General features: G+C 41.2%; 1 protein-coding gene, 1 long non-coding RNA gene and 1 pseudogene across 6 annotated transcripts; 2 read left to right on the top strand and 1 right to left on the bottom strand.

Annotated features, from left to right (window-relative positions):
• Window positions 1-75,647: 75,647 nt before the first annotated feature.
• LOC116547781 lies at window positions 75,648-88,941 on the bottom strand. Its single transcript, XR_004267191.1, has 4 exons — window positions 87,420-88,941; window positions 87,180-87,261; window positions 85,289-85,368; window positions 75,648-76,523 (listed from the first exon to the last, which is right to left on the bottom strand). It is a non-coding gene; the product is annotated as an uncharacterized LOC116547781 (long non-coding RNA).
• Window positions 88,942-90,333: 1,392 nt separating this feature from the next.
• Window positions 90,334-223,071, top strand: SEMA6A (semaphorin 6A). Of its 4 annotated transcripts, XM_032273373.1 has the most exons (20): window positions 90,547-91,209; window positions 160,704-160,841; window positions 162,970-163,087; window positions 167,831-167,891; window positions 168,909-168,971; window positions 169,702-169,803; window positions 173,408-173,498; window positions 177,119-177,238; window positions 177,928-178,016; window positions 179,193-179,410; window positions 183,271-183,402; window positions 185,551-185,706; window positions 187,131-187,307; window positions 187,672-187,812; window positions 187,900-187,980; window positions 190,151-190,209; window positions 192,926-192,946; window positions 193,081-193,131; window positions 198,227-198,391; window positions 218,795-223,071. In XM_032273373.1, the coding sequence occupies exons 2-20, from the start codon at window positions 160,742-160,744 to the stop codon at window positions 219,991-219,993; spliced, it is 3,144 nt and encodes a 1,047-aa protein (XP_032129264.1). In that variant the 5' UTR covers window positions 90,547-91,209; window positions 160,704-160,741; the 3' UTR covers window positions 219,994-223,071. The 4 variants fall into 4 exon arrangements, with proteins under 4 accessions (XP_032129365.1, XP_032129311.1, XP_032129264.1 ...); XM_032273420.1 differs by lacking the exon at window positions 193,081-193,131 and having other exon boundaries at window positions 90,444-91,209; window positions 218,795-222,985; XM_032273474.1 differs by lacking the exons at window positions 193,081-193,131; window positions 198,227-198,391 and having other exon boundaries at window positions 90,334-91,209.
• Window positions 221,449-223,071, top strand: LOC116547680 (annotated as a pseudogene). The gene has a single exon (XR_004267148.1). The product of XR_004267148.1 is annotated as an uncharacterized LOC116547680 (transcript).
• Window positions 223,072-274,453: the final 51,382 nt, after the last annotated feature.

The following is a 274,453-nucleotide window of genomic DNA, read 5'->3' on the forward strand; positions in this document are numbered from 1 at the left end:
GAGCCGAGACCACACTACTACACTCTAGCATGGGTGATACGCTGTGACCATGTCACAAAAAAAAAAAAAAAAAAAAAAAGAAAAACCCTCATATTATCACTTCACCCCATTTATGAGGTATCAAATCCAGAAGCCCCTCCCTATCACCTCAAATCTCTATTTGTGTTCTTCCAAGATGCCAGTCTCCCAGTGCCTTAAAGGATGGAACAAGGAAACAAAAATCAAGCTTGACATGATTGACTTAATTGTTGGAACACATTCCATCTTCTTCTATTAAGGCATGTTGTATTCTTTTGCACAAAAACAAGGCTTTGCTTAATGCCCAAGTTAGTTAAATATTATTTCTCAGCCTCTCTGCTTCTTTAACAGCCCATCAATATACCATATGCCAAAGGATGTTAATTAATAAAAGAATAATTAGCTAATGGAATGCGGTGTGATGTCAGGACCTATTACCACACATATTTCCTTCTGCTATACAAAGCACTATTGAACACTGGAGTCCCAAACAGTTAAAGTCCATCAAATGAGTTAAAGTAATTTACTTTCAGTATAGGTAGGCTGTTTGTATATTTGTACTTACGTAAAATTACAGCAAACTGAAGACAATTCAAGAGAAAAAGAAACTAACAACTTTGAAAGAGTAAAGACTAGCTAAGTCTAAATCACATATACCAAAACTGTCAGAAAGTATCTGGATATACAAAGCACTTTTAAGTGTACATGCATTATATCCGTACTTCACACCATTAATGTTATACATGTGTCAGCAACCAGGTATAAACCTACGTTCTCTGAGATGACTTGTCAACTATTTAGTTTAGTCAAATTTAATCCTGTATTCAAAACCATTAAACTGAAAGCTTAATAAAGCTTTACCAACACAACAAAAACAGGAAAGCTTCCCCAGAAAGTTTCTCAAACTATAAAAAGCATTTTACGGCAGCCAGTCTTTAAGATGGTTACCACTGATCCTTCCTGGCATCCACACATCTGGATAGTCCCCTCCCACATCACATTAGGTTTGGTCTATGTGACAAAAGAATATGGTAGAAGTGATGATATGTCACCTTTGAGGTTAGGTTATAAAAGACTGCCACTGGCATTGGCACTTGCTTGCTTGCTTGCACAATCTCTCTCTCTCTCTATCTCTATCTCTCTCTCTTTCTCTCCCCACCTCCACTTCCCTCAATGCTCTTTGGTAGAGGGGGCGGGGGGAGCAAGTTGCCATACTGTGAGCTGCCCTATGAAGAGGTCTGTGTGATAGGGAAATGGAAGCCTCCAGCCAACAGCCAACAAGGAACTGAAACCAACCTCCACATCAGTGGATTTAGAAGTAGACAAAGGAGGTTTGACTGGTTCACCCCCACAGCACCAAGCCCCAACCTCAGTAACCTATCATGTAAAAGGCATATTTCTATGACCTCACAGAGATGAGAAAAGCCTGTGTGTATGCTTGAAACTGAAAGAGTCACATGCTGAAGAATAATCACCTCCCTTGTTCAACCAAAACACAAACAAGTGCACTTAGAGGCCATGAGAATGGGGTAGAGTGCAGACAGAACTATCAATGGTTTTTTTTTTTTTCTTTTTCAGCTTCAAGCTCATCATGTCTTCCTAATCCCAGAGAAAAGCCCAAGCTCAAGCCTCACATTTCAGAGGCAGGTTTAAATCACATTGTATTCAGTTTCTTACAATAGAATTATTTGAATATGACTTTGCATTTGCTGTGCATTTAGAGTATTTCTGATAAGTCAATTCATGCATTTTTCAGAAACTGTTAACTTATGCAATATATCAAGTAAGAAAAGCATTTTTTAACCTACCAAGGGAATAGAATATGAAACATTCAATTCTGAAAGTTCCCAAGGTAAAGGTCAATAGCTGCTATTTCATTGATATTTTGGGATGCTGATCCTATAGACAAGAAGTCAATCTTTCAAACACAAAACTTCGGAGAGAAGGGGAGTAGATTTCCAGATCTCCAAGTGTCTATGCATATTTTAGGATGCTCTTTTTATCCCCCTTCATTTTTCCCTTGCAAGACTCTCACTTGTGACTTTTCTATAGCCACTGTTTGGGAGGGAAGAGACTGTGTGTATTTCATTCCCGAATCCCCTCACAGTGTTTATCACAATGGAAGTGTACACCAGGCACACAGAATGGTGCAGTTTTAAGCAATGCATTCCTTTCCGGGCAAAAATCTAATGCAATTTTATGAAAGAGACCAATAGACGGTGAAATAAAATGTGCCTAATGTTTAAGAATGCAAGATAAGTAATACATCGATAGGCACATTGTAATATCCTCCTAATGAAATCTTGCTTGATTCAAAGATGAAGTATACTCAGTTTGCTAAACAAGAGCTGTTGTGTAAGCCAGCAACTTTAAGATCCAAACAATATACAGATATCTTTCACTCCACTCATCTGCAGGGACAACATAGGGATTTTTTGATTCCATATAAATTACCAACCTTTGCACATTTTAAACAATTAAAACAAGAAGAGAACTATACTTGTGTATGTAATGATGGGTAATAGTGAGTAATTATTCCCATGTTATGTTCCCACTGAAAATGTTCTTCCATGAAGAATTAATTGCTACCCAAGAATCCTGGAATTTGTCTCACAAAAATATACAGAAATCTGCTCAGTCTTCCAGGAGCTAGTATTTGTCATAACCTCTCATTCTAGGCAACCAGGAAATAAAACTTTATTTATAGAGTTAAAAAAGGAACTGCAAAAAATAATTACTGCCAGAAATCTAAAAATAGTTTTTACTCCTAATTACTATAAAAATAATACAGGGAAACGTTGGAGCTCTATTTTCCAGTACTTCCTGGCTATGCAAATGTCAAAGTGTCACTTGGCAACAGTTGGACAAACAACAGAGTTTTGTGTCAAGCAAGACAAAGCAACTGGCAATCACTGGGATGCCCTCAGCAGAGGGTGGGGGATTGGCAGCTCGTTTATGAACAAGATTATTATCTGTATCCTACCCTGGCCCTTTCATTTTTTTTGCTTTCCCCAAAAGCCGCTGGTTAGTTTCCCATCAGACTGAATTAAGAGAAAACATTCTCGAGTACTGAATAATCATCTGGTCATAATACAAAACTACTGTGTCGGTGAATCGGCACCTTTCTAAAATTGAGCTTGACCAATGAAGCAAGCAGTCTAGAAGAACTTTTGTGATCAACAACATATGTCACTAACAGATATTTCCAATTGCTCTGAAGTTCCTATCTGTTAAATAGTTGCCACATCACTAATAAGTTCAATCTGACTTTGTTAAAATAATACCATTCTATGGAATCGGATACAGAGTACATATTGCCCAGCAGAACGAATGGCTTCTGTTTGAATCTCACTGTACTGTGAATATCCCTGGGTGAGTAACTTAATCTAATTTCAGCTGTGGTATAAAGGAAATAACACTAGAACTTATCTCATAAGGTGGCTCCAAGAATTAAAAGAGGCAATGAGTATTTAACACAGTTGGCTCAGTACCCAGCATAAAGTGAGTGCTTAGTAATTTTTAGTTCTCATTAGTTTAGTCATTGTTTTTCAGTCTTATTTCTGTTGTTAATATATTTCTATTATAAAACTATGAGGCCTGATTTCCTAAAATGAATGTCTAGCGGCACAATCACATGATAAAATGTAACTGTTGTCCGTGAATTAAAAGGCAATATTATTGTAAAGCACATTTATCAAACCTATACACATGAACAGTATGTACATATAGGTATGTTGTGTGCAGAAGAGAGAGGGTATGAGCTTTAGACTCTTCTACGGAATCAGACAGAAAGTACATATTGCCCAGTAGAACGAACGTCTTCTGTTTGAATCTCACTGTACTGTGTATGTCCCTGGGCAAGAGACCAGTCATGTGTACTCTTTTGTCCCATTTGAGTCACCAAGCTGTTTCTTCCTATATATTCTACATATTGATATTTTATATCAGCTCTTAAAACATATTCCAACCTCTTCTTAAATTCATACTCTTATGCTCTGCGTAATTCTCAACTTCTTCAGTGACAAAATTCACAGCATAAGTGAAGAGAAGAACTCTGAGAAATTCATCTCCACTCCAAAGAACAAAACCGTAGTCAGCAGGGATTCTATAAATTACTCATGTCCTTATTCAAATTAAAATATGGGGACACCAATAAGAGTACCACGGGAAAGCTATAGGCTAACTGTTTCAAAAACAAAAACAAAAAGTGGGCTCTGAAACGAAGTCTTTCTCGTAAAAGCAAAATTCCTGCAGGGCGAGTCAGCTGATTGGTTTATAATGGAGTGCAGAGTTTAATCCAGTGACAAACTACATCCCATCTAAATCACATCAGGATCCCTCTAACAGACTATAAAAGGAATCTAAGAGGATGCCATCACTGCTGCTTTCCTAAAGATCTTACTTCTACATGCTAGAGATATCATTCAATAAAATAAATAAATTATACTGGTAACTCTTTGAATTTGGATTTGCATTTTGTCAATTGCCTTAAAAAAAAAAAAAAAGCCCTCTCTTCTTTTCCCAAGATCAGGAAATAATCCAGGGCTTTGGTGAAATAATAAGAGACAACATACTTTGAAAGAGGCTTGTCAGTAATGCAAACGTCAACTTTCATCTATTTCCAGCTTAGCAAAAATAAACCGAATAATTAGTGTGTTTGAGGTTCTTAGATAACAGAAGGACTATATCAGTGGGTAGGATTCCTCTGACCATGGTTAAAAAAAAAAAATGGAAGAAGAAGAAAAATGAAGAAATTACCATCTATGAAACGTCTGCTATGTGTCAAGCGCCGGCAATTAATGGGGACTAAGTCAATTAATCATCATAACAATCCAAAGATGAGAGTATTATGGTCCCCGTCCCATTTTAGGAATGATGAAAGAACTGATGTTCAAAAAACTGAATTGACTTGTCCAGAGTCCTATAGTCACTAGTAACTAGTCAGCCAACAGAGTCCAAAGCCCATTTTGTTTTTTGCATTATAACATTAATCTATAAATGGACAAAGTTATTTCACACACACACACACACACACACACAGAAATTAACTTTTAAGCTAGTTTTTTAAATTACTAACTTGGATGTTGGGAGCTCAAAATGTATTTTGATATAGAAATAAAGTTGCAAATTGTGGTTAGACTCACAGACTAGTTTACAAATGAGTAACAAAACCAGGATTGCACAAAAGTGTTTAGTTACTATTGCATAATTGTGGGCTATTCTGTTTTTCTTTATTTTCTTGGAATAGGTGCTCAAATTGGTAGGAGAAGGAAGGTGAAGAATTGCAATTAATGATTCCAGATATTATTCAGAAAGGGTTTGGTTGCAAGGAACAAAAACTCATTTAAATTTGTTTAAATAAAGGAGGAACACAGGAACTGAGACCTGGGACAGAAAAGCTGTCAGGAGCTAGTATTTTATGCCCCAGCTCTGATGATTCATTTCTCACCTATACTATGTTCTGTGAGGTTGCTTCTTTCTTTTTTCTCTCTGAGGATAATTTTCTGACTCTCCACACTAAGGGCAGAAAATGCCCTGTTTATATCATGTCTCAGTTAAAATATATTTTAAAAGAAAATCTCGGAATAGGTTTGCAGAAATTCTTTGGAAATATCTGGTTCACTGGAAACCTGCAACTCTTTTCTGCTCCTACAGCAGAAAGGGGCTCTCCAAACTCTCAGAGCATATGCCCGAGTCTCCACTGCCCTGGGTCTCAGGCCCATCCCACACCATCACCAGTGTCTCCCCAGAGTCCTCGTCCCACATTTGCTGGCCAGCTCCTTCCTCCATTCCTAGTTCTTCTTCTGTTGCTGCCACTTGTTTTTCACTGACTCATCAACTGGCAAGACTTTGGAAGAGTTGTTAGCTGAAAGAGTTTGGAGCAAGAGGTTTTGGCATGGAGAGTTCTGGCAGCACCCACAGATCTCTTGGAGGGGTCCCTGAGAGATAAAACTCCAAATGTAGGAGTCTGAGGGCAGGTTTAGAAATAGCCTTTACTCAAGTTTTATTTCAGACTCTTCCACCAGAAATGGGATCTTGGACAAGTCAACTCTTTCCTTTAGACCTCAGTTTAAAAGTGAGAAGATCTCAGTAGATGATCCTTAAAGTTACAGTTTCTTGATTAAGACTTGGCTATTCCTCCATTTATTGTAACTTGAGGTCCATATAACTATATTTGATGTTTATACTCTACTTAACCTCAGACAGATTGCGCATCCAAAACTTTTTGAGTGCTGACATGACACCATAGTTGGAAAATTCCACACAGGAGTGCTTAACACAAACCTTGTTTCATACAAAAAATTACTTTAAATGTTTTATAAAAATACCTTCATAAATACCTGTATTTTATACAGGTATGCTTTGTGTATAGGGTGTATATGAAACATAAGTATCATGTTTAGACTTGGATGCTCTCCACAAGATATCTCATTATATATATGCAAATATTCCAACATCTAAAAAAACCAGAAATCTGAAATACTTTTGGTCTAAACATTTCGGAAAGGGATACTCATCCTTTATTATGAATAACTTTACCTGCATACTTGTGAATATGCTTATTTTTAGTTCTTCAAAAATTGCAATCCATCAAAAAGGTTGGGTTGTTATGAGCTCTTCATTGCTACTAGTGATCATTTATTCATTTGTTCTTCCAACCTGTGCTTCGTGAGCATCTCTGCCAGGCAGGAAGAAAGGTATAAGACATGGAAGGCTCTCAAAGGAAGCTGGACTGAGTTGGAGAGAGAAAATTTATTACCATGAAACAGCCACAAGGAATATGATTAGCTTCTATGAGGGCTAACCATTATGGCAGGAGAACAGGGAAGACATGTCAGCGACAATGTTTGACCAATTCCTAAGTGTGGCTAAGAAGGCTGGGGATCCTTACCACAGCATCTTCACTCATATTCTGGAGAGTTCATATCACAAAGATATGTAGTAAAGATGTGCATTCAGGAATTTAGGGGTGGGGGGCGTTGATGGCTGGTTGACTCCCATCCTCCAGTTCTGATTTTCTTGCTTGAAATGGGGAGGGATGTGGCTGAAAGAATAAGGGGGTCAGGCAGCTGCCATTCATTATGCCAAAGCATAGCTATAACAAGAACAAATTCACCTAAGTCCTTGGCCACTGGCCAGCTTTGCAGGGTCTTCCCTGTCATTTTATCAACACCCAGCACCAGCATCACCACTAACCCAATGACGGTAATGTGTGTTTTACAAGACCAAATGTATGGTCCCCACCTATCATGCTGTACTCTATATGAATAGTTCAAAAGGATGGATGGGGTGAGATAGGGCTCAGGGTAAATAGGGACATGTGAAGTATAAAGCCACCACAGGAGTCCCGCAGGCAAGAAAATACTCTGAACTCCAACCAAATCACAAGAAGTATGATCTGTCAGGCTCTGCGTGTCTTTCCAAACATCTTCATGTCCTTGTCTTCTCTCCACTTCCATCCTGCCATCTCGACTCGTTCACAATAGGGTTCCCAGCTGGCCTCCCCAAGGTGATGCCCTGTATTCGTCAACCCTATGTGCAAAACGTTGTTAGATTATCTTCTCCTAATTGATTCCACTACATCATTCTCCTCTCAGAAACCTGTTCTAGTCAACATCAAATGCCTGGGCCTAGCATTTGAAGACTCCTAGTCTCCATTCCAGTCAAACTGGTCTCACTCCCTCACATGGCATGCTCATTCCTGCCTCTCTGCCATACTCCTCTGCTTGAATACTTGACTTCCTCCCTCTTGCTAGCTCGAATGTTTCAGTCCTTCAAGACTGATCAAGTTCCATTCTCCTCATAACAATTGACTGTGACTGCTCTGGTCTTTCTCAATGGATGGACCCTTTGCCGAAGGCCTACAATTCTGGGTTCAACAATATTGCAAGTAATGACTCGTTTGAAAATCTTTCCATCTTATCTCCCTGGTTGGACTGTCAGTACCTGGCATTGTACCTGTCACACAGGCTTTATAGGTTTGTAATAAACAAAAGACTGAATGATTGTAATGGCTATCTTCTCCGTATTCTTTATCTCTCATATAACAAGTCACCCAAGCCAATGTCAATATTTTATCCAAAAGCATTTGTTAAATAGTTCCAATTGTAGCACATGAAGGAGTCCTGACATCATCATAATAATACCACTGTAATAATAATAAGATAGGAAACTCCACACCTTAGCAGAGCAGGACACATGCGTAAGAACATAATATCAAAATATCAATGTTCAACTGAAAATTCTGAATAAGTAAAAGGTAATAAGACAGCTGTCCCCCTGTGTAGGGCAGAGGCCTATGTAAGGAAATGCAATTTAAGATGGCAGAGAACAAAAGGTGTGACTGGATCGGTAATGAAGATGAGCATTAAGAAACTTGTCAATATTCCAGCTCAGATAAGGCCAGCAATAGGGAACATGGGCACAAAATGCATGTATAATCTGACACCTGTTTAGGTCTGTGCCCAAAATATGAGTATGTGCCTGTCAGAGATAGAACAAGAAGGTGAGCATTTGGTTGTTAATTTACTGACTATAACTCCAATTATCCGAATATATACCATCTATTCATTGATTCCAGGTGTTATGTGTGGGTTCCACTGGTGATTCATTTGTTCATTTACTGTGTTATTATGTGCTTTCTGTTTGTTAGATTCCCTGCAAGCTGATGTTAAAGCATGTAAGATACTGGGCCAGCCCTTCAGGTGAAAAGAAGACTAATGAAAAGAAAAAAGGATGATAATGAAGGAAAAGTACGCAAGGTCCCTGTAGATGAAACTAAGAGTAACCCTTTAAGGGCCCAGATAAAGAATACCCAATAATGAAGGCACCTGCTGCTGTGGAAATTATTCTGAACTAAGACTTGTGAAAGTCTGCTTTTAGAATATTACATTTTATATGAGTTTAAGGTATATATATTCACACTTTACTGTTTCTGATTATATCAGTACAAATACTTAAATAGCATTTACTGTGTGCTAGGATACATTTGAAATACTCAACATATGTTAACTCATTTAATCCTCATAATCAGCCATATGAGGTAGATCCATCTGCTTCATTTTACAGTTGAGGAAACCGAGGCACAGAGAAATTAAGGCACTTGCCCAGGGCCTCAGAGCTTGTCAGCAGTTGAGCCAGAGTTCAAACCAGAGTTCAATTATCAGCCAGAATTTGTGTGCATCATCAGTACACATGTGCACAAGTAGACTGAATAATATATTGACCTCCCAAACAGTAAATCTAAGGTACATTTTACAATCAAAGATTCCTTAAAATCAAAGAACTCTATGGCATCCTTGAACCTGATATATTGCAATGAATTGGGGGGTGGGAATTCAATTTGACTTAGCAAATATTTATTTAGCTGTGGAGGCTTAGAGATAAATAAGATCCAGTCAAGCTCCTTAAGGAGGTCAATATGTAGTGAAAAACACAAATAAGTAAACAGCTCATTACAGTACACTGTGGTGAGTGCTAGAACTGTTTCTATTGTGTCAACAGAGCTCGTGGGTTGCCGAAAACAGAGGGATTATTTCTGCCTGCCAGGTTTAAAGATGCTTGCAGAGGTGGTAACAACTGGGCTGAGCCTCCACAGTGGACAGGCTTCTCTCAGGCCAGGGGAGGGTCATAGATGAGAGGGAGGGCTTTGCAGGGGATGATTGCACAGGGAGCTAATAAGTGGTGATAATGAACTGACACTACAATGGTACCTAAATTCTACCTTGGCCTCTCCAATCTTTTCTCTCAAAGGTCTCTAAAGGCAGCTAATATTTTCTTTTTAACTTCTTGCCCCTTCACCCCAAACCCCATGTAAACTTTGAGAAGCTAGGCTGGACTCAAGGAGAAGGCATTTACTTAAGTTAGATGGTTGAAGTGTCCCACAATCCTAACAGCATAGAAGATTTCCTCTATTTCACCCAAAACTCAAGCCCATATTGTATGTCTCACCATTCTGGTCTGGGGCAAAGTGAATCCAGAATATAGTGCAGGAGCAAAAAGAACCAATTAGAGAGACAGAGGCTGCAATACCTTAGACAAGACGGGGCTGGTGGGTGAGAGGGATGGGAGAGCCTGCAAGAAGGGGCCTCAGCTTCTCCTGAGGGAACAAGCCTGGCATTTCTAGCCCTAGGAGTAGAAGAGAAAGATGCAGGAAAGAGCCAGAGAGACAATAAGGCTAGTCTCATCTCCCCTCCTGCCTTTGAGATCCTTTGAAATTTTTACAATACATGCACTGGTGCTTTTGTTCATTTATTTTTAAAAAAGCATAGTATAATCTTCAGCCACTGTTAGTCCTTAGAAAGGATTGATTCATTGCATCTACTCCTCCTTGGAATAGAATGAGGGTGATGAGGTGAGAGGTATAAAATTCCACAGCGAATTCAGGGTTTGTAGTCTAATTCAGCATTGAAGGACAGAGAGTTTGCAATGAAGAGTCAAAGAAAAAAGATTTTCCTCTTTCAGCCTTATTTTCCCCATTTGAAACAGAAATAAATTATGTTAAAATCTAGTAGGCAACATTTAGTTTTGACTTTTAACCTTTTTCTGCTCATAGCTGGAATGATAGAGAAGGTTTACAGAAAGAATAGGACTTTGTTTCTTAGCTCTGTGGCCTTAGGCAAGTTATTGAACACTCTGACCCTCACTGCAGTGATCAGACCTGAATAAAATAGTGGTGATGTCACAGAATCCTTCGGGTGTTGCTTTTCCAACCAAAAACCTCTGTGGCTGGTGGCTGGTGGCACCTGTGCCTGAGATTTTCTTGGGCCCACTGGGCTCATTACACCCATTTGATCTGACAGGCTGCACTCAGCTCATGCTATCAACTTGGTTCCCACACCTGCCAAGGACAAGCCAGGCGCAGAGTGGCAAGGGGTGTGTGAGCAAGCGAGTGTGGGGTCTGATCTGGGCACCAGCTCCCTATTAGGCTGTGGCTGGACCAGGCATACCGCAAACAGCTTCCATGGCTGACACTGGGAGCACAGTGGTGCCCAGAAACTTGGAGACACCAGAAACCACAGATGCCCTAAGAGGGTGCCACAGCCCTGGCTCAGGGAGCTCCTGGGTCTGGGCTCCCCAAAGGGCTACAGCTCTTTTCTCCTCTCCTTCTCATTGCCCACAACATGGCAAGCAAGTTGTGTGTTTCAGCCCTGTTTTTGTTACAGCTCTTTCAGTCCTGCCATTTGGTGGGTTCTGAGTTCCTGTCCCATGTTCAGGAAGAATAAGGTACATGGACAAGTGGAGGGTGAGCAAGGTGAAGAAGTGCTTTATTGAGTAACAGAACAGCTCAGAGGATACCATAGTGGGTAGCTCCTCTCTGCAGGCAAGCCATCCCGTCATCTGCTGGAGTCTGGCTGAGTCTGGGATTTTTATGGTCTTCAGAGGGAGAAAGTGCATATTGATTGGTCCATGGGCAGCCATAGGTAGGCCTGGAAAAAGTACCAGAAGTTCTCACTCTGGTCTGCTGAACTGGCAGTCCAGCCCTCAGGCCTCAGGCCATCCCTGGTCTGATGCGGGGGTTTCACTGAGGACCCATCCCTTTCTGCCCAGGAGCCTGTCTGCCTTCTGCTGTCATTAACCTGCCATCCACAGTGACGACAGTGCCCAGGCTATTCGCTTCAAGGGGCACCTACAGACCCAGGCCAAGCTGCCCTTAGCCCTGCCCCCAGCCTCCCTCCAGTGCTTATTGGTGTCCAAAGTCTGGAGGGGGCTGAGGCAGCAGAAGGCTGGCATGTCAGCACTGTCCCAAGTATGTGCACACCTGGCCGGGTAGTGACAGCACCCGAGCTCGGTCACAACTTTGCTCTGAAATTGGAGCAGGCACCAGGAGAAGGGAGAGGCCAGGCAGCAAGAGCAGGCATTTCTGAGTCTGTGGGGACAGGGGGGTTCTCAGACCATCGAGAGTGCAGAAATGCCTGGGTGCACAGGCACAGCTGGGTGGCTGCAGCTGCGCCTGGGAAGGCGGGGCTCCCACCGTTCCAACTTGGAAGGGAGGGGGGCTTTTTCCTGTTCCAGGCTCCTGCTGGATCCACGGAGCACACTGCTCCAGCCACGCCTCCCCCTACTGCAGCCAGTGTCATGGCAGCAGTTGCTCCAGACAGGCCACCCCGCCACTGCCATCAGTGATGCCTACCTCCTAGGGTAGTTCGGGTAATTCAAGGAAAGGATGTATGTAAAGTGCCCGGCACGATGCCTGTCACATGGAATCCGTTCATTCCCTGTGAGGGACAATTATGCCAGCTTTATTCAGAAGAGTGAATATGTTCCTGCCCTCAAATTCTGAGACTGCATATAACTAATATTTTTTGCTATAGAGTCGGTTCAGAAAACAAAATTCACTTCAGGTGTTTTAAACAAAATGGATTTAATACAAAGATTAAGAGGCTGACAAAGTCACTGAAATGGTGAGAGTCTTGGAATGACTCTCAGAACAACCCAGAATCAGCCAAGTAGAGGAGCTGCCAACTCCGAGCCACAACTAGAGCCACAGCAGTCCAGTCTGAGGTCCCTGCTGCAGCTGGAGCTCAGAGAATGGACATGAGATGCTGTGTTCAGGGATTAGAGACGAGATCAAGATGTGACTACCACCACCACTGCTTCTGGACTGCCCAGTGACAACCAGGAAGACTGGTGGCCAACACAGGAAACCCACAATCTTGTTGACTGGTGGAGACAGCCAGAATACAAAAGAAGCCCCTGTCTCTCTTCTTCTAAATCTCTTCTGAGAACTTCTATTGGTGGAATCTAATTTATACCCAAAATTTTAGCTTCAAAGGAGCCTGGGAAAAGGGAGTTTCTTGGTCAGCAATCATATGCCAACCCGAGTCTATTATTATGAAAGAAGAGAACAAAATTTTTTTTTTGAGATGGAGTCTCGCTCTTTTTGCCTAGGCTGGAGTGCAATGGCTTGGTCTCGGCTCCGTGCAACCCCAAGTGATTCTCCTGCCTCACCCTCCTGAGTAGCTGAGATTATAGGCACCCACCACCATGCCTGGCTGATTTTTTTTTTTTTTTTTTTTAGTAGAGATAGGGTTTTACCATGTTGGTTGGCTGATCTAAAACTCCTGACCTCATGATCCACCCACCTTGGCCTCCCAAAGTGCTGGGATTACAGGCCTGAGCCACCACGCCCAGCAGAGAATAGAATTTTAGAAACAATTAAATGTCTATCCTTTTCAATACAAGACGAGAGGAGAAGGCATTTGAGGGCAGGGAACTTTACTAGCAAAGACTCAGGGGAAAGAAATGGATGTCAGCAAGAGCAACTGGCTAACTGCAGTGGAGGAGCATAAGACAGACTCTGCAAAGAAAGCTAGAAACCAGATACCTGGCATTAACTCACTGCTAAAACAGAAATCATTTCTGGCTTTCCATATTTTCTTTCTTTATAGTAGTGAAAATGTATGATTCTCACTTAAATGTTCTTCCTTAGGAGCCCCCAAATACTGTTTCTAATATCATTAACTTATCACTAGTACCTGGAGCATCATTAACCAGGTCTGGAAAGAACCAGAAGTCCCTTCCCCAAAGACCAGCTCTACATGGACCTGGTTCCCACAAAACTATACTGGTTATCCACTTAAGTTCAATTAATGCATGAACGAGTTGTTAATATTTACCTGCCACTAGGTTTCCTGAGTTTTTCTTTTAAAATGTCATTTCATCTACTACTACTACTAATAAGAGGTTTATTCATTCTTGGTTCGAGGCTTGTTCTTTGAACCGAGAATTTACTTAGAGTTGAGTACTGAGTGGCAGGAAAGAAAGCAGCTAACAGGTGACAATTATATGTTTACAAGGAAAGTGATATTTTACATCTCAATGGGCAGCCCCTGATAGCTGAAGCCATTTTTCTTTGTTCATGCCAATAGTGCAGGGAAGGGCTCTAGCTATTTACTAGTGAAAACGGGGTGGCAGAAGCAAGCAAAAGAAGATAGTGTTGTTTTCATTTTGCACTAATGTCCCTAGACAGAAGCATACATTTCTCACATTCATTTTCTCAAGGCTCTTATTGTCCTAGTTTCCTGTTAAAAAATCAAGCTAGTGATGGCAGACGCAGGCGATCCCATTAGAATACTGAAAGCAGTGTATTACAGTACCAGGCAGGAGAGAGGGGATGAACAATAAGTATAACAGGAAAGTATTAATCCCAAACGAAATAGATCGTAAACTGCAAGCTATCATCATTGCAGAGCCCAGGCTACAGCAGTAAAATGAAGACACGAGTATCACTGATGGAGCTTCACATGCAAGAAAAATTGTAGAGTCTGAGGACAAATAGGGAGGATATGAAAAGGTTAAGAAAACTCAGTTTTATCCCTGCCAGCTCTCCCAGGGAATTCACCCTGCCTCTAACCTAAATCCAGTTGTGGCTACCAGACACAGCTTAACTTGGACGCTGAAAGAACAATTTTAAGCCAAGATTTTTGAACAAGGAATGCTGGATCCATTAAACAGATAAGTATGTTTGGAGTCTTTGATTTTTTTGTGCATACTTCTATGTGCATTATCAACTATAACATCTAATAATAACTTCTTTGCCTCGGCAGAAGAAGGCAAAGAAGAGAATGTCTTTCAAAAACATACAAGATAAACTTTAGGGTCACTGCTTAAGGGCTTATGGTTAGACTGTCTTGGCCCTTCGAAGAATCTAAGAGGTAGTAGGCAAGAGAAAGACTAGCAAGCAGATAAACATGAGTTTTCAGTGGGGCCTTGAACATGTATCAGCAGAGGAATTATCCTGGAATATGTCCAAATCATCATAGAGTGTGTCTCGAAGGATGTAGATATACAGTCATAGATACATATTTCCTGCCCACATTAAACCTTGTACTAGAGAAGGCAAGACTTACTTGCAAAGAGAAGTTGATTTGAAATTCTCTGCAAAGGCATCACTTTCCAGAGAAAAAAATTACCTTCCCCACAAGCTCCTGCCTGAAACAAATGGCAAACCTTTTGGAAAGGAGACATATCTTAATTCTCTGCTGTAGATAAACCTCAAAATTATCAGCCTAAATATTTTCAACACAAAAGATGGTTTTATTTATGCACACTTGACTCAAGTCAAGAAGAAAACTACCAGATAATGTAAAGCAAACAAAATACTTTTGCCTTCAGACCTATATGAAGGAAATCGTAAAACTTTACCGAAGGACATAAAAAAAGACTTTGATGAATGGAGAGACATATCACATTGCTAGCTAGGAAGACCCAGTTTTGTAAAAACTGTCAATTCTTTCCAAATTAATCTATAAATCTAGTGAAATATCAGGTAAAATCTCAAGAGTTCCTTTTATGAAGCTGACAAGCGGGGTCTCTGGATTTCCGTAGAAAACACACAAGAATAAAACATATATACTATAAAACTATACTGTTTAAAACAGTGCATAATTAGCACAGGAAAAGTCAGCCAGAACAATGGACTAGAATGACTTACCAAATACCTCCTATATGTGTGCATATGCGTGTGTGTCTGTGTGTGTGTGTAAGTTTATTTCAAATTCATGAGTAATGAATAACAAATGTGTAAATATAATAGTTTGCCCATTTAGAAAATATGTTTAAACCCCAAAATGGATTTCAAATGGATTTTTAAAACTCAAACAAACATTATCATAAAAGCATTAGGAGACACAAAAATCTCAAAGGGGAACAAAATGACAAATATAACTGTGCAAAACTCTCAGTTGAAAAGAAAAAACATAAACAGAATTCAAAATCAAAAAATAAACCAAAAGAAAACATGTGGGACATATAACCAAAAAAGGAATAAAGTGAGCCACAATATATAAATAAATAGATCCTATGAATCCATAAGAAAAAGAAAGATAGCATTACAGTCAAAAAAGCAAAAGGTTTTAAAGACGCCTCTCTCTTATTCTTCACATAAAATTCATTGCCATGCTCTTGTATCTCCAACTCCAGCACCCCTACCCTAGTTCACACTGCCATCATCTCACTTCCCTTCTGCCATGATAGCCTTCAATTTCATTCTCTTACATCCATTTTGCCCTCTCCATCAGTCCTCCACTGAAGCTTAATAAAACACGTATTACCTCTCTCCTTCAATCACTGCTCTTCCTTACTCTTAAGGTTAAGAACCAAGTTCCCAGTAGAATCACAAGGCCCTTCAAGGTGTTGCTGCTTATCCCACTCAGGGCTTATCTTCCAATGAGACAAACATTCTCTGGATGTTAGCCTTTCTTTCTCAAATGCACAGGCTCTCTCCTCTCAGAAAACCTTTAATCAAGCAGCTTCCTCTGCCTGGAAAACTCAGTTTCTCTAGATTCCTTCTTTCCCTCACCCTCATCTTTTTCTAGGTACCATCTGTCCTCTGACTCTTCCTTGAAACGAATACCCAGCGTTATAACTTCCTAAGGGGAATCTTCCTTGACATCCCGATTAAGTCTCTTTCCCTTAACATAAGGTCTCATACTATGTGTCACTACTTCATAGCACTTTCCACATTTGTGATATTGTATTCAGTTTTATGATTCTTTAATTCATGTCTCTATCCTGTGGTTGGCTGGTAGGCGCCACAAGCAAAGGGACCGTGTCTGTTTTGCTCATTACGGTTTTCTATTGCACGTTCATAGTACGTGTTCCAGAAATACTGTTGAGTAAATGAATTTTTACTAAAATATATTATATATATATATATTTGTAACAGTTTTCTATACTTATATGTCATATAAAAAGTACTATAAATATAGATACTAAATTTTAGCAGTTTTTCACTGGGCATTTGGGGTGATTTTTACTTTATTTGAATTATTTAATAGTGAATACTCATTACATTGATAGGCTAAAAAAAGCTATTTCCATTTGGAAAAAAAATAGTCAAAGGAAAAAATTAAAACCCTATAGCTATCTAGCAGCTGGAAAAGTGTATTTTAAAAGTATATATTAAAATATATTAGGCTGGGGAAAATTATGATTTTTTTTTCCTTTAGTTTTTACTTTATGTCAGATGGCCAAAGAGCCACTGCTCAGACAACTGACTGTGTTACCTGCAATGCAGTATTTTCTGGTCACATCACAGCTAACAGAGCTTAATTTCAAGGTCGCTTAAGTTTTTCACCCTCATTTTGTGATGTTGTTTTTTAACTATTGTTATCATTAGTCTTTATTTTTTTAATTTGCTGAAGTACATTTTAATTGCTTACTGCAAATACCACCCACTTACCTGGGAAAGAAACGGTCTTCATTCTGTTTTGAAAAGGCAGCCTACTTTAGAGTCTTAATTAGCAATAATGTTAATAAGAAAACTGGAATAAAGAGAGTGAAAGAGGCAAAGAAAAGTAGAACAGAGAGAAAATATACTAAACAGATTAGGGAAGGTACTTCGGAAAAGCAGCCCTGGCCCTGATTTTTAGGTGATTGTTGAGCTTCTCAAAGGTGTTGTTTCTTAATAATTACCATAGCGGCACCAGAAAAGAAGTTAATTGCCATGATTATGTCATATTTTCACCTTTGCACAATTGCTCATAGGAAATACAAGATAGTTGTGAGGTATCCTATTACGAGCCTATCTCTACACTAACCCAGGAAGGAAATGGAGTAGTGATGAATAAAAGTTGTTAAAACAAGAACTTAAAGCTTTAGATTTTTGTCTTCGTCGCTTGCACGATTTCATTCTCCTTGAAACAAAAACTTTCAGGCAAACTGGAACCACATTTTAACAAAATTAAATTTATGAACCAATTTTAAACCTTGGAGACCCTTACAAATCCAGACATTTGCTCTGATTATTATAGCTATTATGAAATTATTACAAATCTCACCTTAAAATTAATAAGTGACACTCCATGAGTGTAATTACATTGTTCATCTTTCCATAATCCATAATTCCTCTGTGTGTTATAACATGTGATCAGTCCTTCATGTAACCCAGCTGCTTCAAATAATTACTTGATGTCCTACTGAGAAAAACTTCTAATAAATGATGCATGAAGCAAAAATAGTACAACCCTTACAACCCTTTCTCATTGCTACAAAATCACAAATGGCTTTACCTAGAATTTAATTCTATGATTCTTTTCCCCTTTTGACAATGGCATTGGGTGGGTCGGGAAGAGGGAGGATTAGAATATTTCAATTAGAACCCCTGCAGCTCTTTAGGAATACTACCAGAATTTTGCCACTAATTGACGATATAGATAACACGTGTCTTTCCTTCAGCAGCTCTTATTTCTTTAATAGACATTTTTCAGCAACTTTAAGAAATGTTTCCCTTTGAAATACAACATCACATAATGGGCCCCATCTGGAACAGCAACTTTGCACAGAAGCTAAGAAATTAGAGAAAGAAAAACTCATTTTTTGTCTTTGTCTAGGGTGAATAATTGCAATGAACTAATGCAATATCTATATATGTTACCATGTTTAAAAAAAATGAGGACAGCTTTTCAGTGACTAGGCACCCAAAACCATAAAAAGGCTGATATCCAAGAAAAAAATCTGGTGAATTTCGTTATTCAAACTGGAAATATTCCAGTTTTCATTCAGTTCTATATTACCTTCATTTCTGATAGTTTGGCTTTTTTTTTTAACACTCATTTAGAATAAAATCTGAATTTTCTAATCTTTTTCTTTAAATTTGAATAAATACCAAAAAATGAGTTTTTCTTTAAGTCAAAAAACATGAAGAAGTTCAGGAGGAAAAAGTGGCCCCTGTATCCTAGTGTAGAGATAAATGAAGACTGAAAGAAGCAGAATTCAAGAACTCAAGACAGGACAACGTTAAACTTCAATTGCTGAATCTTTTTATTCAGTACGTATTTCTCAGGTCCGTACTCAAAGAAACATTGAAAGTAACATGCATAACTTAAACACTGAAGGCCCTACAATTGGAGAAAACCAATGCCTTGTAAAGGAAAACTAGGCACCAAAGAGGAGGTTGCAAGGAAGCGGGAAATAAATATATGATGAGTTGAGCATTATACTGAAAACCACACAGAGGACGGTGTGGAAACTGGCCCCACGTTTTAAATTACATCAGTGGGATAAAAGACTAGGTTGGTTCAGGGGCGGGGCATAGTGGTTCACACTTGTAATCCCAGTACTTTGGGAGGCCAAGGCAGGGGGATCTTCTGAGGTCAGGAGTTCAAGACCAGCCTGGCCAATGTGGCTAAACCCCATCTCTACTAAAAATACAAAAATTAGCTGGCGTGGTGGTGTGCACCTGCAATCCAAGCTACTAGGGAGTCTGAGGCAGGAGAATTGCTTGAACCTGGGAGGTGGTTTGCAGTGAGCCAAGATCGTGCCACTGCACTACAGCCTGGGCAACAGAGCAAGACTCCATCTCAAAAAAGGAAAAATAGACTAGGTGGGTTCGTTTAAATCCTACATTCCAGCTTTGGCAAGTATTAATGGTTAGGATTGTGTTCATTGCCACATTAACAATTTTGTGTCTGCGTTGCCTCTCTGTGCCATCAACATTATAATCAGTGGGACCAACCCTGAAGAGCTCTGTTTCAGTCTGAGGCAGTCAGTTCACCCCATTCCTTTAGTTCTATTTCATGACATGATTCTGAATCAACAGTTTTTTCACCCCCGTTTCTAGAGGGTCTTCCCCCCAGAAATTAAGAAAAGATATGTTACTTAGCAAATGAAAAAGAGAAGAAGGCTAGAATCTAATTAAAAGCAGAACATGAAATTGACTTGAAAATATTAGGTTTTGAATTCTCCCTGTCCTTATATCTTAAGTCCTTTATAAATCCAATCATCAACTATGACAGCTAAAATAAGAAGTCTTCTTATTCCTTCCAGCTTTTCTATTAGTCTAAGGGATTGCTGCCGGCTGAAATGTAAATCCTATTACGATGGCTGTACATAGAAATAGAAAGTGTCTTCCAAGATAAAACAATGGGTGCTAAACACAAGAAGCATAAAAAGAAAACTATCAGTATTTTCAGACCTCAAAGGACTACGTGTCTTTTGAAGATACATTTTGGACACAAAAATCACTACTTTACAATAGAAATACCTGCTATTCCATCTACCTCTGTAAACATGTTTTGAGCCTATGGATGCTGCTTATTTCATTAAATCAGTATGAATCTGGGATTGAAATCATGCTACTATATTGCAATGCCTTTTTCTAAAGCGTAATGTTCCCTGTAAGTGTTTACTTTCATTCTTTATTCTAGTCCCCTATCCTATTCCCTTCTCTGTGGCAATTATCCATGGCAATAAGAATTGCCTAATGGCATCATTTTGTAATCCAGGAACACAGGTGCTCATATGAAAGTTTCACAATAAACTTTGGGAGATAAGATCAGAGACTCAAACGTACTACTCTCTCATTGAACAAACAGCTATCAGAAATAACGTAGTAACTCCCCTGCAGACTGAAAGTTTTAACAAATAGAAATCCCTATGTTTGTGTGTGGTTGGTATCCACCCAGCATTTTTTCCAGCAGACAGACTTCACAGCCCAAAATAATATCCTGTCCCCCAGACAAATGGTAGATCTCAAGGGATTCCTTTGGAGCACAGACCCTGCTCAGAGTAACAGGCAAAGTAATTGAAACTAAAGTCCCTCATTTAAGAGAGGTGACCCCAAATGAAAGTAATGTTTCAGAGTTCATCTTTCAGGAAAGGTAAAGCTAGAATCTCTATAATTAACATTTTGCAAATGTTTCCTTGGAGAGGAAAAAAATAGATAAACACTATAAATTTTCATAACAAAAAAGGGGTAAAGTTCTGATGTGGACCCACTCATCACATAAACAACTGACAAACAGGCACTATTAGCAAGCTCCTCTCGGAGCTGATTAAAGGGACTCCACACTTTTCCTAAAATCTCCACGTTACAACACACTCTCTGGCAAACCCTGGACCCTGTCATTAGTCTCCTTAGTTCAGCAACACTCAGAAACCTCGGTCCCCAGGGATGTTGTCATGTTTCACAAAGGCCGCATTGTGTCTCTAATGCCGATTCTCCCCGAGGTTCATTTTACATGCTCTGCATGCGCGTGTTTGATTTTCAGAACATGACTCATGCCTTTTAAGTTACTCCACAGACTTACAAATGGAGGAAAGGAGTGATGGGTTGGCTGATTGGAAGTGAAAGAAGGTGTCCTTCTTTCCCTGGACAGTCTGACTTTTTAAAGAATGCATTAAGTGACTTCCTGGCTCACCAGGATCAATGTGATGTGACATTTGAGAAGGGGCAGGAATAGTGGGTATTCTCCTTACATTATTTTTACACAGTTCACCTTTTTTTTTTTCTGACAGGAATAAACACTCCTCCCCTCCTTCCCTCAATAGAATAACAGAACAATATAGAATGTTGGACATCAGCTAGATTTTCAAAGTGATTGTGTCTAACCTCGAGATTTCAGTGAGTGACTCATTTAAAGTTATTGTTAAATAGTATTGAATATGATTTTGTAACCTGTGTTCAGCCCTGATGGGCTGCAGGATTTGGGTGTCATGTAATTATTTTACACTTGTGGAAGGAGGCAAAGACAATTTATTGTGTAGATTCACTTACGAAGCCTCCTTCAGTTTTTGAAAGAGCACCTGTGGAAGAGGAGTAGCCCCACCCACCACTCAGGGATTGGGAGGGGTGCTCTGCTTGAGACAGGGAAAGGAAACGAGTTATTTGCTTCTAAGACAAGGATATGAGATGTGGGAGGGGTTGGATTAGGAATGTGGGGTGTGGGGAGGTAGACAGAAGTGAAGAGGAACAGGGAGAAAAGTAGGCCTTCAGGGAAAGGCTCTCAATACTTCCTGGAAAAGGGTGATTGACAGACATTTCAGCATGGATCTTACCTCCTGAACTGATCAGTGTTGCCAGGTAAACTTCACTCTTGCCATGTAAATTCAATCCCACTTGCACATCCACTGAACTCTTATTCATTCCAGCAAAACCTACTCATACATTTGGGATGGACGATGTTGATTGTTGAAATCAAAGCCTGAGTTTCTCTGTGTTTTCCATGTTATGCAGCACAGTCTGCATAACATGGAAAAGAGAAAAAAATGGAAATGGAAAACCAAGGACAGAAACCATAAAAGCTGGCATAACCACTAAAACCTGGGGAAACTGCAGAAATTTTGCAACTACTTGGGGGTGCTATGTTTGCTGCAGAGTTGGGGGCCAAGATAATCTGATACAGATCTGTAAGAGCAGGGAAGTTGCCAGAACAACTGGACTATACTTTTCCCCTTCTGCCAACATTTACACATTTCCGATGTGTATGTCTCACATCTGTGATTAGGCGAATGTGCATATACGTGTGTCAGAGAAACTCTGGGGTAGTACCTGGCCTCAAATAACAGCTCACCGAACTCTTTCCATTCTTTTGTTTCTCTAAGAGAGTGGTTGGTTTTAGACAAATCTGCTAAAACCTTGAGCGAAAACCCTACGGCCTGCAGAGAATTTGTTCTGGCATTGACAGCTCTAACTGTCCTGGGGTGGAACGCTGTGACATCACTGTAATCATAATGCTCTTTGTTCTTTTATTATTGTGACTTATAATTTTATACTTTGCAAAAAACTTTTACATCCATTATGTCACCTCATGCTAACGACACCCCCGTGAAGTGGAAGGAAAGGTTATTATTATAATTCAGCGACTTTCCTGTCAACAGAGCCATGACTGCAGCCCGAAGGCCCCCAGCAGGGAAGGCAACCTAGTGGCTTCATGGCCCTCCCAGAAAGATCCTCCAAGGCTGACACTGTGACCAGGTTTCACGGGTAGCCAAAGGAAAGAGTCACAAAAAGGGCAGCCTGCCCAGTTGGGCATTTGCCAACAGCTCTGTCTGGCAGGAGTGGCGTGGGACAGGGATGAGAACTGTTTTCTTTTCTTTCCTTTTTTGAGTCTATCACAGCACACAGTGTTTGAGGCTTTAGAGGGGCTGGCATGAAGCTTTACTCTCGTCATTCAATCTGGGAGATGATCATGCAACAGGATAGGATGGGAAAGAACTAACCCCCCTTTTTGCTTAGAGCTCTTCTTTGGCAAACAAGCAAGAAAACAAAAATCCCTATATTTGAAGAAAAAAAATGATTTTTTTTGAGATGAAGACTTTTCTTTTTTTATTCAATTTTTTTAATTGCATTTTAGGTTTTGGGGTACATGTGAAGAACATTTAAGATTGTTGCATAGGTACACACTTGGCAGTGTGGTTTGCTGCCTTCCTCCCCATCACCTATATCTGGCATTTCTCCCCATGCTATCTCTCCCCAACTCCCCACCCCGCCCCGCTCTCCCTCCCCTATTTCCCCCTGACAGACCGCAGTGTGTGATGCTCCCCTCCCTGTGTCCATGTGTTCTCATTGTTCAACACCTACCTATTAGTGAGAACATGCGGTGTTTGATTTTCTGTTCTTGTGTCAGTTTGCTGAGAATGATGGTTTCCAGGTTCATCCATGTCCCTACAAAGGACGAAAACTCATCGTTTTTTATGGCTGCATAGTATTCCATGGTGTATATGTGTCACACTTTCCCTGTCCAGTCTGTCATCAATGGGCATTTGGGTTGGTTCCAGGTCTTTGCTATTGTAAACAGTGCTGCAATGAACATTCGTGTGCATGTGTCCTTATAGTAGAACGATTTATAATCCTTTGGATATATACCCAGTAATGGGATTGCTGGGTCAAATGGAATTTCTATTTCTAGGTCCTTGAGGAATCACCACACTGTCTTCCACAATGGTTGAACTAATTTACACTCCCACCAACAGTGTAAAAGTGTTCCTATTTCTCCACATCCTCTCCAGCATCTGTTGTCTCCAGATTTTTTAATGATTGCTCTGTTACCCAGGCTGGAGTCAGTGGCACCATCTTGGCTCACTGCAACCTCCGCCTCCTGGGTTCAAGTGATTCTCCTGTCTCAGCCTCTTGAGTAGCTGGGACTACAGGTGCCCGCCACTATGCCTGGCTAATTTTTGTATTTTTAGTAGAGATGGGGTTTCATCATATTGGCTAGGCTGGTCTCGAGCACCTGAACTCATGATCCACCCACCTTGGCCTCCCAAAGTGCTGGGATTACAGGTGTGAGCCACCATGCCTGGCCCAATGTTTTAAAAAATTTTTTTTTTCTTTTTCTCCTCTAAGCCAGTGATGGTCAAGTTTAAATGTGTTAAATGGCCAGACATTTTGTGGCCGGGTAAATCACTTTATCTTCTTCAGTGAGTTCTACGTTCACAGCATGAGGTAAAAGTAAATATGTATAGTGATCAGCCTGGTACCTAGTACATAGTATAAGTTCATTAAATCACATCTATTATTATAATTATATGCATAAGATATGCAACAGAGAAATCAGTTGGCATGTCTCTTGAAATGGCTACATCTGCCATATGGTACTTCAGATTCATAGACATAGGTAGATAAGTTTTAAATAAGCAAGACACATGTCTGTTCCAGGAACTGGAGTGAGCCAAGCTTGAAGGGGGAGGCCAACACCTACAGTAATACTATCAGCCTTTTGTGACCAATCACTGCATGCATACCTGCAATCAGAAGACCCCCTTTTCTTAACCAGAAACCCCTTAACCTATTTCTCATAAAATAACTCATTGGAATGAGGAAAGCAGTGTTACTGAGTCCAATGTGCCTATTGACATTTGTTTGATGATTTCCCTGATCACACACAATTCCAAAGGCAAGAGCTTAAAATGATTTTCAAATGTATCCAATTCACAGCCAAGTGAAAATGTTTCTGTACCAAGAATAATCTTACATTAAACTTTGTTTCCAGCAGCCTAAATTTAACCAGCTGGAATTCTTTTTTTAGGTGTTATTCTATTCAACATTTAAAAATGAAGAATCTGATTTTAATGTGAAATCTGCATTTCATCAAACATGGGACACAGTATCCTTGCTTAATTATTCTTTGGAAATCGAACACCTTTACTACTGCATGCTTAGCAGGTAGCAACCACACAAATTGAAGAAAATGTGATTCAGGTTAGAAGCACTGAGTTCATTGATTTCAACCACACTGATAAGCATAGAGAATATACCTTGCATTGATACTGCTCACATGCTCAACTAGCACATGGTGTAGTAGTCAATGTTAATGTCACTAAATGCCTACACATATAAGAAGAATTTAGAGTGAATGAGGAAAATCATAACATTTCACAATTGCGTGACACCTTATAAAGCCTCGTCTTATATATTAAGCTATCTTATTCTTTTGTTATCCATGGGAGACAGCCAGCCAGGAGGCCTCAGGTAAACATACCATCCAGCTCATAGCTGTTGAAGCCAAGACTTGAATCTCACCTTTCCAAAGCATTTTTCTTTCTGTCGTGCGGCTTCCTAATATATGCCAAGACTTTTGCGGATGGGGCAGGAGGTGCAGAAACCATGCATAAGGAAACTCAGCTGGAGTCCTGATCATAATTTTAAGGCATCAGTGTGACCTGGGACAAGTGCCTTAAATATCCAGCATCTCTGGGTTTCACCTCAGAAGAGGGAATGTTAATTCTGTTTCTATCCACCTCATCAAGTTTTTAAGTACAGTAGCAGCTAATGAAAATGAAGGTGTTTTTAAAAATAATAATGCTGTTCCAAATGTAGCTGTGAATTTTTTTTTTTTTTTTTTTTTTGAGATGGAATCTGACTCTGTCACCCAGGCTAGAGCACAGTGGCACAATCTTGGCTTGCTGCAGCTCCTGCCTCCCGAGTTCAAGCAGTTCTGTGCCTCAGCCTCTTGAGTAGTTGGGAAATACAGGTGCCCGCCACCATGGCCAGCTAATTTTTGTATTTTTAGTTCAGACAGGGTTTCACCATCTTGGCCAGGCTGGTCTTGAACTCCTGACCTCATGATCCACCTGTCTTGTCCTTTCAAAGTGCTAGGATTACAAGCATGAGCCACTGCGCCTGGCTGATGATTTTTTAAAATAAGATATACTCATAGTTAACAGATGCACTTGGATTGATTGAAGGTCCTAAATGTGTTTAAGATCCAGTCTGCTACTGGCCATTTAGATGATTACAGGAACTAATACATCTGTTGTTTGGGCTGCCTAACTTCCATTTCCCTTCTGATGTTAAAAGGTACAGTTTTTATTTTGGGAAATTTCCCCCACTGGATGCAGCCTTGCAGAGAGCTTCATCAAGGGACCCACCCTCTCTGGTCCCTTGTCACACTTCATTGGAATGTGAGCTGTGAGCAGAATATATGCAGCCCTAGAACAGCTGGAGCTCATTTGCCTCCAGGATAGGACTTGGAAGAGATGTTTCCTGTCTCCTATATTCCTGGAGTTGTTCTGTTTCTCTTCCTGCCCAGGTCTGGTCCTTCAGCCTTTTCTTTGATTCCATAAACTCTCCCACATCTTTGCAGTAAATCCCATAAAAGCAGCTTCTTACCGTTGCTGGTTTTTCCTTGAGTTGGCTACTGTTGGTCCCAGAGACATGCAAACAGAACACCCCAACTATAAAATCAGCCCTGCAACACAAACAGATCTGTGCAGTCACAGGGAGGTAGACAAAAGAACTCAGGGAAATCAAACCATTGATTACCTGTTAATCAACTGCACAAGAAAAGCCAGAACAGCTTAGGATAAATGAGCCAATAATAAGTATATAGCCACCATACTTAAAATTTCTCCTTTTTGATTTGGTAAGTCAACAAAAGTTTCAACACTTACAGGAAAAATAAAAGCATTAGTGTTGTGACAACAAAAATTAGTTTTAAAAGTAAATTATAAAAATCATATATAGTCATGTGCCCCATAACAACGTTTCAGTCAACAACAGGCTCCATATATGATGCCAATCCCATGAGATTATAATACCATATTTCTACTGTACCTTTTCTATGTTGCAACATGTTTAGATACACAAATACTTACCATTGTATTACAATGTCCTAAAGTATTTGGTACAGTAATAGGCTGTACAAATTTATATCCTAAGAGCAACAGGCCATACCATATAGCCTGGCTGTGTAGTAGACTATCCCATCTAGGTATGTAAGTATACTCTATGACAGGGGTCCCCAACTTCTGAGCCACAGACTGGCACCGGTCCATGGCCTGTTAGGAACAGGGTTGCACAGCAGGAGGTGAGCAGCGAGAGAGTGAACAAAGCTACATCTGTATTTACAGTCATTCCCTATCACTCACATTACCGCCTGAGCTTCTCCTCCTGTCACATCAGTGGCAGCATTAGATTCTCGTAGGAGCACAATCCCTATTGTGAACCGTGCAGGTGAGGGGTCTAAGTTGCATGATCCTCATGAGAATCTAATGCCTGATGATCTGAGGTGGAGCTGAGGTGGTGATGCCAGTGCTGCAGAGTGGCTGCAAACACTGACTAACATTAGCAAAGAGGTTTCACTGTGCAGAGACCATAATACATCAATTGCAGACTCATATCAAAACCCTATCAGTGAGTGGCAAGTGACAAACTGCATCCAGTGGCAGGCTTTACAGTGGCCAGTGAGTTGAGGTACTTCAATTGCACAGCTGCATCTCGAGGCAGGGTTTAAGTCAGAATCTGACACTTATTTCCATGCATGGTCCACCCATTATTTTATTTACCATTTTCATCCATGCGTCTTTCTTCACTATGCACTTGTTTCAGCCACAGTTTTGGTAAGCCCACAAGCTAACCCTAGCCAAAATGAGTAGAAAACAAACATCACTGGAGAGCTTCTTCGAAAAGGGGAATACACTGAATGCTGAGACAGCAGAAGACTCTAAGACTGCCAACAGAAAGAAAGCTGCACTTAAAAGAAAACGCCAAGAGTCCTCCTTAAATTGTGGGTTCATTGCAACAGGTGATTCATGTTCTCCAAACCTGCTTTGTATAGTATGTGGTGGCCAGCTATTCAATGAAGCCATGAAACCTTCAAAAATGCTTTGCCACATAGAGACCAAGCAACTTGCATTAAAAGGCAAGGCTTTGGAGTTTTTCAAAATAAAAAAAAATGTGAACACGAAGAACAGAAGCAATTATTGAAGGCCACCACTTCATCAAGTGTGTCTGCACTGAGACCATCATTCTTAGTGGCTAAGCACATTGCTAAAGCTAAGAAGCCCATTACTGTTGGTGAAGAGTTGATTCTTCCTGCTGCTAAGGACAGTTGTCATGAAATTTTAGAAGAGGCTGTGGTTTAAAAGATGCTCTGTGTTCCTCATTCGGCTAGCCCCATAACTAGATGAATTGATGAAAAAGCAGAGGATATTGATGCACAATTGCTAGAGAGGATTAATGAGTCACTGTGGTATGCAATCCAGGTTGACAAGTCTAGCAATGTTGACAAGACAACAACGCTTGTTTTCATTCAATATATTTTTCAGGAGGATGTGCATGAGAGTATGTTAGGTGTGCTGTTGTTGCCAACTAACACCACAGCTGCAGAACTATTCCAGTCTTTGAATGACTACACATTAGGAAAACAGAATTGGTCATTTTGTGTCGTTATATACACAGGTGGAGCAGCTGCCATGACCAGACGGCTTTATGACCCAGTCACTACTTGGGTCAAAAAAGTTGTTTCTGAATGTGAGTCTATGCACTGTGTCATCCATCGAAAAATGCTGGCTAACCAAAAAATGTCACCTGCACTTAACAACATTTTGTGGCATGTACCACAATAAAGTACATGCCTGTAACTCAATGTCTGTTTGTGCAGCTCTGTGAGAAGATGGACACAGAGTACACACATCTTCTCTTTTTTTTTTTTTTTTTTTTTTTTGAGACAGAGTCTCGCTGTGTTGCCAGGCATAAGGCTGGAATGCAGTGGCGTGATCTCACTGCAACCTCCACCTCCCAGGTTCAAGCAATTCTCCTGCCTCAGCCTTCCGAGTAGCTGGGACTACAGGCACGCACCACCACTCTGAGCTAATTCTTTTTGTATTTTTTAGTAGAGATTGGGTTTCACCATGGTCTCGATCTCTTGACTTCGTGATCTGCTCCCCTCAGCCATCTTCTCTTATACGCAGAAGTGAGATGGATTTCTCAAGGTGGTTCACTGGCCAGAGATTTTGAGTTATGAGAGCCATTCCAAAGATTTCTTTTAGAAAAACAGGCACCACTGGTGGCACATTTCAGTGACACAGAATGGGAGGCAAAACTTACTTACTTGTGTGACATGTTCAACCTGCTTAATGAACTCAATCTGTCACTTCAGGGAGAACAACCACTGTGTTCAAGTCGGAAGATAAAGTGGCTGCATTCAAAGCCAAACTGGAATTATGGGGGTGATGAGTGAACCTTGGGATTTCTAACATGTTTCAAACATTAGCAGAGATTTTGAAAGAGAGAGTCTGAGCCAGGGCTTTCTTTCTCCCAACTGACGCATGATCACCTTTCTCAGCTTTCAAGAGTTTGAGCATTACTTTCTGTGATCACTAATATTAGGTGTTAACTTGATTGAACTGAAGAAGGCCTGGAGGACAGCTATTGTTTCTTGGTGTGTCTTTGAGGGTGTTGCCAGAAGAGATTGACATTTGAGTCAGTGGATGAGGAGAGGAAGACTCCCCTCAATGTGGGTGGGCATCATCCGACTGGCTGCCAGTGTGACTAGAACAAAGCAGGCAGAAGAAGGTGGACTCACCTTGCTTTCTGAGTCTTCCAGTTTCCTTCTTTCTCCTGTGCTGGATGCTTCCTCCTGTTCTTCCTGCTGTTTGGAAATCAGACTCCAAATTCTTCAGCCTTGAGACTTTAGGACTTACACCAGTAGTTTACTGAAGGCTCTTGGGCCTTCAGCCACAGACTGAAGGCTGCACTGTCAGATTCCCTGGTTTTGAGGCTTTTGGACTTGAACAGAGCCCCTACAGGCTGCTTTCTTCCCCAGCTTGCAGATGGCCTACCATGGGGCTTCACCTTGTGATTGTGTGAGCCAATTCTCCCTAATAAAGTTCCTTTCATATATATACATACATACATATATATATATATATCCTGTTAGTTCTGTCCCGCTGGAGAAAGAACCCTGACTAATGCACTTCCCAACCACAAAAGACCCTGAACTGGGAAGGAATGGATCCACCACCCATTTGTGAATAAGCCAGGTGAATCAACTTTATCCATGCTAGAAGAGGATTAACTGCTTGAGATTGCAAATGACAGTGGTCTTAAACGTATGTTTGAGGCAGCTTTGAATCTCCATCCATTCTGGATTAAAGTCAAGGTGGAATATCCTGAGATTGCCACAAAAGCACTGAAAAGTCTGCTTCCATATTCAAGTCTTTGAATGATTACACATTAGGAAAATGTAATTGGTCATCCTATCTTTGTGAAGCAGGGTTTTCTGCAGTGACAGCAACCAAAGCGAGATTATGGAGTAGACTGGACATAGCAACATACTTCAGATGTCACTATCTTTCATCACCTCTCAGTTGGGACCATATAGTTGCAGGAAAACAAGTTCAGGGATCCCACTGATTCTACATTATGGTGAGTTGTATAATTATTTCATTATGTATTATAATATAATCATATAAATAAAGTACACAATAAATGTAATGTGCTTGAATCATCTCAGAACCATCCCTCTCCCCTGTCCCAGTCCATGGAAAAATTGTCTTCCATGAAACCAATCCCTGGTGCCAAAAATGTCGGGGACCACTGCTTAAAATGATGAAATTGCCTAACAATGCATTTCTCAGACTATGTTCCTGTTGTTAAGATAGATAGGTAGGTAGGTAGATAGGTAAGTAGATAGATAGATAGATAGATAGATAGATAGATAGATAGATAGATAGAAAGATGTTAGATATCCTACAAAGCTTTATATGTGACCATGTAAATAGTATTGTTAGTTTTATATAAAATATGTACTGGTATCTCTGTTAATGAAGCGGTCAACTTTTTGTGTGAAAGTTAGTTACTGTCTTCAAAATCTAGGTTCTGCTAAATTGTATTTGAAGGCGCTGTGTCATCTCAGAGTCAAATCACAAGAAAGAGCTGTGTTCCAAAATCTTTGTAAATGCTCTGGAATCAGATAGACATCTAGAGGTATTTTTACAAAAGAATGTTCAATAGCCGAAACATCAAATGTAAAGGGAAATTCAAAAAGATTTCTGCACAATTGTGAATACAATTACCCAGCCTCATTTAATATTACACTTTCTTTTTTTTTTTTTTTTAACATCTAAAAGTTAATTTGGCTTGAATGTTCTCTCTTTCAAGACATCTTCTGTTCTGGCTACTATTGTTACATGGCAAACCACTTCACAACCCAATGGTGTAAAATGACCATTGTATTATGCTCATGGATTCAGAGGCTAAGGAATTCAGAGTGTGTAGCAGAGATGGCTTGAGTTTGTTTCATGATGTCTGGGGCCTGAGCTGGAAATACTTAATGACTGGGGTGACTCATGAGCTGGAGTCTAGAATCGTGTGGAGGTGCCTTCTTCATGTGTCTCCTGTTAATGGTGGCCATCATCTAGGACCTCAGCTGGAAATGTCAAACAAAGCACCTACAGATCACCTCCCCATGTGGCCTGAGCTTCCTCACGGTGGCTCCTGGGGAACTGAAGTTCTCACTTGATGAGCTTTTTACCTGATATCCCAATAAATAGGGGGAGACCTGAATTTCTTTTTCTGACTTAGCTCCAGAAATTTTAAGTGTTATTTCCTCTATGTACTGTATTGGTTATGTACAAGTCACAAGCCTGCCCAGGTTCAAGAGAATACATCAATTCCAACTCTCAACGGGAAGTGTACCAACATCTCATCATAGAAGAGTGTGGAGATATTCTAGCCTTGGAAAATACAATATCGCACCTTCCGAGATTCCTCATCTCCAATTAGACATAAGCTTTTTCTTCTCTAAAGTCTTACAATGCTCTATTTTCAAATTGATGCTTACCAATTTCTATCTTATATGTAGTTATTATGGACATGTTTCACCTTTGCCACTCTGCTGTGGACTTCTAGAGTTTTCTTTTTTTCTTTTTGTTTTTTATGTCTTCCACAGTACCTAACAGGGCCCTTGGCACTTAATAAACACACAATAAAGTTTATTGAAGAAATGTGGACTGTTTTAGACCAGTTTCAGGTACAATTATCATATACGTAGGAGATATACACAAGTTCTTTGGGAGAGAAAGAAGAAGGGAGAAAGAAACAGAAGGAAAAAAGCAAACAAGAAAGGAAAAAATGTAAGGAAGAAAGAAAGGGAAGATGAAAACTCAAGAGGTAGGCATTATTGTTTGAAGTGACTCTCATTCTCCAAACATTTAAATTGTTGCATTTAAAAATTTCCAAAGGAGAAGAGATCCAATTTTCCACTTTTTATGTACATCAAACTAAAATGAATATTGTCCTAGTTCCATTCCAAAATTGAGTGTGCAGCCTAAAGAAAAAAATAGTCACAAAAATAAACGAAAAATCTATTACACCATCACATTTTTAAAAATCAGCATAAATGCCTATAATATTCTAGTATCAAATCATTCAAACATCTTAAATATCAAATCTCTAATGTTCACATTAATGTGGTAGCTATTGTCTACTAAAATATCGAATATACACAACTTGTGTCTTTAATTCACATTTGGAATTTTTGGCCATGCCAAAGCATGGTCTAGGAGCAAAGGGAAAATTGAATTCTGATAGGTCTTTCTCAGAAAGATATTGCTTAGAAAAAGCCCATACTATAACACATCAACATAAATTATAATATAGAACCTATCTTCCCTGCTTAGATTTTTGAACCAGTGAGTTATGGGGGACTGTGTCTGGTGGAGCAGAAGAGATCATCCTAGGTGACAAAGCCCAAGAGAAAGGAGAAACTCACTAAATAGCTAATTTGATACCCTCCTGTGAGCAGCAAGATGTCAAACCTAGCAGAGTTCCATCCTCATTGAGGAAATTATAAGGAGTGGGGTCTAAGCTTCCTTATTCCTACTTACAGATACCAAGGTGTAATTGATAAATTCACAGGTGCCTTTAATGAGGTGGTTTTGCTAAAATAACATTTTGAAAGCCAGGGAAATCTGTTTGTTAGTCCACATTGCAGACCCAGTCTCATACACAGACACCAGTCCCATGGGGCTTTCTCAGATCTTTGACCATATATCCCAAGTTAATGTTGGGCTCTGCATACAAGAGCTAGTGGAGTCACACCACCATTCCTTAATGCTAGTATTATTATTTTCATTCTACAAATGAAAAAAATTAAATTGCAGAAAAATGAATTCGCATTCAGGTTCTGAGTGGGATCCTCTCCTATCTGTATAGCACCTGCTAGCCACTTTGCCTTGCTGCTGCCTCAGCACTACCTACTGTTTTAGGAAAGAGGAAATAAACAGAAGCACAAAGTGAGCTCATTGTTGGGCAGGGGTGGAGATGTAAAATCGGATGTCTCCAAACAGAGAGAGCTGGGGAAAGCTGCAATCCGTGGCAATGAGCCCTGAAGAACACCAGCAACCAGGAAAACAGATGATTCTTATCAGGCACGGTTTTCTTGTGTGAAACTGGCACTGGAGCTGATGAAGATCAGGCTGCCTGCCTGAGGGCCTACATTCCAAAAAGTTGGATATGGGGCCACACTGGCCTGACTGCAGTTGGAGAAACTTCTATATTGCCTCAGGAGACTATCCTGGAGTACACTAGATATGCCTCATGTAGTCAGAAAGACGAACTTGTCTTGTGGGCAGAGTTGGCCGGGCAGGTGATAAAAGGGGAGTGAGTGGCAGTGTAATGTAGCAGTTACCAGCAGAAGGCTACCTGAGCTCAAATCCCAGCTCCAAAATCTACAGCTGCACCAAACCAGGCAAAGTGCTTAAACTCTGCATGTCTCAGCCTCCTTAATTTGCAAAATGGGATAAAAATAATGATCATATAAGATTATTGTAAAATTTAAATGAGTGCATTGATTTAAAGCATTTGAAATACGTAGAATATACAAATGTTATGTAAGTTTTAGCTGTTAACATAAACATTGTAAACAATAGATGTTATGAATTCAGTGGGTACAGAGCTGCCCAAGACCATGAGCAACCACATTTTGCATCAGCGTGACCTAAATCCAAGACATGGAGTCAAAGGAGATCATTTAAGATTTAACTGCCTCGCTGGAGTTTGGACTTGCGTGGGGCCTGCTGCCCCTTTGTTTTGGCCAGTTTCTCCCATTTGGAATGACTGTATTTACCCAATGCCTGTACCCTGTTGTATCTAGGAATAACTAACTTGCTTTTGAGTTTACAGGTTAATGGGTGGAAGGGATATGCCTTGTCTCAAATGAGACTTTGGGCTATGGACTTATGAGTTAATGCTGAAATGAGTTAAGATTTTGGGGGACTGCTGGAAAGCCATGATTGGTTTTGAAATGTGAGGACATGGATTTGGAAGGGGTCAGGGGTGAAATGATATGGTTTGGCTGTGTCCCCACCCAAATCTCATCTTGAATTGTAACTCCCACAATTCCCACGTCATAGGAGGAACCCTGTGAGAAGTGATTGAATTATGAGGGAAGATCTTTCCCGTGCTGTTCTTGTGATAGTGAATAAATCTCACAAGATCTGATGGCTTTAAAAAAATAGGAGTTTGCCTGCACAAGTTCTCTCTTGGCTAGTCGCCATCCATGTAAGATGGGACTTGTTCCTCCTTGCCTTCTGCTATGATTGTGAGCCCTCCACAGCCACGTGAAACTGTGAGTCCAATTAAACTTCCTCCTTTTGTAAATTGCCCAGTCTTGGGTATGCCTCTATCGGCAGCATGAAAATGAACCAATGTAATTACACTGTAATATATAATGAAATAATCATACAATTCACCATAATGTAGAATCAGTAGAAGCCCTGAGCTTGTTTTCCTGCAACTAGTCCCGTCTGGGAGTGATGAGACACAGTGACACATCATCAGGCATTAGATTCTCATAAGGATTGCACAACCTAGATCACTCTCATGCTCAGTGTACAAAAGGGTTCACATTCCTATGGGAATCTAATGCCGCTGCTGATCTGACAGAAGGTGGAGCTCAGGCAGCAATTCAAGCAATAGAGAGTGGCTGTAAACACAGATGAAGTTTGCTCTCTCACCTGCCACTCACCTCGTAGAGTGCAGCCCAATTCCCAACAGGCCACAGACCGGGACCCCTGCCCTAGGTGATGGTATAGGGGGTGGGGACTTGGGAAGTAATTAGGTCCTCATGGTAGAGTCCTCATGAACAGAGTTAATGTCCTTATAAGAAAATGACCAGAGAGCTAGCTCACTCTCCCTCTGCTCTTCATCATGTGAGGATACAACCAGAAATCAGCTGTCCACAACACAGAAGAAACCCTCACTGAAACCCAACCCTGCTGGCATCTTGATACCAGACTTCCAGCCTCCAAATCAGTGAGGAATAAATTTCTGCTGTTTGTAATCCACCCAGTCTACGGTATTTGTTATAGCTGCCCTATCTAAGATAACAGATCAAAGGTAAGGTGGATTTGGAAGCCTGGACACATACATACTCTAGTTACTTTGATTTGTTTCTCTAGCTGATCAAGGGAGAAAGTATAAAAGGATGCCTACAAATAGTGTTTGTTGAACCATACCAAATTATTGCTATTCAGTCTTTCTTTATAGCAATTTCATGTGTTTCAAGCTATTATTAAGTGGGGCATCAAAAAGTTTGCTTTTCCTGGTTGTGAGCTACCAGGGCTTGCCTTGAACCTAAGGCCAAGAATTGCATGTGGATTTGTGGACACTGGGCTCATGTGTCTAGTAATGTTTAACCCTCATGTGACACTCATTGGTGAACATGTGTACGATTAGCCATGAGTGCATTCAGAGAAATTTTCCTCTAGCCTGAAGTTTTAAGTGGGCAAGGGCGACTGAGGATGCCCTGAAGTATCAATTGTGTTACTGGAACTAACTGATGGAGCCTTTTCTTAAAGTGTTAAAGTTTAAATTTATATAATCTTTAAAGAAATATGAGGTGGTCTTCCTTTAGCATACATCCTCTCCCTCTTGTTCCCCCATCCCAGGGAGTGCCTCTACAGTGTTCCCAAAGGAAATATCCAGCTTCTTTTTCAATGTGCAAAGTTAGTTTTTAAAATCCATCCATAAAGGTATGAAATAAAGAGTAAGTCTTTCTCACCTATCCTTAATAACTGATCTCTTTCCCTAAAATAAACATGCTTAAGAATTTCCTAGTATTTAACCAGAAAAATTATTATGTTTTTATTTGTATTTATGTTTATGCCATTGGAATTTACACAAGTAGGAATTTAACATATATGTTAATCCATTTTGTGTTGCTATAAGTATCTGTGACTGAGAAAGAGGAAAATAAATTTCAACAGAAGAAGGGATAGATAAGAAGCCTGGGAATAAAACTATAGAAGAGAGATCATGAATTAGAATTAGAAGATAAATATATTAAAGAAGGTCACACAATTAGTTTATTTATAAACAAGAAAGGGGTCTGGCACAGTGGCTCACCTGTGATTACACCTGTAATCCCAACAATTTGTGAGGTCAAGGCGGGCAGATCATTTGAGGTCAGGAATTTGAAAGCAGCCTGATCAACGTGGTGAAACCCCATCTCTACTACAAATACAAAAAAATTAGCTGGGTGTGGTGGTGCATGGCCTGTAGTCTCAGTTACCTGGGGGGCTGAGGCAGGAGAATTGCTCGAACCTGGGAGGTGGAGGTTGCAGTGAGCCAAGACTGCACCACTGCACTCCAGCCTGGGCAGCAGAGTGAGACTCCAACTCAAAAAGAAAAAGAAAAAAAAGAAAAGAAAAGAACAATGGTTTTTTTTTGGCTGATGATTCTGCAGGCTGTATAAAAAGCATGGCATCAGCATCTGCTTCTGGTGAGGGCCTCAAGAAGCTTTTAGTCGCAGTGGAAGGGAAGGGTGAACACGTGCATCACATGACCAGAGTAGGAGCAAGAGAGAGGGGAGCAAGGACAGTACCAAGCCATTCATGAGGGATTCACCTGCATGTCCCTGTCGCCTTCCACCAGGCCCCACCTGCAGTGTTAAGGATCACATTTCAACAAACACACATACTATGTCAACATGCATGCTGCTTTTTTAACTATTTTTACTTAAAGATCTACTTGGAAATCCCCATTATGTACGGACAGAAAACCATTCTAAAGTGCATGAGGAGTGCTTCTAAGGTGTGAGAAAGACCAGCTTGTCTATTGGGAAACTAATTGGCTGGTCAGGTTATGACAGTGGTGACAGTCCTAGCATAACAGCAGCTGAGGCTAGAAAATAATCTATGGAGAATTCCATTCCATAGATGCGTCCCTAATTTTTTAAAACAGTCCTTTATTCATGACCTTTTATGTGTCTCCCATTTTTTTACCACTACAAATGTTGATATAGGCATATCCTTGGCACAGGAATTCACTACTTTTGAGGCAATCTGTTCTGCGGGAGAAGATTCCAGTTTTTATAAAATTTGTCCTTGAATTGATCTAATATCCAATACCTTCGGAGTTTAAAGTATTGGTCATAATTTAAAATGTTGGAGTCACACAGACAAAGAAATATAGAGCATAATGTGTTCTTCAGGTTATAAGACATTTTGAGTTATATATTTCAAGATACATCCTGGCAGGCTAGACAGATTTAACAAATCAAAATACTTGAGACCCAATTAATTTGAATTTAGATAAGTAATGAAAAAATTTTTAGTATATGTTTGTTCCATGCAATATCTGGGGCATTATTATACTATAAAAGTATTCATTGTTTATCTAAAATTCATATTTAATTAGGTATTTTGTATTTATCTGGTAACCCTTCTTCTGAGTTTCTTCTAGCTTAAAATGACCCTTTTCGCGACCATTTCTCATATTATGTTGTTCCCAGAGGCTCTGGCATTGGAGTCATCTTTGAACCATGACACAGAGCTCCAGAGAAACCCAGCTTCTGTCCTCCCTTTCCTAACCCCATTTGGCCCTGTGTCAGCCATTGCCATCCATCCAATAAAGCTTGTGCCGCAGATGCAGGCCTGTGAGTAAAAGAGGATCCACCCATTTGGCTCCTACCATATCAGAGAGATGGAACCATTCCCAAAAGAAAGGAGAATGACCATCTTTGTTATCTCCAAAATGTGATACCAGAGAACCACTGAACAGCCTTGCTTTACTACCTTCCCTGGGCTACTATCCCCTTCAGTACAAAAGGAAGTCATTAAACTAGAATTATTAAATCAAATAATCGACACGCTCTAATAATAACACAAAGTACAATGTCACTGGTACTTTCTTTAATGCAAACACCGTACATTTATTATTCAACCCATACTGGAAGTTTCTTTTTTATACTTTATTTTTTTGTAACTTTGTCAAGTGGTTGGTTTATTTTTAAGCTTTCATGGTAGCCAAAGCAGGCAGGTTTCCATATAACGCATCAGATTGAGGCTCAATTAATTATTCATCAACTGGATCATGTGAGCCAGGGTGCAGGCAGTGGATCCATTTATTTTGACACTTTAACAACCAGCTTGGATTGGCCATGTTGCTAATCAACAGAGTTCAACTGGTTTTAATGAGCATAAACACATACAGTTCCTAGAGGGTAGACTTGGCTGCGATTTTAACCATGAAAAGAAGTGATGAAGAAGGGAAGAATGTGGAGTGAAAGAGGGGAAAGAAATGATGGAGAGAATGGGAAGAAATGGCTAAAGGAGGCAAAGCAGGGGAGGGGTACTAATCACTCTCCCCACTCCTGCCCCTGTCATTCAGCCTAGCTCACCTCTACTAGGCCATAATTTTCCTAAACAGCCCTGATAAAACAGCATCGTATTACAGTTATCATTCTGCAACCTCCTTTTTTTACTCAGTGATCTTTCCTGAAGCTTCTTCCAATTTAGCACTTACGGCTCCACCTCACTGTGTTTACTACTGCATAGTATGTCATTGTAAAACTAGACCAGAATTTATTTAGTACCCTATTAAGACGTTTACCTTTATTGCTATTATAAACAATGTTGCAATAAATATGCTTGTTCATTCTTTCTTACGTACATTCAAGAAGTTTTCTTAACTGTAACGCCTGAAAAATAGAATGTCCTGGTCAAGGAAAATGCAGAAATTTGAATAGATCCTGTCAATTTCAAAAAGGTCTGGAAGGTCATAGTTTATACTCTGGGGAGGGGACTGCTATAGCAGTCAAAAGGAATTTTATCCTTATCTATAATTTTTTTATTTTTTAGCAAAGAGAATAAATTAATTTATGAATTATATCATGAAAAAATAATTTTTTAAAACAGAATATGATTTTAGACACGTAACGCATCAATGGCTTAAACAACTTTGAGTATCAAAGAGATCCATTCAGCCTGCTTCTCCCATCAGAGTGTCTGCCTGCAGGTGAAAATAACTGTCCCAGTGAACAAAGGCTGAGCCCACGCACACAAACACACACACACACACACACACGAGAGAGAGAGAGAAAGAGGACTGGCTAAAAGTCACCCTTGAACAGACTGAACACATGGCGTTTCCATCCAAATCTGATACAGGGGCTATGGATGGGGCTGGGGTTTCTGAGGGAACCACCAAGGAGTAGCTTTCATTCAGGTTCTGAATACTTTATCAGGTTGGTGCAAAAGTAATTGCGCTTTTTGCCATTACTTTTAATAAACAAAGAATTAAGGTGGAGACCAAAGTATTTTTAGTAAGCTGATTTTGGTAGATTGAGGATACAAATATCTGTCAGTAAAGAGTCCTACTAATACTGAGACGCAGAATTGGGCAGACTTACCCGCCAGTCATGTCCCTAGCCCAATACCCTGCCCCCATTAGTCCAGATCCCAGCAAAATTCAGACGTCACACTCAAATTAAGACAACACAAGGACATTTGATCAAAAGTGTGGGCAGGGAGAGTACTCTGAGGTGAAGCCCAGCATGTGTCTTACATGCAATCCCCAGGCAGCGGACTCCTGAGACAGAGATGCTCAGGCAGGGAGTGTTCTGGGGAGTGGCCTCCATCAACATCAACACCCATGGAGAATGGAAGAAGTGGGATTGGGCAAATGGAGGTAGGAACTGCAATGAAATTGTGACGAAGGCCTCAGTCAGCCTTATGGGGAGTTCGGAGAGTTCAGGAAATAGGATGAACCCTCCTAGATGTCTTGCTAGATGCAGGGAAGTTGGGCCTTTGTACCTCTGCGTTGATCACACACTGAATTGGGCGGTACATTCCCTGGCGAGGGGCATGTGGTCTGAGTGAAGGGAGGCGGCTCATTTTCTGCTAATGGCAATTCCTGGAGAGGGACTCAGCTGAGTGTCACAGGCTACCCACACTCTCAGTAGCTGGGAGAATGATCTCAGCTCTGACAAGGCATCTGGGCAGTGCTCACAGCATGATCTCAGATTCAGCCCCAGGCCACTTGGATTCACTTTCATCTTACAGTAAAACTTGGGAACAGCCCCTCCAAGATTCTGGCTGGCCTATTTTTTTGGTAAACTTAACAAGAGGAAGGCTAGTCACATGAATTATAGCACCCCCTGCCCCCATGCTGCAGCTGGTTTCAAGGTAACTGCACACATAATTTCTCTCCTCTCCAACTCATTCTAGATTCTCCTCCCTTGGCTAGCACCTCTGATGGTCTAAGTGGCTTACCTGTTGGGGACACCCCCATCTTCTTCAATAAGATCTGAGCCTTCTCAGGCCGTGACCACTGCATTTGTCCATTTGTTGTTGAAATTGGGCAAGGGAGTTCCAAGAGAACCCCAGGGAGTAACAGCAGCCCTACCTCCTCCTGAACATCAGGGCCCATTACTCCTGCTGGGATGGAGACTATTTCCCTTTTCTGACGGACTTGGCGTGAGCATAGCTTAAAGCTTAATGGGCCTCCTACTGACTTCCTGGTGGAAATGTTCTCCCTCTAGGAACTAGGACTTATAAACCACAAAGCCCTGGGAGTGTAGTGAGAAGCATAAATTGCCTACATTGGTCACTTGAAGTGATATAAGCCAGGCCATGCCTATTTCTACTCTCTGATTTCCAGGCTTACACTTGCTATCTACTGGGGACATAGCCCCAAGGAACGGTTGTTGATTTAGGACATATATATTGTGTCTGGAGGACAGTGCCCATCTTCACAGCTCATCATTTCTAAGCTGGGTCCTCAGTGGCTAGTAAGAAGCTGTTTTTTCACTCTACCAGACATCAACTTCTGGGTGACACAGGATGTGATAAGGCCAGAGGATACCACAGTCAAGGGCCCACTGCCACATCTCCTTGTTTTTAACTGGGTTCTCTAGCTCTCTGTCCAATGCAGTGCTACATGGGATCCTGTGTAGGTGAGTCAAGCCCTTTGAGAGTCATTCGGGTAGATTATTTCAGGCAGAAAAAGCAATCTTGTATCTAGTATACATGTTGATTCAGTCAGCACGAATTACTCCTCCTTCCAAGATGAGAGGGTTCTAAAGTAATCTCTTGCCACCAGTTGTCTGGCTGATCTCCACAGAGGATGTGCTGAATCAGTGGATCAGTACTAGTCTGTATTTCTACAAGGCTGGACATCTAGAGTGGCAGATCAGCCTTAGTAAGAGGACACCCATGCTGTTGGATCTATGCATAGCTTCCATCTCTGCTGCCATGGTGTGAGGCCCATTTGTCAGCATCACAGTGACCAATAACTGATGTCAACTGGCTGGGTCCCTTTGTCTACTGGGTTGTAGTGCCTTTTCCCTGGTAAATACTCTCTGTTTAGCATTAATATTTGATACAAAGCTTGTCACACATTATGTTTTCTGTCACAGAGGCTTGCATGCACCTCTTCCCTAGGTCTCTTCATCCCTAATCTTCTAGTCTTTCTCTTTCCAGGCTCTGATAAACTAGACAAGCCATCTTTTACTGACCATGAGCCCACATGTGTTCTTACTGTAGACCACTTCTCTTTGTACACAAGGTGGGTAAACATGTACACTTCCCAGATCTCTGCCTGTTAGAAGAATTTCTCTTCAGTCTTTCTTTCAGGTCAACCCTGAACAGAGCTGTGGTAAGCAGGCCATTTTCTGCTTATACCCATAAAAAGAGCCAGCCCCTCTGTGAACCCACTTTGGCCTTTGACCTCCTTCATCAGCTGATCCTAGGAGCCTCCTTCCCCCATGCAGCCATGGGTGTGAGCTGAGGGAGAGACACTAGTGCAAGAGTGGCAGGTGAATGGGTCTATACCTGCTGGTGCCCAGCTCCAGATATGGCTCTTTCATCTTACCGTGAATTTCTCGTGGGAGTATAAGATTTTATGATTTGGTAGGTCTGATAGAGGTCAAAGGAATTCACTGATGTATGTCATTCAGGCCAGCCTTCTGGAGCCTGGAGACGGGTGGAGAAGGGTAGACAGTGGATTAAAGGCAAACAGAAGATATTCAGGTCATTCCTAAATCTTGCCCACTATAGAGGCAGAGCCCTGGAGGAAAAGCAGAACTTGCGTTTTAGTAGATGGCTCATTCCCAATAATTCTTCTAGATTAATCCATCAATAAATGATGTCCACCACCCAGGACTAGAATGAGTGAAGAGGCAGAGAGAGGTCAGAAATGTGCTTAGGGAAAATTCCTCTTAATAGAAACCCAGAAGGAAGGAAGCATTCCTGCTCCAGTAAGCACGATGGATCAGGCCCAGGAGGACTAACACAGCCTTGTAGGGGAGGTCCCATTAACAACTAGAATGTTCTAGTGCTGTCCAGCTCCAGTGCCATGCAGCAAAACTTTCTGTAGAGATGAAAACTTTCTAAAAGTCTGTGCTGTCCAGGATAGTCACTAGCTGCATGTGGTTACTGAGCACTTATATATGGCGGCTGTGACAGAGGGAATGAGCTGTTTTTAATTTAATTTTAATTCATTTAAACTTAAATAGCCACATGTGGCTAGTAGCTACCATCTGGGACAGCACAGAGACTAGGGAATGTGTAGGCACTGACTTTACAGGTAAACACCTTTAGACCGCAATCACACTTTCCCATGGAGCTAACAAGAGTTCGGGCACTTTTACCTAAATCCATTGAACTTAACACAGCAAAGCTCTTAGCCTGGGGCATGGAACAGGCTTTTGAATCATTCAGGCCCCAGGTCACTGCTCACTAGCTGTGTGATTTCAAGCAAGTGGGTTTTCTCGCTGAGATTCAGTTTTCTAATCTGTGAAATGAGAATAGTACTTTATAGGGCTGTTGTGGATATTAATGAGAGAATATCTGTAAGATGTCTGGTCTACAGGGGTCATTTTATTAACACATCCTGATACCAGACCCCAGCCTCAACTTTCTAACCTCAACATTCTCCTACTTCTGCTTTTCCTTAGTGAATCCCTAGAATATCAGCCAGTTCTTTAGTCTGAGCTTGCTTTCCCACAGTGGAAAAGAAAGTCAACAGGGCTTCCTGCTTTGGATGTTTGTATTTATTGACCTCAGAGAACTGGAGACGTGGATCATTTAGAGTAAGAAATAGAGGGTACTTTAGTTACTTTTGGAGGAGGGAGGAGTGGCGTTGATTCTATAATCTCATAAACATAGCATTACCTTCTGCATCATCCTCAGTTTATCCTAACAACAGAATTACTTAATCAAAATCAGCAAGCTCCCTGCATCAGTGGAACTGAGATTCTCACCTATTTTTGCTGCCAGATCCTGGGAGTAAAATATGAGAGGCTGAAATTTTCAGTTGAGAGTCCTCGTTTTAGAATTACGTAATTCCTCATGGGCAAACAGCCAGAGCCAAATTTGGCAATTCACCAGGGTTCGCTGGAGACTGACTTCTCCTCCCTTTGTTGGCTGCTTGGCGAGTTGCTTTTGTTTTGGTTTGGGATGTCGTGAGTGATGTTGTGAGCTGTGCGAGTATTCTCAAGTCTGCCTTTTCGCCTGTTGTTGCGGGGAGGAGAGCGCTTCCTTTGTTTTCGGAGCTAAGTAATGATCTTGTTATTTCTGTGGCAGGAGGAGTCCAAAAGTTCAGAGGTTCCAATTTTAACCAAGCTCCACTGCAGCTCCTTCTGATGAATTTATGTTTTAATTTTTCATCTGAGTCTCAGTAGCAGATATAATATACATAAATAAAATGCATGAACCTGGCCTAGGGACTGGGAGCCGAGAAGCCTTGCTGAGTTTCAGAGATGAGTTTTAACATCACAGCCTCCTCATCTTGTTCCTTATTATCACCTATGCAAAACCCTGTTACAAAGGCACAAAGTAGGTCAGGCCCAGCTGTACCAAAACAGAACCTAGGGAAGGAATTATGAAGAAATCCTTAAAAGCCTGTCCTGTCCTCGATAAGACATACTTTCACAGGTTTTCTTTTGGTGTAATCCTGCAAATCAACCTCATGTCAGTGAACTAGCTCTTCCACCTTTGTGAAGACAGCAGTAGTAAGTCAGCGTTCATAACAACACTGTGTGGAAAAGGGCAGTGTGTATTTATGATCATCAAAAGCACTGAGAACCTAGAGAAACTTCTCTCCCAGTCTGATGTACACTATTATGTCACTTTCTGCTCTTTCCTGGGGCTTTGTTTTCCATGAAAAATAATGAAATAACTTTCATTAGTTCCTTTTCAACTCTTAAAAATCACTTTGTACTTTTTTGAAAAGAAAAAGAAAGAAAGAAAGAAATGTGCTTGAATAGAACACACCAGCATATCTTCAGATTACCTGCATTTAAATAGCTCTACCAGTTTGCAAATCTTTCTGGAAAGACGGGGAAAAACGTTTTAGGCAACTTGCCATTTTAAAATGAGCTAAAGTTAAATCCCTAGAGAAAAAGAGGAAGTGGGAATAGTTGTAGTCCCAATGCCCTCAAAGACAAGTGTAATGAATGATGCCACAGAGCAAGCCAAAAGGAAAGAAAAAAATTATGTTCTAACTATAGTAGGGTGTTCTTCTCTCCAGAGGTCTTTCTCCAGGAGAAGTCGACATTAGAAAACATTTATCTCGTGGAACTCCAGTCTTAGCAGCCCAGTGTAGAGGCTCCAAATCTGCTCATCTGGGCAGAGAGGAAGCACATACTTCATTCTGTTGTTCTGAAAAATGCCAGTAAACCAATGGGCCTTGTGCCTCACCTACTGTCCTGGTCAATAATTGTAGATTTCCTTCTCAATATCTCTTTCCCTGCCTCCATTCAGAGGGCCACTTGGAGAGAAAACGAGTTCCTAAATAGATGCCTAGAAAAAAAATGAGTGAAAGGGCTGCCCCGTGAGCAGCCTCCCGACCAAGGGCACAAGGAAACGATGTCCTCTGGTTTCTTATTTGCCCAGCCATCAGGGTGATCCGAGAGTTTCATCCTCCTACAAAGTGAAGATGCCTGCACAGCTTCTTTCCAGCCCCACATTGCCATCCATGTCTCTGGTAGCAGCTATGAAATCAGATGGCATAAGCAGCACCATCACACTTAGTGTTGTCACTCTGAACACCTCTGCAAGATCCCTTTTTTCCTCCCATTGTCACTTCATGCAAAAAACAAAGCCTCAAAGTGGAAAGGAGAGAAGCAGAGTAGATGGCTTAGGAGCAGTGCCCTATTGAACAGCAGAATATCCCCTCTCACATGTGTTGGGGTCCTTCAGGGACTGCTCTGCCTTTAGCCCCTCCCCTTGATCAAGCCTTGGGCTGCCTCTCATCCCTCACGTGCAGCCTCTTATCTCTAAAATCCAGGGCAGTGTTCCACACAGAGATCTAGAGATGTGTTATTATGGACCAGTCCTGGGCTAAGCCAGGCATACAGCCCAAGCCCAGATCCCCCCAGAAGTACAATCTCCTGCAAATTACTTAACCTCTGTGAACCTTCATTTCCTCATGTGGTACATGTGGATAATAACATCTAGTTCATGGAGCTGGTATGAGACTCAGAAAAGATGATATACAAAAAGCTTCTCGTTTGGCACACAGTAAGAGCTCAAAAAATATCAGTGCTTTCTCTTTTGCATAAAACAGTCAATGAATCTGAATGAATAAATAAGCCCTCCTCTCTCTTTCTGTCTTACACACACACACACACACACACACACACACACACACACACACGACAAGCAACAGGGACAGAGGAGTAAATGAGAGGAACACATCTAGTGGTACATAAAGTCATTCAAGCTTCCTAGACTATAGTGACCTCATCTATAAAACAAGGAGGTTGAGTTACATTATTTTGATGAAAAACTGAATTGATCTATGAGGAAGAGAAAAGAAGTAAAAGGGCACAGGAATGGCAGCCTGAAAGCAGGATGGGAGGTGGAATCACAGTCTCCAGAATGCCCACAAGAATAAGAAGGCTGTCCTGGAGAGGACGACAGGTATTCCTTCTGATTTCCTCGGAGACCCCAATCCCAGAGGGTGCAGGAACACATAGGACCTAGCCAGCATAAATGCCCCTCGATAAATGGGAGATATGCTACAGGCGTTTGAAACAGAGCAAGTCCATCTTGAATAGGGGCTGGGTAAAATGAGGCTGAGCCCTACTGGACTGCATTCCTGATGGTTAAGGCATAATAAGTCACAGGATGAGATCGAACGTTGGCACAAGATACAGGTCATAAAGACCTTGGCAATAGAACTGTTTGCAGTAAAGAAGCCGGCCAAAACCCACCAAAACCAAGATGATGATGAGAGTGACCTCTGGTCATTCCCACTGCTACCCTCCCACTAGTGCCATGACAGCTTAAAATTCCATGGCAATGTCAGGAACTTACCCTACATGATCTAAAAAGGGGAGGCATGAATAATCCACCCCTTGTTCACCATAGGATCAAGAAATAACCATAAAAATGGGCAACCAACAGCCCTGGAACTGCTCTGCGGAGCAGTCCTTCTTTATTCCTTTACTTTCTCAATAAACTGCTTTCACTTTACTGTATGAATTTGCCTCTAGTTATTTCTTGTGCTAGATCCAAGAATCCTCTCTTGGGGTCTGGATCGGGCCTGTTTCTCATAACAAATAGGCAACAGGTTCAGCAATGCACACAAACAAAACTTCATCAAGGCTGGAAATGCTTCTTCTTCTCCTTTAGTTTCTGTCACAATGGCTATTGAGCCAAACTACACGGGCATGGGCAGGCAGGAGAGGGTCATGGAGGGGAGGTTTAAGCAGATCCCATCATAGAGATGCTTTCCTCCAGGCTTGCCCCCTAGCCTAAGCTGTTGGAATTCTGGAAAACATGTTGAAGTGTAGACTTCAAGGACCTCAAGGGGCATCAGTTTCCAAATACAGATTCTCAAGAGACATGGAGCACATGCTGAGAGATGAGTAGGTCCTCTCCTCCCCACTCTGTCTCTGGAGTCAGTCATTCTGAGTTTGCCCTTCTTTTTTAGCTGACACTGGTGAAATGAGGAAACAGTTGGGCTAGATATTTTATTATGAGACACATGAGGGAGTGAAGAAAATACCAGGCACTGGCCAGAATGGGCAATGTGTCTTTCAGGATAAGTGTTATCTGGAACTTGAGACTGGGAGATGCCAGGGTGGTGGTAGTCAGAAACTGGGTGGTCCCGGACAACTGCCAGAGACCCGCCCATTCAGTGCCCAGCAGATATTGTAAACAAGCAAAATTTCTTGAATTTATGGAAAGGGCATTGGCTTTTAATTTAAATTCAGTTTAGTTCAACAGCATTCTTTTCCCCGTCTCACGCTGTCCTTGAGATGGTTGAGGGTTGCCTGTCCTTGAGGAAAATGGGGTGCCTTTAGTTGGTGATTCAAAGACATGGGGGATTTTGTTTCCTCAGCTCCAGGCATGAGAGATGTCTGTGCCTGGGCATAGAAGACAGCTGTACTGTACTCATTTCTGCTGCAGACAGACAGCTCTGCACATCTCATGGACACTTGGCTCTCTATCTGGCCACGATCACAGAAAATAAAACCAAACATTATTGGCTTGCTGATTAAAAGTAAAGATAAAAGGAGTGGGGTTAGGTCTCACATGTGTTTCCTTCACTAATAGGGGTCTTTGCTTTGCTTTTAACTCAGGTGAAATGGCTGTGCTCTCATTATAAAACTGTGGGAGAGTGAGAAACACAAAATAAAGATTTCTGGTGAAATAAGTAATACGGAGGCATTTTCCCCTTGTAGCTGTGTTGTAAGAACTGAAAACCTTTTTACAATTTTCTCAAATTATAACTCTGAGGAAGTTCACTCAATCCATTCAGAACTGCACCCCACACTGCGACCCCACATTCCAGCTCTGTCCCAGACCGTATCAGCTGCTGGTGTTCCAGTTCCCACAGTCAAACCATGTGACTCTGTGGAGAGCTCAGTGGCATGAATTTGCTCTGCACTGTCCGGCTTTCTTCACTGTGTATTGAATGAAAGAGCAGTTGACAGAGGAGAGTTTGTGTCTCCTCTGAGGTCTCTTCACTTCCCAATGAGTTTGCAGAGAACCTACAGAGAAACTGGGTCAGGTACTGCAGAAGTCCTGCAAAGGTTTCCCATCGGAGAAGAAATATACATTTTCACCATTTCTGCATTTTTGCCCATCAGTTTACTGCACCCTCCCTAAGCAGATCAGGCCATTGTTAGAGTGAGCACTCATTAGAATACCAAAGCCCAGAGCTAAGCCTTTTGCTAAAAGAGAAGCTGACTTGCAGGCTTCGCAGGATTGGGAGGCCCAAGTCTCTGGAGCCAGATGAGCTTGTTTGATTTAGCGGCAGCACGAATCTGATCCTTTAAATTGTTTCCTAGCAGAATGTAACCAGCACTTCTGAAAGTCAGTCTGACTGTAATTTGCTACTAATTGTAGTTTAAAATGAGCTACTCTGGGCCCAACTGATAGTAAAGCATAAATTCAAGTGGCTGCTCTCAGGATGTCCTTGGACTAAGGTGAGCTTTAGTATTCTCACTACCTGCACTCCTGGAAATTGGATAATTTCTATGCCTATCATACATATCACCCCTACTCATCAAGTTAAGGAAAGCCCCTAGATGATGAAAAAGATAAGAATTGCTCTGGGTGGCATTTAAATTTAAGTAGAAATCAGTTTCATTGTGACAACTTGCTTCTTTTTTTTTCTTGTTACATGAGTGTGTTCTTTAGTGGTGACTTGTGAGATTTTGGTGCACCCATCGCCCATGTATACACTGCACTATGTTTGTAGTCTTTTATCCCTCATCCCCCCCGACTCTTCCCCCAGATTCCATTGTATCATTTTTATGCCTTTGCGTCCTCATAGCTTAGCTCCCACACATCAGTAAGAACATAGGATGTTTAGTTTTCCATTCCTGAGTTATACCACTTAGAATAATAGTCTCCAATCTCATCCAGGTCACTGTGAAGTTTGCTTCTATCATGCCTTTCTCTGGCTATCCATCTTCTGAGATTTTTACTGCTCATTCCTTAGGTCATTTACCCTGTAGGGCCATATCCAAAAAATGTGACCTATAGACCACCTTAGACCTTTGCAAAAATGCAGACCCCTAGACCCTAATCTTATTCTAGTAAACCATAACTTGGCTGTGGAGTAGGAGACAGTTCCAGGAACCAGCACGTAAAATAAGATCGCTGAGGATTCTGATGTACATCCACCTTTGAGAACCATTGCCTCATAGGGAGATTAGGATGATTCACCCTGAGAGATTTAAAAGTAAAAAAAAAAAAAAAAAAAAAAAAAATTGAGCACTGATTGGAGTGAAATGGAAACCAAGAGGAGAACGGGGATTGGCGGTGCTAAGATAAGCTCCTTCACTGCTCCCCAGGCTCTAACACTGCCCAAACTACGGTCCCTGCCACTCTGGGTATCACCATCCCAGACTGACCAGGTTGGATTCAGGGTTGGTATCAAGATCACAGAGTACATTTTGGGGTTCTCCATAATTTGATCTCCTCCTTCTGTCTGTCGCGCACTCCAGTCAGGTCAGTGGCTCTCTTCTGCTCGGATAAGCTGTGCTTATGCCAGGCTTTGTGTCTTTGCTCACCCCATCCCCTCCCTTCCACACAGAAAGTCTTACCTCTGACCCTGACATATTCTAATCCTACCATCTTTCCTGTTTAAATATTAATCCTGTGTAAGCCTTTTCGGTTCATTTCAGATACCTTCATCTCTCCATTCTCTGAAACGTAACTCTAGAATAAGTCTTAATTTTTAAAAAATTAACTTTTAATTATGATATTTGAGAAATATTCATCTTGCCAGGTAGATTTTGAGGTTTTCTGGCCAAAGAGACAGACTTTTTAATATTTCCCTCAGTTTTTAGCACTGAGCACAAAGTAAGTAGATGGTGTGAATCTTATACATTCTTTTTAAATTATTGATTGCTGGAATGCCTCCCTCCCTGCCTAGAAGATTATGTGGTAATTTCAGCCACCCCTATCATGTCTGACCCCAGTCAATGGCAGCAGTTTAAAGTCGGTGGTATTACAGAAGACACTGAAATTGGCACAAGAAATATGCACAGAAGACAGCACTCCACTGGTCATTATTTATTAAGCCTCAACTGTATGCCAGGCACTTGGTTAGATGTCAAAAATAGAGTGGTAAGTAAAACATCCTAGCACCTCTCATGGGATTCCTGCCCTCTTGGTAGAGATAGAGATTATTCAGGTGATCATAAAAATTAATATAATTTTGCAACATGATACATATTAGAAGGAAGCATATTTTGTGGACTCTGAAAGCAAGAAACAGGAGGACCTGTTTGCCCTGGGATTTGAAGGAAGAGAATTGTGCTGGAAACAGAACCGGAGCCTCCAGGTTAAGACTCTGCAAATCTTCTTCCCTCTGGTTACTCCCATCTCCCATCTCCCATTCTCTAAAATTTAAAGTTTCATGATCTTTCCTTTAGGAGTCCCCAGACTATTAAAGAGCTGCCTGAATCCATGTGGCTGAATTGTGACTGCCAGGAGATTAATCTAATTTATACCAAAGTTAGCCAAATCCCTTGGACTTTCTGGCAATAAAATGGGTATGATAATAGAGCCTTGCTAAATCCACACTGTGAAGTGAAATGGCTCCCAATCAGCAGAGATTTAGCTCCAAATTATTTCTTTGTTAGCGAAGTACCCCTCACAAAAAAAATAAAGGAATGAAGGGAAAGGAGAGTGTGTGTGTGTGTGTGTGAATGTGTAAGCAAGAAAGCAAGCAGTTATCCCTGTCTCAGTGGGTTCTTAATAAAACTCAGTTACATATTTCAACTGCTCTCTTGTGACTTTCTATGGATTGCAGCAAACAAATATTTTAAGGGGTTCCAAAAGAGTCCTCTTTGGGAAATTGGCCACCTATCAACTGACAGAGGGTATTGTTTAGCCCTGAATAGCTTTGTCAGCAACAGGCAAATTTAACAACAGGATAGTTTTTCCGAAAACGCAGTGTATAGAAAATGCAACAACATATGGAGACAGAGTTGTGTTTTTATATTTTTCTCTTCTGTGGCTTACAGAAAGTGTGCCACATGTGTCTCTTGAGAGTGTGTGAGAACGTATGGAAGAGTGGTGAGGAGGAGATACCAGAGATCTGGTCACTTAATATAGCGCTATTCGGTCAGATGGCTTCTATTATGCAGACTCACACATTGAAGACATTTTCTGTCAACCTTTAAAACATGGGATTCAAAACAGCATTGTCATAAGACCCAGAAGATTTAAATAGATAACGCACCTGATTCTATTTTACAAAAAACAAAACACCTTCAGTGACTAAAACTATGAACACCTTTGCATTGAATCTGATCTGCTTTGAATAGCCATTTCATACTTAATCAAACCATAAAAGAAAAAGATACCTGTTTTTACAAATAAGCACTTTCCTGGTCCACCTGTATTTCTCTCTTCTCCAAGTATTTACGTATTCTGAACACATTTAGAAGACAGTTTGATAGTAAAATGTACTTACATTTTGCTTCTATGTTGCAGGCAGCCTTCTAACGTCTTTGTACATCTTTAAGTCATTTTGTACTTGCAAGAACCCTATGAGGAAGGCAGAAGCTTTACTTTCATTCACAGTTGTGGAAACTGAGACACAGAGAGGTTAGGTCACTTGCCGAAGGCCACATAAATGATCATAGGGAAAGGCATGATTTGATTCAGGCATATGCAAGTGAGTGAATCCTCTTGACTGCCCTTCCATATCCTTTCTCTGAGACTTATGAAGAGGGATGGCTGGTAGTAATTGTAATTGTCTTTGAGTAGGTCAAAAAATATATAATGTTTCCCAAGGCTTGACATAGGCTAATTTTAAAAACTCTTGTTTAGCTAGATAGCTAATGATGAGATAGTCACAAGTTAACTTACAGCAAACTAAATGTCATAAATAAATCACAGACAACTAATTTGTACAACCTAAGCCAAAATTTGCAATCAACGCAAGAGGGAGAAAATGTTTGAGAAAACTATCTTCAGAGGAAAAAGCAATAAGTTAAAATTAACTCCCTGAGGTAAAGACTCCACTCTTTGCAATTTACCCAAGTGCTTGGAGGTGACTTAACAATTCCCAGCCTTCGCTCAGATCTGAGTTTAAAAGTGCTTCTTTTAGCAGCTCTTGCAGGATAAATTATGACTTCAAAGCAGAAATGTCTCCATTCACAAAATGGGTCGCTGACAAGAGCTCTAGGGTGCAAAGAAACTATAACGAGCAAGGAAATATGGCAACAAGAAAAATGAATTTTTACCCTAGGTTCTGCCTCCTCTTATCTGTCTCACAATGTGTTACAGCGAGCCTCATTCTGCCTCTCATCGCAGTGGGAGGAGTATGAGAAGGGGAGCCGACTCAATTAAACCGGATGGCCCTGGTCTTCACAGAACTACACTGGAAATGGCAGAGGAACCTTCGGCTTCTTCTGCAGGCCTGCGTGGCTTTTGCAATGAGAGATGCCATGCCGAGGGCCTGTCCTGGCGGTTGACCAAGACTTGAAGTCCTTTCTCGGGGCTGGGAGTCTGGGCCCAGGACGACGTGGAAATGCCCTCACAAGGCTTCCTGTGAACTCCCGGAGAACAAGCGATTCCAGGGCAGCTGGGAATCCATGGAGGCCTGCAGCTACTTCTTGCTGTCTGAGGTTGTCCATCTCTACCTCCAGGTGGGGTTTCTGTTTACAAAGCCAGCGTTGACACTTTCAAATTGCACATACGTAAGTGACTTCAGAAAGGCCAGTGTTTCTGTCTAAGGATGAAGGAAGACACTGTTTCAGGGAGCAGGGAAGCCTTCTGTGTGCTTGGAGACAGGAGCCTGGGGCATCTGGGGATACAGATGAGGGAGCAGAGCACCAGCAGCATGAAGCACCCAAGAGGGCAATGTTTGCATATAAAGAGAGTGGGCCTATGTCACAAGGTACATGGAGATGGCAGGAAGGCACCACCTACCCCCCAGCAGGTGGTGAGGGAACTTGGGAGCCATAGCCAACCTGGCAGGATTAGGTGACACCATTGCTCCATAGGCTCAGCTCTGCTCTCAACTCAGCAGGAGTCCTTAGCCAGTAAGCCATGGAGTTGGTGGAAGGACCTTTGCTGCGGTGGCTCTCTGGGCTTTGCTGCAGTACCCAGCCTGGCTCTGCAGCTTCCTTTGAGGACCACAACACACCTAGGATTCAGACCACTTGGCTGCGGCCCTGATGTCTTATCTGGACACCCTCCCCGGAGCCTAAACTCTTGCTCCCACCCTTATTCTCAAGAACTAAAACTTGTATATGGTGGTGTGGATAGCGAGGGAAGGATGTTGGGGGCCAGAGCTCTGTTTCATGACTTCTTGATTCAGAGAAAATCCGAGTGTTCCCAAGAAATTATATCCTACCTGTTGGTGCTACTTAATAAAATGAATCATTAACTCCAGACCAGGCTTTATGCCAAATGCTTTAGTTAATCCTCACATCCTGCCTGCGAGGGAGGTAAGTTTTGTCCCCATTTTGTAGATGAGGAAATGAGGTCCAAAGTGGTCATGACTTTCACAAGGGCCTACACTGGGAAATGGGGAAGAGCCAACAAGCAAAGCTTGACAGTTTGCTCTCATGTTGTATATTATATTTCTTTTCTTTTTCTTCTTCTTCTTCTTTTTTTTTTTTTTTGAGACAGCCTCCTTCTGTGGCCCAGGCTGGAATGCAATGGTACGATCTCGACTCACCTCTGCCTCCAGGGTTCAAGCAATTCTCCTGCCTCAGTCTCCTGAGTAGCCGGGATTATAGGCATGCACCACCACACCTGGCTAATTTTTGTGTTTTTAGTAGAGACAGGGTTTCACCATGTTGGCCAGGCTGATCTCAAACTCCTCACTTCAGGTGATTCGCCCGCCTCGGCCTCCCAAAGTGTTGGGATTACAGGCGTGAGCCACCGCGCCCAGCGTATGTTATATTTCTTCCAAGGCTTGCTGAATATATTCTTCTCACCTTGTGGAGCTTCCGCCTGCTTCTCTCCAGCAGAAGTCCAGCCTTGAGGAAGGTGTCACTGGGTGAGGTGGTAAAAGAACATGATCTGATTCATGAGTTAGTACTACACAGCAGCTGGTGTGATGAGAAAACCCCCTGTCTTATAAAAAGAAGCATAGAGTTTTTCACCCGTAGTTAAAATTTCCCTTCCCACCACCCCACCTCCCTCTACTTTTGCGGCAAAATAGAGAACGGAACAAAGTCAGCACTCCAACTCTTCCTGCTATCTTGATTCAGCCAGGAAGGCATAGTAAACAGACCCAGACCTCCCAGGAACAGGGTACTGACAAGAAGAGTGGAAAGAGTTAGGTAGGAACCCAGTGGGAAAAAGAATTGGATGCATCAAGAGAAATTAAAAATGAAAACAAAAAGTGAGTTCTTCTGTTGTTGCTAATAGATACAGTATCAAGATACAGATGGAAGACACCATATGGAGAAAAAATAAATAAGAAAAGCAAAGAAGGAGGGAAAATTTTAGCAACTATATCTCTTTCTCTAGTGAAATGACAACCCATTGGGTATCAGGAGATCTGAGGGGCTGGCCTCTGCTGTGCTTCTAACAGACGATGTGACACTGGCCAGGACACTGCCCATATCTGGCCCTCAGTTCCGGGTTTTGTTCTGGCCACAACCAGAAGAAACCCATTCAACCAATTAATCAATCCACCGGCATTTGCCTATTGTAAATTGTTCCTACACCTTTATTCCCATAATATACACAAAATAAAAAGGGTAGGAAGAAAACTGTAAGACAAAGTCACCTGATTTCTTATAAGAAGACTGTTTCATTTCATATCTTTATGAAATACTTTAAAAGCCATCTTCATATATTCACTCACACATACATACATACACACACATACAAATGCTTTCTCTGTAATTTTTTTTTTAAATTGTGTTTGGACTGACATTCAAAACACAGTACAGTAGGTGGATATACTATGAAATTCACATGCCCTGTTTCAGTTTTGCCATCAGACAGGATACAAACAGAGCTGACCAAGCATGTGGGCTTGTAGAAAATAATGTGTATTTCACTTCCAGGAGGAGTTCAAGTCATTTCCTGCAGATGAAACAATAACTTAAGGACTTACCTTACCCTTTTTCCTCCTTCTGGAAATTAGTAAATAACATAAGCACAGTCATAAAATCTGAGATTATGTTTTCGGAATATATTCTCTCTTAGCTAATGAGACTATCGCCTACATTTTAAAATGTTAAATACACGCAGTGTAAAGGAGACAAACATAATTGTGTCATCCTGTACCAAAATTTGTCTTCTATAGTTACGGGGAATGCTGAGAATTCTCTGAACATTCTGTGATTAATTTTTGATGGAAGCAGAAAACTTAAACATGGTAGCTAATGTGTGGAGGAAAGAGCCAGAGAGATTGTGTCCACACTCCCCACACTCAGCTGTAGGATGTTAAGCGGAGAAACACGAAGAGCCTCCTGTAACCTTTGCAATGACATGCTCTTTATCTAATGCACTCCGTTACTTAATTAGTCTGCCAATATAAGTCCTTAAGAAAACTGCGTGTAAAGTCAGCAGGGGGTCCACTTCCTCATGTTATTTTTTTTTCCTACTGCTGAATAAATGATTTCCTCCACCAGCACCACAGTCACACGTGTGTCCTCATTAGTATGTATGAACTGAGTGGAATAAGAATTGGGAGATTTACACTGTACTACATTCAACTTAATAAGAAAGGGAGCCCATTTCTAGGGGAGGGAGTCAATGTTCACAGGTTCCCACATTCTGCTGTTTAATTAATAAGTCCGTCATGGGGAAAAGACTTTAACAGAGCCCTCCTCATTTTCTCTACCTGTCACAACTATTAACTAAACTTTTCAGTGACCTTCAGATGTTAAGGTGCCCTGATCTTTAGGTAGCACCTCCAGTGTAATTATGACTTAATGTCCCTATCCAACAAACACTCAACTCAGTCATTCAATGAATACCAAAAGAGGGTCAATCATTGGCCTGGCAATATGGTAGATGCAGAGGACACAAAAGTGAACTAGGTACAACCTGGTTTTCAAGTAAATTTCAGTTAAGTAGAGGAGACAGGATATAAACAAAAGTCAAGAAGCAGGGAGGTTTCTGAAGTAGGGGGCTATATGCACACATTTCTAAGAGAGCCGCAGGCGATGGCAATGGGAGAGTGGGGCATAGAAGGAAGGCAGTCAGAGAAGGTGTCACAAGGAGCCAGTGTCTCAACAATTTAAAGGACAAGTGCCCACCTCCCTACAAGACTGAGGTAGACTCACCAGTGGATCCCCAGGATCCAGCACAGAGCAAGTAGTCAATGCAATTTTCTGAATTGAGTGAGTTTGCCAGGCATGGAAGGGTGCGACAACATTTTGGGGAGTGGGGTGGGTGCAGTATATGGGCAAGGGGCAAATGGATTTGGTGTGTTCTGAGAATCACAAATAGCTTGCTACAATGAAGTATATAGTTTGAGCAAGGAAGTGGTGAAATAGGGGGCTGGAAAGGGATTATAAAAAACCAGGATGATAATATTGTGTAAAATAAATGGCCATCTTCCAAGACTTTTTATTTCACAAAAACCTAGAGGCATATCAGAGCTCATGTCAACTTCACACATAAATAAGCACAATATGAGAGGGGCCTAGATAATCATCCTGTATTGTTCCTTGACTTGTTTGCATAGGAAAAAAAAAAAAAAAAAACAGAACCAGGTGTCTCAACAATAAAATATATTTCTTTCAGTTTGAAATGGTGAAAAAGCTCTGGAGATAAATAGTGGTGCTGGTTGCACAACAATGCCAGCATACTTAATGTCACTGAATTGTACTCTTAAAATGATTAAAATAGCAAATTGCATGGTATGTGTATTTTACTACAATAAAGAAAAGTATTCATTGAGTGCCTATCATGCTCAAGACACATAGACTTGCCTAAGAGAATTTTGGTAATGATTGATGTCAAGCTCACCGAGCTTAGTTCATTATTTTTTATTGGGATGTAAGTACAGACACACAGGTCTTAACTATACATCTTGCTGAATGTTAATATGTGTACCAATCACTACCAGGCTCAAGATGCAGAATATTTCCAGCAGGCTCCCGCCTGCCCCTTCCTGTCTACAAACTTCCCACAAAGCTAATTACAATTTTGATTTCCATTTGAAGTAAAGAAATATTTTTTGAAAATATGTGTTTCTCCTGACTTTTCCTTGACTTTATGCAGAACAATCTTTTGGCAGTTGTTGACATTGCTGTGTATTCTGTTTTGTTTTTTCTTTAGTGTGTAACCAATTGGCCACAAACTTAGTGACTTAACACAGCACAAATTCATTATCTGTTGATCCTGTCCGGTTAGCTGGGTTCTCTGCTCAAGACCTTACCAGACTAAAATCAAGTAGTAGGTTAGGTAGAGCCCTCTTCTAAGCTCACCGGTTGTTGGCAGAATTAATTTCCTTGCAGCTGCATTCCTGAGGTTCCAGTTTTCTTGCTGACTGTCAGTCAGGCCTCCCAGATGCCACCCAATCATGTTGGACTCATGGTCCCCTCCTCTGCCAACTGGGCAGCTTACTTCCTCAAGGCAGGTAGACGAAGGCCTCTGCTGCTGCCTATCTCTTTTAAGGGTTCACTGTGTTAGCTCAGGCTCACCCAAGACAATGTCTCTTTTGATTAACTCAGACTTAACTGATTTTGGACCTTAATTATATCCACAAAATCCCTTTTGTCCTATAACATAACACAGTGACTGGAGTGATATCCCACAGTATTCCCAGTGCCTCCCACACTCAATAGGAGAGCATTATACAAGATGTGTTCCTCATACACAAGGTGCACTGAGGGCAGGAATCTTGGGGCTGTCTCAGAATCCTGCCTACTAGAGTTGCTTCCAGTTATTTCACCTGACCACAAATCTGATGAGATAATAATTTTATTATTTAAGACATTCATCATTGAAAATTTAGAAAATAGAGATAAAAGTAAAATAAAAACTAATTTTTTACTATTTACCATTATAACCGGATGTAATTAGCATTTCAGTGAATTTGCTTCCAGATTTTTCCTAAGCATTATAAATATATATATGTAGGTATTTCTAGAAAGAAGATGGTGCTGTAAACTAATATTAGGTAACCATTTAAGTGGAATTTTCAGTCTGATTATTCATTGTGTTATGGGAGAACTATTTTTATCTTTTGGTTTTGAACCTATCATAGAGTGTCCCTGTGTTTATGCAATATGCTACAATATATAGATATATATGTACAATGTTAAATTTCACTAAACTAGAATTTAACAGTATGTAAACATCAGCCCCCTTTCCATGTAGTAAACAGAGAGAAAATGGTCCAGGAAGAACTTCCTCAGCTTAAGCGTTTGCCCAACTAAGCTTTTATTGGATAGCAGGAGGTGCAATTAACAAGCAGAGCAGTGATATATATCCTAACTCATTGTTACTAATGATTTTTCTCTTTTTAAATCTGTAGTGGTAATTAGGACACTCACAAATACTCCATTTTTCCTTCTCAAAGCATATGTTAAGATTGCTTTTCCTTGTTCCCACATGGCACAGCCTATGTGACTTACCTTGGTCATAAAAAGAGAGAAAAATGGTATGTCATTGCAGGGCAAAAGCATAAAGAATGAGTTTGTGATTGGTGATGTCACCTTCACTCAGCTCTGTGACCCTGTGAGCTGCTTCGAGATGGTGTTTCTGCCAGCTGGGTGCCTGGGTGGTCTTGATTAGCAGAGCATATCCCCTCCGCTGTTAAGTTCACATTGAGTGAAAAACAAAATGTTGTTGTGGTAAGCCCCTAAGAGTTGTTTCTTATTGCCGCATAACTAGCCAAATGCACCTAATGCAAAAACAAAAGTTTGAAAACAACTTTTCTCTTTTTACAAATTAGGGCTGATTCAAATTCATATCTATAAAAAATATGTCTCTTACTCACTTGCATTTGAATGGAAGGGAATGGGTAAAGAAAACATGAATGTACTGAGAATGCATTTGGGAGCCTTGTCCTCGGGGTGAACTTCTTCCTTCATGTGAGATCTGGTGGGAACAGATTGAGAACAGCAGAACAGCAGATTATCACACTAGGGCTGGTAGGCCAGAGGCTGACTCACCTGCTCACCTTGACATACACTGTTCACTGCTAGTTCATCAAATTAGCTAGAAACTAAAATTGAATATATCTAAACATATGTTCAGGCTGTTCAACTCTAATTCCACTAAAATTCACTTTTGAAAGCAGGGCACCATATAGAATTACTTTTAAAATATATGAATAGGCCTTTGTATGCACTTAAGTCTTTATAGTCATGGCTACTATGAATCTGCCAAGGGTAGTATCTTTTTACTCAGTGCTGTGGCCAGTTACAATTCCATGTGGCCAAGACATGTATGGATCGTGATAGTTCCTGTTAATACAAAACAAACCAAAAAAGCAAAAAAAAAAAAAAAAAAAAAAAAAAAAAAAAAAAAATAGAAGCAGTCCTGTGTTGAGTATGATGAAGTGAAATCAGATTTTTAGCAGAGAGCAGAAGAATGCTTTTAGTCAGGTGCCATGGTTATTATAAGTGATATTGAAATGGTTTAGATCCTGACATGGTTTAGATCTGTGTCCCCACCCAAATCTCATGTGAAATTGTAATCCCTAATGTTGGAGGTGGGGCTTGGTTGAAAGTGATTTGATCATGGGGGTGGTTTTCTTTTCTTTTTCTTTTTTCTTTTTTCTTGTGTATGAGACACCGTCTCACTCTGTCACCCAGGCTGGAGTGCAATGGCACAATCTTGGGTCACTGCAACCTCTGTTCAACTTCTGTTCAAGCAGTTCTCCTGCCTCAGCCTCCTAAGTAGCTAGAATTACAGGTGCCTGCCATCATGCCCAGCTTTTTTTGTTTTTTGTTTTTTTTTCTTTGGTAGAAACGGGGTTTCATCATGTTGGCCAGGTTGGTCTTGACCTCCTAACCGCAAGTCATCTGTTTGCCTCCGCCAAAGTGCTGGGATTACAGGCATGAGCCACAGGACGCAGCCAAGGGGTGGTTTTCTTATGAATGGCTTAGCACCCTACTCTTGGTGCTGTTTTCATGATAGTAAAGGAGTTCTCACGAGATGTGTAGCACTTTCCTCCTTGCTCTCTTGCTCCTACTCTGGCCATGTGATGTGAATGCTCCCCTTTTGCTTTCCCCTATAATTTTAAGTTTCCTGAGGCCTCCCCAGAAGCTGAGCAGATGCCAGCATCATGCTTCCTGTACAGCCTGCAGAAACATGAGCCAATTAAACCTCTTTCCTGTATAAATTATCCAGTTTCAGGTATTTCTTTATAGTAATGCAAGAATGGACTAATACACTAGCCTATGGTCCATTCCCCCTTCTTTGGGTAATTGTCCTAATTTTCTTTTTTTCAGGTAACCACACCTTCCATGAGTCCTTGCTTGAAGGAGGCTGAATGCCCTATTATTCCCACTGAGGGTGGGGTATGTAGTTCAGGGACAATCTACTCAGTGTGGCCCCCTCGGCTGCAGTGATTGCTTCAAGCATGGATGGCACAATATGTGGGCCAATAAGACTGGAGAAGAAATTTTCTGTAACCTGAGAAGTATCCCTTCCCTTTTCTGAAAGCTTCTGGAAATGGGCATCTCTCTGGCTTTCTCCAAGGACACATGTGAGAGCAAGTACTTGAGAAAATGTCAAATTAGCACCATGAGGTAAGGCTAAGTCATATTACCACCTAGGTAAGTCTGACCTCAGAGGGAATCTGCCATTGTGGTAGGCAGAGGAAAAATGGAAAGAAACTTCGATGACATTGTTGAGCCACTGAATTTTATAATCCACAGTTCTGTCTTACTGGTAGACTTCCAGATATATAGACCACTATGTGTGCTTTTATTGTTTATTGAAGCTACTTTTTGTTGGGCTTTTGATTCTTTACATCTAACATGCTTAAACTGGCATAAAGACTGACTGGAAATACAGTTGCCTAAAGACCTGATGCAATCAGAATGCAGTTGCCCCTTTCAAAGCAATGGCTTTAAGCAGGCCATGATTCTAAGTGTCCTAAAATGACAGGCTATATGAAGTCTCTTGCAGTGCCAATTATGTTGGACAGAATGGTAAATGGTAAAATTTTAGATGTATTTTTTCGGAGGTTTTTTTTTGGGTAGAGAGGTGTAATCAGGAAGGGAATGGCAGACAAAAAGGAGAGAACGAAGATCTGATGGTAATAAGAGCTAACACTACATTACACTTGCCATGTGCCCAGGAGTTTTCAAGTCAGAGGACATATTTCCTCATTTGCTCTTCATAATAGTCTTGCAATATGAGTATATGTATCCCCGTTTGTTTTCAACGAAGAGAATAGAGGGACCAGAGGTGCCACAGATAATAAGACCTGCAATTCAAGCCGCAGGTTCTGGCTCCAGTGCTGGCTCCACTATTCGCTGCTGCTTTTGTCATTTGGGTCCTTTAAGGCTGATGTAGAAGTATCCAACTATTGACGCTGAATGTTCCCCAAGCATGCTTTGTTTGTAGCATCCTTTGAAATCCCACAGAAATAGTTAGGATTCACCTGGATGAAACAAGGTGTTCAGACAGGGCTGTACCTGGCAGAGCCCACATGGGCATTGTTTGTGAATGAATTATGCCAAGGAATTAGGTAAGCAGAGGGAGTTTTCCTGCCAGTTACTTGCTCAGACTTCACCACCTCCTACTTACCTGGTGATTTCATTGAGAGCCAAAGTTTCTTTTTGGTAAACAGATTCTACATTTCTTCCTCCTGCCTTTCTGCAGAAAGGGATGTTACATTAGGATGAAAAAGCATCTATTTAAATAAGGATGCATTTTTGCTAAAATTGTAACAATGTTGGTTTAACCTAATACAGCTATAAAAGTAAAGAAAACAAAACAAAACAAAAAGAAAGCCTTAAAAATTCTGGTGGTAGAAATGGAAGTTCTCACCATTTTCATTGAAAATGTAAAGACTCAGTTCTGTGAGTTAATTGAAAAAGTCTTTATAAAGCTCCTTCTGCATTGCCATCAATGTTGTGTAAGATAAAGTAGGAAATAACAAAAATGTATACAGATGTTACTATTTTTTAATATTCATTTTTCTTCTCTGTATTTCTCATTTTTTCCTCGTTTTGCAGTGAATCTCTCCCACCTCACCCCCATGCTAGCACAAGACCAGATCTGTACTCAATTGGAAGAAGCACAGAAAAGAGTGGGAAACAGGGCAAACCACAAGCTTTTGTGTCTTTGTTTTATAAAAGCCTAAACCCTTGGGGAAAGAGATTCTCTATTCACATTCTAAAGAAACAGGAATGGAGAAGTTCCTCCAAACCTCCCCAATTCCCTGGGCTTGGGGAAGGGTGGAAGAGGCGGCGGTGTGGGACCAGTCCCAAGAGCGGAGAGGAATTGTGCCCCGCATTAAGCAGCCCACTAGGAAGGCTGCCAGCCTGGAGAGGGATGGCTACATTGTGCACATTGACAGAAATATAAGCGGCCTTGACAAAGATTCCTGGGCTCACAGCATGACATGGGAACAGCAGAAGATCATTAAAACTGAGGACAGAGATGACAAGCTCTCAGGCCTAGCCTGTGTGCAATAACAGAGGACCCAGTGTCTCCAACCTCCCCACCGCTTGGCTCTGTGGAAGATGCCAGAATTGTGGCACAGCCCCAGGGGATAAGTTATATTATCCCAAGACTAGCTAAAATTTAGTTGTGTTTTGCTTGTTGGATTTTTTTCCACAGGCCCAACAGAATGGGAAAATCAGAATCAGATCTTAAGTTGAGATATAAAAAGCAAAAGATGAAGCATTGTTTGCAGATCAGAGTTTGGCATGGCTGCTGCAGGAGAATGTGGCAATCCTCCCATAAGCGTTTAGAATCTTCTGGCCTACAGAATACAGAGGCAAAGCAAATCTGAGAGCACCCCAAACAGAAAGTAGCCAAATGATAGAACCTGTGTTAGAAAGAGATATGACTGAGCTGGGAACCCAGTGAAACTCTCTGGAGAAGGTGGAATGGGCATGGCACCTCGGCAGAGTGTACGAAAGTACAGATGTACAGCGGAAGAAGCAGGGTTTTCCAAACACGGACAGCATGAGCAAGGACTCAGAGATGGGTGTGTGCATATGTATTCAAGAGTGAGGATAAGAAGGAAATGTATTTGATGGACTGAACTGAAGGAAGTGAACAACTAGATAAATAAAGGTGGACCACCCTTGGAGTGTCTTGAGTGCCTGGCTCAGACATTTGTATGGACACCATAAACAGGACCCCAGTTGGAAGCCTCAAACTGGACTGTGAAATGATTTTTATTTTGTTTTATTTTATTTTATTTTTTTGAGAAGGAGTCTCTTTCTGTTGCCTAGACTGGAGTACAGTGGCGCAATCTTGGCTCACTGTAACCTCAGCCTCTGGGTTCAAGCGATTCTCCTGCCTCAGTCCCTTGAGTAGCTGGGATTACAGGTGCGCGCCACCATGCCCAGGTAATTTTTTGGTATTTCTAGTAGAGATGGGGTTTCACCATATTGGCCAGGCTGGTCTTGAACGTCTGACATTGTGATCTGCCCGCCTCAGCCTCCCAAAGTGCTGGGATTACAGGTGTGAGCCACTGAGCCTGGCCTGAAATGATTTTTAAAACTGGCATTCTAAGATTAACATGAAGTCACTTTGATAGATTATTGATAGCTCGTGAAACTAGAACTAAGCTGAGTAGAGGGGACGTCATTTCAGTATCTAGGAAAAAAGGGAGGTGAAGGCCTGCATTATGGATAAATGGAGAAGGAAATGTGTACAAGAAATAATGGAAGAAAATATTTTGAAGAATGGAATTAACTTTGGCAAATTGGAATGATGACTTTAGTATGCTATTTAGCTGAGCTCACAATCAACTGATCACACAGGGGATGATGGTTTATTTAAGTAATGTTACAGGCAAAAATGGTAAAATATATTTCAGTTTGCTATTTTAAGCTGCTGTTCACCTAAACCCCTTTGAAAATATGTTGTCTTGACTAGGTTGAGAAAGAATTACAGAAGTAAAGAGAAAACAAGTGTTTGCAATCTCACAATATTGTCATTTTTGTAATGTTTGGTGCTCCTGCTATTTAATGTCTTCTGATACTTTGACACACTGTTGCATGAAGCAACTATGAGGACAAACATGTCTAATTTCAGGAACAAAGTCACCTTAGAGTAATTGAATCTGTTAGTCCTAAGAGAGAATTTATGAAGAAACAAACAAGATTTGTGCAAAAACTACCTCTAGAACATAAAATATATTCAAAACATATGCAGGAAATTGCCTTAGCAGCTTAGCAGAGTCTTTGGATTGAAAGTCCTCACTTCAAATCCCAACCCTGCCACTTAATGTATGTGACCTTGGACAAGTTACTTAAAAGAGTAGTCCTAGGACCTTGGTGCAACTTAGAGACAGGTGCTCCTTTGGGCAGATGAAGTCCAAGGAGGTTGAAGGCTTCATTTTTGACTCACTCCCTTGACTGGGCACCCACACAGTACGCAATCCACATAACTGTATACAGTGGCTCCGTTACTTGAAATCTCTGCATTTTCCTTTCTTTGGATACTGAAGAAAATAATAGTATCTGTCTGATGGGGCTATTTTGAGGGCATAACTGCTATAGAATATGTAGGTTTAGTATGGTGCTTGGCACATTTTAAACTTGCTACAAATATTTATATTATTATTGCATTATTATTATTAATCTAAATCTCTCATGTTTTAGGGTAGAGGTTGGCAAACTGTGGCTCACAGTCCAAATGCTGCCTACAGCCTGTTTTTGTGTTGTGCAAGAGCTTAAAGCCATTTTTATATTTTAAATGGTTGGAGAAAAATCAAAAGAAGACTATCCTGTGACACATGAAAGTCCTATGAAATGGAAATTTTATTGTCCATAATAAAGCTTATTAGCACAGAGCTATGCTCATTCATGTATATATTGTCTGTGGTTGCTTTCATGGGATAGTGGCAGAGCTGAGAGGTAGTGTCAGAGATGAGATGGCCCAGAAAGCCCAAAAGATTTTCTATCTGGCTTTTTACAGAAAGGGCTTGGAGACCCCTGTTTTGGTGTGGTTTCTTTTTTTCACTAGTTTTAGGATATGTTCTTCAATCTTTTCCAAATTAAAATGATTTTTTAAATACTTGAGCACCAGTGAGCCTCAAGCTGTTGAAAGAAAGGAATCTTATCTTTTCCAAGTATTTTACAATATCTTTCAAAACACTGTCACCTCTTTTTAGGATGATGACAATGTGCCTAACATTAACTCTCCTTTTAATATACAGAGATAATGGTGGCATAGCACTGCACCAGAGCCCAAGCAAACACATGCTTGAAGAGGCTGCCCTAAAGTGTAACTATATGTTAAACAGGTTCAGAGTTGGACACATATTTTGTATGCACAGGCACCAAGCAATGTTTAGCTTTCTAATAATGTCAACATGTATAAACACAAATCAAAAGGTTCAGTTGATCATTGACATGTTTTAACTATTTGATGCCAAAAATTCAGATATTTGGAAACATCTGGATAACAGATTACATTTTTCACTTTTCATCTAGATTTGGCACTCAGTTTATTTCAGCTAATGAGAACAGCCAAATATTAGCCATGTTCTAAATATTAACATGGGAAAAAATACTCTCCCCTTTCCCTTTCCAAGATAAGCTTGCTGGTTCTCTTTCTTCCTATTCAGTACCTTGATGGTTTTCTTCTATTTTAACCTCTATTTCTCATCTCTTTTCCTTCTTATTTTTTTGTCTTAACTTTCTCTGTTTCCCCAAGCACTATCTTTACTGTCAATACTTTTTACGACTGTCTTCTTTCCAATCCCTTTTACCCAAGGAAGAAAAATGATTTGCTTTACAATAATTGAAATTCTTAATTAAAACCCAATGTCCAAGCCTTTATAAGGCATAAATGGCTTCTTAATTGCTGGGAACCTGCTTTGTGTACAATTTGCCACACCATGTCCACAGCAGAATTCAAGGGAAAGGTCACAGAGAGACAGCTTATTTATCTAGTCATATTTTTTCTATTAATTTCAATTGATTTTTAACAATCTGTTTGATGTTATACTTGTATGTAAAATCCCTGATATAATGCAGACTTCTCTGGGCCACTTATTTACAATTATGGCAGTTATGCTTTTCCTTATCTTGGGCTATTTCAGGAGGCATGGTTATGGTCCACGCTGGGCTACAGGCTTGTGCTGTAATAACATGGACCTTGCCAAGATAAATGCAATTATTTCTCCCTGCTCCCCTAAATTCTTGATTGATGTGCTGCCTTTATGTAGTCTTGCTATGAACACAGCGTTTAATCCATGACACTCTTGTCAGGATGTCTTCTGTATATTCCCAGGGAGGGCTTTTTCTCCTCCAAACAAAACTGTAGGTTTAGCTATAGCCCCAGATCCTATAAACAGGAATAGCAGCTGCAAAACTGTGAATTTTATTGTCTTTGGTCCTAAGCTGCTGACTTCATACTTAAAAAGAAAGAGCTTCAAAAAGAAAATAGAAAGTATCTTGATTTAAAAATAATTATTGTATGATCGCCAGAGGTAGGGAGCCATGTTATGTTCATGCAAACATTTAGTTTCCCATGTAGTTAAAGATCACTACAAACATACCATTGTCCTAAAATCCTCTGAAATTAAAGAGAAAAAATTATACTTACAACATTAAATTGGTCAGCTTAATTTTAATGCTATCCAAGATCATATAAATACTTAATACAAAAATCCTTGGAGAATGTAAGTAAAGATGATAACAACAACCAATATAGCTGTATGACAGGAAAAACATGCCAGACCAATTTAACCTGCAAGTAAAATTACATTACCAAGTGTCCCATTACAAAAATATTATAAAGATGTTTCTGGATAGCTAACTTATCTGAATATCTTGGGGGATAGAACAGGATGACAGCGATTCTTAATTAGATCAATTCTACAGAACAAGCTATTTTATGGACTACATGCTTTCTCAGGTATCTGCCAGAAAAGCTTATATTCCCAACACTTAGATATCTTATTGTTCTTTGCTCATGTTAGAAAAAATAAAAATAAAGAAAAAGAGCCAAGATCATCTCAGCTCCTCTACTAAAGTATCTATTAAGAACCTATCACTTTCCACTCTACTTCCCACCTGACATTCTTAACACCCAGCCAGACACATCAACAAAGGATTTCAGTCCCTCACAGGAGGGAGGGCAGAGGACTCTCATGACATCTCACTCTTTCTTTCTGGTTTAGGATGCATTGCCCAGGATGTGTCCTAAACTGAGTGACTCACCAAAGAGCTGGGAAGCAGTTCAATATGCTCCTGAATTTATTTATTTATTTATTTATTTATCTATTTATTTATTTATTTCTCTTCCTTCCTTCCTTCTTTCTTTCTTTTTCTTTCTTTCAGATGGAGTCTCGCTCTGTCACCAGGCTGGAGTGCAGTGGCGTGATCTTGGCTCACTGCACCCTCCACCTCCTGAGTTCAAGCAATTCTCCTGCTTCAGCCTCTGGAGAACTGGGATTACGGGTGTGCACCACCACGCCCAGCTAATTTTTGTTTTTAGAAAAGACGGGGTTTCACTATGTTGTGCAGGATGGTCTCGATCTCCTGACCTCGTGGTCCGCCCGCCTCAGCCTCCCAAAGTGCTAGGATTACAGGTAAGCTGTCGCACCCGGTAAGAAAGCAATTTCTACAAGTTCATTGAGTTCTACAAATATATGAGATCATGCCGTCCACTCTAAGAATCTTCCATAAGCTTCCCATCCCACTCAGAATGAAATCCTCAACTGTGTTTTAGGAAACAAAGACCTGCAAAGCCCACATCTGCAGCCCGCCTTACATCTAGGACCTCAGACCCTCCCCTTTCCCATCCTCTTTCCCCATTCTGTAGCAGCCGCATGGGCCTTTTTTCTGCTTGGCACTTCATATGTGCCAAAGGGCTTCTACAGTTGCCCTTTCCTGGAAGAGCCTCCTACCAGGTCCTCCAATGGCTCACTTAGGTCATGTAGGTCTCTGCTGTAAAGTGAAACCCTCAAAGAGACCTTCCCTGATCACCCAGTAGGGGGGAGAATAGCAGCACTGATAGACGTCCATATCCTAATCCCTGAAACTTGTGAATATGTTACCTTACATAGCAAAAGAGGCCATGCAGGTATGATTAAGAATATTGAGATGAGAAGATTATCCTGTATAATTGGGATGGGCCTAACATAATCATAAGGGTCCTCATGAGAGGGTAAGAGTAAGTGAGAGATTTGAAGATGCTAAGCTGCTGACTCTGAAGACAGAGAAAAGGCACTGAGCCAAAGAATGCAGGTGACTTCTAGAAGCTGGAAAAAGCAGGGAAACAGTTTTTCCTCCAGAGCCCCCAGAAAGAATGTAGCCTTGCTGACATTTTTATTTTAGTCCAGTGAGACCCATTTTGAACTTTTCACATCCAGAACAGTAGGATAATAAATTCGCATTATTTTAAGCCACCAAGTGTATGGTAATTTCTTATGGCAGCAATAGGAAACTTAAAAATAACCTGCCTTCCCCAGTCTCTACCCGGTTACTTCCGACTCCTGCACTCTGCTGTTTCTTCATAGCATTTCCTACTACTGGAAATTGCATTGCTTTCTCATCTGTTTGTTTGCTTACCTACTGTTTGCAATAAGATGTACACTTCATGGGAATGGAGACTTTGCTTTGTTCACCTCTAAATCTCTCATAGGTAAAAGCTAGCTGGAGAGAGTAGACTCTCAGTGGATCTTTGTTGAATGAGGGGCTGAAAACATACATAAATTAACACTTATTAAAACCAGCCCCCACTGCAATATAATTTGGGTGCTCATGGAATTGTGTGTGTACATGTATGTGTGGGTGTGTGTATAGGTACAGTGGTCGTGCTGGAGCAAGAGAGGCAGTGCGAAGTCGTAGTGGTGGTAGCAATAGCAGTAGCAGCAGTGGTGGGATTGTGGAATTTGACCTATTTCTGTGATGGTGAAATGGTCTAGACTGACAATAATTAAAATACAATATTTCAAGAAGGCTTTTTATTAGATCCATATGAAAATGTCCTCTGTATGTAAGTTCAGAATTGTTCTGAGCAATGTTACTGTTTAGACAACATCCTCTAATGAAAGGTCCTACCCACAGGACAATTACCAGTAGTTCAGTGTCCATACATGGACTGCATACTTTGACAAATTTCCCCAAATTATGTGACTGAAGAAGTCAATCTAGTTGTGATCAAAGCTGTAAAAGAAAAATTAACTCCCAGAGAAATGTAGGTCAATATTTAAACTCTCGATATGTAAACCAAAAGGTGATTCCCACATGAAAAAAAAAAAAATAGAGAAAAGGAAATTTAAAAATTGAATTTAATTGGTAGCAGAAATTGACCTTAAAAGAATTATAGGCCCAATTAGTAAAGTGAATCTGAGTTGACATTTCTGTTTTCAGTGTAAGAGTGTATTTATTTAACTACTTTCAGAGGTTCTGTGCACTTGGAAAACAACCGTTTTCTATAAAATATTAATGACCTTCAAAGAAATAAAAAGATAACCTGTCTGTAACTTTCTTCAGCTGTGAACTGTGTGACTATCTGGCCACCTCAAACAAATCCGAGTGCCATCAATTAAATCAATCAGCTTCATTCACTGTGTGGTCCCTGGGCAGCAACATCATTGTGACCTGGGAACTGGTTAGAAATGTAAATTCTGAAGCTCCAAACTTGACCTATTTTCTTAGTTAATTTGTGTTGCTATAAAGGAATACCTGAGGCTGGGTAATTTATAAAGAAAACAGGTTTATTTGGCTCATGGTTCTTCAGACTGTACAAAAAACATGGCACCAGCATCTGCTTCTGGTGAGGGCCTCAGGCTGCTTCCACTCATGGGGAAAGGCAGGAGGAGCAGACCACATCGCGAGAGCAGGAATCAAGAGACAGAGGAGGAGGTGCCAGGCTCTTTTCAAGAACCAGTTCTCATGGGAACAGAGTGAGAACTCACTCCCTCAAGAATAGCACCAAGCTATTCAAAAAGGATTTAGATCCATGACCCATAAGCCTCCCCTCAGCTCCCACCTCCAATACTGGGGACCAAATTTCAACATGAGACTTCATGGAGCCAACAAATCACATCCAAACCACACCAGCTAACTCAGTCTGAAGATGGGAACTGCAGTCTGTGTTTTAACAAAGCTCTCCTGAGAATTCTGTGCTATGCTCAAGTTTGAGAACCACTTGCATCAACCATTCTGACTAACCAAATCCAGCACGATAGTGTTCAAGAAATGCTAGTTATTATTATTAGATAAGCCAGCTGTGACAAATTTGATGCCGCAACTAAGTAAAAACACTCCTGATTATATTCCTCACTACAGAATGTGTTGGTCATATTTTATAAATGGAGTCTGATCCCCAGTTGATACCTTGTCTGTTTGGAAATGAAGACGATCAAGAAACATAGGATGTGGTAATCCAGATGCTGAAGTCAAGTTTATGATTGCAATTAAATTGATATGTGAGATTCATTGATGAGGTTTGGAAATCAAATCCCCCAAATTTATAAATATTTCATGATCAATTATGCAACACAGCTGCAGTTACCAAGTAGTAAACCTCATAAGAAAAGTTGTAGTTGCACGATGTTTTCAGAATTACATTTGTCTAATTTAAGCTATACAGCAAAGAGTGTGTATGTGTGTCTGCATATGTGCCCATGATAGTGTGATAGTGAGGTTGGCCTTCATTGATGAAATACTAGTATTTATTTATAATGACATTTCTTGCAATTTTGCCTTCTTTTTCTTTGTTCATTAATGTCTATTCAGATTTTTAAATTTTGCTTTGAACTCTCTGGTGATTTAAGTGCTGGAGCCTGTGGTTCTTAAACAGAAAAGTGCAGACTGTATGCTCAGACTGAGTCACAGATATATAATGACCTTGGAAAAATCTTAAATTATGTTGTACAGAGCCTGAGGTTTTGATTGTAAGACAACTGCCCCACCCTTTGAATGTCTAGCCTCATTAATATAATGTGATAATCCATTTTTCTCTTATGAGTGCTACATGACATATATTTACTTGTCCTAATTAAATTGAGTTAAAAATAATCTCTAAGAATGTGGTGGCATGCCTGGAGCTTTCCTAGAGATCAGCGAAGTCAGATCTGGAAATCACTTTTCTGAGAATATTACAACTTGACCAGGCTACTGCAACCTCGTTTCCATCTTTATTCTCAAAACCTTGGAGGAAATCCTCAACTAACAAATGGATTTTTTTTTTTTTGTATTTTTTTTTTTTTTGCACTTTAGGTTTTGGGGTACATGTGCAAAACATGCAGGATTGTTGCATAGGTACATACATGGCTATGTGGTTTGCTGCCTCCATCCCCTGTCACCTATATCTGGCATTTCTGCCCCTGTTACCCCTCCCCAACCTTATTACCCCCCTGCTGTCCATACAAATGGATTTTTATGAATGAATTCAGTTCTCTGTTTTGCTGTCCCTTAAAGATTCATGCCTACTCACCTTGGAGTTTCATACCGTCTGCAGAATCCAGTCGTCATTCATTTAACAAATATTTCCGCTAACTTACTTCAATTATTTTTCTATTTTATTTTATTTCCCAAGCCCATCCACTTTCTTTTATAAGCAGTCAATCTGATGTGTATAATGTACATCTTTGTGTTTGTGCTTTTGCAAAATGTATATTGCTATCTGCATGCATGTATTTTTTATTTTTTAAATGGCATTGTGTTAGATATCTAATTTCTTTCATACCTCTTACACTCTGCAACAACTATATTGCCATGTATGGAATCCATCATTTCTAATTATTTTATAATTATTACAAACTCTTTTGCTAACTGTTAGGTATAAAGGGTTGAAGAAAAAAATTCATGATTTCTGTTTCCACAGAGCTCACATACTAGTTTACAAAAAGCATTTTAAAAACCCCACATATAGTATGACGAGTGCCGTATATACTGATAAATATATAAATATATATATTTATATAAACATATATAAATATATATATTTATTTATATAATTGATATATATCAAATATAAATAAATATGTTGAAAATATATCAAAATATATTTTGATATATTTTCAAAAATATCTATCAAATTCTTTCTCTGTGTTAAATTTGATGTTAAGCACTAGGGATAAAATAGAGAACAAGGTAGTAGTGATAACTGCCCTCAGGAAGCTTACATTCTAGAAGATTATCCAAGCCTTGTAGATCATGGAAGGGATTTAAGTTCAGCGGCAAATAACGAAATGGTTTTATGCAACAGAGCATGATAAAGAAATTTGTATCTTTATTCTGGTTGACGTAGGGATAATGGGTTAAACAGAAGCAAGACTAGACTCAAGAAACAATTTAGTTGCAGCAGAACAACTGAGAAACTATAGTGGCTTCAACAGGGTGGGTGGCACTGGAACAGAAAAGAAGGAAGAGAATGATGTGATATATTTTGAAAATGGAACAGACAGAAGTTGATGTTAGATTAATTATGAGGGGTAAAGAGGAATCAAGTCATGTCCCTGAGTTTCCAGTCTGGAAACGGAGATGGAGAAGACTGAGCATGGATCAGGTATGGGGAGAAAAGCGAAGTCCTGTTTGGGTCATGATGTCTATGTGGCATCTAAATGGAGGTGTCAAACAGGCAATCGAGCGTATGGAGCTGATTCTCAGAAAAGGGCTATGGACTGGAGATGCAGATTCAGGAGTCATCACATATGGATGGTCTTTAAAATCATAGGAATGAATAAGAATGTAGAGAAAAGCAAACGGGGCCCATTGCAGATCCCAAATGTTTGGAGACCAGATGGAAGAGAAGGAGTCAGCAGGGAAATTGTAAGCAAGTGCTCAGGGAGGATCTACTGTGTTTGGGTCATTCAGGTATCTTTGGCTAGCACCTTTAGCCAAAGCTGATTGTATGGAAAGATTTAAAAAGGAGGCCTATATGGAATGGTGTAAATCAGGAAGTAGAGATGGTGCCTGCAGACAAATCTTTAGCGACTATGGGCAGAAGCGGACAAAATAAGGCAGGGTGATATCTGAAGGGAAATTTTGGCTTAAGAAATTTTTTTTAAGTAGGTGAGACTTGAGCATGATTAAAGCATGATACAAAGGTGCATAGATAGTGGAAGTTTCCTGAAAGGCAGAAGGAGATAAAAATCCAAGCTCAGGGGCAGGGTCCAGCTCCTAGTGAGAGGAGGGGCAGCTGTGGGTTGATAACACCCACTCCATGCCTTTCTCTGAATACCTTTTCACTGGCAAAATGAGATAAGAGGAGGAGCTAGTTTGAGAGTTCTGTTGAGATGGGTTTCACAATGAGCAGAAGGCAAAGGACCTACACTTTAAAAAGTAATTTGTTCAAAGATCACTGTCAAAAACACTAGGCCTCAAAACAAGAAGACATCTATAGAGTTTAGCAGATAATCAGATTTGATATTGTCGCAGGGCAAATTTGGGTTGAGAGAAGGCTGTCTGGTGGAAGAAAATTACTCCCTTCTGTCTGGGAAGAGACTACAACAGGATTTGACAGAATCCCAGAGAAATTGGGCAGCCTTTCATTATATTTATCAAAAAGCTGAAAGCTCCCTGCTTTTTCATCTTAAGCAGGCATATGGAGCAGAAGACAGATTCTCCAGGATAAATAAAATTCAGGAATATCCAAAGGAAAGGGGAGTGATTAACCGAATGGGGAGTGACCAGAAGACACACTAAGGCCTTTTAGCATTTCATTGGTTCCTGGCCTGGGGCCAACATTCTTGAGACCTTAGCTTTGAGTCTGCACAGTCCTATGATGAATCCTCTGCTTAAACCTCAGAAACAACCACACACAAATTAAATAGTATTTAATAACAGCTAAAGGATAGGTGTAAATAGATCTAAAAATTATTTCTTTAAATCTTAGGCTAAAGGGTACAGTGTTTAATTTCCTTAATCATAGTATCCTCACAAATTAATGCTAGCGTTTTGACTCTTTCTGAGTCAACTTCTTATACACAGCAAACCAAATCACATCTTAAGTTTTAGAAATATTGGTGATTGAGTCACAAAGGTCACTCAAGAGGCCAATATTGACTTTGGGGCAGCAACATTATAGCCAGAGTAGCTGAGAGGAGATAAACTATCTTTGAAGTGTCTGATTCTCAAACCCAAGCTTATAATATGATAACAGAGGTAGTAAATAGAAGGGCAGCATATTTTTGTTACAAAGAATACTAACTTGGGACCCGGCCTCTTAGTGCTATCCTGCTGTTTACATGGAGGTATGATGATTTTGGGCAAGTTGCTAAACTCCTCAGTTTCTTCATCTGTAAGTATCCACTAGGTACTCAGGAATTTTTAAGATCTCTCCCAGCTTTAAAATCCCTTACTCTGATGTATTAATCAGGATTCATTCAGCTCTAAGTGACAGAAAGAGACCTCAAACTGACTTCAGTTAAGAGGGGAGATTTATTGTTTCACATAACTGCAAAGCTATTGGCAGCCTGCATAGCACCTTCTGAGAATAGAAAAAAGGGCTCCTGAGTGAGCATTTGGCTTGGCAAGCAATGGGAACCTTTAATGAAAAATAAAACAAAACAAAATGAAACAAACAAATAACAAAACAAAACAATAAACAAGTCTCTTTCTCTGAATAGACACACCCTTACTCCCAGATGCACACAACAGATTTCAGCAGCCACTTACCCCTTTGGCTGGGAATGCTTTGCAGTTCACAATTGGCTCAACTCTACATAGTGGCCCTGAATCCCAGGGTAGTCTGGCATCATTGCCAGCTGGATCAAGGGACTCAAACACTGTCACCAGGACTTACTCTTTCCTCTTGGCTCTGCTTTGTTTGTTTTTGGATCTACCCCCTACCCCGAGTGTGTGTGAGAGAGAGATAAATTGAGGAAGAGAGAGGGAGAAAGAGAGACCCGTGACCAACCTGGGTCACAGGTTGAATTCTTAAATTTGAGGGTGGGACTGGAGTCCTGTCAAACCACATGGATTGAGAGAGCGGAAGACCTCAAGGTGCAGTTCCTAGAGAAAGGGGATGGACGCTGAGCTGGGAAAGATAATCCATGTCCTTTTATGTAACTCTATGGTTTTCAATCAGCTTACCAAGTAGTCTTAGATGATCTGAGGCATTCCCCTCCAAAGTTTTTACATTGCCAAAAACCTTGACATTGTATAATCAATGCTGAAAATGCAGTATATTTGCACATTGCTGGTGGCATCATTAATTGGCACGAAGCTTTGGAACTCTATTGAATAATTTTGATCAATAGTCATAAAATCTGCTTGTATCATGTGGTTTAGTAATACCCCGAAGAATTTATTTTAAGGAAATAACTCAAATTTTAAAATTCATGTATGTGAAAATGTTTATTCAACATTATCTATAATAAAAATTTGGAAATGGCCTAAATGTCAACCACACGGGAATAGATAAGTCAATTAAAACTGAATAAAATGTTGAGTAACCATTAAAATGGCAATTATAAAGGTTTTATGCTGTGAAAAAAGATATGTGCAAAATTATATAAACCATTTGATGACTGCCAAAAAAAAAAAAAAAAAACGGTAAGCGTATAGATAGCCTAGAAAGGAATGCCTAAAAATGGAAATCATGGTTGTGTTTCCAGTGGAGGTGTAATGAGGAAATTGTCTTGTCTTTAAATTTGTGACAGTGTTAGTATAATATCTTATAATGAATAAAGTTAATTGAACTTCAATAAGAGTTCAATAAATATTTTATTAAACAAAACTAAATAAGCACACCCCTGTGTTCTGTGGTGAGAAGATTTATTTTTAGGGACCTTGACCTGAAGACAGGTCTTTTAGAAAAATGTTGCTGGAAGGCTCAGAATGTATATGTCTGCCACAGGCCTTGATTAATATTGTTCAAAGGAAGATAAAGGAAAAAAGGGCGGTTATGGGTGAAGAGGGAAGAGAAAGTTGACTTTAAGAAGTTAATGTTCTAATCACACGAGTCATACATAAATACATTCTCATTCTAAAACATTAAAATGTTACATCTAACATTTCAGCTAAGGCTGAAGTCCTCTTTGACACCTGTCGTAATCTGCTCAGGCTGCCATAACAGTACATTACAGTATACTACAGACTGTGTGGCTTAGACAACAGAAATTTATTTTCTCACAGTTCTGGAGGCTGGGAATTCCAAGATCAAGTTCTCACAGCGTTTGGTTTCTGGTAAGGGCTCTTTTCCTGGCTTGCAGATGAATGCCTTCTTGCCTTCTCACTGTATCTTCATATGGACTTTGTTCCCTGCTGTGCAAGAAAAGAGAAAGAAAAAGAAAGGGATTGAGGGAGAAGAGAGAGTTCTCTGGTGTCTCTCTTTTTTGTTGTTTTAAGATGAATTTTCACTCTGTAACCTAGATTGCATGGTGCAATCTTGGTTTACTGCAACCTCCACCTCCTGGGTTCAAGCGATTCTCCTGCCTCAGCTTCTGGGGTAGCTGGGATTACAGGCTCATGCCACCACGCCTGACTACTTTTTGTATTTTTAGTAGAGACAGGGTTTTGCCATGTTGGCCAGGCTGGTCTCAAATTCCTGACCTCAAGTAATCTGCCTGCCTCGGCCTCCCAAAATGCTGGGATTACAGGCATGAGCCACCATGCCTGGCTGTGTCTCTTCTTATAAGGACAATAATCCCATCGACTCAGGAACCCGTCCTGCCCCTTCTGACCTCATCTAATCCTAATCATTTCCTTATTCCAAATTCAGCCACACTGGGGGTTAGGGCTTCAACATATGAATTCTGAAGGTACACACATGTTCAGTCCATATCAATGCCCTCCTGTATCTAGATGCTTCTCCCCCAATTCTGATCCCCATAATCAATTTCCAAGTACAAGCATGTATTCAGATTTTTTTCTCAAAAAGAAAATAAAATGTACCCATAGATTTATAAAGTTATTTTTATTATGTGCATTTAAAAACTCTTCCTGTGCACAGGCATTTTTAACTTGTTTTTTGTAAAATATGCCTTGGTGAATTTTCATAGTAGTTATGGGTACTGGAGCTGCATAATATTCTGATATATAATTACCAGATCCTATTAACTATTGTATTTTTTATGATTGACATATAATTTGTACACATTTATGGGGTACAATGTGCTGTTTTCATACATGTATACGTTGTATAATGATCAAATCAGGGTAATTAGCATATCTATCACCTTTCACATTTATCATTTGTGATGAGAACATTAAAAAGCCTATCTTCAAGTATTTTGAAATATACAATCCATTATTGTTAACTCTAGTCTCTAGTATAAAATAGAACACAGAACTTATTTCGCCTATCTAACTGTAGCCTTGTAACCATTGACTAATCTCTGCCCAGTCTATTAACTGTTTTAAGTAACTATCACCATATTGATAGGTATTTAATTAATTTCTTTTTTTTCAATCAACAATTCTGCAATGAGAATCTTTATACATGCCTTTTTGTATACAAAGGTGAATATTTCTCAAAGATGACTTGCTGGATCACAGAATATGCACGTCATCCAATTTGTTTGTTTGTTTGCTTGAGATGGAGTCTTGCTCTGTCACCCAGACTGGAGTGCAATGGCACTTTCTTGGCTCACTGCAACCTCTGCCTATGGGGTTTAAGCAATTCTCTGGCCTTAGATTCCTGAGTAGCTGGAATTACAGGAATCTATCACCATGCCCAGCTAATTTTTGTATTTTTTTTAGTAGAGATGGGGTTTCATCATGTTGGTCAGGCTGGTCTCGAACTTCTGACCTTGTGATCTGCCCATCTTGGCCTCCCAAAGTGCTGGGATTATAGGCCTGAGCCACCATGTCTGGCCCATTATCAATTTTAATAGATACTGTCCAATTGTCCTCTCAGGTGGCTATACCAGTTCATATTCTCACTAGTAATTCATGAGGCTGCTTGAACATTTGGTACTGTCAACATATATTTGTCAACATTTGGTATTAATATCTTCGTCAATCTGATGAGTACCAGAAAATATTATCTTACTACTTAAATTTGTATTCTCCTGATTGATGTTGAAGTTGAACATCTGGGATATATATTGGCCAATTTCATTTCTTCCTAAGTATTACCCCTTTATGTGTTTTTCCCACTTTTACCTATCAAATTGTTTATCAATATCTTATTAAATTTGTATAACTCCCTTATATATTCTATATGCTAATCCTTTATCTGTAAATTAGGTTGCAAATATTTTCTTTTCATCTGCTTGCTTTTTTTTCCTTTTCTTACATTATTTATGGTATATTTTGTCTTGGAAAGTTTTTATTTTGAAAATAGTCACAATTTTTAATTTTTTCCTTTACAGGTTTTGCTTTTAGTGTCTTAAAAAGGCATTTTCTCCCCCAAGATCATAATTGTGTTATCTCCTATACTCATTTAACCCTCATATTTTTAACCCTGATATTTTGTTTTTGTTTTTCTTTTACTTTTAGATATTTAATCCATCTGAAATTTATTGCCAAAAGTGGTGTGAGATAGGAGTTAAGTTTACTATTTTTCAAGTGGATAGTCAGTTATCCCAGTGCAGGGAGTTGACTTTTTTCATTGTTGTTGTTAGAAGCTCATATTCTAAGAAGAGAAAACATTTTGATATTTCACAGTTTCCGGAACCAGCTCAAGAGGAAAATCAGCTGGTGTACACAGCCATGCCCATGTCTGGAAGAAATTGAGCACACACTTGAAAGCACAGAACCTACAGTGCATTCATTCTTCATGCAACAGACATACGTTGTAAGTATAATTTTAGTACAGTTAGACATTAAGCCTAAATCAAGAGCTTTCTTCAACCTTGATCCCTCTCAAAAGCAAATAATCTTTTCCATAAATCAAATTACCAACCTCTGCTTTATCCCTTTCATAATTAAAATTTTCATGTAATTTGGTTTTTGTTTGAATGAGTACACATTTAAATGTAAACAATTTGCTGAACTTGTGTTAGAGAAAGATTCGCCATAACATTACACGCATTTTGAACCTACTTATATTTTGTTAAATTAGCAGTAACCTTATGCCTCAAAGACATTTTGGACTTCTGTGCATTTTTCCAAATGGCTGAAACAAGGAACCAACTGCATAGAAGATGTGTACCCTCTTTGCCTGACTATGCAGAGCAGTAGGTGGGTGGGCGCCAACTCTGCCTCGGTCATTTCACACCTGTAAAATTTTGGCCAAGTCTTAATATTTGGTTGCCACATTTGCTTGTCTGTTTAATGGAAATCATAAAAGGCCTTGCACATTAGAATCATTATTATGAAAACTAAATAGGATAATACTCCAAAGCTCTTAGAATAGTAGCCAGAAGGCCATTTTTTCAGTGTTTGGGGAAGATCGTAGCCCAGGAGGATGCTGCTTTGATAATGTTCTACTTTTGTCTTTTTAAAAACTTTGCATGCTTTCAGTTTATCTTTTTTCTATTATCACTACTTTTTTTGTGTGTAGTTTTTAAAAATAGAATCTTTGTCCCAAATTTGTTATCAAAGGAAGTTGGAAGATGTCTTTGCGGCAAGTACCTTAATCCCCACACCCCAGTTCGATTCCAGGGAAATGTGAGCCTCAATTATGGGCTTTTTCACAGTCACCCTGGAAGGGTGACTCCAGACCTGAACTATGCCAATGCAGAGAACACTGGGACAATTGATGGGGAAATCGCACATTCCCCCATAAAGCTTCAGGAGCATGCTTGCCATGTTTATTCACTAGGGTGTTTTTTGTACTCCAAACAATTTTTGCTTGGAGATTTCAGATCCATAATCTCAGAAGAAACAAGAAAAGGCTCAGGATTGTCTGGGCTTACCTGGATTTTCTAGGCCTCAAACCTTTGCTTTTTCACACACATGCTGCTTCCCCAAGAGCCAAACAATGTCTCAGCAGAGCCCCTCATTTTATAGAACTGGTCTCTATGCCCATGTAGAGGCTTCTCTGTGAATACCATCATGGGGGAGCAGGTTTCATGTTTTTGCATCTACGCTGACAATCGATAAAGATCTTGTTACTCAAAAATCTCCACAAAGTGCTTGGGATCCTTTTGCCTGCTATAGTAGGGGTGAACTAGAGGATGGAAAGATGAGTCAGTGAAGACACTGCAGGTATGGGAGGCCTTGTTCATTTTGGAGAAGTCCCAGAGAAGAAAAGATTATAAAAAGAAGATTTGGAAGGCAAGAGATGGGTAGGAGTCCCAGTTCGGGGACAAGAATCACACAGCTGTACAGAGAGTAAAACAGAGGAAAGAATTGCTGCCAGGAAGGGCCAATGTTGAGATAAGATTAATAAGGATGGTCAGCTTGGTGGACATTGTGTCCAAATCTAGAAGAGAAGGCCTCTCTGACACTGAGGTAGGGCCAGACCGTTCATCCTTCCATTCCATGAAAAAAATAACAAGTGCTAAAACAGGCTTTACCTGTGCAAATATTAATATTTAATTTGTAAAATAAAAGTGCAATGCTTTGGGGTATGTATTTTATGTATGTTTTTTATATATTTTATATACACATAAATATGTTATATATAACATTTTAATGTTTATGGTATGTGTGAACATTTTGAAGAAAAGGTCAAAATAGATCATCCGAGAACTTTTCTGAACGTGAGATTCAAGCCACTAGCCCTGCTAGCCCCTCCTTTATGTAAGCCAGCCCAGGCAAGAGTGGGCCTGGGATACCACAGGACTGAGCTAAGCCTCAAAGGGAGGCTGTTAAGGTCTCAATGTTTCTGTTCACTCAAATTTCATATGTTGAAACCTTAATCTCCAATGTGACAGTATTAGGAGTAAGGAAGCTTACATGAGGTCATAGGGTGGGGCCTTGATTCTATGGGATTAGTGAGTACCCTTCTAAGAAGAAACACCAGAAAACCAACTCTGTCTCAATATTTGTCTCTCTCTCTGCTCTCATGCATCAAAGAGAAGCCATGTGAGGACATGGTGAGAAGGTGTTGTACTGTAAGCCAGCAGGAGAAAGAGAGACTTCGCCAGAAGACAAACTGGCCAGAACCTGGATCTTAGACTTCCAGTCTCCAGAATTTTGAGGAAATAAATTTCTGTTGTTTAAGCCATGAAGCCTGTGGTATTTTGTTTTAGCAGCTCCAGCTGACTAACATAGATCATAGATGCCTAGATGGAGGTGATGATATAAGGCTAGCTCTCCTATTCCTCGTGGTCTGTGGAAGTGAACATCTGAAATAACCAGCAAGTAGCATCATCCGGCAAACTGGATTTTTTAAAAAAGTACCACAGGCTGTCTACTGTAACGTTAGACAAATAAAGTACATTTTTTAAAACCACTACATTTGGGAACATTTCTTGACAGAAAGCTGCTCATTTGCTTTTAACATTACCTAGTTTATAATACTTGCCTCAGTGGCCCTAATGTGATAGACATTAAATGTGGTAAAATGTGGTTATTCACTCAATCACTCAGCAAATATTGACTGCAGGTATAGGATTGTACCAGGTACTATTCTAATTGCCGGCGATACTGTGGCTAATGAAAGAGCCTGCTTCTGCCCTGATGAAGCTTACCACTAAGTGGTAGGAGACAGTCATTAAACAAACAGGTAAATACATACAGGGTCAGATGGCAATAAGTGCTATGAGGAGAAGTAGAATAGGGTAAGGGGAGTAGGAAGAAGTATGGGGAGTTGTTATTTATATGGTCAGGGAGGCCTGGCTGAGACACTGACGTGGGAGCAAGGGCCTGCAGGAGATGATGGAATGAGCCCTGTGGATACCAGAGGAAATGGTTTTGCAGGAATAGGAAGAAACAAGAGTCTGAGGTGGGAATGGGCAGGAGGCAGGGTGGCCAGAGTGGAGTGAGAGGTGGGGAGAAGTGGAGAAGCCAAGGCCAGAGCGCGGCAGAAGCCAGGTGGTATGGGCTTTGGCTTTTACACTGACTGTGACCAAAGAATGCATATGATTTTAATGAATGAGTTAAAGGATTATTCTGGCTGCTATTTGGGATTAGATTCAAGGGAAGTAAGTTCAGAAGCAGGGAAACCAGTTATAAAACTATTGCAAAAACCCCAGATGAAATGATGGTGGCTTGGACCAGTGAGACAATGGTGAAAAGGAGAAGTGATCAGACTCTGGATATATTTTGAAGGTAGGCCGACAGGATTTGCTGATGAATTGGATGTGACAAATGGGAAAAAGGGAGGAGTCAAGGACGGCTCAAGATGGTGAGGTCTGAGCAGCTGGAAGGAGGATGTTGTTACATGATCAGGAGAAGCAATGCTGATAAGTATCGCTGCATCTTGAGTCACCTTCATCAACAACGCACTGAAAGGAACCTGAGAGTCTCAGGCGAGTTCTTGGTCCACAGTTAGCTAATTAATGCTGTCATATGCCATTTTTATTAAAGTTTATTTGGTGTGTTTTACAAGAAAAATAGCTAACCAGTTTACAATAAAATAAGTAACCTAAAAAGGTAATGTATTGACTAAGGAATTAAACAAAAAGAGGAAATCCCCTAAAGCAAGGGAATTTAGCCAAAAAAAAAAAAAAAAAAGTCAAACATTGGACTGTAATAACTTAAAAATCCAAATCTGCAATCTTGTTCAGAAAGCATTGAATAGAAGGGAACAGTAATAGTGAGGAGGAGAAAAGGGTTAGGGACCTTCAAAAGTTTGCTTCAACAGAAGGAAAGCCTTTAAAAGGTGACTGGGAGAAAGGAAATGACTCAATTGCTTTGAGGCATGCAAAGAAAGGGAGAGGAATTATGAGGAAATCAACACGTATGTATTTATAAGAGTCTTAATAATATAATGAAATAACACAATACAGTAGTTCTTAAGAAAACAGGTGTGTAGGTTTTCGGTTCAAATGTTAAAATGTAACATTCTAGTTTATATTAATAAGTACTTGGTTATGAATAAAGATATATTTAAGAGGTTTCACAGAGAAATTGACATCAATTGTTCCGCTTATATTTAGTGAAGTACAAATCACGCACTGGTAACTAGTGGCTGAATCATCTGAAACTTTTGGAAAGGGCCGAATTATACATTATTTATTTTGAAATGTAACATTTAAACTCATTCCAGCCAAAAAAGTTACATCTGAAAACACTCAAATCTAACTAGTTTAGTCAGTATTTTACAGGACAGTTAACTACAGACTTGTCCCAGGCACAAAATCCAAAATTCAAGATCAAGTTAAGATATTGGGAAACCATCCTTATTTTTTATAATTATATGTACAGGGGAGTTTTCAGATGATAAATTTATATTCAACAAGATAGTTTTTTATACTTGATTAAAACTGTACTTTCGATCCAAGCATATGATTTTTTAAGTACATTCATTGTTCACAATTATCCAGCCTAAGTTGAGATGTTTAAAACAGCTGTCTTCTGTTTTAAAGTTTCAATGTTAAAGAAAACAAAACACCCTTAGTTGTCTTCATTTCTCTGGTTATAAAATTACTCTTAAATACACATTCATTATAATAAACAGCCCAGAAAATGTCTTTCAGTTGATATCAGTACAGTTTTCTCACATAATCTAAAAACTAGAATTGGAACAAATTGAAGCATAATTTTATATTTAAGCACGTGCCAGAACAATCTTCTCTTCAAGTAGGGCTTCCACTACCTGGAAGCAAAGGCCTTGAAAGGCAGTTCTCAAAAAGAAGTATATTTTCATTTTCATCATTCTTTTGGCCAAATAGCAAATTCCAAAGTGGTATTTAATCAACCAGTTTATCTGGTTATGAAAAGTATAAATTACATTTAGGTAACTGCATTTTTAAACAATCTCACATCCCGATAGATATCTTTAAGTCTAAATATTAGTAGGTGGGGCAATTAAAAGAAGTTGTTTTGGAACAAAAAGAAGAAAACAGGGCCAAAGACAGTCTTTGTGTTACATAACTAGAGATTTCAACTCAATGTAAGAGCTTTTGTAGAGGAAAAAATGGAGTTCTGGTTTAATTAACATGTATTGTTCATTCATTACCTTATTTCTAATCTACCATTCTCTTAATTTCCCAAACAATAATTTGATATCAGAAGTGAATGGAGCCAAAGCTCCACTATGGTACAGTGGAATGGCTGTCACACACAGGGTGGGAGGCCCACTGTGAAGCTATTCATGGAGAGGCAGACAGTAAATCACTGTTAGCAACTCCAGCTTGCTGGTAGAGCTGGCCCTTGGAGATGATCTGACATTGTTCCCAGTGAATTCAAATTTCAGTTTATCTCCTTCCATGAGTCTTCTAGAGTTCTATTTATATTCCTATTGCATCTTATTTTCAAGCATCTTGTTTTTGTAATTGTTATATTTACTCATCACTGTCATCTATAAATCTTTTTCTCCCCATTCAAAAAGCAAATTAGACACTTTACAGTCGAAATTCTGTGTTGGGAGAAGCCTAGATTTTGTTCATCTTTGGAACTAGAATCTCAAAATCAGAAGAGCATATATATTTCTAGTGGTTTTTTTTCTGTTCCTTTTTAAATGATCCTTTCCATCTAAGGATCTATTCCTTATCCTACTGAATCCTTGAAAAGGAACTCATCGCTTTCACTAACTCATGTCCTCCTTTATGTACCCTCACTCTTGGTTAAGTGCTAGGGATACAAGAGAAAATTACAGAGATGTAGTTCGAAGACTTGAGAAACTTGTGATTTAACAGAAAAGAGAAGCACTCAGCAAATAATTGCACCCAATATTAATACTAGCTGTAATGTCTGATATGTACTATGAAGCAAATTCACAGGATACTTTGAGAATACATAATGGGCAATACGACTTATCAGGGAAGTCTTGTTTGAGGCAGGGACATGGAAGGATGAGTAGGGGTTAGCCAGGTAGACAGGGAGAAGGGGAAATTCCAGTATTCCAGGCAGGAGCACGAGGGCAGGCCTGTAGTTAGAAAGAAGGAACATGGAGCTTTCCAGGAACTGAAATACCAGTAATGCTGCAAGAAAGCAAGACAGCGATGGGAGCATGGCGGAGACGAGAGCAGAGAGGTAGGCAAGAAACTAATCATGCACAGTGTTAAGGCTGTGTTAGGGCTTGGGGGTACCTATGGATGCCTCTGAAGTGTTTCAAGCAGGGCTTGACATAATCATATGTGTATCTTTCAAAGATAACTTAGGCTACAATCTGCAGAATGAATAACAGGACAAGAGAGAATAGAATTTAATGTTAATTTGGGAGTAAAAGAAACAAAAAATATTGCTATGTATTGGTCACAGATACATATGGCATATGTAAAAGTACAGAAACAAGATGTAAGGATGCACAGAAAACTTATAATAGCATTACTTATGAAAAAAAAGAAAATGAGAGTGAGAGTAAGAAAAGATATTGATGATAAGAAGGTTAAGCTTTATCCACCATGTTTTATTTCTTAAAGACAGTAAACAAAAATGACAAAATAATAACAGTTGTTAATTCTGAGTAATGAAAATTGGGATGTTGGTTATATTAGTCTTTGACAATCTTTCAATTTTCTCAAAAGAGAGACTACGTTAAACAAAAATGAGAGGAGAACCAAGAGACAGGGGTGTGTCATGGAAGCAAAGAGCAGAGAATATTTCAGAAGAAACAAGTTCATTGTTGCTGATAATTCAAATAAAATGAAAATGTTAAAATATCTACTGTAATTACTGTCACGACTGTCACTGAAGACTAGCAAAAGGGGACTGAGTTGATGAAAGAGCAGGAAGTGGCAACACTGGTTGTCAACAATCTCTGGGAATGTCTGGCTTTAGAAGAGAGGAGAGAAGAGAGTGGCTTGAAAGAAATGGGGTCCAAGGTGGGCTGTTTCTAAGATGGGAAAGACCGAAGCTTGCTTACATGCTGATGGGCAGGTGCAGGAGAGGGTCTAGAGAAAATAGGACAGAATTTCTGAGAATGTGTGAATTATTGGGAACATCAGGAGGGACTGGCCTCCTACTGGAGGAGGGACACTGCCTCGTTCATAAGAAGAGACACTTAGAAAATAATGAGTACAGAAGCAAAAACGTCCCCTTCTGATGGACTGTGTTTTTTTCAGGGAAGTACGAGGCATGAAGGGTGAGACATCTGGCTAAAGGGAAAATGTTAGTGGCTAACGGAGATAAGGCAGTGCTTTGGATGTGATTGAGGTTGATAATAACTTCCCTACATGATTTCCAGCAGGCTTCAGCTGCCCAGTTCAGGAGCAGAGTCTGCTGAGGTATACACAGTTCAGAACTAGCTTTTAGTCAGACAGATGTGGACCAAAAAACAGAGGAGCAAAGGAATTGAAAGTATTTGCAAGAGAGAGGGATTGACACTATGAAGCAATGCTAGTCAGAGAGAGGAATGAAAGAAGGGAGAGAGTAGGCAGATCGAGAGAGAAGCAAAATCAACAATCTGGAGGTCCTCAAGAAATCAGAGTGAATGTAGAGGGGTGCATGAGCAAGGAAGGTTGAAGGAGAAGGGATTGGGAAGTGGGATGTCAGAATTAGTGATCTGGAAGATGGGGCCTTTTTGATAATAAGGTCCAGCATAAAGCCTGGAGTGGGTGGCAGAGGGGATCAGACAAAGACAGCATAGATGAGGAAGGCAAGAAATGGAAAAGCCGGTCAGTGGATATATGGATGTTAACACTACCATGAGTGATGACAGGTGGAGGGACAGATAGGAGGTCAGTAAGTCTTTGAAGAATGGGTTAAAATGAGACCACAAATGTATGTGTAGAATATAGCCACCAAGGTCAGCCAGAGGTTTTTAGAGGAGAAATGGCCTGAAAGCAGCATGAGAAGCAAGGAAACGGACCTCACTTTCTTAAGGAAGAGGAATAAAGGGGCAAGAAGGAGAAGAAACAGCCCCCAAAAGAAAAAGGCTGGGGAAAAGCAGTTGGTTTAGAACACAGCCAGGATTTATTGTGACCGTGGTTCTCATCCCTGGCTGCAAATGAGAATCATCTTTGGAGTTTTAAAACCTACCCATGTCTAGGTCCCAGTCCTTCCTGATGAATTAGAATCTTGAGCTTGGGGATTTGCATCACTGAAGAGCTCCCCTGGTCATCTAAAAGTGCAAGTGGATTTTAAAATCACTGACTTAAGGCAAAAAGGTGGAGGAAATTTTGGAGAAGGGGCTGAGGGTACAGATAGGTTTCTTGATTATAAATGATAATGGCCTGAATGTACAAACTGTGCTCCTTGAGTGTGTCCCCATGAACTTACACCCTCAAGGAATTGTGAGTAGCAGCAGCCCTTTCTTCTCCCAAGTTCATTACCCCGTTTTGTCTCAAAGCAGAGATTCTGATCAAACAGCTAGACGTGGTCTTCGCAGGGAACCTGAGTGAGTTTATCTTTCTGCTTTATTTTAATCTTCCTCCACACTTTTTTCCAGGTGATCTGAGGAAAGTGGGAGCTGCCACCAGACATTTAAGAAGGGGAGGAGGAGTTATTACAGGTAGCTCCCAGCCCTGACTCACTCACTGACACAGGTCAAGCCACTTCTTTTCTCTGTGCCTCCATGTAACTCCTGTAAAACGGGATGGCAGAACTGATGTGGAGGATGGCAAGGATGACAATGTGCCACTTAATCTTTACAAAGCAGTGTGTGCTTTGGACTCCAGACTTACAAAGATCATCTAATGTAATCACAGGCTTCTTGGGGAGTGAGTAGAATAAGAATCCTCATTTACAGGTGAATCCCGCCCAAGGTCACCAGCTAAGTTACATTACCTGCAGATGGCCTCCAGAGACCAGGGCCTTAAACACTCCACTTTATGTCACTTTTTTAAAAAACAGCGAAAGCTCCTTCTAATTACTTTGTGATTCTTTAAGTCTTTGGCTTTCTTTCCCTGAAGGGACAGGATATACATTGCAGACTTCAAAGACTTTGAAGGGGCAGTGGTTTTACTGAAAACTTACGGCAGGCTTCTGGAAGTGAGTCCGAGGCGCACATATGGGAAATGATGTCATGAGGTTCCATCGCCTGGCTTCCCCACAGGTGCTCCCCTGAGTGTTTCCGGAGCCCGACAATAGCTGGCTTTTTTTCCAGCTCCGGGAGCAGCTCTTCTGGCAGGTGGAAATGTAACACCACGTGGTCAGAAGGACGGCTCCTACTTGGATGGTGAGACTAGGATCTAGTAATTGCCAGGAAGATTCTGGGTGGTATTTCTTGACCGTGAAAAAGTAGACTCCAATTCTTTAACTCTCGTATTCTATACTTTTAAATTGGGTAATTTTAATCACTTGCTTCTTGGCTGAGCATTACTACAAATTTAACATGCAATATTAATATTGAAAATAATGTCCCTTTAAACAATGTCCTAAAACCCGATGTGGGGCATTTCCAATACATCCATAAAGCAAATAAAACAACTTAATTGTTTGTTTCTCTAAGGGAAGGAGCTAAACCCGGAATTAATTTGGTTCAACCTGTGAAACAATTCGTTTGCTCTGCCTAATTCTGCCAATTAAAGAACTTTTCCCAGACACAATTAGCATGTAAATCAGCGGTGGAGAGCAGAGAAGGAGCCTCGGCGACCGGGGTTGGGTGGAGCGCAGGACCGAAAACCGCGCGGGCCGTAGGGGCCGGACCATCTGGCTGCGGTACCGCGCCTGGGGCGCACGGACGAGCTGGGGACCAGCTGGCACTGACCGTGCGGTCATCAGCCCAAATCTGGGCGTTAAATAGCGCAGCCAGGGATCGAGCCGTCTTGGCCGCCAGGTCCTTCTCCGAGCCCCGCGGGATTCTAAGGAGACGTCCCGGAGCCGGCCCCCAACCAACCCGCAGGAACCCGCAATCCTACCCCCCGCCTCACACTCCCCAACCCCCTCCCCAGGCTGCCTCTAGGAGCGTCGGGGGCTGCGCGCGCACCTAGGGCCGCGCCCCCCGCTACCCCAGGTCTGTAGCTGCCTTTGCCCGGGAAAGGTGGAGTTAGCGGCCCCTGCTGACAGTTCTGGAGAACAGCAGAGGTACTGATTTTTTCTTCTTTTTCCTATCATTCTCCCCGCCTTTTCCAGGTGGTGGTAGTGGTGGGGGGAATGGGTGTTGACCCGTGTGCATTTATTCTTTGTGAAGACTTTTGAGCAGATGTCTGTACATGCAGAAGCGACAAAAAAAGGAACGCGGACTTGTTAGTGGCCCTAGTCCTAAGTAGGGAACAGGTACAGTTTCCAATATAAAGAAACTCGGCCTAAGTGGGACTGAGATCCTGATCTCCGTACTTGCTTTTCTCAGCCGATTCCATGACTAGTAAATAGCTCTCCGTGAATTGCTGGGCCGTCCGGTGTTACTTTGCTTAAAGGCTGCGACTGTGGTCTGCACATCTGCGAAGCTCCCTTGGGGAGCAATAGCCGCGGAGCGCAGTTGCTTTCGGGGCGCAGCGGCAGGGGGAGGGGAACGTGGTGGTGGTGCCCGACGAGTTGGCACAAGCCTGTAACTGCAAGACTTTGTAGCTATTGAAAGTTCAAGTGGTGAAAGAAGGCTGTGCCTGCCTTTCTTCTTGTGATCGTAACAATAGCGCCTTGGAAGTAGCTGCGATTTTCTTCTTCCATAAAGCTGTTGGGTTCCCATTGGAATTGTTTGCCTGTTATTTCTGAAGTTTACTTATTTCTAAGACCAGTCCACAGACTGTGAACTTTAAGAGCTTTTAAAATAGATCGCCGTCGTTAAAAACATCATTCTCTCCACTGGTTTGCTTACTTCACATGCTTTATTAACATGTGTTTGTGCGTAACTAATAGCTGTGTTCTTATCTTCCAAGTGTATTTTTAACCGCAGCGGCCTCTATCCAATTCATCTAGCTACGTAGAGCGTCCATCGCTTCTGGAATCTACCTCTTGATAACAGTAATCAGAATCAGAAAGGCTCGACGTTCACTTACCCTCATGCTTTAAAACTTTTCCATTTAGGAAAATCGATGAACAAAACCTTTCTTGTAACTCGCTCCTGCACTACGTCTATTTTTATTTATTTTTCTGATTTGGCAGGACTCAGCAATGCTGTCCGGGATTTTTTTTTTTTTTTTTTCTCTTAGCTAGAGCAGATGTGGGGGCGGGGGAGGTGAGGGTTGGGCTCCTGCCGGAGTCGCCCCCGCTGAGCCTCCGCCTAGCGCTTGGTGGGGCCAGGAATCCTGGTGGAAGGAAGCGGCGCTAGCCAGTAGGTCCAAGGCTCCACCTGCAGCCACACCGCGTAGTTTCTCCCTCTGCCTCACTCACTCGCACTCACACACAGCTCTCCTTTGGGTCGGAGGAGACGCCAGCCAAAGTAGGCGGAGTTGAGGGAGGAGAGTCCGATCTGCGCAATCCAGTCCGGGATTTGGCTCCGCCCGGGAGCGGCGGCCTCTCCGGTGACAGAGGAGTAGTGAGCGGCTCCGGGTGAGGCTGCAGCCAACTCTGCTCCCCGCGCACTCGGCTGCCCAGGCGCTCGGGACGCAGCAGAGGCGCTCCTCCGCGGTGCCGGCCGCCCGCAATGCCCGCTTAGCAGCGTGTGGCCGCGGCCAGCATCACCACACCCGTGGCACCGCGCTCCCGGCCACAGAGCCGGGCCAGAGCTGTGCACCCCTGCCCCAGCCCCCACCCCGCCCCCCGCCCTGAAATGACTTCTTAATCGGCGCAGACACCACCAAGGGGACTCACCGGAGTGGAATTCAAGTGGAATTTGGATTTGGAGCAGAGTTTCTTGAACATTTACCCTCTTCCTTGTTGGTTTTCTTTTTCTTCTTCTTCTTCTTTTTTTTTTTTTTTTTTTTTTTTTTTGTTTTGGCTTCTTTTTTCCTCGCCCCTTCTACGCTCGTCATTGGAGATGAACACATCGCGCTTGCATCCCAGAAAGTAGTCGCCGCGACTATTTCCCCCAAAGAGACAAGCACACATGTAGGAATGACAAAGGCTTGCGAAGGAGAGAGCGCAGCCCGCGGCCCGGAGAGATCCCCTCGATAATGGATTACTAAATGGGATACACGCTGTACCAGTCCGCTCCGAGCCCCGGCCGCCGGTCCGTCGATGCACCTAAAAGGTACGGCCCGGACGCCCTGGCGCGCCCCACCTCCCGGGCAGCTGGACTCCAGCCTCAGGGTCCCAGGGCCGTGGCTAGCGGATACTATCGGCTTTGTGGTGCTTGCGTTTTATTTTGTCTTGTGTCTCCGTTTCTCAAGCGTTGCCCGGTCCTGGGGGAGTAGGTCCTGGGGGAGTAGCCGTGAGCCCTGCCTGCGGTTCCTCTCCGCCCTGTGCCCTAAAGAACGCCGGGCTCCACGTCGAGAGCTTTCCCACCCGCGTTGCGCACTCGCCCGGCGCCGCCCCGGGCCGCGACGGCGCGTATGGTTGTTCCTCCCGGGGGTGTGTGTGTGAGACCCAAGGCTCATCCTTTCGCGGGCCAAGCAGGGAGCAGAGCGGGCCCTAGAGAGTGGGATTCTCAGAAGCTCCCTGGCCCGATGTCGAAGGCAGGGGAAGGGGTTTTGCCCTCGAAGGCTGGAGGGGGTTGGGTAGAACAGCGCTGTTTTCGTCCTGTGCCAGGTGGGAGAAGGGGTTCCGCAGAGACGGTGTGAAAGCGGAGAGAATCTTTTGTTGTCAGTGTGGGGTCTGGGCTGGGCTCCGTGGCGTGCGAGAAACTTGTAATGGCCCTAGGCACCCGCGCGCCCTGTCTCTTGCTGAGATCCTGGCTCCTGTGGCCGCTGCCACCAGAGGTTCCGGGCTTTGTTTGCTCGAATAAGTGAGCCCAGGAGCAGCCGTTCGGGTGGCGCGGCGCCCCCGCCCTGGGTCCTGTCCCCCGCCGCAGCTCCCACCCCGTGCGGCGAGGATGTAGTCCGTCGCGGCTGCGTCCCCCTGAAGCACCGAGCCCTCTGCACCGGGGCTGGCGCACGCTGTGCCCTCCTCCCAGATCTGCGCGGTCTCGCTCTGGAAAGATGTCCCAGGAGGGGGAAGGGTGGGAGACCTGGCAAGAGATGGCCCTGGGTGTGAAATCCAGACAAGGGTTCTGTCCCGACTCTTCGCTGTGTCCTGGGGCACTGCCCAGGGAGCAGTGGGGCGCTGGAGAGTCAGCCGGGCAGTGCCCACCCACCCTGCCTGACCCTGCTGGAGAGGGAAGTGTCTCTTGTCCCGATTCTCCGCGTTTTTCTCAGCTCCTCACTGTGGGAGACCGTGCAAAACAGGATCCTGAGGTCTCCCCCCTCCTCGCACGACCCGAGCGGCACAGGGGGAGCCAGGGAGCTGTCCCGGACTTGCGGACGTCGGGAAAGGAAACAGAATTCCGCTGTTTTTCCCGCTCCCTCACCGCCCCTACGCCCAGCGCCTCCTCCCACTTTACAGCGGCGGGGTCACTAGACCTGGTGCTTCTGGAAAGTTTCCCTGAAAGCCAGGGGCGGCAGGCAGGACCGGATTGGGGCTCAGCCTGTGCAGTCCGCGGGAAGCCGGATCTGGAGGGAATCAAATGGGCAGCTCCGTGTGCGGCTAGGAGCTAGGTCCCGGCCCTTTGGAGAGTGGAGCCTCCTGGCCGGCAGTACTTGCTCGACAAGCCGGGGAAGGGATGGATGGGGAAGCAGGACTCTGGAGGCAGGTGCGGCCACTGTGGACAGAGGCTGTGGCGAAGGTGTGTGAGGACCCAGGCCCGGGCTCGCTGGCTTGCAACCGAGCCATCTGCGCCCCGCGCGCGATTTCCCAGAGGCGATGTCCAGGGAGGGGCGAAGCAGAGCCAGGTGCGCGTGGAGCGCGGGAGGAAACGGAGACTGGAGGCGCTGTCTTTACAGCCAGGGCAAGCACCTCCAGGGGCCGCCTCCGGCCTGAGTCGCCCTGGGGAGCCCTGCAGGCTGTTCCGCGTCTGTCTTTGGGAGAAAGGTGGCTGCTTTGGAACTGCGGTGGCCAGGCACAGCCACAGTGGGATCGCTCCTTTTTTTTTACGCTCAGTTTTTTTACGCTACTGAATGCGATCTGTGAAAGGTTTAAAACACAGGAGCGCACGGACACACACACACACTCCACAACCCCTCGCACTTGTACGCACAACTTTCTTTACCTCAGATCTGAAAAGCCATTTAACTCACTTGCAGTGTTGTGCCAGCAGGTCTCAGAAAAGCTATTTAATGCCCCCCAGCGCTGGTTTTTAAGTCTTTCCAGGATGAGAAGGTCGAGTGCCTTTGCCTTGCCTTTCTTTAATCCTGATAATTGTTCGTCGTCCTTCCCTTGGTAGACACACATCTTGGGCGTCAAGTCCGTGGTATGCTACAGTGATGGCAGGGAAGACTGGTGGTTTAATTAATTATTTAATTAGGTTTTCTCCCAAAAGTAAAGGTGCCTGTGTTTAATTCTGAATGAAAATATTCTTTTTTACACCATACCCAAATGGCTACCAGAGGTCAAGATTGGAAGAATTTTGTATGACTTTAATGCTGTGTTTAGTCTGCATGGAGCAGTTTTATGATTTACAGTAAGCTTTGATTAAACTACTCCAGGCACCAAAGTTAATTATTAACCTAACCTTAAATACAGTGGCAGAACTATGTCTCCACCTATTAACCTAAACTATCTATTAAAAAATAATTGCACTAGCTATTTGAATTTGGTTTACCCATGCTTGTTTGTATGGTAACTTCTATTTGAATCTTGAGTAACCCCTAGTTTCTGTTATTATTTTGGCTTTAGGACAGTCTTGAATAGGCACTTTGCAAACCACTCTAAAGCAGAAAAGAACAAACAACATCAAATTTAAAACCTTTCTTTTGTATTATGAGCCTTTTTTTCACCTTGATGTAAAGAAACATTCTATTTTATGTTCCTTACAGTGTTTGTGGGTGACAGCCTTCCCTATGTGTTAGGTTTTGCAGCTATCACCTTTAGAGATATGCTGCATTCTCAATAATGCATATAATCTGCATATGTAAATGTTAAGTAGATACCAAAAAACATTTCTTAGCAGCCGTCGGCTGAATATACTTACTGACTATAATACCTAAGCTTAAATAGGTTAAAATTTTATAAGAACCAGCATAGAACACTCAAGTAAATGTCGAATTAATGAAAGAAATAGTCACACATGGTTCATGTTTCTCCACTTAGAGTGGACTTTTTTATTTTCCCTACAGTAAAAAAAATATATGTGCCTTCAAGTGGGTGGTTATTACAAGGGAGCAGTAAGTGCAGCTTTTTATTTACACGCAAACACACACCCCTCAAATTCTTCCAAAATCTAGTAAATGCTTTTTCCAACATTAAACACATATAGCAGTTGTATTTTGAGTAGGCGGTAACATTGCACTAATCGAATATGTTGAATCAGAAGGATCGCGAGAGTTGGGAAGACTGTTATCTTCACCAAATAAAAATAAGGCATCCAAATTAAGAACTTGGATTAAATTCAAAATAAGTACTCATGCTTTAAAAGTAAATGGGTAGTTGCACTCCTATATGAAATGGAAGGAAAAATACTATTTTGAACCAGGAGTTAAGTCAGATAGTTTATTCAGTGTACATTGTGGTTCAGCTCTTCAGAGCAGGACAAAGGAGTGATGATGGGATGAAAGTTTTTTTAGAACTAGATTGCCAAGAGCTAATATAGTCTCTCCATCTTATTTGTTTGCAGGAAGGAATCACAGAACAAGCTAAGCTAATTGCAAATGCTTTAATTAGGCATCTGCCGTTTGTGTAAGGCAATGCCTAGGAAACCCTATCTCTGCACTGCCCCTCTCCACACCCTTCTTTAGGTTTAGACAGTTTTCTGTCCTCCTCCTAGAGTGGATGCTCCTTGACATATTTATATAGGAGCTTTGTATTATGGCAGCCACATTTGTGTATGCCAGGAGAAGATAAAGCCTTGAAGCATTGTGCTGGGCCCTCCAATATCAGGACCCCCCACTCTCTTGGGGTGGTTGGAGCTAACTTTTCCCTCAGTTATTTCTATTTCAGAGTGAAGGCTTTTCTCATCTGCTTTCAAATGTGCTGCAAGAGCAACTGAGCTATTCTCTGCTGGCAACCACATGGTTGCCTCTTGGGGATATGGTAAAGTAGAGAAAGGCAGGAGGCATTTAATCCCTTTGAAATGGGCAAATGAGATGTCATACCACACAAGCCTCAGGGGGAGGCGTTCAGGACAACTTCTCAGCATGGGACTATTGCATATAGTCTGTACACAAGGGTATCTTATTTTGTGAAACAGACGAACTCTTGCAAAACTTTTTTATTACAATAATTCCATTTACACCCATAGAGGGTAACATATAAAACTATTAATACACTGATGATTCCCAAATAACCTCTTCATTCCAGACCTCTCTCCTGGACCTCATACATAACCAATGCTTAGTGGGTAGTTAGCTTCTGCTGAACCTAATAGACATCCCAGACTTACATTTACACGACCTAATTTTGTATCTTTCTCCCCCAGATCTGCTTTTCTCATAATCTTCTTCATCATAGTAAATGGCACTTCCATTCTTTGAGTTGCTGGGGACCCCAAATTAGTTCTTCTTGAAGCTTCTCTCTCACACCTACATCCATTGTGGCTGCAATGCTGTTGGCTCCACCTTCGGAATGCCTGCAGGCTTCCTTCAGGTCTTCCTTCTCTGTGGCCCTCAAATTGGCCAAGCCATGGTCCTCTTCTGCTAGGTTTTCATGCCAGCCTCCCAACTAGCATTCCTGCATCTGCTCTTTGCCCCCTATAGTCTTTTCTCAACACAACAGTCAAAACAGCAGTGATTTTTTTTTTAAAAAAAACTAAGCCCGATCAAATCACTACTCTGCTCAGATGTTTTCCATCTTATTTCAATAAAAGCCAAAGTCCTTCCAACGGGCTTTGCAGCCCCACATGATCTGCATTCAGGCTCCCACTGCTCTGACCTCCACTTGGTCTTCTTTGAATATACCAAGCATGGCATATACTTGGGATCCCTTGCAAGGGCATTGCACTTACTCATTCATGCCTTGGGATGGTTCTTTCCCCAGATAGCTACATGATTTGCTTCTCACATTCTTCGGGTCTCCGTTCAAATGTCAATTTCTCAGTGAAGCCTTTTGATCCCCTTATTTACTTCACTCTTTTCTCCAGCACTCCCCACCCCTAGGCAGCCCTCATTTTTTTCTTAGCATTTTTCACAGTCTGACAAGCTATATGCTGTCCTTGTTGATTTTCTGCCTTCCACTAGATCATGATGCCATAAGGATAGACATTTTTATGTTTTATTCACTCTGGCACCTAAAACTGTGCCTGGCACATCATGGACCATTCATAACAAATGTTTGTTGAATGAATAAACAGCGAATCTTTTTTGCAAACAACTAGTCTTTATTTTATCTATTTTGTCTGCCTTTGTTTTTCTACGTCATGTTTTTATCAAATGAGATACTTCACTGCATGCATGAATGTGTGTGTGTGTGTGTGTGCACAGTCTTCCAGGCACATAGGTGGTATGTCTCATGCATCATTGGTGGAACATTCACTGTGTTGTTTTCCCAGTGGTAATGATGGATTGGAGTCTGTTCATTCCCACACTCTCACCCAGTCCCCTCCTGTGTCCAAGAGCACACATCTGTGAGACACCTGGTTGTAGCCGGAGGGAGTCTGAATTAGGTAAAATCAACTTGCCAAGAAACGGTGCTAAGAAGACAGCCAGCATAAATGGGGACTGAGCTTTTGACCCTGGCCTCATTTGTTCTGCATTCTAACCACTGGCCACAGAACGTTCTTGTTTTTTTGGAGTTTGCTAATAGTTGTTTTAAAATTCAACTTTCTATCAGGAGAATATAGTATACTTTATTAACCCGTGTTTCTGCCCTGTACCCATACAGTATATCTGCTGTTGAGGATCCTACCCTGGAGTTAAGGAGACTTGGGTTTCAGACTCTTACTACCTTGGACAAGTCACTTCTCTGAGGATGCGTTATTTTAATTGAAAATTGTGAATAGTAAACCTATTCTTCCAAACTTATAGGATTGCTGGGAGAATAATATGAAATCATGAATGTGAATGTATTTAGTGAAATACGACACACACTCTAGAAATTTGGGAAGTTTGATGTTAAACCTCTCTTTCCCACTCTGGACCCTAGATATAACAGAGATCCTACTTCATCTTCTAAATTATTTTTAAAAGAATATACCCCGTTCATGTAGTTTTAGTGTAAATCACATTACAAAACTAATAATATGTTCAAATTCATTGAAATTGTACAGTTCACTTAGAGCATGGGTAGCAACTGTAGTAATCAGAACAGCACTACTTCAAGGAAACCTTGCTTTTAACATGATCATTAAATCAGTCAAGGTCATGGGAGTGCTACTCTGCCAGGAATTATTTTAAAAGTAAGGTAATTGTTTTTGCTCATTTAAATTCTGAAATAGTTCACATCAATGTAACCAAAAATGTAACACAGATACGTCAGGGTGAACCAGGACTAGTAGAAGTTTCTGTCTTTGCTGTAACAAGGGCAAATTCATTAGATTTTGTGGTGTGGAGTTAATAACGTGAAGAAACTGTTGGAGGGCATGTAGTGGACAGGTCTAGAGGCATTGCTGAGGTCATGCTTTTTTGTGTTTGTTTTGCCATTTACTAACAGTGTGACTTTAAGCCAGTTTCTCTTCTCTTTCAGCTTTCATTTAAGTGCTAGTATGATGATAATGCCATGGTTTTTGAGAGGAATAAGTGTGATAACATCTGTCAAATGCATAGCACAATAACATCTGTAAAACACATAGCACAATGCTGGGCACTACAACAAACAGTCATTCAACATAAGATATTATTTTTACTTGCATAACAGTAGTTATAGAAAATGCCCTAGGAATGGATTTTGAAAAAGCAGATAATACTTTTGTTGCGGGGGACAGGGGAAAGAGTACAAAAGGAAATGGCTGTGAATCTGCCATATAAAGAGATGATGCAAAAGGAAACAACCTTTGGACTAGAAATAAACATTCACACCATAAACAGGCCATAATGTCATGGATTTTAAGTTGAGACGCATGTGAACAAGTCACTTTCAGGGAAACAGGAAACAGGGAAACTTTGGAACTTGAAATATCACACCCAAAACGTGGAAGGGAAAAAACACTATATATATATGTAAAATAACAAGCAGAGCCTCCTATCAAATAGGAGTCCAAGGGATAGTTTTTTTTTTAATGATAGCTGTCACTTATTAACATTTTAATAATAAAACGTATACTCTGCATCTACATTTAGAATCAGAAAGCAACTCCTAATGATGATTTTAGGGATGAATTGAATTCCCAAAGACCGCACCTGTCTTAGGAGAGAAGGCTGGCTGCTGATTGGAACCCTCCAGGAGGCTGTGGCGAGGACCTCTGCAAGAGGGTCTTCAGGGTGACCTGCATCTGCCAGGTCACTGTTCCCTGGCCAAGCTTGAAATCAATTTGAAAGTGTGAATCTCAGCAAAAGCAAACTATTGCCTTCCACACCAAAAGTGGGAAATAGTTGGCTGACTCCAGTAGAGATAGCAGTTATTCTACTGACAGACACACTACTACAAAACCTGAAATTTGATTCAAATGATAGTCATACAAGTTCTTAACAGTGAGAAGAATCTGACTTCTGAAACGCACAGCAGAAGGGAAAATAAATTGATATTATCACCACAATTCCCTGCTACCATTATGTTTTCTAGGAATTCCTCGATGGCTTAGAGTTACAGTTATTTTCATCTAAGAAATAAGATGTTCTCAAACTCTGTAAGTGGAAAGGGAATGGAAAGAGAGTGAGGTAAATCAGTAATTAACATGCTGCAAATACTGAAGGTTCAGATCCTTCTCAGCAGCCAGTATAGTGACTGTGGCTTTGAAAGTATTGTTAGTAATAGATATTTCTTCATGCAGCCTTTAGACTTGAAGCTTTCCTTTAATATTCCTAGGTGCTTTCTAGGAATTTTCAACTAACCTATAATTGTTATCTGTAGAAAATTAAATTCAAAGAACCCATGCCAATTAAAAAAAATTAGCAGAAGAAGCTCTAAAATTGGTGCTGTTTACCCCTTTCTTAGCCCTTCTGCCCCTCCACGCTTCAAAGACCAGCCTTTGGCCATGATTTGATTTGAAGCATTTATAGAACAGAACAGGATCTGGCATTAAATACAATGAAAACATGCCATTGGAAAATAAACATTGTTAGAGACTGGGAAGAAATAAAGATTGTATTAATTATGGTTTAATGTTCTGTGGGAGTTTTACAGACAAGCTCTCTGTGATGGATCCATTCTTCTTTCCTTGTTTCTATTCCTGATTCGTTTTTTAAAGAAGAGTATTCAATCTTTTCATTAATATTGCAGCGACTTCAGCACTTCCCGCCCCTCCCCCAGACTCCTACTGTCCTTGAATGAGGAAACTGAGAGAATACTGATTGAGTTGGTGAATGGAAACGTTCCTTTCCTGAAAATGGAATGCTTTACAAAAAATTGCATTCCACAAAAAAAACACTCAAACAGTTCAACAACTATCCCTCCTCCTTTCTACCCAGAGAGCCACTTGACTTCATTCACATATTTTGGTTTTTTAATGCATTTGTTCTTAGGCCTCAAATGCCCAGGTGGAAAACCATTCTATTAAGCCTTTCACTCTTTTAATAACATGAGCATCTGAATTACTAGGAACATTCTCATTCCTGTGTAGTGAGCGATAAATAGAAACCAAATTGTTTACAGCATTCTAAACTCGAGTATATGTGGCAGAATGGCAGTGGAGTTGATTTTTATACGAATACTTATTAATGGTTTTCGAGATGGATTCTGTGCTAATTCTTCTTGTATCATGAATGATGGCCCTAGCTAGACACTGTCGCTGGGATCTTCATCTATTAATCATGGAGGCTGCTTTCTTATTCGGTTGCCATAGTTTCAGTGCCTCAGATAGTGTTGGAGTGTCTTGGGAAAGGTTTGAGATATACTAGGGCTTGCAAGCCTTGCAGTTATTTTGGTAGTTGTGCTCTGAGAAACTGAAAACCGCTTCTCATGTAATTCAGTCTTGGATTAAAAGAGGCAACTCTGAGAGTGTCTCCCTGGACCTTGTTATGTGCACATCCAGCTGATATTTACTCCAGGATTTGCCTCTTACTCACTCTTGCTGGTAATAAAATAAAAATAAAAAATACAGTCCAGAGGCTGATGTCACTTTCATCTTTCAACAAGAAAGCAAAGGGGTGCAAACTCTTCATTAAAGCTATTCACAAATGTGGAGGTAAATGAGGGCATTCATGACTTTGCTTAAAATTTCAGCTTCATAATTTGGTTTTGGCTCTGCAGATTGCTAAATAAATAAAATGACATCATGATTGCTGTGTGTTGTGTGTTATTTTGGCAATGGAAACATGTAGAGCCTTACTTCATGTTTAACCTTTCTTTTTTACACTTGACACTCATTATTAAGGAGCTAGAGACCATTTTACTGTATTTTGTAACAAAAGGCTCATACATTTTGGGCTGTAGATCTACTGCTTTGTCAACTCTTGAATAGTATATGAACATTTTTCATTTATTTAATAATTCCAATATTTTGCTTTTTTTTTATAGGCTTGTGACTTTAGGGTTGATTAGAAAATGCTCTCCAGTGATATATATATAGTGTGACTTGGTCAAGAAAGGATTTGGGGAGTAAATTGCTGTGAGAGGGTGATACACATACACATACTCCGGTGATTTATGTGCTTCACGTGTGATGTAGAACACAGCTTGCTTTTGTTAGGCAAGTTTGGCCTTGTGTACTAGATAGTGGTACACTTCATGTTTCAGTTTCCATTTCTGAAGTGGACTTTCAAGGACTCCTACAAGTCTAAGCCAAGCAATTTAATCCCTTTGTAGATTAAAACATAAAATAAGGTCATCTCACACTGGAAGCAAACAGTGCTGAATTCAAGACATGCAAGGCATAAGTGAAAATCTAGGCTGATTTAGAAGAAGAAACTTTGAATTCCTTACAAATGGGAGTAATCTAGACAATTAGTCATTTTTTTCCCTCTTACTAGAAAATGACTAGTTTTTATTTCAGAGTGAGCTTCAAAGCAGTGTTTTAAATTTCTCCAGATCCGGCCTGCCAAAATTTTTGTGTAAGATCAACAAGCATTTTTAATGCACGTGCCTATTTTGTTGACCCATCCCTTATCCAACCACACTAAAGGATTGATTATAGAGGCCAATAATGTGAAGTAAATTAAAAGGATAACAGGGCCTTAATTGCTACTGGCTTCACCAGGCTTCTAGGCACCGGAATTTCTTGTGGAGTAATACTTTTAAGTGTCACAGCAGTTTTTGATCATGTGGTCTGGCTCACCCAGAGGCTTCAATTATCTCCCAGCCCTTCTCCACCTCCCCTCAGATATCTCCGAGAAGCAAAGAAAATGTGCATTTGTAAATTCAGTGTTATGGACCCCTGATTATTTGGCAGGGTAAGAAAATAGGTTCCGCTCACTTCACAGTATCTGCATAGGTTAGATGTTTAAATAACAACAAAAAGAGACATGGAATGGAGGAGAACAGTGGGACTAAGATGAAAGCTTATTTCATTAAAAAGAATTTTGTTGAATTCAGTTCATTCTCCTCTCAAGTGATAACGAGATTGTGATTACTCTTGGGTGTCGGGTTAGACACAATATTGCACACATAGCCTTAAGAAAAGTAAAGAGTACTTTTTGTGTGGATGTCAGTCAAATACAATGTGGACTTTAATTAACCTTAATTAATGATTTCTGATTACAGATTTTCTTTTGTATGCCTTGGAGGCGGTATTTAGGTAGAGTATTTTCAGCCAGTAGTGACATGAACTGGCTTCCTTTGTCTTGCCATGCAAACCACACACTAGGTTCTTATTACAATGAAAAATGTGATTCTGCATCATTTTCAGAATGGTCATATAAAGAATGAAATATCACTTGGGGAACAACTGAAATTCATAAGTGGTGTGGAGTATTTGAATCTTTAGAGGAACCATTTCTAATTTTAAAAGAATTTACCTATCAAAGTTGCTGATATTTACTGGCTTCTGGCTGGATTTAAGGCCATTCCTTCCAAAGATTGAATGGGATTTTGAGTGGTGCCCCAGTTCTTTCAAATAAAAGCTTACTACAGAAGCGCTGGACCTAGTAGCATTTCCTTTGCCCAAGTGTGCCCTTTACAAATTACCAAACATAACAACCAGGGAATATTGTAGACACTGGAGAGAATTGGACCTTATTTTTGATTAAAAGTACTTTTTCCTGTGTCATGAGCTATCAAAAACCTGAATTAGCACCCATTGACAACCGTTCTGTTAGATAGCTCCGTAAAAAAAAAAACAAACCTGAATTAGGATGTTAATGTGCTATTTACATTCAACTTTTAACTAGAAGGTCTAATAAAGGTTAGATATAATATATCAATGCCAATTTATGAATTAAATTTCTGTGTGAACAATTATTTTGTAGCTTATACAAAGCCCTAATAGCATATAACCCATCTAGTTTAGCGTAATTATGCTTATGAATTATAAATGCTTAGCTTTTACAATTAGACTTACCGATCTGTAGGCACCTTAATGAGAAGTTACTGAAATTAAATTGATTTGTAATATTTGCTGTACTTTGTTCCAGGGTAGTGGTTATCTAAAATAATTTTTAGAGTATGTGTCTGACTGCATGCAGTATGGCTTTATTTTTTAATAGAAATAAAGTCCTCCCTGTGGCACGATCCCACCTCTGTCCAAGGAGGAGATGTCAAAAGTGGAAAGAGCAGAGTAGTTTCATATGTAGCCAAGAGAAAAGGTAGCACATCTTTTGGATACTTTTTAAAATTATTATTATAAAGTGATGTTGGGAGTACAGGGAAAAGTTTCTATTAAAAAGTCAACTTTTTTCTACAAGGTGTTTCCTCTCATTTGTGATGAGGGGAAGTTCAACATGTTGAATATGCTGGTTAATTAATTCTCCAGGGATCTCTCCGAGGGTGAAGCTTTCGTTTTTATATTTTGTCATGTCCAAAACACAAAACCTGTTAATATTGCTCAAACACATCTGTTCCCAAGAATTAAAAGGACAATGTAATTGCCTTGGCTGCTGGTAAACAGCTACATCCAGTTTTCTAGCAGATCCTCCAACATGCCAGGTGTGCAAGACAAGCCTTTGAAATGTTGTGAATAACTTGACATCACCACATTGTTATTGAAATGCAAATTCTGCGTAGAACTTGAAAGAGTTTTCAGTGTAGGACCAGGACAATGCATGTTGTCAACCATACCTAGTCTTAACTGGCTTGCTCTGTGAAAACTAATCATAATGTATTTGCATCTTTTATTGTTTTTTCTTGGCCATGTTTAAAGTGCTCAACACGCCTTCCTGGGTGGCACCTTGTTGGGGAGAGAATAGATTGGCTCCCAGCCTTGAGGTGTTTAGACAGGGCTGTTCTGCCCAGGAAGGAGATACGTTTCCCCAGATGAGTCTTGCTGAGTTCTACTTCAGAATTAGAAGTCAGGCTTACTGATGGTAATCAACACTGACAGTATTTAAGGGTGTTATTATTAATAATGAAGACTATTTATATAGTGCTTGTATTTTTCAAAGTGTATTTATAAACATTGCCTTATTTCATCTTATCACAACCCTCTGGGTTAGGCAGGATAGGTATTATTATGGCCAATTTGAAGATGAGATAACAGGTTCAAGAGGTCAAGTAATTTGCCTAAGAGCACACCTCTGGTAAAGGGAGGGCCTGGGACAAGGTCCCAAACTGTATGAATCCGAGTTTCATGCTCCTCCATATCGCTCTGTTTGCTCAATATTTAAAATTAAAAAAAAATTAAAATTGTCCAACCATAGTTGTTCTCACATTATTCCTGTTATACAGGGTGAAATCTGACAGAGAACAAGTTTAGAAGTAGCTTTTCGAGGATTTTACTTGAGACTTTAGTGCAACCAGGACCTAAATTCCTACTTCTCAGTGAAATACCATTGCTGGGAGGGGACATTGTCTCTGGAGATTCTTAGAGTATTGAGTCAAAGTCACCCTAAGAAATATCAAGTGGCAAATAGCAGGAGATTTTAGTTGGGATTCTAGACCTATTTTGTGGTTGGCATAAAAATAAATAGTTACATAAGGGTGGCAGTTTTGACCCTGGCGCAGGGTGGAACTGGAGGGACAGAAGGTTAAATCAGATACTCTGTCAGGAATATTCTCCTGGGGCTTGCAACTCACACCTGTAAAACAGAAACACGTTTTAGCAAGGAATGAAATAGACGGCACGGCACAACCGAAGTGGATCTTCCCTCTGACAAAGGTCATTCTACTCTAATTCAGGCTACAGGATCAAGGAATGAAATAGACGGCATGGCACAACCGAAGGGGATCTTCCCTCTGACAAAGGTCATTCGACTCTAATTCAGGCTACTGGATCTAGTGAAAACAGCATCTCAATTTAATTCAATAGGTAATATATTTAGCACCTACTCTTGGCAAGGCAAAGTTCTACACACTGCAGAGAGACAGCGAGGAACTAGTTCAGAGTTTACTGGTGTATACTTACCATGGGCCTACATTTTAGTGAAGAAGGTAGAGATGTGAAAAAGCTTTCTAGTGTAAGGTCTGACTATTCTCTGTCCCAAATGCAGAATGCAGAAGATGCTAAGAAGGCTGGAAGTGGCTCTGTCCAGCTGGGAAGTCAGGCCGGGCTCCGGGAAGGAGGAAGCATTTGAATAGTGTCTAAAAACGGAGTGAGGTCTCCATATTTGGGAGGCAAGGGGAGGAGGAGCAGTGAGGTGAAGGGAAAGGCAGGAGCAAGGCCCTGAGGTGGGGACTGTAGTACTTGGCCCCCCAGCAGCAAGGGGCCTTCCTGGTGACTGGAGCACAGGGACAAGGTGATGTGGGAAAGCCCTGAAGACAGAGGAGGCATTGAGGCAGCTTGAGAAGGGCTCTGCCCAGGGTGCTGCAGGTGGCTGAAGCTTTTCAGCAAGAGGATGATGTCACCAGATACGTGTTTTAGAAGTATAAATCTGCTAGGACTATGAGTGGAAAAAGGAAATGGATTCTGGGTATGTTGGCATGGTACAGCCAACAGGATTTGGGGACCAGTTGGATGTGTGGGTTAAGGGAGGGGAAGGAGTAAAAACTGGTTCCAAGGTATCACCTCTGGGGAGCTGAGTGGATGGTTGTGGCATCAGCCAGGACAGGAACCAGGTTTACAGACAAAATATTTAATCAACAGCCGTCATAAACCATATTTAAATGACACATAATAAGCCCAATACCAAAGCCCAGCACCTAGCCGCATTGTGCTCACCCTCAGCTGTTCACAAAGAGTGCTAAAGATTTTAAAATTCAGTACGTTTAAACTGTGACATTTGTTCTAGCAGCTGAGGCCACTTTCTTCAACATGAGAGAAGTTCATACCATAATGTGAGGTGGCTAATAGGAGGAAGACAGAAGCACATTCATTGCATCTATAAAACCCACTGCTACAAACACGCAGGAGGACCAAGCACTTAATGATCTGCTCATGGGAGAATCGGGGCATATATGGAGCCACCTAGTTCTGTTTATTTCATTCCAAACAATCTTACTTTATGAAAGTTTTTAAATTATGAAATTAGATATACATGTGTTCTCCCCTCCTGCAGCTCAGTGTTGGGCATATTTATATGAGTGTTTATCTCTTAAATTGCCTTGTGCGACTGAGATGCTACCGCTGATGTAATTCATAAAACACAAATAACACCTGAATTGTGTTGTTTATTTAATAAGACAGTGTTAATCAGACAACTAGGCCATTTTTTTTTTTTCTTTTTGAACACCGCTTATATAGTGGACAGGAAAATGTGTTGTTTAATGATATTTTACTTAGGAATAAATAAACCTTCTTTGCATAGATGATTGGGGAATCACAAATTTCATATTAGGTTTCAACCTTTAGATAAATGTTGATACAGTACAGTTGTCCAGAAGAATCTTCCAATACCTCTACTAGGTTAGAATAGCTAATATTTATACTATTTAAAAGAATCCTTAAATGATGGGTGTTCTCTAATGCATGTGGGGCTTGAAACCTAGATGAAGGATTGATAGGGGCAGCAAACCACCATGGAACATGCATACCTGCACGTTCTGCACTGTATCCCAGAACTTAAAGTAAAATACAAATAAAAGATGGGTATTCTATATTTATCTTTCATGTTGCATTTTTCTTCGTGGGGTTTCTAAATAAAACTGGTAGCATGAAAGTTTTATTCTATTCTTTATTTTAAAAAGAAGCTGAATAACAAAAGGCAAACAAAACAGGATTGGAAACATCAACTATTTTCGGCAGAAGGCTTTAACAAACCAAATCTTTAGAAAGGTTCTAGAGAACCTTGATGAACCTGTTTGCTTTGATGCATTATTTTAAAGGCACGTTAGAAGTAAACATTAAGGAAGGACTTGGGACACCATATTAAGTTGCTATCGTGATGCCGAGAAACAGAATTATAGATTATTTGTCTGCTATATGCCACATTATTGCATAGTTGTGCTGTGGCTTGTTTCTAACTTTACTTGTAGGCTGCCCTCTAGTGTTACTGAATCTCAGCACAACCACTTTTGTTTAGATCCGATGAAAGGTGACAAAACACAGAGAATGCTACCATCTAGTCAGCAGCTAGCCTGTTAAGAAGTTTATTATACATAGTTTGAAAGGTTTTGAATAAATTAAAATGCGCTCATTACCAGTGCTCTTGATGGCACAGAAGACAACTTTGGAAAAAACACACACTGATGACTGAATTGAAGCCATATCCTGAATACGAAGTCTAACACAAGTTTTAGGACTACCTTCACCAATTAACCACTTACATTTTCTATTTTGTATGTGCAAAAAAGCTACATGTGATAAAATAAGCTCTGTCTAAATAAGGCTGTAAGAAATTCTTTAGTTTAAATAAAAATTACAAGTATTAAGAAAAGCACTTTGGGAGGCCAAGGCAGGCAAATTACTTGAGGCCAGGAGTTCAAGACAAGCCTGGGCAACGTGGCAAACCCCGTCTCTACTAAAAATACAAAAATTAGGAAGAGTGGTGGCTCACGCCTGTAATCCCAGCTACTTGGGAGACTGAGGCACCAGAATCACTTGAACCCAGGACGTGGAAATTGTGCCACTGCACTGTAGCCTGGGCGACATAGCGAGACTCTGTCTCAAAGAAACCAAAAGGAAAGTATTTCAGCCACCATTGGGTGGGATGTGTTTGACCAGGCGGCTTCAAAGTTTATCATATAATTAGCCCTCAAAGAAGAGTTCTCAAACTTCAACACATTTTTCTCTTCCAAACTTTCAAAGAGTAGATACAAGCACTTTTAAGATTTTTCTCTAAAGATATTAAGAAGAGAAACACACCCCGCAACCTAAACTGTGGTGTTAAGTACTTTTCTGGCAGTAGTGCCAACTCTGCTTTTTCTTGGATGAAGAGTAAGCATACTCCAGAGTCTGCAGAAAGTGGCGAGGGTAAATTTCAGACACAGTTGCTATTTTTTGCACGTATAATGATGGCATTCTCAGTGGATTATGAAGGTAATATTGCAATGCTCCAAGTACATCTAGCTCACAGCAGCAGAGTAACTGAAGTGTATTTTATAAAAATGGCTACTGATGATAACGATTTTCCGAAGTTTTGAAACTCAGATGTGGAAGAACAACTAAAACCATATTAGTGCTAGACACACATAAAAAGAAATTGAACACCAGAATGACACTTGGAAGTCAGCTTTTCTTCTAGAGGGGTGTTAGGACAGAGTAGTTAAAAGTATGGGCTTTGGAGTCTGCTATTCTGTTGGCTGTGAGGTCCTGGGAACATTAGAACATCTCTGTAACTTGTATTCCTCATCTGTAAAGGGGAAATACTAATGATACCTACCTCTTAACGGGAGTCTGATGATTAAATGAGACAATATTTACCAGAATGATGTCTGGTACATAATAGCAGTCAATAAAAATAAGCTATTAGTATTTGACACCAAACCCTCCTAATATAACTAGCTAAATGTAATGTTTTTGTCACCAGCAGGATATGGGTTCTTGACAAGTAAAACTAAACAGACAAGATGATGAGGAGATGATAGTGTCCAGATGAATCTTTCTGCCAGTTTCTGTCTCTTTCTCTGTGTTCTTTTGTGTGTCAGAGCATGGCTTAAAATAACTGAGCAAATAATCATTATTTCATTTTATTTAGGAAATATAGCACATGCCTACTATGTGCAGAGAGCTAAATTAGATCCTATTGGATATTTCTAAAATATTAAATAAGGCACTAGGAGTTAGGTGACTGTTTTGCTATGGTTTTTATTTGCCTTTGTTGAGTCCAGTGCCCAGTGAGAAGCCTGTATTTATCAGGCCCACGATGCCCTGAGCTACTGCCTTCCTGTCTTCTGTTCTCAGAGGACAGGAAGAAACTCTGAGGTCATAATACCAAGTGTTTCCTCGCTGGCTGAGTTTTCTGAATGCAGTGTTTATTTTGTAGATAATGTAGATTGTATATTTGGAATCACAATACTCAGGGATTTTCGCTAACAAAGAGGGCCCAAAGATCTCTGTTAATTAATTAGATTTTTAAAAAATATGTATTTATCTTTCAGAGACTGGTCTCCTTCTGTGGACCAAAGTGGAGTGCAGTGGCATGATCATAGCTTACTGCAACCTGGAGCTCTTGGGCTCAGGTGATCTTCCTGAGTAGCTGGGATAACAGGTGCACGCCAAGCCTGGATAATTTTTACTTTTTTTTTTTGATGGGGGGTCTTGCCATGTTGCTAGGCTGGTCCAGAGTTCTTGGCCTCAAATGGTGCTCCTGCCTCAGCCTCCCAAGTAGCTGGGATTACAGGCATGAGCCACTGCACCTGGCTTGTTAATGTGTGACTCAAAACCAATGTATAGCTACAAACAAGTTTACATTAGATAATAAAACTTTGTTACATGTGGCATTAACTACTTGTACCAGTAAACTGAATTGTCAAATTGAGTCATTGGCTTTAAACACGTCTTTCACAAAACCAAATAACTGAATCACTAAACAGCCAAGTGGCTGGATTGGAAAGTAAGCCTTTATTGTGAGCCTGCCCTCACCCCTACTTCACTGAAGTGTAATGAGGAGAGAAAAGAAGTTGGGTGATTCAAGAAGAAGAACAAGGCCTGAACTAATCATTAGCTCTCAAGCAAACAAGAGTTAATTCTGGCTTCATCCATTCCAGTTTGCTCGGATGGGCACAACCTGATACACAATAATAAGGAAGTTGTTGGTCAGGGGTTAGGGAATGTGCTAACAAGAGCTTGGATACTGGGTATCTCTGAAGCTGGTTAATGGGAATTGGGGCCCCTCCTTCCCAGTGGCAGAGAGGATTGTGCTCATTTGGTATTCACCCAAAGTCAGAACCATCTGACAGCTGTTTGGTGTTTCTTGTGAAATGGACGTGGGCCCTGACCAGATGCTAGTGGACAGATGTTCACAACACAAAAACCTGCATCAAAATAGGCACTAATTGGCACCCTTTTGACAATTTCAACAAATAAGGCAGGAATGGGCTGTATCTGCTGTTGACCATCTCAACGCCCAAGCCTGCCTTTCCTGGCTTAGGGAGGAGGCCCTCTTGGGGGACTGAGCTTTCTCCATAGCCAGGGATTTTTGGTTCCAGAACTTCTTGACATGAAACTTCCCAAAAGGTACTGGATGTTTGTTTTATATGTATGTATGCTTGCATGCATGTACTTAATTGAAACCTTTTAAGAAGATAGGCAAACGAAGGATCATTTGAACTTCACCACCCACCTCTCACCAAGGCAAGTCTTAAAATGCAGCATTTTCTCCACAAAGTTGGTTGCTGTGCAGTACTTTTTGAACAAATACTTTATAAAAATTGTTACAGATTATCTTCATATGAACTCCTCCAAATAAATGTGTGTATTTCATTTCACATGAGATAAGTGATTAGTAATATCTTGATGTAGTTTTGAGCAAATATTTCTGTTAAATGGATTTTTAAAACCTAAAGTTATTTTAAAGTGGAAATTTCAGAGGCAAACTTATTTGACTGTGCCCCATAAATCATTAGATAGAACTTGCTCCTACTTGTACAGGATACAATTAACTTTGATTTCAACAGTTAAACTGTCTTTTTAGTGCCCAAGACACTTTTTGAATAAGCATTCTCTCCTCTTTTTTTCTCTCAATTTTGCAAGTTGAGAACAAATTCTTAACTCCTGGCTTATCATTAATTCTATTGGAATCTGTTACCCATCTATGGACCGACAAATATAATTCTTTCTAAGGCAGGATGTAGTTTTATAACGTATGGTTTAAAACGCATGTACTGATGTTACTGTTTATTACAGTAGAAAGCCCTTCCCTAACTATAGGGCTGTCTGTGGCCCTCCTCCCATCATGATCCATTAAAGTCTTTTCCCCATTCTCTCCAGGAATACAGATTTAAGAACGATCTATCCTCCACTCCAGATATTTCCAGAACACAATCTATATTAACCCAGGTAAGGCTGGACACATTTTGCCAGTCATTTCTATAATCATTTATCAAAAAAAATTATAGACGTGGTTGCTATATCATATGGAGTGTGAGAATCTTTCTTATCATGGTATTTAACATCCTGGTTGAAAGGATGTTGGTTTTCTTCCCCTAGCATCTCACTCTCAGGATTTCTCTGGACCAGGAATCCACCCCCTCTTTCCCATTCTCTAGTGTGGCTCCTGCTCCTTTGAATGAAAGGCTGCTCTGACTAAAGGAGCTAGAATATGCCCAGCAACCAAGGCTGGGTACTATTGAGTCCATTGTTTGCTCCCAGCACTGTGGAGCCAAATCTCATTTTATAGCACAGTGTGTTCTAGGAATTCCACTTCATCAGTACAACAGACCTTCTCTAATGCCTTCCTATTTTCCCCATTTGCTGCTGTCACAGGCAGCGCCACACAGTCCTGCAGCAGGCAATTATAATTCACTTCTCTCCAAGGCTCTGCTCTCCCCCTTTTGCAAGGGACCACAAGGCATCAGCTGCCATATTAAATAGACGCTAATGGCACCAAGTGTGAGCAGCCAGAGCTGTGGCTGTGATGGTGTGTTTAAGATTTAATCCCTTTGAGGAACTGAACCGGGGAGTTCAGAGGTGGTTTCACTGAGGCTTTTAAGAAATTTGGCTAAGATTATACTTGATGGATTTTCAAGTACTAGAAGGTATTTGTATTTAAAGTGAATATATTTATAAAATTTTCCGAACACAGTCCCCAAAAAATAGATCTGATACAAAGTTATGTAACATGTTATTCAAAGTTATATAATGTGGTTGTTTAATAATAATACATTATATGTGCATATGTGTATGTACTCATTTTTCCTCTATAGCTTTCAAAGCAGTTTGCTGTTTTCTAAATGGAGCCTTGTCCTTTGATGACTCACAAGGACTCTGGGGAATGAGCGAATGCTCCCTAGAGCAGGGCCAACTCCTTCTGGGCCCTTGTCTGTGCAAGGAGATGCTTTTCTCCTGGAGACAGGATCGCCATCGTTAGTAACATCCCTGCACCCAATCCATAAAAAATTTTACTCTTTAAAATTTTCCAGCACAGTTTGGCAATGGTGGAATGAAAATATTCATTTTTGCCACATCTGGCAACATTTTGGCACCACTTAGGAAATTATTTTCTATTGGATCTGTAAAAGTGCCCCATTAGTAACAGTTCCTGTAAGTGTAAATTATAAGTGTAGATAAGCTTTCCCATAGCTCTCTCCTCACCAAAATAAATAGGTTTTGCACTTTCTTGCCAGTAGAAGGGATGTGGCCTGATGCTCTGTCTAAGACGGTGGCTGTCTCACCTTCATACTGCCCAGGCCACTGAACTAAATTGCTCCATGGCCTCCAGCAGCTGTGCTGAGAGATGGAGAAGAACATCCCTCTAATGAACCCGGGATATTTCATTTATTACCAAATCATTAGTTGACCCAGAGAGTGGCCAAGTAATTAGTGTAAAGTTTTGCAGAGATTTTTTTTTTCTTGAGACGCAGTCTCGCTCTGTCACCCACGCTAGAGTGCAGTGGCACCATCTTGGCTCACTGCAACCTCCGTCTCTCAGGTTCAAGCAATTCTCCTGCGTCGGTCTCCTGAGTAGCTGGGATTACAGGCACGTGCCACCACACCCGGCTAATTTTTGGTAGAGACAGGGTTTCACCATGTTGGTCAGGCTGGTCTTGAAATCCTGACCTTGTGATCTACCTGCTTTGGCGTTCCCAAGTGCTGGGATTACAGGTGTGAGCCACCACGCTCCAGCCCCTGCAGAGATTTTTTTATATATATACCATCTCATTTCATTCCCATAGTGCTCTATGGCACCTACTTTTACCCTGGCTTGGAAAAATAGAACATTCTCCTCTTGACTAAAAAACCAGTCTGTGTAAAGTTATGTGTTTTATCACTTTGCCTAAATAGTGTTCTTTGTAATTTTCAACTTAAGAGACTAAAACATACTGAAAAAAATGGTTGGCTACAAAATCCTTTTTTAAAAGAAATATGTATATCAGAGGAAGCCTTAGGCCATAAATATTTTTATTTTATACATTTGAGGACATTTTAAAGAGCAAGAACAAGCCTGTAGGTCACCTTGCAGTGCTGTCCAGGTTAATCAGTGATTCTTTGGTGTCAGTGACATTTGGTGGGTGGTGATTGACATGCCTGTATTTTTCTTTGTCACCATTTCTTCAGGTTAATGTAGAAAACTGCAGTCAGAATCTACAGACAAGATCCTGTGACTGGCTCTCAGGAGAATCCTTGTGGCAAACATCTGGCAGATATGTTTCAAAGTCCTACGCTAGCTGTCAGAAAGTTGATGGCTCCTGATACGTTACGTTGTCAGTCCAGACACACTAATTCTTTAGTGGGGTTATTGATGTTGTTGTAGCACATCTGTGTTTAATTGCAAGAGAAAGCTTATTGTGATTACAATCTCTGAGATACCTATTATATCTGAACTTAACAATCAGGCCAAAACTTAGTAGTGGGTGGAAGGGAAAAGATGTCTGCAAATGAAACTATGTGCATGAGAGAAGAGACTGCGTGTCACTGATTACCTGCAGAGAAGCCAGTGCCTGGGTTCACATTCACCCCTCTAGCTGTGTGACCTCAGGCAAGCTCCTTAACCTCCTTGGGCCTCAGTTTCCTCCTCTGTAAAATGGAATACTAATAGCATCTCCCTTGTAGGGTTGCTGTGAGGATTAAATGAGTCATTATGTATACATTGCTTTCAGTGCCCATTGCATCATAAGCACTAGCTAAGTGTTCCTATTTTTACATTTTCCCCCAAATTTTCTGCTTACGTAAAGGTAAATTTTCTGCTGATAGAGGATGAGCTGCAAAGAGAATGTGTATGTGTGTGCTAGCTAGAGACCATCATGTAGGATTCATTCCACACCTTAATTGTAACATGGGCAAATTTGGCTTTTGTTGCCTGCCTTATCCATTTTGGCACCTCCCCTACTCTCAAAGCCCCTGCGTGTCACTCCCTTCCTCTACTTTTCCCCTTCAGATGATTTTACCCACATTCTATTTGGTCGTGACCTATACCTGTACCTCATCTAAGTGATGTTTTATGAATTCCATAGAGCCACTCATCTCTGATTCTCCCAAGAACAGAGACTATTCCCTGATGATCCTTGTGTGCAGTGTTAGTTGTTAAATGTCCTAACGGATGCCAGTGTTCGAAAATGGCGCTAATCGATGACCTCTTTTGACAATGTTAGATTCCTGTCCTTCAGGGTGAGAACTTAAGCATGAGTCTGGGTTGGGGGACTGGGTTGCCTGAGACAAACCTGATCTCCCAGGTTGAAGCCTGGGCATCTATGAGTCAGAGCCCATCAGGGGATTGTGATGATCCACCAATATTGGGAGCCTCTGATTTAATTAAGCTTTCTGAGAATAATGTTCCTTATGTGTAAGATGATTAGAAAGCCAAGCTTTTCTCTCAAAGTTTTGGTGCAGATCAAATAATGTCCTGTTTTCACAAAGGCTGAAGCCCAGGTAAACCTAAGGTGCTGTAATTACTGTGATTACTGCAGAGCACGGGGGTGCTGTGGAAGGTCCTCAGACTATGGGGTGCAGAGATGTCCGCTGGGCACATGCTGACAGATCCTCCAAAAAGTGGTAATTACAGAAGATTAAACCAACATTTCTGGGAAAATCATCTCTTTTGCCTTCTCATTGGTTCAGTAAGCCACTTAAAGGCCAAGTTTCTAGCCCTCAGAGTCCGCTATGGGATTCCTGTATCATTAGATATTGTTAACATTAGCACTTTTGGAGTATTATTTCACAGACATGGTTTCAATGTCATGAACCAAAGGGTGGAGAAATGGTGTCAGGTAACCTTAGAGAGGATCATCTTCTTGGTAATCTCTCCTTTCTAAAATAATCCAGACATTGCTGACAATGTGAAATTTGTGACTAACTGTCAGTAGATATGTTGATTTTGCTTTTAAAATAAAAACCAAAGAGACTTAGAAGTAGTCATAAGAGGAAATATTATGGAAATTAATGACCTAAAATAATCATTAGATATGTATAACACTTGTATTTTAAAATGAAAACGATTGTGATTTAAAGTGCCTCTAAAAAAATAAACTCCTTAACCATCAGTCCCTTTCCACTCAAACCCTAAAGTAATGCAGTTTCATATTTTCTGCTTGTACGAGGTTAGGATCCATCACTGACTTAAACATGATCTTAAAATGATCATTTAGAAGGCCCAGAAGCAATGCAACCAGTATTTCTGGGTCACAGCTAATTGAATGGAATGTGTACTGTGACCAACCGTACAGGCAGCACTTTGGCAAAGAGGTGTTTGTAAAAGTGCATAAGTATTGTTTGGGCATTCTCATTATTGTTTATATACTACTAAATGCTCTGAAAAGTGTTATAATGTGTACATAGTATGAATGATTTGGGGGAAACTCCCTTGTGAATTTTGTATAGTGTACTGCATTCCTGTTGTCACCAGAAAAGTACTGATTTGGCACATTCTGCTAACAGTAATTGGCTATGTATGCCTCGTTAGAACAGGGTAATTTCCCACTTATTATAAATAAATTTTTTTTCGTGTCTGTTGTTTCCACCTCTGTTTATATTTTGTTTCTCTGGGCAATATTGGTGGAGATGAAAAGAAAATTAGCCTCTAACCTGCAGTCAGAGGACAGACAACCATGGGTCCCTGATCTCGGCTTGAGCTACCTCCATACCAGCTCCCCATTCTTGTTTCCCCTTCCAAATCCGTGCATGAGGGCTTTATGGTAGTCTGGTCTTCTCCAGGAGATAAACATGTCAAGGTCCTCCTGCTTTTAATCTCTTCTCTCCAGCCTTCAGTGCTTCTGTTCTAGTGCTGAGTTCTCCACACACTACGGGAGGGTACAGAACAGGGGTAATTATTCTATTATGAATGCTCACTCACTTCTCAGACTCCAAGAGAAATTTTCATTTCTAGATTCAGGGCCTCAAATGTCAGAGACTTATAAAGACTTGTAAAGTACCCTTTTAGTAGGTCCTTGGCTATATTAAGGGAATTTAGCATGTGATGTTTTTTCCATCTAGTTTTTAGAGACATCTAAGAGATGATTTATCAGGTCCACTTTGTTGTTTGCTTATAATGATTTTTATTTTTTGTTGATTCATCAGAGAGCCTGAAAAGTGCTTATTTGGTATTTCCATCAGCTAGCACTGAGAACCTTTAAATCAATGGTTTAGAGTACTCTATCTACAAGATCATGCTTTACTTATTGTATACTTCTTTCTAGAAGTAGAAATTGCAGACAGAGAACGCCAGGCCTGTCCTGTTATTCCTTTAGTTAAGGCACCATTCATTTAAGCATAGAATTTAACATGGTATTGGATAATGGCATTGGATAAAACCCTTTTGCAGAACAGAATTGTGCAAAGCAATACTGTTTTAAGGTGAGCTGAAGCCATCCAGGCAGAGAGAATGAGGTTGTCTTCTTATCTCTTCTGTTGACTTGGTCTAATCGGTGGGCAGTTGTTCCTTGGCCCCAGTTTTCTCATTGGAAAGGGGATTTTTGGAAACACATCTTAAAACTCTTCAGCTGAAGAAACTATATTAATGAAACATGTATTATTTAAGCACAACAATAGCTTTCTCATGGCATGCAGCATTTATACACTGTAAGTAGAGAAAAGCCTTAAAAGCAACACAAATACCAAGAAGCCTGTTTTATAATTCCTGACTGCCAGAAACGCTAAGATATATTCGCAACCCATAGTCACCCTTGAGAACCCAAGCAGGACCTTGGAACTTCACTCCATACACCACTCCAAAGCAAGTTTTCTGCTCCAGTGTGATGAGAAATATGATGTTCACTGAAATGCACCATGAGTCTGGAGAACTACTGTTCAGCCACCTTGGGCATGGCATCTCAATGTACAGTATCGAGAGTGTGACAGTCTTCCCTAGAAGCAAGGACTGAGGTCCATAAATCAAATCTCAGGTCAAGAGATGAAAGCTGTCAAGGAAGGCGAAGGCATTATAGCTGACTGTAGTGTCCAGCTGGATTGATACCACAGAGCTTTGGAGCCAATTCAAGACCGGTCAACCCCAAACTGAGAAATCAAGTTTCAGAGCTGTCAGACATCCCTGTTTGCAGATGTAAATTTAAGTGATAGGATAGATGGTCTTCAAAATAACCACGGTAGCTAGGGAGCCAGAGTCCCCAGCACAAATATGAAGCGAGGGATAAGGTTCAGCACTTTTGGAGATAGCATTAATTTGTAGCCCCTAAAAGCACTTTAGCTCCTCTCAATGAGTAGCTTACATATTGCAAGAAGCTGAGTATGATGTACCTTAATTAATAGTGCTGATCATGTTCCTTCCTTATTTGCAGAATGCTTTACATTCACGGATGTTGACTCAGGGGGTCATTTGGCTTTTTTTTTATTATTATTATTGTTAGTAAGTATTAGATACATAGCAGTTTACATCATTGGATTTTATCCTCTGGTTTAGATCCAAAGCTGTTATTAGCCAGTCTTAATGCTTGCTTGTTAGTAATACTGTTATGAAATAAAAGCTTCTGTTATAGAAGCTTCCTTAATAAATAAAACAAAGGCCTCTTGTTAATCCATACATTACCTAGAGAATATTAAAGAAATAGTTTTTAAAATGAGGGAAAATGATGAATGCTTTTAAAATATTGCCCTTTGCACCTTAAGAATGTGTCACAACCACTTATTTTTTACAATACACATCTCCAATTTGCTGGCTTTTCAAATTCTTAGGAGTTAATTTCCTATGTTTGAATCTTGAAAAATAAACATACAAATGTAAGATGAATACTTTCAGAGGGTTTAGTGAATGCTGTGGCTAGCAGTCCAATAAAGATGACCTGGAAGGATCAAAGCAAAGATTTCCATAAAATTGAATATGACATTTTTAGCAACATCAATGCTATACCTCTTCAGGACACTTGTACACGTTCCCACAGTACTACCTAGCATTTCTTTAATGCCACTAGAATAAAAAAGATAAATTTTTTTAAGGTTAACAGTTTCTAAAAAATCATTTTAAAGTCCTTTTAGAGTAGCAGGAAAAACTGACTCAAAGGCTAACAGCAAACAGAATGACTTAATGGAAATCAGGCAATAGGCCTAAGGAAAAAAATATGTTTGGAACCTAAAACAAATTCAGTATATAACACCTTTCCATTTTGTTCCCTTTCTTTTTTGTTTTTCATGAGAATCTATATTCATGGAAAAGTCAGTTGATTGCTTATCAGGCTGAAGCTTATGTTTGCTCAGACTAGCAGTAATGAGCAATAAAAAGAGGTGGGAATGGTTAAAGTGAGAGGAGGCAGAATCAGGGAAAATGGGTGGGCTCAGTATAGTTTGCAGGCTCTGAGTTTTGGAGGCTCTGTAATTCTCTCTCGTGCTGTTACGTTCGTTTGAGTGGAGTTGATATTAGGATCTGTAATGAGTGTGGGGGCTTTCCAGATGGTGGTCTCTTGGCTGCATGAAAGAGCTCTCAGTAACTACCTAGCTACATCCCTTTGGTCAGATTGACAAATAATCTAAAGCCTGGCTGCTGAACCAGCAGCATGAGCATCACCCAGAAGCTTATTAGAAATGTGGATGCTCAGGCCTCATGCCAGAGTGCTTGGATATGCATCTGCATTTTTAACAAGATCTTCAGGTAATTGGCATACACATTCCTATTATAGAGGCATTGGTTTAAGAACACATGGACACAAGATGTGAGGACACACAGAGTGTGGATTGCAGTAGTAGGGTTATCATAGGAAAAGAACGAGCAGACTGTTTTTAGCTAGTGAGCTAACTCATTGTGAGCATGTTAAGATGTTTGTTAGTAGTTTATCTTTCAAGCTGTAAAGCAATCTGAATGTCTCAGGGAAGTCATGACATGGACCTTCAGGAGCCCATGACTCTGAGCTTGTGACTCTGTGTCATAGAGAGCCAGTACTTGCCTAAGAGCCCCAAGGCCATGTGGGCACATGGAGCTGAGATAAGAAAGCTGGATCATATGAAGAGCATCCTAATCTCAGTGGCCTTTGGGATTATGGTCATGATGAGGTTTTACAGCTTTGACCCTGGTAAACAAAGATTCTGCTCTTGGTCTTCAACACATACTTATTATTGAAATGATTTCGTGATTTATCGAAACATCTTGTTTCCAAAATGCTTAATAGCCCTTTAAGAAGCAACTTAGCCTCGTGAGATAGCTTTACTCTGATTTTAAAGTCAAGCTCTACCCTTGATTTTAAAAGGCAAATGAGGACTTCTGCAATTAACCCTGCACAGTTATGATGAACAGCAGAACTAGATAGGGCCATGAAGATGGCAGAAGAAAGACATGCCTGTCTTCAGAGCAAGTCATCACCTCATTTAAATGGCATCTCTGGGTCTTCATCCAAAGACTAGATCAGGTCTTGTCTCCACTTTCCCATTTGTGGCTGCCATTTTCCAGAGCAGCCAAGCCCACTAGGTGGTGTGTAAATAGACTACTTTCCCCTGTATAGTTTCCTCTATCAGTGGAGGGTGAGGCTGCAGATAAATCCTCTGCCACGTCACCTTTTATGCCAAAGTCTAAAGGCAATAAACACTGAATTAGAGAAACATTGACTAGAAATGGTGATATCATAGTAATCACAAATCTGTTCTTGTCCTTGCAACTTTTTTATATAATGATCTCAGTCAGCCAGGTGCAATGGCTCATGCCTGTAATCCCAGCACTTTGGGAGGCTGAGACAGGAGGATCACTTGAGCCCAAGATCTTCAGACCAGCCTGGGCAACATAGTGAGACCACCATCTCTACAAAAAAAAAAATTTTTTTTTTTTAATTTAGCTGAGCATGGTGGCACATGCCTATAGTCTCAACTACTTGGGAGGCTGAGGTGGGAGGATTGCTTGAGCCCAGGAGGTCGAAGCTGCAGTGAACCATGATCGTGACACTACACTCTAGCCTAGGTGACAGAGTGAGACCATGTCTCAAAAAAAAAAAAAAAAAATAAGACCTCATCCCTGTGTGGCAGATGGGAGACTGCAAACTGCATCCATGCTCTGGACCCTGAATCCAAGCAGCACTGCATCCACCAGCCTTAGGAAAGAGGATCAGAAAGGAGCTTTCTCAGTGATCCCAGAAACTAACTTTGAAAAGGAAGGGCCACTCATAGTGGAAGTGGTTGGAAGCACCCAGGTTATTTCTTGGAAACATTAGGGGTCAAAGAGAATTCTTTTTTCCTATTTCTACCAGGGTGCATTTAATCTGCATGAGTCATGCCACAGAGAACATTTACTGTCATATAAGCAAAGACCTTCCAACTGTATTTTAAGAGCAGCTCAGAAGACTAAAGAACTTAATAGAGAAGTAGAGAAGAGAGAGCCTGCAAAATCTACTATAAAAGTAAAACTTGCTAGTTTTGGCAACCACATTGGAGACTTGGTCAGGAGCATTGAGGCTTGACCACATTATCGAAACGCATCTGCTTTCCTTATCATATTGTCTCATTTACTTTTTTTCTTCTGCCAGCACAAACTTGTGTCGGCATGTGGAAGTGGTATTTCAGCTACCTAATCTGTGTTAAAACAGCCCGGAAGGGTCATGCAGCCAGTTGGATTGTAAACCTTTGCAGAAGATTAAACAGTCATCATGTATTAATCAGTCTTGCCCACTCTCTGAATTCAAAGATGAAATTCTTGGCCTATTTTAAAAGATAACAGGTCTAGATGTTAAGAGTTAAGCTTAGTTTTTATATTAGTCAGTATTTTTATGTAGCCAGTTATGTTTCCAGAATAATGAGAATTATTCTAAGAAAAAAAAAGTATTTTCAGTAGAAACTAAACAAGAGAAAAATGGAAGTTTAAAAGTGAACATGAACATAGAAAATGTGAAAATGTGAGCATAGAGAGGTTTGAAGTGGGAGAGAGCCTTTTCTGAACTGAGTTGCTTTGCTCACATGCTAGGTAGGAAGGGACAGGGGAGGAGGTTTTACTGAACCAGAGCACCTTGTAGGAGTTTTCCAAAAACATTAAGTAAAATGTACTTAGGTGTGAAATAGAAAGGTAGCTCTTCTATGTGTTATAAGTAAAATTTTGATGCTGCCAAAGAAATAGTACTTGAAGATAAATCCTCTTAGCAAGGCAACTTACTTCCATAGAAGGTGCAGCTCACAGATGCAGCAATGGTGGCCTCATGCTTGGACAAGGGGGGAAGGGGTAGTTACGCCTGATGGGGTCGTCCCTACTGCTGTGTCGTTCCCCTATTGGCTAGGGTTAGACTGCACAAGCTACACTAATCCCAATTGGCTATTTTAAAGAGAGCCGCGGTCCGAGCTGGAGTGGCAGGGTGGGTGTTTTGGCGGGAAGGATGGTTACAGGAGGCTCAGAGCAGGTAGCCAGGGGTGACTAGGTCATAGATGGTGGCCGGAGCAGGTGACCAGGATGAGTCAGGATGGAGCCTGCGGCTAGGGGAACAGATGTGAACTACTGATTAGAACGAGTGGAGAAGGTTGTTTACTGGAATTACAAGGAAGTTAAACTTTAAAATAGAGAAGAGAGCTAAACATACTGACATACTGATTCTTTGAAGAGAAACTTGGGGTTCACTATAACATATGTCTTCAAGGAATCCGGTTATAGTCGTAACAGAAAAACCAATCATCCCTCCTTTGGTAGTTGAAAGATAAAATGACATTGTCTTGAAAGAGAAAAGCTACTATTTTCTGAGCTTAGGTGAAAAAAAATTCTTCAACTTTATGATATGCTATTTGGGTTTTGTGAGTATTCAAATATACCTACACTTATAGAAAGTCACTGTTGCAAATGGAAAATAATGATGCTATCTTCAAAATGACAGATAAAATCAGAGGAAGGGCTCAAGTGCTATTGAAGTAGCAGCCTCTGGAATTAAAGGAAGCGATTGCCAGGCCAGGGAAGTGAAGCAAACAGAATAGCCCTGAACAGAAGAGAGCTACTGCCCTCACTTCCTTATGCACTGTGCCATTCAGCCCAGGCACTTACTGTTTGTCTAAGAGTGATGCAGAAACCAGCTTGACTCAAGGTTTAAGATGATGGTAACCCTCACAGGTTTTGCACTGCTCCACTTTCTGCAAATGGTCAAATTTCACCCTCAGAGGAATCCAAATTCTCTTAGAATCCTAGCAGAGTGTGTTATTTGACTTTCTGGGTTTTTTAATTTCTTTTTAAGTTTCTTTGATGGAGTAGACGTATGGACCCAGGTTGCTTCTAAATTCTCTGCAGTCTAAAGTAAATGAGAGAGAAGAAAACAAATGTTCCTGGACCGAGTTAATGAAAGATAAAGGGACAATGAGGGTCCTTTAAAAAAGATATATGCCTGTAAAAGGTTGGAGAAGGGATCTCATGGGAAGAAATAAAGTGCAATAGAGCAATGAAGAGGGAAAAGGTAATGTTGAATGTCCTCTAAAAGATACTTTATTTTTCAAAGCAGTGTCCAGAATTCTCAATTATATAAACACCAGAATATTGATCAGTTATGGTGGCAGACTTTGGTGCACAGTTCTCAGACTGACACATGATTTGGTTAACAGGTAACAACTGTAAAGGATGTAAGAAATTATTAGCTCAGACTCCCTATGCAAAGTCTTCAAAAAATTCTACAGCAATTCCTGTATCTGAAGCGAAGAGGCATACAAAGAGACTCAGTGCCTGATGGTTCCCCAAGCTACTGTCCCAGCAGTTGGGGCACAGTCCTCAGATAACATGGAGAAGAAAATGAATGGGCAACTACCAGTGCATTTGCCAAGATATGACATGTGCTTCTGAACATGAGACTTCATAACTGGATAAAAAAAGCATCTTAAAGAACTTATGTTCTTTTTCTGCCCTAGATGCCCATTCATGTGAGTTCGTGCTATTTTTCGTTTATTTGTTTGAGATGGAGTCCTGCTATCTCACCCACGCTCAAGTGCAATAGCGCAATCTCAGCTTACTGCAACCTCCGCCTCCCAGGTTCAAGTGATTCTCCTGCCTAAGCCTCCTGAATAGCTGGGATTACAGGCACCTGCCACCACACTCAGCTAATTTTTGTGTTTTTAGTAGAGACATGGTTTAACCATGTTGTACAGGCTGGTCTGGAGCTCCTGACCTCAGGTGATCCACCCACTTCGGCCTCCCAAAGTGTGGGGATTATAGGCTTGAGCAACCGTGCCTGGCCCGCTCTAACTATTAATTAGCATTTAAACTTGTAATGACGATAATGTGAACTTAATACTGACAGAATGAACTTGTGTAGGTGACCTCTTAGTATAGGAACATGCAGTGTTTAACATTCCATTATGTCATGTTAGTATGTGGTTGCTTTCTTTTTATGAACATTGTTTTCAAGAGTTATTGAATGTGAGTACACATAAAAAAAGTTAGAGTTTTAGTGATTCTTACCCCCTTAGCCCCAGGATTTCTGAAAACTGACACAGCAGGTTTAGATAAAGATGTGTGGTGTTAATTTGCATCTGCCATATTTTCAATCTAGAATGCACTGGACACGTTCGTCATCACCAGTTAGCATTCTGTGTAGCCAGGCCAGCTTGTGATTCAACCGCTGTGTTCACCCTCTACCCCACATAATTCACCGCTGAGCCACATGAATGTTATCAAGCGTTGCAGCCTGAAAAAGACATGATCTAGGTTTGACTCCTGTAGTTTCTTCCAAATAGTATCAAGTGGGGCAGAACGATATCCCCTGTAAGTAATTTATGTTGTCATCTTAATATTATCATGATTGTGAATTCTGTTGTCTTGAGAGGGATGGAGAACTTTGACATCAGTTCAATGTTGCTAATGGAAAATATTATTTACACAAGACTTTTTCCTGCCTGCATTTAGCCATGTAGAAATACACTATCACCTTAAGTGCCAAAAGATGCTGATCTGAAGTAGAAGTTGTTGGCAGGTATTGGTGCCAGTCAGATGAGAATAAACTGCCAAGGAAGACACTGGAGTGAAAAAAGATAGTTTGGGCCAAGTTTTTTTCCCTCTTTCTCTCACTCTTGAAATTAGGTATCTAACATGCCTGTACGCAACATCAGTCTATAGGGAAATATGAGGGATGCTTGATTACAAGCAAATAGGGACATGTGGGGCCAAACTCTGTCCCCAGCCCCTATCTTGCCATATTAGGTTTCTAGTAGGGATTAAAGTGACATGTGGAAATGATGGGGGGATTCATTTCTTCTAGATTTCACAGTATAAAAGTGCCAGGCCTTCCCAGGAGGAAAAGCCAGAAACTGAAGCTATAGCCAGAAGTCAGGGGATCTTTTGTGAACACCTAAAGCAAGAGTTTATCCAGGGATAGAGACCTCCAAATGGTGGAGGCAACATACAGGCAGGGGACAGAAAACAGCCTCTGTGCAAGCATAAGTTTGTACTCATGACAGAGCCTAGTTTGGTTTCATTTACCATAATTTTCACTCACCTACTTTTAAAGTGGTATTTGAAGTGATTGTAAGTCAAAGGCATGATAATGGACACTTTTCCCAATTAAAAAAAATACATATATATGTATATATATCTTACTGTAACAATAACTACATGCCTTGAAAATAATGAGTATTTGAATCCTATCTCATTTTTTGGAAAAAATATCAGACTAAGCATATAAAGATCAATCTTTTACATAACCAACCAGTGGAAGAAAAGGGGTTTTGTAAAAATTATGCAGTTTGACACAAGAAAATAAGATAAAAAGAACTTGCAATCAAAGGAAAACTAACAGAAAATAGTGAGATGAGAAAATTCTCAAGAACACTTAATAAACTAAAAATTTACTTTAACCCGACAAAAGCAATATAATGCATTGTATATCTAGAATCAGTTTAAGATACAATGGGAATAATAATCAGCATGACTCATGACTTAAATAATTAAAATTTTATATAAAAACCAAGAGGTTAAGAAAAATTCAAGCCAGAAGTAAAATAATATTAAATGTAAAGTATCTGAACTGCAAATACCCTGAAAATTAACTTCCACCACTGATGGAAATGGTGTTAACCATTCTAGTGGTGAAGATCAAGTTGTTGAAGGAAATCTATCCGTTATTATATATATTTTAGTGTGATTTGAAGGGAACTATGGGGGTACAAATTAAAGAAAGGCCACACACACACACACATACACACAGAATTATTAAAATGTATTGCACTGAAGGACAAGTTAACCATAGCAGAATCCGAGGAGCCATTTCTCAGGAGTACAACCTAAGAAGCAGGATGGAAGCTCTGCACACTGTCCAGTGCAGCTGCAGGGGCAAGGGGATTCTTACAAGTCATGACTATCAATGATTCGTTTTGTTCTCAGATTGCAAAACAGGGAAAATGCTCTCATAGCATGTCAGATTATGTGCATACTCAATAGTCTACAGATCTTTAACAACCTTAGAATTAGGAATATGTGACATATGCTTCAGAAGGAAAGCTACAAAAACAAAAATTACAGAATCAACCCAGGATTGCCTCCAGTTTTAGGAGGGAGGACCACCGTATAAAGCTTGCCCAGATCATCATAGCTAAAACCCTGTTGAGAAAAGCTGTCTAGGGCCGAAGAAATAAATACTATCTAGGCTTCAACTCTAACACTGCCATTTTGGGGATGTTGGGTTGTGGTATGTAAGAAAAGGGTGTAGATGTCTAAAATTATTATATATATAATGGAGAAAAATTTACTTGATTGCAAACGCAATTGAAAATATGTTCTTAGTTGCTATGAATTACTTCCAATGAAAAATATACCAACTCCAAGAATGTATTAACAAAAAAAAAATATTGGTTTAACAAACAAACAAAGGCAAAGAAGGAAAAGAAAACTCTAGAAAATGCATAGGAAACAGTGTAGCAATAGGGTGCCCCGCTGTTGTGGAATAGGCCAGGCATATTGTAGGGTGAAAGGTCCAAGATGGTGATGGTGATGGTGACAAGGGATGGTCAAGCAGGACTTTAGCATTGTCTAAAATGTTTGTTTATTTTACCACGAGAAGGTTGTCATGTACTATTTATATAATTACTATAAGTACAGAAGAGTAGCTACTAAGAAGTACATTTGAACAGATACTTAATGAGTTTAAGGACAGATTTAAAAAATGACAAACTTTTGTTGAAGGCAAAAACATATCTAATTGAAATTCTGTTCCTCTGAACAGAACTGTCGTCAGGACACATGTAAAATAATAGTGCTAGAAGTATCTTGGGAAACATGGACCTTAAAATAATTCATTGTCCTGACAGACTGAGGTGGCTCCATGTGTGAGCTTGACATTTCAGGACAGAAAGTGGCGTTGCATCTTGGTGGCCAAAGTTGAGGAGACCCAGTGATCATCCAAAAAAAAAAAAAAGGAATGAAGTGAAATATTCAGCAATAAATTGTTTTGAGGAAGACAAAATGCTTTTAAAGGATCAACAAATACCTGTCATTGCAAAAAAACTCAAACCAATGAGCCCATATAGAGGGCTAAGAGGCATAATATTCATATGTAAAGTATTTCGTCCAAGTTTTTAAGAGCAGATGAAACTATTAAACCTTTTGTTTGTGCAACCTGTCTATATTAATTCACTGTATGCTTACTTGTATACCTTTGTGGTTATTTTCTGTGTATATCCTGTTACTTTTCTCTTTTTCTAAATGTATTGAAATTTCTGAGAAGGTGAAAGTACCACCTTTCTGGCTACTGCTAATGGCAATAAGCATAGTCACCAACATTTATTTAATGTTAGCTCTTTGTTCACTCGATCTTTGTGGCAACTCTAAAGACACAAGTTACTTTATCCCCATTTTGGGATTAAGTCAGTTGAAATTCTGAAGAGTAAAGGAATTTTTCTCTAGGTCATGGAACTGGAAACCCTAGACTTGAACGCCTAGCATTGACGTATGTTAGGGGTTCAAGTCCAGATTAGACTGATGCTAGAACACCTGACCTGGTCTCCACAGACCCCTCAACACTGCCTCACGTGCAGAGCAGGAAGCACCAGGACATCCTTCCTAAGCGGTGCTAAGAACGTGATTTGATGAAGTATCCATGTGTCTTTGAGTAGGTCATTTAACTTCTCTGGAAGAGCAGCTTCTCTACAAACTAAGGTACACATCCCTCCTAGTTCGTACATCCTTCCTAGTTCTAACTTTTCCGTGACTACAATTTCTTTTACTGGCCTATTCTTAAGAGATGCATTTATTGTGAATGCATGCTGTTGTTTTCCTGTTGATGGGTCCCTGTGTGTGTGTGCGTGTGTGCATGCGTGTGTAATTGTTGCATATACTTACCTTCTAACTGCTATTGGAGCTGCTTCCAGCTAAGCAGGTGTTCCAGATACCAGGCTGCTCTTATTATGGACTTCGTTTTAAGGAACGCCCATTCTTTTTGTCACGCATGCTAATACAATGTCCATCTTTCCTCTCCTAATAGCCCATGAGTCTTGAACTTGGAGTCGGCAAAGTGCTGCCTTTGTAAAGCACAAAAGAACACCAGTTTTGCTTTTTTTTTTTTTTTAAGAAATCACACGAGGCCTGAATAAAAAGCTTTTCGACCATTCAGAGGCCGCTTGCATTGTGCAGCTGTTCCTTGACTGCTGAGAACATCTCCCGCAGACAATGCAGTACCTGAAGGGAACACGGCACATGGAGCTATTCAGGAGTTGCAGGACCTGGGATTGTTGCCAGTGTCCTCTGTGGAAGATTGGGGCCCCCTTTTCTTGGTCAGACCCTGATAAGCATATTGCAGTTTGTGGCAGTTGTTGTTTTTTGTTGTTTGCCTGCCAGCATTAGTTTCACAATTTTATTGCAATGATGCCTTCCCAACATGCTGGCACTTAGGGGATCTTTTCTTTCCTGTTTTGGTCCCACCTCCGTGCAATGTACAGTGAGACTTTGATTGGTCATAGTCCACTCACAATTAGCAATGCATTACTGTGTGGACTGAGTTCCCATGACTCTGGCTCCCGAGGACAGTGTCTCTTTCTTCACCAAGCTGATGGTAAATATCTGGTCAGCCTCATCTATTTAAAACCAGCCAAGCAGGAATCCTAGTGCTGGAGAGAGGATTCTTTTGTTTGTATGTAAACAATGGACCCAGCTCTTCCTAACTAAAATTAAATTCCAATCACTCTTAAAATAATACCAGAAGGCTAATTCAATTCCAACAGGGGGTGGGAATGGGGCTGAGGGTGGGGGTGGGCATTTGAATAAAGGCAGATTTACTGATGCTAACTGCTGTGCCCAACATCTGTTTTCACAACTGATGATTCTAAGAACTTCCTATGTAAAGGAAATTATTATGTTACTTGCAGGTAGAAAGAGCTGGGTGAACTGAAAGCTGTATGGGTATCTTTATCTAAAACCATTTCCTTTTGGGTCAGTCAATAGGATTGAGTTGGTATTTAATTTTTTAAGCATTTAAGAAAATGCCTATAAAGCAAAAGACTATGCCAAATGACCAGCATGTCTTCTTGATTTAGAATGGCGTAGAAGTCTTCTGCTTTAAGTAGTCTCAGTATATGTAAATCTGATTGTTGAAAAATCAAGAGAGTAGGTGTAATCTGTTTTACAAAATCAATAGGAGCAGTCTCTGAAGCAGAAGTTCCACACCTCCAGTTATAACATGACCTATTTAATAGCTGGACATTTGTTGAAAGGTGCTGCAGCTTTGAACATCCCCCTCAGCTCAGTCTTAGCCCTGTTTTTCAAGGTGTGTCAGGACCTCATGGAATTAGTAGGACATCAGTATAAATGATGATTCTTTACGGGTCCCCTTCAACCTCAGCTGATAGCATAGATAGTTAGGATAATCGTGATACTACCTTGATCACAGTTTCTAATCATTCAAAATCCAAAGATCACATGCTTAGTAGAAACTCCTGGTGCTTCCTCATGCATGCTTACAGCAACCTCATGCCACCATGCATTTTGCTCGTCACTGCAATTGCTATTTCCCTCCACCCACATCCTTTTTGTCCTCTTCCCCGAACCGGAAGCAAGCACAACTTTGTGTTGTGCAGGACATGCAGTTCTGCATCCCACTTTCTGCTCAGCTTCCCTGTTTCCCCCTCACGTCAATGACATTATTAGTTGGTTTAACTTTGGCCTCCCCATCTGGGTAAAACTCCCTCCACCATCACTCAACTTCCTTCTCCTTCCAGGCTTTGGTGCTGTGTATTACTCTCATTGAACTAGCAGCAGTCCATTGCCAGGCTGCCCTCCTACCTTCCTTCAGGCCATCCTAGTCACTACTCCCCACACAGAGTTCATGTATTTCCTGCAAAAAGATATATGTTTGTATTATGCCAAATGCTTTTCTCCCCCAGGCTGAGAGAGCTGATTTATGTATGTGCAAGGATGAGTGAGCATCCCTTCTGACATTTCAAATGCTACAAAACCTAAAATTGGAATTTCTTCTTGAGTTACTTGTCTGATCAGATTTCTGTAGTCTTTCTAGACGGCCCTTCTAGAGAAGAGTATTGTTTTCATCTGTTCATTCATTCATTCATTCAATAATAATGTGCCCATTACTGGGCTAAGCAGTGGGTGTCCAGTGGTGAACAAGAAGGACATGATCCAAGGGCTCGGGGAACTCATAGCCTAGCGAGGACAAAAGATCATCCATCCAGGAAATATACAAGCTCTTTCCCACTACAGCTTATGGTCACTAGCAGGAAAGGAACATTAAAAAGAGTGGTGTGCTGAGGCAGGGCTGTCAGGAACCAACCACATCAATGATGCTTTGGTCAAAGAAGCTCTGTCCTAGGTAGTAACATTTAAGCTAAGACCTGAAGGTGGAGAAGCCAGCCAGGAGCAGTGAGGGGAAGAAAGACTTCATTGGGTAGAAGGAGCAGAGGGTGCTCTAGGGTATTTGAGGACGCAAAAGACTAGCTGGAATGTGGTGGAGAAGGAAGCATGAGCTCTCCGTAGCTGAGCATCAGAGCTGCGAGCCATGTAGAGGTAGAGTCCGTGTGTTGTTCTGAGTGCAATGGGAAGCACTGAAGGTGAGTGACATGATCTGGTTTATGTGGCACACATGTGAATTTCATCAGAACAAAATGGTGGCAGCAAAGACAGAGAAGGAAATGAATTCTAGCTAAATTTAGGAAGAATCAAAAAGGCTTGCGGAGAAAAAGCCGTAGGATCCAGTAGATAGCCTGATGGCCTTTTTGAGAGTAGTCTTGGTGAAATTACAGAAGAAGGAAAAAGATAGTTTTAGAAAGAATAAGAGGTTAGGAAGTAAATGTAGGTTTTGACCACTCTTGCAAGGTGTTTGGCACTGAAGGAAAGGACTTTGCCCATAAGGGAAGAAAATGTGGAGAGAGAAGTTCGTTCTGAATAGAGAGATAGGCATATTTATCAGAGTTTCAGTCTATTGGGATAGAATGAAACTGGTAGAGAAAGGGCATAGAGATACCCGTCTTGTGGAGGCTGGAGAGAATGAATTCCAAGCATAGGTGAAGGAGGAGCATCCATGGACCTCAGTGGAGACTGGAGGGAGTAAAGTCTGGTGGCATGAGGGAAGAAAGGTGAGGACTGATGGCCTCAGGACCTTTTTCGTCCCCCGGAAAAGATTCAGGCCTCTGCCTAAAGGGCAAAATAAGTTTGGAAGAGCTTAGTAGGCTTTGGCATCCTAAGCTGCCTCAGGATACTGAGAGGGGCTGCTTTCCAGCAAGAGAAAGGACTGTGGAGCTGTTAGCAACTTTGCTATATTATTTCACAGTCCTTCCAAACAGCCACATACTGTACAATTTTTCTGTGATAGTGCCACCTCACTCCAGAGAAAAGTATGCTGATATACTTTGGAAAGATTTTAAATAAAAAAGGCTTTGTAAATAACTTTCAGTTTAACGAGGAAGTCATTCAACCAGAACCCCCTTCCCCCAAGTATTCCAGTTAGTCAAAGTTTTACCGAAACATGTCAGCATTGAAAAATGCAGAGGCAGCTGAGTAGGTCTGATTAAAAAGGCGTAAGAAATCCCACATCCGTGCACAGAGCAGCAATGTCGGGCCTCTTCAACTGTTAAGCATTTCAAACCTGCCATCCAATGCACCACTAGTGAGAAAAAGGAAAAACAAAGAGGGAAATGTATGACATAGAGTAGAAAGCTCGTTCAGAGGGTTCCAGGGCACATGTGTGTATTTAGTTGTACAGAGCATTTTGAAATGTTAACTTAGCAATTAACTCATAGCTTTGCATGGGTTGAATTAACAGTAAAAGATCAAAAGGCCAAAACTTTACCAAATTGATGCAGGATAGGATTTATTTTCAAACAGTCCTGTAAGAATTTCTGCAATGCCTACAGGACCAAGTTAAGATGTGTTTGTGAGCTCTTGGCAGAGGGGGTGGAGAAACCTGATCCTGCACGTTGTAAATTATAATCTGTTTACACCTGTCATCTATGTCTGGGTCCCTGTTAATGATACTTTAACAATTGGCTAAGTGTGACAAAATGCTAAGAGCCAGCTCTTTCAGAGCAACCACATCCAAAGCGATTGTTATTAACGTCCACTGGCATTTGAGAGAAGAGTAACAAAGCACCGTGACATGCACGGGACATTTTTTCTTTTCCAGTACCAATAGTCTTTATTGATTCATTGATTTTCCTAGGAAAAAGAGAAGGGAAGGGAAAAGAGTCAGCATGTGTTACAAGATTCTTGGAATGTGGGAAGGAGAATGTCCAGTACAGCAAAATCAACCATCAAATAAACACACCCCAGTGATGGGGTCACCAAAGCCTAAAGGTGCTCAATCTGCTGCAGTTCAGCACTGAGGTGAAGGGATCAGGAAAAGAACAGGCTGGTACAGGCTACCCTTACTCCCTACCCATAAATTCAAGATTTCACACAAAGCTTTGGTTTCTAGCAGAAAACATGGAGTTACGTTCGTCTGTCTTCCATTAGACAGTCTTGTGGCCACTTAGACATAAGTTACTTGCACCTGCATAAAAGTTTCTGAGTGATTTGGATATATATTCAAATTCCCTTTGTCAGCCGCCTGACCCCACTTTCTATACCGAAGGCCCCCAGTTGTTTCCTTCTACTTTAGGATTAAAGATTAAGTAGGTTTGATCCATCCAAAATACAGCAGTGTGTTAAGTGTTTGGCATGAATCACATCAAGAAATGGTCTTGACTCAGGAGGTTGGGAACAAGGGATGGAGGACTCGTAGCTTCAGAATTTTATACAAGGACTTTCACCACCAGATTTTGAGTGTTTTTAGGAAGGTGGTCCTGGGAAATGTGTCCAGTCCAACAGGAGGGCCTTTACACAAGATAGATTGGGCCTGGGCATAACATTCAGAAGGACCCAAGTGCCTCAGAGACCCTGTACTTCAGGTCCTGTAGTTCCCAAAAACTGGAGGGACCAATCTGCAAAGTGCAGCTTTTACTTTATCTTGTAGTCGTTGAGTCACGTCCATCTGACCTGCAGAACTGTGGTAGGGATTGCGTTTTTTTAAAAATTTTATTGACGCTTTACTCTAGATCCTCTCCATTCCCGCCACCTCCCGCAACCCCACACTCAACTTTAGTATAATGCCCTACACATAGACTAATTGGCACTTACTAAATGTTTAGTGAATGTAAGATTAGGGCAATGACTATGATCAGAGGGGCAATACACATAGTAGTTAAGAATGTGGGCTTCAGAGCCAGTTTGTCCCAGGTTCAAATCCCTGTTCCCCAACTTACTAGTTAGCATGTGACCTTGGGAAGTCTCCTCATCTGTAAAATGGGGATAATAATGGCATGTATCTCAAGCTATTGTGAAGATTAAATGAGTCATTACACATCAAGAGCTAGGTCTGTGTCTCACATGGTAAACACACAATAAAATATTACTTTGCAAAATAAATTCCTCTTGGGCAGAGAGAGCTTTTTTGAAAATACACCACCTAAAGAAAAGGCAAGCATGTATTTTTGGTCACTGATTAAGAAAGGTAATACAACTTCTGCGTTTTCACTAGCCTGTTTTTAAAGGTAAAAATTTGAGGTAAATGTGGGGTTTTGCCCATCAGAAATCCAATTTAAAAAAAAACTATACAATTTTATCTTAAAAGCACTCATAAACCCAATAGAAGTCTATTTTAAAAATAAGTTTTTAAAATATTTTGTCCTCTTAAAAAATAGCTTGCCAGATTCTGTTTCATTTTGGAAACAAATTCACATCTGGGATGCCAAATTTCAATCTTAATACGATATGGAACAGCTGAGTTATAATTTTTTAACCTCCCAGAACACACAGACCTCTGATGGGAACAGGGAAAAGGACATTTATCTTTTCAGCTGCATTAAAATGAAACCCGTAATATTTTAGTGAGCTAAAAGGAAATACATGTTAAAAATTAAGACCATGTGTAACAGGGAGTGCCTACATAACAAGACTGGAATTTGCACAATTACCCTCTGTACAGATTATAATGTCTTTTACTAATTACTGGAAGCAATAGTGCCTTTTTATGTTGGAATGAAATTAATGTAAACACTGGTCATTTTCTCTTCTAAGATATTTCATATTTACAACATTTAGTTCAAATGAGTATATCTTCAAAGGATATTGAATTATAGCCACTTTCTGATTGGGAAAACAAAATACAAGTCTGGAAGAAAAGAGGGAAATGTTGATTATAAAATTGCTCAATTAATGCCTAGTTTTGTTTTTTTATTTGTTATTTTTATTTTCCTTTTATTTTAGGTTCTGAGGGTACATGTACAGGTTTGTTACATGGGCAAATTGTGTGTCATTGAGGCTTGGTATATGAAAGATCTTGTCACCCAGATAGCGAGCATAGTCCCCAAAAGGTACTTTCCAACCTATGCCCCCCTTACAGTCCCCCTCAAGCAGCCCCCCATGTTTATTGTTCCCATCTTTGTGTCCATGTGTACTCAGTGTTTAGCCCCTGCTTATAAGTGAGAATATGCAGTATTTGGTTTTCTGTTCCCGTGTTAGTTTGCCTTCAGCTAATGCTTAGTTTAAGACCATACAACAGCTCTTTCTTTCTCTCTGTCTTTTTTGAAACAGGGAGGATTTGTGGAAATTCCTCACGGTTTTGGAACCATTGAGAACTGAGTTGTAATCCTGCTTCTGATGTTCTCCAGCTGCGTGGTCTTCTTTTCCTCCCCCTTTTATTATTATTTTAAATTGGGACATACAAGTTGTACATATTTATGGGGTACTGTGTGAAATTTTGATACATGTATATGACGCGTAAGGATCAAATCAGGGTAATTAGCATATCCATCACCTCAAACATTTGTTGTGTTTTTGTGTTAGGTACATTCAAAATCTGCTCTTCTAGCTGTTTGGAAATATACAATAGGTTGTTGTTGTTATTATAGTCACCCTACAGTGCTATAGAACACTAGGATTAATTCCTCCTATCTAGTTGTACTTTTTAAACTGTTAACCAGCCTCTGGCCAGCCCTTTTTCTTCCCATCCTTCCTCACCTCTAGTAATTCAACAGCTCTCTTATAGCTGTGTCTCGAAATACTAAAATAACTCATTGGAATATAAAATATTTGGTTAATCCCTATTCACACTAAACAGACTCTTTATTCACACTGGCCAAATTCTTTTTTGGTGTTGTGTTTTGTTTTCATGCACGAGGTTAATAACACACTTAGAGACTATCTGAATGTCCACCCAGTACCAGCAGAGCCTTGGCTTATTATTTTGCCAGTTTCACAACTAGAATCCATTAGTTAATTTAACATGGTCAGAGAAAAACTCATTTGTCTTTTTCATGTGTTTCACAGTCAAAATGACACAGGGTCAGGCATTATCTGCTGGAAGGGGACGGTGAAATTAAAGTCCCAGGGTACAGCCATTCACAGCGGTAGAACAGACAATTATCAGTCTGGATATAATTATAGAGCCACAGCAGTCCCCCACAATACACTGGCTATCTGCCTAGCACAAGGGTTTAGATCCCTAATTTGTTGCAGGCTAGAATATCTATGAAGTAGCCGTGTATTTTTGTGTACCATCAATCACAACTTAGATAGGCAATTGCTGCTGTTTGCATTTTGGAAGCTTGGTGGCTGTTAAGCTTCTGCAGTTTTCAGACAGGAAGATAGGATGCAGGGCTGCAGAAAGGCTTTTAGTGGCAGAATGATGACACCTCTGCCAGGGTCCTATCGCAAGCTCATTAGCTGAGTGGATATTTGAGCCTAGTCAATTTCAATACATACAAAGTCATCTGTTTCATTAATTTACCTGAACTGGCTCTCCTGACAATCAACTGCTTCTGCAGTATCAGCTTGATATTGTAAAGGCAAATGAGGATGGGGCTGGGCCAGAGGCATTGGTCAGCAAGGTACTGGGGTCTGTGTGATTGTACTAAACTGGGCACTTCCAGAAATCCACATTATATTTGTAAGCAAGAAACCTGGCTGGAAGTTTACTAAGGCTTGCTTTTTACTTTTAGTTTCAATGAATGAAATTGGGAAATGAGAAGCAAATTAGGTACTACGTTAATAATTTAAGAATATTATTCCAATTGTTAAGGAAGTGAAGAAAGGAAAAGGAAGCAAAAGAAAAGACTACACATTTGCTGATTAGTTATTTAAACTCCACTGTTTCTGGAGAATTCTAAATTACTTTACAACTAGATTTACGCAAATGATATGACCTAAAGGAAATTGTATCTGCAACTTATATCTTGCAAGAAGTTGTAATTGAAGGAAAAACCTGTATTGTTTTCCTTCCCTTGTTTGGTTCTCTAATTCTCATCTTTGTTCCTCTTTTAATATGCTTTGCTTTATGCTTTTTAGAGTTGAGTGTTATTAAAATAATAACACCTGAGTTGGACTTTTGCCTGTAGTTGAAATCTGTTTGTTAAAATTTAATCTTATCCAAGGTTTTGTGCATCTTAGGGTTGACTTTTAACTGAAAATCGTTACTGTCACGTTATACTGTTAACTCTGACTACAAAGACTAATAATTAGGCTCATTAGAACCAACTGGTTTGACAAGAAAATATAAAAGAATTCTTGAACCGCAAAGAATATGTTAGACAAACATTTGTATAAATTTGAGGTTAAATGTGCATGTTATTATCTACTTCTTCCTCCCAGCACATAGGATATCAGCTCTCTGGAAGGAGGTGGATAAGAATTTCTTCCTCAACCTCACTTAATACTTTCAACTGTTCATGGCTTATTGGGTATAAAAGATCATTGTTTTGAAAGCGCTTATGTGAGAAATACTTCCATGAGCGTAGAAAAAAGCCCATGTATTTTCTTGTATTGAAGCATTAAGAATAGTTTATTTTATTTAGCAAGGACCAAATCCATTTGTTTAATTTGGCACTATTCGTCTTTTAGCCATGTTTAATTTTCTTTTTCCAACATTTTGAAAGATCCAACTCTATCCATTTTTCAGGGCAGAAATATTCAATTGCTTTTATTTTTTAGTTCAGATAAAAAATGTACAATGTTAAGTATGACTGTGAATAATTAACTTCTATTTGAATTGATAGTTTGCTGGAGCTTTAAGTAACAGTTTAAACTTTATTGTCAGGAGTAGAGAAAATAAATACCATCATCTTTTCACACCCAGGGGATTCTGGGCCAGCTATATCTTTCTCAGTTCTTATTTCATTGTCCATATAATTGAATAAAATATCTACTCTAACGTAGTATTAAGGTCACAGATTTAATAATACAGAACTTGGGGAATGCAAAATTTACTTTTCTTAAGATAACAATTTCTTCCTTGTGCTGGGCATTATATGCACTTAAGCGATGCCCTCAGCAATGTAACTAGGTCAGGGATTTCATAGAATGTGAAGGTGTTGTGTTACCGTAAGAATACCAGCATCTTACATTTCATGTATATTTCAAGACCTGTATTTGCAAGTAGAAAGGCAAATGCTGTGTGTCAGTCTGATATGTGTTACCTGGGCGTGTATATATAATAGGATTTCTGAGGCTAGCTAGTACTAAGACCTTTTAAAAAAAAAAAAAGCCTAGTGCAATCTAAGGAACTTCTTCAAGGGCACCAGTTCATTATAAAGTGAGCTAAGTAAGTAATATAAGCCCCCTGGAAAAATTAAAACTTAAAATCGATAGCATTTTTCTTTTTTATGCTACGTATGTGTTTGTACTTTATTTTGCAGCTTTTTATTGGTATACCTGTCTAGCCCATAATTTATCAATCCTCTGAGGCCAGGGATTGTATCTTAGATTATTTATTCATTGATCTATGTGTTTACCAATCAAGCATTCATTTGCCCTTGCCAAGTTCACTGTCTAATGGTGTGGACAGATTAGTAAACAAATAATGCCAATTTGATTGCTATGATAGAGCTCATTCAGGTACTTTGAAAGAAAAAAGAGAGACATTAATGATTAGTTGTCAGTGGGAATCCGGGAGACTTCACAGAGGAGGTGATGTTTGAAGAGTGTCTTAAGGGTAGAAATTCACAAGGCAGAAAAGGGAAAGGATAGAAAAGTGGAGTGGGGAGGGGTTGTTAATAGGAAAATGATTGAAAAGAAAAACCCTAGTCTTGGGCACAGTAGTGCAAGACACAGGATAAAAAAGAGGGGAGGAAAAAAAGGCAAAGGAAGATCCAATAAGAGCCATCCCTCCAAAACTCTCACCTACCCACCCAATTCAATCGAAGAGAGAAAAATTCTTAAAACCTTCTTGTTAGGGGAGGTTTATTGAAATTCTAGTATATATTCTTAACCTAGGGAAGCTGGCTGATAGGTGAAAAGATTCCAGATAGGTTTTTTAAGTGCTGCTTCCTTCAGCCAACCTTCATCTTCCTACTGACCACAGTCACCTGAAACAGTTCCTTGCTCATAAATATAGACAATAAATGCTTAATTTAAATTGCTGAAAGTAAACAGAAGTCAAAGGGCCCCTCCCTTTGATGTGTTTGTAATGCAGTTGGGAAGAGAGCTATAAGCCAATAGATAATGACTTAACATCAATGACTATAGGCTATTCCTCCTTTTCACACTGGCACACAGTACTGAAAAATGTAACCCTCCTTTTCCCAAAGGAATAATTTAAGTTTCCACAAAATTTTGGTTAAGCACTAAACTGCAGTTACCATCTTCTAAGAAATACAGGCAGCTCCCGTGCAAGACAGAGAAAGCTGTGGTTGGGAGGTTTTGAGGACAGGAGGAGATTGTAACTACAGTAAGAAAATGTTTTTAGGAAACAAGTGATGGTATATTGGTATAGGAAACAAGTATACAAACTTCAAAATGCTGAAAGGTGAGGATACTTTGAGTTTCCCAATGCCAACCCCAAGGATACAGAGGACTGAGAAGAAAATGGAGACCTGCATTAATTAAATAACTCTTTTTTTTTTTTTTTGGAGACGGAGTTTCGCTCTTGTTACCCAGGCTGGAGTGCAATGGCGCGATCTCGGCTCACCGCAACCTCCGCCTCCTCCGCCTCCTGGGTTCAGGCAATTCTCCTGCCTCAGCCTCCTGAGTAGCTGGGATTACAGGCACGCACCACCATGCCCAGCTAATTTTTTGTAGTTTTAGTAGAGACGGGGTTTCACCGTGTTGACCAGGATGGTCTCGATCTCTTGACCTTGTGATCCACCCGCCTCGGCCTCCCAAAGTGCTGGAATTACAGGCTTGAGCCACCGCGCCCGGCCCTAAATAACTCTTTATGGGCCAGGGGCTTTTTATCCTAGTAAGAGCTGTATGAAGGGAAAGCATGATTATCCCACTTTAGAGCAGAGAAACCTGAGCCTTACAGAGATTAAATAACCCAAGGCCACTTGGCCACTAATGGAAGGACTAGGGTGCAAGTCCACTAGAATATAAGCTCCATGAAAGCAGAGCCTCTTCTGTTCATGAGGAATCCTCAGTGCTGGGAACATGGCTGGCACACAGTAGGTGCTCAATAAGTATTTTCTTAAACAACCCAGACTTCAAAGGCCATGTTTACAAAGTGATCAGGATTGAGTTAGTTACAGAAAAGATAAACTTTTGTCCTTGGTCCAGGAATAAAGAATTGTCTAGATAGGCAAATGGGCAAACATGCAAAATAAATGTCAAACTAATGGCAAAAACAAGATCAGAAAAATGAAGAGTTAAGAGATGGCATTGCCTAGGTCTTTACCTAAGATGCTTGTGCTAGTAGAAAAATGGTTTGTTTCTTCATCATTGACCCAATAGCTGTAGCACAGCCCATAACCCTGAAAGAATAAGATCTAAAAATTGTGTGTGTGTGTGTGTGTGTGTCTACATACCCATGTAATTATACACACATTCTATAGGAGGTTAGGAACCTGTGAAAATAAATGGTTATGTTGAAAGATGTCTTTAACCCTAACTGTAGAATTTGCTAGTGGAAACTCTGTTATTATTGTTATGTTTTTGGTGGTGACTGTTCATGATTTTTTTTAAAGGTCTGACAGCTGCTCTCTTGATATTTATATGTTTCTTGCTAGGGAACCTAAGATTCACAGCGCTGAGCTTGTAATGAGGAAACGAAGACAATACAAATAACATGAAAAGGAGTATGAATTGAGTATCGTCAGAGACAAATCACATATTCCATGCTGCTTTAATTGGAAAACAGTTCTTTCATGGGGTTACTTTCCCTTCAGCTGAGATAATTAAGTCTGGACTGACACTGGTGACCAGCTACTGATGATAAATAGTCAGTTACTCACAATGCAGCAATCAGTAATCAAAATTTATATTTCCCAGGTTACCGGGGCACAGTTGAAGAGAAAAGTGGGTTTGATAAGGCTGGGAGATAGGCTTCCTCACACAGTATTCACATGGCTGCTGCTTCATAGCATCTGGGTGGGATAATTAGGTCTGCTTTATTTCAACCCCTGTCATAAAAGAAAACATACCTATTGTCTGTGTTTGCATTAGAAATACTTTGCACGCCCCATGCTGGAAAAGAAGTTTCTGTATGGCTCCCTGTAATATTTAATGGATTAAATTATATTTTGTAAGTGGGTTGGCATGAGAGTAGATGGGCATGAAATAAACTTCGATATTTTTAAAGCCGCTTCATGCAGTTGGCACAAGTAAAGGTTTTTGAATCATGGTTAATTATCCCTGGGTGTGGCTGAAGGCATTGAAATGGAGGGATTAGGATTGTAACTTGGATGCCATTTGTATTTGCATCAGCGGCTCCCATGCTTGTCTACTCACTAGAATCACTGGGGGTCTACTAAAATTTTCACAGCCCAGGTCACCCCCAAGCCACTTAGGTCACAATCTCTGGGTATGGAACACAGACATCTTTAGTTTTTGAAGCTTTCCAGGTGATTGCAATGTGAACCAACTTCCAGGTTCAAGTTGGAGTTCAGCTTGGAATCAGAAACTGCTGTCTAGCTCGGGTGCAGTGGCTCCCACCTGTAATCCCAACACTATGGGAGACTAAGGCGGGTGATCACTTGAGCCCAGGAGTTCGAGACCAGCTTGGGCAACATGGTGAAACCCGGTTTCTACAAAAAAAAAAACAAAAATTAGCTGGGCATGGTACCACGTGCCTTGTAGTCCTAGCTACTTTGGAGGCTGAGGCAGGAGAATGGCTTGAACTCTGGAGGCAGAGGTTGCAGTGAATAGAAATTGCACCACTGCACTCCAGCCTGGGCAGCAGAGAGAGACCCTGTCTCAAAAGGAAAAGAAACTGCTGTCTCCCACTCCAGTAAGATCTGAAACCCCAAGAGAAGAAGCATGATGTGACCCACCAGGTGAGAAAAGCAACATCAAAGTGGTCAAAATAGACTTGGCTCTGAGGAGAAGGGGAACCAAAAAAGGAGGAACATGCCTTTGCTCCTTTCTTAGCACTTAGCTCAGTGTTTATTGAATAAACGAATGAAAAGAGAAAAGAGGAGGTGGTCATGTGCAGCTCACCTCCCAGAAACGGTACTGGGATGGGATGGAGGAAGCTTTCATTGATCATATCCCTGTACAGTGGGTACCTCTCCACACTTCCCTCCTCCGTCTCCTGATGTAGTCTTTTTTTCTCTCTAGTTTAGTCAATCTCCTGTCTGCTCTGGGAGCAGTCATTCATTCCGAGATGATCTAAGTTGACTGTTCCAGAAGAGGACACTCATTCAACTTTTAAGATGTCAGTTGTCCTTTGGGGTTGGGGACGCTTCAAAAACAGCATTTGGGCTTCATCAACCGTGGGAAGTGAACTGGAGGAAAGGGCAGGGAAGCCAAAGAACATGGGAGCAGGCGCCTGCCCAGAAATCCATGCGCAGATAGAGAAGGGGGCCGGGGAGGGGGAGGTTTCTATCTGCAGTACTGGAATCCCACTTATAGAAAATAAAATAAAATATATGAAGGTTATTTGCTTTGAGCTCATCTGATACTTGGTGTTTGACTTCATTGTGCTCTGCCTTTCTGAGTTTGCTACATTTTTATTTGAAAGATAATAAATTAGACAGCCGTTCATGTGACACTCAGGCGGGTTTATAGTGCTGTGTAAACAGCCATATACATCCATCTATGTCACAGATCAACTAGAATTATCAGTACTGACACCACAATGTCCATAAATTCCCTCACATGCATCCTGTCTTCCAGAATATTGCTATTGGCTGACCATACTGGGAAGAGATGGGATCCTGGGAGAAGCTATGGGAACTGGCAGGTCATCGGTAGGCCTAAGCTCCAGGTTTGCCTCTAGAGACAAAGAGTTTCAAATACAGTAACTAGTTTTATTTTGTTCTAAAAAATAAACATATGCACAAGAAAAATATTTTCAATAAAACATAAAAGGGTACAACATGAAAGTGAGTTTCTTACCCAAATCTGACCTCCTAGTCCTCCTCCCTCAGAGAGACACTGTTACTAGTTGCTTATATATGAGAACTGCAATATTCACAGCACTTAAAAAAAGAATCAATCAATCTTGGCTTGTATTTCAATTATCGTTAACAAAAATAGCCCCCTTTACAGTCACTGGGGTACTCAATGCACTGATATTTAAAAATACCCCAAAGCTATTTGGATCAAAATCAACAAATATTTAACAAGTACCTTCAATGTGCACAATGTTTTCTAAACAAGCCATTTCATACACACACACACACACACACACACACACACACACACTTTAAGTTCTGAAATACATGTGCAGAACATGCAGGTTTGTGACATAGGTGTACATGCGCCATGGTGATTTGCTGCACCCATTAACTGTCATTTACTTTAGGTATTTCTCCTAATTAAACAAGCCATTTCTAATGAGAATTTTACAAACATATGTTTCATACTGCTTTTCTGGTAAATAATCAACTAATCTAAAATTGTGTTACTAGAAGGGCAGTCAGTCTTTGTTTTAAATGTTTTTCTCAGAAACAAAAATGATCTCTTTCTCTCCCTCACCCCTCTAACTTCTCAGCCTTTCACACATTCTCTAATTTGAACTGTTTTAAACCGAGACATCTGGGTAGGTGGTATGTTCTGGCCAGAGTACTGTCTCTCATACCTTCTCCAGATGGATTGGCTCAAGGATCTAATAGTCCCAGAAGAAATAAAACGTCCCCCAAGTTGCAGTTGAAGAAAAGCTGCAGTGCTTTCTATTCTAAACACACATGTGTGGAAGGATGAGAGGCGGTCATGACAGAGCCAATGTCCCCACCCATGACTTGTCTGCAGAGGGGGAGATTGCACAGTCTGTAGCCCACTGTGGGATACTAGACTGATGGCACAGCTGAGAGCCCCATTACCCTTCAAACTCCGGCCAGCTACATCTGCATGTCTTCCCTCCAGCTGGCTGGCCCAGCTGTTCTGGTGTCAAAGTTATGCGTCACTGGGAAGGACTTTGAGACAAAAGTCGAGTTAAACCCTCTCCTGGGGTCTGTGTCATTGGCAGTCAAGCCTTAGTAACAAGCCAGTGCTTAACATTCCCCGGAAGGCCACCCAACCAGAGCTTCACTTTGTGTTCCACACTGAAGACCCTTGGGCTTTGTAGACTGAAAAAGAGGTAGGCTGTATAGATGTTGGATGTCTGCACCTCTAGAGACTTTCTGTCATTGCCCATGATGTTCACTAGGTTCTTGCCATCTCTCTCCTTGCAAATGCTTTTTGGCTGTAGACCTATATCCTATAGAATCCGGTCAAACTAGGAGACAATGAATGAGCATTTGGCCAAAGCCTGAGGACTTTCTTTTGGTCTTTTGATTCCAAGGACGTTATTACATCGACAGAGCTTTAGGAGCAGCTGCCAGCAAGAGTTTCAGTCCACAGCAGGATCCTTCTGGACCATCTGTGGCTTCCTGCTGTGAACAGTACTTCCTCACTACATGGGAGGAAAGACTTGTTAGAGGATCCAAGAACCATAGGCAGTCAGGTTCTCCATGGGGACCCTGAACGTTGTCTTGTCTAGCTCCGCATCCGATGTTTAAATTCCTGGAGAATAGTCCTTCCACCCTAGCACTCATCTGGCCTCCCCATCCCCTTAGGTAGGCTAGTCCATGTGTGTGTTACAGGGGCTGCTAGAAAGTTCCTCCTTATTTTGAGCAGAAATCATCCTTACAGTTTCTACCCGTTGATCTTACATCTACCCTCACAACTGTCCTCTAGGTTTCTCTTAAGATATCTGAAAATGCCCGTCTCTGCCCCTTGCATCTCCGCTTTTCCTTGTTTTAGTACTGATTTTTCAGAAATTGTCCTGATGCTCTTTTTTAAAGCTTAATTCACTATTTATCGAATATTTGTTAAGAGTTTACTGTACATTAGACTTTGTTCTAGAATGGGGGGGATACAGTGACTAACAAGATAAATTTACCCTCATAGAGCTTACATTCTAGTGGAGGGGAGGAACAGATGAAAGTAAGTAATAAGTGTGAAAATATCAACTAGGAACAAATCCATTGCAGAAATGTAGAATAAAGTGATGAAAAAAAGGCATTGTGCTGCTTTAGGGGCTCAGGAAAGGCCTTTCAGAGGAAGTGGCATTTTAGCTGAATCCTGAATGACAAAAATGAACCAGCTATGTGAAGCTGTGGTGAGAACGATCATTGCAAGGTGAGAGAGCAAAAAGTCCATGAGACAGGAACGAGAGCTTGTGCATTTGAGGAAAGTAAGGTAGAGGGGTTGGAACAGAGAGGGAAATTGTGGAATGGAACACGATGGGGTCAACGAGGTGGGTGGTGCCATTTGTGCCCAGAATAGAGGGTTTTAATTTTGTTGTTAATACATTAAGAAGCCACTGGAAGGTTTTATAGAGGGGAGAACATAACATGATCTATGCTTTTAAAAGACCATCAGCTGCTGTGTGGAGATTAAATTGAAGGAGGGCCAAGTGGAAGTAGGAAGACTAAGTAGATAGCTATTGTCACAATGAGAAGGAGCTGAGTTTAGGGTAGATTAAGAGGACTGTAGGTAGAATGTAGGGAAGTTGGCAGATTTGGCGTGTGCTTTGGAAATAGAATCCATACTTGTATATTATGCCTCTTAGTCCTCTTAACTTACAGAATTTTATGTAAGGCTGTATATGTGTGTACATTTGTGTGTGTGTGGCCACTTATGTGTACTCTGCAGTGGTCTGGAGACTCCCCAAGGGCAGAATCCATGGTTGAACCCATGACCCCAATATCCATACAGTACCCGCACAGTGCCTTGGTTGTACATATTAGAAACTCTGACATTTCTAGAGTGACTGAATTCAGTGAGTAAATGAATGAGTAAAGGAAAATCACTAACAAAAGCAGTTTCTGGGTTTAACTGAACAGTGAAAGTAACACCGTTTCAATGCCTACACACTTGTACAATATTTTCTCACATCTCATGTTCTTGCTCGTACCTCCCAAAACACTAAAAAAGTAACCTGTGATGTACAAAAGCAATCTTCCTCCAAAATAGAATTCCTTTCAAAAACTGGAAAAATTATTGATAATAATTCATCAAATGTACCCTTTGTGTGAATGGAGGAGGTGTACTTAGCTCCCTTACTTTCAAATGGTGAAGCAGTGTTCCAGCTCGGGGAATCTTGCAAGATTGGAGCTCCACACAGCACTTTGCTCTTTCCTCATTGAGGATTCTGGAGGACATTCAACCTTTCTTTCATGGCTTAGTGCTGCTGGAAAGAGCTGATTAAGTAGATATGTGAAAAACATATCTGCCTATTCTTGCATAACACTTTAGAATGACTTTTTTTTTTTTTAAACTCTTTGGAGAGATGAAGGTTATGTTAACCGAATAGAAAAAATTTTGTGTTTCTGAAGAAAGTTATTCTGCCTTAGTCTTTTAGTTATTCAGAGTGAACCTGGGGAATCTCCTTTTTGAAAGACATTCTTGTGTTATTCGTCTCCATGTGTTCCATAGCTGTGTCTTTTCCTTCTCATTGTTCAAACCGTGAACTCCTTACCAGTGAAAGCCTGGATGATGCAGGTGGACCTCAGTTCTTCCCAGTAACCAGGGGATAAGAGATGTTTATCCATTTTCTGTGCCTTCATTTGCTCCCAAAGAAAGGCAAGCACACACGTGCAGGGTTCCTTCTGCTATGCTAGATCACACGCTTGAGGACGCCTGCAAGGCTGGGTGTGTGTTTCACACTCACTTTTTCTCTGATTTATCACCTCTTTTGTCTGACCCTCAGCACTTTAGTTTGGTTTCTTCTTGTTACACTCAAACTTATTTGATAATTTCACTTTTCCTCTTGATTCTGGTCTGGCAGAGGTGGTAATTATAGTGATTGCTGTGCTATTAATCATGGGAACGGTGATTTAAAAATTTGATTTAGGGGTTAATTGGTGATATTCGTGTGCTGTCTTCCCTCCTGATAATTGGACTGCAGTAATTAACCTTGTATCTAGGTTATCTGATATTAACCATTTGCCTCCATTTTATCTCAGACTTAAAATTGATTACATTGTGTCTGACACCCAATGTCCACTTTGGGGAGAAAGAAAGGTGAAGGACACCGAGTGGAGGGCACCTCGGAGGGGAATGGGAGAGTCTGTCTTCCACCTCTACCACCTCTACCTGTTGTCTCAGATGACAGTTGTCCTCCCCACATGTTCCAGAAATCCAAATTCTTAATTTTATTAACTAGTCCCTAAACTTCTGGGGTTATTTATCGAAAGAAAGTTACAGGTATTTGAAAACTAAAGCCAGGTACATGTAATAAAGCAGAGGGCAGATACTGCCAGCTGACAGTTGCTTCTGATGCCAGGGATTGGAAAACACCATGAACAGGCATATTCCATGGGAGAGAAAATGATTACAGACTCTGACATCATGGAATCTTCTTTGGTGAAACCACCAACGACTGCACAAAAAGCCTGTGAAGTCTATCCATTTAGTATAGAGAGAGGAAAGAGCGCTGACTCCCTTGTAGCTGGCTATCAGGTGGGAGGAAATGCAGCTCACTCAGGTGGAGGGGTGCTGAGCCTGGGGAGGCAGTCACTTCTGCTGCTTCTGGATGGCATCACTTACTCATGAGAGGCTTTGAAATCTTGCTACCAAGACTACATCTGCTCTGGGAACGTCACTTATTTTGTGGAAGCCTGCTCTTGTCGGTCCCTTGTCTGGAGAGGAGCCTGGAAAACTGTCATTATAAGCCCAGAACATAGGAAATGAAAAATAAGTAACTCAGTCAGCAATTCCTCATCTATGAATTATTCTTGCAAGTATGATATGACATACACTTTTAGAAATATATGAAATCAGATTACATTTTTTAAATTCTGTGAGACTTTCATAACACACTGTGGGATAATTAAGGGAGGTTCTCGTTTTGGCACAACCAGTGTTGGGAATTTACTCACAAGGATTTCCTTTCTCCATAACTCTTTTTCCTGGTTTTAATCTCATCAAGAACAAAGGCATATAGTTTCCCAGTATCTTGTTTTTGAAACCCTTGGGTCAGATATGTTTCAGAATTTTAAATTTTTTAGATTTTAGAAAAACATGGGACACATACATCAGTAGGGTCTGGGGCCATGTCTGACAATTATACCTATTCATAATTTGCAGCAAAATGTATAAATATTCATCCTTAGAGGGATAAATAAGGACTACAAATGGTCTCATGCCAACTCAAGCTTGTCACCCAATGAGTAGAAAAAAATTTTGGTTTTCAGGGTATGTTTTTTTTGTAATTGCAGATAAATTGTGTACCTGTATTTCCAAAATGAGCTTGGCCTCATCCAGATCTAGAGAAACAAGGAGCCTTAGAGCAGTCTTCAAAACAAGGAACGGCAAAAATTCCTCCAGATGCTGCCTCAATATGCTCAATCACATCCCAAAGAACAGGACCGTTCTGTTTGTGCGGTGACCCTGAAGTCACCTATGTAAGGAGTCAAGTCATTAAGTGGTAGAGACATTCAAACAAACCCATGATTTCCTAGAAATTGACTTTCACTGGCCTTAAGGAAGGATATTTTCAGGATCTGGGGGAATAATTATTAATTCTGAAGGTAGGATTTCACATTAAAAGCCAATGCACATTTTATGGTGTGGGACCCTAGATTTGACTGGTTTGGGAAGAGGCACCTAGTGAATGGTCTTCTCTCCACAATTCAGACTGATAAACGCCTTTGAAAACACCTATGTTATTTTGCTAAGTAAATCAAGCCAGGCGAACGAGTCGCTTTTTACATGTAAAGTAAATGAGCAAAGCCAATAAAGACATTATTAATTTCAGAAAAAAACTGAAATATCTACGAAATTTAATAATAGGTTTAATAGGTTTAAATGTGTGTGCTTACAATTTTCACCTAGCTCACTGAGACATAAAGCAGGCTTTTGTTTTTTGCTAAATGAAATGAATTTTTCTTAAAATGTGGGAAAAATTATGGAAATTCAAAAAATAATTCTTCCATATCATGTCTGTTCTCGATGTATCTGGACATACATGGATAAACAGAGTGTATATAAATAGATATATATACATAGAAAAACACTGGGTATATAGATACTTTACTGTTGATAAGCCCTGGTCAGCATAAATATCATACTTGGTTATGGAGCAGATCCTGAAATGATATTATACCTCTTTTTGTATAATCAGAAGCTTGTAATCAAATAGAAACTCTATTTTTGGCTTTCAGTGTTCTGGGAAAGCATCGGAGCTCATTGAAAGAGGCAGGAAATACAATGAGGGCTGACATAGGCAGCGAACAACCGAGGATCTGATGCCAACATTTTAGTTCAAGGAATTGTTTTCACTTTCTTCCTGATCTTGAGACTGTTTCACCAAAGATGTTGACAAACAACAAGAAAACAAGGATTTATAGAATTTGGTCAAAGTTTAAATCATCTGTGACTGATGACATTATTATTTGGGGCTGTTATTCAGAGTTTAAGGAGAGGACCTGCAGGTTGCTATTAATTCTGTAGGGACCACGTTTGAAGTTGACTTCCACTCTAAAACTGGGGAAAGTACACATCCCTGCAGCCGTTTAAGCCTGAGCAATCCCAGGCAGAGTGGAGATCAGGAAGGTTAGAGTTGTGACTGGGAGATTCTATTTCTATTAACTATACTGAGAGGAAACAGAAGAGAAATTATTAGGGAGAGTGGTCCTGTCAAAGGTCAGCAATTGCTTTATTTTGGTTAAATCCTCTCAGGACTTTGACAAAGGTGTGTGGAAAACTCTAGTCGCTAAAATATCTCTGGTTTGCGCCTTTAAAGTCACTCTCCAGATGTCTTTTACTCGCTAGGAAAAAGCAGCTTAAATTCAGGCATATTATTTTTTGCAGTTTCCTTCATTTTCAATAAAATTACAAAAAAAAAGTGAGGGAGAGTAATACAAAAATAACCCATATGCTCAACACCTCAAGCAAATAAATACGAATATTCTGAGCTTATACTTCAGAGCTTCCCCCATCCCTTCTTTGCTGTCATATTCTTAGAATAAATAGTAATCAGACACAATCTTTATTCTCAGCTATTTTAAACCAACCTCTCACTTAAAAGAAAAAAAATCTATCCATTACTTTAGAGAAATATTTGAAATTCCTTAAGCAAAGAATGAAATAGTCTAATTTGAGTGTCTGCAAATCCAATAAGCTTGGAGTTGTCTATTTTAACACCCTGCTGTCTTGATCTGACCTTTCTACCTGAGACGTCTTAGCTCCCACCTGCCCCCTCCACAGTGAACAGTCATGCAATCTTCTAAGGCTTTCTCCAACCAGAAGTCTTTGCCAGTCATCCCACCTTACATACCTCTGCAACACCTTCACACTCCAGGTGGTATTCTTGCCAACAGAGAATTAGGGGTTTTTTTTTTGAAGGATTATTGTTATTTGTTTATGTGTTCTATTTTGGAATAGTGAGCAAAAGCCGTCGGGCACTGAACAGTGAGGTCCTGGGGTGGTGCAATGGGAAGGGTCGTTTCCATCTCTGTATGCATCAGCATCTTAGCACAGAGCCTCCCAGTAGAAAACAGGGAGTTGTTGGGAGGCCGAGGCGGGTGGATCACGAGGTCAAGAGATCGAGACCATCCTGGCCAACATAGTGAAACCCCGTCTCTACTAAAAATACAAAAAATCAGCTGGGCATGGTGGCACATGCCTGTAATCCCAGCTACTCAGGAGGCTGAGGCAGGAGAATTGCCTGAACCCAGGAGGCGGAGGTTGCGGTGAGCCGAGATCGCGCCATTGCACTCCAGCCTGGGCAACAAGAGCGAAACTCCGTCTCAAAAAAAAAAAAAAGAAAAAGAAAATGGGGAGTTGGTAAGATGGAAATCATACAATGGAGGTAATGAACATCAGGCTGCAAGCCAAGGAGAAATGAATGAATTTTGCCTTCCTTTCTGAAAGTAGCACAACATAGGGAAAGAGCTCACTGAGGGGAGTCAGGAGTTCTCAGCTGCTGCTCATCTTTGCCACTGTCGAGCTGTCCTACATTTGGCAAATGACCTCACTTTTTGGGCCTTAGTTTTCTTAACAGAAAATTATAGGAGGCATTTGTTTCTGCATCTGAGGCAGATGTTCAAGATCAGCAATACTGTAAACAGTTTACACAAGTTTAATAAGAGAAAAACAAATGACCCCATTAAAAAGTGGGTAAAGGACATGAACAGACACTTCTCAAAAGAAGACATACATGTGGCCAGCAACATGGAAGAAAGCTCAAAATCACTAATCGTTAGAGAAATGCAAATCAAAACCACAGTCAGATCCCATCTCACACCAGTTAGAATGGCTACTAATAAAAAGTCAAAAACAACGGATACTAGAAATGTTGTGGAGAAAAAGGAATGCTTTTTACACTGTTGGTGGGAATGTAAATTAGTTCAAACCTTGTGGAAAACAATGTGTGATTCCTCAAAAACCCAGGGAGAAATACCATTCGACTCAGCAATCTTATTACTGGGTATATACCCAAAGGAATATAAACTGTTCTGATATAAAGACCCATGCATGTATATGTTCATTGCACATATACAATAGCAAAGAGATGAAATCAACCTAAATGCCCATCAATGATACACTGGATAAAGAAAATGTGGTACATATACACCATGGAATGCTTTGCAGCCATTAAAAGAAAGAAGATTTATGTCCTTTGCAGGGATGTAGATAGAGCTGGAGGCCATTATCCTTAGCAAACTAACACAAGCACAGAAAACCAAATACTGCATATTCTCACTTATAAGTGGGAGTTAAATGATGAGAACACATGGACACGTGGGGAAGAACAGCACAGACTTGGGCCTGTCAGAGGGCGGGGCATGGAAGGAGGGAGAGCACCAGGAAGAATGGCTAGTGGATGCTGGGCTTAATACTAGGGTGATGGGATATCTGTGCAGGAAACCACCATGGCATGCAGTTACCTATGTAACAAACTTGCACATCCTGCACATGTACCCCTGAACTTCAAATAAAAGTTGGAAATTAAAAAAAAAAAAAAGAAAAGAGGAAGGTTAGGAATGAAAGTAACGATTACAGTCTGGGGACATATTGTGCGAGTTTTACAAGTAAGCCATACATGTAAGTAGAGTTTTCCAGAGGAATTGTACAAAATCAGGTCTAGAATTCTGAAACCAAAGGTTTATATTAAGGGTCAAAAATTAGCTGCCTTTATAATGGATACCCCCATTTACCCTGATGTGATTATCATACATTGCATGTCTGTATCAAAACTTCTCGTGTATCCCATAAATACATACACCTACCACGTGCCCACAAAAATTAAAAATAAAATTCAAAACAAAGTAGACCTTTTAAGCCAACAACAAACAAACAAAAACTATTTACAAAGATGGAGATGGCAAAAAGCCAGGGAATGCCATAGATAAGCCTGGTTGAGACTCTTGTACACTTTTGAGATCACGATAGTTTGCCACAGGACTTTCAGGCCTACTAAAATCATAACTCTAGCAGCAGAGTCCCAGTGGGCCAGAGGCTGTATCTGAGACATCCAAGTAAAGCACAATAAATGCATTGGCTCAGGGCTGTCAGTTTGGGTTGGAGGGTGGCGAGTAGAGAGAAAACTAACTTAACAGAATCATCTGAAAGACAAGACTTGCCTTCTCCCCTGAAAAGATAATAGGTATGCAGCCAACCTTTATTTTTTGAAAAGATAGATATTTTTTTTCTAGAAGTACTTATGAATTCACAGTTTTTCTATGCTTTTGTGATAGTGGTTTCTGATCTAAAATGGAACATCTATTACACACAGTCGATATTTATTATCATCCTCCATTGAATGCCATCATCATTCTCCAAAATGTGTTGAAGTTAGGTCTGTGGCATTTCCCTTTCCTCCGAAATGGGTGCTTTTATGTCTCTGTTAATGGCTGAGAGGAGGAGGAAAGAAAGACCGGATGCTTTATTAAGAGACTGGAGCTATTTTTCTCATTTACCCAAACCTTGTATCTTAATGCAAACATCACTGAACAGGTAGCCCTTGTGCTTCCTGCAAACTGGGTACAGTAAAGGTTTCAAACAGGATCAATGGGCCCAGGTTGTTTCTAATTACAATGGGATGTGTTCTTTGACCCAGCTCTGCATCCTGTGGACAGCAGCACCCTCTTAATGCTGCAGTCCTTGAAACAGAGCTGTCCCGGTCAGTGAAGGATGCCTCCCATTTAAACACTCATTACTTCTTTAAATTTTCCTCTGGTGCAAGAATGATCAGCAGTTCACAGAGGTGAAGCAGCTGGATATTCAGCACAAACCACCTGCTTTCCCACCTCTCCCTGGACAGAGGTTCCTTACCGACTTAAGAGATGTCCACATCTGTTTATCCTATCAGCTACTGAAGCAGGCAACTTTGTTCTTACCCTTTGCAACTGACACTGTTCTCTATGATGTGTTGATGTTAAAACATCACTGTTGAGGGAGGCTGCAGGCAGGCAAGTGGTTCCACTTAACACAGTGTTCGTGAGAGAATCAATTTCTCCTAAAACTGGTTGAGAAGCATCTGCATCTTTGTATCACCTTAAGGCTGCAATCGCAGGGCCATAAAGTGGAATGAGCCTTTGCATGCCTACATGTTTGGGAGCAACTGTGTATTCCCTTTATAGATTTTTATTACTGAAGCCATTAGGGACTTTCAGCCACTTTGTCCACATAAGCATAGATGCATCAGCCTATATATGATCTTAAGTGCAGTTTCCACTTATGCCAGCACCTTTCTCTTTCCAACCTTTCTTCTGTTCCTTTTTCTTTAATGTCCTGGAAAGGACATAAACATTGGCATTATACAGACCTGGCTTTGAGTTCTGCCTTTACCCTTTAACTACTGTGCTGTAAATACAGTTGGCCCTCTCTATCCATGGGCTCTACAGCAGTGGATTCAACCAACCACTAATAGAAAATATATATTTTTTAAACTGCATCTGTACTGGACATCTACAGACTTCTTTTTCTTGTCACTTTTCCCTAAGCAATACAGTAAAACAATGATTTCCATAGCATTTTCATTGTATTATGTATTATAAATAATCTAGAGATGTTTTAAAGTATATAGGAGGACGTGCATAGGTTACATGCAAAAACTATACCATTTTATTCAAGGAACTTGAAAATCCCCAGATTTTGGAATCTTTGGGAGGGCCTGGACAAATCCCCCACAGATACTGAAGGATTGAGGGACTGTGTTAACTTGTCTTTCCAAGTCCACAAGGGGCGTGGTTTCAAAGGCAGAAATTTCCCAGCCACATGCCTGATCTGCCTTCATTCATGTCCCCATCTGGAAACTAGAGTTCTTTGTCTAACTTGACAGCCCAGGTGAGCTTCCTTTGTTTAGAAAGCCCACCACAAACCTTGGAAGGAGGGGCTCTATTGCAAGCCAGGCAGCCAATCCAGCATGAGTCAAAGATCAATCACTCCAGAGGAAGTCTGGAAAAACTCCTCTCACTGGAGGAGAACTTAAATGGGGCGCGAGTAACTCTGGGGTTACATTCCCCCTATTCCCTTACCTCTAGGGATTTCCCTCTCTGGATCCCCCCCCCATGGCAGCATGGGAGCCTTCTCTCTCTCTCTTTACCTGTGTGGACTCCATCTCTGGATCCCTTCCCACCACAGCATGGGAGCGCTCTCTCTCTCTCTGTCTCTCTCTCTCTCTGTCTCTCTCTCTCTCTCTCCCCCCGTCTCTCTCTCTATCTCTCTTCTCTTTCTCTTTCTCTTTTTCTCTTTCTCTTTCTCTTTCTCAGGCTTTCTCTCTCTCTGCCTAATAAATTGCTTTTCTGAAAAGCTCTTTGGGGCCGATATATACTTAAACAATATCACCGCGCCACCTGGGCTTCCTCCCCATTCTTGGGTCAGAGCCCAAGGACCAGGAAAAAACACATCCAATCAAGGAAAAACAGGAAGCGTTTTTGGAACGCTCCTGCAGCCTGCTCCCGTCCCCACGTTACAAGATGACTATATTTACCATGCGCTATTTACTATGTGTGTATTTACTATTTACTATGTTGCTTAACCTCCCTGAATTGCAGTTTCCTCTTGTGTTTACGACAGAGATGATAAGGCCTGTCTCTCTGAATTGCCGTGATGTTTCAATAAAGTAATAGGCATACATACTTTGCACACAGTAGGTACTTAGTAAACCTCCACTTCTACCGAGTCCTTTCTCCATTTTCCACATCATTATATTTCTTTCTACTAGTGTGAGTGCCAGGATTTACAATTTTCAAAAACCACACAATGTTTGTGTGACTCCCAAGGGAAACTCTCCAGCCTCTCCAGGTGCCCATCTCCAGAGATAAGAAGCCTAGTGACTCAAAGCAGGTGGGGGAGAGAGAAGGAGGGAGGGAGAGAAGGGGACTGCTCCTCCCACTGAAGCAGTAGAACACTAGACGCCAATCTAGGACCTGCCTGAGAATGTTTTAAGGAAGTCCAAGGAAAGCTATTAAAAAGTGATTTTTAGTATCTCAGCTGAAGAACAAATAAACATTTATTGAGGACAATGGAGAGTCTCCAAGACACTATTTTACCCATATAAAGAAATGGAAACTGAGGCTCAGAGAGCTTAAGCATCTTGCTAGAGGTCCCAGCTAGTAGCAGGGACAGAGGATTTCAAAGCTCACGTTTCACTCTCTGCTCTTTACTGCTCTTCTATATAATTGCAATAGTTTGATTTCATATAGGAGCTTTTAAATCAATTTTGAATCCAGACTTTTGGAGGCAGTCACACCGTACTAACATAGATGATTAGGTCCAAAAACTTGAGTTAATAAAAATGAAAATTTTAGATTTAGTGTCAAACTCAACTAAAGTCTAAATAAGATTAAATGGTAACAGTGTTCTCTGTGGTCAGATTAGAATTGCTTATCTACTTGAACTGTGTCCTGAAGTTGAGACTAGGCAGTATAACATGTTGGGATTTCTTTGCTCTTGCTTGATGAACTTTTTGCCACTTTTCATGATGTGCCTATTGGAGACCGGGAAGAGCTACATCAAAGAGAGTTTTTCCACTCCTCATGCTTGCCACAAACAGAACCACACACTGACACACTGATTATCCCTAGAGTTTCCAAACCACATGCTGCTTAGGAGCAACCAGGAAAGAGTGTAGAGGGGAAAATGAGCCCTGTTACTGTATTTGTTTTGGAAAGATCAGTTGCCCCGCTGCATAGAACTTTTTCTGCCTGCCCTCTGTGGTGATCTCAGAGAGTAGCTGACACAACAACCAGAGCCCAACTACGTTCCAGTGCCTTTTAGGACAAAGAGGAAAGGTGTGCGGAGGTCCAGCACCTCCCCCTGCCTCAGCTTGGGCCACCTCATTCCCCCTGCCACCCCTACCTCATCTCTGCAGGTGATGTTCCTGACCTTGAAATGTGTTACGACATTCCCGGAATTGGAATTCCTGCCCTTGGAATGTGTTACATGACCCAGAGGCAGGCTCCTCCCTCAGGCCACTCCCTGTACTATCCTTCCTAATCACCCTCTCTCTCACAGACACCCTTCTTCATTGGGGCAGAATCACATAGAACAGTACAATCACATAGCCTGAGGAATCTTATAGGTCATGACATTTTATATCCTTTCATTTTGCAGGTGAGGAAAGTGGGAGCTAGTGAGGCCGACTAACTTGCCCAGGCTCAACACTGTTAGTCAACGCTATTTTTCCTTCTGTTAATGACAGCGTGAATTGTAGGTTATCTTAAACACTTCATATGATATTAGAAAATGAGCTTTTTAAAAGAATTATGGCTGGGCATGGTGGCTCAGGCCTGTAATCCCAGCACTTTGGAAGGCCAAGGTGAGCAGATCACAAGGTCAAGAGATCGAGACTATCCTGGCCAACATGGTTGTTATAAGTAAAGTTTCGATGCAAAAGAAAATAGCACTTGAAGATAAATCCTCTCAGCAAGGCAGCTTACTTCTATAGAAGGGTGCGGCTCACAGATGGAGCAGTGGTGGCCGCATGCTTGGACAAGGGTGGAAAGAGTACTTGTGCCTGACAGGGGTTGCCCCTACTGCTGTTTTGTTCCCATATTGGCTAGGGTTAGACCGCACAAGCTAGACTAATCCCAATTGACTATTTTAAAGAGAGCAGGAGTCCATGCTGGAGTGGCAAGGTGGGTGCTTTGGCGGGAAGGACAGTTACGGGTGGGTCAGAGCAGGTAGCCAGGGGTGACCTAGGTTAAAGGTGACTGGAGCAGGTGACCAGGATGAGTCAGGAAGGAGCTGGGGGCGGGGAAACAGATGTGAACTACTGATTAGAACTGGTGGAGAAGGTTGTTTACTGGAATTACAAGGAAGTTAAACTTTAAATAGAGAAAGAATAAGAGAGCTGAACATACTGACATACTGATTCTTTGAAGAGAAAGTTGGAGTTCACTATAACATGGTGAAACCCTGTCTCTACTAAAAATACAAAAATTAGCTGGGCGTTGTGACACACAACTATAGACCCAGCTACTTGGGAAGCTTAGGCAGGAGAATCGCTTGAACCAGGGAGATAGAGGTTGCAGTGAGCCAAGACGGCGCCACTGCATTCCAGCCTGGGCAACAGAGTGAGACTCCATCTCAAAAAAAAAGAAAGCCCATCTCTACTAAAAATAACAAAATTAGCTGGACATCGTGGCACGTGCCTGTAGTCCCAGCTACTGGGAAGGCTGAGGCAGGAGAATCGCTTGAACCTGTGATGTGGAAGTTGCAGTGAGCTGAGGTTGTGCCACTGCACTCCAGCCTGGCAACAGAGACTCTCTGGGGAAAAAAAAAAAAAAAAGAAAGAAAGAAAGAAAAAGGAATTACTGAAACATGGAAAAATAGTGCCACTATGATCATTCCCTATTTATTTCAAAACCACAGTTGGAGTTAAGAGCATTTTGTATTTGTAAATTTCCAGATACATTATTTTTCACATCACTACCACGTATAATTAATATGTGCCTTATGTGCCAACATTCTGGAAGATGCTGCCATGTGTACCAAATCAGACACAAAATTGTATTCAGTCAAGTCCTCCATGCAATTGATGCACTAAGCATTTATGCATTGTTTGCTGCAGCTGGACATGTAGACAGTGTGTGGAGCAGCCCAACTGGGTCTCTAAAACAACCAATGCTCATTCATTTGTGGATATAGAGAGTGGATTCCACATGGTCAGCTTGCTAAGGCTGCTGAGCCACTTGCAGATGATGGCCAAGAGAAACAGAATACCCTCATGCAGCAATGTTGATGTCCTGTACCTCAGTAGCATAAAGGTTCCCTCAGAGCCTTCAGGGGCAGGCAGGTGAGGTTAATGGGTAAGGAAGACTTCCTAAGAAAGTGGGAAGTGGTGGGAATGTTTCCAAATGCAGACAGCTCTATTTGGGGCAGCCAGTGTGCTCAACTCCGGAGTGTTGTCGTGTGGGGACTTGGACTAGCAAAGCCAAACCTCTGATTTTTTGTTTTTTAAGAAGTCAGAAATCTGGAGTTGTTTACTAAATCTCCTATTTTTCCCTCAGTGTTGCTAATTTAGTTTTTTTCTTCTCTGTGAGTGAGCTTCGGCCAGGCACTACCAGTTTATGAGCCCCTGTAGAATTTTCCAGGGCAGTATTTGGAGGAATATTTGGGCAGAGGATTAGAACTAGTGTCAAGGGCTAGCCTGAGTAGTATTCTGGCTGGGTCCACTTGTCATGGCTTCCCAGTCCTCGTGGTTTATTAAACTGGCTCATTAGAAGTAAGATGTGGCAATTGACAACCTCATTCTCTGACTTTGTAATCATTTCTCCCTCCACTGCCATCCCTTTTGCTTCAGGCCTGGTTGACACAATGACCTGCGTCATCAGGGGTGTGGGAGGTAGGGGTGTGCGTAGATGGAAGCTCCAGTAATTGAAAAGAATTTCTTACTTTTAAAAATTATCAGCATGAACGCATTCACAGTGTTTTCAGGCAGTCCTTCTCCGGGTCTCCTTTGTTTTGTCTTCAATCTGAAATACCTGAAAGCTAGTTTCTTGGCCAGTTAGCATTCCGCATGGTTCAATTGGCTCATGGCAACCAATAATCACAATGACATTTGTATATCACAGTTCTGTTATCCAATTTGGGCGTAAAAGCTGTAGGGAAAAATTATTGTGAAGAAGAATTTTTGTTTGGGTGTAGAAAGTCAATACAAGAAATTTATTTCAGATGAACCTAAATAGACCTAATAATAAATTCACCAAGCAGATGCTTATTAAAATGAAAATGTCTTAAAGCTCTGTGAATTTCTGGTGTTGGGGATATTCGGATTATAACTTTGTAGTAATGCTACGTTTTACAAAGGCCATTTCTCTTCAGGCTAAGAAGAGTGAAAGGCTGAGACAAGTAGATGGAAAATTCAGATATAATAGGCTGACTTATGAAGTAAATGTTTTTATTTAGCATCCTTATATTGACAGACTTCCTTTATCTAATTTTCTGAATAGCTGCTTAAGTCTAAGTTATATTTAGCCTGTGTAAGCACAGTCACAGACAGAGAAATCGACAAATGTTTGCAGATACCTATAAATGTGCTGCTTGTGGGTAGCACTTTTCAAAATCTTGAAAGTGACTTAAACAGCCTCTTAAATATTGCAGCAGCACAGCTCGCTCAAGGTTTGTAAACTCAGTGGAAGGTTCTTGTTTTTGTTCTCCTGGGCTGGTGCAAGTCTGTAGTGCGTGATCTTAGAAAAGAGGCCCAAGCCTCTGTTCTTTGGATGAGAAATTACAGTGTTATGGAATTGGGGTCCCTCTGCAAAGTAATCATTCCAACAAGAAAATTTATTGTCTACACATTTCCAAGGGTTAGGGCCCAAAATTGAGTAGAAAGGGAATAATACATCAAAACTTCAACTGAAGAAAAATTTAAAGTGTTCATGTGAACTGACTGAGATTAACCAATACTGCCAGAGCACTTTCACCCATATGATGTACATGTTAACTGCCTGATGATATAATGATAGAAAGACATATACAACAGCTATTTTTCCCGGCAGAGAGCCCTGCTGTAAACCTGGAGATACTTAAGTGACATATCTCAGCCTTGATTCTGGCTGCAGGGATGGCCAGAATAGCCATTGACTTGCATAACAGATTTCTTCTGCATGCATTGCTTTTCCTGCCAGCTTCTGGGGTTGAGAATTTTGCATTTGACACATGCAATCTTAAGATGGAAAAAACCAAAATTGGGGGATACAATAAAGTAGCAGAACATTGTCTTGTTAGCTTGTAGGACATTTGTACAAACATGAATGCAGTTGTTGAAGGATGGAGATTCATTTGTCATGTCAAGAAAAATTAATCCTTAAAAGCATACATATAACTCTAAAGATTTCTAAAGGAATGAGAATTGGCCTTTTGAGTTTCCTCTTTTCTTTCATTTTATGCTGCAAATCCTCTGAGGCAATATGCTTCTGTATAATACTATTCTTGAGCTCCTGGTAAAAGTTGCCAGTTCTCCCTCCCCATGCCAGATGCCTTCTCTCCTAAAATCTAACAGCTGACTGGTGTCTTATTTATGTTTTAGTTACTTTTGTTATTTATTTCTTCCCTTTAATGCTGTACTGAACAGGAGCCATAAGAAGCATATCGGGCACTTCAGAGCTTCTTTCCTTTGGATTCAGATTCTCTAGGATAGGAAGAACTGGCAAATAAATGAATGAATAGACTCTTGCTTTTCACCTGTCTAATAAATACATGTTTATGTCTCTTCGTAATGATTCACCCTTATGAACAAGTAATTATTTAAAGTTTAATTTTAATCTGCACATCAGAGATGGAGATACGGAATTGTTTAGGCTTTTCTCTCAATCTCTCTCCCTCTTTGATTTTCAAGATGAAGCAAATTAATGTGCACTTTTCAATTGAAGAAATGATTAAGACCCAGCTGTGTCTGTGAAATTATAAGTTACAGTGCAACACTTGGGACTGATTAATACTTTTTTGACATGAAGAAGAGTGACATAGGTATCTAATCTAAATGGTGTTCCAAAAAGTGTAAGTTAGCAGTTTGTTTGCAAATTAACTTTCAAAGACATCTAGGTTACTAAGTTTGACATTTCTACACACAAATTTTAAATGATTGATGGACTACTGTAAAATAGCTTTGTTCAAAAAAGATAATCTTTGGCAGGCTACTTCAAAGAGTTTACTGCTCTAGAAAGATGAAAAGATATCCTCATTTTACATTAATTTCCATGATAGATCAAGCTTATTTGAAATATGCCTGAGAATTAAGTGATATTTACTGTATCATGAGTCCTTTTTTTCACTGTATCCAGCAGTCCCACATGGAATTGTTTTTATTTCCAAGATTTAGGAGAATTTTTCTACACATAAAGAGCTTCATCAAGAAAATACAGATGGGCAGAACAGTATATCTGACATTTTTATTCACTACTATTTCACTGCAAGGAAGGATTGAGACTAAAATATATAGAGATAAGACTGTTTAAAATCAACAATACCGTTTCAGAATGTGGTTTCAGATTCTCCTTGTACTAGTCTTCACAGACTGTGAAAGGATCTGCCTACTTCTCTTTAAATATAAACTGTGTGATTTTATTTATTTATGCCTAAGTCACTGTAGAATGACATAAGTCAGGGGTGAATATCTGAACTAAGGGGTCAAGCATGTAATGGAAATTAGTAAACAGGACGAGTTATAGATTGTGTGTGTGTGCGTGTGTGTGTGTGTATCTGTCTGTCTGTGTATCTGTGTGTTGGAGGTGGAGGTGTTGTGCCTGAGGGAAACTGTTACTTAGGTCAGTATGGCAGGTATTCTGATTTTTACTAACAAACTGAAAAATCTAGATTCATATCAGAAATCTGTTTTTCAATATTGGCAATCATCTCAAATTTCTGGGTGATCCTGGGCGTGTCTGGGAGTGGCAGTCTTGGTATCTGTACGGAAAAATATTTACCTTAAAAAGGAAAAAACATCTTCCTAGTTATTCACATTTTTTTGAATGCAGCATTTCATGATTGTGAAATAGCCCCTGTAAGAGCTTAAAGATGGCTCAAGATAAAAGAACTAAATCTTTGTCCCATATGGAAGGGCTCAGATGCGTCGTGAAGGAGATAGCAGTAGGTAACAGGTACAAGTTCCAAACACAAAAGTCAGCAAATTTACCATGTAGAAGATGTAAAGCAGAAGCCTTTTTTTCTCTTGAATTTATCTTTAATGGTATTTTCATTTTATGGCTTTGAACTGACTTGGAAAAAAAATCTGTTCTTTACTTTTTGGCAGGGTGAAGTAGAGAAATAAAGTCTCCCCGCTGAACTACTATGAGGTCAGAAGCCTTGCTGCTATATTTCACACTGCTACACTTTGCTGGGGCTGGTTTCCCAGAAGATTCTGAGCCAATCAGTATTTCGCATGGCAACTGTAAGTACCCACGGTCTCGCTCACTGTCTCTCTTTGAGAACATTTTGGCCTGAATCAGCCTAGCAAAAAATAAAAATCAAAAATGAAATAGAAAAAGTGACTTATTAGTTATTTTAACCTCTCTACATGACAAAGGTGGATAATTCAGGTCTAGTCAAATTGACAGGGTGACTTTTCTATAACTCCATCAGACGTTGTGGGGACACGTGTGAAGATTTGAAACATCCCTCGAAACACTGATGAAGTCTCAATTACTACTTGGAGGCCATGGTGTTCATGCCTTAAAATCAGCTCTGTGGGAGAATATCACTGTTATCTGGGTGTTGCCAGTATTACACGTCTTTATATATAATTCCATATATAGGGATTGTTGCAAGATATGAACAAAAAATCATGACTGTTTTTGAGTACTTCAGAGAAATTTTTTTTGGATTTAGAAGTTACATAGTTAATAGACTTGGGTAAAGAGTAATTTTGAATTTATAGAGGACCCATTTTAACTGTTAATAACTTTCCTTTGGTCTCTGCTTCATTGTCAGGAGTAGATACTGACATGATTAAGAATTCAGTTGTCTCCTCAAAAGAGGAAAGTTCTGCCTATGTGTTGGATGGAGCATTCAATTTACCACTTTGTTTTTCATGCCCTCTAAAAGACTTAAGTATTTTATTACAGTAAAAATGTAAGAGAGCATTTTTTTCTAAATATCTCTTTTCATAGTAATTACTCCAAAACAAACACTGAGTGAACCCTACAAAGGTGTCTAACATTAATATAGAATACTAAGGAGATCCAAATATGCCCAGAGTTCAGCTGTTCTTTCTGGGCTGGAAGATGAGGTAGCAAAACTGGCACACAACATTTAGACAGTGCAAAGTCTAAGATCATGATTAAGGCCAAATGTGTAGTTCAAGATCATCACTCCCGAAAGAGTCCACCGAACTCAGGGTCCCAAACTTAATAAACACTTATTTATTTCCATTTGAGGTAAGTTTTCTGTCTTGGATGCCCGAGTATAGAAGGGACTCCAGTCCAGATGTGCTGCTGAAAACCAATGAAATTTCAAAGCAGTGGAAGGGAAAGCACAAGATTATCTTATTCCAAGCTCTCTATTGTGAATAATATATACTAAGGCTCCCTGATAAGATACCCACTGTGAGTAATGGTCAGATAGTACAAGGGTGTAAAGTGAGGGGTCTAAGCATAAATCTGTGAATGGTTTTCTAGTCATTATTTATACCGCCACCCCTCTCCAGAAAACAAGTGCCTTTTAAATGTGGCTCATCTTTCTTTCCTCCTGAGTTTCTCTGGAGGCTCACCAGCACTCTGGAGATTGCAGGTATAAAGGGATGTTGAGATGTAGGTATTTTTAAAGGTCAGATCTCAATACAAATTGGCCACTCTCAGCCAAAGAGAACTGTAGGAAAAGAGAAATATGCTCATTGAATCACCAAGTCAGGGAAAATTCCTGATCACCTGACTGGCTACACTCAGTTTGACCCTGTCCTGTCAAAGCCCACATTTCTGTGAAATCGTTAGCCAATTGCTTTACTCAAGAGTGAACTTCCCACAGTTCCTAGAATGCCAACCAACCTCGCAGGGCTGCCTTCAATAGTGGATTATTCCAACTGGACGCCTGTGGAGACTGTATTTTTCTTCTGGCTCCTGGACAAGGGCTCTCGCCTCCAGACCACATTGCATTTGTGGTGATTGATGGGAAGGCTGCTTTGAAATAGTTTTGTCCCGAGACAAGATCTTTGGCAGACTGCCCCCTCAGGCTTAGCTCTACAGAAGATGAAAAGAAAACTGTGGAAGAAAAGAGCACCTTCATGCAAAGCGTTCACTAGCAAGTTGAGCCCTGAGAAAGAGGGACAAATCAAAAATTGTGACACTTAGAAATATAAATCCAGGCTTCTTATTATCTGGAAATGAAACTGTAACTTGATGAACCTTAAAGAGCACTCTTCTATCATATTTCCTAAAATAACAGACTCAAATGGAGATGGAAAATGGTGGCACGGTCTGACTTAAACACGGCTCTCTTTTGTGGCCTGTCCCCTCCCCTCCCTACCCTGGCAATTCTTGGCTTGATTTGCTTTTCCTTTTTTGCCCCATCTCCTCTTTTCACAGATACAAAACAGTATCCGGTGTTTGTGGGCCACAAGCCAGGACGGAACACCACACAGAGGCACAGGCTGGACATCCAGATGATTATGATCATGAACAGAACCCTCTACATTGCTGCTAGGTAAGGGGCCCTTCCCCCAGAGCGTCCGATGGCCCAGAGTCCTCAATTTACCAGCTATGCATTATTTTTAAGATCTTGAGGTTTCTAAATAGAGTGTTATTTAATTTAAAGGCTCCTTAAATTTGTCAAGCTATCATTATTTCAAAATTGCCTGCGTCTGTTTAACCCTATGAGGATTTAAATAGAAATAATAGCATATTGGGGCACTTACACTCAAATTATCCACCGTTTATTTTGAACAGAAAGGCAAGAGTTTATTCAAGCACCCATTTGAATGCTCTGCTCCTCAATACTTGTTTGTTTGTTTGAGACAGAGTTTTCACTCTTGTTGCCTAGGCTGGAGTGCAGTGGTGCAATCTCAGCTCACTACAGCCCCCCTCTTCTGGGTTCAAGCAGTTCTCTTGCCTCAGCCTCCCAAGTAGCTGAAATTACAGGCATGTACCATCACACCTAGTTAATTTTGTATTTTTAGTGGGAACAGGGTTTCACCATGTTGGTCAGGCTGGTCTTGAACTCCTGGCCTCAGGTGATTCACCCACCACGACCTCCCAAAGTACTTGGATTACAGGCATGAGCCACCTCATCTGGTCTAATCCTTGTTTGTTAAATTAAGTTGAATGTGTAAACATGTATTATATAGTATGAATGTAGGTGTGTGTATTTAACCTATTTGTATTTTTGCAGTTAACATATATATCATTGATAATATAGATCATTACTATGAAAGAATGGCAATGACAACCAAAGAAAGCATAATATATATTTTAGAAGGTTTTTATTTGGTTTTAGTAAAAAAAAAAAACTCATCCATTGGGGAAATGTTATTTAGACAGACAGACTGACGTCTTAAGGCTGAATGGCATGGTAAGAATACTGTTCAAACAGGGCTGACATATATTCAGGCTTTTGTTCTAATTCTGCCGTTAATTTAGCCAGACCACAACTTCTCTGGCCATAAGTATCCTCTGCCAAATGAGAGGTTGTATTTGATGACCTTAATGAAGTCCCTTAGGATTTCAACAATATATGTTCCTCCATTTTGGGAGTGTGTAGCTATTCAGAATAATTCCAAATGAAGGGCAACTGGGAGCACTATCTTATGGTGTTCCCTGTGGTCTTTCCTGGCACTACACTGTTTAATCATTTCACACTGGGGAGAAGAAATGGAGCTTATTCTGTTTTCTGAGACAGGGTTTCACGTCTGTCACCCAGGCTGGAGTGCAGTGGCGCGATCTCAGCTCACCGCAACCTCCTCCTCCCCACCAGGGTTAAAGCAATTCTCCTGCCTCGGCCTCCTGAGTAGTTGGGACTACAGGCACATGCCACCACATCCAGCTAATTTTTGTATTTTTAATAGAGACGGGGTCTCACCATGTTGGCCAGGCTCGAACTTCTGACCTTCAAGTGGCCCACCCACCTCAACCTCCCAAAGTGCTGGGATAACAGGTGTACACCACAATGCCTGGCCTAGAAATGCAGATTATGTTTCTATAGGGCATAAGGAAAGAACAAGTAAATAATAATAGTGGTTGATTCTTCTAAAGCACTCAGATGTTCTGAGGTGACAAGCTTTGCAACATAAAGAAAAAAAAGGCTACATTAAAACGTTCTGAGAGTGCCCCTAACTTGGCCACGGGGAGCAATGTCCAAATACTTTTTTAAAGTTTTACTTTACAAATACTTACATAATATATACAAGTATGCTGTGCGCATACAATTAACAAACATAGCTGTAGGTTTTTTATGAATGTTAATTCATTCAATTCTGGAAATGACCCTATAAGAAGGAGCTATAATTATTCACATGTCTTATAGGAGGAATCCAAGGGACAGAAAGGTGAAATGACGGGGTCAAAATGACAGAGGCAGGATTTGAACCAGGATGGTCTTGCTCTAGAGTCCATGCTGTCATTCCCTGTACTGTGCTGCATGCTAAGGAATAGAGCTGATACTGTTTGTCTTGATAATGCCCTTCTAATAGCTGTTGCCCAAGAACATGGTCATTATGGGTATTCATTAAAAGCATTTCAATGAGATGTTCAATAATCACCTCTCTGATAGAATACCAGCTCCTTAAATGTCATTTTTATTTTCCTAAATGTAGTAGGATTAGAAAATGACATTAGTAGTCAATATCTAAGGTCCAATCAAAACAAATGATAAAACACTGAATCTGTGAGAAATAGGTTGACTCAAGAATCTCTTGTGAATTGTTCACTTTGCAAACTGAGTCTCTGGGGGAAAAAATGGTATAAGAGACAGCCCTGGTATTTGATGATTTAGCAGGGTGTGGACTGCAGGTCCCAGCGCTACACGAGTGTTAGGAGCAAGGTCCTATGCAGACTTAAAAGTGATCATTATTCCAGGAACCAAGACAGCTTTATTCTAACTCCTCACCCCAAGGAAGGAAAGGAAAAGAACAAATAGGATAAAAAGAAGAAACACATTAATTTTTTTGAAACTGTGAAACGCATCTTTCATTAAGGGTCAAGTTTGTATCACTGTAGCATTGACTTTGTATCACTGTTGCATTGACATGTTGGCTTTCACACCATACGGAGCCACTTTCTCTCAATACACACCCTTAGAAAAATTCCTGAAGGAGTTCCGTGCCCACCATCTTTAGGGCCTCTTCTCTTCTTTTAATTTTACACTTTAATTTTACACTTCCCAACATTGCTCTGAGAGATCCAGGTTTCTAGGCAGCAAGTAACACAATTTAAAGCTAAATCCCCCCCAGGCTCAAGCCATGGCAACACAATTCAGTGGTGCTTGCTGGAGGGGGAAGAGGAAGTCCTAGGATTGAGTCAGTTTATGTTCAAATAACTTAATTCAGGAAGAACAGCGTATGAGGCCTGGGATGCATGCACAGCAGATGGTTGGGAATGACCCCTGGTCTGTGGTTTACCATAAAGCACCATTTTTGTTTGCGAGAGCCATGTGAGCTTTTGGATATCGAAAAAGATTGTCATTGTCCAAGAGAAGATTTCATTCATAGAATTCTATGTTTAAAAGGCTTCCCAGTTCTTCTAGACAATTGGTGTCAGCAATCGCAAGCCAAGTCCCATCCAGAACCCAGGGGACTGAGTGAGGGTTGGTGGCAAGAACCCCTTCCAATTTTGCTTTATTATTATCCACTTTGTAAATTCCTCTTCTTTTTTAATCTCTAAACTGCTAATTAACATAAACAGGCCATGCCAAAAGGGGGCAATCTGAGAGCTTTCTGAGGAGCTGCCAATGCATATTAATCAGTTGTTCATTTACAATTCATATATTCAGCTTCAACTTAAGTTTTGAGGGGAAGCAGGCAAGGAAAAGCCTCCAGTCATCTCAAACCTGATACCAAAGTAATAGGCAGTTCCATTCCAATAATGAGTCTGACCACAGCACCACCAATAAAGTCAAACAAGTAATAAACAAATGCAGTAAAACTGCCTTGAAATTAAAGGGCAGGGCGATTCTGGCAGCCTACTGAAGTTTAAAGAAATTTCCAATTCAGCAATTTACAAAAAAGGCCCCTATTCCTCAACCCCTTACCACGCCCTCCTCCCCCACACCCCTCCCTCCACACACACACAAGTAGCAGGCAAGGGAGTTTTCTAAGCCAGCTACCCTTCCCGCTCCTTTTATTTTCACGTGAGACGGCCTGTTACTTTTCTCTGTTGTGTTTTTCCTAAAACGAGAAGCAAACAGATTTCCCAAGAACTGAAAAACATTATATATATATAGAAGTGAATCCTGCAAATAATTCCTTTCTTTTCTTCTCCCTGCTTTTTCTTTTAAGTAACAAGGGGGCTTAAAAGTCTGCATGGGAGACTTGAGGTCCTGGTTTAAAGCTGTGGGTAATTTTCCAGCCCCAGGACTTCCTGCATTTTAGAAAAAGTCAATGTTATTTCAAGGGAAAATGAGCTGTTTTGCTTTCCCTCACTAGCCCCCCATCTCCTCTGTTGAGTGTAGTTCTTTTCTTTTCTTTCTTATGAATTCCAGACAAAAACGCCCTTGTACTCAGCTCACACAGAAGGGGATGTTTAAATATAGCCCCACACCTGAGCTGCTGATTCTTTCTCCCCTTACAAAGCTAGATTGGCAGCAAATTGTAAAGACAACCAAATTCTTGGCAAAACAGGAAGGTGAACAGAAGCAAGAAATGTAAACTTTAGCTCAAGTACATTTTAGACTTCAATTGACCATCATTATGAGGAAAAGAGTGGCTTCTGGAAATAATTTTACCTTTATTATCTTCCATCCTGTCGATCAAATAATTAAAGTTAAGATGGAAATATATTTTTAAAAGAAAGATGGAGATCAGTTTTTTGTTAGCCCTCTCGATGAACAAATGTGGCATGTTGAATACCAAGTATTTGGTACGTGTATTTGAAGGTAATGAAAGGGCACGTGAATCCGTTTGTGTTCTAGTCTTTGGGCCAATTTAACTTTCAGAGCCCTCCCTTCTGAGCTACATATATGCAGATGCTGTAGTTGTAGTGTCAGAGAGAAGAGCTAATACAGGAAAGTTTCCATGAAGGTGTCCCTTAGAGCACAATGCCGTGATTTATCAGAAGGTGCTAAATGGGATCTGGAGACATCTCTCCAAGGCTGCACTCTTTTCTTCTTGCATGTGGATATCATGTTTTTCTAAGAACATGGATATGGACTTATCTGTCCTGATAAGACATAACTCATTAACAGAAAATGAACTGTTTTGACTCTGTTTGACCTTATATTATTTTTCTTTGTCTATAGGGACCATATTTATACTGTTGATATAGACACATCACACACGGAAGAAATTTATTGTAGCAAAGTAAGTTGTTTTAAAACCATATTTGTAAAATAAAGGACCTTTGGATAGTTCTTGAACAGAATATGTATTTTAAGTGCATTGATTAAGATTATGTGGCTAATCATAACTTAGAGATGGCGACATGCATTTTGTGAAATCCTAATTAGGGAACAGGTTAGGATTTAATACATGTTCAGGAACAGTTTATGTACTTCATATTTTACTCATCAAATATATGTGTACATATGCATTTTGGAATTTTAGGTAATTTTTACATTTCTTTAATAAAACTATTGCCTCATGTATCAAGGAAATCATCAGTTTTCATAAGTAAAATTTTGTTCCACGAATATATTCTACAAAGGTTTCAATGTTCTATTTCCGTGTCTTGCAGTATTAAGTTTGATTTGACTGTTGTGGTTCAGGAACTTGATCGTTACCCATTTCAGACAGACGTAAAGTATAACCTAAGCTTTCCTTACGACTCCACATGGGGTATTTTAGTTAATAAAACCTATGCCATAGAAGTAGAAGATCCCTTCAGTCCATTAGTCTATGGGAAGGAGTATAACCTGAATTAAATCTTTGTCCACCTGGAGTGAATGTCCTCTTTATGTTTAAGAAAATGACTTCCATATTTTAAGAAAAAAGCCCTCTTTATAAAAATTGATTTATCAACTGAAAGGAAAGGGCAAGGACATATATTTTATCAAAATGATCATAATTTAGCAAATTAATCTGGAGAGTTTACATGAAATTTCCACGCTGTTATTTATTCTTCTTTCCTTTCTCCTTCATCTTTATCTCCAACAGAAGAAGACCATTTTGTGGTTTAATGAATAGATAGGAGTTCCAAATTAAACGAACGTTTTCATCTGGAATCTTTTGTTGTTATGGTGAATTAATCATGGAGAAAGGGTGCAGAAAGCTTTCAATAAATATATGTTCAGCCTTTAGTCTCCCCAAGGGAACTCTTACTTCTAAAATCAAATGCAACAACCTCTGGGCTCTAATTGATTTCTTTCTTGATCCCTGCAGAAACTGACATGGAAATCTAGACAGGCTGATGTAGACACATGCAGAATGAAGGGAAAACATAAGGTAGGCAATTTTCATTTCTCCTGCAGCTGCCACTTTGGGTTAAGTTTTTGACTGTTATCTCCCGCCGTAGACCACGATGTAGAATGAATTGTGCTTTTTCCCTTTTCGCCCAGTAATTGCTTTTTCCATCAACTTATTGAAGGCTTTAATTTGCAAAAATAGTTTGCTTTTAATGTGATGAAACATTACAACAGCTGCTAGGCCTGCATCATGAACTACTTAGGCGCACACAGGATTATGGACACAAAGCCGGCTGCCCGGAGTCTTCTAAGTGCACTCCGATGCCCACCTCTGCAGTCCAAGGCCCACAGGGATTCTGGGGAAGAGCTCATAAAAGGCTGCACAGATATGCGGGGTTTTGTGCCTGTGGTCGTATAACAACATAAAAACACACTTCAGCCAGCAGCTTTGTACATCAGGGAACGCTGGGGCATCTGGCATTAAAATTAATATGCTGAGAGGTTGGCACTTCCAGGTTTGCCTTCCTTTTGTGACATAAAGTAAACACATACTCTTTCATTCTATGCCTTGTTTTTATTTACTGTTGAAAGAGTAATAGTTGATGTCGGCATCACCTCTGGTTCACATCAGGAGGAACTTGAACTTTTAATGGGAGAAGTGCTCACCCACCTCCATTTTAAGCATACTGTCAGTCAACCACGGCATACAGTGAAGAATCAGTTTCTGTATTGAATGGACACAATACAAAACAGTTTGAATTATTTTTCAGGATGAGTGTCACAACTTTATTAAAGTTCTTCTGAAGAAAACCGATGATGCATTGTTTGTCTGTGGAACTAATGCCTTCAACCCTTCCTGCAGAAACTATAAGGTAAATGCTATTTGTTGGTTGGAACCACACTACCAGGAGGCATTTCATAATTAACTGTGATTGTACCTGCAGCAACCTAAGAGGGGCAATTCAACACCACCTGAGTTCCTCTCAGTTGTTCAACTTAATGTATTGCTCCACATGAGTGATCCTGAGCAGGCTTCTAAGCTTCCTGTTTGTTCAGGATTGATTGACACATCTTTAAAGAGCCTGCCTAGCAAAGTTAGTTTCTGTAAGACCCTTTTCTCTATTGTTCAGAAGGCTGACATGCTTACCACGTACACCATGTGGATTTCCTCTCTCTCTATTTCTTTCTCTCTCTCACCCCACTATCTACCCTCTGAGCACAAAGGCACACTTATATGGTGAGAAATTTCTATTCTAAAAGGTATCTCAAAAGCATGCCATTTGAAACCGTAGACTTTCCTGCAAGAACACAACACGGGAATTTAATTCCATTGAGCACTTAGCTTTCTTGACCACGGCCTTACTTACCTTGGTTTTATGAGGGGGTTGGGGGGGACCCTCTTAAAGAGTTAGTAAATCTAGCTGGTTTTGATGCAGCTAATAGAAATGCTGATGAAGGAGCAGGGACTTTGCCAGGCATGGAAGCAGAGGTGGCAGCGATCTGACGTCTTGGCTGCACCATTGTTAGCTTTCCTTGTACATCCTCCTGCAGGCTTTCTCTCAGCAAACATGTACTGTGGTCCTACTGTGGCCTAGTGCTGAGGTTGTAAAGATAGATAGGAGGCCTCCACCCTTCAGGAAGCCAGGCAGGGAAAAGAAAACTACAGTTCCATAGGGTTGCTGCCATGGTGACATCACGCAATGAATTATGGAAGCACAACACAAAAGTTCTTGCCATACGTGAGGAGAGGAGTCTGGGAAAGCATCAGAACTGGGTAGATGACCCCCTGTCATCAAACTTTCCTACCGGTTGTTCTCATACCTGGAACCACAAATACTCCCGCCCTTAAAAAACACAGGCTCTACAAGAGATCACATCTGTGATTGTCCAGAATCTAACATAATTATCTCCCAAACAGGTGTTTAATTAATTTTTGTGAAGCATTGAATGAGGTAATGCCTAACCTTTGTCTTATAGGATAAGGAGAAGTTAGCCAAATGAAGGAAGAAAGGCTTTCCAGGTAGCAAGGAACAGCATGAACAAAGGCAGGGAGTAAGAAATGGCCTGTTGAGCTTGAGAAACATCATTTGGTTCTGAATTGTGGGACTGTGAAATGACAAGTGTTAACAGAAAGAAGCTTGAGATGTAGATGGCCCTAGGGATGAAGGGAAGGGAATAGATTCAGGAAATACTGAAGTGACAAAAACTGGTAGGATTTAATAATTGATAAGAAGCACAGGATAGAGAGAGAGGCGAGTCAAGAATGACTGCTAGGCCATCTTTTGGTGAGTAGATGGATAGGGCCGCCACCAATTCAGATAGGAAATAAAGGAAGAGCCGTGAGGTTGGGATCGGGGGAGTGTGAAGGTGAAGGCTCCATTTTGCACATTATGAGTGTGCCAGGCACTGTGCAGAGCCCTGCCTATGGGACATGCATAGGGCTATCTAGCAAGAGGATGGATCGGTAAGCTTTGATTTAGAGAGAATATGGGGAGAAATACAGATTTGGGTTCCATCATCATAAAGTGAAACCCTAAGAGTGGGAAGAATGAGAAAAGCAATAATGGGCTGCAATCAGCACCAGCAAGCACACTAGAAAGACCCCCTGCCTTTTCTTGGCACGGACAGTGAAGGGAGGGTCTATTTGACCCTCACACTCATCTTCCTTCTTACACTTGGAAATGGGCACCAAGAGGGCCAGGATTAGGGTGGAGACAGCAAGGGACATGTCTCGGCATAAAATAGAAGGGGCATCAAAAGATTCAGTAATTAAGTTAGATTTTTAATGCAGTATTTTAAACAAATCAAAATTAGTACATAAAGGTCTGTCATAAACAAAAGATCAAGTTTTTAAGTATAGAGACAAGATCCATCCGTTTATAATAGAGGTAGCCAGTCTAGCCCAGTATTTACTCTAGCCAGTGACGGCATACAGCTAAGGCTTCAACTTTCGTTTGCCACTTAATATTCCAACCCTGTTTGTCATTGTTTAGGACTCATTAAGATTAATGCTTCTAACAAATCCCAAGGAATTCCTTAGTTGGAAAGCTATGTTTTATGACAAATCACAGGTTTTCTTGGCACTGTGATATACAGGCCATGAGCGGTCTGGCTTATTCTTCATGTACATGTTTCCACGATTCTACACCTGTGGTAGTGCCGTCACCTCTCACTTGTTCCAGCCACACCTGCTAAGACATGCTCCGGGAGCCCAGGCCTCTTAGAAGCCACAGATGAGCTGTTGCTCATGCTCGGTTCCCAACAATCCGCCTAGCACTGTGAATGGTAGTAAGAACCCTTAGCACTGCTCAGAAAAGTATATTTTTAGACTCAGGGCACAGCGTGACATTGCTGATCATATGGGACATAATGTATTTGGCTGCAGGGAGAATGACAGCTTCTCTCTTAAGTGCTTTTTATCAACAGATCAGGACAATGGTTCAAAGGGAAAACAATGTCCACTCTTCCACTGAAAAACCCAAGTCTTATCATAGCACACAAGCATTAAGTTGATTAGAGTGACATGAAGCAAGAGAGTGATCAATTTTCATTATCTGCCTCTCTGCCATGCCCTGATCTATATTAATTTTTATAACACAAGTAAGCTGAACGTGTTAGAAAGGTTATAGCCCCAAATTCGATTATTAAGATTATCTGGGGGGGAGATTTAAAGGCTACCCACTATCAATCTAAAACTCCGCTCCCTACCTTTTTTCTCCTATACTCTAACCCTCTTGAACTTTTGCAAAACTCAGGCTAGGTCTTTGTATACTTATCTGTACCCGATAGTGGTTTAATTTCCCAGGAGCTGCTGTGAAGTCTAAGATTTCATGACTGCTTCAAGGGTTGGTTTTTACTTCATGGAAAGAGGAATTCCCCATGGCATTGCTTTGTCTCTGGACCTTTCCAGTGTCGCAAACCGAAACATCTGTTCTTCGCTGCTTCTTGCCTTTGACTAGCTATAGCTATAATCACTATTTTTTAGGATTAGGTACATTATAAAGAAAACCATACACCCCGCATCTATTGTTTCCTCATTGCTAGGATTAGAGCGTGCGCAGCTTGGGATAAGGGCATTTCGGTTGCATCATTGTGTGCTAAGTATCATTTTTGAATACATGCCAGACCCACAGACCACAAAGTCTGTCAAAGTTCAACAGAAAGCTCTTGGTTGGTATAAAATATCTGAAAAAGACTTCCATAAAAAAATGTGCTGGGTGGAAGAGTACACTGCTCAGAAACATGTCTGATTCAACCATCTCTTCCCTAAAAATACATGTTTTTAACACGGCTATTTTATGTGATTCTCAAGTACAGTTTAAAAAATATACAGTGGCTCCAACAGGGGCCATCTCAAAGTGGTTACAGATTTTAAAAGGCCTGCCACCTCCTGAAAATAATTTCTGAGGGTTTAGGACAAAACAGCAACACTACGGTTGGTTGTTGTTTGTAATTAAGTCCTATTATTTCGTTCAGATGGATACATTAGAATCATTCGGGGATGAATTTAGCGGAATGGCCAGATGCCCTTACGATGCCAAACACGCCAACATTGCGCTGTTTGCAGGTAAGCGACCTGATTGCTTCTCGTTGCATTTGCTTTTGCATGTTTCATCCTGTCGCTGTGAATCTGCTCTGGAGGATTCATGGAATCACAGTTGTGCTTTGAGTCTCTGGTGAATACTGTAATTAAGAATGCCTTTCCGTTTGAAATTAGTATGAAAATTGTACTTTTGCTTCTCAAAAAAAGTCTTTGCCCCATTTACCCACGCTTTTGTGCCTTTAGGAAAGGATAACAGCATAGGACTGAACATGTGGCAAATCAATTAGGGCACTTTTGGGCTCAAATAATAGAAAATCCCACCCCAAACCACCAATGTAAAAAAATAAATAAAATGAAATTTAAATTTAAAAGCCCCCACTGATGTGCATTTGCTGTTTAAGGCAGGGTGGACTTGGGGTTGGCTAGATTCAGTAGCTCAACAGTGTTGTCTGGGAGGCAGCTCCTTTGCATTCCCATGCTCTGCGTCGACCTCATGGTGAGACAGGCGGTTCTCACAGTCAGAGGATGGCTGCCAACCCCAATTAGGGCTACATGTCTTCTTGTCCACATACAGAAGAGAAAGGGAAAGAAACAAAAGGAAGCTTCTGGAAACTCTCTCAGGGCAATGAGGCCACATACCTACAAGCTTCCAACAGACATCTTTTCAAATAGCATTGACCTGATTAGGTTACACGCCCATCTCTGACCGAAAGATGGGGTGGCTGAGGGGAGGGTGCCGATTGCTTAGGCTGACCCCTATTCCCCAACACCACCCCTTCTTTCCGCTGCAAAAGACATAAAGAAATAGCAAACAGACCATCATTTTCAGATTTAGTGGGATTTTTGTATTTGAGTTTGTGTGCTTTAATTAGAAATTTATTTAGGAATTCATTACCAGCTGTGTATGAGGAGGTGGGTGTAGAGAGAGGCGTTGGTATAATAGTGATTGTTATAGCATGTAATAAAGCAGTTAGCTATAATTTCCATCACAACAGCTAAAAACTGGCACATACTAGCTGGATGAGGGGCCCTAGGGCTTTGATTATGAAACAAGATTAGTTCCTTGCTTCCTGAACCTTTCCCTCAGTGTCATCCATTTGTGGGCCTGAATCTGCAGCGACAGATTGTTGAGTTAAGGCCGGGAGGTTCCTTGAATTCTCGCCCTAAATGAGAGCACAGTATTACTGAGAAGCAGTTCTGTCAAGAATACAAAGTCTTTCAGACCTATTTGTAAGGTATGAGCAAGGCCAGTGGAGAGAGTACTCGAGCATATTCCCAAGTGCACGAGTACTGCTGCAGGCCCTCACTGACACGTGGAACCTGCATTAGCTGGGACCTTGGAGAACATGGGCTGCAGGGGAGAATTTAAATTTAACTGTAGGGCCAGGAGTGGTAGCTCACACCTGTAATCCCAGCACTGTAGAAGGCCAAGGTGGGAAGATCGCTTGAGCCCAGGAGTTCAACATAGGGAGACCCCAACACTACAAAAAGGAAAAAAATTAGGTGGGCATGGAACCCAAGAGGTTGAGGTTGCCGTGAGCTATGATTGAGCCGCTGCACTCTAGCCTGGGTGACAGGAGAGCCTGTCTCAATAAAATGAAATAAAAACATAATTTAAATGTAAACTAAAAAGAAGACTTACTGTGTAGCCTAAGGTAGAAAAGGTAGAATGGGCAGAGAACTTACTATGGCCACCATACAGAGCAAGCCACATGAGTTAATATTATAACTGTCCCCACCTCTAGTGTTATATCTAAATAGATTTTCACTTAAGTGTTTGAATTCATAAAAGTCCGGCCCTTATTAATAGGAGATCCTCATTGCAAATGAATGGTATCATATTACTAAGAGTGGCAGACGCGGGGCACAGTGGCTCATGCCTCTAATCCCACTTTGGGACTCTGAGGTGTGCAGATCACCTGAGGTTGGGAGTTCGAGACCAGCCTGACCAACATAGAGAAACCCCACCTCTACTAAAAATACAAAGTTAGCTGGGCATGGTGGTGCATGCCTGTAATGCCAGCTACTCAGGAGGCTAAGGCAGGAGAATCGCTTGAACCCAGGAGGCGAAGGTTGTGGTGAGCTGAGATCGTGCCACTCCAGCCTTGGCAACAAGAACGAAACTCCATCTCAAAAAAAAAAAAAAAGTGACAGAAAAGTATTCTGTTCTGCAAGTAGATGTTCTGGTGAGATACCCAGTTTGTATAAGGATGCAAAACAGAAAGAGCTTTGGAGAATAGTTAGGAGCAATAGCCATCACCACTACCTACACCCCCTTTGACTTCTCCCACTACCCATGTATATCTGTATGGCTTGGGGCTACAGGAATATAGAATATATATTCTATAGTCATAAATATATAAAGAATGTTTTTATGATCTCAGGCCCAAAATCCATAAGAAAAGTTATGATTCATAGGTATTTTCTGGGCCAATTTAAAGGTTTGCTGTCTGCAGTTTAAAGCTACCAAAATAGTCAACACTTATTGATATATTGCTGTTAACGTTGCAGATATTAAAACATCTCTAAATTGAAGCTGGGCACATTTTAGTTATTTTAAGACCAAAGACAGACATCAAGATATTTGTTTAAGTATGTTTCAATATTTTTTTAAACAAACTACAAAAATACTACATGTAAAAGAGCTTGAACAGAACTATGTTGTGTATAAGTCACTCTGACATACAACTAATGAATATATGTAATCCACTAAAAGTGAATTGAGGAAGTAATTTTTTTTAAATTTTGGATATAATTCTTGTTTCCATTTAGCAACATAGATTTTGCTCTTGTAGAACACCCCATTTTGATTATTTGTTTGCAGAGTGTTTGCTAAGCCAGGAGGGAACCAAAAGGTCTAGAGACTAATCTTCAGTCTGCTTTATTCTCTTTTGCCTGGGATCTACCCCCAGTCATATCTCCCCCAAAATATGAATTATTAAAGAATGACCTATTTGAACTAAGCATCACCCCTTCCCCTTTCTTCTTTGCTTTAGCATGTTTTATTTCAGAATGTTTTCAGTTTGTAACTTTGGAGATACCAAAGCAAATATCTGTTATTGAAGCTAGATTGCCAGAGTTTAGTGAACTAAACTCTTGCCTGAGGTCAAGAGAAGCTGTGACTCCCAGGACGGTAGCAATTTAGTCAGCCCCTGTTTTGCTTATGAATCCTCTCTCTTCAACTCCCCTCGCCTGATCAGGCTGAGGACTCCTTTACTTAATGCATGTGCTTAAAATTTCTGGGGACACAATCAGCAGCTATCTTTCCCTGGGTTCTCACCTAATCCGGTTTACCATGGTGTGGTGGCAGTAGTAGTGTCCAAGGGTCCTTGGCCTCAAGGTTTCAGTCAAGGTCCAGCTAATCAAGTGAAGCAAACATTTTTCATTTACCCTGTTCCCTGAGCTGCTGCTGCTTCATAAAATTGCCATGCAATTTAAAAGTGAAAAATGTTTCATCTCTCATGATCCCACTTTCAAATGGTTGGGAATGTGGGCCAAGAGTTTTCCCAGAGACTCTTGGATTTTTCCCAGTTGTCCTATCTCATTTGCCTGATGTAGGAAAGCAATCTAGGGGATGTCTTTATTATTCCTCCTCCCCCACTGACTTACTCCCACCCTGTCACCTCTTTTCTTTTTCTTCTAAGACGGAAAACTATACTCAGCCACAGTGACGGACTTCCTTGCCATTGACGCAGTCATTTACCGGAGTCTTGGAGACAGCCCTACCCTGCGGACCGTCAAGCACGATTCAAAATGGTTGAAAGGTGAACAAACAATTAAAAGAAGGAAGGTCGGAGGGGAGAGGAATACACATCTTGTGGGAGATTTAGAGTCCGGAGGGACCAGACTGTAGGCTCATTTTAGTAATGGCTTCTGACAGACAGAAACATGTAAATTGCATCTTTTGCTTCAACTGATTTATTTACCTCCCTTTTTTCCTTCCCCTGTTTCTGAAGCATTAACAAAACTACCAATGCCACAACAATAGAATACATTACATTCATCTTTCCTTGTTTCAAACCCTCATTTCAGAGTCCCACATGAAAAGAACTGAACAATGCATTCATAGAAGGGGACTGGGGCTTGGAGGTGGTGGGGAAGAGGAGAAAAGCTATTCACAACCCTACATGAGGCAGGGTGACGAGGCAATGTATACAGAATCTTCTCTGTAATAGGCGCATTCCATTGTGGAAAATAAAATTACAGAGATATGCATAACTTGGCAATTCTTCACTGTTGATTGCAAAGCTTCTGAAATATATAATTTGTAAGTGTGAATGCCTTGTGAAATCACTAGCACCTGCATGTGTGAAGTCATTAGAAATGGTTAGTGTTAACCAAATGTCTAATGGCCCTACACTTTTAATTAATAACATGTCTTTGGCTGCACTTGATTGAAATTCTGTTAACTCTGTGTGACATGTTCCCAATTAAAGTGCCTATTTGTCTACAGAACCATACTTTGTTCAAGCCGTGGATTATGGAGATTATATCTACTTCTTCTTCAGGGAAATAGCAGTGGAGTATAACACCATGGGAAAGGTAAGAGGGGATGCTGTCCCTGGCTCACTTTGTTACATTTTCAGAAACCCACACCTTTGGACAATGTTATAAATGATCTTGAAATGAGAACCGTAAATCTAATAGCAGAGTGCAGTCTGGAAGCCCTATCTGCTTTTACAGAACGGTAACAAATCACAGGAAATTTCTTAAGAATTTCTATTGAAAATTTATGTTTGGTTGGTTTCATGATGACGTTCATTCATGCTGAGATTCAAGTATCTTTTTATTTTATTTATTTGTTTAGTTTGAGACGGGGTCTTGCTCAGTTGCCCAGACTGGAGCACAGTGGTGCAATCTCGACTCATTGCAACCTCTGCCTCCCAGGTTCAAGTGATTCACCTGGCTAAGCCTCCTGAGTAGCTGGGATTACAGGCATGCACCACCATGCCTGGCTAAGTTTTGTATTTTTAGTAGAGATGGGGTTTTGTCATGTTGGCAGGGTGGTCTTAAACTCCTGACCTCAAGTAATCCACCCGCTTCAGACCTCCAAAGTGCTGGGATAACAGGCATGAGCCCCCACACCTGGTCCAAGATTCAAGTGTCTTGAGATGTGATTTCCAGATATATTCAACAGTTTTTTTTTTCCTTAATTGAGTTGCTTCACAGAGACTGTAAATATCCAGTATCTTTAATCAAATTGAGTCTTGATTTTTTGTCTTTATTGTAAAAAGCAATACAACACTTAGGGGATGTCCATTTTTATTATTTTTACCAGAGAGTGGATCAAGGTCCCTAAGTTGGAGGGCAGCATAGAATGCCAGGGTTGATTGCACAGATTCAGGACCCAGAGACAGCTAGCGAGGATGGCAGAGATGGTGCATACAAAGTGTGCTTTTGTTTGAGGAAATAAAAAGCTAAGCAGTCTGTATGGAAATGAGTTTATGTGGCTGGGAGTTGATTCCCTGAAGGATTTATGGCTCTGTATTAAATGCCACAGCCTTATCTTTTAAAACATGCTGTTCCAATGCTGAGTTTTCCTCTTTTTTTTTTTCTTTTCTTTCTTTCTTTTTATTTATTTTTTGCTGCTGATTTTAGAAACAGTATTAAATTAAGCACCTTGTTGTTTTGTTTCTGTTTTCAAGGAATGCAAGTTCTACTAAGATCTCCTTGCAAAATGAATGCATTTCATTCTCCCTATGTGTTTTTCCTTTACAGGTAGTTTTCCCAAGAGTGGCTCAGGTTTGTAAAAATGATATGGGAGGATCTCAAAGAGTCCTGGAGAAACAGTGGACATCATTCCTGAAGGCGCGTCTGAACTGCTCAGTTCCTGGAGACTCTCATTTTTATTTCAACATTCTCCAGGCAGTTACAGATGTGATTCATATCAATGGGCGTGATGTTGTCCTGGCAACCTTTTCTACACCTTATAACAGGTAATCATGCCCTAGCTGTGTTGACCTCATCAATTTTTCCTGGCTTCCTTCTCCCAGGGGGTTCTCTTCTAATAAACAATATTTGCAACTCACTGAAAATCGCATTCACTGTGTGTAGCTTAAGAAGCACTTAACACTTAGTTTTCATCAACAAATTAATAGTTTATAAGCACTATTAGGTTAGGTTTTAGGAGAAGTAGTTCAATAAATTATAATAACATCTTCTATTTATGTAAGCCTGGTATATAAACACTTTTTATGTATTATTTCTAAACCCATCCAGTAATCCTAGAAACTAGATAATATTGTCCTCTTTTTCCACTTAAGGAAACTGAGTTCAACATATTGTACTACCTGGTCCAAGTAGTCAGTAGCTGGAAGAGGCAGCTTTGGAAGTCAAGAATGTTTTCCCTGTTTCTTCCAGGTCATCAAATAATTTGCAGTATTTGACTTTTAATATTCTCATGACTGGATCAAATCTTTTGAATTAAAAACATTGGAAATGTATTAAAATGCTATGGGGTGAAATCTAGGATTCAAATGAATTCTAAGGGACTTTGGTTATTGTCCTGTCCAATGAAGTCATCCTTGGGCAAGCTCACTCAACAAGTTGGGCCACAGCTCAGACCCCAGATGCAGCATCATAGTCTGACTCTGGACGCTCTACTGAGAATTTGTAAATCGTCAAATATTGTACATACAAATTATGAGTGTCAGCCTAGTCACTCCTATTTTTGTATTTAGTTAAAGCTAAGACTTCAAGCAACTAAATGATGCACTAGTAATTGTTCCTAGAGCAGTGAAAATGTGTACAGAACAGAAGGAAAATAAGCATTAGTGGTTTTCCTTGGTACTCAGCTCTCTGTGAAGCCAACAAGATTTCAGCATCTTAGTACTGTTGTGTGGAAATGATCCTAACTGTGTGTGTGGTCGTGAACTCTAAATTCATGTGCTGTGTTCTCATTTCTATGCAGAATTTGGGGTGTTCTGTATTGAATATCTTCCTCTAGTAATACACTATTTTGCTTTGAATTAATCTTTTTACAAAGATTTGAAGAACTTGATGAGTGCCTAAATGACTGGAACAAAATGATAAAACTGGAGGGATAGCATCTAGAAGGAAATATTTAGGAACTGAGTGGAGCCCAGAAAAGAGCCTCCATCATGAAGGATGAAATCATGTTCCTCAATTATACAGAGGACAAGAGTCAAGCTCCCCACTGGAAATAATACGAAAATATAAACCCGTATTGCATCAAGCAGTACTCAGTTAGATTTAAGTAAGCTTTAAACATCTGTAGCGATTTTTAGACTTGAGGATAGAAACGGTATTTAAAAATTCAGGCTTTAATTGCTCATACATCAGAACACGTCTCTCTAGAATTTTGAAAAAGTATACTGTCTTGGCACATGGAAATGCAGGGGCTGATGGAATCTAAGAGCACATTTCTAGTTTTTGTTTTGTTTTGCCTTGTTTTTTTAAGGATGTGGGTTACTTTGTGACTACAATATAGTAATAAGCCCTTGACTGTTATAGATGATTTCATCTAAAGTATTTTCTTAAATGGCCCCTAAGAAACGTCTACTTAGTGCCTGTTTATGCAGTCTCAGAAGTCATATTTGTTTTGTAATCTAACATCCACCTAAACATATGCATACCCACTGTCATCTCTAAATTATAGTCCCTCTGTTTTTACTTTCTCTGGTTTCATCCCTCTCTGCTTTGTCCTTTACACAAGCAAACTTGGTCATGTCAAATTGTTTCAAATCCATTATTTGCCCTAAGGATAAAGCCCTAGCTCCTTGGCATGACACGCAAGCCCCCACAGGGTCTGGCCCCATTTGCTCCTTTAGTTCATCCCCTCCCATCCTCTGCCATGCAGCTGGTGCCACAGGCTGATCAGAGCAAAGATCTGCTTTTTGAATGTGCCATGCTTTGCCTATTCATTGCTTTCTGCGAGAATGTGCCCACTGACCAACGACTGCTCCCTGAAACCCTGCGGATGCTTCAAACATCAGCTAGTCACCTCCCATGGGACCTTATGCATATTCCTTTTACATTCTGTTCTTACCATATTGTCCTGAAGATATTGTTGTTGTTTTTTTGTTATTATCCTTTTTTTTTTTTTTTTTTTTTTTTTTCCTGAGACCGAGTCTCACTCTGTTGCCCAGGCTGGAATGAGTGCAATGTCGCCATCTCTGCTTACTGCAGCCTCTGCCTCCTGGGCTCAAGCAGTTCTCCTTATTTTTGTTATTATTCTTATACTTGCCTCCACACTGAACTGTGAGCCAACTGAGGACAAGACCAATGATGTTTGTGGAGCACTTACTGCCTCAAGTAGGGATCCAGTAAACATATGTTGAATGAATGGAAGATGGGAAGAAAGGAGTGAAGAAAGGTTGGAAAGAAGGAAAGGTTGGAGGGAGAGAGGAATATAAGGAACGAAGAAGAAAGGATTTCACAACTGATTCTAACCTCAGGAATACTACGAAATCTTAGGATATCTTTAGTTATTATGAGGTGCATCATAAAATACTTCAAGCAGTATTTATCCTATTTTTCTTAATATATAAGGCAAATACTATATGTAAATGTGTTACTTTCAGAAAAGAAGTATGTGACAAGAGTCTTATAAAATTGAAAAAATAATGCAAAAGTTCTGAAATTCCAAAACAAATGGGAATCACGGTCTTATACACTTATTTCTGTGAACAACACATATACATGTATAAATTTATATATATTTAAAATTGATTTTGCCACCCTATTTTAAATAAGCATTTTAAGCTTCTCTCTATTTCTTGTTTTATTTAAGGAACACATCAATAATTTTCTTATGAATTAAAGATGGAATGAAATTCTCCTAGTCATTTATGAAGTATTTTCATATCTGTTCAACATTTGCAAAAATCAAGACAAAATCATTCTCTCTGGATGATGTTGCCGCTCTGTGAGGCACCCATGCCTCTTGTCCTGGATGTTCTAGCCATGTAATGACGCACTATCTCGAAGCCTGATTAAAACTCTTGGCCAGCTGGTGCCTGCAATTTATTTGATCAAAATCAAGGAACAACTATAGTCAAAAACAAATGTGTGTCCAAATGTAAACAGTGTACCCAGATGAATGAGTAATTTATTCCTTCCCACCATTGATTAAAAATGGAAGTCTAAGTCCTTCCAGCGGTGCCAGGCAAGGATATAATTATAGGTGGAGCTGACGGCCATTAATATTATTTAGCACTTTATAAAGTACTTTATTTGCAAAGTGATGGCATTTTAGAGACTTAAATTGTTTAGTCTTATGCAAGTATAATCAGGAAGATAAAAATTTAAATGTACAGAGACTAACATAAAATGTGTGTGGGTTTTTCCCCCCACAAACATATTCTTACACACCTTCAGATTGTTGGCTTGAAGAACCAAATTCAAAGAAGCCAGATGTGGACAATGGGAGAGCACTTTTGTTTCAAATTTTCACCAATATTAGTGATACAGAATGCTCTCCAGAGACATCAGGGTCATGGGCTGATAATTAGTATCAAGGAATTCATGAAACTTCTATCACTAGGTCAACAATTCTTCCTTTATAAATAAAAGCAGTTCACGAGGCAATGTAGACATGAAGGGTTTTTTTGGTCTCTGTGAGCTTGCTATAACTAGCCTATTCTTTAAGGCAATTGTTGCAAATTTGATTGAGAGAATTTTTTTCTTTATGTACTAAGATCCCTTACATTTATAGTGTCCAGGTAGGAACTTTAAATTTTACTTGCTGTAATAGGAAAGTTTCTGTGGAGTTTGTTTCATACCATATGCATAACCATTTCATGAGTAACACCTGGTGTGAAATGTCATGTTGTAGCATCCCTGGGTCTGCAGTCTGTGCCTATGACATGCTTGACATTGCCAGTGTTTTCACCGGGAGATTCAAGGAACAGAAGTCTCCTGATTCCACCTGGACACCAGTTCCAGATGAACGAGTTCCCAAGCCCAGGTATGTGCAAATATTCATACGGATATTTTAAACTTTAGAAATGGTAATGCTTGCACCTCCGATAATAAACATCCATAAACTGCACACCAGTGCCTTCCACGCAAGCCAAGCAGATTGCCTTCATCTCATTAACCAAAATCCAAAGTTACCTTCTGATATAGTCAAACCGATGTTCCTCTAATCCTCTGCTTCACCTTCATTTATGTTATTTATCCAACATAATACTACAATGGATGAAACCATCTGAGGCCTCATTGGCTTATAGTTGGGGAAACTGAGGCCCAGAGAGGTAAAGGGTATTGTACAAGTTCACATAGCTGGGGGGATGATTTCCACTGCTTCTGTCTGCTTCCCTTCAATTTTATAGAGACCCAGGTCTTTAATCCCAAATAAAATATGAACTATAAATAGTGTTTCCCGGCTTTTGTGACCAAGCTGATCAGAGCTGAGTCTAGGACTCCAGACTATGGGTGAGAAGAATCCAGCAGGTACAGTGAACCACTGAGATGTCTCTGGTCTGCGAGGTTTGGGTCTGTTTTGGGTCCAGATACAGCGGAGTGTCCTTCTACCCAAATCATGCCTTAGAATTGCTTTCATGGGTTTATTGTGGTCTAGAGTCAACCTAGACACCTCTCAGTCCTATCTCTTCCAGTCCTTGCACTAAACAGGCAAATTCATCCTAACTGGGACAGGAGAGAAGTCCCCCCAAGCCCTTTGCCTGCCTCTGTCTGTGGCACACACTCACACCTCCATCACAGCATCTGCACTCTGAGTTCCACAGAAACAACCCATGGTGTCTGTCTTCCCCTGGAGTTCTATGCCTCTGGAAGGAAGCCCAATGTGTTACTAATTTTTTTTCAACTCCCTCCTGCAACCTGCAGTCCTCCCACAAAATACCTAGCCAAGTACACTAACATGAACTAACTCAGACAATATAAACCACTTATACCCAGAGGAGACACTGAGTGGTTCATCCATCTTCATTACCTGAGATATCTGGCATGTTGATACCCTGTTACTTATGGACAGCAGACTAGGTATGGAAAGCATACCCCAGCAACCTCAGAGAGATAGTCTTAAGTCATTGCCTGGGATTGTTAACTACTTTCTGGATTGGCAGAAAAGGGAGTTAAGCCTGAGGGATTGGGTTTCAGAAGGTTCTTATGTCATACTGTCTCCTTGGTGAGTAAAGATGGTGTCACTCAATCAATACCAGCACACATACTTTAAGTGATTTTCTGCTAATGGCAGTGAGTTTACCCTCATCCTTCCACATGCCTGCCTCATCCCTCTTATAGCAGTCAGGATGCTTTTGTGGGGCTGGCTGGGTTAGTGCCTGAGGCAGTGTGGGCATAGGAGTGGTTCATGCTGGTGTTGTGAGGGTCCAATTGCCTCTCCTGCACCACACAGGCAAACCAGGTGTCTGGACAAGATGGGCTTTAGTGTTTCCCTCATCTGACTTTCCTGGGATGACCCTTGACTCCTGAAACCATAGAATATCTTGTCGTGGCACATTTTTGCTGTCATCATTCAATTACAAGAAAATGACCTTTCAGGAAAGAATCTGATATCGTTGGCTTTTCATACTTGCCAAAATCAAACAAAAATAAAAACAACAATAAGAAACAAAACCCAAATGTTCTCTGAGTAAGCCCCAGATAATGAAATATGGTTAAATGGAGTCTTGCTGGCATGTACCCTGGTGACTTTTGGAGAGTCTTTGCTGTCTACACTTGCGAAAACATCAACCTGATTCTCTCCCTCTGTAGAGTAAATGCGTCAAGAATCTCTAGCAGCATTTTTGGATAAGTAGAACTATGCCCAAGATATGTGCAAACCACACTCACTCACTTGTTTCAAGCTCCATCACTGTTTATTGAGGTTTGTTTGTGCTTCTGGGAGGAAGCCAGCCTGCCCCCAGCTGAAGCTGAACTGTGCTGGCTGAGGCTCCTCTATGAAATGAGGAGGCGGCTCAGAGGAAATCTCAGCATATTGTACTTGGTGGCATTCTGCATTGTTCAACTTCCTCCTCTCAGGCTGCAGTACGTTTTCCTCCAAGCCAGATGCTTAGAGAAGCAGTTCATTCAAAGAATTTGCCATAAGGCACAAAATAAACTTCCTCCCTGCTTACCCTTTGTTTCATTTTAGGCCAGGTTGCTGTGCCGGCTCATCCTCCTTAGAAAAATATGCAACCTCCAATGAGTTTCCTGATGATACCCTGAACTTCATCAAGACGCACCCGCTCATGGATGAGGCGGTGCCCTCCATCTTCAACAGGCCATGGTTCCTGAGAACAATGGTCAGGTGGGTGTCAAGCAAACCATGTCCTTATGGATTTCCTAACTTCGTCGCATGCTCGTAGAACGTATCAGTGGATCAAGCTTTGAAATGCCACAAACATCTTCTGCTATTCTGGGCATTCATTCAGCTATGAAATGCTGGCCGGTTGGTTGGATGCCACCAAACCCCTATTCACACATTCCCAGGGAGAAGAGCTCCAATATTTTCAGGCTAGTTAGTCACATGCCAGCAATTAGAGGAAGGAAATAGCTTTCCTTCTGGATTAACCCATTGATCCAATCTGTGCCAAATAGAGGAGCGGTGAAGGAGAACCAGTGAATGGATGTGGATATCTGGTTGGTTGGAAATGATTACAAAACCTGCAGCAGATTCCACCTGAGCACAGCTCCTGGGTTGTTAGCCGTCACACAGAGCACGGACACCACATTCGCCAGTGTGAAGGATTCATACCTTAGTACTCTTTTTCTGAGCTGGTGGCCAACAGTAAAGGGAAAGCCAATTACAGATCTGTGATAGCATTAAAAAACTGTTCCTTGTATTTATTTAGAGGTTATTTTCAAACAGTTCAACGGGTTTTCCCAAGTACTATTCCATTTGTGGTAGCCATCAAACAAAATGTTAATTAACTTTACCACTATTTTAATACTATGACTTTACTAAAACATATTAAAGCAGGCAATAGCTCTAGCATGTAAAATGGAAACCATGGTATATAACTTGCAGGAGGGTCTGTGCTTTCTGGTTCCAGCTATGGTACTTCAGACAACTAGGTTCCCATGGAATGTTGAATGACCAAGGGATCTCAGAGAAAGAGGGTTGCTGGTAGGACTTATCCTAGGTATGCCCTTCACCTTTAGCTTTAAATGGGTATCATTGGGGTTGCAGCTCCCTACAGTTTTAGTAGTGCCATTAGCACCCCACCTCTCCATCCTTTACAACTCTCTCAGCCCCTCTACAAAAAATTGAAAAGCTTTCCAATCAAACATTTTGCTGATGAAGGCTTTGCATCTCAGAGGAAGAGTATGGAGAAATGGCAGTCATTGCTTTTCAAGGTTAAACTGAAGGTTAAATGAGTTTCTTATTACTTCTTACCCTCTTCAAAGGAGACATCATTCTTTCCTTGTTCATGGAAGGGATTATTGCTAAGTGGTTTCAGGTGATTTTGACTATCTATTATGGAACTTGGCACACACACACACACACACACACACACACACACACACACCTCCTTCCTCCCCTTTGGAGCCACACTAATGCTCTGCAAATGGAAATAAAGGGCCAGAACCACTTAAGAACATTATATATATGCACATATTTTTCTTGAGATTATTACTAGAAAGCTATGTCACGGCTGTTTCAAGTAGAACAGGGAACACTTTAATGATAGACCAACAAAGAGATTAAAAAATGTGGTCCTGTCATTTTAGATACCGCCTGACCAAAATTGCAGTGGACACCACTGCTGGGCCATATCAGAATCACACTGTGGTTTTTCTGGGATCAGAGAAGGGAATCATCTTGAAGTTTTTGGCCAGGATAGGAAACAGTGGTTTTCTAAATGACAGCCTTTTCCTGGAGGAGATGAGCGTTTACAACCCTGAAAAGTAAGTAGAATATTTGGTTCTTTCTTAGTAATTATTTGCCGTGCTATTATGGTCCTTTTCATTCAGAGAAAATCATGGCTGACTTAGGTTTTATGCATTTTAGATGACCTTTCAATGCTGTTTGTAAAAATTTTTTAACACCTAAAAAGCATTATTTTCTCCTTGCCAATATGTCTGTGTGTTTATATAGATACATATATATGTGTGTATTTATGTGTGTGCAGGGGCATAAGGATTTGTTTGTTTCACTGCCAGCTAGATCAGATTAAGAGATTGCCTTATGGGTTGGGAAGTGGGATATGAGGGTGGTGCCTAGAAAAAGAACAGAGTCTATTCATGATATTCTCTTGCCTGATAAAATCAGATGCAGCTATGATGGAGTCGAAGACAAAAGGATCATGGGCATGCAGCTGGACAGAGCAAGCAGCTCTCTGTATGTTGCATTCTCTACCTGTGTGATAAAGGTTCCCCTTGGCCGGTGTGAACGACATGGGAAGTGTAAAAAGTATGTATTTTGCCTCACTGACAGTTAGAAAGTCCATGGTGGCTGGAAAACAGTCCTAGGTAGCTCATGGTCATCCTCTTCCTGCAGAACCTGTATTGCCTCCAGAGACCCATATTGTGGGTGGATAAAAGAAGGTGGTGCCTGCGCCCATGTGTCACCCAACAGCAGGTAAGGAGCCTGAGGTGTGGGAGAGGGCATTCTAGATGTAAGATTTGCTCTGCTCTCACACACCACCACACAGCTTTCTGTGCACAAACTCCAGCAACGGGACTGTCAGCCTTTATGCTTCCTTTTCCCATTTCACAGAACCTAACCACATCACATGTGGCAGATTTCCAATTGATTAATCATCTTTGGACTGATTAAAAACACAGAATGGAAACACAGTGGGCTTCAACGTATTCTCTGGAGAGAGGGACAAGAAGGTGCCTGCCTTGATCATCATGGTGGGAAAAGCAGAGAAAAGGAGCAATAGGATAATTAGATTAGTGAGTGGTTTGTCCAGCCATAGCAAAACTGGCTGTTGTAATTGACTGTGCAGGGTTGACAAGAAATTGCAGAACATTTGTTAAGCAATGCAATTGTACTGCAAGCATGGTGTGTACATCCAATAAACCTTTTCCTGCACTGAAAAACAGTTGACCCTATGACTCATTAGGCAGTCAATCAATTCTTGGCAGTTCTCCAACAGATCAGCTAAATGAGGCCAGTCCACCATGCCTGTGATTTTGGTGTTGAAAATTGTTACCCTGGCTTTAAATGGTTAGATGGTAATGGCTAAGAGGTTTCTTCCTATGCTTTTACTTCACTGAATGTGAAATCCAAAATACATTTGCAAAACTATTCAGTGCTCATCTTTGATTGGTTGTGGCAACTCAAGGAGGTTAGAGCAGCACAGATCTTCCTTTGACACAGCCATTTCTTCAACCTCCCCAGATCCAATGGGGAAACAGAACCATCTTTACATTGCTCTGAGCCTCGTTTCCTATTTCAGAATCGCTAAACAGACCAAACGGCATGTCTGATGACCACCACATTCCCATAAACAGAGCTAATGATAACTATATGATCAGACCTGGAAATTTGACTAATGCAAAAGGTTGACTCACTGTATATTATTAGAACAGCTTTGCAAGTAGCAATATTGACATGCTATAATAGTAGAGCATTGTACCTTTTCATGGGAACCCTCAAGGTGGAGGAGAAAGAATCACAAAGTGTGGTGAGGGGAGCTACAAAATGACCTATGTCCTTTCTATGTTCAATATGTGACCAAAGGCTGTAAGAATTCCAAAATAGTTTCCTTAAGGTTTGCATTCATATTTCAAGGATGCTGGCATTGCTCAAAACATGGGGCACTCCCTTTGGAGAGTGGGCTCCAGGGCATGATGAATATTGGCTGTCATTACCATTATAAATCTTCATCTTTTGAGGAATTTGGTTTTTAATGTGCCAAAAAGGATTAGAAACCAAACATGGCAGATTATTAGATCAAGCTGTGACTTTCAAAATAGTTTTCCTATATGGCTCATAAATAAACTCTGAAGTCAGTTGCAAAATAAGAGTTTCGATTATATTATGAGAATATGTACAAAGTGTCCCCAAAGGAGAATAACTCTGGTATGCTTATTTTAAAAATCAAAATAGCTTTTATTAAAATTGGTTTTATTAATGTCATGTGGCTTATACAGCCCAGTGGTGACCCAGTAGACGTGGAAGAAATGTAAGCGTGTCCAAGAGAATGAGAGTAATACTGCCAAGGACTGGGGCAGGGCTGCGAGTGAATGAATAGCCAAGTGGTCTCCAAAAAAGGCACCACCGGCTCCTGTCCCCTCACTGCCTGCTTGGACCTTTGAACACTTTAGCATCCAAGTTTTTAGATAGATAAAGGTCTAGGCAAAGAAACAGATAAAGGTTTAGAAAGGCAAGGGTAGGAGTGAAAAAGAGAGTAGAGAGGAAAAGGCTTTTTTTTTAATTTATAGACTTCTATATTATTTATATGAGGAGTGTATTTTAACATCTAAACTTCTTAAATGCTTAAGAAATGCTCAGAGAAGTAGAGTAAAAGAAGGATATAAATAATCGGCAAACTAATTATCTCCCTGAATATTATCTGAATTCACTGCTTAAACCACAACTTCTCTTTGGAGAGTCACCTAAGACTCATTTCTGTAAACTTCAGAGATAAATTTTCAAGCTATTATCTATTTCTTTTTTGCACCTGCCACTCAATTTATCAAACTGTTATTCTCTTTAGTGAAACTTAAGACTCATTTCTGAATAATGACGCCTATTATTGTATTCATTTCTGTCTCTCTTTCCCTTCCTTTTTTAAAAGACTGACTTTTGAGCAGGACATAGAGCGTGGCAATACAGATGGTCTGGGGGACTGTCACAGTAAGTACGGTCTTTTATCCATTTTTATCTTAGGGCAAAGATGCTTTCAGTGAAAGGCCTAGATACATCAGCTCACATGTGGAACTGAGTGCAGCTGACACTAACGCATTCGTAAATGACAGAAATCATCTTGTAAATATCAAATAAAGAAAGCAGTGCGTTCTAAAGCCAGTTGTCAGTGTTGTCACTATAAATGCTGGCACCTATTTCATTAATTCTAATGCAGGGGAACACATTCACTCTAGAGGATATTAATTACAGCAAAGCAGTAAGTTAAATCAGCATTTCCATTACAAAATGACAGCTTTGCTGTTTTTTAAAATGGGCTTTTATACTGTCAATTTTAGCCAAATAACAAAAAGATTGATCATTGTACTCTAGCATTTTAATTGAGTGAGCCTGTTTTATTCTTGAACATATCGACTAACGAAAGTAATTATGTTTTTAAATTAGATTTGTGTCTATTACCGTATGTGATAGGAAAAAAATTTCAGAAATAACCCACAAGTACAAGGCAAATGAAAATAACCTGGTTTTTTTTTTGAGACAAGGTCTCACTCACTGTGTTGCCCAGGCTGGAAGTGGCGCAGTCTCCATTCACGGCAACCTCTACCTCCCAGGTTCAAGCAATTCTTGTGCCTCAGCCTCCCAAGTAGCTAGGACCGCAGGCACCTACCACCACACCCGGCTAATTTTTGTATTTTAGTAGAGACGGGAGTTTTACCATGTTGTCTAGGCTGGTCTCACACTCCTGACATCAGTCGATCCTCCTGCTTTAGCCTGCCAAAGAGTTAGGATTACAAGTGTGAGCAACTGCACCTGGCCAAAATAACCTTTTTATAGGAATTGGCCTACTGTGCAAATTTCAGAGTTCATTATTAAATGCTAACATTTTAGTTAGAACTTTATATAAAGGATCTTGCTCAAATTTCTGCCCAGTTGTCCTGTGACCTGATTAATATCAATATGCTCCTGAAAAATGCTTTTTTTGCTAATTTAAAGAACAATACCATACTCTTGGAAAATATGTCTAGTTTGAGCTGTTTCAAATGTTACATATGCTGAATTTCAAGAAGCTTTCATTCAAAATGGCACCAAATAATATCTCTTAAGGGAATGAAGCTATATTACTTCTGATACTTGATTCCTTAATAAAAATCATGGATATAACTCTGAATCTCAGTCGTGAGTACTGAAATTTCAGACTCTAACGTGTCATTCAACTTTCTACCTTATCTTTTTTAGAGATTAGTTATAATCAAATAAAGAAGGCTGAAGTCAGACTTATCTCCAAATCTTTGCCATATATATTTTTTTCATTTACAAATATTATATACTGGCAAAAATTCTTTACACACAAAATCATGAGTAAATAAATAAACATAGGAGAAGTGTCATCACCAAAAGATATATGTTACGTGTATGTGTTCATCTCTATCAGGGAAATAGTTTGATGTTCCATCAGTGGACCTTAATCATCTTAGTGCATTATAGCTTTATTTGCAAGGAAACAGGTTTTATTTAATGTGTGTGTGTGCGCGTGTGTGTGTGCACGCACACATGCTTTATTAACAGCTTTGATGACGTTGAGCCATTTTCATCACATTTATATTACTTGTGATAGTGGCATCTGTAAAAAAATAAGGGTGTAGATTTGGATCAAATCAGAAAATACGTGTAACAGGTAAAGATGGTTGTTACTGTGTCTATAGAATGTCCACTGTACCAGTAGGCTCACACCCTTTTCTGTGTTCTCAGGAAGAAGAACGTAAGGAGCCTCTGTATGTAGCATAGGGAGGCTCTCAGGTCCCAACCCCGTGATTTACTCTTTATTTCCAGAGTAATCTTAGCGGTCAACCCCCTGGATCTGCCTTCATGCTTTGTAGTGTGCCCTTGACTTTTAACCTCACTCCTGCTGAGGCACATAGGGTGCTTGCTTACTCTGGGCAGAAGGTAAAGCTGCTCCTCTGCCTGCCTGCCTTTCCTCGTGGCTTATCCTTTCCCCATGTTCCTGCTGGAGCATGAACTACCTCTATTAGACAGACCTATCCCCACGTAGGTATTAGAGAGGATTTCTATAACTGGTGTAATCCTTATAACTGGTACAAAATTAACAGGATTTTAAAGGGAAATGAGGAAAATACAAAGAGCCAGTGTTAGAGGCTGAGTGAACCAGGTATCTGACCCCAACACAAAACACACACCTAGATATGTTGCCTAATATGTGTAAAGGTTTGTTTTTTGTTTTAATTTCCAAACTAAAACCCCTGATGACTTCAGAATACTATAACTCTGGACAGTTCCTCACAGCATGGTTGCAAGGATAAAGTAAAAAGAGAATATAAAGAAAAGGTGTTTTTTTTTGTAAGTGTGGTCCAGGTATCACTTATGCATATGCACGTCCCTCTGTATAAAGTAGGGCTTAAACTCTCAGAATCACCTATTTGCAGTTACCATTTCATCTGCCAACTCTTGCATTTTCTCTGCCTCTTGGCAAAGGCAGTGACTTGGAGGAAATTCACTTGGTGGAAGAGATATGGAGGTGTGAAATCAGACTGAGTATAAAGTATCTTACATACATGCAGGAATTAAAAAGCACTTAGGAACAGGGATCATACATTGGCATAGTACTGTATTAGCTCATTCCCACTTATGTAAGTCATACTAAGCAGAGTGTAAAACATTAAGTAACCTTCTCCTCCCTTTTGTCTTTCAGATTCCTTTGTGGCACTGAATGGTAAGGAAGATATTACTCTCATAATTTAATACTGGTGAAAACCTATCTGAGAATTTCTATTTCACTAATCCTTTGAGTATGTTCAAATCTTGTTTCTTTTTAATTAATTTTTTATCCTCATTATTTTTTTATAGACATTTCAACTCCTCTACCAGATCATGAAATGTCTTACAACACAGTGTATGGTCAGTTTATGGGTTTTTTTTTAAATTCTTTAAGTCATTCATCTGGCAGTAGCTTATAGTTTTCATTCCTAAACATCATGAACCAGATTCTTTGTTACTTTAGGGCCCCAATTCACTAAAATTATTTATTAATTTCACCATCCTTCAAAAATCACTCTGCCTATGTGAGACAATTGATATGGGAGACGGAGTCCTAAATTTTTAATCCAGATAACATGAAATATGCCAACCTTAGGGAGTTTGGTGAATACATTTAATGAGTTCTTGAGGGAAAAGAAATTGCTTTCTAACATAAGTATATCCAAGACAAAGGAATAGTGCTGATAACTAATAGACTATGGTTTTTTAGCTGATACAGTGCACCATCCCCTAAAATGCTGGCACTCAGGACAATACCCTCTGCTGGAGAAAATCCATACAGGATACACAGGTCAGGTTCTTATTAGAGAAAACTTTCCAATATAGTATGAAATTGGCCACTGAAATTTAAGCTCAAAAAGAGTATGAATATTTTAAGATATTCTCAGTATGATTTCTTCAGAACATAGACAAGGAACAATGACGCAGTGGAAATGATGTGCAAACAGGATTTATCTCATTGTTCTTGGTCTGAAACACACAATCAGTATATTAAACAAAGCTACTAAGCTCATAAACAGAATATTCTGAATTCTTTATATGAGAAGTTGAAATGTAGCTGTTCTATTTATGTTTCTCAAGGTACCCCCAAATATTTATTAGGGTAACCTATCCATGTGCTTTTTAAAATATTGTATGAAAAACATCTATGTGACGGCAAATTTAAGCCTCTGCATTATAATGGGAGCTCTGAGTTTCATGTATACACAGCCATTTTATAGTTTGTGTGCTTAAGATCTGTAATCAAGCAGCAGATCCAGGACAGTCTTTAAGTATAGAAATAGGTAATAAGAGAGGGAGAGAAATAAATTTTCAAAAAGATAAAAGAGGAAGGAAAAGAAAGCAATGCAGATTTATGATCCAAAGAAATAGTTCATGATGGCTACAAATGTGTTTAATAGCTCTTTGTAAACTCTTACTTCCTGTGTCAAATTAGCATACATAAAAAGCCTTTCCGAGTGTCTTAAAGACTGGCTTATACGCTGGAGCTATGTAGGCATGGAAAACGGTGCCTGGTTTCTCCTGACTGGCTCCCTGTGAAGTATGGCAGTGTAGAGCAGATGAGCCCACAGAATTCATCCACCTTTAATGTTCCCTCATCTATGATTCAAACCAGAATATTGAACACTAAAGACTAGAAGAAAAATTGCTTAGAAGGCAAATGTCATCTAGTTTAGATTACCTTCAAAGAAAAACCACGCTTAGCATCTACTCTTTTCCAATATGATACTTTGCAATCATTATCTGTAATTGAATAGTCTTTATCAGATATTGAGAAATTAAGATCTTCAAATGAATTGAAGCAGCAACCTGTCCAGCATTCATCAGCTGTACTAAGACCAATTTTAACTCCCAGGTAGTTTCTCAAATAGATAGAATAATTAAACTACGGGATATAAAAATCACTCCCTAAGCTATGCCCTCTCTTATTTCCTTTACAAAAGGAAAGATACTTATTAATTATTCCATGTTAACACTTTAAAGGATGATGCTTACTCATTTTCAGGTCTTGAGGAAACTAAAGAAGAGTTGGAATTTTCCTTTAAACTAATAATCCTATCTATTTCAAGTTAAATCTATTCAGTGTGAAGCAGTTAGATTATGAATTGACCATCAAAATGAGGGCTGGTTCAGACAGTACTTACAAAAATATAGGCAACTTTTTCAAATAAACCATTGCAAGGGATGCTAAGTTTGGAGTTAATCAACCTAGAATAGCTTTCACAAATTCATTCAGTAAATACTTGTTGAGTGACTACTGTGTCCAAGGCACTGTACTGGGCACTGCATTTGCAGCATCAAAAGAAGAACCAAACTGCTATTGTTACGAGCATGGATATACACAAGGAAACCAACTCCAAAGTACAAAGTGCCCCCACGGTTTCTAGCTGTGTCTTGTGTGTGTCCTGCAGTCGGTGGCTGAGTGTAGGCCCGTAGATCCAACTACAAAACCAGAACTGCCCAACTCAGGACTGCCCAACTTCGTTAAATGATACAGGCTTTCTGCTTGTCAGAAGCTCTGTGCCACACAAGTTACATATGCAAGAACCCCTTTTAGTGAATTGGGCCCTGATTATTTTCCTTCTCTCTTCCTCTCTTGTATTGATTTAGTGTCTCTGTTTTGCAACTAATTGTCTACAAATATTGTTAATAGGTTCGAGTAGTATGAAGGATCTTTAACCTCTGGAATCACAATGACTTGTAGATATAGAGAAACAATATGATGCATTAAAGTTAACTTTCAAAATGTACCTATTTATTTGTATTTTTTGAGAATGATACAGTATAAGCTCTATTGAATTAAAATGTGACCGTTCTCATTGGACTGACAAGACAAAATTATAAATTCCAAATCTATTGACATGTGATATCACATCCACAAATGTTTGTCTATTTTGTAGCATTATTTTGGTTGCAAAGTCTCTTAGGGAATGTACAAAAATAATATAACCTTCAAAATCAGATTAGAAGAAGGAATACAAGTGGTTTCCTCGTAATTTTTGTTAAACTTGGAGAGGTAATAACACATCTTGGTTCAAATTGAGGACTGCTGCTTAATGATGCTTTTACATGGCAGTTCTAAAATTTTTGAGAATCAGGTATTGCTTTCTCTGACTGTTTAATTCACCCCTGGCACGTGTTTCCTATCCTCAAGCGTAAGTTTAAAAGATTACAAACCTCATGCTGCTCAGTTTTTTTCTTTTGAGCAAATCAGATGCATGGTTTCTCTAGATTTACATATAGAAAAATCGAGATCTGGTGGGTATTAGACTAACACTTCAGTGATAGGAAGAAGACGCTGATTTCTCACATTTGCGTAAAACATCTTCCTACCTAACTACCATCTGGTCCACATTAATTTCCTCGCATAGCCATAGCTTTCCATTACCAATGAGTTTTCCATGTATTTGCAGCATATGGTCCAGGTAATCTTTCTACAGAGAATGTGTCCCTTAGGCATATATTTCCCCTAGATTACCGTATTAAGAAATGTTCTCCCTAAACCATACTTATGGCATTACCATAAAATTGCCCCTTGAACACAGTTAAATTGAAAGTGCTCAAAACGCATATCAATTCAGGTAAAAGAAATCTGGCTACTTGGAGGGGAGGTATTTTTTATTCTTCCCCACTTTCTCTTTCTAATTCCCTACAAAGCTATTTCTAATTGTTTGCTTATGCTGGGCACTGAATTTTCTCTTAGGCTGACCATGTATTTTATTAGAGTAGTCTTGAATTTAGGAATGGAAAAAAAAGTTATGTTTTAGACTTCAATGTAAGCAGAAAGGAAATAAAGGAACTTCTATATTTCCATTTCTCAGGCTACTTTTCCTGCCCCTGTTCTCTTATCTGTATCATGACATGACATGACATGTGAAACTCAGAAATGTAAAAACAAAAAGTCTAGAATAAAGCATTCCTTGAATTTTAAATTAACATGCTTTTAGCAGCTGGATACGAAGCAGACTATTTTCAACAAATTGGATGTTTGAAGCTGTGTGAGAGCCAAACAAGTGCCATACAGAACGGGACCTCTTCAGTGTCACCAGAGCTTTGGGGCAGCATTTAAGTGTGGTGGCTCCACAGAAGCCTCTATAGCATGGCTGAGCCACTTGGCTTGCTTTTTCCTGCTAAGCAGAGTTTTAAGAAGATAAAAAGCCATCTTTGTTATATATGTTTTGTCTGTAATTTGTAATATTACAGTCTCTTGGGGGAGAAATCCAACTTCCAATAATAACTGTAAAAAAGAAGAATACACTGTACTTACTCTTATAACCTGTCTTTCTGGAGGCCGATATTTTATTTATCATGTGCATGGTGATCACACTTCAAGGCCAAAGCCTTTGGAGTTATGTGAGTCTGCCCCACTTTCCACTAAAGGCACCAATTACACATGCACAGTAGTTGCCCTCATGTCTTTTTAAAAATTGTTCAAGAGGTTGCTCTATGTAAGATGGTTTAATAAGCCAAAAACTCCAGTTGAAAATCACAGGGAGGTCATATTTTATTTCTACCAGAAAGAACAGGTAGTAGGGCTTCTTTAAATCATTGTGTCAGCTTGGATCAAAGCACCTGATACAATCTGTATTTAACCTTGTGGAATGATGGAGGGAGAGCTTATGAACGAATTCACAGGAAATGGCTAGAGTTTCTGCTGTAACTCTCAACCTAGCCATTTTTCTGATATTATCCTATGGTAGTTTATCCGAACCTCCGAAATCTATTTTTTTCCAATTTGAATCACTTTACTCAATGCGGCCTCAAAAATGAGGCTATTTTTATTGAAATAAGACACAAAAGGCACAGCCATAATAGCACGTAACAGTTGAAGCCTTCATTCCAATGCAAAGACAGTGGGAATAGATCCCTTTGGAAAGCAGTTACTTCCAGAAAGTGAAGCTGAGTTGAACCTAAGACTAGACACACTGTAGAACCTCCATGGGAAGGGCTCAGAGTAACTGGGTCACTTGTGATGGGGACAAGACTTACTCACTACCAGAAACCTACCCCATCGGTCGCAGACGTGATTCCCGGAGCGGACATTTTCTGTGTTTCATGCTGCCATGGGAATATCAAAGAAGGACACTGGCATTTCTTGAGCACCTACTATGTGTCAGACACTGTGCAAGATGCTTTCACCATTATGTCACTATTCTCCCAACGCTGAGAGGTGTCATAAACCCACTGGGTGCACAGGAAGAGGTTAAGTGATTCACTGAGGCCCACCCAGGAAGTGTCAGAGATAGGATCTGGCCCTTTGTTTTCTAACTACAAGTTCAGGGGTTTTCTGCTGAACACGCCACCACCCCTCAGCACCACCACTAAGCCATGTCATTTCTAGGGTGATCTCCTCTCAGTCTTACAGCCAGCTTGGGTGTCCCACCTGGGCCTCTGAGCAGAAGGAATGTGGGTCTCTCCGGTAATGATTTCCTAACTGTATTTGTGATGAAAACAGGGCACTCCAGTTCCCTCTTGCCCAGCACAACCACATCAGATTCGACGGCTCAAGAGGGGTATGAGTCTAGGGAAGGAATGCTGGACTGGAAGCATCTGCTTGACTCACCTGGCAGCACAGACCCTTTGGGGGCAGTGTCTTCCCATAATCACCAAGACAAGAAGGGTAAGGCCTTGGAAGAGCCTCTTCCTCTCGGGGGAGAGGGAGGGAAAAGTGGGGAGGACTGTGTAACTGCTTCCAGCTGAATTTTAGCAGGATTTAAGGAACCTCCAATGCACTATGATTGAAAGCTTCTCGAAAAAGACTGCAGCCTCATCCTCTATGTGAGGTTTGATCCTAAATTATTCTCTGGCTAAGGAAAAACCACACAAAACAAATAATAGATCCTCTGAGTTTCTTCTGCCCAAAAAAGCTGTGGCTTGGCCTGAAGCAGATGCTGGCTTCTGACATCCCTTGCCACTCCTCTTAGTCTTATTCTGTGATTTTTGGACCTTCTTTTCCCACCATAATGTGATGGAATGCAGTTCGGGCTTTGGCAAGTGAATGCAGTCGAAGTAAGGGCCCTGTTAATCAGTGAATTGAGAAATAGCCAGGCAAAGCCTTTTCTGGCCGGTAGCATCTCTCACTCTTGCATGGTGCTGAATTTGAATAGAGCCCTGGTCCTCAGACGTACTGTAATTGCCCTTAGAGGACAGTAGCTAAGACAAAAATATGTTATTTAATCAAGCAGAATTGCTATGCATTTAAAACGGGAAGGAAGCCACACTAAATGAAAGGGACTCTACTGTGAACTGTCCTAAATTCTCCTTTGCTTTCTTTGCTTAACTGCAGACAGGAAATGTCATCTCTTTCTTGCCATTTGCTGCTTCTGGTAACACATCCTACTTTAGTTGCAGCTGCAACCAAAGAGGCCTTTACTTGTCCAAAAAACAGTCTTGTAAATCAGAGACTGAAAAGCCCAGTTATGTTGCTGAGCTGTTTCCCCCCATTCAGAATTGTTTACTTCTATATGTTTTCAAGAGTTTCATCCAAGCGGGAGTTTGAGTTTGAGGGCAGAGCAGCCTCCGTGACCCTTAGAAGACAATGGCTATCGTGCCCTCCCCCACAGAATTCTACATACAGATTTCTGTCTTCGCTTTTAAAGAATGTTTTCTGGGCAGACTCTCAGACTACATTTTCATCTGCTTTTTTGCTTCTCATCTCCTGAGAGTGCTGAACTCTGCTGCTGTTTGCCAAGTCAAAATGTAAAGATGGAGCCCCTTTTGTCTTGTTCTTGAGCATGTCCTCTTAACTGATTTTATTTTCTTCTATAGACTTCTCCTTCCCCTTAGTAATATGCCCTGCCTCTATTTTTTTTGTTTGTTTGTTTGTTTGAGACAGAGTCTTGCTCTGTTACCCGGGCTGGAGTGCAGTGGCGGGTGGCAACCTCCGCACCTCTGCCTCCCAGGTTCAAGCGATTCTCCTGGTTCAGCCTCCCAAGTAGCTGGGATTACAGGTGCTCACCGCCACACCTGGCTAATTTTTATATTTTATTTATTTATTTATTTATTTAATAGAGACGGGATTTCTCCATGTTGCCCAGACTGGTCTTGAACTCCTGACCTCAGGTGATCCACCTGCCTCAGCCTCCCAAAGTGCTGGGGTTAAAGGCTTGAGCCACCACTCCCCACTAAATCTTTTCTTTTTTTTTTTTTTTTAAGCTGGTTTCTCATCAGCCTCTTTCAGTTTGAGCGAGGGACTCCTTGCTTTTTCATCCCAAGAAAGCTCCAGATAGAAGAGAAACTGTCCTGACAGGTTACAAGCCTAGCATATGCCAGTATTTGTTCTGTGTGGCTCCTGAGCTCAGACGTGCTAGTCTTGACTGTGTTCTCAAGAAGGGAAACGTAGTAGAAATCTAAGTAGTTTTGCCCACTGTGATTTTCTGAAGCAAAACAAAACAAACAGCCTTCCCAGTAAAGCATTAAATCTACCAACTAAATATCTAGCTGTTGGTTGCAGTAATTTTCTTTTCACTTCACTGAGAGGGGTAGCGTGAATTTTCTCTAATCGTTAACTGCCCCCAAGGAATGGAGGTTCTCAAAGGGTCCAATTAACACTTTGACAGATCATTTTAAAATTCGGCATTGTTCATTCTCTTGGGTCTTATTATATTGACAAAGCTGGAAGCAGTCTACATATTGTCAAACAATGGTGGCAGAGGTGATTGCATGGGTGTTTAACATGATCACTGTTCTTGTGCTAGTAACTCCTTGCCTTGTCCTGTCAAATTCGAGTTTGTTTTTTTACGATCAGTTGTATGTTTGATGGGGCAATGCCAATGAGTTGTTGTGCAGAAATTTTAAACAAAAGATATAGCTTAATGTTCCTTTTATCATAGTTTTTATGATTTCGATTTCCATGTTGCTCCAAATTATTTTTTGTTTAATGTTCATGATTTATTTTCAACTTTTGTTTCATTTTGCCAAGCACTGTGTGGTATGACTTGGTGATGGCGTTATTCCGTTGGAAAAGTCTTATTCCTTTTCTGACTCACCATGGCGTCCCTTAACTTGAACCAATCTGTGATGCCCTCGCTTCTTTTCATTCCCTGATGTCAGTGCCTTAATGATGTCACATCCGTGTATGCAGCATCTCCCGGGATGCAAGAGTTTCATGGGTTTTTTACGGGCCTGTGATGGGTGCTCTTTCTACTGGGTCGATTGTCTCATGAGAATGTGACATTTGTATGCCCCAGCTTTAGGAGCTAAATATACTCTGGAACTGTTTCTAAAATACGTCGCATTTCCCCGCTAAGCAGAAAATGTGCCCACTGACCAGCTCACTGAGGAGTCAAGTATCCAGTGCCCGTTTTATTTTGGCCGCTGGTAAAAGGCCAGTGAACAAGGCAAGCCCATGGCTCTACTCTGCAGATATGCTGACTGCCAGTGAGCTGGTCTCATTCATTGTCCACTTCATCCTCCAGACAATTCTCCATTTCCAGAGTATGTTTGCTGTGTTTTTCTTTTCCTTGCTATGTCTTTCGTCTTGATTTAATCCTGTGCGTCCCTCACATTCTGTCGAAACACGCTTCCTCAGCTTGCAGCCTAACCCCCTTCTGCTACCATTGTTCTTAGCCTCCCCCTTTCAAAATAACAGACCCAAGCCCTCTGCCCCTCTGTGGAATGTTCCAAGGCTCTTTCCTTCTACACTGTGAGTAGCATTCTGATGCTGTATGTATATACAGTCATACTAACAAAGCGTGAGAAGAGACTTGCACAGTACACGGAAGCATTATCATAGAAAATGAAGTAATTTTCTCTCTCAGTAACTGGCCTTGCCCTTCATTACCCTACTGGCCTTGTCTAATGTCTCTTGTCCTTGCTGCTTTTCTTTAAAATTGCCTGATATCTTTCAAGCCCTGGATTCATTAGTGAAAACACAGCCAACTGCTCTGTTTTATCTCTGGGTCCCTAGATGTCTGGAGCCTCTAGAGCAAGCCCTTTAATCACCAAGTTGATAAATGAGATGCAGCCCTGACTCCTTCTTTCTTGGTTTTGCCACATTAAAAAATACATATTATTTATTCCTCTTATAACTATTGAGGTGGTAATGGGTGGTTACAAAGGGCCTCTAATTACATATAAATAAGAAAAAGAAGTCCAGTTTAGTTTTAGATTTGACTTATTCCCCACCACCACCTCCCACAGCAAAAGAAATAAGAGCTTTCTTTTTTAGGTTAAACAATACTGGGAATAAATAGCCACTCTTGTGCCTCTTATTCCTTACCAAAAGTAACAATACTTTAAAGTTGATTTCCAAGAAGTCTGTGAGATGTGTAAGTAAATTAGCCATGTCCAGAACTGCCAAGAGAGCTGTGTAGCATACCTATAAAATGTAAATGCCGACCATTTTGTGAGGACACAAAAATACATCCTGAACAGAAGAAAAATCCCCAACTTCAGACTTTATTTGACAGAGTTCCTGTGAGTTCTCAGAAAACAGACAAAATAGTAAATATAGAGCAGTTCCCATTGTATTGAAGTGCCAGATATAAATGCTTATATCTTTTGGGAAATCATTAAAGTGAGATATTATCACATGATTACATTTAGTCAAGAAAATATGCCCATTACAGACAAGAATAAGATGTATTATAGAAACAGAATTTAAATTAGAGATTAAGTGAATAAGCTAAAATGGATAGTAAATGTTGAATATATTTTAATCATTGTACAAGCTATTTGTATAAGCAGTTTTTTAGTTTGGGAAATAATATTCCGGTAAGATTCATGAGATCTATAAAGATGATTAGTATTGTCCGCATCCCACAATCCTAAATGGAATTTTATAAATCACAGAGGTTATCAATAATTCTCTTTATAGTTAATTATTTATTCTTTAAATGTGCAGTAGCCTTCAGCAGTATTACCTCCGAGTGAGATGAGCAGCACCTTACGAGGGATGATTTAGGTGGCAGGGACATGATGGCCTTCAAGAGTCTTGAGTCATGTGCTGGAAATTTATGCCCTTTTCATTGCTCTTTCAGTCTTCTTCATTATCTTCTTGATTGTGTGAAAGAAAAAGTCTCAGTTTGGTGTTTTCTCATTAACAACTCCCTAAACTTGCTACTGTCCCTTTTTGATAAACAGAGAATAGGGTTTACACTGGGGCTTTGTCTTGCAGCTGGATCTAGCTGGAACTAACTTGCTTTAAGTTAATTTTTATTTTCCTGGTTACGTTTTATCTTTGAAAAGTGACACCTTTTTTCATTTGTGATAATGATACAAAGTTTCCATTTGAAATACATTTTAAAGGTAATTTAAATAAAATATTAAGTAAATAATGCAAGAGTTAAGAGGGATATAAAAATACTGATAATATGGTGAGATTCATTGTTATGACTAAAACTGTAGTATTGGTAGTTGAATGACCAAAGTTTAGGTTAACTCTGGACTATAGCAGTTGAAGGCATCCAGTAAAGATTAAACTATTGCCAAGAACTTTGCTTCTGACATTTGGACGAATGAGATTTGATGACCACTGTACCCTCTCCTGGCTGGCCATTGCAAAACCAAGTGAATACATGTGTCACTCCAAGCGTTGCGGTTATACAGCCTACTGCCCTTCTGATTTCTTTGCTACCTACTGAGCTTTGTGTTTGGGGTTGGAAAGTTTCATGAACTAGAAATTTAAAGTAAAATGGATTTAGACTAATAAGAAATTAGCCAGTCTAGGCTTGTTAAGCATCTGGCAAGTTTTCTCTCCACACCAGCAGCAAGCATCCTAGTGTGGTCTGCAGCTAGTTATGACTCAAATCAAGACCTTCAGCCTTTCCACTTTTCACCTGTTTTGCTGATATCCATAAGGACTATGTTGCTACAGGGTGTTGCCCCGCCCTGGCAATACCCTACAATTGACCCTTCTTTTCTCCTTTTCAAACTTTATCTATTTTGAGTTCCAAGCCTTCAATGTCAGGCTGTCTTTACTAACAGACTGAGAAATCTCATTTTAGGTGAGTATAGTTAATAATAGATCCTACCCCCTGGTTACTCTTACATTTTAACACTCTCCAATGCTTAAAACCTAATGGATTTGGGATTTTAAAGCACCCTAGTTCTCCCAATGCAGAATGTAATTTTTTGGCTCCTATCAAGTCATGTGTAAGTGATTTTATGGACAGAGAAAATTATTCCTGATGATAGTAAAGGAAGAAAAATAGGCCTCTCCTCTTTTCCTGATTTTTAAACTTGGGCTGAATTTCCTATGCCATTTCTTCAGTAACATTACCATAACAAAAACATTTTCTGAGGTGTCTCAAGCAGAATTTATCACTGGCTCTGTAGTGCAATTTGGATGCCAATGAAGAGTTAGAGGCTATGTTAGAGATAGACATAGTTCCTGTCCAAGAAATATCAAACACCAGACAGATGGAGCACAGGTAGACAGGAAAGCACACCAAAAGGCCTTTATGACCAACACTCTCTTTATGAAACGGCAAAACCACACATCACAGACTTAAAAAAAGCATATTAGACAAGTGAAGACAACTTGGCTGAACACATCAAGGATACAGCACTCTGAAACAATTTTTCAGCTCCCTTCCTTCAGTCCTGTCTCCCAGTACCAATATTATAGTAGTAACACATCACTTGACAGGGAAGACAAGGAAAGTGATGGATGTTTGGTAAAGGACTCATATATAAAATTTTCGTGGGCGTGTTGGCATACTCTGGATTTTTTTTGTTTTTAAGGCTGAGCTTTATTTCAAGAAAAAAAAGAACTCAGGCCGGGCATGGTGGCTCATGCCTATAATCCCGGCACTTTGGGAGGCCGAGGAGGGTGGACCACTAGGTCAAGAGATTGAGACCATCCTGGTCAACATGGTGAAACCCTATCTCTACTAAAAATACAAAAATTAGCTGGACATGGTGGCGCAGCCTGTAGTCCCAGCTATTCGGGAGGCTGAGGTAGGAGAATTGCTTGAACCCAGGAGGCAGAGGTTGCAGTGAGCCGAGATCGTGCCATTGCACTCAAGCCTGGGTAACAAGAGGGAAACTCTGTCTCAAAAAAAAAAAGAACTCATACTAATTTGCATTACTTTATTAGTAAAAATTGTCCTGTTGCAGTCATTTTTAAACGTGAGAGTAGAGCAAGGCAGTTTCAAGGAGACTTCAGAAAAAGGGCCTCTGTCTTGGGGAGTCCTAATAATGGGAGGGTAAGGGGTTTTCACTTCACTCAACAACGGAAAATGAACTGAGTCAGGTAGAAGGTGCATGGTCAGAGGTGGGGAACACGAAGAGATAGTGAATTGATTGTGATGGCTCCAAAACTCTTTTGAATTAGAGATCACTTATTTTTTATTTTGAAGGTTAGAGGAAAGGTGTCCTTCAAAGTTCAGAGGAAATGTGGTATAGCTACTATTGTTGCTGACTATGAAAAATACAATTCTTAATATTTAGCTCATCAGTATTTTTTTACTTATAAATTGTGCTATACCTGCCCCATAAAGATTTACTATCATTTTTATTACTCTAAACTTTCAGAGTTTAAACAATTTAACTTTTAGAGAGTAAAGATTAGCATCATTTTTATTACTCTAATCTGCCTGTATTACCGGCTACTCGGGAGGCTGAGGCAGGGGAATTGCTTAAACCAGGAGGTGGAGGTTGCAGTGAGCTGAGATCGCGCCTCTGCACTCCAGCCCGGGCGACAGAGCGAGCCTCCATCTCAAAAAACAAAAAAAGAAAGATTAACAATTTCAATCTCTAAAAGTTTAGCATGGGTTTAAAGAATATTTGTGGGAGTCATTTAAAGTGCACTATCTGGGAGAAGAGTAGGGTTGCTAAGCAGAATACAGGATGCCCAGTTTTTTTGAATTGCAGATATACCTGAATACCATTTCTAATACTGAAACAAAACTAAATGATTGCTAGTGTAAATATATCCCAAGCATCGCATAGAACATGCATTTAACTAAAACATTTTTGTTTATCTGAGTTAACTGAGAACACTTAACACTTTTTGCTATCTGGCAATTTTATAAAAGATGTCACTGATTACTCACTCAGTGAGTATATAAGATCTAATTTCTTTTTTTTTTTTTTTGAGATGGAGTTTCGCTCTTGTTACCCAGGCTGGAGTGCAATGGTGCGATCTCGGCTCACCGCAACCTCCGTCTCCTGGATTCAGGCAATTCTCCTGCCTCAGCCTCCTGAGTAGCTGGGATTACAGGCACACGCCACCATGCCCAGCTAATTTTTTGTATTTTTAGTAGAGACGGGGTTTCACCATGTTGACCAGGATGGTCTCGATCTCTTGACCTTGTGATCCACCCGCCTCGGCCTCCCAAAGTGCTGGGATTACAGGCTTGAGCCACCGCGCCCGGCCTATAAGATCTAATTTCTATATTACATTTGGCCTTTAACTCTTAGAAATCTAAAATAACCCGTATTCTGATCACGTTTAAGAAAAAAGCTTATTCCACGAAAAGTATTTTTAGCATACTTAAGTTCAGAAAATGACTACAGAATGTTATATATGTGTTTGAAATGTGATAAAGAGTAATTTAAAGATTATTATTGAAAACAGGCATTCAAATGCCGCTTTCAAGTAAGGAAGGCTCAGAAATCAATTTTTCCTTAAAGAGGATCATGGTTAAAACTATTGGTTCTTTTATGTTTTACTTAACCTCAAATTTTTAGCAACTATTATGTTAGCCATATATATTTCTTTTTTCTTCCCAAATTATATGGCTGCCCTCCCTTTTTTTTTTTTTTTTTTTTTTTACCATTTTTATGGCTTTGGAGAGGAAGAACTAAAATTCCGAAAGCGTTAAAAAATAATAGTTTAATAATGGTGATAATAATTTCATCTCAAAGAGGCAAGACGGCAACCATTCCTTTGTTTCTTTTTTCCTGCATTCAACAGAAATTGAACAAACATGTGGTATATGTAAACCTTATGCTGAGTGTTACGGAAGTTACTAATTTGAATTTCACATAAGCCTGGCATTCAGACAGCTTACAGTTTAGTGAGGGATACCCACAGGTGATGTAACTGCTGGGGCAGGGTAAAGTCTGAGAGTAAGGGAAGTCGAGGAACGAAGGGGAGGGAGAGTACTAAGGGAGTCTAAGGGGTGGCACACCTGATTCCAAGTGGGGGACACAAGAAAGACCTTGCAAAGTCTTGAAGGAAAAGTGGATTTCACAGGAAGAAGGGCATTCCAAGCTGAATAAAGGCCATGAGTAAGACACCACGCTGTGAAATTACTGAGTGTAATGATAAACAGGCAGGAAGTGTGTGGTGACTAAAGTTATGGAGGACTGGAATGGGAAATGAGATTGAAATCGTAGCCTGGAACCTTCAACGCCCAAGCCAAGGAGTTGTGGCTCTTGCTACAGGCAGTGGAGGATAGGAAGGTAGATGGTGAGAAGAAAAGAACCAACAGGAGGGTAGAAGTGGGGAAAGACGAAGATAGCGAGACTGATAGATGATAAATATATAATAGTCACTTAATCTTATCAGGTTATTGATTACATGTACACAGTAAGTTTGGGAAATAGAATTTAGCATCAGTTTTGGATCTAAAGTATCTGTTACTACACCTCGCTGGCATTCTCCTGGTAGATGCCTCTTGCCAAATTAAGAGCTCTATCCTAGGTGAAACCCCAGGCAAGCTGAACTACAAATTTGGGCTTCTTCCTTTCTTTAGTTAAAACAGTGGGGTGCAGCCAAGCACGGTGGCTTAATTAATAATAGAATCCAGGATGCCACTGTTTATTTTGACTGTACTAATATTTCTTGGTCACCTATAAGAAAAGGCATCTGTTTGTAGTCTCTGGCTTTTCTTTGAGGGATTGAGGAAAGTGATATTGTGAGCAAGCCACGTGCTGAGCTCTCAGATGGATGACATGGGTTTCCATGTTTGAATGTGTGCAGTGGGGAGGGTCCAGAAGCCCATGTGGAAGGCTGTAACTGTTCTTTCAGTAGTGTGGGCATAGATGTAGACTTGATAATTAATTTTGTATCCTTTTGACAACTTGCTGAATTTATCTAAGGTCTTGATGAGATTATTGTGGAAAGGGTAGAAGAGAAAAAAAAAGTTAAATGTCAGCCATGCAGAAAGCTGTTTCATCTCCCTGCCTGCCTGAATTTGCGCACCAGTATTTGAATTTTCTTTTCTAGGGATACCCACTAACCTTTTATTTTTTTTAACCTAACATTCATTTTCTCAAAAAAATGAAGGACTTAAATTATGATTATGGAGGCTTGAACTTTTGCTTTTAAAACGGCAACTTAAACCTTAGGGTATTAAAAAAATCAATTCGCCTTCCAGAGGTGCTGCTCACCTTTAATCTCTAGCCACTTTTTCAAGCTGCATCAACTTGACATGACACTTTACCCCCACCCTCCTCCCTCTGTCTCTTTTTCCATTCTCCCCCATTTTTTCTACAAAAACACACACAATGACAAAGTTTTCTGACAGCTTAATGGAACTTTCAAGGACCATGGGGACTAGGTTAAGCGTGATCTTATTAACAGAACATCTGGAGTAGTTAAAAATTTGCTCTTTAATTGGTTCAGTGGCACTGTGTTCATCTAGATTTTGTTTTGTCCTAAAAATAAAATTGTGAAGAATCAATTTGTAGTTTGGATTATGTGGAAAGATGGGAAAATAATATTCGCTGCGTCTCAACCCTTTCTTTCTGATAGCCTAGTGTTATGAAGTTTTTTTAAAAAAGCCTCGTTAGAAGTTGCGCTTTGCAAACTTCACTGCTCCATAGACAAACTAGTCTACAGAGGGCAAAACAGTGGAAATCGGTAATTTCCTAAGAATAGCTTCTCTTTTCTTGACATTTTACACGAGAATGGCCTCAAATTACGTAGGGCTTGCTCAGACTAACTACATCATGCATGTCATTATCATGTAAAGAAAGGGGATAAAAAAGGCTGTGTTCATTTGCTGGTTCCAGGGAGATAGAGGTTATGCAAGTAATAGATGAATTCTTGCAAAGTGTATGGGCTGCTCTGAGGGACTGAAAGCGAACCTCATCATGTGTAAATCTCTTAGCACTTTAAATTGTGGAAACACCCTGAAGTAAACTACTGAAATGTAGTGGATATATTAAAATGTACTGGGTGCTTGGTGGATGGGATCTTAATTGGTGTCAGAAAGCCAATTATAGGCAATGTGAAGGTTTGTCACCCTTAATTAATATTTCTTAAGCTCTTATAAGTCTGCAGCCTGACAACTATCTTTGTAAAGAGATTCATTTTTAATGGGATAATAAAATTTCCACTCCAATTATTTTTAAATTTCATATTTTTTAAAAGGATGCATTCCTTTTCAAACAGATATATGCAATTACTTTTTTTTTTAACTGAAATCAGCGGCAGTCATTATGAGCTGAATAGAAATAATGGAAGTTTGGTATAGTCAACCACTGACAATGCTTTATTAGAAGAAAATGGTACCAAGAAATTTATAGGGCGGCAAACTGCATTATGCCTAACCATTCGGACATATTAAAGCATGTCATTTCCAGTCTTACAGCCTCTTGTTATTCATAAATAATAGATAGCACTGGACACAATCATCTGATGTTTGTTAATGTAATAAATATACCCTAAGTGCTGATGGATCTTGCACTCCATGATTTAAAAGCACCCAGCAGAAATTTAATGTAACTTAAAATGTCTTATGTAATTCTATGGATTTGCAGATTCAGTTCAACTCAGCAGACCAGTAAGCACAAGGCTCTACAAGTGAACTGTTTTGCTAGGCATCTTTTATTATTATAAAGCAGGACCTTACTCTGGGGAATGACACATGAGCTCAAGTCCCTCTTTTCACCCTGCGGAATATAAAGGAAAAGAACCTTCGTGAGTTTCTTTTCTCTTGTCTAGTCATGCAAAGATGGGGGTAAAGATTTTGGCATCCCCTCAGCCATTCTCAGATGTTGCTTAATAGCTGTAAGTTGAGTTGAAGGAGTGAGTTTTGAGGTGATATTAGATGCAGGCCTTTACAGGGGCTACTCTGTCCAATGGTGGGCTCCATTGAGCACTCTACTTCTTCTGCACTTCAGAACCAGCGCAGGGCTAACTGGGCTGACCCAATCTAAGACATATGTGAGATCTGTGGTACCAACCACCATCTGATGGCCACAGTTACAGAGATGAGGAGTATCAAAAATTCCCCTCCATGTCTTCATGCCAGCGCAAGTACCACAAGCATTTTTCAGCAGTTTTGGTGCAAGCAAATTGGACTGATTCTTTTTTAGGAGTAGCAGCACGGTATTTTAGGCTATATACCATGCTTTTGTCAGATACCAAGGGAAAGTGGTAGGAATTTGATTGTCTTTCCAATAAAACAAAGTCAATTTCATATTCTTTATCAGAGCACGATAACCACAGTAAAGAAATTATCCAATGAGACCCATTAAAGACAGAACATACTTTGAACACCAAGGAATACTTAGTGCATTTATTTATTATTTATTTTACAGATCATTTTGAAAGTCTGGCTATACACTGCCTCAGTGGTGTCTGAGGTTGTACTTTAAACATTTAGATATGTTTTCTGGAATATTATTTATGTCATTTCAGGACAACACTTCTCAAGCTTTAGGTAACGTAAGAATCATCTGGAGGTCTGGTTTCTGGGCCTAACCCAGAGATTCTGATGCAGAAACTTTGGGTAGGACTTGGGGATTTGTGTCTCTAACTAGTTCCAGGTGATGTGAATGCTCAGTGGTACTGATTCAGGACACTTTCCACATTGCTGATGGGCTATCTTCTTCAAGTTCACTTATCAAGGTTTTGTTGTAGCTTTACATCCTTATTTTAATACTCTTGGCCAACACAATTGAACCCTACCAAAGCGTTGCCTTAAAATAGTCTTATCTTGGACCCTGTACAAGACAGGCAACTTGTCAAAAATTCTAGAAACACAGTTTTGACATTATTCAGCATTAACATGTTTTCTGTACCATGCCAACTGCTTTGTGTTCATTTTTTCAGCCTATTTAATCCTTCTAACAACGCTCATCTTATAGCAGACACTACTGGGGCCTGGAGACTTAGTGACATGCCAGAAGTCACACCGTTAGCTCTTTGTAGAGCCAACACTCAAACCCAGGCCTTTATGAGCTCAAAATGTATGTTCTTAACCAATAAAACCCAGTCTCATCTTTAAACCAGGTCTCAAAAACTATATTTTCAGCAAGTTTAAGTTGGAAGATTTAGTATTGAAACAGACGTGTTTCTTCATATTTATCTTTGATTTATAGAGAAAAATCAAAACAAGTAATCAAATAATCCAAACTAACACTCGCCCGAATTTCACAATTTTTTAAGGAGGTCCACTTCCCCATTTTGTGGCTTTGATGCCTGGTGAGAGAGCAGAGGAATAAGATGGGACCAGGAAGTTGGAAAATATAAATGCTTTGTCTGGTTTTAGAAATCACTTAGATGTTGTGTTTCTAGTCTTATTTAGGAAAACTTATGAAAGGGAACTTCAAAAGGCAGGAAAATACGCCTTGCAGATTCTACTAAACCTATGCCAATGTAAAAGAATCATTACCTTTACAGGGACAGTAACAGTTCTAACACATGAAACCACAAACCAGCACTCCAGGGCATGGCTTTTAAAAATTATCTTATCATGACCCTCAGTCTAGACATCAGTCCGTGCTTTGGGTGTAGCACTCGCATTGGCAATGCCATTTCTAAAGCAGTAGAGCAGCGGAGGAACAGTGAACTGAGCGTTCACAGCACACAGGGAAAAGTGAAGCTGTTTCTTCTCTAAAAAAAATGAAATCGAATGAGTTCCAGGCCCAGTCTCCCTTCTATTCCTATGATGACATCCCAACAACAACAAAAAATGCCTCACTTTTAAAGGTGATAGAAGTGGAAGTGGGTTCATCTATAGTCAACCACAGCAAGCATTATTTCAATATGTGAGTTTTAAAATAGCTTCTGAATTGAGGATATTAAACAGGCAGGCCAGGAAGCTACCTCTACTTTGGCATGGTCAGTCATTAACTTTATATATCTTGAAGATCATGGCTCCTCCTCGTATCTAATCTGTACCCTGCTAGGAAACACACACACACACACACACACACACACACACACACACACTTAAAGGAAAAGGAAAGAGAGTTATAGACTCCAAGCCCATGTCCATGGCTGCTGGTATGTCAGTTTATTCCTAAGCCATCTGGTTCACATTATGCCCTAAGTCAAGAAGAAGGCTGCTTCCTGCCCAGATAACCACAGAGAGTTCCCATTTCACTTTCAGTGTGGTCATCTCGATTGGCTGGGGTGTGGCTTTGAGAATAAATTGTCTCCAGTTAGGGTTTTTCCCGTTTGTTTTCTTCTCTTCTTAATTAATAGGGATTACAGCGGGCCCTGTGGGGTTAGCGGGGTGATGCTTGGCTCGTGATTAGTTCTTTCATTCATACTGCCTTGCAGGACCATGAGCCTGGCATTTTGTTGCAATAAGATTTGCAAACAAGGAAAAATTGGGCTGTTAGATTCCATTCACTCAAGTTGTTATGAGGATTTCAAGGAAATTATAGGCTTGTCTTACTATAAAGCAGAATCAAGAATCTATTTTTAGGGGATCCTACTCCAGGGCTTTTCTTGGTGTTTTGCCATCTTTCTTAGCTCTCAGACCCAACACAAACCCTCTCTGGCTCAGTGATGGAGGAAATGTCCATCCTCCTTTTTGCCTTTGCATATTTCTCTAAAGGACACAGAGAGGCTTTGTTGTCTTTGTGGTCACCGGGTCCGCTTTACACAGATGCCTATTAATCACTTCACTATGGAGACAGACACATCCATCATATCACAGCAGCTCAAAAACAGGCAGTCCAGTGAAAGGCAGTGAGAGGGGAAAGTGTACACTTAACCATTTCGAGTTAGGTTAGTGGCTGCCTGGGTCTTACACATTTAGGGTAGTAATTGGGGTAGGTGTGAGTAGAGCTCTTCCTTTGTATTTAGCTTAATAGGTGCAGTTGATTTTATGTATTTTTGCCTGTCTGTTTTGCTTTGCATTTTGATAGGACAGATAGCATTTCCCAGCTATTTGTATAAGGTGCAAGGGATAAGTATAGTTGAAGATTGAGAGTTTTAATTTTAAAAACAGTAATAGTAAATGCAGGTAGACTAACTGTGCTTTTGATGCAAAGATACTGACTCTTTGAAGCCAAGAGTTTTTCGATAACAGATTCAATGTGGAACAGAACAAGCTGAAAGCTTTCTCAAGCAAGAGAAACTGCAGATAAATTAACCAAGAACTTCCCTTCTATGAGTGGCAGGTCTTCTAAACCTCTTTTTTAGTCATTCAAGGCTGTCCACAACCTTCCAAATGGTGTTTTTAGCTCTTGCTCTTCCGTTTTCTCTATACGTGCTCATTTACGCATACATTCATTTACTATTTATTTAAAAGATATTTACTGAGCACCTTTGTGCCTAAAGATTCAGTGGTGAATTTTAACAGTCTAGGTGAGAAAAACAAATATCACACTAGTGATGATCCTAGGATAAAGGAAATGCAGAGCTCTGGGAACACTTGTAGAAGGAAAAACTTCCCTAACCTAAGGAGCCAGAGAAGGCTTCCCCATTTAAGCTGAGCCCTAAAGATAGGGTCTGATGAATGGGAAAGTGAGTGGGTATATTCCAGGCTGAGGGAACAGCCTGTGGCTAGAGTATGGAAGGGTGACTCATGACTATAGCCTAAGAGACTAGAAGGGAGTTAGACCATTTGCTATTAATGACTGGCCTTCACTTTCCTTTTCTCCAAGCTTCAGTTCTTGTTGCTCTTTCCACTCCAGCCAAAATACTGTGCATCCTTAAGGCTTAGCCAAATGCCATCTCCAGTGTAAAGCTTTTGCCCAATGTTCAAGTAGAAGTGATATATCTCAGGACATAGCCACATTTTGGATAGAGATGTGTGCAGGCATCTGCCTTCTCCCCTGCTGCTTTACCCCTCATTCACCGATGTCCTTCCCCGACACCTAGTGCAGTGCTTGGTAAATATTTGCTGAAGGCAGCCACAAAGATGCTTAGAGCCAAAACCTTGTTATACCAGGAGAGAGATAATAAAGACACAACCCAAGCCTCAGGTAGGGGAAAACATCATTTCTAAAGCAAATCGTCTCAGAGCCTGGTGCTAAGTTCCCTGTGTACAGAATCTATCCGTGAGCAGGGCTACTAGAAAACATTTTTTAAAATAAGGAATGTGGTGTTTGATATTTCAAAATTTATTAACATACTCATCATAGGAAAAGTCAGAATTGTATTGTGCTTCCTCTTTACAGTTTACAATTGTTCTTATTTTGAATCGCATGTTGCAGGGCCTGGGGGCTGGGTCCTTCATAATCTTTTCACTGCTTTCTGAAGAACTTCAAATTGCCTCTTTGAGGCCTCCCTCCAGCATCTGAAAACTCTGACACCTCAGGAAAAAAAAAAAAAAGAAAGAAAGAAACCAACAGTTGAGATTATATTCTTTCTCAGTTCTGCCGATTTCAGACATGATTTCAGAGAAGTCTCTAAGCCAATGTGTGCCTTGCTTCCTGTAATAGGAAGGTGGAAAGAATAACCATTTAACACCTTATGACTGGTGAGAAATAGCTGGTGGTTAATGAATCAATGCAAAGGATTTTTCAAATACTGTTTTCATTACTAATGCCTATTTTCAATTGGTGAGAGCAGAAGACCCAGGGTTTGGTAGAGGAAGGAATTTCAAGACCCTAGGTAGAGAAACCAACTCTGATTGTTCTCTCTGCAGTGGGGGAGGATACCTGGGAAGGGCAGTATACCACCCTCTATGGGCCCTTTTCTACTTGCCCAGGGTTTCCATGTAGCATCTGAGCAAGGGATACTCAGCTCTAGCCTGTTGCCCTTTGCCCTTTGCAGAGATGCATTTTCTTTTTCTAATTATTCAGTTCCCCTGGAGCACTCAGTTGTTGCAAGTAACCCATTTACTGTCATTGACTCTTTTGGATTTATCCCAGAATGAATTTCATTTTTGAAATAGTTTCTCTTCTTATTATTTTGAGCATATACTGAGCACCACTATAGATTTATTTTTTTTGTCTGATAGATGCTATTATTAAAATTATTTTATATGATCAGAGATAGAATTTATTTCCATGACTTCAAAAGCAAGGTGACAGTCACTCTAAAGATGACCTCCCAAGTTTAGAAGTTCATTTAAAAATAGCTTTACAGTGTATTGAAAACCCATTTATTCAGCAATCATTTATTGAGTTACCCAACTAAGAGCTCTGTGGATGGCAAGGGTTATAAATGCAGATAAAATATGGCACTTGCCCTCAAAGAGGTGATTACAGGATCGGTATTCCACTGAGACTCCAATTATAACTGCCAACATTTTCCACTTTTGTTGTTTTAATTATTTGCAAATTCAATAACTACAGGCATCCTGAAACAGTATGTGTTCCCTTACATTGCTTTGACATCTCATGTCAGCTTTTAGCTGCATTTAGATGCACGAAGTTTGGACCTGGAAGCCCAGGTCTACTCCTCTCCCGTGGGAGACCAATAGCAAATGGAATCCAATGGAGCAGCTGCGACTATCGCTCGGAAGCCCTCTGTGAACCACTAACCCACCTCTTCTTCTTTGTGGCTTCTTTTGGGCTTTAGCTTTGTCCAGTAAACTACAGCATTTAAGCTCTTTCCTATTTTCTATTTCCTTTGATTCTTGTAACAACCCAGTAAGGTAATAAGATTAAATGTGTTCACCTCATGCTACAGATGAAAAAACTGAGGCCCAGAGATGTTAAGTCACTTGCCAAAAGGCTGCCCAGCTAGTAAGTGGGAGCCTGCAACTCCAAGCCCATTGAGATCTTCTCTAGCTGCTTATATCACCACCCCTGACAAGTCTGCTATTTCCAAGCCTTCACGATGGCCATACCACAAAGTTGATTTGATCATTTCTTTGAATGCTTCTTTGGCCTTTTTCATGATATAAGCAGAAAGCTTTGGAAAGACATTTCCAAAATAACGTTTACCTTATCTTCTTCAAGTGCACTTTCAACTTACTCTCTGATCTATTTTCTATCTTTGGATGTTTCTGAATCTGCACAAGCAGATGAGGAAAGCCCTCTACCTCCCCATGGATAGATGAAAAGATGCAAAAATATTTTTAAGGCCACTCTTTATATAACAAAAGGAGATGGGGGGAAAAAAATCTGTCTGAGATACCATTTCCTGAAAGGTCAGATCCTACTAAACTTAACAACCCAAAACCTGAACTCAAATATCATCCACTAAAAAAGAGTTCTTCCCAGTGAAAGAATAAGTAGCTTTCATAAGTCCAAAATAGCCAAGGACCTTCAGACATGAAAGAAGAATGATATTTGGGAGCTAAAAGTAAGATTAAGAAGCAATGGATAAATGTGAAAAATTTGTAAGTTTCCCAGTGAAACAAATGAATTGCTCTAGCTTTACTCTTTCCATGTTCCTTTTAAACTGATAGGGCAATTTAAACTGTAGAATGCCAAAGTCAATTGTAGATAGCTTCCTATTACAACACACATTTATTGGGAAGATCCAGTTCCCCTAAATTTGGTTGCCTGGAAGGGTTCCATGAAATACTCATTGCCATGAAAAAATTACCTGATACATCCCCAACTCATCACTGAGGCCTAGCCTGTGTTAAACTCCCACTGAAATCACCAAGTCAGTGAGGGAAATGAAAACCCATTTTAACCACAGATGTACATTTTTGTGCAATTATATGTAGGGGGTTGAAAATGATGTTCAGGAGAACCCCACACATAATCAAAACTGAAAGAAAATCAATTTCTATTTTAGGATAACAAGGAAATGCAAATTTAAGAAAAAATTTTCATTAGCACATTTCCTTGGTGAATAGGTATTAAAATATATTTGAATGCAGGACACCCCACTGTTTGGGGAGCTCCACACATAAAAGGTGTGCGTTATAGCCAAATTTTCTGGCTGTTTTTTTGCTTCTCAGTTTCTACCCCTCAAAATCTGATGGAGATAAATCTGGAAATATTTGAGAAGTGTCACATTTGGAAATTATTTGATATCTTACCATCTTGCATACTCTTTCCTTATGGTGAATGGCCTCGACTACCTTTTATTACTGAGGGTATTTGTTGGATCACAGAATTTTTATTTCTCAAGAGATATTTGCTGCTTCTACTTATCCCCACCTGAAGTCACAATCCTTTGTCACGGGACAATCATTTCCACAGCAACCAACTGTGATGTCACAATTGAAGGGAGAAGAACCCAAAAAGAGAATGTACTTTTCAGGCTAAGGTTTCTGGGTTTTAAAACCATCACTTCAGAAATCAAAACATTTTAGCAGAAAAACCCCTATGACAAAGCTTCAAGGTCTCAGTTGTGACAAAGAAAACATTTCAGCAGAAGTTTAACGGTTGCATGTTGTGGGTTTGGGAAGGGGTGGAGATTTTTATTTCCTTTCATTCTAATTCTGTGCCACTGATACCTGCCAGAAAAATACATTAAACATATTCCAGAAAGAGTTGATTTAGTAGGTGAAATATGTGTCTCCTGAGACCAGAGAAGGTACATTTTCTGTCTTGCTATCATTTCCATAATAGGAACAATGTTTACATTTCCTCAGCCCATGCAGTGCCTCTAATGTATTCATGTTCTTTCACTCTCCAGAGGCAGGAATTGAGGTATTTGAGATTTTATTTTTTAGCAACTGCATCAAGCACTTAAGATCTGACAATTGTGATGTGTATTCTCACTTGGCATTAAAAAATAAAAGCTTCAGTGTTTGCATTTTGATTAGAGTCGCTCAGCTTGGTGGCTGATTAAGCAGGAACGGGGAAAGCACCTTCCTTCAGAAACACTGAATCCTGGTTAATGGAGTGTAAGATTATGGATGGGTGTAGTCACGTAATTTTTATTAAATTGAAGAGATTAGTTCTGCTGAACAATCTCACTGTGACAGCAAACTCTAGGTGCAATAATGGGTCCTGACACTACTCAAATCCACTACAGGGCCCCAAATGGTCTTGTTTCTAAACATTCTTTCAGCTCCAGTGAGAGAGCTTCATTCAGATATTCAGCATATTTACCTGAAATTGAGTTTGCACTTTTTTTTTTAAGACAGGTGATGCAAAATCAGCACAAACGTTTGTAGTCCGTGAACTTAAGCCATATTCTCTCAGTGTAAATAAAAATGACACACACACTCTTTCCTCTAGTTGCTTGAAAGGCAAACACACTTTTCCCCAGGCAGAGGCTCCAGTGCCCACAAGAAGGTTGTCAGAAAAGATCCCAACTGGAAGCCTAGAGTCTTGTGTGATTCGATCGTTTAACATGCATGAAATTGTTGCCTCTTCCTCCAGACTCAGGATAACATGGTTATCTCAATTCTAGGAGGGGAAGATTAAAAAGCCATAAAGAGGGAAAGGTAAATAACTTTTGAAAGCCAAAACCTGCCTGCCACATTCCATGGAGTGAAGCAGAGTAGAAAGCGCAGGTACTGGAGAGAGTGAACAGCACTGTTTTTGTTTTTTGTTTTTGTTTTTTGTTTTTTGGGGATGAGCCTGTGGCCCAGGCTGGAGTGCAGTGGCGCGATCTCAGCTCATTGCAACCTCTGCCTCCCAGGTCCAGCAGTTCTCGGCCTCAGCCTCCTGAGTAGCTGGGATTACAGGCACCTGCCGCCACACCAGCTGATTTTTGTGTTTTTAGAAAAGACGGGGTTTCACCATGTTGGCCAGCCTGGTCTGGAGCTCCTGACCTGGTGATCCGCCCGCCTTGGCCTCCCAAAGTGCTGGGATTACAGGCGTGAGCCACAGCACCTGTACTGAACAGCACTTTTTTAGACCACAAAGAAGGCAACAAATGGAGTCCATTTTACATACTGCACATGAGGGCATTGGGGAGGATTAATTAGTTAATGTTTGGCAAGTTGAGTTTGGAAGACAAGTTATGCAGAGGTGCTATTGTCACTTATTACTGTTATTAATTAACAGGGTGAATGGCAAACGAAAACAAGCCTCAGGGTGTGCTTTCATTTCTTAACGCCATATGCCATGTCTATTGCAGGAGTGATTCGGGAAAGTTACCTCAAAGGCCACGACCAGCTGGTTCCGGTCACCCTCTTGGCCATTGCAGTCATCCTGGCTTTCGTCATGGGGGCCGTCTTCTCGGGCATCATCGTCTACTGCGTCTGCGATCACCGGCGCAAAGACGTGGCCGTGGTGCAGCGAAAAGAGAAGGAGCTCACCCACTCGCGCCGGGGCTCCATGAGCAGCGTCACCAAGCTCAGTGGCCTCTTTGGGGACACCCAATCCAAAGACCCGAAGCCAGAGGCCATCCTCACCCCACTCATGCACAACGGCAAGCTCACCACTCCCGGCAACACGGCCAAGATGCTCATTAAGGCAGACCAGCACCACCTGGACCTGACGGCCCTGCCCACCCCAGAGTCTACCCCAACGCTGCAGCAGAAGCGGAAGCCCAGCCGCGGCAGCCGCGAGTGGGAGAGGAACCAGAACCTCATCAATGCCTGCACAAAGGACATGCCCCCCATGGGCTCCCCTGTGATTCCCACGGACCTGCCCCTGCGGGCCTCCCCCAGCCACATCCCCAGCGTGGTGGTCCTGCCCATCACGCAGCAGGGCTACCAGCATGAGTACGTGGACCAGCCCAAAATGAGCGAGGTGGCCCAGATGGCGCTGGAGGACCAGGCCGCCACCCTGGAGTATAAGACCATCAAGGAACATCTCAGCAGCAAGAGTCCCAACCATGGGGTGAACCTTGTGGAGAACCTGGACAGCCTGCCCCCCAAAGTTCCACAGCGGGAGGCCTCCCTGGGCCCCCCGGGAGCCTCCCTGTCTCAGACCGGCCTGAGCAAGCGGCTGGAAATGCACCACTCCTCTTCCTACGGGGTTGACTATAAGAGGAGCTACCCTACGAACTCCCTCACGAGAAGCCACCAGGCCACTACTCTCAAAAGAAACAATACTAACTCCTCCAATTCCTCTCACCTCTCCAGAAACCAGAGCTTTGGCAGGGGAGACAACCCACCGCCCGCCCCGCAGAGGGTGGACTCCATCCAGGTGCACAGCTCCCAGCCATCTGGCCAGGCCGTGACTGTCTCGAGGCAGCCCAGCCTCAACGCCTACAACTCACTGACGAGGTCGGGGCTGAAGCGTACACCCTCGCTAAAGCCGGATGTACCCCCCAAACCTTCCTTTGCTCCCCTTTCCACATCCATGAAGCCCAATGATGCGTGTACATAATCCCGGGGGAGGGGGTCAGGTGTCGAACCAGCAGGCAAAGCGAGGGGCCCGCTCAGCTCAGCAAGGTTCTCAGTTGCCTCGAGTAGCCACCAGACCAAGATGGCCAGCGGCAGAGCCGAGGACGCTGGGTCCTCCTCTCTGGGACACAGGGGTACTCACGAAAATTGGGCCGCGTGGTTTGGTGAAGGTTTGCAACGGCGGGGACTCACCTCCATTCTCTTCCTTCACTCTCCTCCACACCCTACCACAGGTTGGACCCACAAAAGACTTCAGTTATCATCACAAACATGAGCCAAAAGCACATACCCACCGCATCCCCCATACACACACACACACACACACGTGCACAAACACGCGTGCGCACACACACACACGCATAGAGGTGAACAGAAACTGAAACATTTCGTCCATAACTGCATGGGACGTGGCCACACTGGGTTAGCGTTCCAACCTGCAAAACACGAATACATTTTTTAAAATCATGAAAATTTAAAAAGACAAAAAAAAAAGAAATCATTGATAATTCTAACTCAGACTTTTAACAATGGCAGAAGTTTACTATGCGCAAATACTGTGAAATGCCCGCCAGTGTTACAGCTTTCTGTTATAGCAGATAAATGCCATGTTGGGCAACTATGTCATAGATTTCTGCTCCTCCTCTCTTTTAATGAAATAACGTGACCGTTAACGCAAGTAACTCTTTATTTATTGTTCACCTTTTTTTTCCTTAAGGAAAGGACTCTTCCAAATACTATCCTACGAACAACTCTTCAGAAAGCCCATTGAAAGTTAAACATTTAACGTGAAATCCATTAACTGGAATAATTGAGTTTCTTTATTTTTACAATAAATTCACTGAGTAAAGAAGTTGGAGCTGGAATTCTGAGCTTTGTGTTTGGACTGTCTGGTCTGTAGCTGAAGGAAAAAGTTAGGAGGGGGATATTTATTTAAATCTCAGTTCATATGCTGGTCAGGTTGCTGACCTATAAACATACAAAAAAATTAATTCATGTCAAAGTCTTTCCAGATCCTAATTTCTAAAGCAATCAGGAGAGAAGCTTTTAGAATGGCACGTCATATCCCATTGGTGCCAACACGGCTTTGTCCGTGGTTCCGACTTTCTGTGAAGGCACCAGCTTGCAATACGCCATCTCATTTCACCTTGCATGTGAGACAGCAAACAAAATCCACAAATGGTGTGAAGTAATTAATATGCTGGCTGCTACCTTGCATAAATTAATGATTTGATCACACGGGTTTTTCGTGGGGTTACATCTGTGAATAGCCTGTTTTCCACATGTAAATTTGTGCCTTACACCTTGAGTTCTGTAGACTTGTAAACTGTCGTTATGATCAACTTTTCCCCCTTTTGAAATAAGTGCAGATATTTATTTAACCCTCCCTTCCCCCCGCCCCCACTCCAGTCCTCTGGAAGATTAGAGTCAAGCAGATGGAAGAATGCAGTGGTGATAGCTGTCATGCCACAGCCTGGGAACGCTGGGCGGCACCACACCCTCCGATTCACACTGCCTTCTAGTCGTGCCAACTCGAACCACCCTTTGGCTGTGCTGCAAGCATGGGCCCCAGTGTTGTGGGTGGCAAATCCCTTTTCTTCCTCCAGAGCTCCCTGCTTCCCTTAGATTATTTCAATATGGTGATATCCTTATTGGCCAGCAGAAAAGGGACTAACGTCCCAGTATTTTGCTGTGTTCACTGGCTGGAGAGCAGGCTGTGTGCGGTTGGGCAGACACCTGGGAGGGGTCTCCAAGCCATGTGTACAGCACACACGTGCAGTGCACACAAAGAAATGAAATGGAAATAGATGCAGGCAGGCTGGTCCCTGCTGTGATTAATGAGTAACTCAAAGTACCAGGCGGACCACAATGGATGCTGCAAAAACATTGGGGCAAAAGATTTTTGTTTTATTTTTTATTTTTTTACCCTTTTGTTGTTATTGTTTTTAGGGGGTGGGAGGTGGTGTGTGTGTGTTTCTCCCCTTGGTTTTCATTTGCTCAAGCACACAAAAGGGACTTTTGTTTACTCTATCATGAACAAAGGAACTGTCCACATACTGTAAACCATGAGCAGTGTTGTTGGGTGTTTTAAAACAGTTAAACAGTATATTTGGTGGTCTCTTTTGTCTGTTTTTATTTCCAGTTGGATCTTCTGGGTTTAGTTTTGCCTTTAAAAACAATTCAAAATAAAGACTGGCAATGACAGTTTCAAGTTGTATAGTGAAAAAGTGGAGCTTCTGTAATCAGTGTGGTTGGCTTCAGACCTGAGTACTTAGCTGAGGGTGAGTGAGACCCCTTTGTTCCAAAAGTCCATTGCAGTTTTGCTGTTGTTTAGGGTAGATTTTTGTCGTTGTTTTTACTTTTTTTTGGGGGGGGGGCTTTTGTAATGGAATCCATGTTCACATCCTGTGAACTTTGTCCCCTGAAACCCTGAAGTCTTTTCTAGAAATTGAAATATTGTTTTCTTCCTTGAATTTTCTTTAGAAATGCAGAAACTAGGAAGGCGATGGGTCTGTATCACCCTGCCCCCTTCTTTCCCTTGCTTGACTCCCAAGAGTATGGCAGTGAAGCACCCATCATTGCCGTGAGCGGCTGTCTTGTCCTGTGTTTGTGGGCATCACTGCCTCAGCTGTTAAAGAGACCTGTGTCAAAACTTATATCCACATTCCTACACCCCCACAATGCATCACTTCTGGTGTTAACCCTAAAATGCCCACATGTACTGAGCTGGTCTTCTGCATTTAAGTATTTCTCCCCCTTTTTTTTTTCCCCACTGTGTGTGGGGGGAGGGTCCATAAACCCGAGTGTGCCTTTGCTTTCCACCCTTGCTAGACACTGGTAGATGCAACAAACTCAGATTTATATTTGTTGTAAAGTTGTAAAAATATTGTGATGTCACCAATTTTCCTTCCATCTCCACATCCCCTAACTTCTGATTCACGACTTAATGTATGTTGTAAAAAAGGAAAGAAAAAAAAGAAAAGCAAAAAAGGGAAAAAAGAAAAAAAGCAAGGAAGAGGCTCTTTATTACTTAAAAGTAATAAATCCAGACTGTTCTACATTATCTTGTGTCCTGAATGCTTTTATTTATCTCCTAATTTTTCCTTTTTTAGCGGCTCTCCTCCCTGTTCTTTGTGGGGATGATTCTACTATTTCCTCCATTTCTATCTGGCTTCCAAAGCATAAATAACAGTATAATTTGATGTATTTGTTTGCAGTGTCCACACCCAGCCACCCCCACCCAATTATTGATGTGTTTCTATGCTTGAACCCAGCCTGAAGCAGGATTTTAGCAGAAGCCACCAGTAATTAAAAGGCAGAGCACACATTGGCTCCCTCTATTCATTTTATGCATTTTCTTTTTATGGGCTTGTTCATCATCAAACATTTATGGTAGGCTTGATAGTTTAAGAGATCAAGGCTAGGATTTTAGTATGTAGGGTCCACTAAAAATAGATCCTTGCACAGATGTGACTTCAGTCTTTTTACATATTAATAAGGTGGAGGGGGCTGGATTTTACTCCTTGTTAGCATTTATCTTTTATAACCCAGAAGACATGGTTGGAGGTATACTGGGACATAGCACTTGATTTTTCTTCTGCAGAAGAGCATTATGAACTGTCTAGATGAGGTTTTCCTCTAGGGTTGTTTTTAAAACAATTATTTAAATAGGTCTTCAGATACAGTATTTTACTTTTAACCTTCTGAATTTTTTTTTTTTTGATATTTTAAGCCAGTTGAGTATGAGAAGCTGCAGGTTGATGCCTCAGTTCATACCTATAGTGGCCCAGTTACCTTTGGATTGCCATTTCCAATTGTGTTTCTTGAATCGCATCCAGAGCACCTGGTTCTGTTAGGCACGAAGTTGACTAGAATGTAGTTTCTACCTCCTTATTTGCAAAGAGAGACCGACATGAGCCTTCTAGTTGCCATTTGGATGTAAGAACAAAGTACTGAGGAAGCTCCCCAGAGGTTAGGGTCACAATATTTGCACTAGTTCTTAAGGAATGAATTCTCTGAACAACTAGACCAGACAGAGGGGACATCCTTTGCAAAGGCAGCAGGTGTGCTCTTTGAGAAACAAAAGGTTCAGCATGCCTTGTGCAGGGTCTGGGAGACACTTGGCAGGGTAAGTTTGGGAAAATGGGGGGTTAGAGACAGGCCAGGAGGGACCTGGTTCCCATGTGCTAGAATTTTAGCTGAAGCAGTGGAGTGCTCCCCTGCTTTGGAGTAAATAAAGCAACAGACACGCATTTGTGCTTGGGAAAGCTACCTGGCCATGATGTGGGAAGTGGACTGGCCCAAAGAGGGACTGCAGGCCAGCTGGGCAGTGTGCCAGATGGCATGCCAAGTGGGTAAGAACACAATTGAAAACCCTACATCCAATTTCAGATTCTTTAGGACAGACTCATCTCTGTGATCATCCCTTTTTGCCAGAAAGAACTTCCACTGTATGTAATTGACAGGTTAGCCCTGCCCAGTTATACCCAAATGTCTTATCTAGAACTGGCAGAATGGCCAACATCTAGCAAGACACTTTCATTTTAAAAATAAGGGAAACTGAGGTCCGCTGAGTGAAAGGATTTGCTCATGCTCCAAAATTGGTGGTAGAGCAGCTATTCCGAAGACAAATTCATGGTCTCTTTCCCCCATTCATTCAGATCAGTACAGCAGTACTAGCTAGAAAGACTTGATCCCGCTCACCCTTCTAGACAGCATTCCCATCTTTCTCAGTCATCCTTTCTTACAGGAAGCCCTTCACACACACCCACGCTTCACCAGCTGGGCTTCCTAGATACCCTCAGCTAACCAAAGCAAGCAGGCTGGAAAGAAGCATGGATCACAGGGGTTTGAAGCATACAGTCCTTGCAGTGCAGCCTGATACTTTGGTGGCTTTTGCTGCAGTCAGCTTTGTTCTGGGCTGCTGAAGACGTGAAAGAGGCTGAACAGGTGTAGCTAGTATTTTAGCTGGGCCCCCCGGATATCCCTGCTCAGACAGAAAAACTGCCTCAGACAACCCAGATTTTTCATTGTGTTTGCTTGCTAGCTTGAATGCTGCAAGGTTGAAGGTTTCTGCAGTGTTTTTTAGACTGTTGATTCAAAGCAGTGGCTATCCTGATGCAGCTACCAGACTAGGTGTTTCAAGGGATCAGAGACGACATCTTAGACCTGAATGTTTTCCTAAGGGCCGTGTCAGGTAAACACAAACTGGTCTCATTGCTCAGCCTTGTAATTTGGCAGAAGCCAAATAAGATGCTCCTGAACCCCAGCACCTAGGTTTTACTGCCTGAACAAAAGCTCTTTCAACAAAAAGTCATTCAGCAAGTAAAAGTGTTAGAAAAGCACCTCTAATTTCAGACAGTGGTACATTTTGTTTGAGGGGGAGGGGTGAGGGGAATTTAAAAGAACGCTTTGGTAACAAAATAACATGATTAAGAGCATAATCCTTTTCCTGGCTCAGCCCTTGTGACAGCTGGGTGCTTGGACTCAGTAACCCTTAGAAACCCACATCTCTCCCTTGTCTTAAAACCAGGTGGTGACGTGTCTCTTGTAGAGAAGTGGGAACGAAGGGCTCACATTTATTGATTAGGACTGCCAGACAGATGGGGATCTTCAATATTCCATTTAGAGTATTGCGTGTCCCTCACTCTAACCCCCCCAGGGATGCCTGGTGGTAAGGGGCAGTTGACCTCTACAGAGGGTTAGGGCTGAACTGATGTGCATTAAATGCAGTTGGCAGGGAAATGTGCAGATGTCCCTCTAGCAAATGGAAATGAAATTTGAGCAAATCAAGAGAGGCAGCTGAATGGTGGGGATGGGGGGGTCCCATTCCCCTCTGCAAACATATCTATGCACACATGTGCATGCACAAATGTCACGGGGCTTTTCCCTCTTGGTGTCTAGCATCAAAAAATGTCACAGAGGTTGGAACCCATATCTACTGACAGTGGTCCTTCTGGGGGGGGCTTTCCACCCTTTCTCTGGTAAAACATGGGTTCCACCTAAGCACTTTTTGGTCAAAGGTAAGTGTCATAAACTACAATTTAAGAAATGGGACCCAGGACATCTGCAGAGGAGACAAGACACAGGTCCCTGCCAGCCCATTGACACTGGCTGAGGCAGCTAACAACTTTTTCATTCTTCCTAATCACCTTCAGATAGAAGACTCTCTTGAGAATCATCAACATCATCCCCAAAGCAAGTCATCCGTCCTGCTAACGGCTGAATAATGGTCCAAATAAGGCGAAGCTAATGAAGGGGGAAAGCTGGTAACCATGAAATCAGAAGCACTTTTCATTGATGGATTTCAACAGAAAAAAAAATAAAACAGATGAGGGTGACATTGGATAAAATATCAAATGCCAGAACGCCAACATGAAAGAAACTCATGCAGATTCCCAGGGGTTTCCTGGGATGAGAAAGATGATGAAAAACCATTTCATAAGCCAACCGCTCTCTTTTTTTCCTTTCATGACAACTGCCCTTACCACACACATTAAGGGGTGCGGAGAAAGTGGGCTGCTCTTAGCAAAACTTCATATCAGTTCTCTGGCGTGAATACTGAACATTTTGCACATCTAGTGCCATGTCAAAGCAGAAGTGTGAATTTCAGTAATATGGCTAACGTTTATGTATAAAAAATGAAAAGTAGAAGGGGACCCCTCCATCCCACAGAGAGGGCCAGGGCTTCAATTGTCAACAACGACATTTTGCATTTGTAGCACTTTATAGTTTGCAGACATACTCTTGTCCATTATATTACTTAATCCTAATAACAGCCTAGTGGGGTGGGCAGCATGCATATGACTGTCCCCACTTCAAAGAAATGGGGCTTTGGAGACAAGGGATCTATTGAGCACTGATTAACATAAAAATGTAGTCATATTTCACAAACCTGTGTGTCGACATCACCCACCTCAGCTCCCTTCGGGACACATTAGGTTACACAATTACTCTGCTTCACTGAAGGGGAAGAGCCTCCTACAGCATTTCCCAGGAGAGACAGTTACAACAATAAAGTCCCCAAAATAAAGGCTAGGAGCACACATTCTATTTTGAGAGCATTGTGCTCTAATACTTTTCCATCATTAAAGAACACATCTCTTCCTTCCTGCGTCTGCAGAGCCCTGATGCCAGCGGTGTTATTAGGAACTGTCAGCAAAGCAGGAAAAGAGGGAGCTGGAGCCCAACTCAGGATCTCCCTTCTGGGGATGCACCCTGCCACTTCAGGGGCTGCAACACCAACTGCCTCCATGAAAGAAAAAGGATGAAAGTCTCAACTTTTGTAGCTGCTTCATCCTGCCCAGGCCAGAGAGATCACAAACACACACACACACACACACACAAACCTTTAAGAAGCTTATAAGAACCCAGGATGGATCAAAAGCAGAGAAGAAGAAATGCCCTGTATCTAGAAGGTTGAAGAACTTGTCCAGTCTTCCTGTCACAGAACACAAAGGGAAAGTTAGTTTGAAAGTAAGAGGCACGTAAGAAATATCCACTGTTGTCATTTCACTTCAGCTCTGTGGTCCCTTTGGCACCATGGGTACCAACACAACCATCTGACTTTACCTCTGATGTCAAAGATTGAATGATTTGGTTGAGTAGCTAGAAAAATCTTCCAGTAGGAGACAGAAGGCAGAGCTCAGCTCCACTTAGGGACCTGTCTTCCTTCTCCATGTGGCTACCCCTCATCCCATGTTGCTACTGCCACAGACAAGCCTTCCTTGAGTTAATGAGCTGTAAGTGCACGTGGCATGAGAGAGGCAGCACCATCTTTTCTGGTGTGAGTGCCCAGCCTTCCTCCTGCCCTTGGGGCAGCATTGCCTGGCTGGTCATCACATAGACCTATGCCACAGCACTCTGAATAAGCCAGCATCTTCCACTCACCCCTCTGACAGATGACCTCAGACAGATTCCACTCAGAAGGATGAGAAAATGGGCATTCTTCTTAGCACCCTCGCTGTTCTCTATGTGTTTGCTTGTTGCTGTTTGTTTGTGAGACAGCTGAAGCCCTGTTTGCAGTAAACAAAGCCTTTTCTCAGAACACAAATATGCTTTTTAGTGATTAGGGAGGCTTGGTTGCAATCAACTATGGCAGCTTGGTATCAAACATATATGTAATTCCAACTGCCTTGCAATGATATTTAGTTAATTATATACTCAATAAAGGTAGCAACTCTGGAAACAATTAATTTTCCCTGATCAGAAGAGTCAGAGTTCATGGCCAGTCAACTTTGGAAATGAAATTATATATTCGAAAGTGGTGTGGATTCCAAATGGTTCTTAAGACCTGCCTCCTCTTTCTGGAGACAAGATACATGTGTGTGTCTGTGTATATGTGTGTGTGTGGGTGCGGTGTGAAACAAAGTTGTCTCTTGAAGATGACATAGGTGTTGGCTGATCTGAATTCTTATTGGTGTTTAATTTTATTTAAAAACCAAAGATTTATTCCCCTCATTTCCAGGGTGAAGAGAAGGCCTGTGATCACATTTCATGCTTCGGGAGAAAAGATAATGTGTTAGACTTCTATGTATGAATAGAAACAGGTAAATAGTCATATTTCCTTCTGACTTTGTAATTTAAACAGTGTAAGTCAGTAGGGAAGGGCTGTAATTGAAGCCAAAGTAAGTGAGGTGAAAATTACTAGGTGTTGGAGCATCTGCATCTTATTTTAATTAGGTGACTGTAATAGCAAGATCAAAGACTTTTCCTTGTCACTCAATCTGTTGGGCTTTCTAATCGAGAAACCAAAGAGATTGTTTTGTCTTCAGAAAAGGGTTACCTAAAACAGTCCTCTCTAATTACCTAGGCAGAGCAGCAGACTGATTTGGGCTCAGGGATGACTGTGGCTCAGCGAGAAGGTGTTGTGAGGCCAAGGTACTCCAAGACCAGCCCTACAAAGGCCAGCCTCTAAAGCCCTTAGGGACAGTGATTCTTAATTTGGTAGCTTGGAGTTTTCCCTTCCCACAAGGCAAAGTAGCTTAGAAGAAAACGAGTCACATCATGAGTCTTGTGGGCCTGGGTTCTAGTCTGAGTTAGCCTCATCATTTGTGGGTCACCGTTTGGGGCAGTCATTCAAATTCTTGACACCTCATTTTCCTCATCTGTAAAATAACTCAATGATGCCTGCCCTGCCTACCTCACAGGAGGGTGTAAAAGTCAAATGAGGTGAATGTTCCACTGGTCATGGCAAAATGGGATATGTCCCTCTTCTCCAACGTGGTATACAAAATGAGATCCCAGCACTCTAAATCTTCAAATTAAATGACTTTGAGTTCCCATCCTGCTGATAATGAAAATATCTTTTTTCTCTTCCGTAAATACTCCTTATCTGTCAACAAAAGCAGCCAGAGGGACCTAGTTAAACAAAAGCCCTGCCTGCCCTGATAAAGAGTTCTGGCTGCTATTCTCGGGTGAAGCCATCTCAGCCACGTGATGCCCACATCAAGGCCTGCGGGGCTCCACACACTGTAATGCTGTCGTCCTTGTCCACAGTGTCATCCTTGTCCATGCCCAGATGAAGAGTCTGGGGAGAACTGGTTATGCTCTTGATGCAGGGCAGGCGAGCCCCAAAGCGGAGATTAGCCCAAGAGGGTTCTTGGCTTTGCCCAGGAAAGATTTCAAGAGCGAGCCAGAGGTGGAAGCAAACAACTTGATTGAGGAGGCACTGTTACAGCTCCATGACTGGTCCTGTAGAGCAGGGCCACCCCTTAGGCAGAGAGTAGCAGCTCAGGGGTTTCCGGTCATATTTATACCCACTTGTAATTGCATGCAAATTAAGGGGTGGTTTATGCAGAAATTTCTAGGGCAGGGTTAGTCACTTTGGGGTCATTGGTTCATTGCCATGGAAAGGGGAGGTCACTCTAGGTGTTGCCATGGCAATGATAAATCGACATGGCTCACCGGTGGGCATGTCTGATTGAAAGCTGCTTTTGCTCAGGCTCTGTTTCAGCTAGTCGTCCATCTGATCCCATGCTAAGCCCCCACCTCTGGAGGTAGGAGTTTTGCCTCCTACCTCACTCTCACTGACTTCTGCCTCCCTTACCACCTGGTGATCTTTCTGACTGCTCAGGCCAAACTCTTGCCTCAAGGTAGGACATTGAGGCCTGGAGAATGAGGCTCACCAGGCACTGCAGGGAACACAATTATAAACCCTCCCTGTGTTTGGTCCATGAGGCTTACACTCATGGACATCAGTGCATGATACCTGCTGGCCTTGGCTTGCCTGTCTGCCTTGGTGCCATGCTCTTTGAACTGGTACACTCACAACCATTTTCCCTAAGCACGCCTGTGGTACTGCCCTATCCAGGCCCAAAGGGTTTCCATTCTCAGCTACAGGTGACCTGGATAGAAGTAGCAGTTATTCAGTCCAAGCTTATCCCTGTCTCTTGCTCCAAGAGTTTGTGACATTGTTTACAAGGAAAAAGCTCTACCTTATTTCAACTATAAAGCATTAGACCAAATATGTGATGGTCATTATTATACTCCTCATGGTGCTGAAAGATCTAGTTCAACACCCACCTTTGAAAGAAAATAAAACAAGATATAAGAGGTTGCCCAACTGCACACTGCTCATTTGTGGCAGGGCTAGGGGTAAAAAGCAAGTGTCCCAATTTCTAATTAATTGCAAGAGATCATACTCTATTATAAAGTACAGACTTCTAAATTGTAATCCTAGAATGTGGAGGCTGAAAAAAAAGGTAGAAATTGATTTCACTCTCATGTAGAAGCCCAGAAGCACATGGTCCAGGACTGTGGGAAATCTCTTCAGTCTTCAGCAAGTAGCTTCCGTCTTCATGTTCAAGCAGCCCTTCTAATTGTGCCAATTTCTTAGTCAATAGAAAGGCCAAAGAGAGAGTGGGTGCAAGAGCATGCCGAGTCATTTTAAAGGGTAACCCCAGTGGTTGCAGGGAGCATTTAGCTCACACCCCATGGGCAGGAACATAATCCCAGGGCCACATTGAGCAGCAAGGCAGGCTGCAAAATGTAGACTGCAGGGCCTTGTGCTCTTCTGAAATTCAGAAGTGTGCATTATTTTTGTAAACAAGGGAGATGAAAGAATTAAATGTAAGGTCTGAAACTGTAAAACTTCTAGAAGAAAACATAGGGAAAACATTCCTTGACATTAGTTTGTCGATAATTTTTCTGATAAGAAAGTAGCAGCATGGACCAGATGTGGTGGCTCATGCTTGTAATCCCAGAACTTTGGGAGGCTGAGGTGGGTGGATCACATGAGGCCAGCAGTTCAAGACCAGCCTGGCCAACATGGTGAAACGCTATCACTACTAAAAATACAATAACTTAGCCAGACGTAGTGGTACACGCCTGTAATTCTAGCTACTTGGGTTGCTGAGGCAGGAGAATCACACTAGCCTGAGAAGTGGAGATTGCAGCGAGCTGAGATTACAGCACTGCACTCCAGCCTGGGTGACAAAGTGAAACCCTGTCTCAAAAAAAAAGAAAAGAAAAGGAAGTAACAAACCAAGCAACAAAAGCAAAATTAGACAAGTGTGACTACATCAAACTGAAAACCTTTCGCACAGCAAAGGAAACATTCAGCAGAATAAAAGGCAGTCTAAGGAATGGGAGAAAATATTTGCAAACCATATACCGATAAGAGTTTAATATCCAAAATATACAGGGAATTCACCAACTCATTAGCAAAAAAAACAAAACAAAAAGAAAAACAACCCTGATTAAAAATTGGGTAAAGGACACAAATACACATTTTTCAAAGAAGACATACTGTCAACAGGCATATTAAATACTGCTAAACATCACTAATCATCAGAGAAATGCAAGTCAAAACCACAATGAGATATTGGTTCCCACCTGTTAAGATGGCCATTATGAAAAAGACAAGACATAACAAGTGTTGGTGAGGGTGTAGAAAAAGGAACCCTTGTACCCTATTGGTGGAACTGTAAATTAATACCGCCATTATGGAAAACTATATGGAGGTTCCGCAAAAGTTAAAAATGTAAGTACCATATGACCCAGCAATCTCACTGCTGGGTAAACATTCAAAGGAAATGAAATCAATATGATGACGCACTACCTGCCCCTACCCCACCGCCCCATGTTCATTGCAGCAACATTCACACTAGCCAAGATCTGGATACAAACTAAGTGTCCGTTAATGGATAAATGGATAAACACATTTTGGTATATATATACAACTGAATGCTATTCAGCCATAAAGAAGAAGGATATCCTGTCACTTGCGACAACATGGGTGAAACTTGCAGGACACTATACTAAGTGAAATAAATTAGACACAGAAAGTTAAATACTGCATGACCTCACTTAGATGTAGACTTTAAAATAGTTGAACTCAGAGAAGCAGAGAGTAGAATGGTGGTTGCCAGGAGCTGACAAGGTAGGGGAAATGGAGAAATGTTGGTCAAAGGGTACAAATGTTCAATTACAAGATGACTACGTTTGGGGGATCTGAGGTACAGCATGGTGGCAATAAATGTTAATTATGTAACTATTACACAATATATATGTATATTAAATCATCACGTTGTACACCTTAAACATATTCAATATTTATTTTTCAATTAAATTTTTTTATTTCTTTTTTAGCTAGTTGCCTCTCACCTGGATTTCAATTAAAATTTTTTAAATATTTTTTTAAAAAAGGGAGCACGTGTGTATATATATATATATATATATATACATATATGCATACACACAAACACAAACACGTGCATATAAACTTGTTCGTATACATACACATACGCATATATATGTGTGTATATATGTCTATGTATGTGTATGTGTGTATATATAGAGTAATTAACATATATAAATATATATAGTAATTAACCACTGCACATGTGACATCAATACCTAGTTTAGGTATTGAGCTCCCTGGCAGTGTTGTCCTGTTCTCTCCTCTCCCGAAGCACCCTGTGCATAAAGGTTTCTAATACCCACTACATTGGAAAGCTTTGCTTCCCCATTAGACTATAAGCATATCAAGGACAGGAACTGTATCTTTTTTACCTTTGTAAGCCTATAGTCTATACTGAGCCTGGTAAATTGAGGGGCACAAAAAATCATTTGCTAAATGGAGTTATCATTATTAGACATAACATAGTAAAGGCTGAGTCTCCATGCATCACAGAAACAAAATTACTACTAGTGAATACCATAGTTGTCACAGCATAAATTGCACACTCACTAGGTGTGAGGCACTGGGCTACCTGTTCCCTGCACATTAGGTCATTTAATCCTCACAAGAATACTATTAGGTAAGTGACTTTTGTTGCTTCCTTTGGCAGATAAGACAACTGAAGGCCAGAGAAATTAAAGAACTTTGCTATACTCACTGAGATAGTAATTGGTAGACCCATGGTATATATTTGGGTGACCCCATAGCCAGTGCTTTTAATCATCTTGTCTTATTAGGCGAATTGGGACAGGGAACTGTTTTAACATGACAAAGAGTGCCTATCAAAAACCAGGAGACAGCCAACACTGTAGGAGCCTATGTGATTAATAACACAAGAGAGTCAGACTAATCCCTTAGCAACATTCTTCCAACAATACACGATAACAACGTGCAGCTGATCCCACAGATATTCCATATGTACACAACCACGTCAGTACTGCAGATATGCTCATTCTGTTTTCCAAAGAGCTTTATACATAAGATATAGTCAGTAGCTGACATTTGAAATGTTTAAAACATTTAACTTTTAATACCCTAAACCCTTGACCCTTAGCAGAACCCTACCCCCAGCACACAGTCAAGTACCTCAGTCATTTGCAAAACCACAATAACTGAGCACACAAAGATGGTGTAATTAATGTAAATCAGAGGTGGCCCAAGAAAGTGGAGTGGGCAACAAGGGATTCTGACCCGGATGATGGCACTGGGGACACACAAGCACGTCAGCTCTGGAGACTAAGCACATGCATAGAGATCTTGGCTGAGTACAAGCCTAAGAGAGAGAGGAGAGGTGTTTATTTTCCTCTTCATTAATGCTTTGCTGTGTAAATGCTGATAAGAATCTTCTAAACTATTTTAGGAGTTTTTTTTTTTTTTAATGAGAGGGGTTTGTTGGGGGCAGAAGACTCACAATTTGGAGGAGAAAGAGACAACAAGATTTGATTTCACAGATGCTTCAGAAATAATGGCACAACCTTACCCATTTTCAGCAAATACAATCTGAGGCATTCAACCTCCGATAAAGGTGTATCGCCTTCATTCATGCAGCAAACTGCAGATTAAGCTTTTTTTAATGCTGTTCAAATTGCCTGTGAAGCAACCTTTTATGAGATATGATGGTTCAAACAATTTTGCAACGAGCAGAAGACAAAGAATACATTTTTACCCCGAGCTGGTTTCCTAGGAAACACTGAAAAAATGTAATCTGATATCTCTTACAGGCAGTTCAAGGACCAGGGCTCCTCCTTACTTATTTAATTTTTTTGAGCAGTGGTTAATATCTGTCTCTTCCTCTCCCTGAAGTGGAAACCTAGAAAGTTGAACAAACTCTCTTGTACCCAGCAGCCGGAGAGTCCTCTTGTTAACTGAGTGCCCACCCTACGCAAAGGAAAACTTGAGCCAAGTTGCACGTTCATTAGTCTTCGGTACAATTTGAAATAAGAAATTAAAGAAATAGAATTTGAACATTTTGCTCTACCATAAAAAAAAATTCTCCAAATCCCAACAACAAAAAAAAAAAATAAGAGGAAAAAAGCCAACCTACTCTTTTTCAAACCATGTCTAAATTAATCTGTTTCAAGGTCTTCAAATACCATTTATTTTAGCTTTATTTATACTTTGGCTCTTCACTCATCTCTGATGTGCCAGCATATGCAGGCTGACGAATAGTGCCCGAATTAGCAAACCAACACATTTCCAAAGTTCAGACTCAAGACCACCAGGGGCTGGAGGTGGCAGAGAAGCTCAGGATGAAATGTTGGGAGAACCTGCAGGTCAGGAACATTTTAAGGGGTACCAGGTTATCTGCAGTGACACCTCTGTGGGCCTTGATTTCCACCATTCATTACTCATGTCAAGAGGAAATCAAAATAGGAAAAGTGAAAGAACATCTGGGCTGTGTGGGAAGGAGTTAAATTTGATTTTAAAATAAATAAGGCGTCAAAGCTTCAGTTTCACTTATTCAAAAATTTAAGATGAAAAGCAAAATGTTGGTTTAAAGAAGTTTGGAGCCTTTTTGTGGGTGGATGGGGGTAGGAAGGGGCTACGGCCTCAAACAACACTCCTCACTCTGCACATGCTCCCGTTCTGTCTCACCTGAGCATAAGGCAGTGAGTTAAGAGGACAGTGTGGATGCTGGGCTCCCTGCTGGCTTGCCCCACACCTTTCTTCACAACCACTGAGTCTGGGTAGACATGACATTCTGGGAGGAAACGTCTTCAGGCTGAAAACAATACCATTGTTCCTCATTTGGAATCTTTGAGGAAGAGAATTAGTGTGAGAGTCTTGAGGGTCACTGAAACACAGGGAATCACTCACTGCCTTTTTAGATGGGACGCTGTGTGAGGAGCAGCCTACAGAACTGGGAAATGCCAAACAAGCAAAAGCAGATTGGCACCATGGTCCTCCTTAAGGTGGACCCAGGCTTATGGTGGTCCTCCTTAGGGATCCTCCTTTAGGCAGATTCTTCTTATGGGACCCAGGCTCAAGCCAAAGGACACGGCAGGCCCTAGAGGACCTTGTAACTCCACCTTACACATTTTTTTTTTAATGTAGGTTGAACTAGATTCAAATGAATATGAGGACTTTATCTGAAGGCAGAAAATCCAATTTGAAAAGCATCCTGTGGGATACGTGGAGAAGGAAAAAGGCAACCCTTTTGCCTTGGTATCAAAAGGAGCAGGTGAACATGAAGAAACGCATACATCCTCAGGCAGTGGCAGAAGGATGAGCTGAGCTGAGCTGGTTTCCTAGGCACCATGGGCCTTTGGACACCATGTCTCCTGCCTTCTTTTGTTGACAATAGAATCCTATCTTTCCTTTGATAGTTAATGTTCCCTTGCTACAATCTCGATGGGACCATCAATTAAAGTTGCTTGTACTCTCATAACAGAGTGATGGGCAGGTGACCCAAGCCAGATCAATCAACATCTTTTCCCCAGAATCTTTAGAAGGAAGTACCCAATGATTGGTGCTCATGCCTGAACACAACCACACCCACTGAAAGTGCCCTTGAAGGTCCAGGCCCAGGCTCTCATTTGGAAGGAGCTCTAGACATAGAGGTAGTAAAATATCCATATCCAGTAAGGCCTGGAGTTACGAGTAGTTTGAGGGAGAAGCACATAGTGGTACAGATGGTAATAAGACTGAAAGTAGAAGCTACTGTATGAGCCTTCTGCCTCAAATGGGTGGGGTTATAGGCCTCATCACTCAGCCAGGTCAGCCTGGAAGACCTTCCAGAAGACATTGCTGAGTCACAAGGACAGGTCACTGGGCCTTCTAGACAAAGAGTACAACTTAGGGGCCAAACTAGCATGACATATAGAAAGATTTCTTTGATTACAAATAATAGAAACTCATTCAGCCCAGTTTAAGTAAAATGGGAATTTGTTATGAGGATATACGGTGCAAAAATGTTTTCACTTTTTTTCAGCAACTTTCTCCATCTTCTTAAGTTTATTTTTATATGTGCATAAGGCAAGGTTTCCATCTTCTTGTCTTCCAAACAAATACAAGTTCTTACCCAGTTTATTGAGTAAGGCCCTGCATATCCACAAGTTCGGCATCCACGGATTCAACCAATCACTAATTGAAAATATTTTAAAAATTAAAAATAATATAAATTTTAAAATAATACAGTATAAAAACTATTTACATAGCATGTATACTGTATTAGGTGTCATAAGTAACCTAGAGATTACTTAGATTATATAGGAGAATGTGCATAGGTTACATTGAAAATACTATACCATTTGATATCAGAGACTTAGAAATCTGAGGATTTTGATATCTGTGGGAGTCCTGGAATGAATCCCCTGAAAATACTGAGCAATGACTGTATCTCAAAGAACCTGATGCAACAATTCATTGGTTCTCACGAGGGCCTGAAACCAGAAGTAGAAATTCAAGAAGCAGGACACTTTTTCTTTCTGTGGCCCCCTGGCCTCTGGTGTCCTGTCTTAGTTCAGCCCCCAAAACTGCCACTCTCTGATTCTCTGCACATGGGTCTAACGTGGCTGCTCTAGAAAGGCAACCTGAGCTTCCAAAGCGCATCACTCTCCAGTTCAAGCACCTGGCAGAGATTGGCCAGTCACTCTGTGTCTCAGCCTTGTGACTGAAGCCCAGGGTCTGGGGTCTGTAACTGTGGTGGCCTTTGTGCATGGAGACATGAGCAGACCATAGCTTACCTGTGCTCCCTGGAACCTCCATGCAGGCCGAAGCAATATTTGCCCTCTGGAAAATTTCTCAAGTGCCCTCTAAGGACAAAAAGAGTGAACACAGCCTGATTCTGGAGTTCAGTAATTACTACTTACAGGTTGGGCAGCTTAGAAAAATTACTTAAATGTTCTGAGCCTCAATTTCCTCATTTAAAAAAGTAAGAGGGTGTTTATGGGTGATAATTGAGTTAGATAATTTAAGAAAAGTGTCTAGCCCATACTGAATCTCCATAAGCCATTTTCCTTGTCTTACCTGGGCACATAGAGGATATCAGAGGGATCAGAGGCCAAGGACCCTTTCCTGGGAAGCACATGCAGGTAGCAATGATTTTTCCTAGGTTTTCTGAAGGCTCATGCTGGCTGTAAACACAAATTTACTGAGCTTGCTCTAACATCCCAGCTCTGCATGTGAGACCATTAGGCTGAGTGACAGTGCTGTAAGCAGCCTCTGGGACCTGCATGTGTTTAAACAAACATGACATTCTTCATGGCTAATGTGACTCAGTAGGTGCTCAGTGTATCTTTATTCTTTAATGGTAAAGTTTAAAAAATATATATTTTCCCCAGAATATCAGAGCACTAGCTGTCAGGTGAGGAGGAAAAAAAATCTCAATATGTGAATTGTATTCCAAGCTGAGAGGAGGTGGCGTCTGGAGTGCAGTGGGTAGGGAATGGAGTTTTAATCATTAGCATCTCTTCCCTTGGGTAAGCCTTACTCTGGTTGTTTTTTTGGTGTTTGGTTGGCAAGAATTGTGGCATAATTCTTGTGGCCACACACACACAAAACAAATGTATTTTCCCCAAACGTCTGTGAGAAAGTCTGAAATTGACTCATTTAGTCAGCAAACATTCTTTACACATTATATTTTCTGTGCTGTTCTTGGGGCTGGGAAAGTGCATGCAGAGATGAATGTGATGCAGTGAGCCATGTGCTCCAATCAGGTTCTGGGATGCTCACTGAGGAGCCATGGGAGGGACCCCTCCCCTCGGTGGGACTGGAGATGGCCACCACCCTGTCTTAAAGGATGAGTAGGAATTGGCTACAGGAGTGGGGTTGATGGTTGAGTTTGGGGACAGAGTGGCATAGAGGGGATGTTCCGTGAGACAGAAAGAGCCCATATAAATAAAGCCCCTAGAGGAAGGGCTCCCGGAAGAATGTGCCAGCACCCAAATTCTTCAAACCCAAGATGGACACATTTCTCTGGATGTTAAGGTCTGTGAAGTCAGCACACTTCATATAACCACTATCTACATATCATGTTCGTCCCTGGACAGTACCCTCCTCCGTCCCCAACACACACACACTGTAACCACTGACACTGACATGGTCCCCCACTTACTTGGCCTTTTGCTGTCTTGGGATCTATCTATATTCCCACTAACCATATATTGTGAATCCTACTATTTGTATTAGCCAGAGAGCCAAGTTAATAATAGCATTATACTTTGTAATATTATAAAAATCTTAAGAATGTAGCATCATGTATTTAGTTGTTCCCATGTCAACAAGACTATAACACATTAACAACCTTGAATGTATACCTTTTAAATTTGACATTATTTTTACTTACTAGATTGCCAAAAGTTGGATTGCTATGACAAAGGGTATGTGTATTTCAATATTAATACTTATTTCTGGAATTCACTCAGAAATGCTCCTATAATTCACAGTCATACAAATAACAAATGATATTACCATTCTCTTACCCTGACCACCTTTGTGGTGACTCCACTATTTTAAGTGTGGTCAATCTTGTGTGTAAAAATGTTCATTGTCGTTTTAGTTTCCATGTTTCTGAACATTGGTAAAGTTAAGCAAATTTGCATTTGCTTAGAAAAACAAAAAGAGAATTTTTCTCTTTTCTTCATCAACTTTCTCCATTTTCTTAAGTTGACTTTTATATGTGCATAAGGCAAGACTTCTATCTTCTTGTCTTCCAAACAAATACAAGGTCTTCTTACTCGGTTTATTGAGTAAGGTATACTTCCCCACTGTCTTCTAATACCAGCATGGTGACTGAATTTTGTCAACTCAGCTAAGCTGAAACTTTGTTTTCCAGAATTCCCTTCCCTGTGTGACTCCAGGTTAGGTATGGCTATAGGAAAAACCTACAAGGTGGCGGCGACACAGCAGCCATTGTGCTTTGAAGGTCACTGTAGGTTTCAAGGTGCTGTTGCCAGCTCTTGCGTGTGTTAGCTTAGGACAGCATTCAGCCAGCGGCTCCTTCAGCTCTCACCAGATCTCCTCCTTCCTCTTCTCTGACTCCTACACCAGGTGTGCCTGTGCAGCTCCGTAGCTCAGGGAGCCAGCTTCTCCTACAGGTCACTTACAGCATCAAGATTGGAGGTGGTGACGGGCAAAAGCAGGTTCCAGTTTCTCCTCATGGATTCCAGTTTGTCCTTGCTGCTTCACCATTTGTCCTGTCTCTCCTCCCCTCCATGTCCAGCTTTCCTTCTTAACTGCTAGGCAGACTCCTCTATGGTGGCTCAGGCTCTAAGAGCACAGCAACAGCCTTGCAGAGACTTCCCCATGAGCTCCCACCATTGTATGAGATCAAAGTCCGCTGATAAATCCTTTAAATCAGGGCTTCTCAGCCCCATCACTATTGACACGTTGGATTGGATAATTCTTTGTGGTGGAGGTTGTCCTATGCATTGCAGGATGTCTAGCAGCGTCTCTGGCCTCTACCCACTAAATGCCAGTAGCCCTTGTCCACCCAATTGTTACTGTAAAAATGTCTCCACACATTTTCAAATGTCCCCTGTGGGGGCAAAATTATCCCCATTGAGAACTGCGGCTCTGTGATATCCACAGTGGTTCTGTTTCCTTGATTCAACCCTAAAAATTATCATCATCTTTATCACATATTGTTTACAAATTTACAAAAATAAGAATCCTTTTCCTTATTCTATTCCACTGGTTAATTTGTGTGTTTGTGCCAGTATTATGCTTTTTCAAATTATGAAATTTTAGAGCAGGTAAAACAAAGCTGTCACATTACTCTTTTGTTAAAACATGTCCTGGCTAGGCGTGGCGGCCCATGCCTGTAATCCCAGCACTTTGGGAGGTCGAGACGGGTGGATCATGAGGTCAAGAGACTAAGACCATCTGGGCCAACATGGTGAAATCCCGTCTCTACTAAAAATACGAAAATTATCTTGGCGTGGTGGCATGCGCCTGTAGTCCCAGCTACTTGGGAGGCTGATGCAGGAGAATCGCTTGAAACCAGGAGGCAGAGGTTTTGGTAAGCTGAGATTGTGCCAATGCACTCCAGCCTGGTGACAGAGTGAGATTCCATCTCAAAAACAAAACAAGCAAACAAAAAACCATGTCTTTGGCATTATAGCATATTTATTCATCCACCTGACATCCTGGTTAAGCTATCTTGTAAAGAAAAGGTTTTTAAACTGGAGTCCCTGATCCTCTTGACATTGTAAAATCATGTGTGTCCAGAGATGGTATATAAGGTAGTCACTCTGAATTTTATTGTCCTTGTTATCACCTTATATTTTCACAGTCCCCTACCTCAGGGTCTCAAAGCAGCTGGCAGGCAAGTCAGGCTGCTCCATCCACATTGAAGATGAACTCAGTGAATACACAGAACTGCATCCCTCAACTTTGTGACAGACCCTCTGGAGAAGTCTCCTGAGTATGACCCAGAACCCAGGTTGTACATCTTAGGGGGCCAGGAGCACACACTTACACTTGAGGTGGGAAACCTCTTTCTTTGACAGGCAGTGAAGCTTCATAAGTGCACCGTGTCATGTGTTCATCTCTCATTTATTATTTCTAACCTACCTGCTTCCACAAGGATATGACATAGCTTTCAATTCAAAGTACAGATAGGAAAGAAGAACCATACAAGCTCTGAAACTGTCAGAAGGCAATAGCCAAGAAGAATAGGCAATGGGGGAGGGAGTCTGTAGAATAATAATACCAGAAAGCATTGGCTTAGCTCTAAACTTTCTGTTCAAGAAGAAAAGAAAGGAAGAAAGCAAATACAATGGCATGTAATTGTCTTTAGCTAGCAACAGGAAGCAGATCATCAGGAAAGGCATTAACAGCCTCTGAAGAACTCTGGCCCTTTTAACCAGCAGAGAGCCAGGCAAGGAGAAGAGAATATCCCTGAATATCCAGCCTCTGCAGGGACCTGTGCCCACTGCAAAATTGCTAATTTTCTGTTGTCCCAGGGAAAGTTGCCCTTGCAGGGCTGTTCATTTTATTCGTCAAATATTTACTGGGCCCTGGCTCCAGTCAGACTTGGTGCTAAAGATTTAAAAGCGAGACTAGCTGGGCACGATGGCTCACGCCTGTAATCGCAGCACTTTGGGAGGCTGAGGCGGGTGGATCACGAGGTCAACAGATCGAGACCATCCTGGTCAACATGGTGAAACCCCGTCTCTACCAAAAATACAAAAAATTAGCTGGGCATGGTGGCGCACACCTGTAGTCCTAGCTACTCAGGAGACTGAGGCAGGAGAATTGCTTGAACCCAGGAGGCGGAGGTTGCGGTGAGCCGAGATCACGCCACTGCACTCCAGCCTGGGCAACAAGAGCAAAACTGTCTCAAAAAAAAAAAAAAAAAAGTGAGAATAAGAACCTAATGCCTTCCTTCAGGGAACTCATAAGTCAAGTGAGGAAGGCAGATGTGAACAAATATTTGAAATGGACCTTGATAAGGTCCTAGCACAGAGATGAACATTGGGCACTGGAGTACAGAAGGGATGCAGGAACTTTACTTGGAAGGGATACCAATACATAGAAGACCAGGGTGTAGGAAGATGGGTACTCCCAGCTAAAGACACTCGCCTCCCACAAGCAAAGAAAGCACATAACTGGACAGCCAGTCTTAGGGGAAAAGAATTGGGTGGTATGCATGAAGTGTAGAGTGCATGTTCATGGTGAAACAAGTGGAGACATAAAACCCTGACTGCCATTAAATTGTGAAGAACCTATTATGTCAGGCTAAAGAATCTGGCCTTTGGCATGGGAACCATCACAGGTTTTTAAGTAGGGAGTGCTGAATTCAGATCCTGGGTTTTGTGCATTTGCTTAAGATCCTCCAATTTATCCTCCATCAGGCTTATAAAGAGGCTAGAACTGGTCAAAACATCCTCACCTGGAGCAACCGAGAGCTCAAACAAAGGCGTTTCGTATAAGCTCCGTGTTCTTTTGCAAAGCAGAACTGTGTGTCCTTTCTCATAATGAAACAGATAACGAGGGACTTTGGCTCAGTGCTCCTACTTAGACACAGCCAAGAAGAGAGGTAAAGTCAGCAGCAGGGGGCTGCTTCCAAGAATAAATCTAGGAGTTTTGGAAGGAAAAAAAAAAGACACATTTGTGAGTCATCTAAAAATACATTCCATGGTGAAGGACACACAGGTACTTTCTGCTTTTCTATGTAGTTAAAAGAACATAAAGTAGCCAGCTCCTATTAGTGGAAATGATCAAAGTGGTTTTCTAGTGGAATGAAAAGCCAAGGACAACACAGTTGAATGAAGGACAGGAGCCCAGAACAGACTGGGGACCAAGGACAGTGGCTGTAGGACAGTGGGTTCCAGGTGGAGCCCAGTGGGCTACAGACAGGGTGCACAAGAAATACACCTATTCTAAATCTAGGGCGGAGTATAGGGAGGAAAGGAGGGGGCTAGAAGCTGTAGCTCTGCTCTTCCAGCTCTGTGCAGGAAGAAAGATGGTGCCCTGACCTCTGCTCAGTTTCTGAAAATAACCAAATATCCCTCTTTTCGAGGACCAGCCTCAGCAGCCTCCCGGACCAAGCTTATGGACCTTCACTGGACCTGCCATTGTGAAAGTTTGCTCATTACATGTGCTCTAAGCCTAAAGGATCTAGTAAGCAAGGAAATATTTCCAAAGTTTGAACATACAAATGATTTATGATGCCAGAAACACTGAAGTAGGTGTGGGCTGCAATCCAGCCATGACACTTTCATTTTATGACTATCAAGACCTCCATGTGTAGATCCTGAGCATTATTAATTGTGACCTGCAGCTTGATATAGTAAGTCCTCCCACAGGGCTGCATGATATCATAAGTTTGTTTGCATTTTTAAAAGCCAGACATGATTTATTTTTCCTCTGCTCTTCCTGAGAATCAATCTTTCATAGTGTCTCATGGCTTTTATGACTTCTTGACAAATATCTCTCAGGCCAGCTTCGCCTCTGGCCATGTAACACTTCAGATCTCCCAGAACCCCTTAGAGAGATAGTCCTTGGAGCTCTAAACTCAGCTAGTAAAGATAAAGTTGCTTTCTCCTTGGGGCTTGGCTGCTTTACTCTCTGACCCCATTTGGACTGGGATACCCAGACAAAGTTAAGAAAATGACTACCTTAAAATGATAGTGCTTTGTTAAAAGAGAAAACCCCAGGCTGAAAGAGAAAGCTTTCCCTAGACAAACTGAGGAACTCAAAACACTCTGTGATTGGGGCGCATCATCCTCCGTGTAGCCTCCCCATCTCACTTGGTACCAACTTCTCATCCTCGCTATACCTGTCCGGGGCTCAGATTCTTCTTCTCCTCTTGGATCCTCCACCCAGATTTGCCTCTTACCACCCACTTTCCATGTTCCAGATCTTTCCCGATGTCCACTTTTCCAGCAAACTGCCCTGAGTCCCATCTCCTCACTTCCTGTGATCTGTTAATTAAGCCAATAATGAGATGGCACTGCTGCAAAGGAAGTCACCCTGATGCTGGACTGCACAAGAAGATGCTTCTCCTCCTAGAGTATGCATGTAGTATGTGCCCCTACGCCTCTTCCTGATGCTTTGTAAGCCCTCATATTCCCTTGGCAGAACCCTGGCTCCACCATCTTATGCCACCTTGATGGGACTATCAGTTGGGTGGCCTTGGTCTGTCATAAACCCTGGGACACCAGACTGCCACCAGGCCAATCAGGGTCTCCTCAACAGAGTGGCAAAAAATGACCGATTTATATAAAATGAGGGTTCTGGAAAGAGCTGTGCACGAATTCTGGGCATGTAGCTTTCCACACCTGGCCTGCTTCCCTTTTTGAGCTTTTTAAGGCCTGAACGACCAACCGATGAAGTACTCTCCCTTCTTATTTTCCCTTATATTTGTTAGCAGCACAAAAACAACAACAACAAAAAACCTAGTACCATTTCTTAACCTGAAAGAATGGTAAAGTGTGGCCCATCTTAAGAAAAGGAAACCTTGGGAGAGTCTATTTTAGACAAAATGGTCTTTGGGGAGGTTCTGTGTGCTCTCTGAGAAAACGAAAAATACCAGTAGATGCTTCTAGAAGATCTCAGGGTGATACGGTTTGGACCTGTGTCCCCACCCAAATCTCATGTTGAAATGTAATCCTCAATGCTGGAGGTGGGGCCTGGTGGGAGGTGATGAGATCATGGGGGAGGCTTCTCATGGTTTCACACAATCCTGTCTTGGTGCTGTCATTGCAGTAGTGAGTTCTCATGAGATCTGGTTGTTTAAAAGTGTATGTGCCACTTCCCCCACCACCCCCTTCCTCCTGCTCTGACCATGTAAGACATGCCTACTTCCCCCTCACCTTCCACCATGATTGAAAGTTTCCTGAGGCCTCCCCAGAAGCCAAGCAGGTGCCAGCATCATGCTTCCTGTACAGCCTGCAGAACCATGAGCCAACTAACCTCTTTATAAATTAACCAGTCTCAGGCATTTCTTTATAGCAGTGCAAGAATGGACTAATACACGGGGTCTCCATGTAGTTTTCCCAATACACTCCACTGAGGGGGCAATCAAAGGGCTGAGGAAAACATTTAACACGTGAGTCCTCTGCATGAGTATCCCACTCATTTCAGAGTCAAGAGGATGACTCGCCAAGCAGCCTGGCCAAGCCTTCCCTAGTCATCCTCCAAAAGGTGGCACTGAAGAGCAGAGCTGCCTGCCGCATGCCACATCCACAGGACACTCTGCCCAACTATGCACAATAGAGAACAAACTAGAGGACCAGGGAGAAGGGTTCCTCCCTCTCCCCTCAGAGCAAGGCTCTGGCTCCTGGCTATCACCCTTTAGACAAAGGGGAGAGAGATGGAATCAAATGTGGTCAGACACAGACATATCAGAGGCTGATAAGGCTGAAGCTGTAAGGCCCATACTTGCTCTGGCCCCTTCCAGCCTCATAGTTTATAAAGGCTCAATTCTACACCTAATGTCATATTGTTATTTTCTAGGTTTTTCGTCAAGCAGGCCCTCCCAATTGTGTAAGCATTGTGCCCCACAAAACTTGGATCTCTCCCCAAACGTAACACAAACAGAGGAAAGAGAAATAAAACTAGGAAACCCAGAGATGGCTGTTCTCTAAACAAAATCAAAAACTAAAAATTTTTACTTTTGAAATAGAATAGACTTGTAATCTGGGTGTGTGAGGACCCTCCTTCTTTCTGTCTGACAAGGGGATGTCCCTCATTAACTAAGGGGGGCCCAGGGCCAGCAAAGAAATATGCTTTATGGTCCCTCAGGCTTGGGGAATTGTCTCTGGTCTGTAATGGACTCCTTCCAGCAGTCCAAAGGGTAAGGGCTAGGCCCTGCTGCCAGGTGATCAGGAAACAGGTGCTTCCTCGCTGGAAGAATCACCACGCAGAATGCACCCCCTCTGAACTCAGCAGGACGCTGACTGAAGGGTTGAGAGGTATCCTAAGGCAGACTCGGTAGATGAGCCAGAAGATAGGGCCTTATCGAACCAATGCTGTTCCTTGCCCCTTGCAAGATTGGGGTAGGAGAACAGAGCCACAGAGTTTGGATCTTCTGAGGATGTCCCACATGCACGGTGCTTTGTTCTTGCCCAGAGCAGCTGTTAGTTCATGCTGTGCCTCTGTGAGAATTAGAAAAATAAATCTCCCCCTCTAGACGGTGCTCCACTGCTCTATGAGCCTGACCCCCGGCTTGGTAGGTGGAGCTCCAGCTGGACTCTAGTCCTTACTCACTCCTTCAGTTCCTCACTGATGCACAGTGCTCTAACTGCCCAGTCTGACACAGGGGCCCTGACTCTGCCTCCAGGTCATCTCTAGGAATCTGCTCCATCCCCCTTTGGTAGCCCCTCTCTATGCTCTGCTTCTTCCAGTTTCTTGCCCCTATCTGTTTGGATACAACCCTTCCCGTGGCAGACAACCCTGCAGGGTAAAAGTGAATGAAGTTTCCCGGAGTGGTGCCCGGTGGTGGCCCTTGCCCTCTGCTTTCCTTTGCTGGTGCAAAGTGGAGACAGGTAGGCTCTGTTGCATGCATGCAGGGATCCACTTTAGTTTCCCTGTTATTGGTGGATCAGGCTACCTTACCTAAGAGCAAACGGCCAATGAGAATTTGTTTTCTTCCAAAGTCAATACAATCTGATTTTGAACAAAATATACCTGTTTTTTCTATTAACAACAGCTTGGCCTTACTCTTAGAGAAACAATAATTCTGGAATTACTATCTCAAAGGAAATAGTGCCATGTCCATACAGTTAGATTCTAATGAGAAATTCCTACATACAAATAAAAATGGAGGGGAGGTTTCAGTACATGACACCACAAAATGTTTTTAGGGAAGAGCAAAATAATGAAGCTCTAGCCCTTCCTATGCACTATTCGCTTTGGTCTACTGCTTCCCTGGGACAGTCACTTTCTCTGCTATTTAAGGTATGCAGCATTTATTAGGAGTGTGGAAGCTATAAGTTGGCTATATCTGTTGGCTATTGCTATAATAGTGCTACATAAACTCAGAGACATACAGCAAGCATTTATTTCTCTCTTATGCATCTGCAGATCATCTGGGGTTCAGCTGATCTGAGCTGGGCTCCTCTGGACTTGACTCAAACTGCAGACTGGGTCCAGGTCTCCCACGCGTCTCTCCTTCTCTGTGAAGCAGAAGTGTCTTCAAGCCTGTTGTTCTCATGGTGCAAATGGGAGTGAAAGAGAATAAGCTCAACCATGAAAACACATCTCAAGCCTCCACTAGTGTCAGATCTGCTAATATCCCAGTGACTGAAGCAAGTCACATGGCCAAGCCCAGTGAAAATCAAGATGCCAAGTTCAATCTAAATAGAGATTCTGCCTCTAGTAAAAAGAACTTCAAAGTTACGTGGTGAATGGTACACAGAGAGGGGTGAAGAACTGAGAATAACAATACCACCTACCATAGGGACAGAGGAGAAAGAGAAAGGTGGCAAAAGAAATAATATTTTTAGGTACCTGCTTTGTACTGGATACTGTACTATGTGCTTCAGGCTCAAATGTTTATTTCACAAAAGCCAAATATTGTAAATGGGAATTGTAGATTTCCCATCACAAGGGAAAGCTGGTGAGTGACTGAGCCAGGATTTGTGCCATGTCTAACATAGTCCAAACTATGCCACCAGATTTAGAGCCCAAGAGAACAAATCCTGGAGTCATTTCTGTGTCTTTCAGAGATACAGATGAATATGGAACCAGGAAAAGGGTAAACAAGCTGTGATCATTCCAAATGCAGGCTTTTTTTTAAATGGACCTGAAGCAGGGGCATTATGCTTGAAGGAATCATTGGAGTCCAGTGACTTGAGTTCTTTGTCATTAGACTGGGAATCCACTGCTCGCTTGTTCCTGGAGCTCTTTCAGTCATTTAAACTAGTCTCAGACTGTATGATTTATACAACTCTATCCTAAGAATCTGTGTTATGATAGGATCAGGAGCCATTTTCAAGACCTATATAACAAGTTTGGGTGTTAAGATTTTTAAATTGCTTTCCTGCATTTGACTTATTATGTGTTAATACAGAATGCAGGTATGAGACCAAGAAGATAATGTTGTCAGACAGTGCTCCAGGTGCAGTGTGAGTTCCTTCGCATCGAGTTTTAGATTGAATAGGATCCTGTTAGGAAAAACAAAACAGACACAAACAGAAACAAAAAGAGGTGTAAGGATCAGGTAGTAAGTTAGTTGGTGCTGAATAAATATTTGCCAAAAGAATGAATTCATCAACAAGGATTTTCCACCTGTGCTGAGCAGTTGCGCTGTACTTTGTGCCATGAGTTCTTGGGCCTGGAAGGATCAGGATTCTTCTAAACCATGAATACTTCTCCATTCAGAGAAAAACATCAGCTCTGAGGTTCATTCCAACCTGCTTTTTCTCCCTTCCCCCTTTAGCCGTCCACTGACCTCCTGATGACTCCTCTACGTTCGCTGATGATTTAGGCTCATAGATTCCAAATGTTCCCCGATCCGCAGGTCCCGCCAACACCCCAGGAACCTGATACCACAAGGAATGGTCATGGAATACTGGAGTCTCGCGGTTCCCAAGTGCCAGCAGCCTTAGTCTTCACCATACTCACCCACCCTGGGGCCCATGCTCTTACCCACACATATCATTCTAGGCCATATTTTCAAACTTCAGGTCAGAGCCATTGGTTAATGTAGTCAGCTGCTACATTTTTACAAAATAAAATAGAAAAGTAAAGAAAATATCCAAGAACACTGCATGTAATAAGGGGTTTTTATTCCATGAAACCTTTGTTTAAATTATTTGTATTGATGTGTGTACAGGGTTGAGATGTTAGATTGTTTTTTTCCTGAGAGTTATGATCAAAAACAGTTTGAAAAATACATTCTTTGATTTGTTTTTATTTGCATAACATTCCATTTTTCAAATGTCATTTTTTTTCATGACCACCTATTCTTATATCCACTCTCTCTCTACTCTACACACTCACCGTTGCCACACTTTTGGTTCCATGTAGGCTCATCAGTGCCGCAGGTAAAAAAGAAACTTAAGAGCAGAGATACTGGTACATTGTACATCTCCAACTCCATCCCAATTCCCTCTGATGTATATGCACACACACAGTACTATACTGTACACACACACACAGAGTACTGTACACACACACACACACACACACACACACACACACATTGTCCAGTGTGGATGGGGTATGTGTGAGCACAAGAACATGAAGAAAAATACTCACATTTGAATGGGTATTGAGATAAAAAGGAAGTTTCACATCTGAGTAGATGTGGGATACAACAGAGACACCAAGCCATCACCAGAAACTCAGACATGGAAGTTTGCAAAATCTTGGAAGTCTGTGAAATCTTGGGCAAGGAGGTATGAAATTGGGAATTGGAATTAATCTCATAACATTAACTCAAAATGCAAGGATTTCAGCTGTCATCTCTGGATTACAAAATCCATAAACTTGAAAGGTTATGCCTGGTGTTGAAAACAAGCAAGACTTGTATTGAAAACTCAAACCATAATCCAACTTTGATTCAATAAAGATTGTCAGGTTCAAAATTTCCCTTTGGGTATTCAGATATAGCAGGGACTCTCAATCTCAGCATCGTTGCTATTTTGGGTTAGAAAATTCTTTATTTGAGGGGCTATACAGTGCACTGCAGGATTTTTAGCAACATCCCTGTCCTCTACCAACGAGTTGCCAGTAATACTCTCTCACTCACCTGTGACAACCAAAAACATCTGCAGACATTGCCAATTGTCCCACGGTGGGGAATTCACCTCAGCTGAGAACCACTGAGATATAGCGATGATACAAAAAGTCATGTCATGAAGTGTCTCAGTGTTGACAAGTTCCTCTCCAGCCATGATTGCCTTGGGCCCACACAGCAGCCCTGACAGACAAGGTAGGCCCCACTGGCGCTATCCATTGCCCGGGGATTCTCAGCACCTAGGAGCCCAGACTCAGCCTTCAACTCTGAAATAGAGTCTATGGCCTTACACTGTTGAATCAATCACAAAATGAACCACCTCTTACCCCTCCTCAGTCCTCTGGCAATTCCAGGATAGGAATCAAATTACCAGGAGACAAGATGTTGATAATGCTTTAGGAGGCCAAGTTTGTATATTCCTGACCTGCACTGAATCATGAGAACAGACTGTTAGCATCATTTACCTCCTCATATATAGGAAGCTAAGGCCCAGAAAAAATAAACGACGCACTTCACGTTAAACAGGTATCAGCGGTGCCCCCTGTTCTGGGCCCTAGATCCCCTGGCCCTGAAACAGAGCTCAAAGGATGTTAACTGCAGCCAGTTGCAGCGCCAGCCTCTCTGCATCCCAATTCCAAATTCCTGGGAGCCAGTCACTGTCAGAATCTCAGGCTAACAGCATTGTAAAACATCAGGGGACACCATTCACACACAACATGGAAATGTCTACGTGATACCAAGTTCCAGAGAATAATTAGACTTCAGGGCCACCTACGGGTAAACAGCAAATCTCAGAGAAGGTGGCCATGAAGTGAGTGGGCATCTCAAAAGGATCTACTCAAAGGATTACAGTCAAGTCACCAAACTTCTTGGAGCTTCAATTCCCTCTGCTCGATTTGGCAATTTTAAAATGTGGCCCCCAAATTCTCTGGCACGCTTCCCATTCAGATGTATAGGTCTTCATGCCTTCTTCTTGCATCTGGGCTTTATGACAGCAGGACTAGTAGAATGTGGCACAAATGCTGCTATGCTAGTGTCCAGACCTAGGTCTTTAAAACTACAAATTTTCACATTACATCTCTTGAAATGTCTACTCTAGAGACCCAATTACTATGCTGTAAGGAAACCCATGTAGCCCCCAGAGAAGCCCAGCCGATGGCCAGCACCACCTTGCCAGCCAGGTGAGGAAACCGTCTCTGAAGTTCAGCTTATCTTCAGATTGTTTTAGCTTATCTTCGTGGAGCAGAGATGAGCTTCCTCATGGGAACACTTCCCAAACTGAAAACCCATGAGCTAAATAAATGGTTGTGGATGTTTTCAGGCACTGTGTTTTGGGATGTTATGCAATTATAACCAGGAACATTCTTATTCTCAGCCTTCCTCATGGAAGTACTATGGCAATCTAATGGGATAGATGCTATCTCTAATGAGATAGAAGGCATAAAATGCAAAAGCTCTTGGTAAACCAGAGAAAGTCAAATCAGCTTTATTTTGTATTATTCCAAGGTAAACAGACAGCAAAGCCATGATTCTCTGAGCCAAGTCAGCAGCTGGCCTGCGTTCAGGGCATAGGACATGGTTGCAGAGACCAGAGGAGCCAGTTAGGAGGAAGGGAGGATGGAGAAGGAGGAGCCCAGGACAGAATGGTGTACTTTGTCAAGCCGCAGAACTAAAGGTGACCTGTGAGGTTGTCTGGGACCCTTCCTCCAGACAGATACATGAAAAATATTGATTTTATTTTAAAGGTTCTATGAGAAAACAAATGTCAGTGTCCAGCAGTAAATTTGAATTATTCTATATTCTTTGTCAGGAAATTCTATACCAAGTCCCTCTGGTTTCCTATTTGGCCTGCATGTTTGGGTTATGTTGTCAAATAAATTAAGGGACAAAAGTAGAAAGTCTAAAGCAAAAACAATTTAGGACAGTTGGCTAGAAAGGAGAAGCCAAACAAGGAGATGGTCTGAAGAATGGGGCAGGAGCCGAGGGAGTGGGAGACAAATTCACCGGGCACCTGCATATGCCAGGACATGGTCGGCCCAGAGGGTGTTTCCAAAAATCTCAATCAGGGCAAAGGGCTGTTGCGTTGTTGCCTCTCAAGAAATATTTTTGCCATGCTTGTACTATATATTTTATAAGCTGAGTAGAAATCTGGTATGCCCAGTCCCATTCGGTGATGGCAATTCATACATTGTTTTGCACATCAAGGTGCAAACACCACCAAAGAGATCTTTCTGAACCAAGTTCAATGCTTGCTCCTGGCCCTTCAGGGGCCTTCCTCTTTTGCCACGAAAAGCTATCCCTGAACTTGGTGGAAATGGCCTTTGACCCTCTTGCTACACTGGATCTTCTTAAAAAAAAATGCTGAAGGAAGGTGGATTGGAGCCGAATGCATCTTGGAGAGCAAAAACCATGTAGGTGCTGCTGCCGCCATATAAAGTCAAGACAGAAGGCCGGGCACAGGGGCTCCTGCCTGCAATACCAACACTTTGGGAAGCCAAGACTGGAGGATCGCTTGAGGCCAGGACTTTGGAAACAGCCTGGGCAACATGGTGAAACCTCACCTCTACGAAAACGTTAAAATTAGCCAGGCATGGTGGTGCGCACCTGTAATCCCAGCTACTTGGGGACTGTGGTGGGAGGATAGGATCACCCTTAGCCCAGAAGCTGGAGGCTGCAGTGAGTTATGATCGCATCACAGCACACCAGCCTGGGCCACAGAGGAAGATCCTATCTCTAAATAAATGCACAAAGTCAAGGCAGAAGCCAACTCACTGGTAAATGGAAAGAAAATGAGTCTTGAGGACATTGTCTTACCTCACCCATCCCTATCCCCTGTGCAATGCAGCCTACGTGAATCAGTACATTTCTGTTTTTGCTGAAGATAATTTCAGCTGGCTTTTTTTTTTTGTCATTTGCAGCCAAGAGTCTTAACTGACAAACACAGACAAAGAAAATGTCCTGAGGTGACTGTGGCAGGAAAAGCACATGGTAAATAGTTCCATTCTTCACATAAATATTACAAAAACTCCCACCCCAGTAGGCACTCTTTTGTTTTGTCTTCCAGCCACCTCAAAGCCTTCTTCAAGACAAAACGGCGCTGGTAGACAACTCCTGACCACGCTGTTATTCTCTCTCCCATTACTGAGCTTAATGCGTCAACCCAACTCCTCTTTCTCTCTCCCTCTTTCCTCTTCCTGTCTCCCTCAATTGCTCTTTTTTTCTCTCCAGTTAGTTTTGACCACAGTAGTGCATGCTTGTGAAAGGGCCTCAGGTGTCAAGGCTAATAAGTAAGAAACAAGGAATTAAAGTTTTGGAAAATGCACAGCTACTTGATAACCATCCCATAAAAACCCAGCAAGCATCAGACAGCACAAACTGTCTCCAGGTGGATCCAGTTTTCCTCTAAGAACAAAGTCCCAGTAGAGGCAGGAGAAGAGTTTCCACTCACAGGCTGTTTGAGGACAATCACTTCACTCCCCCATGTTTTCTGGGACTGTCTCACTTTTAAATATTCTATCTTGTGACCAAATGTATCCTGATTTGGGATTCTGAAAATATAGCTACTGTAGGTAAAGTTATAATCAAGCTAGCTTTTATTTTCACGAAAAGCAATTTCCATATAGAGGGTTGGAGCTGGCCAGGTATAGCACAGTGCAGGTGCCTGTGCTGTTCTCACCTGTGGCCAGAGGGAGGGAGGTGAGAAGGTGACAGGGCAGCAGCTGAGGGCTTCCGGTTCTCAGATCCCTGAATATAGAGGGTTCCCTACAGTTGAAGAAAGAGTTCTTGGTCCCCTTTGGCATTGATTACCAAAGTGTGGCACTTCAGTTGATTTTTTAGTGCTATACAAACATTTTTTATTTCAATTGTCATGTTCCAACGTCAGAGTGTTTTAGAAAAGCATATAACTAATAAGTAATTTCAAGAAGAGTATTGCTGAAGATGAGATCCAAATACTTTAGAAGTGAGTCTATCAGGCCGGGCACTATGGCTCACCCATTTAACCCCAACACTTTAGGAGGCCAAGGTGGGAGAATTGCTTGAGCCTGAGAGTTTGAGATCAGCCTGGGCAACATAGGGAGACTCCACCTCTACAAAACGTTAAAAATTAGCTGGGCATGGTAGCATGTACCTATGGTCCTAGCCATGTGGGAGGCTGAGGTGGGAAGATCTGTTGGTCCTGGGAGGTCGAGGCTGCAGTGAGCCATGATCATGCCACTGTACTCCAGCCTGGGTGACAGAATGAGACCTTGTCTCAAGAAAAAAAAAAGTGAGTCCATCTAAAATAAAATATTAAATAAATAATAGCTCAGTGACCTATTGTAATAACAAAAATCATAAAGATGGTAAAGAAAGAAAGGGAATTTGGTAAATTCTGTCCCTGGTTGTCACTCTAAGGGCTTCACTGAGGCCTGCTTCTCTGGACCAAATTTCCTCAGCATATCCAGTTCTGTTTTCCTTGCTTTCACCTCTCACCCCTGCCTGGCTGGACCCAGAAAGTTATAGTTGGCTTTGTAAGAATGGTGACCAGGCAGTTAGGCTCACACTAACTTCCCAAACTATTCTAAAAGAACGATTAGCCGTGTTATAAGTGTGCCTGCCACAGTGGTGACACAAGTTTTATGTGATTTTAATACACACTTCATGTGCAGACTTCACAGTAGGGCATAAAATAAAAGGCTAATCTGTTCACAACTTTGAGTGCGGTTCAACGCTGTTTAACTTCTACTAAACAGAGTAGCGTTACTAGGTGCCGTAGTGGGGAGGAGGTCAGAGGAGGGGGCTGGTGGAGGAAAGGCAACACTCTCCACTCTCTTGGTGTCCCCATCTAGGGAGGGAAAAAGCCATCAAAGCTGCACAACCTGCTTCATCTACAATTCTCTAGCTCTGGTTTGGGCACCTTCCGGTTACTCTCACACAGTAACACTCTGTAGACTATACATCTATGGCTCTTTATTGATGTCTATCTCGAAGCCAGGCAGAAGGGACTCTCAGACCATAAAAGTAAATTTCAGAAAAATAACAGACTTAGCGTCTTAGAACTAGCTGTAACCCTAAAGGATGCACCAGAAGTCAACATTCATGAACGGGAATATTAAAGTCAGAAGACATGAATTCAAGTCTTCACCATCTCACTTTTTCGCTACATGATATACATTGACTTACATCTTATGTCTTTCTTAGTTTCCTCATTTTTAGAAGTAGATTGCTACAACAATCTGCCAGAGTTCTTATGACGATTCAGACAGTTTATTTTATGTAGAGCACTTGGCTCACAGCTGACAAATACTGACTGTTCATTCCCTTGTTCCCTTTCCTTCCTCCTTCCAATGCACAAGCCAGCAGGAGGAGGAAAGAGAGTGGGCGGCTGCCAGGAAGGGGTTGGGGGTGGTGATGGAGGGAAGGCTGGAGGCTTAGCTGTGGTTTTCACATGCAGAAAGCTGCAGCCATACTCCTTTCATCCCTGCTCTTCCAGGCCTTACGGACAGGAACATGCTGCTATGCTGCCGGGGAAACCAGCCATAAGGATAGACCTCACAGACGGTGATGAGGTCAGACAAGAGCAGAGAAAGTTGGGCTGAAACAGGCGGCCAAGGCTTCACTTCCCAGCCTGCTCTGACCAGGGATCTCTCCCTTGGCAGAGGTTACATTCTGAATTTTCCCTCGTACGGATGCTCTCTCCAACTAACAGCCCGTTTGTCAACGGGACTGCAAGTGATGGGCTTTGGTAGGTCACATGGCTTGGATACCATCCAGGACACCATGCAGTTTAGATGATGGACTACGGCCACAGTGCAGGGCATCCGATTCAAGGAAGGAAACTTCTATGTGTTTTGTTTATTTTATTATTGTTAGAAAATGAATATATGCTGATACTAAGAAAAGAAAACTGAAAAATTACCAGTAATTTCACCTCCCAGAAATAACCACTATAAATGAATACATGTAAGCATCTCAGTTCTCATTAAAAACTGAATTTCTCTGGCATCCATTTCTTATTAAACAGCTTTCTTTCACTATAACAAGACACGTGGCAAGTGGTTTATATGAGGACCATTCCAACACTGTCCCAGGCCATGGGTTCCAAATGGCTGTGGGTTGCAGAGTGAAGGTAGCCACTCTGTGGAAGGCGGTGCTGGGCACACATGCCCAAATGTGCCCTTCCGTGGCCACTGCTGGTGAGAGGGGCCACGTACTATTGGGAGCCAAACCAGTTGACCCTTCCCTGAACTCAAAAACTCAACAGAGAGGAGAAACAAAGCTTTGCTGCACCAGATTTCTGCAATCACAGGACAGGCAGAGAAAGGCAGGAACAGAGACGACTAAAAAACCCAAGCGTTCCTCGCCTCCCACTGACTCATCTTTATATATTTGCTGGGCATCTTCCCCCAATTGCAAGGCCTCTCAAGGGCAGTCCATTCTGCTCATTTTTGCATTTTGAAAAGAAATGGGGGTAGGGTTGATAATTACTCTCTATTATTATGAACTAAATGATATTCAATTAGTACATTGTGCATTTAAATGACTTATTTATGATGCATAATTGATAAGTTTTGTGTACAAAGCTTTGCTGAATCACTTTAAAAGTTTCAAGGCCTCAGATGACAAGTAAGCTTTCTCTTGGCACTTGGCTTCCTTGCCACCTGCTCTTTTGGGCCTATTCCATCTAAAAGGTGATAGTTCTTACATCTCCCAGATTTCTGACTTTCAAAGCAAAAATGGCTGCGTCTCAGTTGCTGAGAAGCCAGGGGAGTCCTTGTATTCCTGCTGCCAACTCAGAAGGGAAAGAGAGTAAACACCAGGTGTGGAGACTGCAGCCGCCCTCCAGGAGCTAATGGAGCAGAAAGGAGCTACTGGCTGACATCCCATCACAGCAAGGGTGATGGGAAGATGCCCCACTGCAGCCAGTGCCTCCAGCTATGGTTGTAGGGAGGGCTGAACAGCTGGGTGGTCTGCTCACCTGTCGTCCTGTCTTAGAAGCTCATGGGCTGGCTGCCTGCATCAGTCACGAGTTTGCGGCCCAGGCAGCTGAGCCGGCAGAAAAAAACTGGACGTGAGGCAAGTTTGTCTTTGGGTGCTATATTCATTTGCTAGGGCTGCCATAACAGAGTACTGAGTGGCTTACACAGCAGAATTTTTTTCTTTTACAATTCTAGTGGCCAGAAGTCTGAGATCAAGGTTTCAGCAGAGTCAGTTTCTTCTAAGGCTTCCTTCTTGACTTGTAATGGCGATATTCTCCCTAAGCCTTCATATGGTCTTCCCCAAAGGGTGTCTGTATCCTAATCCCCTCTTCTTATAAGGACACCAATCACACAGCTTAGGGTCTACCCTGATGACCTCATTTAAACTCAATTACCTCTTTAAAGGCCCCATCTCCAAACCCAGTCACACTCTGAGGTAACTGGGGGTCAAGACTTCAACATATGCATTTTTTTTTTTTTTTTTGAGACAGGGTCTTGCCCTGTCATCCAGGCTGGAGAGCAGTGGAACGATCTCGGCTCCCTGCAACCTCTGCTTCCCGGGTTCAAGGAATTCATCTGCCTCAGCCTCCCAAGTAGCTGGGATTACAGGTGTGCACCACCATACTTGGCTAATTTTTGTATTTTTAATAGAGACGGGATTTCACCATGTTGTCCAGGCTGGTCTCAAACTCCTGACTCAAGTGATACACCACCTCAGCCTCCAAAGTGCTGGGATTACAGGTGTGAGCCACCACATTTGGCCAACCTATGAATTTTGGAAAGGAGATGATTCAGCCCATAACAAGGCCACTCTCTGCGGCAGCATGATTTCCACTCATTCTCACTTGGACTGCTCTCTGTGCTTTGTCCAGAATCCAAACAACAATCAGGTGAAAAGAGAAAGGCAAGCTGAGGGAGAAGGGCAGATTCAGCCACATGGTGGTGGAGGAATCACTACTGCCTCCCTCCCTAATCTCCACTGCAGGGTATTTTTCACTATAGGACGGTGAAACCGATCTCATTTTCCTGAGTTTAATTTAGCTAATAGTTTTAAATCACTGCTTGTATTGGACTAAGCAATCATGGCACCAGTCCCTCTCATAGCCACAGGGGAGGGAAGAGACCCAGGCTGTTGTCTGACCAGAGATGGTTAATCTGAATCCTATGGCTGATATTCCCACACACAAGCACAGCTGATTGGCTCAGAAACACTCACATGACACTCACATGACCAATCGACTTTGTCCTGATAGGAAAAATTCTTCTACCGACAAATGATGACATCAACTAGGCCAGTCTGATACCCTCCACTTCTCTCGCTGGAATATAAACAGGAAATATGGAGAGATGTTCGTAGTGGGAGGAGGAGGAAGACAGGAGCAGGAGTTGCTGCGCCAGGCTGGATTGTAGGTACGTTCTGACCCTGCTGCCCAAGAGCTGGAGTCACTGTGGATCCAGAAACAACTTCCAGATCCAGTCACTGTAAGCTGCACCGACATTGGGGTTTAACTCCTGAGGCTTCCAGTGTCTACAATATTACCATGCCAACAGGTGAGCAATACAAAAATGTTCAATAAAATATTTTAATGCCTTCAGAACCTGATGTGTGTCCCTTACAGGTTTTTGACTAGCCACATTTCAAGCGCTCAGTAGTCTCATGGCTACCACATTTGACTGTGCAACTTTAGGGACTAATCCAATGGGAGCCTTCCGTCCCACCAAGTACATAGTTAAAGCCAGTATCTAGATCACTCAGGCCCTAAGCACACCTTTTTCTTTACTGACTGAATTGAGCAGTTTTGTTTCTCTAGAATCGAAACTTCAATTATCTTTGAGCACAAGGATGTGCTTACCTGGGAGCTTAGGGAGCAACATTGACTTTTAGATTTGAAAATGAGAGGAAGACTGGAATGATTTGCCTCTCTCAGAAAGTGTGCCAAGTGATTCTGCATCATATAAATTTTCCCTGCTTGTGCCATGGAGGGAGGACAACCCTGAAAACTCACAGTAGTGTCCAGCCCTGTGCCAGGCAGAGTCACATATGTTATCTTGTTTAGCATTAAGACAGCTGTTGCAGGTCGGGCATTGTTATCTGCTTGCCCGCTACAGATTAGGAAACAGGCTGGGAGGTGAGGTGACTTGCTGAAGGTCACTCAGTAGGTGGTGGAGCCAAGAGGGAAACCAGTGTCCCTCTCATTCCAAAATTGGTGCTTTTCAAGGCACTCCAAGGTTCCAAGGACTTGGGTTTAAAAATAACTGCTCTAGAAAATAAAATCTAAGGTAGGGTGGGAAGTGTTGTTTTTGTTAATGTTGTAGCACATTATTCAGATCCCAGCCTCAACTGCTTTGCACATCAAAGACTACCTTGGCTGAGCAAGCTGACCAGCGCTAGGAGAAACCGACTCCTTCATGTTCCTGCTCTGCTGAGAAGCTGGAGGGCAAGCCAGTCTGAACCTTGCTGGCAGTAGAAGCTGGGCCTTCTTGACGGGTGTAGTAAGATGAAGAAGATTATGTCTGTTACACTGAAGAGCATCTTGGAATAATGGCGCTCTCTGAAGCTGTATCTTTAAACTCCCTGGTCTGCCCTTAGTATGCCATGCTGCCTACAGAATGATCATTCGCTTCCTCCAATCTCTGGAATTGCTCCTACCTCAAACCCAGCCCAGGCCTCCTGATCCCTAGGATGTACTCCAAGACTCACCTGAGTGGGTCTGAGTTTAATTACACTCATCAGGCAAGGGATTTGGGGAGCTTTAATTTAACGCTGGTGTTGAATGCTTTTAAATTATTTTAAATTTTCTGAGGCACCCAGGTGCAACACACATCTTTTATAAATTACAGAGCAAATGCTGTGGAGGCTGGGTGCACAGAAGGGCCGAGGATCAGAACAGATCCCCAAAGGAGGAGATATATTTCTGGCAAGAAGGACGAGCTTAGCGCACACCTATCATTATCGTTAATGGGACTGGGGTGTTTGGCTTGCTCTAAAGACACAGCACAATGCAAATTTGGCTCTTGGAATTCAGCGGCTCACTGCTCCTGGCCTGCTCAGTAGCACCGAGCCCTGGTGAAATGTGTGTCAGGTTCTTCAAAACAATTATTGCTGCTGGAGAAAAAAAATGATCAGCGAAGTACTCTGAAGTTAAGACCTCCTCAGAGCTGGAAATGGAAATGGAAATGAATTCTGGAAATGTTTGCATTCTTTTTAATATGGATCCACAGACATCTTGGCTGCTGTGTGCAAAATGAGAGATGGGATTTTAACAGATGATAATGAGCTTAGGAAGAAGTTTGCAAGGCGTAGAGGCCAGAGTAAAAGACAGGTGGTTGTGGTCTGGGTTCTTGCTATGGTTCTGCTGTGTGACCTTGGGAGAGCTACTTACCCTCTCTGGGCCTTTTTTTGTGACTCTGACTTACAAAAGTGTTTGGACCAATAATTTATATGAGACTAAGATTGGCTAGAAGTCCCATCGGATGCGACAAATTCTCCTAGACACAGAAAACGGCCGCCGAAGAAATAGTCCTGTGGAAGGTAAGTGCTTTCCATTCCTAGAACTACCGTGGCCCAGATCCTCTTGGTTCCTGGACAGAGAAGATTTGGGAATATCCTAAGGAAGGGATGGGAAATTTCTCCAACCAGAGCATTCCACTTAGGAGCAGAGCCAGAAAATTCTGACATGAACCATAAGGCATGGACTGGGATGTTAAAATGAGACTCCTTGTGTTTCAGTTTTGGCTGAGGCTCCAAACGCTGAGAAGTATCAGTGAACATTAGAAGCCAAGAAAGCCCCAATCCAAAGTGAAGTTCTAGACCCCCTATGGCAGCCATTATGAAGTTTTGCCCCTTGGCCATAATCTGCCCAAGGCTATAACATGGATGGGGTTAAGGAAGCTGCCTTCCTTCCAAGAGAGTTGAGAGTGTACTCTGAGTCTTGTGGACAAATGCTCTCTCCCTGAATTGGGCTTGAGGAGAGGGGATGACTTCCCTCTTTTCAATCCAGCCGAGATAGGCTTTAAAAGAATCACTTGGAGAGTTTGCCCTGCGTCCCCTGCAGTTGGTGGGGTCAGACTCACACCTGAAGAAGCCCACAGGCAAGAAGCTTGCGGAAGCAGCATAGGTGGCAAGGTAGAGAGAGTAAATTGAGGGCCAATTACCCTCCTTCAATGGCAGTTTTTCTAGGATTAGATGTGGGATCCTAGGAAAGGAGCTCGGTGAAATCTTAGACCAGTCTCATATGGACCACCTGGAAGAGAGATGGGACCCAGAGGGCTGGTGGAGTGCTGAAGGAGAAAAGGTGATTTCCACTGTAGTTAAAGTTTCCAAAGAAGAGTATGAACCCCACAGAGACCAACCGAAAGGGCTCCACTGGGAATCTGTTCAACCAGAAAGCAACAGCGTGGGCTACGGCTGTGGAAATCAAACATGACAAAGTTTCCAATTCCTTCCCTCTCCTCTCCACCATCTCAAATCCCTGCAGGAGTCCAGTGCAGCCTGGTGATGTAGGGAGGAGGAGAAGAACAAGGCGGAGGGGACAGGGAAGAAGCCAACTGTTCTCCCACCCCTACTGCTCAGGCCCAGGGTGGGAGGAGAGAGAAGATTTCAGATTTGCATTACATTTGAAGTTTTAGTGATTAGGGCAGACTGAATATTTTAATTATGGAAATTAAACTATTCTTACAACTTAAAGTGACCAGAGAACTATTTCTTATCAAAGAATGACAAAAGCCATGGGACTTGCTTGATCATTTGTCTCATGAGTGGGGAATTATGATCCACAGTGAGAAAGAATAGAATCATTACCTGCCTGCACCCTTCTGAGCTCAAGGCATTCCGTGTACCAGTTACTTTCTCTTCAGGGACTGCAGTGGGTTAGCAGTGATTAAGGTACCACCCTCTGGTACAGATGTGATTTGGTGAGAGCATTTTGTCAATTCGCCAACCCAGCTGGACATATGAGATGGTCCATGATGACAATGAAGACACTGATTCTGGAGACCGAGCTGAGAGACGTTTAGGGATGCGTGGCCTCTTTCCAGTCCTTGAATGTTTAGTTGGTGTTCTCGGACAAATATGCTTCCAAAAGTGCTTCACTAGAATGTATATTTGAGTCATAAATACTCTTAGACGAAAGAATATCATTTCATTGTATCAATTACATACTAAAGCCCCGAGAGGTTAAGGCATTTACTAAGGTATTCTTTTGTTTGCAAATGACACAACTAAGCCAGAAACAGGAAGAAAGGAAGGAAAGAAGGAAGGAAGGAAGGAGAGGAGAAATGGAGGGAGAAAAAGAAGCAAACTGCAGAGGAAAGGAATCATTTATGAACATTTAAAAAGTCCAAGCATTACTCGTTGCATGTATGGCTACAGCCAGGTGCTCAATGTCCAAAATGTACATTTCTCCGTTTGTTAGAAATGCATTTGCCTTTCTATGAGGTGACAAAAAAAATGGCCACCAGAAGCTCTAGCCTTATTGTCTAATAACTGGGCAGTCTCAGTGAAATTAAGAGACTCTTCTCAGTAGTTCCAGTAAAAGTCACAGATTGAATTTCATTAACCCAGATTAAATTGTATTGTCCAGTGCTAAACTGATCTCCGTGACCCTGAATGTCCCTAAAGCCAGAGGAATCAGCTCCAAAGAAAACATGGACCAAGAGTGAGAAAGAGCTATTGTTACTTGGAAACAGGGAAGAGGGTGGGGGCAATAGACAGGCAAAAACAGCAGATGTCTCCTCTGGACATAGAGCCAGTAAGTAAATGGCAAAACCAGGATGAGAATTTATCTTGATTCCTAAACCAAAGATTTGTATAGGCCCAAAGTAATTTCATTGATGTAGCTGTTTTTAAAATGTACTAGCCATTATAAATAGGGTAAATTTGGGTGCAAACACAGGATTTATGCTGAACTCTTGGGTAAAGAGTCTGCTAAAAATAAACTCATGTAAACAAGATCATTTCATATACAAGATAGCAAATGGAACCATCAGCCTCATTTTATTAGTATTATTCAAAAAAATCATTTGTGCTCTAATTTACTCTGACACTAGAGAAAGCTCTAATTTGATAAATTCCTGATTCCAGATTACAAAGTGCCATTGCTTTCACATGAGTGTGACAAATTTAGAGTATGCTGGCAATAGAGTCAAATGTATTCTTCAATGCTCTCTGGAGTTCTGTCAACCTATCATGATTAATTCCGAAAGTAAAGAGAGCTTAATACGGCTTGTGGAAGCGACGAAGTTGTTAATTTGTCAGACAAGAGATCAAGAGCATAAGTAGAAAGTCTAATGTGCAAACCTGCATGTCCTGCACGTATATCCTGGAACTTAAAATAAAATGGAATTAAATACAAACAAACAAATGTAATCCTAATGGGAAGTCTGGGAATTTTCTCTCATTTTATTTATTTACTTGAACATAAGAAAAGAAATAGTTTTTCCTTAGAGAAATGACAACTAGATTTTAAAAAATCTGTATCCCTGCTACACAAAATTGCGAAGCTTCAGTGAAGCTTCAGTTCATCCTGGTGGTTAGCCAGTCCCAAGTCTAGTCCCTCAATGCCTTACTGGAAGAGCAGAAGCACAGCAATGGCAGGCAGGTGAACTCTGACACAAACAGCGAGGGATTTCCATAATCCCTGAACTCAACTCCTTGTTTAATGGAGATTATACTTTGGATTGGGAGTTCATACCCCATCCTGCCATAGCCTGAGATGAAGTGAGAGGGAGTTGGGAGCTGGAGGGCCCGCATACCCTGAGTGCCTTCAAGGCCCTGAATGAAAGTTCTGGGGCCAGAAAAGACACAGCAAAGATGGTTGAGAGCATAGGGATGGATGGATATAATTTTCAATGCACCATCACATAAATCACTGTGTTCACACAAAATTCCTGAGAAAGATGGGCTTCCCCTGACTTCCCCAATGAGAAACCTGTGCCTTGGAGGGGTAAGGGACTTATGCAGGTTACCAGTCTAACGAGAAGGCAGGACTACGTCCAAGTTTACCAATTACCAGCCTTAGAACTAGAGGAATGGCCTAGGGCCAAGCATTCAATGAAGACTTCTTTAAAGCTTGATAAGGTCCCATCCATCCTTCCTCCCATCTGTCTGTCCTTTTATCCATCCATCCATTCCTCCCATCTATCGATCCATCCATCCATTCATCCAGCAAATGCCCTCATATGCTAGACTGTGCAGATGAGACACAATCTCTGACATCTGGGAGTACCTAGCACCAGGGAAGGACACATTCAACAAATCCTTCTAAGAGTGATGAGTATTGTAGGGGAGCTAGCAAGGAGCCTGGCCTAGTCTCTGAGGTCCTGCTTTCAGGAAATGCTACTGCCCCAGGTGTGAATCTCTAAGAGTGTCACAGCCAACGTGAGACAACAGCTGGAAGGATGAGGCCGCCCAGGACGCCCTGCACAGAAGGAAGGCTTTGTGCTAGCTCGGGGTGGAAACCCTGACTCGAAGCAGTGTGGGCTTTCAGATGGATTTCCTATCATTTATCTTCTTATCAAAAGGTTTAACCACTTTCCGCTCTCCTGACTGTACAGGAATAACGAGCTTATTCTATCCCTACCAATACAATGCACAATAGAAACAGTTCAGAGGCTATTTGGCCTACTAAAATGAATGTTTTTACTGTATAAACATCATTAAACCCACAGTTAAAGGAATGTTTAAAGAAGAAAAATCAATCTCAGTAATCCCAGGCACAGCTACTGCATCACTGCATATTGCCTGCTGGACTTTGTGTGAATAACAAAATGAATGTTATGTGAAAATTAGTTGTCATTTCATATCCCCAAGAAGCTGAATATATTCTGACATGGAATGGACGTGTGGCTTTTGGAGAAGACAGTGTGCTGCTTCATGATTTTCAACTTCTCTGTCTGGGACGAAAAGGTACTTAATGGAAAACGAATTGCCATGGCTTCTGAAAAAAGTTCAGTTGCTTAAATCTTGTTCTGGAAACAGTTAAAAATTCCATTACATTCCTTGAGGCAATGTCTATATCATATACCTTGATGCTCAATTAGCTCACACCCCTAAACAAAGCTCCTTTATATGAAGTCAGACATATTAAATAACAAAAGCAGCATGAAAGTTGAGACACTCTAAGCTGCAGTGGTCCCTAGTACATGTTCGGCTGGCCTTGCACAGAATGGTCAGTCAAGTCTTCAAAAGCGATTCAGCTTACCCAGACTCCTTTATCTGTCTTTTCGCCCAGGTCAAAGTCAGGGCCCTCAACCTCCATTCTCCCTCCACCATCAAAAAGAGACAGTGCTTTGCAAGTCATTAGTTACTTCGTCCTGAGGAAGGATTCATCACTGATACTGTTCCTTCAGCTGCATTAAACCTTATTTCTAATTGTACGATAAAGGTAGATTTAGAAACTTGCAAGTAAGTGAAGAGCTATGGAAGGTAGGGAAGGGCCCCCAAAACACTCCATAGCCTTGTTACTCAAAATTTGATCCATGGACCTGCAGCATCTCCATTCCCTGAGGGCTTATTAGGAAGGCAGAATCTCCCAGGCTCCTCCTCAGCAGTATTGAATCGGAATCTCCGTTGCACCCAGACCCTCAGTGGGTGCTACTGTTGCTGACCAGGGACCACATTTAGAGAATCCCTGCCCTAGAGCTATTCAGGGAATCCACACACTTAGAATGTCCCTCCTGGGTGTTTTGCAGTGGGGACAGAAGAGATAGTTTATTGGTTTTCATTGTCTTGCTGTCAGTGGAGACCAATTGGTAGGGCGCACGGGGCCTGCTTTAGTTATCACAGCATGGACACATTTCATAAAAACTTTAATTGTGCAGCTCCGAAGCCATGCCATATAGAATAGTATTGGTAAAGTCTCACATTATACGCAGAATTAGACTCAATAACAATTCTCCAAAATTAAAAAAAAAAATCCATTAAGAATTGCAGAATTCCAAGACTGGCAGAGGTCTTGGAAACAGTATCCCCTTTTCCTATGTGTTCGGTCACAGAAATGCCAGACATCCTTTTCCAGGCTCTGTCATCTGTGAACCTTTTTACTGCTTACATATAGCAAAGAATTCGTTAGTATCTGTGTGACTATTTTGCTAATATTATAATCTTTACTGATATAATTTATTATCTTTTAAAAATATATTAGAGTGGTCTCATCTAAAAGACTCCTGAATGGGGATGTTCCTGCTAAGGCTGATAAAAAAAGTCTCTCCCAAATCAAAATCTTTGCAAGGGAAGTTACATGTGGTAAAACGCCACAATGAAGCCCATCCTCAGTCTCTGATGTGCTGTTAATGTGGGAAAAGGTTCTGCAAATTATTAAAGACAATGCTAAGAAAATAAAAAGCAGCTTTAAAGCAAAAAGGCAACATAATAATTAGAGATTTATGTTCTCCTGGAATAGATCCAACTTTACATTTATTGCTCTGAGAAAATTTGTCTTGAGTTATGCAAGGCCCTCAAAACAGCATCCGTTGCATAAAATATGACCACGACATATATGAGACTATTTCATACCTCATGCCTTACTGGAAGAGCAGAAGCACAGCAATGGTGGGCAGGTAGCTGAAGCCAGAAATGTGTTCTGTTGTGTCCAGCATGATTTCTCCACTTGGTTATGGAACCCATTGCCCCCTGGGTATGGCCTCACAGTCTCCTGGGGCCTCACATATCATTTTTCAGACAGTGATCACATGATCACATGATAATTATGCCATTACCAACAAGAGAGCTGGTTTTTAATGCATTCTGGTTTTTTTTTTTAAATCCAAGCTGAGAATGCTGGTTGAGCTCTGGCCTTGAGCAAGGCTCTTGCCTTGTCTGCTATGCTCAATAGCTATTTTACTACTCGGTGCCTCAGTTTCCTGTCTGTGGAAAGAGATTTACCCTCTGCCTGACAGTCACTGCCTGAAGGGAGTTGTACAAAGGACACAGAGTCACTGAATCATGGCACCTTTCAGAGGGGAGGTGAAGCAGGGGCCTCAGCCACGTCTCCAGCAGGGGAAGGGTATGCCCATCCATTCACACTCTGGCCTTGGGGGGTGGGGGCCATCACAGGGTGAGACACAACCAACACATTCTTTTCCTCTCTGCAAGACTATGGCAGTGCCTCCTTAGCAGTGTGAAATGTAGGGCTGCATCTCAAGAGAGAGTGAGGTTAGCTGTGGGGTCTCTGGGAACTGGTCAGTCGAAACTGTGAGCAGATGAACTGTGAGTATTAAGAGGTAAGGACCAAGGCTGGGCGCAGTGGCTCACACTTGTAATCCCAGCACTTTGGGAGGCCAAGGCGGGCGGATCACAAGCTCAAGAGATCGAGACCATCCTGGCCAACATGGTGAAACCCCGTCTCTACTAAAAAATACAAAAAATTAGCTGGGCATGGGGGGTGCACACCTGTAGTCCCAGTTACTGGGGAGGCTGAGACAGGAGAACTGCTTGAACCTGGGAGGCGGAGGTTGCAATGAGCCGAGATGGCGCCACTGTACTCCAGCCTGACAACAGAGTGAGACTGCCTCTCAAAAAAAAAAAAAAAAAAAAAAAAGTAAGGACCAAATGAAGTGGAGCTGTGGGAAACATTTCCACCTGAGGAATGAGACGAGGAGGAGCTTCCAAAAAAGGAACTGAAGAATATGATCAGAGAGGTGGTGGAGAGGCATCCACACAGGACAGGTGTTTTCCTTGCCCCTGCAAACTCCATCTTGTCCATTACCCTGAATAGAGTGTCACTGAAGCCTGGGAAGAAGCATCGAGTTGAACTATATGAAATTGTCATTTTTAGGTAAACAAGATGATCAACTACTGGCAATTTCATGTGGTTTAACCTAAAATTACCTACTAGAAAGGCTTGGAAGGGAACGTGGGAGCCTCTGCCATTTGCCTGTGTTCGGAGGTGGGCATGGCAAGGCCGGCCGTGAGTGGAGCTGAGTGGAATAGAGAGAGCTCTGTCTGTCCCTTCTACAGGGGATGCAGTGTGAGCAGGAAGGGGCCTTCAGAAGTGAATCCACACCCTCTGGCCCAAGAAATGGTGACTGCATTGAAGAGGAAGCCTACTCATATTGAAAAGAAGTCAGTAAAAAGGAAAACTTCCCTCCTGTGAAACCCAATAATGCAGCATTCCTGCAGAAAACTAGTACATGGGACTCTAAGAGGAAGGAATAGGATATACGATTTCCTAAAAGTATTTGATCACAAAATACATTGTTTTCATGGAGCTTCTCTCAGAACTGGTGTTTTGCCAAATGTATTTTGGTCATTCAGACAGGAGTTGGGCTGAAATATCTATGCACAATCTAGGGAAAAAAAATTAATAGTGTAAACCAGATTTCTACTTTCAATAGAAATATGAAAATCCCTTGGGGGGAAAAGACTTTCCAAAGACCTGGGAAGTATTTTAGAAGCACAAAGTACATATAAATTATGTATATAATATTAATAATAAATTAATTATTCATTAAAATGGGTTACCTAAAGATATGACCGAAGCAAGACTAGCTCAGCCTAGTTGATGACATATCCTTTGCTTCAAACGTATTCACACGTTCAATCATTCAAACTAATTCCACCACTGTATTCTGTACTTAAACGTTTTTAATCTATTTAATTCACTAATTCATTTGAAAATATGTGAACGGTACTGTGCTTGGTATCATGAGGCTACAAAGAAGAATAAGGCAGGGAATTTGCCTCCAAGGAGATTTCTGTGAGAGAGGTGCTAAACCAGGTAAATTAGAATAAATGAATATTCTCCAAAGTAGAAAGTGATTAAATAGCATATGAAAGACACAATTAAGTGCGAGGGGCTTCTGAGGGAGGGAGGCTGCTCCAATCTGTGGATGAGAGAGGACTTTGGGAAGGAAATTCTATCTGGGAAGGCAGGGCAGTGCCCGTGGAGAAGGCACTGCGGATGGAGTGAACAGTGGGAGGAAAGAGTGTCCTTTAGTGGGCATCATCGACTGTGTTTGGCTACTTCAGCACAATGCTTGTACAGTTGAGTAGCCAAACTAAGGATTGGGACTTGATTCTGTTGGTGACACAGGGTGCCAAGTGTGCTGTCAGAGGACTGACCAACCTGTGACAGTGGGAGTGTGGGAGGCAGAACTGACAACCGCAAACGCAAAGGACAAGAGCTCGTCGGAGGGTTTATAGGAGATAGTTCTGAGTCAAAAGAAAAACATGTATATTGTGAAAATAGGAAATCATCAGCTCAGGCGTCTGCCTTGATGTTACCTATTCCACCAGCCCATACCTGAGAGTAACCAAGGAGATTCTGGCAACATGCACAAAGTGATTCGCCAGATAAATAAGAATGGAAAGTGCCTCTGTGTTCATGCTACTTCAAGTAGCGTGGAAACAAAATAAATGAGTCCGAGGCCTTTCAGTGTGGACACTGGGAAACGCTCACATGGGGTTATCATGGATGGTAAATGGCCCTGTAAAGATGTGGCACATGAGTGGCATATGAGCAACAAAGAATAAAACAATGCGGTACGAGGGCTGTGGAAGATACAGCCAGTACGACCACCGTGACGGAACACCTGCCACGGTTTTTAAATGTAATTTTCATTTCAGTCCCAATGTATTACATTGTCCCTATTTTATAGATTAAATAAAACAAAACAGGCTCAGAATAGTTAAAAAAAAAAAAAATTTAAAGAGGCCACCTTGCAAGCCAGGGCAAAGCCTCAATTTGAACCCAGGTTCTTTTCACCCCGAACAGAGGGGTGTGCAGAAGTCACACCTTTGCCTAATGAACACCAACTCCCTGCCTCCTCCCCATCTTGAATCCCTTATCTGTAAAATCGGGTGAGTTTGGGGGAGAAGGTTGGCAGGTACTAAGTCTGTCTACTTCACAGGGCCATTTTGAAGCTCAAATGTGGAAGAACCTTTCAATTCTGAAGCAAGAACTTTATTAACATGTATGTTTTGAGGGAGGGATAGGGTGCTCCTGGAGCTGGGCAAAGTGGGGGCTCTTCCAAAAAGCAGCCGGGCAGTCCCTGGGAGGAATATACATTTAAGCGGGTAGCACAGAGGTGGCTGAGAAAGAAGCTGGGAGAGTTAAGAACAAACTCCTCAGGTTCTCCAGATTTGCCTAAGGCCACCTCCAGGTCCCAGCTTAGTGTGACTGGGACTCCCTTTCCCCCTTCTGGTTGGCCCTGAGGCTTTGGGACATAACTCACCAGGTGCAGTGAAGCCTGAAGACCTCACATTGCCCACCCAGTGTCCTCCCATTGCTGGCCTGGCCCCAGGCCGCTGGCCAGGTGCTGGAGCTGATAGACAGCCCCAAGCCAAGGCCACCACCAGCTGCATTGCCAAAGGATTTGGTCTGGGTCCATGAAGTTTGTCCTGCCACTGGGAGAGAAATGTATTCAAAATGTGGCCAAGAAGGCTTCCTTTCTCTGCTAGCAGAGGAGGCCCATGGCTCCCCACAGTCTACGTGATAAATCAGTGCAAAGACACCAGCTTCAAGGCCATAAGGGACCCTTATTATCATAGGCCAAACACAGAGTCAGTGCTGCAGGATTGATTTTCTAGTTCATAAATCTCAGTTGACTGGAGCATGTCCTCCCAGCATTGCAGCGCCCTCCGCAGTAGGAGCTGTGCATGAAGCTACAGCCGTGGTTCCCAGTCCGGGAGTCTAGGGCCAGCAGAGAAGGTGCCACTCACCTAGCAAGCAACACAATTTTGGTTTGAATTCTAAGTGTAAAGAAATATTGGGGGGGAGGGAGAGGAGGTTCTACCTAAATTATCCAGAAAATAGCCTCCTCTGCTTGGCCTGATGAGGAAAGAGTTGCTCTTTGGGGCTCTGGGTCACCCACCAGTGAAAACTAGACATTTTTCCTGGGCTCCAGACCTCCAGCAGGGCTTTGGTCAGGTGTGAACGGGTCCATGAACTTCCTGAAACTATTGGGGACGTGTCTGTGTCGTGTGTATTGTGTATGTACCAATGAGAATTCCTCTTGGGAACCTTATTAGTGCCCTATTGGTCCCTACTGGGACCTTCCAGGGCCCATAGCTTTCTTGTATCTTGAGAGAATCATGATCCAAAAATAGTTACTAACTTGTGCTCCAGGAAGATAACTTGTGCTCGTCTGTTCTTCCTTTCTGAGAAGCAGGACCCTTTGCTCCCAGGCAGCCATGAGCTGCTTTCACCTGCCTGGAACATTAACTGCAGGCAGGTTCTATGGCGTGACTCTTAAATTGGTGTTTAGCTTTTCAGAAATTGGCAGCATTTTCTCCCTGACTCTTGCAAGGGCACTTGACCTCACCCCTCCTGGCACTTCTTTCTCATAAAGCTGGCTTCTAAAAGAATGGAAACAGATACTCAGTTACCCCTGGAGTAGGGGTCTCTGGGGACAGAGTGCAACCTAGAAGCAAGTTCGGGAGGCTCTTTGCATTCTGAGGCCGGGGAATTGGAAGAGCCTCTGTCTAGCCCCGGGAAAAGAATGTAACAGCTTGCACAGAGCTGAGTGTGCTACATAATCCTGTCTTAAAAAGAAGGAATACTCCCTAGAGGTAAACAAGAACTATCAGAAGGCCTCAGAGCAGCCGCAGCCACCCTAGCCAGAAAAGACATGACAGCCGCAGAACTGTAAAGACCTAGCTGAGAGCAGCACAGGATGCGTCCAGATGCAAAATATTTCCAGTGCAAAAAAAAAAAAAAAAAAAGCCAATGTCAGAAGCCGGGGGGATTCAGGCAACAGAAGTGCCGCTCCTCCTGTCTCCCTTCTGAAGAGATGTCCCAGGGGTCCTTGAAAGCTGGCAGTGCTCACTGGAGAGGGAGGGAGGGCTGGATACCTCGCTCCAATTAAAGCCCAAGGACCCCGCAGAATCCCAGCTGTGCTGCTGCTCCGTTTGGGAAAGCAAACCCAGACAAGCTCCACCATTCAGGAAAGCTTCAGGCTTACATTGTTCTCATGAAGCTCACGCGTAATAGGAAACGCTGTGGTGTCCAGATCCACTCTTCACAGCAGCTCAGTGCATCTTCGATGCTGTCATCGGCTTCTTCAGAGGGAGAGAGGAGAGTGTGGAAAACCACACAGCCCAACAGTCTCCGGTCTCTTTTTGACAGTGTGCTCTGCTCCCAGTTCTGTTGCTAGAGGGGTTAGAGATGGGGCAGTAGAGGGCACCTCTGACCTTGGAGGCCACTTTTCTCTTCCCTGAAGTCTGCTATGAGCTCCAGCAGGTATCAGAAGGCACCGGAGCAGGGAAGTGGGGACTGAAGCAAATGGACAGCAACTGCATGAGAGGATGCATATTTAATGTCTTCAGGTCAGCTGACCTTTCAAGAGAAGCAGGAAATCTGTGTTTGTAAGTGAAATGTTCCATTTATAATGGTTGGCTAAGATTTTTAAAGAGTAGTTTTGCAGGACAAACACAGGCAGCGGTCTCCTCTGTGCTCCCTCTGCTCTGCAAGGAGGTGCTCCTGCAGGCACTGCTCTGCACACCCCGAAATGAGACCCACTTTGCTTCATGTGGCCATGATGGAAGAATGATAGTCCTTAAGCATTCTGAGCTCCTCTCAAAACAAACAATCATGGCAGCTTCATCATGGCATGCTGAAATAATAGTTATTGGCCTTATGACAAAACCTCAGTATTCTCATGGCATGATACTCTGGCCATATCTCTGTGAAGTACAGGAGACACCCACTGTTTGCCCCATTTCATTGTGTGGATTGGGACTGAGGAAGGAAAAGTTTGAAACTGCTCAGAGCCCCCACTTGCATTCAGGCTTAGGATTTGGATCTTGGGGTTCTCATCTTAATATCACTTCACATGGTCTCCTCTAGCCCCCCAGACTCTGCAGACATTCTTTTTCTGTCCTATGGCAAAATGAGACTTTCTTTTCTCCTCTTCTGCTTCTTTCCTTCTTCTATTCACCCTTCACAGGAAGTTGGAGCGGATATTCAAAGCTTTCATTATCATAGAAGGCTTTTAAAGCTTTGCCCCTGAGAGGGAGTCAATATCCTCAAGGCTGTTTTGCTAGCAGATGACTTATTGTGAATAAGCGGAGCCCAAATCCTCTTAGAGCAACATACTCAAGATCTCCCTGATGGGATACCTGAATACTCCTGCCCCTCCACAATACTTGGGGCCCCACGAGCACTCGTAATCGGTGAATGGACAAACTTTCTTTCTGGCAATGGACCAACCATACCTACGTCCCCTAAGTATTACAAAGACATTCAAATAATTAGTCACTTTTATATGATTCCTTATGAAGCATATACAATGTGGAGCTGAACCAAATACAATTAGGAAGATCCTTTTAACCTCCCTTTAAACATCTTGCTCTCTGATTTACCAGGATGTTGTATATGTTTTGCCAGAAAAAAAAAATGGTAATAAAAAAACCATCATTGATAGTTACCTTCTATATTCTTATGTATTCCAGCTTTGCTCCTGAGGACAGAAGTCTTGTTCAAGGCCTTTCTTTCTCAACCAGTTGATTAGCAAGTCAGGTTAACAACTGATGATAATCTCTGCCTCAGTATCTAAAGGACATTTAGGAGTATTAAAAATACTGTCCTTGCAATTATGACTGCAAGATTTGAGATTTATTGTACAACATAGCGACTATAGTTAATAATGATGTATTGTATGCTTGAAAATAGCCAAGATAGTTGATTTGAGGTGTTCTCATTACAAAAAAAATGTTAAATATGTAAGGTAATGCATATATTATTTAGCTTAATTTAGCTATTCTACAATGTATACATATTTTAAAACACCATATTGCATACCATAAATATACACAATTTTGTCAATTAAAAGTAAATAAAATGCAAAAAAAACTGGGTCCTTCAATCAATGAAAACAATACATATGAATGAACAAATTATATAAAATAATATTTAGTCCAACTGCTAAAATATGTGATAGACGCAGCAAATTTTCCAGGAGCTCAAAGTGCAAAAGGAGAACAATAAGAGCTGGAAAAATCAAAGAAACTTTCTGAAAGAAGTGACATTTGATCTAAAACTTGAGTATTGGGAAAAACTGAATTGGAAACTTAGGGGGTCAGAATGACCTTGCTTTAGCTGGCTGGGAAACATGAAATTTCTGGTTGAGTTGAGATGGGAAAGCAAATGGAATCCAATAAACAACATAGAGAAAGCATCTGGTGAAACTAGGGAAATCACAGGCTTTTAAATTCAGCCTCTTTTTGTCAGAGTTTAACAAAAATTAGTCCAGTAGTAGTACTTGGACTGGATGCAGAACACACAGGTCAGAAGGGATAGCCAACGCTGAGTGCTAGATTGGGCAACTACTATAGACTGAATGTTTGTATCCCCCAAATTTCCTGTTGAAATCCTAACCTCCAATGTGATGGTATTAGGAGGTAGGATGTTTAGGAGGTGATTAGGTCATGAAGGTGGCATCCTCATGAATGGGATTGGTGCCCTTACAAAAGAAACCCCAGAGAGTTGCTTCATCCCTTCCACCAAGTGAGGACATAGTGAGAAGACAGCTGCCCATAAACCAGGAAGTGGGCCTTCACCAGGCAGTGATCTGCCAGCACCTTCTTCCTGGACTTCCCAGCCTCCAGAGCTGTAAGAAGAAATATATATATTATATATAAAATATATTATATATATATTATATATTATAATATATATAATATATAATATATATTATACATTATAAGATATTATATATATTAATTATATACAATAAT

Source organism: Sapajus apella, unplaced genomic scaffold, assembly GCF_009761245.1.
Source record: "Sapajus apella isolate SASKATOON/1434 unplaced genomic scaffold, GSC_monkey_1.0 scaffold1, whole genome shotgun sequence".
In the NCBI taxonomy this organism is placed as follows: domain Eukaryota; kingdom Metazoa; phylum Chordata; class Mammalia; order Primates; family Cebidae; genus Sapajus; species Sapajus apella.

What these genes read in the sequence shown, in the direction of transcription:
- SEMA6A (XM_032273373.1), top strand. Translation starts at nt 160,742, where the DNA reads ATGAGGTCAGAAGCCTTGCTGCTATATTTCACACTGCTACACTTTGCT. An exon ending in CAGTATTTCGCATGGCAACT is followed by an intron (nt 160,842 to 162,969) that starts GTAAGTACCCAC and finishes CTCTTTTCACAG; the next exon opens with ATACAAAACAGTATCCGGTG. An exon ending in TGGTCTGGGGGACTGTCACA is followed by an intron (nt 190,210 to 192,925) that starts GTAAGTACGGTC and finishes TTTGTCTTTCAG; the next exon opens with ATTCCTTTGTGGCACTGAAT.